This window comes from Eschscholzia californica, unplaced genomic scaffold (assembly GCF_041429995.1).
Source record: "Eschscholzia californica isolate CP2 unplaced genomic scaffold, dmEscCali1.0.p SCAF_3, whole genome shotgun sequence".
Taxonomy (NCBI): Eukaryota; Viridiplantae; Streptophyta; class Magnoliopsida; order Ranunculales; family Papaveraceae; genus Eschscholzia; species Eschscholzia californica.
This window is the reverse complement of record NW_028238420.1, coordinates 50,334,040-50,611,299: the sequence shown is the minus strand read 5'-3', so window position 1 is coordinate 50,611,299 and position 277,260 is coordinate 50,334,040. Positions and strand designations below refer to the sequence as shown.

At 36.5% G+C, this 277,260-nt stretch overlaps 37 protein-coding genes, 1 long non-coding RNA gene, 6 other non-coding genes and 2 pseudogenes across 108 annotated transcripts; 20 read left to right on the top strand and 26 right to left on the bottom strand.

Moving 5' to 3' along the window:
- Positions 1–3,179: 3,179 nt before the first annotated feature.
- Positions 3,180–15,105, bottom strand: LOC147551460 (haloacid dehalogenase-like hydrolase family protein). Of its 4 annotated transcripts, none has more exons than XM_086669086.1 (29): positions 14,578–15,105; positions 14,386–14,486; positions 14,249–14,305; positions 14,071–14,165; positions 13,178–13,277; positions 12,446–12,504; positions 12,153–12,262; positions 11,621–11,747; positions 10,961–11,048; positions 10,710–10,788; positions 10,308–10,368; positions 10,113–10,188; positions 9,140–9,250; positions 8,655–8,750; positions 8,426–8,548; positions 7,369–7,566; positions 7,085–7,189; positions 6,809–6,873; positions 6,577–6,670; positions 6,191–6,348; positions 5,911–5,960; positions 5,707–5,828; positions 5,476–5,583; positions 5,113–5,205; positions 4,677–4,713; positions 4,213–4,460; positions 3,935–4,084; positions 3,521–3,702; positions 3,180–3,346 (listed from the first exon to the last, which is right to left on the bottom strand). In XM_086669086.1, the coding sequence occupies exons 1-28, from the start codon at positions 14,927–14,929 to the stop codon at positions 3,538–3,540; spliced, it is 3,228 nt and encodes a 1,075-aa protein (XP_086525212.1). In that variant the 5' UTR covers positions 14,930–15,105; the 3' UTR covers positions 3,180–3,346; positions 3,521–3,537. The 4 variants fall into 4 exon arrangements, with proteins under 4 accessions (XP_086525212.1, XP_086525214.1, XP_086525211.1 ...); XM_086669088.1 differs by having other exon boundaries at positions 12,159–12,262; XM_086669085.1 differs by having other exon boundaries at positions 3,180–3,702.
- A 302-nt stretch (positions 15,106–15,407) lies between these two features.
- Positions 15,408–16,587, bottom strand: LOC147551459 (uncharacterized). Its single transcript, XM_086668573.1, has 3 exons — positions 16,279–16,587; positions 16,047–16,181; positions 15,408–15,981 (listed from the first exon to the last, which is right to left on the bottom strand). Exons 1-3 carry the CDS (start codon positions 16,525–16,527, stop codon positions 15,532–15,534), a joined length of 834 nt encoding a protein of 277 aa, XP_086524699.1. The 5' UTR covers positions 16,528–16,587; the 3' UTR covers positions 15,408–15,531.
- A 7,236-nt stretch (positions 16,588–23,823) lies between these two features.
- LOC147551458 (uncharacterized) lies at positions 23,824–26,037 on the top strand. 2 transcript variants are annotated; one of them, XM_086669914.1, is made up of 4 exons: positions 23,824–24,164; positions 24,615–25,124; positions 25,230–25,567; positions 25,657–26,037. In XM_086669914.1, the coding sequence occupies exons 2-4, from the start codon at positions 24,620–24,622 to the stop codon at positions 25,813–25,815; spliced, it is 1,002 nt and encodes a 333-aa protein (XP_086526040.1). In that variant the 5' UTR covers positions 23,824–24,164; positions 24,615–24,619; the 3' UTR covers positions 25,816–26,037. The 2 variants fall into 2 exon arrangements, with proteins under 2 accessions (XP_086526040.1, XP_086526041.1); XM_086669915.1 differs by having other exon boundaries at positions 24,156–24,454.
- A 1,846-nt stretch (positions 26,038–27,883) lies between these two features.
- On the bottom strand, positions 27,884–29,834 carry ECHIA (enoyl-CoA hydratase/isomerase A). Its single transcript, XM_086669917.1, has 3 exons — positions 29,233–29,834; positions 28,224–28,506; positions 27,884–28,150 (listed from the first exon to the last, which is right to left on the bottom strand). The coding sequence occupies exons 1-3, from the start codon at positions 29,643–29,645 to the stop codon at positions 28,046–28,048; spliced, it is 801 nt and encodes a 266-aa protein (XP_086526043.1). The 5' UTR covers positions 29,646–29,834; the 3' UTR covers positions 27,884–28,045.
- A 2,164-nt stretch (positions 29,835–31,998) lies between these two features.
- LOC147551456 (GDSL esterase/lipase At4g16230-like) lies at positions 31,999–33,773 on the bottom strand. The gene is made up of 5 exons (XM_086670886.1): positions 33,533–33,773; positions 33,318–33,448; positions 32,966–33,199; positions 32,622–32,877; positions 31,999–32,365 (listed from the first exon to the last, which is right to left on the bottom strand). The coding sequence occupies exons 1-5, from the start codon at positions 33,771–33,773 to the stop codon at positions 32,139–32,141; spliced, it is 1,089 nt and encodes a 362-aa protein (XP_086527012.1). The 3' UTR covers positions 31,999–32,138.
- Positions 33,774–34,944: 1,171 nt separating this feature from the next.
- On the bottom strand, positions 34,945–37,349 carry LOC147551455 (GDSL esterase/lipase At4g16230-like). Its single transcript, XM_086670885.1, has 5 exons — positions 36,808–37,349; positions 36,411–36,541; positions 35,873–36,118; positions 35,496–35,751; positions 34,945–35,400 (listed from the first exon to the last, which is right to left on the bottom strand). The coding sequence occupies exons 1-5, from the start codon at positions 37,055–37,057 to the stop codon at positions 35,177–35,179; spliced, it is 1,107 nt and encodes a 368-aa protein (XP_086527011.1). The 5' UTR covers positions 37,058–37,349; the 3' UTR covers positions 34,945–35,176.
- An 8,612-nt stretch (positions 37,350–45,961) lies between these two features.
- LOC147551454 (putative pectinesterase 29) lies at positions 45,962–47,799 on the top strand. Its single transcript, XM_086668572.1, has 5 exons — positions 45,962–46,194; positions 46,345–46,504; positions 46,682–46,897; positions 47,264–47,505; positions 47,637–47,799. Exons 1-5 carry the CDS (start codon positions 45,962–45,964, stop codon positions 47,797–47,799), a joined length of 1,014 nt encoding a protein of 337 aa, XP_086524698.1.
- Positions 47,800–49,310: 1,511 nt separating this feature from the next.
- LOC147551453 (putative pectinesterase 55) lies at positions 49,311–51,991 on the top strand. Its single transcript, XM_086668571.1, has 6 exons — positions 49,311–49,522; positions 49,953–50,112; positions 50,427–50,627; positions 50,755–50,996; positions 51,101–51,239; positions 51,869–51,991. Exons 1-6 carry the CDS (start codon positions 49,311–49,313, stop codon positions 51,989–51,991), a joined length of 1,077 nt encoding a protein of 358 aa, XP_086524697.1.
- A 5,983-nt stretch (positions 51,992–57,974) lies between these two features.
- LOC147551452 (U2 spliceosomal RNA) lies at positions 57,975–58,159 on the bottom strand (annotated as a pseudogene).
- Positions 58,160–59,461: 1,302 nt separating this feature from the next.
- LOC147551451 (putative pectinesterase 55) lies at positions 59,462–61,277 on the top strand. Its single transcript, XM_086668570.1, has 5 exons — positions 59,462–59,673; positions 59,929–60,088; positions 60,410–60,610; positions 60,739–60,980; positions 61,082–61,277. Exons 1-5 carry the CDS (start codon positions 59,462–59,464, stop codon positions 61,275–61,277), a joined length of 1,011 nt encoding a protein of 336 aa, XP_086524696.1.
- Positions 61,278–63,757: 2,480 nt separating this feature from the next.
- Positions 63,758–63,946, bottom strand: LOC147551450 (U2 spliceosomal RNA). The gene has a single exon (XR_015239007.1). It is a non-coding gene; the product is annotated as a U2 spliceosomal RNA (small nuclear RNA).
- Positions 63,947–64,020: 74 nt separating this feature from the next.
- Positions 64,021–65,936, bottom strand: LOC147551449 (peroxidase 29-like). Its single transcript, XM_086665855.1, has 3 exons — positions 65,297–65,936; positions 64,801–65,152; positions 64,021–64,625 (listed from the first exon to the last, which is right to left on the bottom strand). Exons 1-3 carry the CDS (start codon positions 65,555–65,557, stop codon positions 64,195–64,197), a joined length of 1,044 nt encoding a protein of 347 aa, XP_086521981.1. The 5' UTR covers positions 65,558–65,936; the 3' UTR covers positions 64,021–64,194.
- Positions 65,937–66,436: 500 nt separating this feature from the next.
- LOC147551448 (uncharacterized) lies at positions 66,437–73,735 on the bottom strand. 2 transcript variants are annotated; one of them, XM_086665839.1, is made up of 13 exons: positions 72,567–73,735; positions 71,581–72,001; positions 70,815–71,475; positions 70,495–70,535; positions 70,045–70,113; positions 69,426–69,526; positions 69,165–69,243; positions 68,734–68,832; positions 68,306–68,374; positions 68,090–68,139; positions 67,910–67,991; positions 67,635–67,729; positions 66,437–67,024 (listed from the first exon to the last, which is right to left on the bottom strand). In XM_086665839.1, exons 1-13 carry the CDS (start codon positions 73,001–73,003, stop codon positions 66,889–66,891), a joined length of 2,340 nt encoding a protein of 779 aa, XP_086521965.1. In that variant the 5' UTR covers positions 73,004–73,735; the 3' UTR covers positions 66,437–66,888. The 2 variants fall into 2 exon arrangements, with proteins under 2 accessions (XP_086521965.1, XP_086521966.1); XM_086665840.1 differs by having other exon boundaries at positions 71,581–71,960; positions 72,567–73,259.
- Positions 73,736–74,561: 826 nt separating this feature from the next.
- On the bottom strand, positions 74,562–113,709 carry LOC147551444 (uncharacterized). Of its 23 annotated transcripts, none has more exons than XR_015236878.1 (8): positions 80,770–81,191; positions 80,198–80,620; positions 79,115–79,503; positions 78,613–79,012; positions 77,923–78,530; positions 76,176–76,235; positions 75,856–76,014; positions 74,562–75,175 (listed from the first exon to the last, which is right to left on the bottom strand). XR_015236878.1 is itself a non-coding variant. In XM_086665849.1 (5 exons), exons 3-5 carry the CDS (start codon positions 79,501–79,503, stop codon positions 78,186–78,188), a joined length of 1,134 nt encoding a protein of 377 aa, XP_086521975.1. In that variant the 5' UTR covers positions 80,198–80,620; positions 80,770–81,191; the 3' UTR covers positions 77,853–78,185. The 23 variants fall into 23 exon arrangements, 10 of the variants coding, with proteins under 10 accessions (XP_086521975.1, XP_086521977.1, XP_086521979.1 ...); XR_015236876.1 differs by lacking the exon at positions 74,562–75,175 and adding an exon at positions 75,185–75,288; XR_015236879.1 differs by lacking the exon at positions 76,176–76,235.
- On the top strand, positions 86,216–87,873 carry LOC147551447 (uncharacterized). The gene is made up of 3 exons (XM_086665854.1): positions 86,216–86,571; positions 86,899–87,310; positions 87,397–87,873. The coding sequence occupies exons 1-3, from the start codon at positions 86,234–86,236 to the stop codon at positions 87,775–87,777; spliced, it is 1,131 nt and encodes a 376-aa protein (XP_086521980.1). The 5' UTR covers positions 86,216–86,233; the 3' UTR covers positions 87,778–87,873.
- Positions 94,901–100,205, top strand: LOC147551446 (pentatricopeptide repeat-containing protein At1g08070, chloroplastic-like). 10 transcript variants are annotated; one of them, XR_015236870.1, is made up of 6 exons: positions 94,980–95,045; positions 95,787–97,883; positions 97,991–98,094; positions 98,263–98,584; positions 98,822–99,225; positions 99,391–100,205. XR_015236870.1 is itself a non-coding variant. In XM_086665841.1 (3 exons), the coding sequence occupies exon 2, from the start codon at positions 96,053–96,055 to the stop codon at positions 98,087–98,089; it is 2,037 nt and encodes a 678-aa protein (XP_086521967.1). In that variant the 5' UTR covers positions 94,901–95,045; positions 95,787–96,052; the 3' UTR covers positions 98,090–98,094; positions 99,428–100,205. The 10 variants fall into 10 exon arrangements, 1 of the variants encoding a protein (XP_086521967.1); XR_015236871.1 differs by having other exon boundaries at positions 95,025–95,045; positions 98,269–98,584; XR_015236872.1 differs by lacking the exon at positions 94,980–95,045 and having other exon boundaries at positions 95,608–95,866; positions 95,914–97,883.
- Positions 101,104–112,566, top strand: LOC147551445 (uncharacterized). 2 transcript variants are annotated; one of them, XR_015236887.1, is made up of 3 exons: positions 101,104–101,309; positions 101,767–101,843; positions 109,295–112,566. It is a non-coding gene; the product is annotated as an uncharacterized LOC147551445 (long non-coding RNA). The 2 variants fall into 2 exon arrangements; XR_015236886.1 differs by lacking the exon at positions 109,295–112,566 and having other exon boundaries at positions 101,121–101,309; positions 101,767–102,099.
- A 730-nt stretch (positions 113,710–114,439) lies between the features above and the next one.
- TRNAP-AGG (transfer RNA proline (anticodon AGG)) lies at positions 114,440–114,511 on the top strand. The gene has a single exon. It is a non-coding gene; the product is annotated as a tRNA-Pro (tRNA).
- A 375-nt stretch (positions 114,512–114,886) lies between these two features.
- TRNAP-UGG (transfer RNA proline (anticodon UGG)) lies at positions 114,887–114,958 on the bottom strand. Its single transcript has one exon. It is a non-coding gene; the product is annotated as a tRNA-Pro (tRNA).
- A 1,421-nt stretch (positions 114,959–116,379) lies between these two features.
- On the top strand, positions 116,380–116,577 carry LOC147551441 (U2 spliceosomal RNA). The gene has a single exon (XR_015239122.1). It is a non-coding gene; the product is annotated as a U2 spliceosomal RNA (small nuclear RNA).
- Positions 116,578–122,451: 5,874 nt separating this feature from the next.
- Positions 122,452–122,525, top strand: TRNAV-UAC (transfer RNA valine (anticodon UAC)). The gene has a single exon. It is a non-coding gene; the product is annotated as a tRNA-Val (tRNA).
- A 133-nt stretch (positions 122,526–122,658) lies between these two features.
- LOC147551439 (receptor-like protein kinase ANXUR1) lies at positions 122,659–125,874 on the bottom strand. Its single transcript, XM_086665835.1, has one exon. The coding sequence runs from the start codon at positions 125,431–125,433 to the stop codon at positions 122,866–122,868; it is 2,568 nt and encodes an 855-aa protein (XP_086521961.1). The 5' UTR covers positions 125,434–125,874; the 3' UTR covers positions 122,659–122,865.
- Positions 125,875–126,297: 423 nt separating this feature from the next.
- On the bottom strand, positions 126,298–128,515 carry LOC147551438 (pentatricopeptide repeat-containing protein At1g02370, mitochondrial-like). Its single transcript, XM_086665838.1, has 2 exons — positions 128,102–128,515; positions 126,298–127,833 (listed from the first exon to the last, which is right to left on the bottom strand). Exons 1-2 carry the CDS (start codon positions 128,366–128,368, stop codon positions 126,595–126,597), a joined length of 1,506 nt encoding a protein of 501 aa, XP_086521964.1. The 5' UTR covers positions 128,369–128,515; the 3' UTR covers positions 126,298–126,594.
- A 1,057-nt stretch (positions 128,516–129,572) lies between these two features.
- Positions 129,573–132,566, bottom strand: LOC147551437 (large ribosomal subunit protein mL101 (rPPR4)-like). The gene is made up of 2 exons (XM_086665836.1): positions 132,136–132,566; positions 129,573–131,132 (listed from the first exon to the last, which is right to left on the bottom strand). The coding sequence occupies exons 1-2, from the start codon at positions 132,436–132,438 to the stop codon at positions 129,900–129,902; spliced, it is 1,536 nt and encodes a 511-aa protein (XP_086521962.1). The 5' UTR covers positions 132,439–132,566; the 3' UTR covers positions 129,573–129,899.
- A 2,825-nt stretch (positions 132,567–135,391) lies between these two features.
- On the bottom strand, positions 135,392–136,975 carry LOC147551436 (UPF0481 protein At3g47200-like). The gene has a single exon (XM_086671374.1). The coding sequence runs from the start codon at positions 136,973–136,975 to the stop codon at positions 135,506–135,508; it is 1,470 nt and encodes a 489-aa protein (XP_086527500.1). The 3' UTR covers positions 135,392–135,505.
- Positions 135,392–141,359, bottom strand: LOC147551435 (UPF0481 protein At3g47200-like). The gene is made up of 6 exons (XM_086671372.1): positions 141,089–141,359; positions 140,887–141,034; positions 140,060–140,230; positions 138,027–139,964; positions 137,193–137,357; positions 135,392–137,001 (listed from the first exon to the last, which is right to left on the bottom strand). The coding sequence occupies exon 4, from the start codon at positions 139,948–139,950 to the stop codon at positions 138,409–138,411; it is 1,542 nt and encodes a 513-aa protein (XP_086527498.1). The 5' UTR covers positions 139,951–139,964; positions 140,060–140,230; positions 140,887–141,034; positions 141,089–141,359; the 3' UTR covers positions 135,392–137,001; positions 137,193–137,357; positions 138,027–138,408.
- A 208-nt stretch (positions 141,360–141,567) lies between these two features.
- LOC147551434 (UPF0481 protein At3g47200-like) lies at positions 141,568–144,240 on the bottom strand (annotated as a pseudogene). The gene has a single exon (XR_015238422.1). The product of XR_015238422.1 is annotated as a UPF0481 protein At3g47200-like (transcript).
- Positions 144,241–144,785: 545 nt separating this feature from the next.
- On the bottom strand, positions 144,786–146,975 carry LOC147551433 (UPF0481 protein At3g47200-like). The gene is made up of 2 exons (XM_086671373.1): positions 146,880–146,975; positions 144,786–146,606 (listed from the first exon to the last, which is right to left on the bottom strand). The coding sequence occupies exon 2, from the start codon at positions 146,586–146,588 to the stop codon at positions 145,086–145,088; it is 1,503 nt and encodes a 500-aa protein (XP_086527499.1). The 5' UTR covers positions 146,589–146,606; positions 146,880–146,975; the 3' UTR covers positions 144,786–145,085.
- Positions 146,976–155,140: 8,165 nt separating this feature from the next.
- LOC147551432 (UPF0481 protein At3g47200-like) lies at positions 155,141–156,748 on the bottom strand. The gene is made up of 2 exons (XM_086668568.1): positions 156,413–156,748; positions 155,141–156,235 (listed from the first exon to the last, which is right to left on the bottom strand). Exons 1-2 carry the CDS (start codon positions 156,746–156,748, stop codon positions 155,141–155,143), a joined length of 1,431 nt encoding a protein of 476 aa, XP_086524694.1.
- Positions 156,749–171,719: 14,971 nt separating this feature from the next.
- LOC147551431 (UPF0481 protein At3g47200-like) lies at positions 171,720–173,507 on the bottom strand. Its single transcript, XM_086668567.1, has one exon. The coding sequence runs from the start codon at positions 173,505–173,507 to the stop codon at positions 171,720–171,722; it is 1,788 nt and encodes a 595-aa protein (XP_086524693.1).
- A 3,998-nt stretch (positions 173,508–177,505) lies between these two features.
- On the top strand, positions 177,506–182,120 carry LOC147551430 (uncharacterized). 2 transcript variants are annotated; one of them, XM_086665833.1, is made up of 7 exons: positions 177,506–178,225; positions 178,964–179,694; positions 180,253–180,907; positions 181,028–181,128; positions 181,231–181,320; positions 181,444–181,571; positions 181,721–182,120. In XM_086665833.1, the coding sequence occupies exons 2-7, from the start codon at positions 178,975–178,977 to the stop codon at positions 181,863–181,865; spliced, it is 1,839 nt and encodes a 612-aa protein (XP_086521959.1). In that variant the 5' UTR covers positions 177,506–178,225; positions 178,964–178,974; the 3' UTR covers positions 181,866–182,120. The 2 variants fall into 2 exon arrangements, with proteins under 2 accessions (XP_086521959.1, XP_086521960.1); XM_086665834.1 differs by having other exon boundaries at positions 177,694–178,225; positions 178,901–179,694.
- A 464-nt stretch (positions 182,121–182,584) lies between these two features.
- CLPP5 (nuclear encoded CLP protease 5) lies at positions 182,585–186,030 on the top strand. Its single transcript, XM_086666810.1, has 9 exons — positions 182,585–183,216; positions 183,307–183,408; positions 183,509–183,641; positions 183,748–183,840; positions 184,552–184,597; positions 184,703–184,775; positions 184,913–184,947; positions 185,063–185,151; positions 185,640–186,030. Exons 1-9 carry the CDS (start codon positions 183,080–183,082, stop codon positions 185,841–185,843), a joined length of 912 nt encoding a protein of 303 aa, XP_086522936.1. The 5' UTR covers positions 182,585–183,079; the 3' UTR covers positions 185,844–186,030.
- A 4,231-nt stretch (positions 186,031–190,261) lies between these two features.
- LOC147551428 (uncharacterized) lies at positions 190,262–192,040 on the bottom strand. The gene is made up of 3 exons (XM_086671571.1): positions 191,589–192,040; positions 191,269–191,406; positions 190,262–190,950 (listed from the first exon to the last, which is right to left on the bottom strand). The coding sequence occupies exons 1-3, from the start codon at positions 191,771–191,773 to the stop codon at positions 190,359–190,361; spliced, it is 915 nt and encodes a 304-aa protein (XP_086527697.1). The 5' UTR covers positions 191,774–192,040; the 3' UTR covers positions 190,262–190,358.
- A 1,212-nt stretch (positions 192,041–193,252) lies between these two features.
- Positions 193,253–195,989, bottom strand: UBC32 (ubiquitin-conjugating enzyme 32). Its single transcript, XM_086670541.1, has 5 exons — positions 195,745–195,989; positions 194,612–194,743; positions 194,404–194,488; positions 194,075–194,238; positions 193,253–193,915 (listed from the first exon to the last, which is right to left on the bottom strand). The coding sequence occupies exons 1-5, from the start codon at positions 195,853–195,855 to the stop codon at positions 193,460–193,462; spliced, it is 948 nt and encodes a 315-aa protein (XP_086526667.1). The 5' UTR covers positions 195,856–195,989; the 3' UTR covers positions 193,253–193,459.
- A 600-nt stretch (positions 195,990–196,589) lies between these two features.
- On the bottom strand, positions 196,590–199,108 carry LOC147551426 (protein trichome birefringence-like 6). The gene is made up of 5 exons (XM_086670540.1): positions 198,378–199,108; positions 197,741–197,933; positions 197,442–197,632; positions 197,141–197,299; positions 196,590–197,045 (listed from the first exon to the last, which is right to left on the bottom strand). The coding sequence occupies exons 1-5, from the start codon at positions 198,995–198,997 to the stop codon at positions 196,724–196,726; spliced, it is 1,485 nt and encodes a 494-aa protein (XP_086526666.1). The 5' UTR covers positions 198,998–199,108; the 3' UTR covers positions 196,590–196,723.
- A 1,818-nt stretch (positions 199,109–200,926) lies between these two features.
- On the top strand, positions 200,927–202,735 carry LOC147551425 (cytochrome c oxidase subunit 5C-like). Its single transcript, XM_086665832.1, has 2 exons — positions 200,927–201,004; positions 202,298–202,735. Exon 2 carries the CDS (start codon positions 202,331–202,333, stop codon positions 202,523–202,525), a length of 195 nt encoding a protein of 64 aa, XP_086521958.1. The 5' UTR covers positions 200,927–201,004; positions 202,298–202,330; the 3' UTR covers positions 202,526–202,735.
- Positions 202,736–203,809: 1,074 nt separating this feature from the next.
- LOC147551424 (homeobox protein knotted-1-like 10) lies at positions 203,810–206,888 on the top strand. Its single transcript, XM_086665831.1, has 5 exons — positions 203,810–204,519; positions 204,611–204,724; positions 204,887–204,983; positions 205,834–206,126; positions 206,582–206,888. The coding sequence occupies exons 1-5, from the start codon at positions 204,328–204,330 to the stop codon at positions 206,765–206,767; spliced, it is 882 nt and encodes a 293-aa protein (XP_086521957.1). The 5' UTR covers positions 203,810–204,327; the 3' UTR covers positions 206,768–206,888.
- LOC147551423 (nicotianamine synthase-like) lies at positions 205,349–209,896 on the bottom strand. 2 transcript variants are annotated; one of them, XR_015236863.1, is made up of 2 exons: positions 207,643–209,896; positions 205,349–205,510 (listed from the first exon to the last, which is right to left on the bottom strand). XR_015236863.1 is itself a non-coding variant. In XM_086665830.1 (2 exons), the coding sequence occupies exon 2, from the start codon at positions 208,712–208,714 to the stop codon at positions 207,761–207,763; it is 954 nt and encodes a 317-aa protein (XP_086521956.1). In that variant the 5' UTR covers positions 208,715–209,093; positions 209,824–209,894; the 3' UTR covers positions 207,384–207,760. The 2 variants fall into 2 exon arrangements, 1 of the variants encoding a protein (XP_086521956.1); XM_086665830.1 differs by lacking the exon at positions 205,349–205,510 and having other exon boundaries at positions 207,384–209,093; positions 209,824–209,894.
- Positions 209,897–212,218: 2,322 nt separating this feature from the next.
- Positions 212,219–212,290, top strand: TRNAH-GUG (transfer RNA histidin (anticodon GUG)). Its single transcript has one exon. It is a non-coding gene; the product is annotated as a tRNA-His (tRNA).
- A 2,060-nt stretch (positions 212,291–214,350) lies between these two features.
- Positions 214,351–230,664, top strand: LOC147551421 (WD40/YVTN repeat and Bromo-WDR9-I-like domain-containing protein). Of its 17 annotated transcripts, none has more exons than XR_015236862.1 (27): positions 214,351–214,833; positions 215,771–215,840; positions 216,167–216,221; positions 217,534–217,906; positions 218,356–218,510; positions 218,673–218,912; positions 219,207–219,316; positions 219,411–219,488; positions 219,602–219,708; positions 220,514–220,608; positions 220,696–220,811; positions 220,970–221,073; positions 221,148–221,225; positions 222,043–222,121; positions 222,251–222,419; positions 222,680–222,750; positions 223,079–223,159; positions 223,245–223,315; positions 224,713–224,809; positions 224,886–224,945; positions 225,170–225,224; positions 225,328–225,731; positions 225,846–227,681; positions 227,771–228,355; positions 228,542–228,600; positions 229,410–229,665; positions 230,109–230,664. XR_015236862.1 is itself a non-coding variant. In XM_086665829.1 (26 exons), exons 4-26 carry the CDS (start codon positions 217,548–217,550, stop codon positions 229,603–229,605), a joined length of 5,205 nt encoding a protein of 1,734 aa, XP_086521955.1. In that variant the 5' UTR covers positions 214,351–214,833; positions 215,771–215,840; positions 216,176–216,221; positions 217,534–217,547; the 3' UTR covers positions 229,606–230,018. The 17 variants fall into 17 exon arrangements, 15 of the variants coding, with proteins under 15 accessions (XP_086521955.1, XP_086521949.1, XP_086521945.1 ...); XR_015236861.1 differs by having other exon boundaries at positions 217,519–217,906; positions 220,678–220,811; XM_086665829.1 differs by lacking the exon at positions 230,109–230,664 and having other exon boundaries at positions 216,176–216,221; positions 229,410–230,018.
- A 710-nt stretch (positions 230,665–231,374) lies between these two features.
- Positions 231,375–233,777, top strand: LOC147551420 (Pseudouridine synthase family protein). 3 transcript variants are annotated; one of them, XM_086665064.1, is made up of 2 exons: positions 231,375–231,920; positions 232,833–233,777. In XM_086665064.1, the coding sequence occupies exons 1-2, from the start codon at positions 231,446–231,448 to the stop codon at positions 233,513–233,515; spliced, it is 1,158 nt and encodes a 385-aa protein (XP_086521190.1). In that variant the 5' UTR covers positions 231,375–231,445; the 3' UTR covers positions 233,516–233,777. The 3 variants fall into 3 exon arrangements, with proteins under 3 accessions (XP_086521190.1, XP_086521191.1, XP_086521189.1); XM_086665065.1 differs by having other exon boundaries at positions 231,381–231,920; positions 232,836–233,777; XM_086665063.1 differs by having other exon boundaries at positions 231,421–231,920; positions 232,842–233,777.
- On the bottom strand, positions 233,743–246,329 carry LOC147551419 (uncharacterized). 2 transcript variants are annotated; one of them, XM_086665061.1, is made up of 25 exons: positions 245,967–246,329; positions 244,529–244,609; positions 244,265–244,361; positions 244,040–244,124; positions 243,889–243,932; positions 243,735–243,800; positions 243,233–243,312; positions 243,065–243,124; positions 242,537–242,636; positions 242,362–242,439; positions 241,209–241,276; positions 240,985–241,053; positions 240,797–240,874; positions 240,604–240,699; positions 238,314–238,384; positions 238,051–238,128; positions 237,828–237,921; positions 237,347–237,442; positions 236,039–236,253; positions 235,805–235,919; positions 235,407–235,538; positions 235,223–235,330; positions 235,041–235,150; positions 234,844–234,945; positions 233,743–234,755 (listed from the first exon to the last, which is right to left on the bottom strand). In XM_086665061.1, the coding sequence occupies exons 1-25, from the start codon at positions 246,009–246,011 to the stop codon at positions 234,272–234,274; spliced, it is 2,652 nt and encodes an 883-aa protein (XP_086521187.1). In that variant the 5' UTR covers positions 246,012–246,329; the 3' UTR covers positions 233,743–234,271. The 2 variants fall into 2 exon arrangements, with proteins under 2 accessions (XP_086521187.1, XP_086521188.1); XM_086665062.1 differs by having other exon boundaries at positions 233,743–234,749.
- Positions 246,330–252,755: 6,426 nt separating this feature from the next.
- On the top strand, positions 252,756–256,384 carry LOC147551418 (calreticulin-like). 2 transcript variants are annotated; one of them, XM_086665813.1, is made up of 14 exons: positions 252,756–253,028; positions 253,709–253,816; positions 253,922–254,114; positions 254,209–254,467; positions 254,551–254,607; positions 254,711–254,758; positions 254,855–254,941; positions 255,018–255,075; positions 255,175–255,242; positions 255,339–255,434; positions 255,525–255,572; positions 255,753–255,782; positions 255,882–255,971; positions 256,104–256,384. In XM_086665813.1, exons 1-14 carry the CDS (start codon positions 252,929–252,931, stop codon positions 256,113–256,115), a joined length of 1,254 nt encoding a protein of 417 aa, XP_086521939.1. In that variant the 5' UTR covers positions 252,756–252,928; the 3' UTR covers positions 256,116–256,384. The 2 variants fall into 2 exon arrangements, with proteins under 2 accessions (XP_086521939.1, XP_086521940.1); XM_086665814.1 differs by having other exon boundaries at positions 252,882–253,334; positions 253,403–253,816.
- Positions 256,385–258,531: 2,147 nt separating this feature from the next.
- Positions 258,532–260,064, top strand: LOC147551417 (universal stress protein A-like protein). 5 transcript variants are annotated; one of them, XM_086672321.1, is made up of 4 exons: positions 258,532–259,185; positions 259,272–259,378; positions 259,473–259,591; positions 259,731–260,064. In XM_086672321.1, exons 1-4 carry the CDS (start codon positions 258,984–258,986, stop codon positions 259,825–259,827), a joined length of 525 nt encoding a protein of 174 aa, XP_086528447.1. In that variant the 5' UTR covers positions 258,532–258,983; the 3' UTR covers positions 259,828–260,064. The 5 variants fall into 5 exon arrangements, with proteins under 5 accessions (XP_086528447.1, XP_086528450.1, XP_086528451.1 ...); XM_086672324.1 differs by having other exon boundaries at positions 258,771–259,161; XM_086672325.1 differs by having other exon boundaries at positions 258,829–259,161; positions 259,479–259,591.
- Positions 260,065–260,464: 400 nt separating this feature from the next.
- LOC147551416 (dihydrolipoyl dehydrogenase 2, chloroplastic-like) lies at positions 260,465–266,942 on the top strand. The gene is made up of 15 exons (XM_086665472.1): positions 260,465–261,356; positions 261,558–261,704; positions 262,281–262,415; positions 262,733–262,850; positions 263,066–263,190; positions 263,545–263,670; positions 263,757–263,837; positions 264,207–264,269; positions 264,362–264,436; positions 264,551–264,629; positions 264,721–264,821; positions 265,761–265,874; positions 265,957–266,070; positions 266,387–266,458; positions 266,553–266,942. The coding sequence occupies exons 1-15, from the start codon at positions 261,030–261,032 to the stop codon at positions 266,598–266,600; spliced, it is 1,725 nt and encodes a 574-aa protein (XP_086521598.1). The 5' UTR covers positions 260,465–261,029; the 3' UTR covers positions 266,601–266,942.
- A 2,478-nt stretch (positions 266,943–269,420) lies between these two features.
- Positions 269,421–270,225, bottom strand: LOC147551415 (large ribosomal subunit protein eL29z-like). Its single transcript, XM_086665473.1, has 3 exons — positions 270,094–270,225; positions 269,865–269,968; positions 269,421–269,714 (listed from the first exon to the last, which is right to left on the bottom strand). Exons 2-3 carry the CDS (start codon positions 269,964–269,966, stop codon positions 269,628–269,630), a joined length of 189 nt encoding a protein of 62 aa, XP_086521599.1. The 5' UTR covers positions 269,967–269,968; positions 270,094–270,225; the 3' UTR covers positions 269,421–269,627.
- Between the last annotated feature and the right edge of the window lie 7,035 nt (positions 270,226–277,260).

Below are 277,260 nucleotides of genomic sequence, written 5' to 3'. Positions count from 1 at the left end.
GCTGATTGAAGTTTCTCGAACCTTTGGATCTATCAAGTAACAAGCCTAAACAGAAGGACTCAAAGACTTGTTCGGCAGTGATGGTGTGTGGTTGGCCTTGCGATTTACATTCATCGGTGACGGTGGTCTCTCGGTTGGAGCAATTTTAGTTTCAGTTCTGTATATTCTGTCGACCTTTAGGGTATTTTCATTCTCGATCTTCAGGATCTTTTGTCGGCCTTTAGGGTCTTTTGTTTTGAGTCTGTGTCTGGTCAATTTATTTCCCTTCATGATGCACTTTACATTCGAAAGTTCTATAAACTTATCGTATGTAACTCTCATCTAGTTCTCCAAAAAATAAGAATTATCATCCATGTAACTTGTGATTGAATCACTTATGTATGAAACATGGTTTCGCTTTGTTAAAAAAAACAAGAAAAAAATATTGCACAAGGGAAAGATGTCTAACCTTATTGAGAACTTCACATTCGTTCTCGCGAGTCCAGTTGTGGGATTATAGATCTACGACACACATTAGTTTCTGGTGATTCAGACATCGTTTTTTATTATTTTTTTAAATGAAAGATGTGATATCTTCATCTTGCTTAATGACATCCCAACCGATTTTTATTTCTTTGTGGTGTTAATTTAAGAGTTCGTTTTCGTTAGGATGGTTTCCCATGTCGTTTCATCTTGCCAGTATCAATCTTTACCTAGATTTGTGTTGTTTTGTTAGCTTTTTCGATGAGATTTACGTGCCACCTTCTTTACTACTGTTTCCATTTCTTTGTAGTTTAATATTTGAAGTTAACTCTTCTTGAAGTGTCTACCTTCATTACAAGTAATGTACCGTCGTTTTTTTTCCTGCAAGTTAACAATGGATACAAAATATCCGTAAAAAGAGCTAGTCTAGACTCTTATTTTTTGTGTTCCGTTCACGCTCCTAGTAGGTTCATTGTTGAAAAAAAAATAGGACAAAATACCCAATTTCTGTTGTGGGTAGCACTATAATTACTCTTAAGGAATGATTTCTAAAATAAAAATGATTGAACGAGTCAGAGAGGTTTTAGTAGTAGATATTAATCCAAGCAGACATAACCTTCAACAAAAAAGAAAAAAAAAAGTAGACATAAGAATATTTTATGAATTTATCAATGTCTAAAGTAACTTAAATATATCCCTGAGTTATACTAGGTGGGTTCATACTCAGACAACTTATTTTTAAGTCAAGAGTCTCAATCCTTCATCAAAAAAAAGTCAAGAGTCTCAAGACACGATAAGAAATTGTGAATTTAGTACATTAAAGGTGACCAACTTCTAAGAATAGTGATTTGAGAATTTGAGTAATGTTGGTGGGTGGGTGGGGTTAATGTAGACCTCAAAAACAACTATCTAAATTTTTAGGTTTAGGGAGACAAAACTATAGATTAGGGGGAAACGTAATAGGCCTACCGACTCCCCCTATCGTGTCTTGCAAGGCTATTTTGTTTATATTCTCTTCTTTAGTTTAATTGATCATTGATTTCTTTTAATATTTTATACAGTCTTTCAATTCGAATCTATCTTAATTTAATTAGTTTTATGATTATATGGCCGAATTCCATTAACAAACTTGTTAAGGTCTTTAGATTCCATTACCAATGATGTTAAAGGAATTTGACTATTCTTTATATCTTATTCATTTGTAAATTATGACAATGATGGAAAATTGGAAAAAATAAATAAAATACTCGTTTTTTCTTTAATCTTAATTTTTTTTTAACTAGAATAAGTAGATAAGTTTAGAGATTTGCTGTCAATGCCCATAAAAACGAATTACAGGTATTAACTGGACCCTGGTTAGCTTAATTATACATGAGTTGCCTCATCATGTTAGAAGATAAGATCAATTTAGATTTCTAAAATTAATACTAACTAAAGAAGTAATAGGGGTTCCAAGGTTCTTCCCACTAAATTCACTTAACAAATGGCACAGTTTGCCTCCTTATATGAGACAATCTCAAATGGCACAAGCAATGAATGATGATAAGAAAGAATTTATCTACTGTTAGTCAATTCTGTCAAAATTTCAATCCCACAATAAACAATGAAAATTTAGACCTACTCCCACTGGTTCAAATAGTTATAAACCTTTATTAGAGACTTTCAGATTAATACTTCAGCCTATTTGACGAGTTTTTTTGGCTTTCCTTCATTTTAATGACCATTTTTTTAGAGTCGATGAAACCTTGGTTAATGTCCTTTTATCATAGAATAAGTAATTATTTTAATTCTTTTAGAGATCAATATGATTCATGACTCATGAGTACAAGGTTGGTTTTTGACTGGTAACACCTGTACTTGGTTCATTTGACACGGATATTTAGTTATATTTGTAATTGAGAGTTGAGACTGTTAAATTGTTTTTTAGTTCTTCGGTCATTTATGTAATTGACTCCTTATAGTGTCCTTTCATAAAAACTTCACCAAAATCGCTTAAAAAGGTGAAGTTTAATCTAGAGAAGACAAGCTTATCTATCTAGATATTTTTAATAAATTATTTTAGTTTTCTTTTGGGTTGGATTAAGGGTTAAGTTGTTCAGTCATGATCCAATAAACAACATTATAAAGGACAATTATTGATTTAAAACATGCACTTACCGATTTAGTTGTGGAAGACCGAGTTCACGTGGTCGCACAAGCCTTTGTCACTTGTCAAACATCAGCCGTCTACTTTACTACTCATTCATCTGATAGAGAAGATAAAAATAATGTAAGTTTAAGCAAGCAATCGTTAGTACTAAAAGATTATGTTATTGACATAAATTTTAGCCTAACACGCAAATAGTTTGTCTTTAAAGATGATTAACTTTATCGCATAAAAACATTATCTTGACTAGCCTTCACGGACTTGATCATACAAGTACCGATATAGTAAAGTAACGTGAAAACAGATTAACACATCATAAACTAAAATAACATACCTAAGCCCCCCTTCGGCTCATTCAATTGACAAGTCACTGAGGGTTTGATATTCGGCTATCGACACATCAGGCGTGAATCCATCTCAACTTGTGCGTCAGTGGAGTTAACTAGGTTAGCCTCCAATTTGATCCAACCATCCAGAGCTGCTTATCTTAATCTAGCATGCCATATTAGATCTTTTTCTTTCTCTGATAACATTGGGAGAAAGCAATACCATTTTGTGACAAGATTAGACAGAAAAGGAAGAACAAATACTAATATCTGATGTGCAGTACAAATAGAAATATAAGATATACAAATTATAAGTGAAGTCGTTACATACAACATTAACATGAATCGCTGAAATAATTAGAAGCTGCGGTTTTTTTTATTTTCGTTTTCTCTAAGACTCTGCTGGAAACATCTGGAAGAACGTCAAGTCATCAGCAGCAAATTTCATGATATATCAAGATGCTACTTTCACAAGATGACCTCTATATTTGACCCGATGATACTAATTTTTTAGCGTTATTGCTAGTAAATTACTCCATCCAATAACAGATGTTTATATGATGAAATAAATAACATCTTTTCTTACTGTATGTATGCTAATTTTTAACGTGCAACCTGCAGTTGGAAGCTACTTTCAGGAACTCTTGGCTTCACAGTGAAGGGGAGGGTGATTTCTGCAGTGACAGAGTCCGACATTTCTTCTTTAAAGGGTACCTCAAAAGAAACCGATTGATAGAGACAAACCTCGTCCTCCTTGCAGTAGTATACCTACGACATCCACCAAATTTCTTACTATCATAAAAAGTATATGCATAAATGAAATGAAACAAAGATGTTTCAGTAAGTAGGTATTGCCATTGTTTTATAAGTTGAGGGGCAGCTATAGATTTTCTTTGTTTCATCCGTTACTTCTCTAGTTGTTAAAAGACTACTAATGAGAAGTCAGTCTTTTTTCTGAATATGGAATAAATGACCCGTCAAAACATTTCTTGCACCATACCTTGCAATTGATTCTTCCAAGGGCAGGGGAAGTGGAGGATCTCCTAAAACGAAGAGATGCAAATCCTTCTGGGCTGAGATTCCCATCCAAAGGTTCAATTCCAACCGCATTTTCTGGATCAATTTCGACATTGAATTTGCTACGCGCTTCCTGCACATGGAGGTAGAACAGCAGATGAGGATATATGGCTAGAAAAAAAGGGGGATAATATTGCTAGAGAATGTAGAGTCATGCCCCAGTAATAATAAAGTTGGATATGAATCGTATTTAAGAGCGACCTTTGAGAAATGGTACCCTTCAGGTACTGAAATTTTAAGATATAAGTTGCCTTCCGCTGATGAAACACCATCAACGGTAATGACCTGCGTGTCAGCTGATGATCGCTTTCTGAGGCGTTTCAAGGATTTGGGTTTTGCTGAGGGAGGCTGAACTCCTTTCAGCTCCAAAGTAAGTAGTTCTGGAACATCTTTGTTCAAGTCTAGGTATCTGATCACGCTGTTGTTTGTATCAGCTATTAGAAGTCTACCTACAAGAAAATCAATTAACAGGTTAACAAAGTCCTAGTGGTAAGTAAGTTGTGTCTAGGCAAGAACTTGAACGGCTTACACGCAACTAGCAAATCTCCTTGAGAAAACAAATAAATTGAAAAATACTGGAGATCAACTTCTACAGGACGTGATTTTGTTAAAACCCAATTGATAACTTGCCAGGTGGTGTTATATACCATGAAAAAGATTCTTACCGTTTCCTGCTTCTACAAGTCCCGATGGCTCCGAAAGCTGCATTACATTTAGTTGCATCAGGAAAGGCTTTTCTCAGGTGATTCAATATTAGCTCATCTAGAGGCTTTATATCTATACACATCATAAGTTTTTCGGCCTTTCTGTTACTATCCTAAACATAAATATATGAGCTATACTTTTTGTTCTGAAAAGAAAATTTTCTATCTCAATCTTCTAATAGATATCTAAAGACATGGAGGAGAGCTATAGATTAGCATTTCATCACAGGTAAACCTTTTTTAATATGCATACTGCCATTTTACACATATAAAGTGTTTTAGAGACCTCTTCTTGTAAGAACCCTGTCTTCTCACTATTGATCACCATTTGGATCCTTTAATACGTTCATTCGCAGTTTTAAAAAAAGGAAACAGAAGGATGTCAAAAATATCCCACCTGTGCTGATAGAGCTGACCCATCCTTAAAACCAGCAGTACCAGTTCCTGCTAAAGTGACGACTCTTTTACTAGTTGCGTCTAGTTTCTTGATCTGCCATTAAATAAAATCTAACAGTTAAAGCAACTTATCATCCAGTGTACGAAAACCAGTTCCATATGTTGTTGAGCCACCTTAATAGGATTAGGACTTGCCTCGACTATGCATGGCTCATAGTAACTCAAGGGGTTTAGTATATCAATTACCATCAAGTTATAGACTTGTACACTCAAATCGAAAATAAAAGATAAAATGCAACCCTTGATGTTTTGGCATTTAACGTAACTGCTATTAGTGTATCTCTAGTCAGAAACCGATGTATACCTTGTGGTTGTATGAATCTGCAATATAAACTTCACCATCTTTTCCACACAAGACACCTAAAGGGTGTTGGAGAAGTGCATCAGAGCCTATTCCATCATGGTCTCCAAACTGCAAAGATGTGTAAACATGTAAGGTTGAGGTTAGGATGTATTACGAAGAAAACAGTCATATGTATAAATTAGGATGAACACTTGATGTTTGCAGGCAAAAATATAAGAAAAAACAGATTACCCTAAATAAATTGTCCGACAGAATTGGATCACCCCCAGCCAGCAATCTTGTTCCTCCTGTTTTCAGATCAAGAGCTCTGACGGAACTACTTTCACTATCAGCAACATAGATCTCCGTCAAATCTACAGATACAAGTAGGGCTGAGTTTAAAATTTGATTATAGTTGCTAACCCAATGAGAATTTAATTTTTTTTTACATATTACCCGGGGATAATGAAATTCCTGAAGGCTGTGCAAACGACGTGTTTGTAGAGCTATTTCATAAACAAACAAAGTGGTAGCAGTTACTATTGTTTTCCAACCCATGCACTTAAACTAAAGAGAAGCATAACAGGAAAAATGTATTCTCTTTTTCTGTTGAAGGGGAGAACTTAATTAAGAAAAATGATAATAAGAGTCGGGTACAAAAAGAGGTTGAGCTTCCACAGAAGTATTAAGAAGATACCCAAGACCCTTGACGGACTAACTGGACGAGATAGATTACCTAGAACCATTCAAGTTTCTTTCAAACCCATCACCACTAAAAGCTCTAGTAACTCCATTTACTATACTGTGCTCCCAAATTTGATGCTGACCAGCCATTGCAATGTAAACCATCTCACTCCCTGGGTTAAAGCAAACATCCCATGGGGAATTGAGAACCTGATGAGAAAAGACAAAAAAATTTAACTTCAAAAACATCTTTAGATAATGTTGTATACTTCTATATAATGCAGATATTCCAGCAAAAATTTTTTGTAAATGAAAATTCAATGCTGTACAAAATAAGGTCTACTGTACGGAGATATAATTTATCAATAATGAAACGGAGGGCGTATGGAACCATGGCGAATGCACCTCAAACAGATAAAGACACATGTTTATATTAACCTGATCTGTGCCTATCCCCCCTCCTTTATAGTCCGAACCTTTTTTTCCATTTCCTGCCAGAGTCCTTACCAGCTCATTAACCAAATCTATTTCCCTGCATGAAAAACAGAATGTTAAAAAAGTATAAAACTACAAATTGCTAATATGTATATAAAAAAACTACCTAAACATCTACTTCCCTCGACTAGACTGCAAGTTTGCAAGCAACAACACAATGGGGAACTTAAAATACCTCAGGGCATGATTTTCAGTATCAGCAACATATAGACAATTTTTCCTTGGGTTGTATGCCAGCCCCTACAGTAAAAACAAATAATCTGAAGGCTTTTATGGATGCACCCACTGTAATTACCAACATGAACACATTAAAGTCATTTTCACAATTCACGCTTTCCAAAATGGAAAATCCCTTTTCTCTGTTTGAAATAAAAAGTAAATGATTTGAAAAATTCTAGGTCTGTATAAGGTTCTGAGAAAAGGCTTACAGAAAATCTCTGAATCTTCTTACCTGAGGGCGATTGAAAGTTGCATTATCAAAGGTACCATCTTGTAGACCCTCCTCACCCGTACTTCCAATTTGTGCAATATAATTCCCGTCAAGGTCTGTTACTACCTGACTCCCAAAAAGAAAAAATTATTGATAATGTTGGTTTGAAATTAAAAGGTCATACAAAGTGATGCATATCTACACGTGGTCACAATTGTCACATAGCATCAAAACTGATAGCTTACATTGTACTGTAATTAACAGTATTGTTTTAAATTTGTAAAGAAGAAGTTGAGAAAACATACAATTCGGTTGTGGTTACTGTCTGAAATAAACAACCTATTGTTCAAGAGATCAACCGCCAGCTTCCCGGGAAACTTTAACGGAGATGTTAATAGGCGAGGATCGTTATCTTTCTCCAATGACAATGGGATAGGAGAGTTGTCTAGGATCTCTTTTTCACCATAAAATAGAAGAGCTGCCTCAACTAAGTCGTCGAGATCCTGGGGAAAAGAGTAGCACTTTAATTTTAGTTTTGCAATTGACCTCAAGCCAAGAACTATTGTCAACATGACAAATTGTGTTAAGAGCTTATATTGGAAAATTTCTACAATGCAGTAATTACATTTGTAATTGCTAGGTAACACTTCTATCAACAGAAAATAAGAGACTGAGGAAACCAAATTAAATGGAGAAAATCAATATCCTCAAAATAATAAAGCTTCTAACGTATGGGAAGTGGAATTGAATGTTTTTTAGTTGTTATCACTTGCTTATCCTGAGTTGCATATCTCCGTAGTTAAGTCTAACGGGCTTAGACCGATATATCAATGAATAGCATAACGATTGTGAACTGAAAGTTTGAGACGCGGAAAACAGAATACGGAACTACTTAACCAAACAAAACTGTTTTAATTAACTAACGAAATAAATAACGCTTATCTTGGCATGTTTTAGTAGAACCCACTCAAAAGAATACTTGCACAGAATTACAGACTTATGGACTTGTAACTTGTTGGTATATTATCTTCTTAATGTGTGTTTCAGTTTCAAAGCCGTTGGAGAAATAAGAGATCAATATCAAGCACAAAATAAGTGAAAGCTTTAAAGCAATACTGTAGTAACAACACTGGCCATGTTCCATCAAACCATATCTCAGCAAGCTATACAAACAGAACACTTGAAGTCTACTAAAAGCAACCACTAAAAGATATAAGATTATAAGCAGAAACATCCAAAAGACGAAAAAGATAAATCTTGGAGCATTATTCCTTGGTCGTCTAGAAACAATAATTATATGTTCTGACAATGATATGAAGCTGCCTCGGGAGGTAATATAATAGTTTCGAAAAATGTCAATACCTTACGGCGACCTTCGCCTGCTATCTGTGCTAATAGCTTGCCATTGGGGCCAACAATAGCAAAAGTAGGCCATGAACTTACACCTAGTTCTCTCCATAAATACATATCTCCATCATTCACGACCTAAAATGTCATTAAATAAGAAGATTGGTACAACTCAACCATTGTCAATACAAAATTCTTGTCTTCGTAAAAAAAAAGAGAAACAAGTCGAAGCAGCTTATCATACTGGGTGAGTGATGTTATATCGCAAGACTGCATTGCGGATAGCTGCTAGGTCCTTCTCATTGTCAAACTTCGCTGAATGGACTCCAACGACAGTGAACTGCCAAAAGATAAAGATTTAGTCACAAGCTTTGGGGATCCAGAAAATGGTAGATAGTTGATTTGATATTCCCCAACGCCAACTTTTTCACCCTTTTTGGTCATATAATTGCCTATGTGTTAGTAAATAACGAAAACATCTTTGTGCAGAGCATGTACTCAACAAAGAGGCTAATTCCTAAGAAATGTATAGATACAGACATTGATCTGCTTACGAAGTACAATAATTAATGTGACCAACTCTTGGGTTCTCAGAACAAGACAATAAAATCTATACCATGCTCCAATGGTTTGATTTTTTGCCAGCAAAGTTCATTTCTAGCATTTAAATTGTGGCTAATTTAATAGTACCACGTGATATTCTTCTATTGGTCAAGAAAGAGATGTTACCGGTTTATCCTTGTACTTCTTCTCCAAATAATCTAGGTCTGGCAAGACATGCATACAGTTTATACAACAATAAGTCCAAAAATCCAATAGAACCACCTTCCCTTTCAAATCCTGTCGAAACAAAAGAAGTTAAGGGTTCAATCTCCTTTTTTTGTTTACAGTTTCACTGATTATAAAATATAAAATTTAGTAAGAAAATATTAAATGACGGAAATGAGGAATAAACATGAAGTTTATAGTTGAACAATTACCTATGGTTCTTAAAGTATTTCACAACCAAAAGCAATATATCTCATTAATATCTTTATGTGACAACTCTGTTGTTAAGAAAATGTTGAACACCACAGAACCACACACAAATCACAAGTACGAGTGCTCTTTCTGATTCAAAGCCGATGGTTTGATTTCCTATACCCACCTAACCCTAAATGCCTAATCACTTGCTGAGCTTTCACTAATCAAAAGCTCATAAAAAGACTTTGTATATGGAATACTCGTTATTAAAAATTAATTATAACAAACAAAATAACAAATACGCTGGATTCCTATTTTGTATATATCCACCAATAGCATCAATTTTAACTGTAGGCCAAAGAAGTTATCTGACTTTAATATGGACAAGAATTGAGTTCACGCAGTACAAAGTGATACCCAAAAGTCGCTGCTTCTTAAGACACAGTAGAAGTAAATTAGGTACCATGAACCAAATAAGACTTTAAAAATTGTAACAACAATAAGGAAATTACCAATGTAGAGTGTAGACGTGTATTACTGAGACATGAATGTGCATACCCAAGTATATGGGTGCTCTATTGTCAGCTAAAAGAAACGATTGACAAAAGGACCAAAATCGTAGTCTACTAGATACAATGTCAGCTAAAACAAAGGATCGACAGGAGGACCATAAATCGTAGTCTATTAGATACAATGTAACTGTAGAAGTGTCTAGCAATACTACGCAAAAAGGATTCACCTTTCTGAATTTCAAGGGAGTTGTATTTATCCAATCAAGTTTAGATGGAAACTCTGGCACAATTGGAGCAGCTCCCCTTGCACAACGAAGGGTGTAAAAGTTAAATCAGGCATCTAGACCAAATATTTTGTTGAAAGAGATATGATGCTCTAATGTAGCAGAAGGAATCTGTTATTTCCACATTTTGTAGTATACCTGGCCTCCACATCTGCTATGTAATTCACGAATTGTTGGATTCTTGCAGATTGGGGTTCACCTAATCAAAATAAAAGAAAAAAATGATTTCAACAACTGAATTGATCTCTCATAATTGTTATTGAAAATAGGGAAAATAAAGTATAAACAACCTCCTGCTTCCGACAAATGTAGGTCATGTTACTGTATCATCATGACAGGCGATATAAGTTTTCAAGGGTAATTGCCTTTATCGTCATTACTATAAATTCATTGAACTACATAATAAAACAGAGACGGTCACGCGAAAGTCTGTTCAAGGCTCGAGCATATCACCGAGGGCACCTAAATTTTATCCACATGCAGAATAAAGAAAAAGTAAAAGGACATCAAATGGAAAAAAGACATCAAACTTTCTTCTACCTTCATTTTGCCCAAAATTAGGACGACTAACCCCAAACAACAAGTTCAGAATGGCTTTGGGAGATGTATATTGCATTGCCTGCACATGCATAATGTTTCCAATTTTAAGTACTACAAACAAACAAAATCTGACAATAACATCCGTGTTAATGCATTTATATCCAAATGAACCTTCAAATGAAATGAGTGCTCCTGGGATTGAACTATATGACATTAATATATATGTTCTTTCTCTTCTAGATTAGTGATACCTTCCAATTTGCGGCAGTGAAGATGAGACAAGACACAGCAATTCCCAGACTTCCATACTTCAAAATATTTCGTCTACTGCCCTGAAACCTGTCAAAAGACCATTTCTGCAACCTCAATGTTAGTTTATTGACCTACATAAATTTCTCATAATTACTTCGTCACGGGAAAAGCTGTCATGCATTCCCTGGTACAGATTTCTTTTACTGTCTCAACTTTTTCTTTTCTTTCTTTGGTCTTTTTATGCTTGGTTAATGAATGCTCCTTTTATTCGTATCTAATAAAGAATCTTTATGTAAGAGAAAAGAAGGATTCTCAGATATTCCAATATTTGTTAATCCAAGTTGGAAAATTCTTTCAGATGGAAGTTGAAAATTGCAATTTCAATATTTAGATATCAACTTTGTTCTATAGTATATGGGTCACATCCCTAGATTACCATTACGCGTAAATAAGACAATGCTACACGCCTACACCTTATTCTGTTACCGTAAAGCTATGCTGCGGGAAGTGAAGTATTGAAATGTATTTTATGAAATAACTAAACAAGTTCATGTAGCCAATTGCTAGAATCAAAGAAGAAAACTATCAAAAAGTTTAAGAAACAGACAAAGCAATTTATAGATACAGGGGCCTAAGCTTTAGTGTAGAATCCATCTTACCCTTCAGCCGAATGGTCTTCCTTCCTGAAATTATTATCCATAGATGACCCTTCTGTGTTTCGCTGGACCGTCTCAGGAGAAGTTGGTTCCGAAGAGCTAAGATATTGGGGCTCCTGAATCTTCTCATCTGAAATGTTTAGTCATCGTTAGACCTCATTATGATTGAAAACAAAACAAAAGAAACTACTACCGACAGTTGTATCATATGGTTAACAAAAAGCTAGAGCACAATGATTTAAAGGTTTAGAGCTAGTAGTGCCAAGTAACGTCATGTCCTGCAGACTTTAAAACTACGAATGTTAAAAAATATAGTATTAAATAAAAAATGAAAACTGCAATGAACTATCAAATGCCGAGCAGTTACTCTATCTGCAAAACAAGATCAGTACTGCCACGACATACAAAGAGGTTAAAAGTTAACACAGACAATTCTTATTATACAAGAATTATCTTCACACATTACTATAGATGGACGCATAAGACCATTTGCAGTATATCCTAAGCTACATAGTATGACGACTAGAAACACTACCACCACCAAGAATGTCTTGAAGGGAGATGCTCCCAATCTCCTTCTTGATAAACGACGGACCAGCTGGTTTTAAAGTCTCTTCTGATAGTGAAGTTGTCACAGCTATACATCTGCATAAACATGGAGAATTTTTTTTACAAAAGAGAGATATTGAGGAGTTAGTTGGGAAAAGAAGCATATAGTGCAAAAGGAATGACCACGATTTAAACCACGCTTATAAAATTCAGAGCAAGTGAACTCCGTTGCCTGGATAAAGATATTGGTGCAATCCGTAAAGAACAGAAGAATCGCACCTCATACATGCAGCTTTTGCAGCTTCAACTCCAGCTAGTGCATCTTCAATAACAATACACTGAAAAAAATGATTAAATCACAAACCAGATCATAGCATTAACTAAAGAGTTAAAATAGCCATTATTTTTGCGTAAGGAGCATAACATCACCATCATAACCTTCATTATTACAAGTCATATTCAGCTAGAGAAGGTTGGCTGATGAAAATATGAATGACAACAAGAGACAAATAATACGTCAAACATGTACAGAAGAGATCTCAGTTATGCAAGAAAATATGTCCACAAGATTAATTCGTAAACCTGCAAATTTTCTTCTGGATCCACCACTGTTAAATCATAAATGAAGGCATTAAACTAGAGCGCTTATTTGGTTTTACCGTGAGTGTGTGCAACTACAGGCAAGCCGTGAATGCAAAACTATTAGTTTACCCATGGTTTCGAGTAAAAAAGACAAGATTACATATCCATACACATATTACGTGTACTAGGAAGACAGTACTCCGATCAAATAATTATTTCTAGTCATAACCCTTACTTTCGGTTTTGCAAGTTTTACCAATAGCGAAACGTAGTGTGCAGCCGACATGTTCTTTGCAGGAAACCAAAACTGAGGAAATAAATTCTAAAACTACAATACATATATTCCAACTCATAGGTAAGTTTATATAACCAGGAGAGTCTTAAGAATAACTTTCTGCAAAACATTTCTGCCTCCCCTAGTTCAGGTACCTCAGAGGGGGGTACATCCAAGCTCTTTGATGCAGCTAAAAAAATATCTGGTGCAGGTTTCAAATTCTCAAATGCATCTGCTGATACAATCACATCAAACCTGACACATAAATGGGATAGACGATAGTATCAGATCAAAGAAAGGTTACTACAGGCAAAAGAAACATAATGGATACTTTTGTATTCTCAAAATAATAAAACCAACCAAAACAGCTAAACTAAATTGTCTAAACCAGACTCCTCTTCTGAATAACCTGGCTTACCAAAGTAAAATGGAATGTTAGAACCCAGGTTTTCATAAGAGCGTAGGAGTAAATCTACGGAGTGACACAAAAGGTACAAAACGGCTGGAAAAAGGTGACGAGACATATGATTGGAAGGAGCAAATAATGTGTTGCGTGTTGGCGACCAGTTGAGGGAATAATAATTCATCTAGGAGGAAGTAGTGGTGCACACTCAGGTACGATAACTCACTAGCCAATGCTTTGGCAAGATGGACCACTACGAAGAATCCTGCCAGATACGGATTTTCAAGTGAACGGAGTGGTCGGCAGGCATGTTAGCAGCTTTAGCCTAGATACGTCGTGCACGAAGAGCATAATTTCAATATCACTAAGATGTGATTGTAACTGTGAGAATAGTCCCACATGGGAAAAGGGTGATTTAGTAACCAAAAATATAATGTCCATGTCCTCTCCACTAGTCCACTCATTACCGAAACCTAGACATTATATTGTTGGTTACTAGATCACCATTTTCCCATGTCGGACAATTCTCGCAGTAACTTTAGGTCCAATTTCAACATATGATGGTTGTCAATGGATTTTAGTTGTCCATGTATCTACATTAATAAGCAACAAACAAGTACTGCAATCAGTGTTATGTTCACTTACAATGACAAAGGTAAGCCTGCAGCTGCTAAGTTCGCATCAACCTTGACTCGATCAGCACTTGAAGCAACAGCAACTTTGAGTCCCACTCTTTTGCACTGATGCAAGTACATACTATTAAGTCACTTACTCCGTATATTAATAGATGTATTACAACTAATGAAATAACTACCAATCTTACCTCCCTAATGAGTTCAAGTGCACCAGGAAATCCTATTCCACAATTTGGTTTTGCATACTACAGGATCACAAAGAAATTTAATAACGACGCAATTACAAACCCAAACTTTGACACAACAAAAGACTCAACCCCAGTACCTTGTCAAGATATATTTCGAAAAAACGCTTCTTCGCCAACTCAGTATTAAATCCCTCAACTCCTTTTAAAGCAGCAACTCCTCCTAGAAAGTTCGCTTCGCCTAATAGGTCACTTAACGATGAAAACTAAATTGATCTCATCAAAGCAAAGACAAAAACAAATTTCTCGATCTTAAAAAAGGAGAAGTTTACCTGTTCCAGTGAAGGGCACAAAATCATCTGTTGTAACTTCAACGCCCATTTCTGCGAACAAATCGACAGCAGCCATTCGGGATGGCTCTTCGCTGTTACAGAGAACACCATCCATATCGAAGAGAACAGCAGAGACTTTCCCCCATTGATTTCCAGTTTCAGTCACATTTTGCTCTTCTAATTTCAAGCAAGATGTGGTCGTCCTGATGTTTCTCCATTTGCGAGAAACCACTAGATCCTCTCTTCGAAAGATCAAACTTGACTTACAGAAGAAGGAAGACAATGGAGAAGGTGATTTTGAGAAATTTGGAAGCCATATTGGGGTACGAGTTTTGCTACACCGCAACGCCATATCCTCTTACTAGCTTGTGGCGGGAAAAGTTTAACAACCTTTCTAGACTATATCCCAAAGAATACACGTGATTTCTAACTAAAATTCACTCCTATATCTGCATACTAGATTCCTATTGGGAGAATTTCTCCAGTCATCTTTGGGGTTTTCTCTGTCCCTCAAATCTTCAAGGTTGTGATTCAGGAGTAAGTTTGGATGTTTGAACTTTAAACCATTAGCGGTTCAAAGACAAATAAGTGGGTTTCTGGTAGCCAATCAAATTTTGGACATTATCCACATATAAATTTGAACAGTTTCTCTTTTCTTTCTTCTATTTTGAACTATTAATAATATAATAATACTCCACAATAAAATCAGAAAAAATCATATTAAAGAGGCATGCACCTTAAATCAACAAGATCATCAATCAATCAATTACATGGTTTCATTATCTCAGAAATTTATTAGGGTTCAACATTGAAGATAATGAAAAAAACACTTTACCAAAACAAGACCTAGTTTATATGGATTAGAGTTTTACTTTTACTTTTTCTAATAGTTTCTAGTATCCTATCTTCGTGAAAGAGTAAAAAAACAACCACTGAGTTAAACACATCATCACATCACGAAGGAGGAGGCATGTCAAAGACAGAGATTGACCTTCCGGCGCCTGATTTCGAGATCAAAATGACGAAAACCAGAACGATCCAGATCAAGAAAGAGATGAATCCAATACTCACCTTCGCTGATACAACTTTAGTAGAGAAATTAACTCGTTCCTCCGGCAAGCTATAGAAATCCTTGATCACGACTTCAACCAGAGCAGCTAAAAGATTTTTAGATCGTTCATCAACATCCGAAGCATTCATGATCTGCTTACGAGCTTCTCCTAGAAATTCCGCAATTACCTGAAATTCTAAGTTATCTAGCTTCGGAACTTCTGATATTTCTTTCGATACACTTCCAAGTTCCAGTTCATCGTTGATGATCTTCAGCGAATTTGGAGAAGTAATAGTCCGATCGAATGTCTCAGATGAAGCTGAGAGGACTAAATCCGGTGATAACATGAAACTCTGAGAACAAATCGAAGATATTAAAATGAATTTTCAATGATATTTTGTGAAATGAAAGTATATGATTTAGAACTTTCATCAAATAGATGATCTATTGGTGGATCGCTGTCAATAACTTCAGATGAATCAACCGATTCCCGCTTTGTCGCGGGTATAACTTCGGAAACAGATGTAAGTGAATCATCCGATTCAGGAACGACCTTGTGAAAGAGAAAATTGGTAATCGGAGAGGAATTTCTATCAGAATTGCAAGTAAAAGAAGAAAAACGTAAATATCAGGAGAACTTTTGATCGTACCTTTTGAGGTTTGATGATTTGTTCTTCAAAATCTCTTTTCTTCAATTGAGTTCCCTTCAACTTTCCGGTTCGATTCTCAGCAAATCGAGGTTGTCGTTGTTGATCTGGTTTTGGTGGAGGACTTTGGTTGCTCGCTTTCATCTTTTGGCGGGAGATTTGAGTTCTAACTATTAGTAGAAAGAAATGAGAGATCAATGGGAATACGCATATATATAGAGGTTTTAGATTGCCGAACGTCCTATTTATCATGCCCCCTCTCCCTCTTATTCGACATGTATGGGAGTATGGAATCAAAAAATGAATCAAGTTTGTTTTAGTTTTACATGACCATGGTTAAATGTTTTGTTGAAGGAAGGTGGTGCTTGTCTATAAGAACACCAAACTCGAGCTAGTTGACTCGAATTCTTATTAACCTGTTAATTCTGACGTGTTGAAGTGTCTAATTTAGAAGTATTTTGAATATACTTTAGTTAGATATTGTTTAACCGTGTATTAAGTATAAAAAACCTATCTAGAAGCCGGGAAATAAGTAAAGTTTCCGGGCAATAAATTTTGGGTGGAAACAAATTTTTTTTGTTTCTTCCAAACACTACCCATTTCTTCTTCCACCATCTTCCTTCTCTCCAACATCAATTCCGGCGACCATTATTTCCGGCAACAACAACTCCGGTCATCCATCTCCCTCTCTCTCTTCATCCCTCCCTTTCCTCTATCTTCTCTCTCATTATTCTTTTTCCTCTATCTTTACTTTTTTTTTTTTCTTTTTAAAGTTCCGGCGAAGGGGACTTCGCCGGAACCCTCGTCTGGTAGAACCAGGCGAAGCCCGCCTGGATCTGGAGTCCAGATCCAGACGAAGGGTTCCCCCGAAATGACCATTCCCTTTGCCGGAACTTAGAGTGAGAAGAGAAAGATACTTAGAAGAGAGAGAGAGAAGAGAGAGAGAGGGGAGAGATAGAAGACAAAGAGGGGAGGAAAGAGAAGGGAAGAGAGATAGAGAGAGGAGAGAGAGTCGGTCGGCGGTGGCTGGAGAAGGAGAATTGGTCGGAGAAGAGAGAGAATAGAGATGAGGTGCATTTGGATTGAGTTTTTTCGATTTTTCACTGTCTTTCCCATAAACTTTTTAGCTTTCCCCAAAACGGTAGCCTAAATTTACTGGAGTCCTTCGTATTCAAAGTGAGCAAGACCTGGTTTATATGGATTAGACTTTTAATTACTCCGTACTTTATTCCTGTTGAGCCTAAGGGAATACACGGTTAATCCACATTAACATATCAATTCAAATAACTTACATTTACTTTTCTCTATATATGAGATTAACCCTCTTGTCCTCTCCCTAACAAGGGCAGTTCCAAATGTGAGGCCTTACCACATTAAGGATAGTTCCTAACGTGAGGCCTTACCACATTAAGGATCGAGCCCAACAAATAAGAGTTTTCGTTTTTTGGCGTAGGTTTTGTGGCACATCTAGAAAACTTTCATAGTTATTAAAGTGAGCTCAAAATTATAACCTCAAGTTTCAGATACTCTCTTCAATGATGTAAGACTATTACACCAGAGATCGATTGTTCCTATTTTTGCTACTGATTTCATCTTTCGGTCTCTTCAGATTCCAGCCAATTTGAGTATGAGATTGCTTATAGCGAAACTTGGGAGCGCCAACTTCCCATGTTCTTAATTCCACTCTTGGCATGGCATGTCCACGGGAACAAAAAAAACATTGGAAGGTTTATTGCCCCCTTCTCGTAACTTATGTATGAAGACAAGTGAGTCTGTTATTTTTAGACAAATTTAGCCCTTTATGTCTTTTTGGAGGTCGGTGTAGATTAAATCCAATGGTAATACTAGATCTTTCTTGTGTAATTCATCCCTATCTCCCATGAGGTAGTGGGATCGAATCTCGGTGAAAGTAGTTGTCATCAAAATTTGTCTTATGTAATTTAGGCAATATATAAAGTAAATATTATAATAAATTTGTCGGGTTTTAGGCCTCTTTCATATTGTCGGTCTTTAGAACTCTTTCATTATGGTTTAAATTAGGCGGTTATCGTGCTCATCACATCTTCATTATGTGTCAATACCTTGTAACGACTAACATAGATCGTAGTCGATTTCTCAAAAAAAAAACACGCACTTCCACCCTTATGTTCGACTCAAAATCAATACCTGAAACTGTTTCTAGTACACAAATTGAACCCTATCGATTTCAAAAGGATGCGAAACACTTTCCCTTCTTTCTCTGTCTAAAATACTCATTGTACGCATCCAAATTGGTTAATCTCGATGAATTTTGTTTGGTTAGGATTAAGGGATAAGATCAAACCATTTTTTCGTGGAAAAAAAGAATGCGGATTCGCACTAATTTTAAATTACCAAATGGATCCAACCCTACCAGCACAACAAAAAAAGGTTGAAATTAACTGGGTGGAACTAATTTGATTCAGCCAAACAGAACCATGAGTGCTAACTTGAGGTAGTCCAAGTAAATTGACCACGGTCAAAGGGGCGGGGCACTATTAACAAATGGGGAATTTAACACTACCCTCTCAACAGAAATGTCTAATTAGAGATATCCCTGTTCTAATAAGGGTTATTTCCCCTCCAACTTTGTGACTAGCTTCTGCCTAGCCCCCTACTTTATCAAAATTACCTAGATGACCCCCTTTTTGAGTTATCGTTATAACTCCGTTAACCAGTCATCATTTCTCTCTCCTCCATCTCATTACCTCTCTCTGTCACCTCACTTTCTCACCACTTCATCGTCTTCACCGGCGAAAGTCGCCGACCGACTAATTTTCCGGCTGGCGACCTTCAAACATAAATTTTTTTTATCTCCCCTCTCTCTCTAAAATTTTTTTTTTTAAAAAAATCTCTCTCTAGAACCAGATCTAGAGAAAGAGACTTTTTTAATTTTTAGAGAAAGAGAGGCGAGTTAAATTTTTTGTTTTAATGTTTGAAGGTTGCCCGCCGGAAAATTGGTCGGGCGGCGACCTTTGCCGGTGAAGATGATGAGGTGGCAGAGAGAGGCGATGAGTTGGATGTTTGAGAGGTGATGACTAGTTAACGGTGTTATAACAGAATCTGAACAGGGGGTCAGTTGGGTATTTTTGATAAATAGGGGGCTAGGCAGGAAACCGGTCACAAAGTTGGGGGGTCATTAGGGAAATAACCCTTCTAATAATAAGAGAGGTTAGTGAAACTCCATTTTTGCACTCTCATCCTTGTTATATTATCTCTATCTTTATCTCATATTTCTATTGCCGACATAACACTCTAACTTCGATCTCTCTGTGAATTTCTATCTAATTTGCAAGTTCGAATAATAATTCTTCTTCTAGCATTTTGTTTTTTCGTTCAATTCATAATTTCAATTTGCATTCTTTTGAATGTACACGAGTTATAATTAATAGAAAGAACAACTGAGATCAAGAGAAATTTTTTTTTTTCAAAATTGATTACACTGCGAAACATCAGTTTTAACCTAAAACAAAAAGCGTAACAAGTTAAAATTTTTGCTTAGAATTTTACTATTTTTATTTGTCCAACTGTTTTAATTTATTAATTTTAAGTGTTAGATAAATATTGTTGGTAAAGTAGAAAAACAATGAATATTAGAGAGAAAAAAGTAAGTATGAGAAATGAAGATTCGTTAGTAGAACATCGACGAAAGTAACATGACAACAAAAGAATATGAAAGTTCAAAATAAATAAATAAAGATCATAAAGAAGATAATCCACATTAATGTATCAATTCAAATAACTTACATTTATTTTGTACTTTCAAGTGCCAAAAATAAAAGTTCAAAAATTTTAATTAAAAGAGGTATATTGCACCAAAACAAATAACAGGGGTATCATAATTTTGTTGTGAAAAATAAAAGAAGTAGGGAAGAAGAAAGATAATGGAAATATATTAACCAAGAGATTGTAGACAAGTAGAACTAGAATTTGTATTCATATGTTTGTAGATGATTTCTCTACTTTGATATATTGGTATATTAAGTACATTGGTACACTAGTTTGGTACTATGATACATTGGTTTGATCCATCCTCTTCATTAGCAAGTAACCTCTTTATATAGGCATTTAGCTAGATGAGTTACACATCCAATAGGCACACAATAATGGAGCTTGAATACAACTTAATGGTGGAAAACCTATGGTGGTGGGAGTTACAAATGGTGGTGGTCATCCACCATAAATCTAATATTTATAACACTCCCCCTGGATGTCCACCACATTAGAAATTGTCTCATTAAAACCTTACTAGGAAAACCCAATGGGACAAAACCATAGTGAAGGAAAAAGAGTACAAATTCTTTGTTTATGTACATCTTTGATGAACACATAATCAGCCTCATTAAAACCTTGTTAAGAAAACCCTATGGGAAAAATTCTTAACGAAGGAAAAAGAGTACTTTGTGAAAATATAGTATATAGTGTCTTCATAAACTTGCTCCCCCTCATGAAGGTTGAGGGCATTGTCCAACTTTTTATCGTCAGCTTCCTTTTAGTATATATACACAAAATACAATTTGTAGCATTTGACATTTCAAGTTGCATTAGTATAATGTCTTAAAGTTCATGCATACTTTAACTTGAAGCTTGTTAATCCTTTAGGGATATCGATTGAAGTCACTATTTAGTGATCCGTATTTGTGTATCATGTACATCAGTAAGATAACTATAACATCTTGTGAAATTGATGTACTTATCACATTTCGTTGTATAATCCACTTGACACACATAAGAGGTGTTAAATTCATCATTCGATGACTATTGTCTTAAAATAGAGTTGTCTCGCCAAAACCTTGTCAGGAAAATCCAACGGGACAAAACCTGAACGAAGGAAAAAAGACTACAACTTTTAAACAAATTAAAATAATTTTCAATACGCATAGTTGCCTCGTTAAAACCGTGATAAGGAAAACCCAATGGGACAAAACCTTAACGAAGGAAAAAGAGTACAACGTGATTGACATTTTATATATGAATGATGGTTGTTTTCTAAAACCACATTACAACACACATAATGTATTGTCTGTACTATATTAGGTACTTCGGGACCTGAATTTCCATGACATATGATAAGTTAAGACAATATGAGTTGCTTTGAATTATAGTCTTTTAGTAATTCAGAATATGTTCATTTTCAAGATTTTCGTTACTCGAATAATCTTTTTCAATACTCTACTGTCAAACTTTGATAAACTCTTCAGGAGTCAAAATAGGATTTATAAATCCTTTATAATTCAACTCTAACATATGTCTACTTCATTACCTTCAGGGTAACTCTTGGTTGGTGCTTCGACTTCATGTCTAAAGACATAAATATTTTGTAACAAAAATCCATAAATAATGAAATATCTCATCAAAGTTTTACCAATTACTTAGAGTAACTCGGGATCAACATGCTCCCAGTAGCTTGTATTTTCATAAATACATCGTCTGAAATAATTTATTTGATTTCTCAAATTCTCACAGCATACATAGCTCAATGATCTCATGTATGTATGTACCTTTGTAAAAGGTCGGTGTCTCTTTTTACACATATCCTCTTCAGGAGATTTTATTAGGAATATGAATCACATTCATTTCTAATTTGATAGCCTCTTCAGGAGGAAAAATTATTCCTTCAGTGTCAAAGAGTATATGTCACTTTGATCAACTCTGATCATTTTCCATTACCTTTATCTGGATATAAGCATATTAAGCTCGGAAAAATATTAATATCTCGAGGTAGCAAGTTTTCCGTATATTGATTCCAAATGAGAGAAACTCGATCATTTTCAAGTATTTTACGACATTGAATATAGGACTTCCTCCCCCTAATGTCGATAGATTTTCGTCTTATTTATGAGCACATACTTCAAGGATGTGACAAAGACGAAGGAAAAATCAATTGCTTTAGGCAAATTTGATTTTTATTTTCATATCATATTTTCCGTTAGAAAAAAATTATTATCTGATCACAACTTCGGGTGTGATTAATTACATGTGAGATATATCATCTTCATGTGATTTTATTTTATTTTATTTATTAAATCCATCATCACTTTCTCTTTGGTTATTACAACTTCAGGTGTAATATGAAAGCGGATATTCAACAAATTTAATTTTCTAATAATTTTCAACTCGTCGTCATCCATAGACACGTAAGAAGATATTATCACAACTTGATGAAAATTTTATTGCAATACAAGTGCAACCAAAGGTGTGATATTGTATTCTCCTTAAAAGAATTTCACAAAAATTGGTTGTCTTCCACTGTGAAGAACTTTTTCAAATCTAATCAGACTGTATGTTGATACAGTGAAATGAGATGTTCATTTTTGCCACGTCATTTCAATTTGAACTCGATGAAGTATTTTTCTTACACGTTCAGTTGTGGTCTCTTAATAATCAATGGAAAGTCATTCCAATACTGAAATATCAATATTTTTCATTCTTCAGGAATGAGTAAATAAATTTAATTTGTTTTACAACCAACTCATAGTGATTATATATTCTCATTCTTTAGAGATTCGATTTAATATCATCTCATGGAAATTTATACTTCAAACTCTTCTAGTAGTTTTGAGATTTGAAGACTTATTTTACATCTACCAAACTTCAGGTTTGGTAATCTCATATAATCACAAAATGATGTTTCAATTTGATCTTAACCAAATTCTTATGAGAGTAATCTTCATTAACAGATCAAAATATGCAATTATGATATATTCATACAAAATTAAACATTAGTTATGAGAGTAATATCAATTTATATATTTTAGGCATAACTTACCTTGACCTTACCACTGAATAAATTGCATTGCTATTCATATTAGTTTGCAACACCAACTTTTTCATCATTATCATGTACTTAATTTTAATATTCTTTTGATATGATTCACTATGCCTCAACAATCACAAAACCAATGGTTAGAGATAAATAAGAATAAGAAGTTTGGAAATTTAACAAAGAGAGCTTCTATACCTTTTAACTTACCAATTACAATTGACCAAACTTACCCATGTTTCAGTTGTTTGTATCTTGATTAATAAGTGGGAAATTTCTTCTTCTTTTTGATCATTGATGATAGAGCAATTCGTGCTGATAACGTGTTGTGAAAATAAAAGAAGTAGGGAAGAAGAAAGATAATGGAAATATATTAACCAAGAGATTGTAGACAAGTAGAACTAGAATTTGTATTCATATGTTTGTAGATGATTTCTCTACTTTGATATATTGGTATATTAAGTACATTGGTACACTAGTTTGGTACTATGATACATTGGTTTGATCCATCCTCTTCATTAGCAAGTAACCTCTTTATATAGGCATTTAGCTAGATGAGTTACACATCCAATAGGCACACAATAATGGAGCTTGAATACAACTTAATGGTGGAAAACCTATGGTGGTGGGAGTTACAAATGGTGGTGGTCATCCACCATAAATCTAATATTTATAACAAATTTGACATTATTGGTGAGGGGCAATGCTAAATTCCCCTCAACAAAAATGGGGGCACCATGAAACTAATCCTTGCTTTTGAGGCCAGCGAACTTCTCATTTATTTTACCAAAAAGCCGAAGAGAGAGAGAGAGAAAAGTGGACCACAGAAAAAGACAGAATGAAAGGTTTTCAACCTATCCTCTTTCAAAACGTGTCCTTCTATCATTGGTTAATATTTCTCACACTACTTTTCAGTAAGTTGTAAACGTGTTAACATCCTGTAGTTCTTAATTAAATAAACAGTACAATCAAGACCGTTAAAGCTAATACAAAAAGCTGCTTCTCTTTCTTCTTCAAACTATTTCTTCCTTCTTCTTCAAGTTTGGACTTTGGATTTCCACACTAAAATAAAAAACCCTCTTTCAGATTTGGCTCACTTATTCTTAAGGTTTGATCATTTGACCTAACTCTTTCTAATTCCTCTTAATTCAATTTTTTATTCTAAATTACTTTTTAAAGTTCAATTATTGTAATTTGAAGTTCAATGGGTATGTTTAATTAGTAGCTCTAGATGTTTACAGATAGAAAATTAAACCCTTTTCTTCTCATAAATTGAACTATTTCTTTTCTGGTAGAGATCTTCAGTTTGCTTCAATTTTGTGATGGGTTTTGCTTTTTATTTTTGAAATTGACTTCTGTTCTTCTTCAGTTGACTTGAAGCTGAAATATTAGGCAATTGTGAGTTCTTAACTTTAGATTATGCTAAATAGTACTAGTTATTGACTTAATTGCTTTAATAGTTGTGAGTTCTTATGAGATTTCTTGATCTGTTTTTTTTTATTAGCAATAACATTCAGGAGGTTAATGAATCTCTTTCCCTGATAACATTACTTTACAGGAGTTATGGAAACTGTCGTGCAATGTTCTGATCAAAGCACGACAGAGACGACTAGAAATCACGAAGATTCCCAGGTTATATCTTGTCTTCCTGATGCAACTAAGTGCAACTTTTCAGAGGATGGGTCTATTGAACTTCATCAAGATAGTATCTTAAATGAACCCAGTACTTCAAATTATGAACAAATGGATTTCGACACAATATTTGATTTACCGGACGGGTGCTTAAGGTCTTTCGGAGAGATTCAAGGCGCAAAAGCTGAAACTTCTGGGGATTTTGATGAGCTAAATGAAGAAACTCTATTGAATTATAATGATACATGGTTGTATTTTGCAATTCAACAAATTTGGCCATTGGATCAAGAAGAGAAAGAAGAAGATTGTTCGAGTTCGTTTTTATTTCCACCAAATTCCTTGGATTTTAATGAGATCATTCCACCTCATTTGCCTTTCTTATTACAAAGAGAACCACAGAAGAGACTACCCATTACTCTTGTTTTAGATTTAGATGGTATGAAATTCAAACCTTCACAATTTTTGCTCCTATAGAGATGGGTGTTTTTATATTGTGGCTTGCTCGATATTCGTAATCTTAACTTCGTTTTTTTTGTTACAGAAACTCTAGTTCACTCAACATTAGATACATGTGACGGGGCAGACTTTAGCTTCTCGGTTAACTTCAGCACACAAGAACAGACAGTATATGTTCGACAAAGACCTTACCTAAGAATGTTCTTAGAAGCCGTTGCGGGTATGTTTGAAATCATTATCTTCACAGCAGGCCAAAGCGTTTATGCTGAAAAATTGCTCGATATACTAGATCCTGACCATAGACTTATTGGTCAAAGGATATATCGCGACTCTTGCGTCTTCTCAGAAACTGGGTATGTGAAAGATCTAACAATTCTCGGTCGTGATCTAGCAAGGACTGCCATTGTTGACAATTCTCCACAGGTATATCTCCTTCTCAACTCAAGTAATGTAGACTATGATTGAGAATTTTTCTTCAAAGTTCTCATTTCATATATTCTGGGTTGTTTCAGGTATTTCAATTACAAGTTGAGAACGGGATACCCATCGAGAGCTGGTATGGCGATCCTAAAGATAGCGCCCTACTTTCGTTATTTTCATTCTTACAGACTCTAGTAGGTGTTGATGATGTTCGTCCTATTATCAAAAAGAAATTCGGAAGCCAAGAGTGACATGCTGTTTCTGATTATTTTTGTTAAATAATTTTTCGATAGCCAAGAATGACATACTGTTTCTGTACATCGATCTCTAAATTCGCCTTTAATATAGCAATTTGTCATGGATCCTTTATTGTCAAAAATGGGTGGGGCATTTCTTTGTTCATGTCTAAAGGAGAGACAGTAATTGTAATCTAAAGAAGAAACACCTTTACTATATGAATAGCTTTTTTTTCACTGTAGTAGGTAGTCTTTTTCTTTCTGTGAGGTTTGTTCATGTCTGGCCTATATAATCTAACTTATCTCACACTAACTCACAACTACAGGAACTATAAACGAGCCGAATGCCTAACCCAAGCGAGTTAATAGACCAAATCAGGGGATTCGTTTACTCTACGATTCTAAGCAATACTAAACAATTATAGATCACTATCTATGACAGTATTACCGAAGGTTTCATGTCGTAATATAGTAACAGTGTCTTGTTCACGGCTCACAGCAGCATTAAAACCGTTGCAGGAAATAAGCAACACTATTGTTGCAATAGAAAATGATGGTTTGTCCATCCAAAACTTAAGATGGTTCTTGTAAGTTATTGAGGATTTACAATCGTTACTAATAGTCATCCTTTATGTAATGTGATGAATTCTACGAAGTTAGAGTGCTTAAGATAAAGTTTTTGATTGCTTAGAAGTTCTTTTTTTTTTATCACTAGCACTTTCGGGATTAGTTGTATTCCGCGTGGAATACAAATATACTGTCTGAAAACCCTATTTCTTGATGTTGAAATATACGCGTCTGAATTAATTCCTCCCACTCGTTATGCTAAGAATGTGTAGGTGTGACTGTGTCACAACTACTAAATGGTAAATTTGGAACTCCTAATATTCTATAATCACATTAACACTTAAGATGGAAACTCCAATTTTCATTATTGATATTAAAGTACAGCAATTTTCTTCTTTTACCTTGAAAACAAAACAAATTGACTTATTTAGAAACAATTTCATTAAATTCAACACATTTATCCCAACCCACTTCACATACTTATAAGCAACCAAAGGGAAAGACAATCTACTGTGTGATTAGTTTAAACACTAGTGTTCTCTCTCTTTCCCATTTCTCAATTCTCATCAACCATGACCATAAACAAAGAGGAGCCAAAAACAATCCGCGGGGACATTGAGGCCGGCAAAGGTAATAACCTGCAACCTTTTCCAACCACTTTCGAGAGTCATCATCAACTTATTTTCATTTGTGATGTCTACTTGATCTTAATCATTCAACTTCTTTCTACTATGGCCGTGGTTAATGCTGTTGTAACCTTTCACCCATTTGAGAAATTAGTTTTCTCTACAACGTTTTCGCACGAATGGGTGTTGCTGATGGTTATGGAGAACATCCCCTCAATAGTTTTGATTCCTCTGGTTATTTATATTCGCAACCACCCCGTGAACATACTTCTCTTGTGTGTGTTTACACTGTCGTTTGCATTTCTTGTTGGAATGTTGCTGTGGGCAGTTTTTTCGACGAAGGCTATTATCGAAAGTTCAATGGCAGTTACTCTTATAACTTCCTTTTGTACTCTCTATACATTTTGGGCAGCCAAAAAGGGTCATGATTTCACCTCTCTCTTCTTGTTATTGTCGAGTTATACTCTAGCAGTAGTTGTGGTTTTCCTCGTTAGAATATACCATTCGCCACTTGGGGAAGAAACGATGGAGATTTTTGGGTATATGTTTACCACTGCTTTCTCATTATACATAATTTGCAACACGGATCTTCTGATCAAACATTTATCACAAAATAACGATGAATATATCCGCGCATCACTCATCCTTTATACTGCGGTGATGTACCTTTTCGTCTCTCTATTATTCATCTTTGGCGCCACTGATGTCGCTATGATAGATCATTTCTAGTATCAAGTACTTTATAAGTCTAAATAATTTGGTGGTAAAAACATGTCACTGTATCGACATTGTTTAGGCATATCTATTTCGAGATGAAAGTTGTTATGATATAGTTAAATATATGAAGAAGGATTTCAATGCCTAAATAAATTCCACAAGTAGTCCGAGCAAACAAGAGAAAAGTCATAATTTTCATTTGAAGCAAAAGATTTATAATCCACAGAGAGTAATACAACACTGTCGATATTATTTTTTAGGCGTTCATTTGTCTGAACATTCGAAAAAGGAGTTGCATTTATTATTACAGAATAAGTAGAGTAACTGACCAGACCCTACATCTTCGAAGGTGGTTTTTTCGAGCTCCGACCTGCTATGAATTTCTGCATATTCTCGAACTGTTCCTTCGTCATCCCATTGTAATACTCGTGCGCTCTGTCCTGAAGTGTAAGCGAGATGTCATTATATAGTCTAAATGTAATTGCTTAGAATTTTGTAGAGAAGTATTCAGACCTTTTCAAGTTTGAGAGCATGACCCAAGTCCAATCTGAGGCCATCATTTATAACAGACTTGTATTTCACAACCAAGTTTTGGTTATTTCTTATAATGGCTTCTGCAACTTCTCGAGCTTTCTTCATTAGTTCGCTTCCTTCGACTAAATGATTCACAAGACCCCATTTCTCACCCATTTCAGCAGTTAAAGGTGTCGCGGCTAGTGAAACTTCTCTAGCTCTGTTTGGTCCTATTATGCGTGAGAGCTTCTGAGATAATCCCCATGATGGAAATATCCCAAACCTGCATTGAAATAACTATTAGTACTAATATATCACCAGACTAGTTTTCACGGGCAGACAGCCACAACAGCCATGAGTTCAAGCATTTAACCAAAGACGGCCAATTAGTAGGCTAGCCCGAGCTACTAGATGTTCCTTTTAAAGGGGCTCTGTTGGTTTAAATTTTACGGATTTATAGTAAAAATTACTCTCTATCCCTCCATATGAGTGTACAATAGTGTTGGGTTGACGCAATTTTCCTTGAGACACCAAGCTTGTTGCTTTTACTGTTTTCAAGATTTGAAGATAGTTTAAAGAACGGTCCTGTGCCAAATCATGTGTCTAAAGAACTTGTCTCAACTCTCAAGTAACTCTCAACCTAGTATGCAGCATCCATCCTCTATAAAAAAAAACTAACTCCCCTAACAATAGTTGTAAGTTTCATCCTTGATATGCTAAAACACAGATAATCAAATAGATGAATGTCAGCAGTTATCGATACTGTGCCGCTTTAGACACCTAGGTCTAAGCCCACAGCTACGGGGTTTTGTTCTTGGCGAAAGTTCCACGAGCCCACCAATAATGGGTTTCTTACATGTATAAATATAGAAAGGGTTCTTGTACCATGTGTCCTAACTTAAAGTTCAAGATATGTAGTACTTGCATAATCTACTCTCTCTACTCATTCAAGCAAAATTGTACTGGCTGGCTATCTTCAATAAAGATTGACTAGAGATAGAGAAAGAACCTGGAATGGGTATCCATAAATTTGGCACCTTTAGAAGCAATCAAGATATCACAAGCAAGGGCAATCTCAAATCCAGCAGTAACAGCAAATCCACTAATAGCACCAATAATGGGTTTCTTACATTTTTCCATTTGCCACACAGGATCAATCTCCATATCCTTGACATCTCCTTTGAACACATCTTCAGCAGATGTTAGGTCGACCCCTGAACAGAATGCCCTTCCTGTTCCTGATATCACTATTACTTTCACAGATTCATCTTCATTCAAATTCTTGAAACCCTTTGCTAGATCTGTTATCATCTGTTTTGTCAATGAATTCAGAGACTTTGGTCGATTTATTGTTATGTACCCAATTCCATTTTCTTCTTTTCTCACTTGTATTAGGTCCTCTGGTGGTGAAGATCCATCCATTTTCAGTTTGGCTGCTCTGGTATTGATTCAAAGAAAAGATAAAATAGAGGGTTTTTCTATCGAGAGATATAGAGATGGGTTCTAAAAGGCTTGTCGATTGTGAAACTGACAAATGTGATCACTGAAGTCTGTATCTTGAATTGCGTGATGAAATTTTGGTCAAAATGATGGAAGATGCTAAACGGCTCCAAGAAATGGACCGACAGCATGCCCAAAAATAGGCCCACTGCATGCCCAAAAATAGGCCCACCGCATGCCCAAAGTTTCTCTCCACACGGCCCACCCAATAATTGTCCATTACGCCAATTTTTGGTGTGTGATTTCATTTTCGCCCCTGTTTTGGACACAAAGGAAAGTCTTGTGCCTAAAGATAAATTGACATTGGGAGGTTTTATAGTTAATGTCCAAACTCGTTAAATGCAAACCTGATAAAGACAATTGCTAAAATAGTTAAAAACAAGAATTTTTGGACTTACGGTCCAAAAATCTACGCTTAAACATACTTTTAATCCCCTCTAATCCTATAATAGGTTTATAAACCAAAATATTAACATAAATGGATATCTAGTCCATTTGTATCCATCTCTAGAGAAAACACAAATCCATAGAATTTATATTAATTCATACTACCTAATCTAACCTTCTATATAAACAAAAACTGATTTTCCTTCAAAATCCTCAAATATCCGTTTTCCATTTTTATCTCTCACTTTCTCTCTCCAATCACGATCATATTAACAGAAACTTTATCTTCATTCTTCTTCAAAACGGAAACCATTAATGTTCTCTCTTTAAAATCGAATCTTTTTTTCAACCTCCATTATTGAGTCTCGAAATCTGCTTCATCTTCATTAGACCAGCTGAAAACTCCATTATTTATTTCGATTTTCATCATTAAAGATTCAGGTTCGTACCTTTGTTAAGATCTACAGTTGCCTATGAGGTTAAAGTAACAAGTTTTATCTTTCTTTTTAAATATTTTTCTTTTTAAATATTTTTCATCATCGTTAAAGTAACAAGTTTTATTTTCCTGATTACTCACATTATTCTATTGAAGGTTATTCTCCATATACATATTCTGAACCAGATTATACATATCCTCCCACTTCACTTGAATCACATCAATCTTCTGATAATGAAGTTTATTTTCCTGAAATTCACAATACTTACTCTTTTACCACTTCATCTATTCCATCAAACGCTACTACCTCAGCATCTACAATATGGAATCCTGACTCAGGTGCAACTCATCATGTTACTTCTGACCAAGGAATAAAATTTCGAACAATTTCGATCGACATGACCGAAATTTTTCGGTTTTTTAACCAACCGAAGTACAGTACGAGGGGGAGGGGGAGAGAGAAAACGAGAATGAGAGCTAGAAAGAAGGAGAACTAGAGAGTGAAAGAAAGGGAAAGTGGTAAAAGAGAGAGTCAGTGAGTGCAAGACCGAGAGAGAGTCAGTGAGAGTGCCAGACATAGAGAGAGTCAGTGAGAGTGCCAAGAGAGAGAGAGAAGAAGACGAAGAAGAAGAAGAAGAAGAGAGAGACATTAACAGATGAAGATTAGGGGGTATACAATCCTGTTTTGGGGCTAAAAAATAACTATGCCCCTAAGTTAATGTTGATTGAGTAAGTCTTTATGCCCGGAAGTTTTTTCTTTATGCCCCAAATTGATAGAGAAAGATACTCTCTATATTTAATATTAGGATATATTTTAGAAGATATTCTATAGTTATTTAATATTAGGAGTTTCTATATTTTAGAAGATATTCTATAGTTATCTAACATTAAGAGTTTCCATATTTTAGAGTTTCTAAGTAGTTTAGGAGTTTCCATATTTCTATATTTCTAAATATTGAGTCCTAGCTAGAGTCTAATTTGTCTAGTTGTAGCCTATATATATGGCTGAGTTCATAGTAGATATGAATATGAATATGAATCTTGAAGTTATTAATAAAGTTTAATATTAGTATTACGTTTATCTTTGGCTGGCCTAGAGATAGAGAAGAACTTAAGTTCTTATCACAAATCCCTCACCTTCATTTTTTGAGCCGTATTGAATTTGAGAAGTTTTATTGGCAATGCGCAACATGTTAAAGGCAATGTGTTTTTTACTCAAAACTTGGTCAAAACAAGTTGACCAAGTATGGTTAGAGGCAGTGCCCAAATTCGAGGGTGTTTATCACCCACCTCTTCCTCTTTTCTTTTTCGAACCAAAAGTCGACGACTGGAGTTCGTAGAGGCATTTGGTTTTTATCCTCCCTTAAAATCGATGCTGGCCAACGAAAAATGCAACGTATAGTTTTTTTTATGTAACTGAATTCAGTTGGAACAGAACCATAAGAAAAAATAGAGGACAAATAATTGATCAGCATTATTTCATATTGCCAATGCATTTCCTACAACATATTTATGGAGTGTCTGATCATTGAATGAAGAAGAATCTGAAGTTATGTATTGTCCTTTCATACATAATATTATTCACAGGGAACCTAAGAAGCTTGGAAGAGTTGGCGGAGATTTATTGGGTAAATGTCGTTAATGTCTCCGTTGAGAAACCGTTTGGCGATAATGAGATTAGTAGCCTCAGTTGGATGGAATGGGTCCCAAAACATATACTTGGATCGGTTTGGACAAACTATTGACGTTGCCAGACATGGAACCAAACCTCCAAAGCGACCCGCAACTCTACAACAAGAAGAATTTGAGTTCTCAAAACCTGCATTGATCAATTTCATTAGTGTTATCAGTTACCCCACTCTAGTTAAAAAGATTGGTCCAAGATATGGCTTAGGCAATCCCCCTCCTCAAACCCATTGTTCAATTGTGCCAGGCCAGATGGGCTTTAGCGACTCTATCTTAGTAACGCTATCTCTAGTGTCGATGTTCATTTCAACCCCGTCTATAGCTAAGAGAGTAAGACCAAATAGGCTGACATAATTTTAAAAATATAATACAATAAGAGAAATACATACCATAAGATTGGAAGTTCTGCATGATATCATATGTAACGTTATAAGCATCTGGATATACAAATCTAGATCCAACAAGACTTGAGTTCAACTCGATCACAAGACTCTTCACCTTGTTGTTGAATGATTTAGCTAATTGATTTGGAAAGGCGACGCACGAATCTCCTGCCAACGGGTTTAAATCCCTTTGACTTGGGATACAACCAATAGGTGGAATACTATAAACAATAATCTTTCTTGCTCCATAATTGTATAATCTCTGCCAACACAAGAAAATAGCTTGGCATGAAGAAGAAGAATAAAAGTTGAGGTAAAAAATTTGATCTTTAGTGGCGACGAGTTCTTACTGTTAGTTGGGATCTATATTTTGAAATCAACAAATCTATAAACATATCAGGAGGAACCAATGAACTAGAAATGGGTGTCAAATAGTTGGTGATAAAATCATTAGCACCCATTGTCACAGAGAAGAGAGATTTTCCTAGAAATTGTAAAGCTGCCTCAGCACCAATTCTTGAGATTATATCTTGCCTATTATTGGCAAAGTTGTCTACTTGTGCATCCATGCTAATTCTACCACCCTATACAACAACACATTACAAGTTAGAGATAGAAAGAGAGAGAGAGAGAGAGAGAGAGAGAGAGAGAGAGAGAGAGAGAGAGAGAGAGAGAGAGAATGAAAGAGTTTAAAGTTCTTACTAAGATCCTGCCAGTGTCATTAAGAATACCAGCCCCACCAGATGCATAGTTGACCCCATGAAGAATAATATCTCCTATTGTAGTTGGATCCAAGTAAGGAGGAAGCTTAGGGTTCAAACCCAACTCTTCACCTTATAACCATTATCAATCAAATTAAACCCAAACTTGAAAAATGATAATTAACCCAAAACAGAGTAAATATAGTTTAGATTAACCTATAATATCAATAATTGTTCTTGCATTTGTGAAACGTCCTGTGGCTTTCCCAATATCAATCCCATAAGGAAGGAAATTAGCTTTTCCAAGAGTAGTGATATAGTTATTGTTTCCAGCATCAACCAATGAATCCCCAAACACAAAAAAAGATGAGGGTGGGTGATTTTGGGCCAGATAACCACTGAAAATGGCTAAAAATTCAACAAGTATAAGTAAATTTTGGTATGAGTTTATACCCATGATTTAAACTTTCTTCCTTTTGGAATAAGAAAAACAGAGAACTACATACTACTCTATTTATAACTGTTTCATGCATTTCAAAATCAGTTCTTAAAACTGATTATATCTATTCCCCATTTGTTTAATTTTTTTTCTTGATTTTGAGCAAGTTCTAGAACTTGTTTGCCTGCCCATTACTTCAAATTGAGTGGGAAATTTTATGTACACGCAATAGTATTATCTGCCGTTAGAGAAATCATGTCTCTAGACTTTTAGGGCAGTTTTTTCATGGTCATGGAGGCAAGTCTTGACAGAAGTTAACCCAAATTTGTTTTTATTGAATTGAGATGTGAGTATGTGACATATTTTTGTTGGGATGATCTCACTATGGATCGTAAAGTCAAATTTGATTGGCAAATACTTTAGGAGCAAGATCAACAATCATGTTCATGATCACCTTTTTATTCATGAGGAACTATTTTCGTATATATATATATATATTATTTCAAAGTAGATTTGTGTGAGACTTAGAGCATCCCCTAGTCGGCACCAAAAAAATCACTAAAAGAATCTTCACCAAGTTATTTGGTGTTTTCAAATTTTTGAACTCAAAGACAAAACTCTAAAACTCCCACCAAATCACTATTCATCATATCAAATTTCATTTTATCATTTTTAATACTTATTTTTTTTAAATAAAATAAGATAACAATTAATTTATTAAAATAGTAATTAGAATTATAAGACTTAAACTACAAATTAAGACCATTACGACATTTATTGTTTTATGAGGACCAAAAAGAAATATTTTGTGGGGACCAAATACAAACATTAAAATGAGTAAAGGTACTAAAAAGGATTAAAAAGAGGATGAATTATAAATTAAAAAACGAAGGGCTCACCATCCCACCATTTTGGTGGGATGAACAGTGACTGACCATATTTGATCGGTCACTGTGCATGGCATTGGAGATCTTTGGTGATCTCCAGTGTCATTGGGTTGGGTTGGCACTGGAAATCACTAAAATTTGGTGATTTCCAGTGCCGTTGGGATGCTCTTAGTGCCTCGATGGGTAAAAGGTTACAGTGTTGAATTCGTTGGGTAAGTATCCAACCCATTTAGCTTTCATACTACTTAGGTAACTCTCCCTTAATAACACTGAATACTGCATCTACTCGAAATATAAAATTTAGAAAACTTTAACATTATATTATAAACCAGGAATTTCATAATACAGAAATATATATCAAAAGAAAATGGAAGATTTGAGATGTTGAAACCTCCAAATTTCTAGACATAACAATTATGTAGAATTAGGAGCTTCTAAGCTCCAACATTAGGGACTTCCATACCATTAAACATAATTAAAAGAATCAATTTGAGAAATGATTTTTGTTTTTTAAACTTAGAATTAGTCCTTAAATCACATCTCGAAGAGTTTCCTAACATTCATTGGGTAAATATCATTAGAATCACCATCAAGAATTCGCTTCGCTATAATCACATTAGCAGCATCAGAAGGATGATATGGATCCCAAAACACGTACTTGGATCGATCTTCACATACTTTAGACGGTGGACCACACGGTATCATACCTCCATGGTTACCAGTAACATAACAACACGCCGAGTCAGAGTTCTCAAAACCTGTAAAAGAAAATCAATCCTTAGTTTGAAGCTAGAAAAAGTTTATCTAACTTGTAGCACGAAATCGAGTAGTGCAGTTCGATATAAACATGTACCATAAGATTGATAATTTTGGATTATATCATCTGCAATTCGGTAGACATCTCCATATAGAAATCGAGCTCCGACAAGATTTGTGTTCAATTCCATGACAAGGCTCTTTAACTGCTTGTTATATGACTTGGCCATATCGTTCGCAATGACACTGCAGGAACCATCGGATGTTGATCCGACATCTCTTTGATAAGGGCAGCACCCAACTGGTCCAACATTACTCACAACAATCTTTCTAGCACCCAAATTATACAATCTCTGCATTAAGCAACCGAAAAAAAGAAAAACATGAACGCCGAATACTTTACAAGTCTAAGGTACTTGGACAGTAACGGGTTTCAACTTTTAAGGCTTTGAAACGGAAATGAGGAACTCTTACTGTTAGTTGAAGTCTGTATTTAGCGATCAATGCGTCTACAAACATTTGAGGGGAAATCAACTTCTGCTCAGGGACTGAGAGAATAGGAACTAAGTAATTGTTGAGGAAATCGTTTGCACCCATTGTGAGTGAAAAGAAAGCTCTATTCAGAAGTTTTAAAGCCGCTGCTTCGCCGAGTCTTGAGATTATGTATTGCCTATTGTTGGCAAAATTATCAAGCTGTGCATCCAAGTTGATTCGGCCACCCTATTGGATAGACAATACTAAGTTAGATCAGAGAAAAGCAGAGAAGAGTTTTACCAAATGTATGTATCAATGTATGTCAAAGAGTTCTGAAATATCAGAACTGTTTTAAAATGGGTCGGTTTAAAACCCCGAAACGAACAAGAAAACCCGTTTTGGGATGTTTGACCCAATCCATTTACTCTGTTTGATGCCCTAGTCTTATAAGATGCCCTCGGAACCTGTTTTTCTCGGTCAGTCGATGGATCACTCACAACGTTACGATCCAAAATAGAAGTATAGTAGAGAAGCTTACAAAAATTTTGCCAGTATAATTAAGAATGCCACCACCTCCAGAAGCATAATTGACTCCATGAAGAATAACATCTCCAGTTGTAGTTGGATCCAAGTAAGGAGGAGTAAAACCTTTCACACCCAATTCTTGACCTAATCATAAATCAAACCCCATCAGTTTCGAATGAGTTAAAGTTCATTAATGAAGGAAAAATGCTAGGGAACAAGAAAAACCAGGCAGACTCTAGACAGAAATCATATGTGACTTGTTGGGGTTCGTGCTCCCGATGGTTATGATCTACATAACTGCGAATCACAACAAACCACATAGGATTTCTGTCGAGAGTCTGCCCAACTTTTTTTGTTTGCTAGCATTACTCTTATACCATCAGAAAATGAAGATGAACCAAGAAACTAACCAATAATGTCAGGAATTGTTCTTCCATTCGTGTAACGTCCAGTAGGTTTCCCAAGATCAATCCCATTGGGTACATAATTTGCTTTTGACAGAGAAACAATATAGTTATTGTTTCCAGCATCAACCAAAGAATCTCCAAAAACAAAATTAGATGGAAAATCCTGACCCAAACAATCCTCAATCAAGCCCAAAATTTGAACAACAACAACAACAACAAAAATAAAAATTTGAGAATTTGAAGATCTACCCATACTTTAAAAGCTTGATTTTTCTCTAATCTGAATATGAGATGAAAAAAAAAACAAAGTATAATATTGGTGACAAAATTTCTTCTGTTGTATAATGTGTTTAATATATTTGTATTTGACTGGCTTCAACTTCAATCAAGTGAATGAAGAAGAAAGAATGCAGAGAAACCCTAGCCCTTGGAAGCCTTTTATACAAGAAATCTTCTCCCCGAAAATAAAAGAAGTAGAATTTACAGTTCATATTGGACCAATAAATGAACAAATTATGAATGTACAAATATAGAAAGCCTTCATTATGAAATGAAATCTGTTGGGACAGAAAGGTCTAATGTTGGTAGGAGACTTACCCATTGTGGATCAATATTGATTTGAAAAACAGAGTAGTTGGGAAGGAAATGGCATTCAATGATCTTCAAATTTTAGAACCAACCCTTTGAGAGATAAATCAATTTGAATTTGTATTTCAAAAATAGATTAAAATAAAGAAATAAACAAAGAAATTATTTGGAACCAATAATAAATTCTTTACACTTCTTGGATTAGCACTATTGGGAAGTTGGTTTTTGGTGAAATTTTTGGTGGGACAATAAAAAATGCAAAGATAATTTAGCAGGGTATGCAATCAAGTTGACCTCACATCAATCACTGTAAGACTTGAAAAATAATTAACGAGAGCTAGTATGCGGGTAATGTTGAAAGTGTCTTGAATATGGGTCGATATCTAACTCCGGTTTGGAAATTGCTAACTCGCTGCGGCCTCAACACACAATTTTGGACCCATTTAGCAGGGTTGACCTCTGGTTAATTGCGAAGCATGCCTTCAATGCAGTCACCAATACTATGGATATCCATATATATATTTTGGAATCATAAAGAAATAATTGGTGAGGCGGTCGGATTAGAATTTCAGTGGGATATTTATCCTCACGGATCCTTTATGTAATTTATTTTCTTATCACAGTGGAAATCATCCCGCCATTGCTCGCCGTTGAAGACGTTTTACAAGCCGAACCACGTAAATATCTTGTACTTTTCAACAAGCGATTCCAAAGCATGTGGTCATTAGTTTCATTTATTAAAAGTTATCATTAGCTCTGTTGGTTGTAACATGCAAAAACAGAACATAAGAAATTAAGCTGTTCAAATTGAATTTCCAACTGCCCGTCCTTCCATCCTATTCAATGCAACTCACTGATTATAGGTTTTAATGGTTTAGATCCTTCTCTCTTTCTGTTTTCTATAATATGCCAAACAAGTTTAAGGACAGAGCACATTCTAGCCTATGTGCATTTAACCAATAAACTCCTCTCTCTAATTGCTCCACATATATTATATAAATTTAGCCTCTTTAGGAGTCAATTTTCATAGTTTTACTAGTTTTAATCATGTATTTATGAACTTGATCTGATTAATTTAATCTTCTAGAATAATATCTATTGTAGATTTAACAAATAAAGTTGGTCCAATGTGATCTATCTCCGGAAAAGAAAAAAAAAAACCAAGACCTCGCATCACCATGTCAACCTAGTTTAAGGGTGGAAGAAGCACATCGAAGAAATATATTGTTGTAGAATTCAACTTTTGATTGAGCGACAACATTTATGTTTCTATACAGATTATAACATCATTAAATAATTTTTTTATGAAGTGCAAGGCCACTATCTCAGAAAGAATTTTTTTAACTTTTATTTTTCTAATTTTTCCAAAAAATTTTATAGACACAATAAATAAATATATTTTTTTTGAATAATTTATTTATATATATAAAATAATGAAGATGTGGGAGGAGTCAAAACCGTTTTCTTCCTAGAGAGAGAAACAGAGTTCGAGATCTGTTAGAGAGTCAATTCCACTCGGTCACAACCGAGTGGGTTGGTCTTCATTAATCCTAATTCTATTAGGATTACATTAGATAATCCTAATTCTATTAGGATTACATTAGATAAAGATAGAGTTTTAGTTTTTAGATTTTATAAGACTCCTAAGTTATAAACCTATAAATATGTATCTCCATAGACAATGTAATGAATCAAGTTGTAGTGTTAATAAACAAGGTATTTACCTAGCTCTCTCTCTCCCTCTCTCACGATCAATTGTTCACTAATCATCATCAATCATCCTCGGTTACAACCGAGAGCTCCATTCTTCTCTCTCTCGGTTATACCCGGGTATCCATACTATCACACTCGGCTTCACCCGAGAGTCGTCACATATCATCTCGGTTATACCCGAGACCATCATCCCTTCTCCATCTCTCTCGGTTATCAACGAGACGATCATCTTCTTCACCTCCACTCGGTTATATTCGAGTGTGTTTATCGTTCAAAGGTTTAACCTTTTCACATGGTATAAGAGCCATTATTTTTTTTTGAATCATGACTACTCCCGAAGCTTCCGAAACTTCTCAAGTTCACGATACCACTAAAGACCCCCACGTCAATCTTACAAGTAAGTACTATTCTTCTTTTCACCCTCCTTGGGTTATTGATTCCGGTGCCGCTAAACACATATGTTCCGTTTTATCACGGTTTTCTTCCTATTCTCTTGCTCCTCCGGATTTATTTGTTAGATTACCCGATGGATCAAGAGTTAAGGTTCTCCATATTGGTTCGGTCTATTTTTCCAATAGATTTTATTTACAAGATGTGCTTCATATTCCATCTTTTCAATTTAATCTCATATCTGTATCTCAAATTTCTAAATCTCTTCGTTGTACCGTCTTATTTGACAATGACTTATGTCTTTTTCGGGACCGAACAACGAAGATGGAGATTGGGCATGGTAGTCTTCATGACGACCTTTACTTCCTTCGCACGGAGCGTCAAATTCTTTCCGTTTCCAATTTAGTTCGAGATACATCTAGTCATGAGTCTTTTTCTTTATGGCATTGCCGTTTAGGCCATCCATCTTTTTCTCGTTTTCAGTTTTTTAATTCTAGACTTCCATGTATGAATTTTAAATTCTTATCGAAAAAAGTGTCGTGCGATATATGCCCGCTTTCTAAGCAATGTCGATTGCCTTTTCCTACTAGCACTACTTCTTCCACTCATATATTTGAGTTAGTTCATGCCGATATATGGGGTCCTTTTCCGGTTCCCTCCACCTCCGGGTGTCGTTATTTTTTGACCCTTGTTGACGATTTTTCTCGTTGTACTTGGATATTCCTTCTAAGTTCTAAATCGGATTCTACTATGCTAATTAGGAATTTTTCTAATTACGTTCATACACAATTTAATTGTGTGATAAAAACAATTAGATCGGACAATGGTTCTGAGTTCATGAATCATTCTCTCCAAAGTTGGTTTCTTGAAAAAGGGATTACCCACCAACGTAGTTGCACTTATACGCCTCAACAAAACGGTGTTGTTGAGCGAAAACATCGCCACATTCTTGAAGTCGCTAGATCTTTACGACTTCAAGCTCACCTCCCTCTTTCCTTTTGGGGAGAATGCGTCTTAACCGCCGTCTATCTCATAAATAAATTACCCACACCAATTCTTGATGGGAAATCCCCTCATGAAATTCTCATGGGTGCTCCTCCGAATCTTTCACACTTACGTGTATTCGGATGCCTTTGCTATGCCCGTATCCCTTTGGTAAAAACCAAGATGGACGCCCGGTCCTCCGCCGGCATCTTTCTTGGCTATCCAAGTGGACAGAAGGGTTACCGTATCTACGATATCTCTACTCAACGTATCTTTATCTCACGAGATGTGTCATTCTTCGAGAACCGCTTTCCGATGGCCTCTCCGCCTCCGGCACAACCTTCTCTCACCGATCCATCCCCGTCCCTCTTTATCGATGACGACGGTAGTTTTAATTTTCCGGTGATTAACGAGTCTGCTCCCAACTCACTGTCCGACAGCAGCAGGTTCACCGATGAACCTACTGTTCCTGTCGTCCCTGCTACCGACTCTGTTTCAGGGGTGCCTCCAGACACCCCTGCTGACCCGTCTTCGGAAGCCCGGCCTCTTAATTCCCCTTCGGGGGTGCCGACAGAAAATTCTGACGGACTCCCCATTTCAGGGGTGCCGTCAGAACCTCCTGTCATCAATCCCAGCTCGGTCCCTTCGCTGCCCCTGCCCGCGACCGATGTTCCCGCTTCCGACTCTTCCGTCGTTGATTCCGGCAGACCGGTTCGGTCACGCCATCCACCTAGTCACCTCAAAGACTATGTTTGCTCCAACACCACCACCGTCAAGTACCCACTTGAAAACTACTTTTCCATCAACTCTTTTTCTAGTTCTCATCAACAATTTCTTTCCTCGGTCTTGTCCTCAACCGAACCCACTTCTTTCACCCAGGCAATGAAATCTTCTCATTGGAAGGATGCAATGGCCAAGGAAATTTCTGCCTTGGAAGAAAACACAACATGGACTCTTACTAACTTACCACCCGGCAAGAAGCCTATCGGTTGTAAATGGGTGTATAAAATAAAATTCAAGCCCGATGGCTCCATAGAGCGCTATAAAGCTCGCTTAGTGGCTAAAGGCTACACCCAAATAGAGGGGTTAGATTACAATGACACTTTTGCTCCAGTTGCTAAACTAGTAACCGTTCGAGTTCTTCTTTCTCTCGCCGCCATTAAAGGCTGGTCTCTCCATCAGTTGGATGTTAATAATGCCTTCCTCCAAGGCGACCTACATGAGGAGGTTTACATGAAACTTCCCCCCGGATTTTCGTCTAAGGGGGAGTCTAAAGTATGCCGCCTTCATAAATCCCTTTATGGTCTCAAACAGGCTTCCCGTCAGTGGTTTTCCAAATTTTCCTCCGTTCTAATCGAACGTGGTTTCTCTCAATCTAAGAGCGATTATTCGCTTTTTACTTTTCGTTCCCACTCCACTCAGATTTATGTTTTAGTCTATGTGGATGATATCATTATCACAGGAAATAATGATCATGCTATTTCCCAGTTAAAATCATTCCTAAACAATGCTTTCTCACTAAAAGATTTAGGACGTCTCCAGTACTTTCTTGGTATTGAAGTATCTCGTTCTTCACAAGGCATTTTTCTATGTCAACGAAAATATGCACTTGACATTCTAAAAGATTCTGGACTGACCGCTGCACGTCCTTCGGAGTTTCCTATGGAACAAAAACTCCGCCTTCGTCCCACTGACGGTACACCATTGTCAGATCCGTCAGTTTACCGTCGCCTTATTGGCCGGCTTCTCTACTTAACAGTTACACGGCCAGATATCGCTTTTGCTGTGAATAACCTTAGTCAATTCATGCAAACACCTAGTCAGGTACACCTAGACGCCGCTCATCGCGTTCTACGATACTTGAAAGGTACCCTTGATAAAGGAGTATTTTTATCCGCAAACAGCTCTCTCCATATTACAGGTTACTGTGATTCAGACTGGGCTGGTTGTCCTTCGACCCGTAGATCAACTACAGGATATTTTACAATGTTGGGATCTAGCCCACTTTCATGGAAATCAAAGAAGCAACCCACCGTTGCCAAATCTTCGGCAGAAGCAGAATATCGAGCTTTAGCCATCCTCACATGCGAATTACAATGGCTCAAGTATTTATTACTTGATTTTGGAATCGATCACTCAGATCCGATGACAGTTTACTGCGACAACAAAGCCGCTCTCCACATTGCTGATAATCCCGTTTTTCACGAGCGTACCAAACACATTGAGATCGATTGCCACATCGTTCGTGAGAAGATCAAAGATAACGTCATTGCCACGCGCTTTACAAGTTCAGATACTCAGCTAGCAGATATCTTCACAAAACCACTCGGGGCAGAACCGTTCAAGAACATTATTGGCAAGTTAGGCGTTACTTCCATTCCCGCTCTAACTTGAGGGGGAGTGTTAGAGAGTCAATTCCACTCGGTCACAACCGAGTGGGTTGGTCTTCATTAATCCTAATTCTATTAGGATTACATTAGATAATCCTAATTCTATTAGGATTACATTAGATAAAGATAGAGTTTTAGTTTTTAGATTTTATAAGACTCCTAAGTTATAAACCTATAAATATGTATCTCCATAGACAATGTAATGAATCAAGTTGTAGTGTTAATAAACAAGGTATTTACCTAGCTCTCTCTCTCCCTCTCTCACGATCAATTGTTCACTAATCATCATCAATCATCCTCGGTTACAACCGAGAGCTCCATTCTTCTCTCTCTCGGTTATACCCGGGTATCCATACTATCACACTCGGCTTCACCCGAGAGTCGTCACATATCATCTCGGTTATACCCGAGACCATCATCCCTTCTCCATCTCTCTCGGTTATCAACGAGACGATCATCTTCTTCACCTCCACTCGGTTATATTCGAGTGTGTTTATCGTTCAAAGGTTTAACCTTTTCACAAGATCCAGTTCTTCCGGCGAAGAGTTTCCCTTTGCCGAATCTTCCTCTTTTATGCTTTCTCCTCCATGATAAACTCCGATTCACCATCGTCAGATTTGTTATACCATCTTCATTATTTTATATATATAAATTATTCAAAAAAATATCTTACTCTTGGTATCGGTGAATCTTTATAGAAGTTATGGAGAACCCATAACTAGTTGAAGACACGTGTATCGGTAATCAAAGAATTTTGACTATACATTTTGTTTTGGATAGAAATAAATAAAAAGAGTTGCAAGAAAAATGAAAATTAGAACACGTAAGGTGGGGGGAAATGAATAGAAAAGTAGTCCTATATAAGAAGATATATAAGGTAAGATATTGAAGTTGCCGTGTGTGGATTGAGTTTTCATCCTTTTGGCACAACATAATGCATGATACTCCAATAAATGTTTTTTTTTGTTGAAATATATACTCCAATAAATGTTAAGGGAAAATGACTTTTTGAGTTGAAAATATTATTATAATAACTAAAAAAGCCTGCATATTTCTCTATTAACTAAAAGTTCCCGGAATATCATGGGTAATGATATAGAAAGTTCAAAATAATATACATAATTATCAATCAGGTCATTTTCTAATTTTTTTCCTTCCTAAATTACGCTTACCCATTAAACTTTCTCACTCTAGAAAAACCAGAAATATTAGGGCTTTTACAACTTTTTCTCTATTCTTCTTCTTCTTCGATGCATCTTCTTCTTCTTCTTCATCAATCATTGATTTTTTGTTTTTAAGATGAAAGTTATAATTTAGAAAGAAGATAATCAGAATCATGGACGTTTTTACCGATCATAACTCTTCAGTGAAACCGATTTATTGGGTTCCTCATCACCTCATGAACTCGTTCTCTGTTCACCATCAGTGAAATAAGTTTCTCTCTCTACTGCTCACCTTTCAGTTTCAATCTCCCCAGCTTCTCCTACATTCCCACTAGGTTAGTAAACTGTAGAGCACACCTTCTCTCTGGAAAAAAGCAAACATTTTGCCCTATTTCGAGACACTAGAACAACAATTTTCGCATCGGAAAGAGGCGCATTAAGTGCAAAATAAAGCATGTTCCCTCTACGATCGGCATATTGAATTCGATGAGTATTTATGTTTTTGAATTACATTGTAGTTATGCTAGAGATTGATCAATATATTTTTATCTGGGCTGTAAGTTTCTCAAAACTCTAATTTTATTCAATCAATTGAAAATGATTACAAACTCTAGCTTTTATAGTAGAGATTAGAGTTAGTTATTGTCTAACAAAAATATAACAAACATTTAACAAACTTGAAGATTAGTTAATAATCTAACTAACTTCTTTATTTTTCTTGCAGGTGTGCCTCTAGTGTATATGTTGGTGTCTTCAGAGAATAGACTAGCTGGGCTTTGACTTGGTCTATGATACCTTGACTTGGTCTATGATACCTTGACTTTGACTAAACAAATACCAATTGGGAAAACCCTAGAATCATTCTTTTCATTCTTTTCTTCTTCTGGTTGTTCTCAGCCGAAACCCTAGGTTAACATGGGCATTACAATTTATTTCTGAGATAGTGTTAGGGTCAATGTAAAGTACCGACATTAGCATTTGGGTCACAAACTAACGGTTGTTAACGACCCTCTCTAGTCAACTGGGTCAACGGTTACTTTGTGACCCAGACCCTATAATGGACAACTCTTGACCCAAACGCTAATGTCGGTAATTTTCTTTGACCCTAACATTAAATATCCCATAATTATATGCTGAAATATGAAAATTGTTGAAAATAATCAACATTGTGTATCATTTAGAGAAGAAACACAATAAATGAGAGAAGCTCTCCAAAGGCAACAAGTGTTGTTTCATTTTCTTTCGGCCTGAAATTAAACATGCTATCGGAATCATAACTCAGCCGCAAGCAAATCATGAAAATATAATTCAAACAATCCCAAGACAAGATACTGATCTATTATCATCGTAACATATTACTAGATCACAGAATTTAGTTATGACTTTATATTTTACCTAAAATATAGGTTAGAGAGTCACTTTCCCAGATAATCTCCAATAAGATTTGAAAAATTAAGCTTGCCACTTGATTTCATCTTCAGTGAAAAAGTCAATATTCTAGAATTTCTAATATTTATTTCCTTGCATTTTAATGGAGAAATTTGTGATCTTGAATGTGTATTTTCCAAAGGTTGTCCTCTTGAGTCATGAATTTCTTTCACTTTTAACTAAATAAAATCTTCAGAGAGAAAACTAGTATCTCATTTTATCTAGTTTTCCATATTATATACTATAAATGTGATTAAAAAAATGAAATTATGACCATTTTTGCAAGTCATATTTTATCCTCTGATAACACTGTGATAATTCACTATCCTATATATTAGCTTCAAAACCCATACTGTTTTTCCATTGTCCTCTTAACATTATTTTCTCAAAACCCCAAAGGGAAAACAATTTTAGTTTTTTAGTTTATTTTTTCCAGAGGTTCCTTGTATTCAATGAAACGTTCCATATTGTAACTTACACCGATCCCGTAACTACTTAACAATGTTGTTTGTTCGGTTGCTTTTGTTAGTTTCCACATTGGTTATAATTAGTTTCGACATAGGTAGAGCATTTGATTGTAAAATAAATCCAAAAAACCCATCAAAAGTGGCACGTGAGATAGTTGTCGATTTGAATGGTCACGGTAACTTTTCGCGTATTCAAGATGCGATTAATTCTGTTCCATCAAAAAATGAACAGTGGATTCTTATTCGCATTCATTCAGGACATTATAGGTAACTCTGGTTTGATTTATGCTAATATCGAGTTTTATTTCATCTTGTTTTATTTGTTTACATACTTTGAGATTTTGCGACAACGTACGTGTCTATACATTAGTTAATTAATAATTGATACAGATAAAATTTATATTGATATGGGTACAGAGAGCAAGTGGTTGTTCCCCGAGACCGGACCTGCATCAAGCTTGAAGGGAATAGATTTGGAGACACTATTATTGAATGGGACGATCATACCACGACTGCCTCAAGTCCTACGTTTTCCGCGTTGGCTGATAATTTTGTAGCAAAACATTTAACTTTCAAGGTAAGATCTCTAAAATAACCTAGTAACGTATCATTTTAATTTGAATCCATACAAAAAAAAAAATCATTTCATTTGAAGTCAATCTTGTATAGTATAATGTTTTCACAATTAAGCTGGTTTATATATATAAATGCTAGTTGACCTAATTAAGCTAATGTTCGGCACGCTTAATTACAGAACACATACAATCATGGGTTGATAACAAATGAGATAAAGGAAAGAAAACCGGCAGTTGCAGTACTTGTAGATGGGGATAAAGCTTCTTTCCGCCGGTGTATCTTCTATGGAATTCAAGATACATTGTGGGATAACAAAGGACGTCACTATTTTTACCAATGCCATATTACTGGCAATGTTGATTTCATCTTTGGAAATGGACAGTCTCTTTACGTGGTACGTGTTATATCGCTATTATAATATATATAAAAAAATCCTTGCAGAAAGACCTTTCCAACGAGTTTAAGTTTGTTGGATTCGGAGGAGTAACGAAACCGTGAAGGCCGAGTATACATACTTGACTAAAAAATTGATGTTTCCTTGTGAAAGTAGGCAAAACAATAACTTTGCACTATAAGGGGGAAGGTTGAGCTCCTTCCCCAGAGTGTGCACAGTCCGGGGGATGGCACGTTCCCTAGTATATATATATAGATATGTACATATATATTATACTATATCGGTCCGTCTTAATTCCTACTGCCTCTAGCAAGCATTTTCGGTCTCAATAATAGTTTTTTTCTTTTATGATTTGTGCAAGTGAAGGACAATTATATAAGGATAGAAGGAAGCTACTTGCCTAAATCTGGATACGGTGTTATAACGGCACAAGGAAGGACATCAGATCAAGAACCAACAGGATTCGTTTTTAAAGGAGGAAGGGTGGATGGTGGTCGCGCGGCCTTGCTTGGTAGAGCCTATAGGAGTCATTCTAGGGTCATTTTAGACGGCGTTCGCTTAGAGCCTGTAATTCTTTCAAGAGGCTGGGATAACTGGAACCTTTCTACGTATGTATACCCTTCTATCTTTAAAAAGAAAAGTCAGACGACACGTAAATAGAGTTAGAAGTTCTATGTTTAAAAACAATATACTCGTACTACTTTTATGGCTCATTTACTTGTGTAATTTATACCCACAGGAATAATATTTTTTATGCGGAGGGCAACTGTAAAGGAGGGGGATCAAGTCTAGCTGGGCGTGTTGAGTGGGAAAAGAAGCTCGACCCAAGTGAAATTCGAAAGTTTTCTGATATGTCCTTCATTGACCAAGCTAATGAACAATGGGTCTCAAAACAACCCTAAATTTTGTTACTGATTCAATATCCTTTTATATTTCAATAATTTAGTTTGACAATAACACAGCAAAATTTTATGATTTAATATAAGGGTAAATGTATGGGTTGATTAGTACACTTAATGATAACATGATCTATTTTCCTAGTTCATTTATATATTTTATTAGAGCATCTCCAATGGAACACTCTAAAATTCTAGTCGTCAAAAGTTAGTTAAGATTCCCTTTCGTAAGTGTCAAGATAGAGATACTCTAAAAAAAATTTGTCTCCAAAAAAGATCTCCAGAAAGATTTGAGAATCTCTATATTAAACGCCTCTACATCATCATGGAGTGTCACATTAGAGAATATTTTTTGACAAAACCTATAAAGATCCACACTCTAAGTTTTAGAGTTTGAGTGTCCCATTGGAGATGCTCTTAGTTTATGCATTTCTACTAAGAGCATCTCCAATGCAACACTGTAACTCTAAATCTTGAAGGGCCACATAAGATTTTGTAGAGTTTGTCTTTCAAATCAGTTTCCAATGCAAAACTCGACATAAATCTTTAAAGTGATGTATCAAGATTTATTGACGAGATCCAAGTGTCAAATAAGCAAAACAATTAATTTTATACCAAAATACAGGGTTTCAGAATTCGGAAGTGCTAGAATCACAAAAGATTTTGACAAAAGAAATTACCCAACTGTTGTGGTGATTGTGATATTCACCTCTCAACGACTTAGATTTAGTCAAACTTTCAAACCACACCCTCCACATCAGCTGGGTACCTTCTTTTGTCAAAATCTTTTCTGAGTTTAACATTTCCCTTTAGAATTTCTCTTGAGTATTGTATTGGAGAATGTCATTTTTAATAGAATATCTCTAAATAGTCAAGTAGGGAGATGATTAGAAATAATATTAACTTATACGACTAGTATCAATTCTAATTAAGAATCGATTAACAACCAGTTGAGAGGTGTTTTCGAGTGACGAAGAACTCTTGTTATAACAAGGATAAGATCTTCTATTAAATTTTAAATGTTTGATAACTCAATAGGTATCTTAAGTATTTGATACTAAAAAGCATACAAATTTTTTCTACTAATAGATAAAGTATAGTGTTAAAATGGCTAGATATTTGAATATCTTGAAGATTTATTTAATTGGTTGGATTTGAATAGCTTGATCATTATTGATTTTAATTGCCATGTAATATTATCTCTTGCCAAAAAAGAGTAGTTATTATTTTGTTAACGGTTAAATCTCTAACCAAGAGCAATTAATCAAATCTTTTAACTATGCTGGCAAACTAATCACCCCTATAATAAACGAAAAAATTATCATTTTTTGGTAAGGATTAACATTTGAATTCTCATTAAATTGAGAAATCTTTTCTAATTGTAAAGAATTTGTCCAAGGGTTAGTGAACTCATATAAATTACTAATGTATGAATGGACGAACATTTTCAGTGAGAAATATAACGCTAGTGGTTTCAAGTTAAGGGTTTCATATTTTGAATTTTGTTTACTATAAAAATGAGGATTTTTAAATCTCTAGGGTTGATTTCTATTTTGTTTTTGGTTTGGGTGTGTGGAAGTAGAGCTGTTGATTGTGAGTTAAACACTGTCACCATCACTGTCGATGCATTGGGTCAGGGAAATTTTAGCAAAGTTCAAGATGCAATCGATTCAATCCCTTCCCAAAATACTAACTGGATACGTGTTTTGTTAAAAGCTGGTGTCTACCGGTATAACCACTAAATAGCTCAACTTTATTTTCGAAGTATTTAACACGTGTTAGTACTTAACACCAATATGATTGTTTATGTCGTATTACTCTCTAGATAATTTCTTTTTTGTTCCACCTCTGAGAGTAAAATGAAATCATTATAGGAAATGATAGAGTGACTTAGAATTTGATACTTAGAAGATGACAAGTTACCTCATTTGGAAACAAAAGCGGTCCCCGCCGTAGTCAAACTTTGAAAAAATCTTGTCTTTTAGTGAATTCCACGTCATTATGTCATCCACTAAGTCATCCTTTAAGTAACTCTAGCATCTCCCATTAATTATTTTGTAAATTTTGTTGCCTTATTTTGGAAGTGATTCTCTAGCAACACAGTTTCCTTGTTTACAAACTATTATGATCTTTGAGATTTGAATGTAAATTATGTACAGAGAGCAAGTCAATATAGGACCAGAAAAAACTTGCATTGTACTAGAAGGAGAAGGTCGGGAGACAACTTCCATTGAGTTTGACGCTCATGATGAAACAGATACAAGCGCTACTTTCACTTCAGTCGCTGAAAATTTTGTAGCTAGAAACATTAGCTTCAAGGTGAGTATGTTAAATATATTTTTCAATTTTTTGTTATTTCTTTTTTGGTCTTTAAAATTGTGGGTTTTCATAAACGTACTTTTAGTTGACTCGTTTGATTATGGCTTGTATAAATCTAAGTCGTGTGAATCTGACTTGTTTTATGCCAACTCAATTTGCCCACAATTAGGAGAAGATAGTTTTTCAAACTGAGTTAGATGCACAAGTTAAATCGGAAACAAACATATAGCTTGAATTTGAAAAAAAAAATAAACAAAAACCACATTAGGAAAATAAGCCTACCCTCAATTTACATAATGTTATTGTCATGATAGAACACATACAATCTCGAAGTATCTGAAAGAGCTAGAGCAGTTGCAACAACATTAAAAGGAGATAAAGCTTCGTTTTATAGTTGTGGTTTCTATGGATTACAAGATACACTTTGGGATGCAGTAGGACGTCATTATTTTGAAAACTGTGAAATTCAAGGTGCCGTGGATTTCATATGGGGAAGTGGTCAATCCATCTATTCGGTAAGTTGGAAATCCATGTTTATTGCTTTGTTGAAATTTATATTACTAAAACTCGAAAAATGAACATTTTTGGAAAATTTATTCTTATGCGATCATTGACAAAATTATTTTGTTGGTGGATGTGAAGAACTGTCGCATACTAGTAGATGCAGGAGGTTTAGGTGCGGGAATCTTCGGCTTTATAACAGCACAGGGAAGATCATCTGAGAGTGAAGGGAATGGATTTGTATTCACAGGAGGTGTGGTAGACGGTACTGGTGTGGTATATCTTGGAAGAGCTTATGGACCTTATTCTAGAGTTATTTTCTACCGTACGAATTTTTCCGAAGTTATTAACCCATTAGGATGGGACGCGTGGAACAAAGCTGTGTACGTTTAGTTTTCTTCATACAAACTTCTCTTGTTCATAGTACACACCAATTTTCATTTTGATTTTTTTCTTTTATTTAAGATGGTTCGGTGGAATGTTTCAGGGATTTATTCACGTATGCAGAATACGAATGTGAAGGACCAGGGGCGAATAATGAATCTCGCGTTAGCTGGGAAAGGAAACTGAGCTCACAAGAAATCCAACAATACACAGATATATCTTTCATCGACTCAGAAGGATGGGTCAGCCAACAACGTCAAATTAATGAATTTTCTTCCCCATTTCCTTAGTACACAATGAATCTCTAAATAAATACATATTGTAATTTGATACCTGTAGTTGTTAAAAAAACCTAATTTTAGTGTGGAATGGCTAAATTTAAAGAATACAATTTTACTTTCAACCTTTTGAAAGTAAACTAAAACCAAGGAAATTATGAACTATCCTTCAACATGATGTTAATTAAATTCTTTACTGCTAAAACTCAAAAACTCAATACATATGTCGTACTCTTAGAAAACTAATGTTTTTGTTAAACAAAAGGGACGAAGTTCTCTTCCAGACTCACTTATATGAAATGGATCTGAACGACCATCTGACTTATATAATTTTTTTAAATGTCAGCAGGGATATGAATGTATATTTCGAACTCTTAACCTAAAGGGTTGAAACTAACTTGATAACTACTATCAGGAACCATACCAGGATTTCGAGTCAATAAATTTGTGGTTGAGATTTTGATACATGGAGACGAAAATACTTTGAAAAAACGGTCTTGATTGAGAGAACCCCGTTTAACTATTGAACCCTTCTCGAGTCAGTTACCATTTCAGCATCTATTAGCAATAAACTTCAAACTGCATCTTTATAGAATTGGGCATTGAATACAAATGCTGTAAGATTGTTAGTAACAAAAGTGGAATTTGAAGTTTCACAAGACTTCCCAAATGGACGTGTTAATTGCAAGAACAATTTAAAACCGGTTCTTGTTTGAATTTTGGTTGTATCAGTGGAATTACTCTTCCAAATTATTATTAGTTCTCCATGGATTGATTTTTGAGAAAGTTTGATAGTTTTTTTTTTTTTGAGTTAAACCAGAATTCCATTTGAAGTAGTAAGTCAATCCAGAACACTACATGTTTGAGGTTTTTGACTCATTTGAGAACAACGTGAGAGTTACATAAGTAAATTACAACAAGGAACTTATAAGCGTAAAGTATATCATGAAGGGATATGAGTAACATGACAAAAACTAAATGAAAAGACCTTAAAGGTCAAAAAATGAAAATTTCCTAATGATCACGAAATAGAAGACCGTCAAGGACATAAATTTAATTATACTAATATATAAGTAGAAATGATAAACCAAGTAGAGAACTGTAGAGTGTGTGAACCTATCAACTGAATTTTGTAAAAACAATCGCGAACTTTTCTTTCATGCACTTGCAATCGGTTGGATCGTGGACTATGGATTGATAGTTAGATGCCTATTCGTTATATTTTCTATAGTTGCTAAAACAAGGGATCGTCCATCTTCATCAATGAACGAATCATGATGTCACTATTCATGAAGAACTACCAAATCACCGATCTTCATCAATGGACGAATCACCTTAAGAAACCACCACCCTTACCAACTTCCTCCTCCCTTAATGACAATTGATAATGGTCAGTCGTATGATGATGGTAAGTCGATATAGCTGAATCCGATCTTCTTCCCATACCAGCATTTTCTCCTCATTTCTACAATTATACTACTCTGCTATACTCCAAAAACTCTACTGAAATGGTAATAGATGTTAAATTAGGGCAAGAAACAGTTGAAATTGATCAAAGAAATTGTTTTATTCCTTGATGATTACAAAAGAAATATAAGCCTCTATTTATAGAGTTACAATACTACTAGTTTCTAACTTTATTAGTTTCTAATATTTTACTAGTTTCTTAATAGTTTATACTAATATATTTACTAGTTCCTAAATCTTACTAGTTTCTAATATTTGATATTTCCTAATATCTATTATATGGAATATCTTAATATATAGAAAGATATTTCAACACTCCCCCTCAAGTTGGTGCATAGATATCGCACATGCCCAACTTGTCTACCATTTTCGAAAATATTCGACTTGAAACTGCTTTGGTAAGAACATCAGCCAACTGATCTTCAGATCGGACCTTTGGTAACTCTACAATGTTGTCTTCCAACTTTTCTTTAATAAAACATCGATCCACCTCAACATGTTTTGTGCGGTCGTGCTGGACTGGATTGTGAGCAATATCACATGCTGCTTTATTGTCACAATATAATTGAATTGGTCTTTCAGAAGGATATCCTAAATCATCCAACAGGAGTCTTAACCATAACGCTTCACATATGCCATCAGCCATTCCTCTAAATTCAGACTCTGCACTTGAACGTGCAACAACATTCTGTTTTTTACTTCTCCATGTAACAAGATTTCCACCAACAAAGGTAAAATATCCTGCAGTTGATCGCCTACCATTTACTTCACCGGCCCAATCTGCATCAGTATATACATCAATAGTTCGACAACTCGAATTTTTAGTAAACAAAATACCTTTTCCAGGAGCCGCCTTCAAATATCTCAAAATGCGTAAAACAGCATTCATGTGTTTTTCACCAGGATTGTGCATAAATTGACTAACAATACTTAACGCATATGCAAGATCTGGTCTCGTGTGCGCCAAGTACATCAACCTTCCAACCAGTCGTTGATATCTTCCTTTATCAACCTGTATCTGATTAGGCTCCACTGACAACTTTAATCCTTCTTCGACAGGTGTATCAATCGGCTCAAACGCTAACATACCCACCTCATGTAACAAATCTAAAGTATACTTTCTTTGGGATAAGAAAATTCCATTACTAGATCGAGATACTTCAATTCCAAGAAAGTATTTCAATGGACCAAGGTCTTTCATCTCAAACTCTTTAGATAAGTAATTCTGTAAAGCCTTTCGTTCTTCAGGATCATCCCCAGTAACCACCATGTCATCAACATATATAATAAGTGCTGTGAGTTTTCCTTTCTGCCTTTTTGTAAATAAGGTATGGTCAGAATTGCTTTGGTGATAACCGAATTCCTTCATAGCCTTTGTAAACCTTCCAAACCACGCTCTTGGTGATTGTTTTAATCCATACAATGACTTTTTCAATCTACATACCTTCTGGCTATGTATTTGTGGTATCTTGCATCCCGGTGGAAGGTCCATATAGACTTCTTCTAATAGTTCCCCATGCAAAAAAGCATTCTTTACATCAAATTGTTGTAGTGGCCAATCTAAATTTGCTGCTAACGATAACAAGACGCGAACAGTGTTGATTTTTGCAACTGGAGCGAATGTCTCTGTGTAATCGACTCCATAAGTTTGAGTGTAGCCTTTTGCCACTAGTCTCGCTTTGTAACGTTCAATTGTACCATCTGCTTTATACTTCACTGAATAAATCCACCGACATCCCACTGGATTTTTATCTTCTGGACGATCAACTAGCTCCCAAGTGTCATTCTTTTGTAAGGATTTCATCTCCTCATTCATAGCTGCTTTCCATTTTGAATCAGATAAGGCTTCCTGTACATTGTTAGGAATATATACAGTAGATAATTGATTTACAAACGACTTATTTGATTCTGACAACCGATGATCTGACACATACTGACTCATAGGATATTTGACTCTACTAGTCAGCTCAGGTTCATATGTCGGTTTAGGAATACCTCTGGTTTCACGCGACGGTAATATTTTCCTAGGTGGTTCGGAAGGTGCTTCAGGAACATCCTCGATAACTGATTGGTTTGGTGTATTACTAACCCTTGGTTCAACGGCTTCAGTTGGAGGTGAATCCACAATTTGTTCAACGATTTCATTAACACTTTCTTCCATTACCGATTCAGGTGTTGGTAATTCTGGAATTTCAATTTCAGCTCTACTTATTTCTTCAGGAATCAAATTTACTTCAATATTAGACCCAATTTTGTTCTCTTCTACATGATTATCCGTTTCTTCATAATCAAGAGTCAGAACTTCCTGCTTAGTTTTCTCCCCCTGAAGTTCAGACTCAGGTGAAAAATACTTAGAATCTTCATGAAAGATAACATCCGATGTAACAAACATTCGTTTAGTTGGAGGATGATAACATCTGTACCCTTTCTGATTTGCACCGTACCCTACAAATACACATCTTAATGCCCTTGGAGTTAATTTTGTACGTTGGTGCTCATGAAGATGAACAAATGCTACACACCCAAAGACACGGGGAGGTAAATTTGAAACTGTCGGAGAAGTTGTAGCATCTGATAGAGCTTGAAAAGGAGTCTTAAAATCAATAGTACTAGATGGTACTCTATTAATTAAATAGGTTGCAGCAAGAAGTGTTTCTCCCCAATAAGATAATGGCATATGTGCTTCGATCAACATAGCCCTGATAACTTCTAACAAGTGACGATTCTTTCTTTCAGCGACCCCATTTTGTTGAGGGGTATTTGGGCAAGTAGTTTGATGAACAATACCATGAGAAACCAAATAAGTTTGAAGTTCATGATCCATATACTCTCCTCCGTTGTCACTACGAAGTATCTGAACATTTGCGTTGTACTGAGTACTAAACTGTTTATGAACCTTCTGAAACAATAACTTTACCTCACTTTTAGATTTCATCAAACACACCCAAGTCATCCTAGTACAATCATCAATAAAGGTAACAAACCACCGAGCCCCACCCAAAGTAGGAACCTTAGATTGACCCCAGACATCGGAATGTAAGATCATAAAAGGAGTTGGACTTTTATTTAAATTTAACGGAAACGATGCACGATGACTTTTTGCAATTGCACAAACATCACATTGAAAACTTGAAACATCGCATTTAATAAATAGCGATGGAAATAACTTCTTAAGGTAACCAAAGGAGGCATGCCCCAGACGGCGATGCCATAACCATATTTCATCTTTATTTTTTATTTCAGAATTGTTCACTACTAATGCCTGACGCAATTTATTAGAGCTTTCAGATACTAAATCCAAGTAATACAACTTTCCTCGCCTAACACCATAACCAATTGTTTGCCTTGTCCGGATGTCCTTAAAGACACAAAATTCAGGCCAAAAGATGACAACACAAAATAGAGTGGTGGTTATTTGAGACACTGATAATAAATTATGATCTAAAGATGGGACAACCAAAACAGAGTCTAAGTTCAATGTGTTCGTTAGAGTTATAGGTCCTTCCCCTACAACAGGGGCTGAGGTGCCATTGGCAGTAGAGACATATTTATGTGAAGATTCGTTTATGGTTGAGACCTGTCTAGAATCAAAAGTCATATGATCTGTAGCACCAGAATCAATTATCCAAGTACTATTCGAAAATTGTGTAGACATATTTAAAGTCTTGCCTACATTACCTGTAGTGGCTATTGTCGATGAAGCTTGCTTAACAGTTGGATCTACAAGGGTCTTCTTAGAGTTTTTCTTTCGATTATGATCCCACCATTCTGGATAGCCAAATAGTTCATAACAATGACTTTTAGTATGACCAATTTTGTTGCAGTGTGTACACTTATAAGTAATTTTGTCAGATTGACCAACAACTTTAGCAAAATTTGAATTTGCCTTATTGAGAGTCATTATTGCGGAAGCATCAGTTGCCCTTCACTTTAGCTAAACCAAAAAACAAGATGAAGATGAAAGGCTCTTCTCTTTCAATCAATATAAATTCCCAAACACAAATTTAAGACTTTTGGCTCTGGTACCAAGTTGAAATTGATCAAAGAAATTGTTTTATTCCTTGATGATTACAAAAGAAATATAAGCCTCTATTTATAGAGTTACAATACTACTAGTTTCTAACTTTACTAGTTTCTAATATTTTACTAGTTTCTTAATAGTTTATACTAATATATTTACTAGTTCCTAAATCTTACTAGTTTCTAATATTTGATATTTCCTAATATCTATTATATGGGATATCTTAATATATAGAAAGATATTTCAACAGAAACGAAAACAACACATTAGTAATAGGAATAGAATAGAGATTCCGACGAAGGGCATTCCCTTCGTCGGAGTAAATTGGTGATCTTTACGGTTTTCTCTCCCTAGAAAAAACAGTTACGGAGAGAGGGTCGCCTCGTAATCTTAAGTTAATTCAGAAAGTTTGATAGTTACCAACTACTATATAATTGAAAAGAAGGCAAAAAGTTATTCCAATGACAAGAGAAATAATGTCATTGATATTGCTCTATTTATGTTCATCAATTTCTCTTTTTTCTCAACAAAAAAAAATATATTTTTTCAAATTAAGTCGTCTCTACTTTATGGTTGACTCGATTGTTTTTTCCTTACAAATGGTTGACTCAAATTAGGTTCAAAATATCCGTCAACGTGTGATTTTGCTCTAAATATTTGTCAACGTCAGAATCGTGTTCATCAATATAAATGTTCATCAATTTCTGACATCTAAGCTTTCTGACATCTAAGCCCCGAATCAAGGTGCAGTGCATGCAGTTTCAATTTCTGATTTGTGAAGTTCGCCGTAAAAAGTGGTCGGCTGATGACTTTCACTAGAGGAGAAGGAGGTGGAGAGAGGGAGAGATGAAAGGAAGAGAAGTGATAAAAGGGAGGAGAGGAGAGATGGATTTAAATGTCTAAAGATTTTTTTTTATAATTATTTTCATTTTGGCCCCTAAGGGTGTTTCTAGAAAAAAGTTCAAATTTTGGCCATTAAATGGAGTTGTCTGACATTTCTGAGGGCTAAAATGACGAATTAGTCACAAATTGAGAGCCAAAACAAATCCCTAACTAAGTCATTTCTAATGACAAATTGAATTGTCGTCCTTCAATGTAGAATCTTTTTTTGTGATTGAAATCCTTCAATCTAGGTTTTTTTGTTTTGTGATGTTCAGTCTAGGTTGATATATGATACAACCTAATTCTACTTACTTTTTCTTAACCTCTTGTGGGCGTACACCACACCAATAGAAGAGTGCAAGACAATTGTAAAGCGCGAGAATCTCCATAGCAAGTTACACTAGGGAATTCCTCACCCGTAAAAAGTAACTGATACGTGTGATCTTATGGACCACATATCAGATATTAAATTGATAAAACAGATACTACAACTAGATTTGCTACAAAAAGATACTACAGTTAGATCTTAACCAAAAGGTCGACAAAACCATTTTATGTTTTTTTTATATATACTTGTGCATAATATATGTAATTATATTGAAAAAAATCATACGAGTAACGTATGACTTAGTGGTTATGGTATGAAATCCATGGACGAGTGCAAGCTTTAGGTTGTATGATTGAGTCCCCATAAGCATTTTAACTTTTATGTTTGAAGTTACTCAATTCAACTATCCTAAATTCTTAGAGAAATCTTAAAAGAAATTCCTATAAGCATTTTAATTTTTATATTTTGAAATTTGTCAAAAAAAATTCTATAAAATTCAATTAATCTACCATAAACCTCTATAAATTTCGATTCATCTACCATAAACCTACAAACTTCAATTCACCTACTCTAAATCCTTATAAACTTGATCGAAGATCGCCCTTTCAGGGCGATGATTGCTCAAACTTAGAATCGATCGTAGCTCTTGGTAGAACATTGGTGGAAACTGAGAGAGATAAAACATATCACTTAGATTATTTGCTTATCACTTTATCACTAATTTTGTCGGTTGCAACTGCCTCCTTTAAAAAGGTTTTTCAGCTATGAAGCTAGTCAAGACACGTTTAAGAAACACGATGAGGGATCTGTTGTTAAATAATTAGTTTCGTAGTCTTTATTGAAAAAAGAAGATTTTAGTGAACTTGTCGACGAGTCGATTATGCGAACATTCAAAACATGAACTCTCATAGAGTTCAATTGCGTTTGTAATCGTTGATGTTTTAATATATTTAATGAATATAAGCATTTTGTTAATTACTGTGTTTGGCAACAAAAATTATTTGTTATATAAACCCGCACCCCCTAAGTGGAATTCCTGGATCCCTCCTTGGTTAAAATTGCTAGATATTTGAATGTCTTGAAGATTTATTTGATTGATTGGATTTGAGTAGTTAGATCATTATTGATGTTAATTGCCATGAATGTTAATTATCTCTTGCTAAAAAAAAGGCGAGTTATTTTTGTTAACGGTTAAATCTCTAACCAAGTGCAATTAATCAAATCTTTTTACTATGATGGCAAACTAATCACCCCTGTAATAAACGAAAAAATTATCATTTTTTGTAAGGATATTTTTATATCTGGGTTAGATGCGTGAATGTCATTAAATTGATAAATCTTTTCCAGTTGTAAGGAATTTTTCGAACCGTCAATGGATTCATATAAATTACTTACTGAGGTATGAATGGATTAACATTTTCAGTGAGAAAAATAACACTAGTGGTCTCAAGCTAAGTGTTCATATTTTGAATTTTGTTTACTCTAAAAATGAGGATTTTGAAATCTCTATGGTTTATTTCTATTTTGTTTTTGGTTTGGGTGGGTGGAAATAGAGCTATTGATTGTCAGTCAAATACTGTCACCATCACTGTAGATGCATCCGGTCAGGGAAATTTTAGCAAAGTTCAAGATGCAGTCGATTCAATCCCTTCCCAAAATACTAAATGGATGCGTATTTTGTTGAAAGCTGGTGTCTACCGGTATAACCACTAAAAAGCTCAACTTTATTTTCGAAGTATTTGTTCTTCTATCACGTGTTAGTACTTAAAACGAACATGATTATGTATGTTGTATTACTCTCTAGATAATTATCTTTCTATTCTACCTCGGAGAGTAGGACGAAGGAATTATTTTTGTAAATTTTGTTGGCTTATTTTGAAAGTGATTCTAGCAGTACAGTTTCGTTGTTCACAAATTATGATAATCTTTGAGATTTGAATGTAAATTATGTGCAGAGAGCAAGTCAATATAGGACCAGAAAAAACTTGCATCGTACTGGAAGGGGAAGGTCGGGAGACAACTTCCATTGAGTTTAACGCTCACGATGCAACAGATACAAGCGCTACTTTCACTTCACTCGCTGAAAATTTCGTAGCTAGAAAGATTAGCTTCAAGGTCAGTGTGTTAAATATATTTTTCGAATTTTTGTTTATTTCCTTTTTGGTCTTTAAGATTGCGGGTTTGGAAATTACTTCATAAATGTGCTCTTAGTTGACTCGTTTGAGTATGGCTTGTATAAATGTAAGTCGTGTGAATCTGACTTGTTTTATGTCGACTTAATTTGCCCACAAATAGGGGAAGTTAGTTTTTCGAACGAGTTAAATGCACAAGTTAAATAGGAAACAAACATATAAGTTGAATTTGAAAAAGAATAAACAAAAACACCTAAGGGAAAGAAGGCTGCCCTTAATTTAAACAATGTTATTGTCATGACAGAACACATACAATGTCGAAGTATCTGAAAGAGCTAGAGCAGTTGCGGCAGGATTAAAAGGAGATAAAGCTTCGTTTTATAATTGTGGTTTTTATGGATTACAAGATACACTTTGGGATGCAGTAGGACGTCATTATTTTGAAAACTGTGAAATTCAAGGTGCCGTTGATTTCATATGGGGAAGTGGTCAATCCATCTATTCAGTAAGTTTGAAATCCATGTTTATTACTTTGTTGAAATTTGCATAACTAAAATTCAAAAAATTAACATTTTTGGAAAATTTATTTTTACGCCGCCATTAACAAAATAATTTTTGTTGGTGGATGTGAAGAACTGTCACGTGCTAGTAAACGCGGGAGGTTTAGGTGCGGGAATCATCGGCTTTATAACTGCACAGGGAAGATCTTCCCAGAGCGAAGGGAATGGATTTGTATTCACAGGAGGTGTGGTAGACGGTAATGGGGCGGTATATCTTGGAAGAGCTTATGGATCTTATTCTAGGGTTATTTTCTACCGTACTAATTTTTCCAAAGTTATTTACCCATTAGGATGGGACGCGTGGAACAAACCTGTGTACGTTTATTTTTCTTCATACAAACTTCTCTTGTTCACAGTACAAAACAGTTTTCATTTGATTTTTTTTATCTCTAAGATGATTCGCTGGAATATTTCAGGGATTCATTCACGTATGCAGAATACGAATGTGAAGGACCAGGGGCGAATAACGCATCTCGCGTCAGCTGGGAAAAGAAACTGAGCCCACAAGAAATCAAAAAATATACAGATATATCTTTCATCGACTCAGAAGGATGGGTCAGCCAACAACGTCAAATTAATGATTTTCTTCCGCGTTTCCTTAGTACACAATGAATCTCTAAATAAATACATATTGTAATTTGATGCGAGCAGTTGTTAAAAAAAACTCCTAATTTTGATGTGGAGTGGCTGAATTTTAAAGAATACAATTTTACTTTCAATCTTTTGAAATAGAACTAAAACCAAGTAAATTATGAATTACCCTTCAACATGCTGCTAATTAAATTCTTTACTGCTAAAACTCAATACATATATCGTACTCTTAGAAAATTAATGTTTTTGTTAAACATAAGGGACGAAGGACTCTTCCAGACTCACTCCGGATTACCTGGTATATGCAATGGATCTGAACAAATATCTGACTTATATAATTTTTTTAAATGTCAGCATACTTTCAGAGATAACTACTCCAACCCAAGGTTATTGATGGTTTTTATATATCTTTCGTCCCGTTGGAATAACATCTATCAGGAACCATACCATGATTTCGAGTCAATACATTCGTGGTTGAGTTTTGATAAATGGAGAAGCAAATACTATGAAAGACTGGTCTTGATTGAGAGAAAATCGTTTCACTATTGACCCCTTCTCGAGTCGGTTACCATTTCAGCATCTATTAGCAATAAACCTGAAACTGCATTTTTATAGAATGAAAAATGATAGAGAACAAAAAAATCCAGACATACTCTAGACATGCATCCTATGTGGCTTGCTGTAATTCGTGTTTTTGATGATTCTAATTCACTAGACAATGAATCACGGCAAGCTACATAGGATGTATGTCTAGAGTATGTCTGGATTTTCTTGTTTGCTATCATTTCTTCTCGCTATAATTGAGCATTGAACACAAATGTTGTAAGATTGTTAGTAACAAAAGTGGAATTTTGGTTGTATAAGTGGAATTACTCTTCCAAATTATCATTAGATCTCTATGGATTGAATTTTTAGAAAGTTTGATAGTTAGAAACCATATATGTTCATCAATTTCTGTATTTATGTTCACCAATTTGATAGTTTTTAGAAAGAAGGCAAAAAGTTACTCCAATGAGGAGATAAATAATGTCTTGCTCTATTTATGTTCATCCATTTCTCTTTTTTCTCAACAAAAAATAAAGAGCTTTTTCTCTTTTCAAATTAAATAGTTTGAACTTTATGGTTGACTAGAATTAGGTACAAAATGTCTGTCAACGTTTGATTTTGCTCTAAATATCCGTCAACGTCAAAATTGTGTTCATCAATTTCTGACATATAAGCCCCGAATATAGGTGCATTGCATGTAGCTTCAATTTCTGATGTTTGAAGCTCACTGTAAAATGTAGTCGGCCGACGGCTTCCGCTAGAGAAGAAGGTGAGGTGGAGAGAAGGAGAGATGAAGTGAAGAGAAGTGATGAAATGGAGGACTCGAGAAATGAAGTCGCATTAAATGTAGGCCAGCGCTTTGGGGAAAGCTAAATAGTTTCCGGGGTGTGAAATTTTAAAGGGAATATACAAAATTTTGAAAAGTTTCCAGGGAAACATATTTTATAGGGAATATGGTTCAAAATAAAAAATTCTCCCCCTCACCTCCCTCCACCTCACCTCACCTCCCTCCACCTCATCTTCTCTCTCCACCTCATCTTCTCTCTCTTCTCCGATAGGTCGCCGGCCGGAACTCCGGCGAAGGGAAACCCCTTCGCCGGAGTTTCTAGAGAGAGAGAGTGAGTGAAAAGAATTTTCCGGCCGGCGACCTAATCGAAGAAGAGAGAGAGAAGATGAGGTGGAGGGAGAGAAGTGAGGTGGAGAGAGAGAGAGCTGAGGTGGAGAAGCTATTTTGCTTTCCCCCTAAATAAAATTGTCAAACAAAATTGACCAATTTTTTACCAAGTCTTCACACCCCGGAAACTATTTAGCTTTCCCCAAAGCGCTGGCCTGAATGTATGAAGATCTTTTCATAACTATTTTCATTTTGGCCCTAAGGCGGGGCCTAAGGGTGTTTCTAGAAAAAGTTCAAATTATTTTGGTCCTTGGGAGCCAAATCGAACTGCCCGACATTTCTGAGAGCTAAAATGACGAATTAGTCACAAATTGAAAGCCAAAACAATTTCCTAATTAAGTTGTCCTTATTAATGACAAATTGAATTGACATCCTTCAATTTAGAATTTCTTTTTTTTTTGTGTGTGTTTGAAATCCTTCAGTCTAGGTTGCTATATGATACAACACAATTCTACTACTTTTTCTTAAACTTTTTTTCTTTTTTTCTCTGAGAATTCGACTACGATTTACGTTAGTTGTTACAAGGCATTGGTCCATTATGAAGATGTAATAAACACGATAACCGCCTAATTTAAATCAAGAATGAGAGAGGCCTAAAGGCCAAAAACACATAGTCTTAAAGCCCGACAAATTATTAAATTATTTATAGCCTAAATTACATGGGATAAATCTTGATGGCAAACTGCTTCCACCGAGACTCGATCTCACGACCTCATGAGCTTGAGAGGGGTGCCCAACTACTGCCTCAAAGGCTGGTAGACTACTTTTTCTTAACTCTTGTGGGCGTACACCACACCAATACAATAGTGCAAGACAAATGTGAAGGGCAGGGACATCCGTGGCAAGGTATTTTGGCGAATTCTCACCGGTAAAAAATAACTTTAATACTGGGTGATCTTATGGACCACATATCACATATTAAATTGATAAAACAAATACTACAGTTAGATTTGCAACAACAAAAAAATACTACAATTAGATCTTAACCAAAAGGTCGACAAAAGTATGATTTCTTTCTCCTCGGGTCAGCGTGGGACTAAATTCGAACTAAAAGAAATCATTTCTATTGGAAAGACAACAACTACATGTATTTTAAATAAATTATGAAATGGGCATTTGATAAAAACAAATACTAGAAGACTAATGTTTTTCTTTATATTGCTAAACAGAAGCCAAGAATGTCTTCTTGGATCTGATTCAGGGTACAAGTAATGGATCTCAAAGACGGTCTGACTCATCTAACTTCACCCAAATGGAATCACATCTATCACGAATTACACCTTGATTTCCAGTTAATACATTTGTAGTTGAGAGTTTGATAAATGCAGATGAAAATACTTCGAAAAAATGTTCTTGATTGAGAGAGAACCGTTCCATTATTGAACCGGTACGTGGGTCAGTCACCATTTCAGCATCGATTTTCAGTACTCCTCCGCCTGAAACTGCATCTTTATAGAATTGATTATCGAATACAAATGCTGTAAGATCATTAGTAACAAAAGTGGAATTTGAAGTTTGAGAAAACTTCCCAAATGGACATGTTAATTCCAAAAACAATTCAAACCCGGTTCTCGTTTGAGTTTTGGTTCCACGATTATGTAATCGGTCTATTATGCTAACACAGTGACTCACTCCAAGGGTATGTGCGCCTGCAAAAAGAAGAAAAAAAAAAGTCATATCATCTCATATCAGAAGAAGACCTCTACATTTTTTGTTCTGACATGGGCCCCAAGAATCATTACATTCAGTATAACATAGGTTCGTGAACAAGTATAACGGTCATTGCATTCAAACTATAACTTATATGAATTAAAATGTTTTTACCTAAAATGGCGACAGATTCTTCTATAGTCATTCCTTTCTGAGTGAAAATATGAAGCATGGTATCAACTCCAGAGCTTGCACTAGGCAAACTTGAATCAGAAAATTTATAACTTGAACTAGTACTAGAATCCTTCCTTCCTAAAGGAACCCTAATTTTTGGACCACCCGAAGAAGCGACAGCATCCCTAGCCGCTAAAACTAAAATATCCGCACAAGATACTACTTGTCCATGACAAACTTCATCTACCATTGATTTTATTATTCCAATAGTTTCTCTATTCTTGATTGCGAAATTCTTACTTGAACCCATCTCTGAGTTACCCGAGTTAAGTAGGATTGATGCATCACAACCCTGATTAAGAAAAAGAAAATATTAAGCTCGTTAGACTGCTAATAATTATTCAGACCCTGACAGAAAGTGCTACAATCACTTAAAGTTCTACATATTATATTGTACGAGAGAAAAAAAAGAGAAAGAGGGGAGACAAAGAGAGACCTTGACTTGGCAATCATGGAACAAGAGTCTCAAGAGAGAAGCAGGTGAAGTTGGATCAGAAAGAAAGATGGGTCCAAGTCCTTGACTCACAATGCTTTCAAGTTGAGGGCATGCAGTATCATAGTAGTTGTAAGAGAGTTTAGTAATAGAACTACTAGTTCTACTACTAATCATCCCATTAGCAACTAAACAACACAAACCTAAAGAGATCAAAACCATTACTACTACTTCAAAACAACAACTTATTATTCTCTTACTCATCCTTTCTCTCTGCTTCCAACTCCACTTAACCTAGTACTTTTTCTATCCCACTTTAACCACATTTTTATACAGTAAAGTCATGGCTTTGAAAATCTGAAAGAAGACCCACAAGAAGATCAGTTACCAAAAGGCCCTTGGTTTTGGTTGTATTGCTCCAAGGTCATTGTAATTAATAATTTACTTGTTTCTTTTACACCTATCTTACTGCAACAGCATGACAATTTTCCCTAAATTTGCAAAATCTTTTCATATTCAAACCTCTATCAACTACCTCCTTCATTATATGACTCAGACTTCAATTCTCTCTCAAATTTAAACTTTCTTGCCCTATCAAATAGTATGAAACTTACACTATTCCTTTTAGAGTAAAATTGACCACAAACCCATGTCCTAGAATGTAGATAAAGTTATGGTATCATGTTTTAAGTACAATAGAATAAGACTTCTTCCTACCCTATTGAAATCATTAAAGAACAAATAGGAAACCTGTCTATAGTACTCATGTAGTGTTGCTTATCAAGCTGGGCCTGAAGGAAGTACTCATGTAGTGTTGCTTACACAGAGTTTACTTACAAAAATTTGAAACACAACAAAGGGGTGGGGAAAGTTTGGCCCCCTCAACAAAAACAACTATAAATACTTAGACTGCCTACAGAAAATTCAAAAATCTGATTGTTGGGATGGGCCCAGCAGGTTTTGCCCAGCCAGGTTTTCTACAGGCTCCGGCCGTACTAGCCCACCGGGCTCAAATCAAAGCTCAGCCCAGACCGATAAAACCCGGACTGGCGTTGCCCGTCATCCATATGGGCCAGGCTGCCCTAAACAGGTTGGCCCAGACCGATAAGCAACACGGCTCATGCATGATCTCAAAATGTGTTCTTCATAAAGTACTCTCAGTATTAGGGAAAAAGAACAGCTGTTACAATTGTTAGAACAATAACATCAAAAATATATTTCAAATGACAGGGAAAAAATGTTACCTTCGAACGGCAGATCTAGATTTAATTACAGGTGAGGTTACCGAAGAAACTGAAATTACAAGTATAGCTACATTTAGAACAGTGACAATTATCGCAATCCCCAATCGAACACCATTATACCACCACCATCTCTCTCCTGCTTATACATGGATGAACATCCAGTTTTCCCTTTTTAGCATGTCGATAATCTTCACTGCTGATGCATTCAACCAGTGGAAGCGAATACTTTTACAACAAAATTTGAATCTTTTGTTCCCAATATCGAGAGGTATAAGCAAAACAAAAAACGTAACATTTGAAGTCCAATAACTCTATTTCTTTGTTGCTTTGATGCGAAGATTTAAGGAATAGTCACGTTCCGGGTACTACTGTTGAGATGTTATCAGCTGCAGCTGAGCGAGTTGCTTGGGCTTGAACGGAGTATCGTCTCTGCAGATGTTTCAATCTATCTAGTAATTCCTGGAACGTCGGTCGGCATTTTGGGTCACTTTCATGCAACATTGTGATCACATACGAAAAACGTTAGAATCACATTATGCTAATATGTTTTTATAACCTACGAGGCTGTGACAAAAAAACAGAGAAGACACCGTAGAAATAATAGATCACTAAATAACACGAGATCATGTGGTTTAGACCTGCTCCACAATTATAATGCAAAGATTATTTCACTATGTATAAAGAACAAGACAAGAAATTTTTTAAAAGAGCTTCTTCTCGGCAACCCTACTACTATCTGCCTCCTTTTTAACCACACATCACCACCGTTACAAACTATGGCAACACTAAGTGAATGGGTCACAACAAACATTCCAAAAACTTTTTTTTGGTTTCTCTTCAGGCTTGAATTTAATCCCATATTCAATACATTTTTGACATGTCTTACGAGTCTAATAGCAATTTAAGTCAACCAGAGCAAAGAACTAATATCTAAGGCTAAGCTCCCTAATGCCCAACAGTTAAAATGGTTTATGTGACCGATTCGCTACAATCCTAGAATTCTAGAGTGTACAATTGGTATAGCTTACTTAATGATGACATTATCATTTTGGAGGTATTTATAGACTTCATATTAACATATGTCACAAAATGAGCACCTGTGCCAGCAGCTCCTAATTATAGACGCCCACTCTGGCTCCATTTCTTCAGGAATGTCGAGGCGGTGGTCCATGAATCCTACAGCTCCAATCACCTGCATTATTCATTACAAACAGTACATTTTCATGCATCCACAGTACACTTGAAGAATCATTACCATTCGTAAAACAGACCTAAAGTATTTATGCGACACTGCTTATGCTCTTGCTTAGGAAGATGCAACCTAAATTCATCAAGTACAATCAATTGATTTTATGCGGAATGATGTGGTTACCTGCATTGAGTTGAGGTTTTCCCAAGGGATCTTTTGTGTGGCAATCTCCCATAGTATTACTCCATAGCTGTATATATCACACCTAAAGTTCCCATTCAAAGAAAAAAGAACCACTATGGGAATCAAGAAATGGGACAATCAAATCAGATGAATCAAATCTGATTAAGTAACTGATCATACTTTTCGTCTGTGGGCTCGTTACGGAGAACCTCGGGAGCCATCCATTGTGGCTGTTGAAGCAGAAAGTTTTAATAGAAATAAAACGAAAAATCAGAATCTTCTGGTATCTAAGCAACTCATAGAATAAACAACATTGGAATAAAAATCAAACTCAAGAAGGAAAAAATCAAACTCAAGAAAGGGAAATTGACACTAAGGCCCTGCAGCTTTGCGTACCGTTCCTTTCCCAGACTTCGTTGTTAGATATGTTTCATGTTTGAGGCGTGAGAGACCAAAGTCACCAACCTGGTTGAGACATTAATGTACTATGTTTAGGGTTTGTCACATATTAGAAATATACCAGGGAGCAACACTCACAAGGGGTTGCTCCGGAGATGCACCATTGAAGGCAAAAATAATTGATCTAGTGGCCTGTTATACTCCTACTATTAAAAACAAGAGAAACATAAAAATTTTAACGATTACCAGGTAATTATGTTTCTCTTTATTGGGATAGCCCCTGAACACCCCCTATGGGTGGTGCACCTAGATTCCTCCAAGTCTTAATCATAATATGTGCGCTCTAGGAGAAGATAAGACTACTAAATTTTTTTACCTTAAACTAAGGCTACTAAAAAAACCACAATTCATCCAAGAGCATTTACCTTCACAGTCAAGTTTCTGTCGACCAATAGATTTGAAGACTTCAAATCACGATGGACGATCGGTGGGTTGCTATGGTGAAGATAATTCATACCACGCGCCTGTACCAAGGATTCGAGAAAAGAACGATAGTAATTAATGAATGTACGAGATCTACTTTTCCAGGCTAGAAGAAAGGTGAAAAGAGAGTATATAAGAAAGTCTTACACTTCACGAACTTCAATAAAAAACATAGGAAAATATATTGGTGTTCAACATCATCTAAAAGAACGGTAAAAATAAGAAAACACCAGAATCCCAAATGCATGTGCAGGCTTTCCATGCGTACTACTAATGACAATTTCTGAACAGGAATATATTTATCCAACAGCAATTTTGGTTATATTATCTTGAAGAGTCCTACTTAGAAGCAATAGACAACAAGATCACTTACAATGTCTAAAGCTATGAGAACACGCCTTCTCCAATCAAATTTAGGACTGTTACGTTGAAGCAACTGAAACAAGCTTCCACTGTGAAAAGTGGTTGCGATGTCAGTAAGTATAACATAAGATGCATTTCCATAAAGATCATTGAAAATAAAAATTAGTGGAAGTCTCCACGTATATATGATACACTGGAGAAACAAAAGAAACATGACCCAGATTACCCTACATGAAATTGTAAAAGATAACAGCAGAAGTGGAGAATGAACCGTGGAAGGAACTCTGTTACAATGCATAGATGCTCAGGTGAAGTTACTGCCCCCATAAAAAGTAGTACATTTGGATGCCGAAGCCTCTTCATAAGTAATACCTTCGTTCATGGAAAAAAAAGAGAAACTTTTAGATCGATAGACAAGTGTTTATAGTGAAAAGAACAAATATTTGTTAAGTAGTTGTTCTTGGACACTAGTAGAATTTGCGCATAACTATATAGATAACACGAGAATAATAGTAAGAGGGAATATATTCACAAACAAATCCTCAGCAAAAACAAAATGTAGGGTAAATACCAGTACAACAAAACACTTAAATCCTCGATAAATGTTCCACGTGGAGGATTTTCTTTGGCCCACTATAGATTTAATTGATGATTTTACAGAGGCTCCATTAAAAAAGATCCTGTACAAAAAGTTGGCACAGGCTGCCGCGAAGGACCCTAACTTTCAAATATGGAGAAAGTGAACATCGGTATACCATGTTGAGGATCATAGTGAGAAAGATATACTGCTAGAGATGAAGGAGAAGGATTCAAGGAAATCCTTTTCTTCGGACCTCTAGTAAGGACTACTGCTTTTAGGAAAGAATGTTTAGTTTAGCTTAAAAGTTTACCTCTTGTTTGAATGAATGCAAAAGCTCTTCGGAGTAATCAAATCTGGAGAACACCTTTACTGCAACATCCTGCAAGAAAGTGGAGTGTGTTTTTCAGGGGGAACGTATATATATAAGGGTCTGTCCATTCTTTCCCATGCTCAACAGAATAAAGTTACTGGTCAAACGCAAAAACATGGAATAGCTACAGCATTAGCATAAATTGAATCGTTGGTTGGGTTCTGATTCATTTGGATTAGACAGACGTGGAACGTCACATGGTGGACTTTTGGAACACATATTTAGAGTCTTAGAGAGGGCACTAACCGCCTTTATTTTGCCAACAACCCTTGGTTGGAGTGGTAAGAGGTTTAGTCTTCCACTTTAGAGGTCAAGGGTTTGAGGCACGCTGACAATTTAAAAAAAAAAAACTCCCCGCAAAAGATGTTTTCGGAAGGAAGAGTAGCATACCGAGCCATACCATTGAGCGTAATACACAGTTCCACATGAACCTGAGATCATTGATCAATAATTACCATCAGAAAACACTTCAATAGGTAAAAAAGAACTGAAACATACTAAGTCATACACGAGCATAACAAACTTCAAATGATTGAATTTCACAGTAGTTACATTGTTAGTAATTGTCACACACCAAAAATACTGCAGTTGCACTTGGTTACAAGTTTTTTAAAATAGAAGCACTTCCAATCAACAATTATCACTTCAACCACTTGCTTAAACATGAATTGCGAAAACTATTAGCAATCGTAAGAAAGATTTAGTTTTACCTCGGCCTATTTGTTCACCAATTGTCAAATCTTCCCATAAGATTTCATAATCCAAGTTATCTGTTTCTGCGTCTAGTTTATAAACAATACTGCTACTGTTACTACCACAACTGCTCACACTACTTCTGCTGCTAACATTAAAAGAAGAAGAGGAAGAACGTGGGGCTTCCTTTCCAATTACATCACTTTCTGCTCCATGTATTTCTAATTCTGCACCGGAATAAGAAAACTTTTCTTGGTAAGATATAGTTTTCTGATCATGATGCAACAAAGGTGAGACGCCATGGGTGGTTCTTGCCAAGGGCTCATCGAGATCACCTCCCCTCCATGGATGTGGCATCCCCTTCTTATTAACCTGAGCGTCTCCTTTTGAAGTTATGATCTTATGGACGGCAGTCTTCCTTTCACTCTCATATATTAAGGATTTTCCTTGGGAATGTTCCTGAAATGCAGCTTTAGAAGTTACACCAAAGGGAGAGCGGATTAGGTTTCCTAGATGCCTATTAGCTCCACTTGAAGTTACATCCTCCCTATAGTTAGATAGAATTGTCTTTAAGAAGCCTTGATCATAATATTGGCCCTCTACACTTGATCTTTCATGTTCCACAGTGTTGCCACCAGAGCTTATTTTCGATCGGACTTTGTTGGTCATTCTAGAAGCCTGTTTCATAGTACAATACAATTACTAAGACAATCCCCGTAAAATAAACTACCCGTTTAAAATTTTCTCTAGGAGTATCGATGTAATTTTAAGCTTTAAACTTACCAGATTCGATAGTTTGGAGGCGACAGCATGCAAAGGCTGTTGGAGATCGGGGATATGTTTGGGTGTTGGTTCAATCCGAAGCTGACTAGAGCTGGGATAGAATTCGCCCGACTCATAAGGACTCTTTCCGAACGATGGAAATCGCACTTCTCTGAAAGGCTGTGTTTCACATGTTAGACAGATGATTCCTACTGCATTACCAACGTCATCATATAATGGGGAATCTGTTGCCAGGATTAGAAATTTTCTCCCATGTTTATTCTTGACGGGGAACTGCCCGGTCCAGGTCTCTCCCATAAGTACCCTTTTTAATATCTGATTTGCTTTACCAATGTCATGAGCTTCCACAATAAGATCAAGACCATTTTTTCCAAGTGCTTCTGAAGCAGAATAACCATAAAGTACCTCAGCCGGTCGATTCCTGTAATGGGTTAATAATAACATACAATTTTACATTTCTATAATATATAGTACGATACTATTGATTAGTTAGATTCTAAAATACACGACCTCTGAACTAGGTTATCACTTCATGAAGAAACACCCTAAGAATCTAAAATCCACAGAAACCCTAGAACTGCTCATAAACCCATTCACCAAAACTTTCATGATATTTACTAATCAACATAAAATTTTACATTTCTATACGATACCATTAGTTTGTTGGATTCTAAAATGCATGAGATCCGAACTAGGTCAACGCCTCATGAAGAAACACCCCAAGAATCTAAAATTCATAGGAACCTAGAACAGGCTCATAAACCCATTCAACCAAAACTTTCAGAATGTTCACTAATTGAATAAAGATGTAAACTTTTACATATATGAATCATTATTGAAGTCTATCTAGCAGGACTATATAATATAAAAACCCCTAAATTTAAACTAAAGAAGTTGATAAGCTCAATCTGCTGACCCTAGAAATCCAAATCAAAGATAACCCAAATCAACTACAAACCGTAAAAAGTTCAAGAATTAGTAGTTACCAATAGATAAACCGGCCGTCGAGATCAAATATATGAATAGATTGACCCATAGATTGCAAGATGTTCTTATGACTGAAATTAACAGTAGCTGCTGGTTCGGTTCTTCTTTTAGGTTTCCGGCTACTACTAGTAGTACTCTCCTTCAGCAATGGAGTTGCATGTGTAAACGAACTAGAAGAACCCACAACTGGTTTACACTTTGCCCTAGTGGTCTCCTGGTCTTGCTCTTCCCTATCTCTTACCCTGGGAGCAACCAAGCTCGATTTTTGAGGTAAACCCAAGTTAGATCTCTGATAACCATAACCTAATTGAGGTAAAATTTGATCAGTTGTGGGAGGCGGAAGAATCAATTTCGACATTTCTCCAAGGAGTTGAGCATGCCCTGCTTCTAATTCTTGGATCTTCTTAAGCAATTCTTCTGCCAATGGGGAGTCCATTAAAGATTGCCCTTTTTTCTAGAGAGAGAAAATGACAACATCAATCAAAGATCTGAAAGTTGAGAGATTTATACTAGTAGTACTAGAGAGGATTTGATCTGCCTCTTTTTTAATCTACTACTACTTAATTGCTTAATTTGTCAGGGGGAAGGGGATTTCTCTTTTTCAGTTGATGAAATTTAATCTTTTGGCGGTTTTTGCCGCGTTTTTAATGAGTTGGTGATTTTCACTCACTCGGACTTTTGTCTTCACCCTTAAGTTCAAGACTCTCTCTTTTCTCCCTAATTAATGCTTCTTCAACTTATCCCTTCTACTTTTGCTTTTTGTTTAAGTTACTAGTATAAGTTTATTTATTTTTAACACAAAAAAAAAACTCTACCAAATTACTAGTCAAATTGGAAAATGGTTTGTAAGACAAGTTTTCCAAAATATGTTAAGTGCAAATTTCCAGTAAAACATAACTACGGTCTACGGTGGTACAACAAGTAGATTTTCAACCGATATCCAAACCAAGTGTTCAAATTTTTTTAGAATGTAAGAGAAGCAAGTTAGACCCATCAATCTAGAGTCTTGACCTTTGGTCTTGATTTCGCTTAAATTCGTCTTTAACTTCTTTAGGTCATTCATTTTGAGTTCATTTTGAGACTGAGGGAGTAAAAATCTACTACTTCAGTTTTCTGCGCTCGAACGTTTTTGACATTTGATTTGTTCAGGTTGTCTTGTGCTCTTAGCTATTCTTCGTGTGTCACCATTTACACTTTTTAGAATATCTAGATACGTCAATGTGTATCATTTTTCACATATGAAAACTCTTAAACTACTTAACAAGCTAACTCGAAGTACTTTTGGTTATCCGGAAAATAAAACATGCATGACGCATAAACACCTAACCGACCAAAAAGGCGAAACGTGCTTGTTTAATTGCTCTTTCGGATCTTAGCTATTTACTATTTCTATAGATAATATTAGGTTATTTTCTTTTCGGCCCCTTAGTTTGTCATTAGCTTCATTTTTAATCATCTATTTTCGGTAAACCGAAAATTGGTCCTATCTTTTCAAAGCCATCAGTTAACTTTTTTGTTCTCGTAATTGTAGCTCTAACAATAAATTCTCCGACATTAGATTTTTGGAGCAAGTTTTAGAGAAGTGGAAACCATATTTTTCCTTTAGTATACTACTGGTGGTTTTGCCCTAATACTGTGTAATAAAGGGAGTTAATCTCGCATACGTACATACGGCGAATAGACCAGATCTGCAGAGAGAAAGACTGGAGGATAGAGAAAAGAAAGAAAATGTGTAGAAGTCGTCGACAGTTGGCCGGTCGGTCGGTCGTCGGCGACCACTTTTCAGATGTCGGAGAAGAATGAAAAAATAAATGAGAATTAACTGTTAGAAGAAAAGCAGTTATTGAAACAAAACAGTTAATAGTTAAAGTTAACTGACGGTTTTACAAAAATGAATCATTTTTTAATTTAGGAAAAACAAAGACGCCAAAATTGAGGCTGATTACCAAATAGGAGGCCAAAATGAAATAACCCCCTCAACAAACAAACAAACAAAAAATGAAATAACCCATAATATTATTTTGAGGTGTTCACTTGCTTTCAATTTACTTTACCATTGTAAGTTTCTATTTCTCTTTTTTTCTAATTTATGGTGTTTACATCCATTTCTGTTTTGGGAGACAAAAATTGCTGTCACCCATTCTCACTGCATCAACATCATATTGTGTCTTGTTTGACCTAGTGGAACAACAATAAGCATATGGTTAGATGGAGATTTCTGCAACTACAAACTGATATTTTTTAGGCAAATGCTCATCAATGTATATTCATAGAAAATGTTAGTTGATAGAATCAAAAGTGGCTTACACAAAGGGAAATGGAGAACATGAACACGAGGAGAAGCTAATACAAGATCGAAAAACAGAAGCCTAAAGAATGTTATTAAAACAACTCCCTTTTTTATGCAGCATTTTAGAAACAATCTCCAGTTGCACAACTCAGCACTAAGAGCGAACCGAGAACACCAAGTTTGCATCTTTAAGCCTATCAGTATGCTCCTGTGTGTTTAACGATATTGATGGCTAACATAACATTTTTGTGACTTAGCATGCTCGTCCCGAGGCCTTCCCAAGTTGCTTACCCTGCCCGTTCGAAATTTCAAGCGGACCTACGAAATCAACAAGTATATATATTGAATCAGAAGATATTGATCATGTTTTCCATCTCTTGTCAATGAGAACCAAGTGGGGATTTTCGTTGCGAAGTTTTGCTCAATTTCACCTGTAAGAAGGAACCAACTCTAGCTTAATCAAACAGTTGTGTCTAATCTAATCATTTTAAATGAAAATTACAAGTTGCACAGTATGAGTGCAATCAGAGATGATAACAAAACTTGACTGTTGTTAGATCTGCTCAGTAACTTGGTGTGTGCACAAAGCAAACGCCAACTATTTTCAACTCTCAAATCATTCACTACAGATCTTTTAAATGTCGCTGAGTGTTTTCGTTCACTGTCCTGTGGCATTCTACTGGTTGATTTTTTCTATGAGCTTATTTAGGCATAAATCAGGACAAGCTATTCACTGTGTTAAAAAATCCATTTTGGGACCTACTACGGCAAAAACTACTACCAACCTAATCTGCATATTCTACTGTCGATTAGTAACGGGATCCTGTATGGACATTGTTTAAGCATCATAACAATCATTAGAACTTAGGAAAGTTGCAGCTGGTGCTTGTAAGCAGAAAGCGTTTTCTACTCTTGCTGGTAAGGTGATTACTAATTAGATCTATTTATTTTGTACTTTAAGCCTGTCCTGTTTATTGACTGTAAGAATAAGAAGTTACCTGTATCCGGTTGAGGTTTTCCGATGGATCTGCTGCGTGGCAATCTTTCACTCCATAGGATGACTGCGTCACAAGAATCCAATCGGAGTAAGAGAGCAACTGAACCTACTTCTCATCCGAGGGCTCATTAAATAGAGCCTCTGGAGTCATCAATTGTGTCTGCAAAAGCAGAAAAAGATATGAAATAAGGAATTGTGGAGACGGAAGTAAATCATGATGCAAATACGCATAAGAATGTATATACACACGCATCACATCTACAAAAGATGGCAAACATAGCAGGAGAAGAGTCACGGTGCAAGCTCTGCAACGATATATACCGTTTTTCATCCAGTCTTTGATGTTTGCACTTTGATACGTGAGAAGCCAAAGTTGCCAATCTGATCACCACAAGAAGAACATAAAGACATGGTGGATATATGATGTTCGCATTTAGCTCAATTTATAATGTGCATCGAAGAGGAGTAGAAGTAGGATGGCAAAAGCGTTATGGCAGAATGTCCTTGTGTAACCCAACTTTTGTGAACCAACAGATTTGATTACCTCAAATTACGACAACTGATAGGCGGGTTGAAATGATAAAGATGATTCATACCTCCTGCATTCATATGAGTCCAAGATACTCGGATACTCTTTATCCGGCAAGCTATGTGGAAGCGTCACAGTTTCACTCCAAATAGAAATACATGGGAAAATAGAGTGGTGCAACTGTTATGACGAAGAACAGGCATACAAGAAAAACAATAATGGGAGTACACAAACACAAGAGATTTACGTGGTTCGGTTTGTGATACCTACTCCACAGAAAACAATGACTTGATGATTTTCACTATGAATGAATAACAAGATTACAGGAATTACTCAGTGGTTTTAGTATTTGTAGCTCACTAAACCCCAGACTCAGCCGCCTATAACTCTCTCCCCAGAACTGGCTTCAGGATAACCCCTTTACATTGATAACAACCTCTCAAGATTACGCAAACATAAGTAAACGGGTCAGACCAACGGTTTTGGGGGCCTTATAATGGTTTTTTGGGTCGTAAATTGGGTTAGACTGGCTCATATTGAAGACATTTTCAACAACAACATTAATAGAAGAGGCAAATAGGGGAAAAAAACCCCATCAAAATAGCAACTTTTGTGTGCTATTATAACACTATTGATTTTCGAAATGGAAAAGTATATGCACCATAAGGAAACTAGTTCAGTATTTTTCTCTGGGGCAGAGTATCACTAAGCAATACAAATTCCGGGATGTCACAAGCTACAGTCAGAGAATAATCTAATGTAGGAGTGTTACGTTGAAGCAACTGAAACACGCTTCAACTGCAATAAACAGTCGTAAGACCAGTACCAATAGTAGTTAACATTTTCAGAAGAAGTGGAGAATGAACCATGGACGGAACTCTGCGGCAATGGACATATACTGAGGTGAAGTTACTGCCCCCACAAAAAGTAGTGCAGTGGGATGACATATATATAACCCCTTCATAAGTACCCTCATAAAAAAACTATAATTAAAAACAAGCTTACGTTTGTGTAGTGGAAGAGATACTATATGACAGCAATAGGCAAATTGTAATAGTCCCACATTGCTCACAAGAGTGTCCAGAGACTGGGCTATATGTGTAAGTTCAAGCTTAGTAAGTACCGAGGCCTTTTGGGTAGGCTTGTGGTGCCTTCGCCAAGGACAAAACCCCGTACCTGTGTGAGGTGGTTAAAGCGGGGACAATATCGGCAACTGTTAAGGCTTGGGGCGTTACAAAGTGGTATCAGAGCCGAGGACGGCTCTTCGCTGAGGGTGGGGGATTGTAATAGTCCCACATTGCTCACAAGAGTGTCCAGAGACTGGGCTATATGTGTAAACTCAAGCTTAATAAGTACCGAGGCCTTTTGGGTAGGCTTGTGGTGCCTTCGCCAAGGACAAAACCCCGTACCTGTGTGAGGTGGTTAAAGCGGGGACAATATCGGCAACTGCTAAGGCTTGGGGCGTTACACAAACACCAATATATTTCACAAATAACTCCTCTTAGATAATTAAAATACAAGAATAATAGGATGGAGTACCACTTTGCTGGCAAGGAGCATGAAAAACAAAATTAGAGAACAAAATGTTGTGCGTGCATCTAGGGCCTCAACGCCGAACCTTCATGATCCATTTGGAGAGTTTAATTAGGATAGGCTTCATGGTTGAGTACTGGACTTATCCTTCTTAAGCGATGAAACTGTGTAGGCTTCTATGTTCGGTCCTACTAGGCAATTACTTTTGAAGGAGAGAAAATGTCATGTTTCTCAGGGTCATTCTGTAAATGATATTATATTCCGAACTTCTATGGATGGGATATCCCGTTCTTGTTTATCCAAGCCTTTGCCCTTGAAGTTATAATATTATGGATCCCAAACTTCCCTCCACCCTCGTCACCATTAAAAGGTTTGCCTGGGGAGTTCTCCCAAAAGAAAGTGCTAGAAGTTACACCAAAGAGAGACGATGCTTTATCTCCTCTAAGTGTGATAGCTCCACTCGAGTTATCATTCTTTTCCCTATGCACGGAATACACATCTCCCGGCAAAACAGCTTGATCATAACCATGTCCATCTATACTCAAGTCTTCATATTGTGCAGCATCGTCACTGGTCCTCAATTTTGCACGGACTTTGTTGCTCATTCTAGAGGCCTACACATGCAATAAACAAATAAGAAACTAATCGAACTACATATCCAATCATTTTCGAGAATTTTTTGAAATTTGGACTTACCAAATTCGATATTTTGGAGGCTACAACTTGTAGAGGTTGAAGGTGAGGGTTTGATGTATCGGTTTGAGGCTGATTAGAGTTTTGACAAGATTCAAATGGATAATTTTTGCAAGACGGAAATTGCATTTCTCGAAAGGGCTCTGCCTCACATGATACACAGAGAATCCCTACGAAACTACCATTATCATCACAGAATGGTGTACTCGTTGCTGCGACTGGATATAATATCCCTTGCTTGTTCCTGATGGGGAACTGCCCACTCCATTTATATCCCATGGTTATCCTCTCTATGATGTTATGAGCTTCACCAAAATCACTGGGATCCACAAGAAGCTCGAAAATATTCTGATCAAGCGCATCTGTTGCAGAGTACCCATAGACTCGCTCAGCCGATCGATTCCTGTAACAATGGGTGGGTATTCCATAAGCATATAAACAAGAAGCTTAAAACACAAGATCTCAAAGTTCATTCAAACTATAAATCTAGAAAAGATTATCTAACCAGTAAAGTATTAAACCAGTGGGATCAAAGATATGAATAGATTGACCCATGGCTTCCAATATATTCAAGTACTGCTTATCAATAAAACTCATAGGAGGATCTGGTCCACTTCCTCTAAATGATGAGCTAGAATTCGGCCCTCTTCTCCTGACCGGAATAGAATCCTGTTCTTCGCCTCCTTTTCTCCTTCCTAATCTCTGATAAAATAAAACAGAATCAGGATTTCTCTGGTACCCATAACCCAATTTGGATTCAATTCTTCTGGCTTTAGCACCCAAACTGTCGCGATGAAGAATCAAACTTGATATTTCTTCTTTGAGATGAGTATGTGCTGCTTCTAGTTCTTGGATCATTTCCGTCAGTTGTTGTTCTGCTGGTAAGCTGCCCATCTTTTAGAGAGAGAAAATCATACCATCAAAAAATTGAAGTTTGAACATGAGAGAGGGAGATTAATAATGGTGTTAAATTGACAATAAGAAAGAAAGAGGTAAGAAGAAGAAACTGGTACACTGAATCTGTCATGTATTATTTCCATGTTCTTAGTCGTTTCTTTCATAAATATTATGGCGGCAATCAGTTACTCTGTCTTAAAATAAGGAGTCATAAATTCCTTGAGAAAATAGTGACGCTCTAGTCTGGTACTCTTTATTGGAGTAGTACTACTTTTATAATGAAAAAGGCATTCCCGATGTTTGAAGTAAGTTAGGCAAATTAGTCACTCTGAATCTTATACCAAAAACAAATAGTAATAATGAGGGTAAGACGGTAGTATAAAATCCACAGCATTTACTACAAAAAAGAAATGCTACGACAGCGTTTGTTTTTTTCCTAAGTCAAATCTGAAATCTGACTCACACTCTTAATTGACTTGAGTAAGATCTCTGTTCGTTTGTTTTTTACTGACTCGTCTAGATGGCTAATTGGGGTTGATTTCGAGTCCATTTGATTCAGAAAATGAGAAAAGAAAAACACTGTACATGCTTTAGACAAGTGTCCCCAGCCATGTTAAACATAAACTTGAAGAAGGTGGTACAAACAAATCCCATTTTGATATCATAACTTAAAAGATCGAAAAAATCACACCTAGTTGCTTCTCAAGCCTCTCCAGATGCTCCAGGGTGTCTGAGGATAGTTTAGTGAAATAACATTTTCCTATCTTAGCTTTAGAATCCTTCCCCTGCTCATTCTTAGGCCCGAAGTTGCATGGGCATCTAAACTTCTTCACCCACGAAGCATACTCCAACAATTTTGCTAGAGAAGGGATGCACTTATGTGAAGGTCAAGCCTGTGGAATCACAACTCCATGGCCAAAGGTAACTTGGGTTCATGAACTTTCACGGTCCTTAAACTTTGGGAGGAGAAGAAATGTCATGCTTCTTAAAAGTAATGCTATACAAGAATTGTTAGTATTATAGCTATAGATTAGGTTATTAACTCCCTACAAGTGAAGCTTCAGGAGCGAAGTAACATTACCGACCCACGCCATTGACCATGATATACATGAACCTGAGATCATAAATCAGAAACTAAAAATCAGAATACACTTCAGGAGTTGAGAAGAATATTAAAATATACTAATATCAGGCCCAAACTGCACTTGAAATCAGAATACACTTTAAAGTTGAAAGTTGAAACAAATTGAAATGCAGTAATACCTGTTCTGTATATAATCTAAAACTTCAAAAGATTGGAATTCGCAGGAAATCCGTTTTGAGTGATAGAAGGAAACATAAAACAACAGAGAGTTGCATTGATCTGGATACTTAGAAGCACACAACGAAAGCTTACGATAAAAAAGAAAAAGATGCAAGTATGTGACCTTGCCCTTTTTGTTCACCAATATTCAAGTCTTCCCACTGGATTTTGTAATTGAAGGCGTTTTTCCTCATCGGTATCATATAAAGCAATACTACTATTACTACGACTGGTACTGATACTACTGGTACTGCTCATACTAGTTGTGCTGCTGACGTCTGAAGAAGAATACAAGGAATCAGAGGCTTCATTTCCAAACCTCCTACTTTCTGCTTTGCAAATCTCTGACTTTCCCTTGGAAATGGAAATGTTATGCCTACCCGCCAAGTCATTTTCTTGATCATGATTCAAGGAAGGCGTCACATTATTGGTGGTCTTTGTAATTGGCCTATCTCGTCGACTTCCTTTCCATGACCATGATATCCCCTTCTTATTAATCCAAGCCTCTGCATTCGAATTTATGATATTACGGATCCCAAACTTCCCACCATCCTCATCACCAGAAACATCTAAGAGTTTCCCCGTGGACTTTTCCTGAATGGTTGTTTTAGAAGTTACGTTAGGGGGAGGAGTGGCTAGATCTCCTCTAAGCATGCTAGCTCCACTTGAAATAGCATTGTCCCTATGTACTAAGAGAACATATTTTAAGGCGCCTTCATTATAAAAATGGTCATCTATACTCCAGTCCTCACATTCTGCGGTGTTGTCAGTGGCCCTTAGTTTTGCTCGGACTTTGTTGGTAATTCTAGATGCCTGTACATACAACAAACATAATGGAAGCTACATGAACTATGTATGCAAGATTTTTCTTCAATGAACAAAAAAATGTTTCAAAATTTAGACTAACCATATCCGATATTTTGGAGGTCATAACTTGCAAGGGTTGTGAAGAATGAGAAGGAGGTTTTGTTGTCGGATCGGTTTGAAGCGCACTAGCGCTTGGATAGGATTCCAGTGGTAAATGTTTAGAAGATGGGAATAGCATACTCTGAAATGGTTGTGCGTCGCATGTTAAGGAAACCGTCCCTACCAAACTACCATTATCATCATAGAATGGGGCACTCGTTGCGACGACTAGAAAATTCTCCCCGTGCTTGTTCTTGAGAGGAAATTGCCCACTCCAGTTCTTCCCCGAGGTTGTCAGCTCTATTACCTTATAGGCATCACCAGAGTCACTGGGATTTACAAGAAGCTCGACAAGATTCTGACCGATCGCTTCAGTTGCAGAATAACCATAAAGTTTCTCAGCCGCTCGATTCCTGTAACAATGAGTAAGAAATCAACAGAGAATCTCATACTACTTGTTTTTATCCCTAAGTCAGATCTGGAATCTGGCTTGAAATCTGAATTAACTCGATCCTAATTTCAGAATGTTTGTTTAGTCTGATTCTTGTCTATAAGAACCTTATCTGAAATCACCAACCATCATGCACCTGACTAAGACAACTCATATTATGACTACTCACATTCTCCGGAGCAAAAGTCAGACAAAAATTCATTGGAACCCTAACTCTAAAGTCCCAGTTCACCAAAACTCTCAAATCATCCATAAGAGAGAGAATAAATCATCTGCTAAAAATGAAGAACACACCCAAATTCACCAAGAAAAACAAGTACCCATATCAGTAATATCAACTGCGAAAAAGCAAATATAATAATGATAAAACTTACCAATAAGTTATCCGACCACTGAGCTCAAAGATCAGAATAGCTTGACCCATGGATCCCAAGATATTCATGTACTGCTTATTACTAAAATTACTCAATAATGGCGGATCTGGTTTACTTCTTCTTTTAGGGATTGTGGGTTTACACCAACTAATCTCTTCACCTCCTTCGGTCCTTTCTAATCTCTGATGAGATGAAACAGAGTAAGAATTTCTCTGGTACCCATAACTCAATCTGGGTTCAATTTGATTAGTTCGGGAACCCGAACAATCGGTCTGATGAATCAATCTGGAAATTTCTTCTTTGAGATTAGCTTGACCTATTTCTAATTCATGGATCATTTTCAATAGTTGTTCTTCTTCTGGTAACATACCCATCTTTTTTAGTGAGAGAAAATTATACCCAAAGAACTGTTTATGAATTCTGAATCAGAAATGACAAAGCGAAATGAACTTCAACATGTAGGAGATAACTGTGTGTGAATGTCTAGAGTTCTTGAGAGATGGAGAGAGAGAAATATAGCGAGATAAACAAACATACGTGTTGGATAACCATCATGGGGAGGAGTTTCGTGTAGGTGTTTATTCTCGACTGGGTTGCATGGCCGACTGCCCCACTCCATCTTACATGGTGATGGTGGTGTTGTGGGTCATTCAAGCATTGTTATGTACCCTGAGGTAGAGCCGCTGGTCGTCGGGCAACCAACTCAGTCAGAGTCGCTATAGCAGGAAATGTGAAGAGAGCTGGCGGTAAAGAGAAAAATGTCATTTTTTTTAGGGTGTGAAGAACGCGATGAGCAACATCAAGAAGAGTGGAACTCGGAGTCTGCATTAATTGACTTGAATTATTTATAGCAAAGATGATATCCGGTCGTGTGGTCGTGATAGAGGCGTTGGACTATTAATCGACGATAAACGGTCGAGTCCGGTAATGGGGGGCATCGGTTGGTGTAAAATGGAACTTCTTTTCTGGGTCGACCGTGAGATTATAATAGTCTGAAGCGGACCCAACAAATGTTGAGATTTCAATCCCAAAAAAACTATGACGTGGGAAAACGAGGTTCATATACGATTACAATTATGCATGTGACCCCATTTAGCTAATATGTTCGCCTGCAAGTTTTCATCCCGCATGGTATGAGTGAAGCAGATGCCTTTGAAGTTTGAGATGGTTCGTCTGATGTGGCTTTGAGATTGGCAAAGGATGGTGGATTGCGAGTTGCAGAGATGGTCGACCAGGCTTTTGTTGTCACTTTCGATGTGGGGCTCGATTTTTTGATCCACACCCCGAAGGATGACTTTGCATTCACATTTTTCTGAAATCCTGCCTTGGGTTGTGTTTGTGAGGAGCACTCTGAAGCAAGTTTGGGAGTCATAGACTATATAACTAATTCCTGCTAGGTCCATCATACGCGTAAAGGGCGCATCAATGTTGATTTTTCTATAGGGATGAGTCGCCAGATTCCATGAAAGACCATTCGGAGCAACTGTGGCAGATTTAGTGGGCTCCTTCAGAGTCGGGAAGGCTCTAATTCGTAGGATGACCTGCATAGTAGAGACGTCTAGTTTTTTCAAACCGTTTTCACATTTGTCTTTCCAGATGAACGAGAACATTTGAACATACAAACTAGTTTGGTTTTGCTTCTTTATGCTGAAATTTTCGTTCCAGGATACAATCTAATCCTTCACAATGATAATATAGTCAGTATGTATTGAAAAGTAAAACCATATTTTTCTTCAACCGTTTCAATATTATAACAATAAGTACATTTAAAAATATTGTCAATAAATTTGCCAATTCTATTTTTGACTGGAAGACTATCCATACAACATTTCCAAAGGAATAATTGAACCATAACAGTGAATTTTATGTTCCAGATAAAGCGCCAATTTGTTTCGATGTGTTGCAAGGTAGTTTGTGTCTCACAAAGGTGGCGGTACATCGAGCGAACAGTATAACTATCTATTTTGTGAGGGACCACCGAAGAGTGTCCTGCTCTTGTTCCTATAAAGTAATGGTTTTGATATTATAGCAAGTAGTTTCATCTAACTAGTTCGTTCTATAAGTTGTTGCTAATGAGCTTAGAGACCAAAGTAAGATGGGAACAAGGCCGTGTTTGAGGGAGGGATGGGGGGGGGGGGGGGGGGGGCAAGGCATCCGCCCTGGGCCCCCACCTCAAACGGGCCCATTTCAACTTAACTAGTACATCGAATTTTAACCAACCAATTGAAAGAATAAACAAACCGTGTATATGGCCTAACTGTGGTGTGTTTGATTCATGATTCATAAGTCGCAAGTTTGACCTTCACATCTTTCTTCTTTTTTAACTTGTTTTTAACTAGTACAAATCAATGCATTCGTCCTGGCCCCCACCTCAAACGGGTCCATTTCAACTTAACTAGGACATCAAATTTTAACCAACCAATTGAAAGAATAAACAAACCGTGTATATGGCCCAACGGTGGTGTGTTTGATTCATGATTCATAGGTTGCAAGTTTGACCTTCACAACTTCCTTCTTTTTAACTTGTTTTTAACTAGTACAAATCAAAATTCTACGGATTTATAATTTGCTCTAATTCTTATTTGAAGTTAAAACTATCTCAAACTAACTTTAATTTAATAAAATTGGTAGATTGTAATTTTAAGAATAAAATATCGAAGGTTATATCATTATTTTTTGTTTGTTATATCTTCATAGATTTCTAGAAATATTTGAACTTTGGGATAAAGTAATATATATTTTTATTACTCAAAAGAAGAAAGATATCAAGATTAATAATTCTGTAATTATTTTTATAACATTATAATTAATTTTTAAATTGTAACTTCTTAACTTTTCCATTAGTTATTAAGAATAAAATAACAATACGTATTAGGTGATTTCAAAGAAAAATTGTTCAGAGATGATTTCTTACGAGCATAAATTCGTGAAATAGAATTTAATTTGACTATTATTACTAAGAATCTTCCTACTTAGTTGCAATACTGCTTGCATATGAAGGAAACTTGGAAAATAATTGAAGCGATCATCTAGAGACTTCGTGCAACGAGTTTAGTTTCATAAAAAATTTAAATATCTATATTGTTGAATAACTTTGACCTTTTATTTATTGGTATATAAAGTATTTTTTTTTTACTTTACGTTACCATACAAAATGGTCTCATATAAAGTTTGACATCGGACCTTCAAATTCTCAGTTCAGGCTCTGGTGAGGAATTATAGGTGTATAGTTGCCTAGTTTTGTGAGAGGCCCAAGTAAGAGAGGAATTATGGGAGGTTCATAATGGTTGGCATTTATGAACTATGCATGTACCTGTGAGCGTGTGCATTTATGTACATAGTCCATGTTACACAATTTGACAACCATAGAGACCGTGACAACTTCAAGGAACAAACGGCGGCAAAATGCCGTCCCAAATTTGTGAAAGAAAAATAAACAAGGATAGATTACCATGGAAAAAACAGAGCAAATTCAGAACACACAGATCTCTCTCTCTCTCTCTCTCTCTCTCTCTCTCTCTATATATATATATATATAAATATATATATATATATTTATATATATATATATATCTTACATGTTGGTGTTGGAGTTCATGTCGTCATCTCTGGTTCAGAATTCATAAACAGTTCTTTCGAATTTCTGTCACTAAAGAGATGGGCATGTTACTAGAAGAAGAACAACTATTGAAAATGATCCATGAATTAGAAATAGGACAAGCTTATCTCAAAGACGAAATTTCCAGATTGATTCATCAGACTGATTGTTCGGGTTCCCGAACTAATCAAATTGAACCCAGATTGAGTTATGGGTACCAGAGAAATTCTTACTCTGTTTCATCTCATCAGAGATTAGAGAGGATCAAAGGAGGTGGAGAGATTTGTTGGTGCAAACCCACAATCCCTAAAAGAAGAAGTAAACCAGATCCGCCATTATTGAGTAATTTTAGTGATAAGCAGTACATGAATATCTTGGGATCCATGGGTCAAGCTATTCTCATCTTTGAGTTCAGCGGTGGGATAACTTATTGGTAAGTTTTCTCATTATTATATATTGCGCAGTTCATTTTACTGATAGGGTTTCTGTGAATCTGTGAATGTGAGTTGTCTAAGTCAGATTCACCATGGTAACTTCAGTTAAGGTTCTTACGGACAAGAATCAGCCAGTCAGTCGAGTCAGACTAAACAAACATTCTTAAAATTTGAGTAGAGTCAATTCAGATCTCGAGCCAGATTTCAGGTCTGACTTATGATAAAACCAAGTACCACCTTAGTCCTACAAAGTAAGATCAAAATGATAATAATAAATGTGTATAAAGTTCTCCATTGATTTCCTTTTGAATTACTCATTGTTACAGGAATCGAGCGGCGGAGAAACTTTATGGTTATTCTGCAACTGAAGCGATCGGTCAGAATCTTGTCGAGCTTGTAGTGAGTCCCAACGACTCCAGTGATGCTTATAAGTTAATAGAGCTGATAACCTTGGGGAAAAACTGGAACGGGCAATTCCCTGTAAGGAACAAGCGCGGTGAAATTTTTCTAGCGGTTGCAACGAGTGCTCCATTCTACGATGATAATGGTAGTTTGGTAGGGGTTGTTTCCGCATCATGCGAGGCACAACCGTTTCACAGAATGCTTTACCCATCTTCTAAAGATTTACCATTTGAATCCTATCGAAGTGCTACTCCGCTTCAAAGCGATCCGACAACAAAACCTCCTTTTCATTCTTTACAACCTTTGCAAGTTATGACCTCCAAAATATTGGATATGGTTAGTCTAAATACTTTCTTGTTCACTGAAGAAAAATCTTTTATATATAGTTTATTTAGCTTCCAATATATTTCTTGTATGTACAGGCCTCTAGAGTGACAAACAAAGTCCGTGCAAAAGCGAGTGCCACCGAGGACACTGTCCAATGCGAGGGCAGGAGTATAGAGAGTCATTTCTATAATCAAGGTCTCTTAAAAGATGTCCTCTCAATACACAGGGACAATGCTATTTCAAGTGGAGCTAGCATACTTAGAGGAGATTTAGCCACTCCTCCCCCTACTGTAACTTCTAACACTATCATTCAGGAAAAGTCCAGGGGAAAACTCTTGGATGTTTCTGTTGATGAGGATGGTGGGAAGTTTGGGATCCGTAATATCATAAATTCGAAGACAGAGGCTTGGATTCATAACAAGAGGATATCATGGTCATGGAGAGGAAGTCAACCAGATAGCCCGGACCACCAATAATGTGACGCCTTCCTTAAATCATGATCAAGAAAATGACTTGGCGGGTACGCATAAGATATCCAATTTCAAACAAAAAGCGAGAGATATGGAAAGCAGAAGAAAGTAAGAGGTTTGGAAATGAAGCCTCTGATTCTTTGTACTCTTCTTCAAATGTTAGCAACACAACTATTGTCAGCAATGAGTAGTAACAGTAGTAGTAGTGGTACTTGTTAAGTTTGTGGTCATCCAACTCAAAACCAATTGACAATGAGTGGAGAGGACCTAGACATTATATTCTTGATTGCTAGATACCTCTTCTCTCATGTGGGACTATTCTCACAGTACTTTATATGAATCCGATCGGGAAAGACGCCGTCAATTGCGAAATCTAGTGGGGAGATTTGACTACTGCTGAACAAATAGGCAATGACATTTATCTTCTTTTTTTTCGTACTAGTTGCTTTTGTTGTGTGCTTCGAAGTATCTAAATCAATGCAACTATGTGTTTTTTTTATGTTTCCTTGTCTCATTCAATTCCTTTCAACTTTCCAAGTGTATTCTGATTTTTACTGCAGTTTGGGTCTTTTATAAATAGATTGACCCATATATTCTAATATATTCAAGTACTACTTATCAATAAAAGTCATAGGAGGAGGAGCTGGGCCATTTCCTCTAAATGGTGAGCTAGAATTCGACCCCCATCTCCTGACGGAAATGGCGGTCGTTGCTTCGTGTTCTTCGCCTCCTTTTCTCCTTCCTAATCTCTGCTGAGATAAAACAGAATCAAGAGGATTTCTCTGGTACCCATAACCCAATTTGGGTTTAGTTCGACTGGTTCTAGTATCCAAACTGTCTCGATGAAGAATCAAATTTGATATCTCTTCTTTGAGATGACCGTGTGCTGCTTCTAGATTTCTAGTTCTTGGATCATTTCCATTAGTTGTTTGTTCTGAACTTTGTAAGAAATTCTAAGAACTCTATTTTATTTTTCAATCAATGATCATTTAGGTTTATTACAAGTTTATTTATACTAATGAGAAACTAAAGAAGAAGAGAAAGAAAGATTAGAAAAGTAGTTAGTTAACTAAAACAGATTTTAGTTGTAACTAACTAAAGTTAGTTATTCTTGTTGCAGGTTGACTTAGTCAGAAGACTTCCTTGACTCGGTTTGACCAGAGAGCATCTTGACTTGACTATTGGTCTTCTTGGCTTGACTTGACATTGGTCTTCTTAGCTTGACTTGGCATTGGTCTTCTTAGCTTGACTTGACATTGGTCTTCTTGACTAAGTCTTGGTCAGAACATGACCTAGATATAAAAGGCAAAGATTTGCCCTAATTCCTCATTTCGACCTCTCTCTCTTTCTCTGCGAAAACCCTAGATTCACAGCCCCCCTCAAACTCATGGTGAGGAGCTGCGATGAAGCATGAGTTTGCTTCGAAAATAAGAGAAGAGATCAAAAGAAACCCCCTTGGTAAAAATATCAGCGAGTTGCTCCTTCGTTGAGAGATGGTGAATCACCAAAGTTCCATTCGAAACTAGATCTCTGACATAGTGAAAATCGACCTCTATATGCTTCGTTCTAGCATGAAATATCGGATTTGAGGCCAAATATTTCGCACTAATGTTATCACAGTAGAGAAGCAAAGGTTTCTTCAATGAACAACCAAGTTCATCCATGAGGTACGTAATCCAAACCATTTCTGTAGCAGTGTTTGATAAAGCTTTATATTCTGCTTCCGTTGAGGATTTGGCTACTGTTGCTTGCTTTTTCGAGCACCAAGAAATTAGGGTTTTACCCAAGAACACACAATAGCCCCCTGTTGACTTACGAGAATCAGGGCAACCAGCCCAATCCGAGTCTGAATAGGCTGTTAATGTTGTTAAGTCAGTAGGAGAAATCAACAGACCCGAACCCAAAGTCCCTTTTACATATCGCAAGATCTTCTTGACCAATACTAAATGAGTATTTGTTGGTTTGTGCATGAACTGAGCGGCATAATTCACTGCAAAAGAAAGATCAGGACGAGTCAAAGTGAGGTATTGTAAAGCCCCCACTAGACTTCTGTATTCTGTTGGACTTGGTAGCTCTTCCCCATCTGTAAGTGAGATCCTTTTACCATCTGATACTGGTAGTCTTGATGGTTTTGAATTCAATAAGTCTGCTTTTTGAAGTAGTTGAAGTGCATATTTGTTCTGTGTGAGAATGATAGACCCTTGTTGTGAGGAATTAGTTACCTCAATGCCCAGAAAGTAAGCTAATGACCCCAAATCCTTCATTTTGAAAACCAAACTCAACTCCTTGATGAGACAAGATATTTGGGAGTCAGAGCTTCCTGTTAGGATGATATCATCCACATATAATAATAAGATCATGTTGCCTGCACTTGAATGATATACAAACATGGAGTGATCTGTTTTGCTCTTGTGAAAACCATAAGTGTATAGAAAGTGAGCAAATTTGTTGAACCATGCTCTTGGTGCTTGCTTTAGCCCATATAGGGCTTTGTGTAAATGACACACATAAGATTCCTTTCCAGACTGAATAAAACCAGATGGTTGGACCATAAAAACATCTTCATCAAGAGTTCCATGAAGGAAAGCATTTGAGACATCTAACTGCTTGATGTGCCATGATTTAGTAACTGCAATAGTGAGTACTATTCTAATGGTGTTTGATTTGACCACTGGGCTGAAAGTTTCTGCATAATCAACTCCTTCTTGTTGATGAAAACCTTTAGCCACAAGTCTGGCTTTATATCTTTCTATTGTACCATCACTCTTTTGTTTGAGTTTAAAAACCCACTTGCAGCCTAGAACATTCATACTTTGATGATATGGTACTAGTGACCAAGTCTTATTGTCCAAAAGAGCTTGGTATTCATCTTGCATAGCTTTTGTCCATTCAATGTGTTTGGCTGCCTCTTTGTAAGTAGTTGGCTCAGTGGGTAGTTGTAGAATAGACAAATATGCAACATTGATATTGTGAGGTGATGTAAAATGTGCCACAAAATCAGAAGGAAGATTTTTACTTTTGATTATACCATTCATCCCTCTAGTAGTGACCTGTCTAGGCTGTTGGATAGGAACCAAACCAAGCTGAGATGCTGGTGTACTAGTTCTAGGATTAGAAATGCCCATCTCACTTGAAGATTGTGTTCTAGGTACTGAATTGGCTGGTGAACTAGTAGAAATACTAGGTGTCCCTAATTCAGTAGAAGACTGGATAGGAAACATAGAGGGAAAAGGTAATGATATGTGTGGTGATGTTTGCTGATCACTACTAGGCTGGGTTTGAGAGATGAGCATGAATGGAAAACTATGCTCATCAAAAACTACATGCCTAGATATATAAAGTCTCTTGGTAGAAGGATCATAACATCTATAACCCTTATGTTCATTGCTATAACCAAGAAAAACACAAGAGATACTCTTTGGACTGAGTTTATCTTGTCTTAGTATACCTAAATTGGGAAAACAGGCACATCCAAAAATCCTAAATTGAGTATAATCAGGAGGCACATGGAATAGTGACTCATAAGGAGAAATACCTTGAAGAGTCTTTGTGGGTATTCTATTTATGATATAAGCTGCAGTATTGAAAGCATCAAACCAAAGAAATTTTGGTAAATGACAATGAAAAGACATAGTGTTACCTAATTCTGTGATATGTCTGTGCTTTCTTTCTGCCTTGCCATTCTGTTGTGGAGTATATGGACAAGAACACCTGAATATTATGCCATTTGTGTCCAAAAATTTTCTGAATTCTCCATGTTTCAATTCTGGAGCCCCATCAGATTGAAAATATACTATCTTTTCTTTTAATAGATTCTCAGCTGCTGCCTTGAAATGAATAAAACATTTTGTGCTGTCAGATCTAGCTTTCATAGCATATATCCAACTAAACTTGCTGAAATCATCTAGAAAGAGAATATAATACTTTGCTCCATTTGGGGTTGAAACAGGAGCTGGTCCCCATATGTCACAGTGGACCAAGTATAGGGGAGTATTAGTGGTAGTAGTAGACTCCTCAAATGGCAGACATTTGCTCTTGCCTAAGGCACAAGACTTGCACAAAGTCTTCTCATGAGTTGTTGATAATGCTATCTTCTGTTCATTGTGTAGTTGAGTAATAATACCATTATGGGAATGACCCAATCTTGCATGCCATATGTCATATTGAACTGCAGTGAGAGCCATATGAGCTGAGATAATCCTATCTTTCAATATCTTGTTATGAACCTCTATGGGATATAGATTTTGTTTCATAGGACCCTCAGCCAATATCTTCTTTGTGCATAAATCTTTTATAGTATAGCCCCAAGGTAGAAACTCAATTGAGCATGAGTTATCTCTTGTAAACTTTGACACAGATAAGAGGTTCCTTTTGAGATTTGGAACACACAGCACCTTGTTTAGTTCAAAAGAATGAGTGGCAGTAGATAAATCAGAAGACCCAGTGTCAGTAATAGGAAGAAATTTGCCACTACCTACCATGACAGCCTCTGTCCCTTTATAGGTCTGAATTGATTTTAATATAGAAGCACTATGAGTCATATGACTGCTTGCTCCTGTGTCTGCTAACCATGCTGTATTTTGATCAGTTGTAGTTGTAGTAACAACATGACACTCTTCTGCTGTAATATCAGATGACTCACAGTCAAAAAACACATCTTCTGCCATATTTTGAACAATAGCAGTGTGACATTCTTGGAAAATATCCTCATCATTTGAACTATGATAGCCTTGAAACATACTTGAATCATATAATTCTGCATTATTACATTCTAATAAGACTTCATCCTCATAAAGATAAGACTGTGAATCTTGCATATTTGTAGAATTTCCTAAGGGAAGATCTTGTTTATCTTGTTTATCTTGTGATTCAGAGTGGTAGCCCATATGATTCTTGTTTTGTTGATATCTAAAATAACAGACACCTGCTGAATGCCCCCATCTTTTACAAATTCCACAAGGGACTTTTGAGAAATCAAAGTCATCTGCCCTTTTTCCTTTATAGTGTTGATTTGATCCTCCTGAGACTTGAGGGGATGATATATTCTCATCTTTTTTAACCATGGGTTGATTCTTATAATAAGAAGGAGAGGATTTATAACTCTGTCTAGTTTGTTGTTGTTGATTATATCTCCTTACATAATAAGCTTCATGATCAACTTCTCTTGATAATAACCACTGTTCATGTTGTATTAACCTAGACTTTAATTGAGCAAATGTTAAGTGCTCATTGTTTGCCCTCACAGCAATAGTAAATTGATCATAATCCACACTTAACCCTTGAATAGCAATTCTTACTAGTTCTGATTCATTTACTTTGTCATTAACAGATAGTAAAGAATCAGAAATTTGTTTCAATTCCCTGAGATAAACAGATATGGTAGAGTTTCCCTTTTTTATATTTTGCAATTTTTTTCTCAATTGGTCTTTTTGAGATTCAAGGCCTTCATTGTTTGTAAGAACTAGATAATCCCAAATTTCCTTGGCAGTTTGAAGGCCATAAGTATCATAGTAAATAGATTTGGAAAGAGTACTTTTGAGATAAGATTTCACAAAATTCTCTTTACTTCTCCACTGTATAAAATCTGGGTTGATTTGTTCAACTCCATGAATGAAAGTAAGCTGTGGAGGTGCTTCTATTGTGCCAGTGACAAACCCTAGTAACTCATAAGTACTTAGAAGGGTTTCTATTTGATCTTTCCACATAAGAAAGTTAGAATCATCTAACTTTTCAGTTATGAAACTAGTAACTGATGAAATTGGAGGCAGATTACCTGTAATTGAAGTCATTTGATGAAAGCTTGAAGAAAAGCCCGGAAAAACAGTAAGTATAGTTGTATTTTGTTGTAATTTTGATCAAAAACTTTGAAAAAACTTGATTATAATCTTGAATCTTCTGAATTTTGATGTTGAATCTTCTGAATTTTGATGTTGAATTTTCTGAATTTTGATATTGAATGTTGAATTTTCTGAATGTTGAATGTTTTCTTTGTTGCGAGATGATGATGATTGTTATTGAGCTCGAAGAACCCTAGCTTTTGGATCACAAAAGACCTAGACTGATACCATGTAAGAAATTCTAAGAACTCTATTTTATTTTTCAATCAATGATCATTTAGGTTTATTACAAGTTTATTTATACTAATGAGAAACTAAAGAAGAAGAGAAAGAAAGATTAGAAAAGTAGTTAGTTAACTAAAACAGATTTTAGTTGTAACTAACTAAAGTTAGTTATTCTTGTTGCAGGTTGACTTAGTCAGAAGACTTCCTTGACTCGGTTTGACCAGAGAGCATCTTGACTTGACTATTGGTCTTCTTGGCTTGACTTGACATTGGTCTTCTTAGCTTGACTTGGCATTGGTCTTCTTAGCTTGACTTGACATTGGTCTTCTTGACTAAGTCTTGGTCAGAACATGACCTAGATATAAAAGGCAAAGATTTGCCCTAATTCCTCATTTCGACCTCTCTCTCTTTCTCTGCGAAAACCCTAGATTCACAAACTTGAACATGAGGAGAGTATTAATGGTGTTAAATTGACAATAAGAAGGAAAGAGGTAAGAAGAAGAAACTGGTACACTGAATCTACGCTATATTGTTTCCATGTTTCGAACCGGTTCTTTCATAAATGTTATGGCGGCAATCAGTTACTCTGTCTTAAAATAAGGAGCCATAATTCCTTGAGAAAGTTGTGACGCTGAGTCTGGCACTCTTTATCAGTAGTACTTTTATAATAAAAAAGGCATTCCCAATGTTCGAAGTAAGTTAGCAAATTAGTCAGTATAAATTTTATACCGAAAACAAATAATAATGCAGTTGAACACATCTTTGGGGAAATACGTACTAAATGGGCATCGTGCTACAAAAGAAAAAAAGAAAAACTTAGACTTGTAGGTGAGTTGCACGAGGACTGGGGTTCAAAGCTAGATTTATATCAGGGTAAGACGGTAGTACAAAACTCATAGCATTTTCTATTAAAAAAAATGCTACGACAACGTTTGTTTTTCTCTAAGTCAGATCTGAAATCTGACTCCCGCTTTAAATTGACTTAAGTTATATCTCTGTTTGTTTGTTTTTTACCGACTCATCTGGATGACTGAGTCAGGTTGATTTTGCTTCCATTTGATTAAGACAATAAGAAAAAGACACAGTACAAACATAAACTTGAAGAATATGGTACAAACAAAACCATTTTGCTGCATCGGCCCCGCCGAAGAAGAGTGAAATAAAAGAGTTTCATAAACTGTATTCAGTTTCACAACTCAAAAGATCAAAAGAGTCACACCTAGTTGCTTGTGATGCGTCTTAAGATTCTCCGGGGCGTCTGAGGATAGTTTGGTAAAACAAAATTTTCCTAACTTAGCTTTAGCATCCGTCCTTTCCTGCTCATTCTTAGGTCCCAAGTCGCATGCGCATCTATACGACGGAAACTTGTATATGATGGAAAGAGTAGTTAGTTGAGTAGTTTAACAGTCAAGAAAAAAAATGTTGTGGATACGTTGCTTGTGAATGAACTTGTCCATTACACAGTTACACTGTTTCTGCTCGGAAACTTCTTCGCCCACAAAACATACAACAAATTTGCTAGAGAATGGATTCACTTATGTGAAGATCAAGCCTCTGGAATCACAACACCATAGTCTATATGAGCAGAGGTAACTTGGGTTCGTTCCATGGTTATGGTTAAGCGAGTGAATATAATTTATTTTTACAACAGATGGTTGATGCTTCTACTAATGGTCTAGTGGTATGATTCTCTCTTTGGGTACGAGAGCTTTTGGTGCGAAATGTCTAGAGTTCGATTATCGGAATGCCCCCAAAACATTCTCTCTTTTGAGATGAGACAACCTAATAGATTGATAAAGTTTTTCTTGGATTTATATTATGTTTTCCCCATTCTATCTCTGGATTCAAGACTTGAGCTCAACCAAGTTTATGCACTATTATGTTTTTTTTTTTCGCATCGAATGTAGTACCAACCAATTGATCATGAATTTTTTTGGCACGACGTTATCGTAGCTAATAGTTAGTGTACTTTTATGCCGACTGTTGAATTTTTTTTTTGTGTGAGAAGAGGTAGGTATTAGGGCAATACATCTGTAGCCTATTGGTTTTTTTTTCTCGGCCTTTTGGCATTTCAGGGTAGCAGGTAGGGCGGTCTCCTCGGGAGAAAATTAACAACTCTGTTTTCCCTCTGACCTTTTACCCTTCATCGCCGGAGATTAAACCTATCATTTCCCGCCGGTGGTCGGAACCAATTATCTCTCTGAAAATTTCAACCTTCAATGAATTGGTTGAAGAATCACTGCACTTCAATCATCAAAACAAAACAAGCCCACGCTTTTCTCCTTAGAAATCACATCTTTCAGGAAACCTTTGCTTCTACTAAACTCATCTCTTTCCTTGCTCTTTCTCAATCTGGAAATCTCAATTATGCCCATAAAATCTTCAATCAGATTGAAAACCCAGATATATTCTTATGGAATACAATGATTAGAGCTTACTCTAAAAGTTCTTACCCATCTGAATCAATCTCTCTTTACAACTTAATGATACAATCTGGTATTCATCCTGATAATTTCACTTACACTTTTGTTTTAACTGCTTGTGCTAGATCTAAAAAACTAATACAATTTGGTATGAGATTACATTGTCAAACTGTGAAAATTGGGTTTCAATTGGATGTTTTTGTACTTAATTCTTTGATTCAGATGTACTCGAAATCGGGTTGTTATGAAAATGCTTGTAAGCTATTCGACGAAACTCCTAAAAGAGATATTGTAACTTGGAATGCAATAATTGGAGCACATGTTAATGAAGGATTTTATCAGGAAGCTTTTGATTTATTCAAAAAGATGAGAGAAAGTGATAAAATAGAGCCTGATGAAGTTACAATTCTTAATATGGTCTCAGCTTGTACATTATCAGGTAATTTAGAAGAAGGGTTACTTCTTCATTTGTACTCAAAAGAAATTGGTTTTCATCAAAATCTCCATCTTTGTAATGCATTTTTAGATATGTACTGTAAATGTGGTGATTTGGGTTCTGCTCAAATTTTGTTCGAAAGCATGGTGGAACGTGATATTCTTACTTGGACGTCCATGATTTCGGGTTTAGCAAATTCGGGTTTTTTCGTAGAGTCTTTAATTTTGTTTGGGAAAATGCAGTTTGAGAAGATTATACCTGATGGAGTCATACTTGTGAGTGTCATTTCAGCTTGTGCTCAAATAGGAGCTCTTGATCAAGGCAAATATATACATCTTTTAATGCTTAGATACAGAGTCAATCCAGATATTGTATTAGAAACTTCTCTTATCGATATGTATGCTAAGTGTGGTTGCATGGATTTAGCATTACAAGTCTTCAATAAGATGGAAACGAAGAATGTTTTCACCTGGAATTCGGTAATTGGAGGGTTTGCTATGAACGGTCGTGGCTTGGATGCACTGAGGTTTTTCGAGCAGATGAAAATTGAGGGAGTAACACCTGATAGTGTCACGTTTATCGGATTATTATGTGCTTGTGGTCACACGGGATTGATTAATAAAGGTCTGGAGATTTTTAGATTGATGAAGGAAGTTTATGATATCAAACCGAGGATGGAACATTATGGATGTATGGTTGATTTGTTATGTAGAGCTAAGTTGGTAGATGACGCGTTATCATTCATTGAGAATATGCCCATCAAACCTAATGAAGTCGTATGGACAACTCTCATTCTAGGGTTGAATAGGATTGGAATCGGAAGAAACTTTGCTTCAGCGGAGAAGATAGGAAAACGAGTAATAGAAATGGAACCCGATTCTTGTGGACGATATGTACTGCTATCGAACCTTTATGCTGGAAAAAACCAGTGGAGTGAAGCTTCAAAAATAAGGAAAGAGATGAAATTAAGGGGAGTTGAGAAAATCCCAGGATATAGTTGGATTGAGATAAATGGTTCGATACATAAGTTTATTGCAGGTGATTTATCTCATCCTCAAACAGAAAAGATTTATATGATGATGAAAGAGATGAGACGACGAGTGGAACTGGCTGGTGGTCATGAATCCGAAACGGCTGAAGTACTGTTCGATATAGAAGAGGAAGAAAAAGAGAATTCTTTAAGCTTTCATAGTGAGAAGTTAGCTATTGCTTTTGGCTTAATTAGTACTTCCCCTGGTTCTCCAATTAGAATTGTTAAGAATCTTCGTGTTTGTAATGATTGTCATTCTTTTATTAAGGTTATATCGAAGGTTTTTGATCGACAAATAATTGCAAGAGATCGAAGTCGCTTTCACCATTTTACCCGAGGTTCCTGTTCTTGTATGGACTTCTGGTAACGAAGGTAAGGTGGTCTCCTCTTAGGATTTCTTTTCTTTCAACTTGATTAATACCTGTCAAGACTCGAGAGATAGATAAAGAAATAATAACTGTAATTGTACTTTTTTTTTGTAACCCATATCTAAAATTTGATTTGGGATAGATTAACATCTTTGTTAAATCCGTGAATTAGAAACAGGACATGCTCATCTAAAAGAAGAAATTTCCAGATTGATTCATCAGAGAGACTGTTCGGGTACCAAAGCTAATCAAATTGAACCCAGATTGAGTTATGGGTACCAGAGAAATCCTTACTCCGTTTCGTCTCATCAGAGATTAGAAAGGAGCAAAGGAGGTGGAGAGATTAGTTGGTGTAAACCCACAATCCCTAAAAGAAGAAGTAAACCAGATCCGCCATTATTGAGTAATTTTAGTAATAAGCAGTACATGAATATCTTGGGATCCATGGGTCAAGCTATTCTTATCTTTAAGCTCACCGGTGGGATAATACATTGGTGAGTTTTCGCAGTTGATTTTACTGATATGGTTTCCTGTGAATTGTGAGTTGTCTTAGTCAGGTTCACCATCGTAACTTCCGGTAAGGTTCTTACGGACAAGAATCAGCCAGTCAGTCGAGTCAGACTAAACAAACATTCTGAAATTTGATAGAGTCAATTCAGTTCTCGAGCAAGATTTCAGACCTGACTTAGGGATAAAAACAACCACCACCTTTGGATTACTCATTGTTACAGGAAGCGGAGAAACTTTATGGTTATTCTGCAACTGAAGCGATCGGACAGAATCTTGTCGAGCTTGTAGTGAATCCCGACGACTCTAGTGATGCATATAAGTTAATAGAGCTGATAACCTTGGGGAAGAACTGGAGCGGGCAATTCCCTGTCAGGAACAAGTGCAGGGAATTTTTTCTAGTGTTGTAACAAGTGCTCCATTTTACGATGATAATGGTAGTTTGGTAGGGGTTGTTTCCGTATCATGCGAGGCACAACCGTTTCAGAGAATGCTTTACCCATCTTCTAAAAATTTACCATTTGAATCCTATCCAAGTGCTACTCCACTTCAAAGCGATCCGACAACAAAACCTCCTTTTCATTCTTTAGAACCTTTGCAAGTTATGACCTCCAAGATATTGGATATGGTTAGTTCAAATTTTAAATACTTGGTCATTGAAAAAAAATCTTGCATATATAGTTTATTTAGCTTCCAATATGTTTTTTGTATGTACAGGCCTCCAGAGTGACCAACAAAGTCCCTGCTGCATATATAGTTTATTTAGCTTCCAATATGTTTTTTGTATGTACAGGCCTCCAGACTGACCAATATGTTTTTTGTATGTACAGGCCTCCAGACTGACCAATGCGAGGACTGGAATATAGAGAGTCATTTCTATAATCAAGGACTCTTCAAAGATGTTCTCTCGATACATAGGGACAATGCTATTTCAAGTGGAGCTAGCATACTTATAGGAGATTTAGTCACTCCTCCCGGCTCCCCCTAATGTAACTTCTAACACTACCATTCGGGAAAAGTCCATGGGAAAACTCTTTCATGTTTCTGGTGATGAGGATGGTGAGAAGTTTGGGATCCGTAATATCATAAATTTGAAGACAGAGGCTTGGTTCATAACAAGGTGATATCATGGGCATGGAAAGGAAGTCAACCAGATACCCCGATAACAAGGACCACCAATAATGTGACGCCTTCCTTACATCATGATCAAGAAAATGACTTGGCGGGTACGTATAAGGTATCCAAATTCCAAACCAAAAGAGAGAGATTTGGAAAGCAGAAAGTAAGAGGTTTGGAAATGAAGCCTCTGATTCCTTGTACTCTTCTTCATATGTTAGCAGCACAACTATTGTCAGCAGTAAGAGTAGTAGCAGCAGTAGTAGTAGTAGTGGTACTTCATATGAATCCGATGAGGAAAGACGCCGTCAATTGCGAAATCTAGTGGGAAGATTTGACTACTGGTGAACAAATAGGGCAAGGTCATTTATCTTTTTTTTTTTCGTACTAGTTGCTTTTGTTGTGTGCTTCAAAGTATCTAAATCACTGCAACTATGTGTTTTTTATATTACTCTTGTCTTAAAATAAGGAGCCATAAATTCCTTCAGAAAAGCTGTGACGATCTGAGTCTGGTACTCTTTATTAGTACTACTTTTATAGTATTAAAAAAGGCATTCCCAATAATGTTAAAAGTAAAGTTAGCAAATTAGTCACTATAAATCTTAAACGAAAAACAAATAGTAATGCAGTTTGAAAGAGTGATGCATCTTTGGAGAAATCCGTACTAAATGGCCATGGAGCTACAATAGAAAACAAAAATTTAGGCTTGTCGGTGAGTTGCACAGTACAGGAGATCGAAGGTAGATTTACCTTTGGGGGTGGGTAAGACGGTAGTATAAAATTCATAGCATTTTCTATTAAAAAAATGCTACGACAGCGTTTGTTTTTTATCTGAGTCAGATTGATTTTGCATCCATTCGATTGAGACAACGAGAAAAAGACACAATACACACATAAACTTTAAGAATATGGTACAAACAAAACTGTTTTGATGCATCAGCCCCCTGGAGAAGAAGAGTGAAATAAAAGAGTTCCGGAAACTGTATTCAATTTCATAACGGGATTCATGATTTCATGAATCCAAGTAATATTTTTTCGTTTGTTTCACAACACAACTTGGAATTATCAATAAAAGGGTCTTTCTATTCGCTTCGATCACGTTGCTAATATACTCCGCTAAAGTGCTATAAGTGTGCAGGAAAACCTTTCGAATTACGTTAATGAATTTTGTCTAACAGACTCTATTGCCTTTCCAACAAAAAAAAAAAAAAGAAAAAGACTCTATGGCCACTTTAAAACTAGATATAAGGACAAAATAGTCAATATCAACAATGGGTTGGGGCGGTGGGCACTTGTGCTTCCTGTTTATAACGGTAATAAAGAAACGGGCTAAACGGATTTCATGCGTTTACGCGTACGTACTGAAAGGGATTGAAATTGGGGAAAAAAAGGTGGGTAAAATCTAGAACGCGGGAGAAGGGAGGGGGAAGAAGGACGCGGGAGAAGGGAGGGGGAAGAAGGACGCGGGAGATCAACGAGGCAAGATCGATGGAGACAAGAACGACGACGGAAGTACGACGATGGACAAGAACGACGACGGAAGACGATTCATCTCAACGAACAAAATCCGCCAGATTAGGGTTTCTGGTTTTCTTGGTACTTTCTTTGAACAGAGTAGTTACCGATCCTTTTTCATCTCCATTCAAGTAATTATTAGGGTTTTTTCTTCTTCTGCACATATCTCTTCCATCGATCTTGAAATTACGCGGTAGTTGAAGTTTCTTCAAAATCACTAGGGTTTCTTGATAGTTTTTTTTAAGGAGTTTGGCCGAGTTCTTGTAGTTCGGTGGTTGTACCCAAACTCTTTGACGACGCGGTAGTTCTAGGAATAATCACCTTCTTGTTGATGCTAGTATTTTGCAAATTCTTGAATTTTCTAGGGTTCGTACGGAACCATTCGTCTTCTATTACGGGAACTGCTGCATGAATGTTTAGAGATCCCGGTATTGATAAACCTAGGAGTTGTTAGATACTAATTTTACTAATAAGTTATTCTCTCTCTCTATCTCTTTCCTCTCATGAACACTTCCTTATTACTACTCTGTTTTCGTAGGATAAACCTGGGGCTGGTGACTATGCTATCAATTTTGTTGAGGAGAATTATGCCGGTGATGCTGCTGCTTCACTCAAGTAAAACCTTACACTTTGTTGTTTTTCCTGAACTTTTTGAAATTGTTGTTGTCTTTTTGGTTATTTAGTTTGTTTGATACCTTAGGCAGGGTTATTTAGGTTGTTTTATATTTAGTTTTTGATGTCATGTATTGCTTTATAGTCTTTAAGGCCATAGGGAATTGCTTCATAGTCTTAGTTTATTGAGTCTGCACAATTTTTGTACAATTTTCTGTTTCAAAAAAAAAAAATATATATATATATATATATGGTTTCTGAATTATATTAATATATATATATATATTTTCGAATTTAAAACATAATTTGCTGAGAACACTATTAACAAGCGCCAACGTTAAAAACTATATTACGAGGCCAAAATTTCTATATTTGTATAGGTATTTCTAGCGACTCGATAAATACTAAACCTATGGTGGTGTTGTGGTGGATATAGCCACCCATGATAGGTTGCGCAAGAAGTATTTATAGTAAAGCTATTGATGCCTGAACCAAGTTACATGTATGTATGTATTTTCCTGTTTCTAAAAAACTAAATTCGAAAAAGGATTTTGTAAGGGTACAAAGTTTCTCCATTGGGACTGTCATCTCTAGCTGCTCAATAGATACTTAACTTATGATGGTTTTGTGGTGTATAACGCCATATTATCCATGATATGTTGCGCGAGAAGTATTTATAAGGCAGCTATTGATGCTTGAACAATGGGTCATGTATTCTGTATATTTTCTTGTTTTCTAATCAATGAACATCAACTTTTAACACATAATACAAAAGAGCCCAAATTTTTTCTAACAAGGACTTTTTTTATAGCAACTCGATAGATACTTAACTTGTTGTGGTTTTGCGGTGTAAAAACCGTGGTATCCATAACAGGTTGCGCGAGAAGTATTTATAGGGGAGCTATTGATGCTTGAACATGTATTTTTCATGTATATACTAGTTTTCCAATCAACTTTTAACTCATACTTCAAAAGAGCCCAAATTTTTTCCAACAAAAATTGTTTTTTATAACTACTCGATAGATACTTAACTCGTTGTGGTTTTGTGGTGTAAAAACCTTGTTATCCATAACAGGTTGCGCGAGAAGTATTTATAGGGGAGCTATTGATGCTCGAACATATATTTTTCGTGTATATACTAGTTTTCTAATCAATCAACATCAATTTTTAACATATTAATATACATTTTCGAAATTAAAACATAATTTGTCGAGAACAATATTAACAAGCCCCAACTTGTAAAAACTATATTATGAGGGCCAAAATTTCTACATTTGTGTTGGTATTTCTAGTTTCTCGATAAATACTTAACCTATGGTGGTGTTGTGGTGGATATAGCCACCCATGATAGGTTGCGCGAGAAGTATTTATAGTAAAGCTATTGATGCTTGAACTTAGTGACATGTATATATGTATTTTCCTGTTCCTAAAAAAACTAGTTTCGAAAAAGTATTTTGCTAGGGTACAAATTTTCTCCATTGGGACTGTGATTTCTAGCTACTCAATAAATACTTAACTTATGGTGGTTTTGTGGTGTATAATGCCATATTATCCATGATAGGTTGCGCGAGAAGTATTTATAAGGCAGCTGTTGATGCTTGAACAATGGGTCATGTTCTGTATATTTTCTTGTTTTCTAACCAATCAACATAAACGTTTACCCCATACTCCAAAAGAGCCCAAATTTTTACCAACAAGGACTGCTACTCGATAGATACTTAACTTGTTGTGGTTTTGTGGTGTAAAAACCGTGTTATCCATATCAGGTTGCGCGAGAAGTATTTATAGGGAAGCTATTGATGTTTGAACATGTGTTTTTCATGTATATACTAGTTTACTAATTACCTTAGATATCCCTTTGTGTTCTTAATCCTTAGCGAATTGTTAAAATCAGTACGTCCTGGTCTAGGGGTTCATATACGTGCATAATCTGTTTGACTATCGTCAGTGAAGTTTGCTTGGTACCTTCCACTGAAGTAGTAAAACCCTACATTTTGTTGGTTTTCTTTCTGAAATTTCTGAAATTTTTGTGTCATCTTCGTTATTTAGTTTGTTTGGTACCTTAGTCGGGGTTACTTAGATTGTTTTATAATTGGTTTTTGATATTTATGTCTCTTCATGGTCGTGACTGCCTAGTATTTGATATATGTGCTTATCTCTTTTTTGTCGTGTTCAATGTGCATGCTTAATCTTTTAAGACTATTGTTGGTGATAACTAGGCCAACTAAAGCTAGTATGCGAGTTTCCATATTTGTTTCAGTGGTTCATGCTTTTAGAAAAAAAAATGTGTATATCTTACTTTAGTGATAGGTTGCGCGAGAAGTATTTATAGTAAAGCTATTGATGCTTGAACCAAGTGACATGTATTTATGTGGTTTTCCTGTTTCTAACAAACCAGCTTCGAAAAAGTATTTTGCAAGGGCCAAAATTTGTACATTGGTATTGGTATTGGTATTTCTAGCTACTCGATAGATACTTAACCTATGGTGGTTTTGTGGTGGATATAGCCACCCATGATAGGTTGCGCGAGAAGTATTTATAGTAAAGCTATTGATACTTAGGAGAATAGATAAATTTAAAAATGTATCTTATCTTGATGTAGTTATTCAGTGGGAGACTTGGATGTTGTGAGACGTCATCCTAAGAATCCTACTCCGCTGTACACAGTTTTCTTCTTCTAATATATTCATTCTAAGTTTCAAAAAAAAAGCTATTGATACTTGAACCAAGAGACATCTATTTACTCCTATGTATTTTCCTGTTAAAAAACTAGATTCGAAGAAGTATTTTGCTTGGGCACAAATTTTCTCCATTGGGACTGTTATTTCTAGTTACTCAATAGATACTTAACTTATGGTGGTTTTGTGGTGTATACCGCCATATTATCCATGATAGGTTGCGCGAGAAGTATTTATTAGGCAGCTATTGATGCTTTAACAATGGGTCATGTATTCTGTATATTTTCTTGTTTTCTAATCAATGAACATCAACTTTTAACACATAATACAAAAGAGCCCAGTTTTTTTCTAACAAGGACTGTTTTCTAATCAATGAACATCAACTTTTAACACATAATACAAAAGAGCCCAAATTTTTTCTGACAAGGACTGTTTTTTGTAGCTACTCGATAGATACTTAACTTGTTGTGGTTTTGTGGTGCATAACGCCATATTATCCATGATAGGTTGCGCGAGAAGTATTTATAATGCAGCTAGTGATGCTTGAATAATGGGTCATGTATTCTATATACATTTTCTTGTGTCCTAATGAATCAACATCAACTTTTAACACATACTTCAAAAAGAGCCCACATTTTTTCCAACATGGACTGTTTTTTATAGCTACTTGATAGATACTTAACTTGTTGTGGTTTTGTGGTGTAAAAAGCCATGTTATCCATAATAGGTTGCGCGAGAAGTATTTGAAGGGAAGCTATTGACGCTTGAACTTGTTTTCTTCATGTATATACTAGTTTTCTAATTAACGTTGATATCCTTTTGAGGTGTTAAGATCAGTACGTCCTTGTCTAGGGGTTCATATACGTGCATAATCTGTTTGACTATCGTGAGTGAAGTTTGATTGGTACCTTCCACTAAAGTAAAACCCTACGTTTTGCTGTTCTTCTTTACGAAATTTTCGAAATTGCTCTTGTATCTTTGTTATTTAGTTTGGTTGGTACCTTAGTCAGGGTTACTTAGATTGTTTATAATTGGCTTTTGATATCTATATGTTTCTTCATAGTTGTGACAGCCATAGGGAATTTTTTATAGTATTTGATATTTGTGTATATCTCCTTTTTGTTGGGTTCAATGTGCATGCTTAATCTTTTAAGACTATTGTAAGTGATAATTAGGCCAACTAAAGCTAGTAAGCGAGTTTCCATATTTGTTTCACTTGTTCATGCTTTTAGAACAAAAACTGTTTATATCTTAGTTTATTGAGTGTGCACTATTTTTATATATTTATATATTTTTCGAATTTAACACATAATTTGCTGAAAACAATATTAACAAGCGCCAACTTTTAAAAACTACATTATGAGGGCCAAAATTTCTACGTCTGTACTGGTATTTCTAGCTACTCGATAAATACTTAACCTATGGTGGGTTTGTGTTGTATATAGCCATCCATGATAGGTTCCACGAGAAGTATTTATAGGGAATCTGTACTTTTCAAAAAAAAAATTATAGGGCACCTGTTGATGCTTGTACAATAGGTCCCGTATTCTATATATTTTCTTGTTTTCTAATCATCCATCATCAACTTTTTACCAACACTTCACAAGAGCCCATAATATTCCCATCGGGGACTGTTTTTAATAGTGACTCGATAGATACTTAACTTGTTGTGGTTTTGTGGTGTACAAAGCCATTTTATCCATGACAGGTTGCGCGAGAAGTATTTGTAGTGAAGCTATTAATGCTGGAATATGCGTTGTTCATGCATTTTCTCTTTCTCATTAACGAATTTGTAAAGTCAATACCTCCTTGTCTAGGGGTTCATTTACATGCTTAATATGTTAAGAATATGATTGGTGAAGTTTGTTTGGTACCTTCGAATTTGTAAAGTCAGTACCTCCTTGTCTAGGGGTTCATTTACATGCTTAATATGTTAAGAATATCGTTGCTGAAGTTTGTTTGGTACCTTCGAGTGAAGTAAAACCCTACATCTTGCTGTTCTTCTACCAGATCTTTTTGAATCTGTTGTTGTCATCTTTGTTATTTAGTTTGTTTGGTACCTTAGGCAGATAGGGTTACTTAGATAGTTTTATATTTGGTTTCAGATATTTATTTGTCTCTTCATAATCTTGACTGGCGTAGGGAATTTTTGCGTAGTATTTGATCTTTGTGTGTGCATCTCCTTTTCGTTGGGTTCAATATGCGTGCTTAATCTTTTGTGACTATTATTGGTTATAATTAGGCCAACTAAAGCTATTAAGGGAGTTTCCATATTTGTTTACCTGTTCATGCTTTTACCAGCAAAAATGTTTGTATCTTAACTTATTGAGTATGCTTTATTTTTGTACAATTTTCTGCTTATAAAATATGTTTCTGGTTTCGGTAATTAATAGTTTTGATTGTTATCACATATAAATATATTTTTCGAATTTAAAACATAATTTGGTGAAAACAATATTAACAGCCGCCAGCTCTCAAAAACCATATTATGAGGGCCGAAATTTCTACATTGGTACTGGTGTTTCTAGCTACTCGATAAATACTTAACCTATGGTGATTTTGTGGTGCATATAGTCATTCATGATAGGTTGCGCGAGAAGCATTTATAATAAAGCTATTGATGCTTGACCCAAGTGACATGTATTTATGTATTTTCTTGTTTCTAAAAATCTAGATTCAAAAAAGTATTTTGCAAGGGTACAAATTTTCTACATTGGGACTGTTATTTCTAGCTACCCAATAGATACTTAACTTACGGTGGTTTGTGGTGCATAAAGCCATATTATCCATGATAGGTTGCGCGAGAAGTATTTATTGGGCAGCTATCTATAATGCTTGAACAGTGGGTCATGTGTTGTGTATAGGTTCTTGTTTTCAAAGCAACCAACATCAACTCTTAACACTCACTTTAAGAGGGCCCAAAACTTTGCCAGTGGTGTACAAAGCCATGTTATCCATGACAGGTTGCGCGAGAAGTAGTTGTAGTGAAGCTATTAATGCTTGAACATGCGATGTTCATGCATTTTATCTTTGTCATTAACGAGTTGTTAAAGTCAGTACCTCCTTGCCTAGGGGTTCGTATACATGCTTAATATGTTAAGACTATCGTTGGTGAAGTTTGTTTGGTACCTTCTGCTGAAGTAAAACTCCACATTTTGCTGTTCTTCTCCGTGAACTTCTTGAAATTGCTGTTGTCATGTTTGTTATTTAGTTTGTGTGGTACCTTAGGCAGTGTTACTAAGATCGTATTTTCATGTTCTTCACTGCCATAGGGAATTTCTGCATAGTATTTGATATTTGTATACATCTCCTTTTCGTTGGGTTTAATATGCATGCTTAATCTTTTGTTTTTGTGATAAATTATTGGTGACAAATTAGGCCAACTAAAGTCATTAATGGAGTTGCATATTTGGTTTTGTGGTGCATAGAGGCAGGCATCCATGATAGGTTGCGCGAGAAGTGTTTATGGTAAAGCTATTGATGCTTGAACCAAGTGACATGTATTTATGTAGTTTCCTGTTTCTGAAAAACCAGATTGGAAGAAGCATTTTGGAAGGGCCCAAATTTTCTCCATTGTGACTGTTATTTCTAGCTACTTAATAGATACTTAACTTATGGTGGTTCTGTGGTGTATAAAGCCATATTATCCATGATAGGTTGCGAGAAGTATTTATAGGGTAGCTATTGATGATTGAACAATGGGTCATGTATTCTATATATATTTTCTTGTTTCCCAATCAACCAACATCAACTTTTAACACATACTTTACAAGAGGCCAATTTTTTTTTCTTATCGAGGACTGTTTTTCATTGCTACTCGATAGATACTTAACTTCTTGTGGTTTTGTGGTGTATAAAGCCATAATTATCCATGCAAGGTTGCACGAGAAGTATTTACAGGGAAGCTATTGAATGCTTGAACATGCGTTTTTCATGGATTTATTAGTTTTCTAATTGACTCTGATCTCCCTATGAGGTCTTAGTCCTTAATGAATAGTTAACATCAGTACCTCCTTGTCTAGGGCTTCTATATGTATGCTTAATTTGTTAAGACTATGGTAGGTGAAATTTCGGCCTAGTGAAGATAGTAGTTATAGATCAGTTTTGTTGTGATGTCCTATTTCCATATTTGTTTTGATTGGACATGCTCTTAGCCTCTTACAAGCAATAATGCTCGTTTTTAGTTTGTTGAGGCTTCCCTTTTTTTCTATACAATTATCTGGTTACAAAACATACTTGATCATAGTATCGTATTGTAGTGTTTAGGCTCTAAAAATCAAAAGGGGGAACATTTAAAAATGAAACAAGATGTTTTGATGAACAGAAGAATTAGGAATACAAAATATCTTAGTGTATAATTTTCTTGGGGTACCTTTTTTCCTTAAAAACAATTGTTGCCTCTGAAATCATGTAGTGGCTTCTCGAGAAACTCTATTGGTATAGAGTAAGATATAAATGTGACGTAATTTCTGATGCAGACCATTTTTGGTACATATAAGCATCTGTACCCTACGAATGTTGTTCTGTTTCTACGTTTTTGTTTAATTCTTTTTCGTGTCTGGCCTTCTGTTGCTACATAACTTTAGGTTTGAAGAAATCCAAAAAATATGGTTGGTGAAAGGTTTATTGCCTTTTTGAGGTCTTATAGGCAACCGATTTAAAAAAAATTAACATTTCAGAATTAATTCAAAATATATCCTAATATAAAAGAATAAGAACTTCCATAATCATGTACCATTTTTTATATGGTTGAATGAACTTTCTTGTTTGTCATAGTTTTCCGCTTGCGCATTTGGTTCACGATTAATGCAACGAACCGTGGAAAAGCGTAGCTGGAGTGAGATGTCCAAATCACAAGGTTTGTCGAAACCCAATCTTTTTTTGTGTACTTAATATGTATATATATATATACACACACAATGTAGATGAAATTGCATGTCTCTATCCTAGGCTTGTGTTTGATATTACATACACATTACAATGATGACGAAATTGAATTTCTGTTTCAGTCAAGTTTAAATTGAGCCTGTGTTTGATATTAGCCCGAACTAATAATGCAAACACATCTCTCTCACTCACAAACATTGACCTAAATTACTATCATTTATGTCAATAATTGTTTCTTTATGAAATTTCAAATCTTTGAAATTGGGTAATGCTATTATGTTTGAGTTGCTACTTTGTACACCTAAAACCAATTTTTTTATGGTTTATATGTGTTTGGGCCGATGAAGAGATAGCTTAGTAATCTAGATTCAAGTTTCTTGGCTAATTTTATGGAATAGTTATGTGTCATTACTTGTCATATTACTGTGTAAATAGGAAATGTATAGATATTCTTTAGTAACATCTTGTAAATGGTCTTGCTTGAATATGACCTTGCCAATAGTAATCGTACTAGTTAGTAACACCATTGGTGTTGCTGAAGTGAAACTTAGTTTTACATGGAAGGATTTATTCATAATTTATAGGGCAGCTATTGATAATGATTGAACAGTGGGTCATGTGTTTGTATATAGTTTCTTGTTTTCTAAGCAACCAACGTCAACTTTTAACATTCACTTTACGAGGGCCTAAAATTTTGCCAGTGGGGACTGTTATTTGTAGGCTTTAGCTACTCGATAAATACTTAACTTGTGGTTTTGTCGTGTACAAAGTCATGTTATCCATGACAGGTTGCGCGAGATGTATTTGTAGTGTAGCTGTTTAGGCTTGAATATGCGTTGTTCATGCATTTTCTCTTTCTCATTAACGAATTGTTAAAGTCAGTGCCTCCTCGTCTAGGGGTTCATATACATGCTTAATATGTTAAGACTGTCGTTGGTGAAGTTCGTTTACGTACTTTCTGCTGAAGTAAACTTGGCTTTAGCATCTCTCCTTTCCTGCTCATTCTTAGGCCCCAAGTCGCATGCGCATCTATACAACGAAAACCTGTATATGATGGAAAGAGTCAAAGAGATTAGCTAGTTAGTTGAGTAGTTAAAGAGTGGAGAAAAAAAAATGCTGTGGTTACCTTGCTTGTGAATGAACACTGTTTCTGCTCGGAAACTTCTTCACCCACAGAGCATACTCCAATTTTGCTAGAGAATGGATTCACTTCTGAAGATCAAGCCTGTGGAATCACAAACACCGTAGTCTCCATGACCAAAGGTAACTTGGGCTCGTTCCGTTAAGCGAGTGAATATAGATTACTTTTACAACAGATGGTTGATGCTTCTACCAATAGATCTGAGAACTGAAAAAGGATTCTCTCTTATCACCCTATACTCTACGATAATAATTGGCCAAGACAATTAGATTTCACAAAAAAGTAAATACAGTACCACCTTGTCGACAAGGAGCATGAACAACAAAATGAACTACCAAAGTATTCTGTGGGAACTTTGGTCCCGAAGGGGCTCATAAATTGTTAGTATTAGGGCTATGGATTAAGTTACCATTTCCCTACAAATGAAGGTTCAGGAAGTAACATACCGACCCACACCATTGACCATGAGACGTGAACCTGAGATCATAAATCAGATTTCACTTCAGGAGTTGAGAAGAATTAAAATATTATAATAACAGAACCAAACTGCACTAAAAATCAGAATACACTTGGAAACTTGAAAGGAATTGAATGATAGAAGGAAACGTTGAACAGTACATAGTTGCATTGATTTAGATACTTTGAAGCACAATACGGAAGCAACTAGTACGAAAGAAAAAACGATATATGACCTTGCCCTATTTGTTCACCAGTAGTCAGGTCTCCCCACTAGATTTCGCAATTGAAAGCGTCTTTCCTCATCGGATTCATATAAAGTACTACTTCTACTGGTACTGCTCATACTAGTTGTGCTGCTAACATCTGAAGAAGAGTACAAGGAGTCAGGGGCTTCATTTCCAAACCTCTTACTTTCACCTTTCCATTTCTCTCACTTTGCGTTGGACGCCAAGTCATTTTCTTGATCATGATTCAAGGAAGGTGTCACGTTATTGGTGGTGGTTCTTGTTATCGGCCTATCTCGTTGACTTCCTTTCCATGACCATGATATCCCCTTCTTATTAATCCAAGCCTCTGTCTTCGAATTTATAATATTACAGATCCCAAACTTCCCGCAATCCTCATCACCAGAAACATCCTGAATGGTAGTGTTAGAAGTTACAGTAGGGGGAGGAGTGGCTAGATCTTCTCTAAGTATGCTAGCTCCACTTGGAATAGCAGTGTCCCTATGTACTTTGAGAACATCTTTTAAGAGACCTTGATGATAGAAATGACCATTTATACTCCAGTCTTCGCATTGCCCAGGGGCCATCAGTTTTGCTCGGACTTTGTTGGTCATTCTAGAGGCCTGTACATACGAGAAACATAATGGAAGCTAAATAAACTATATACAAAAATTTTCTTCAATGGACAAGAATATGTTTCAAAATTTAGACTAACCATATCCGATATTTTGGAGGTCATAACTTGCAAAGGTTGTAAAGAATGAAACAGAGGTGTTGTTGTCGGATCACTTTGAAGCGGAGTAGTAGCGCGTGGATAGGATTCAAATGGTAAGTTGTTAGAAGATGGGTACAACATTCTCTGAAAGGGTTGTGACTCGCATGTTACGGTTACAATCCCTACCAAACTACCATTATCATCATAGAATGGGGCACTTGTTGCAACGACTAGAAATATCTCCCCGTTCTTGCTCCTGACAGGGAATTGCCCGCTCCAGTTCTTCCCCAAGGTTGTCAGCTCTATTACCTTATAAGCATCACTAGAGTCACTGGGACTCACAAGAAGCTCGACAAGATTCTGACCGATCGCTTCCGTTGTTGAATAACCATAAAGTTTCTCAGCCGCTCTATTCCTGTAACAATGAGTAATCCGAAAGGAAATCAACGGAGAACTTTATATACATTTATCATCATTTTGATCTGACTTTGCAGGACTAAGGTGTGCTTGTGTTTTATCCCATATCTGAAATGTGGCTTGAGATCTGAATAAACTCTGAGTCAAATTTCAGAATGTTTGTTTAGTCTGACTCGTCTGACTGGCTGATTCTTTTCTGTGAGAACCTTATCTAAAATTACCATCTTGAGCCTAACTAAGACAACTCGTAATCATATTATGACTACTCTGATTCACCCGAGTCGAATTCACACAATGAGAGTAAAAAGATATGACATCATAGTTGTAGGAGCCAAAAATTCATTGAAACCCTAAATAGAAGATCCCAATTCACCAAAACTCTCAAATTATTCATAAGAGGGAATATAAATCTTCTGCTAAAAATGAAGAACAATGTCAAGCATGATTAACTGAGTAACTAGTACTCCGAATAAAAGCTACCCATACCCAAATTCATCAAGAATTTCTCAAAAACAGAAAAGCAGAGTACGGGGTTTTGTTTTTGGCGAAGGCTCCACGAGGCCCTCAAAAGGTCTAGGTACTTACTAAGCTTGGCGCAGGCTTCAGACACTCTCATGAGCGATGTAGGACTATCACAAACCCCCACCCTCAGTGAAGAGTTGTCCTCGGTTCTGATACCACTTGTGACGCCCAAGCCTTCGCCAATAACAACTGTTATGGCCTTGGGGTGTCACAAAAATCAACTGCAGAAAAGCAAAATCTAACAATGAGAAAACTTACCAATGTATTATTCGACCGGTGACCTCAAAGATATGAATAGCTTGACCCATAGATTCCAAGATATTCATGTACTGCTTATCACTAAAATTACTCAATAATGGCGGATCTGGTTTACTTCTTCTTTTAGGTACTATGGGTTTACAGCAACCAATCTCTCCACCTCCTTTGATCCTTTCTAATCTCTGATGAGATGAAAGGGAGTAAGAATTTCTCTGGTACCCATAACTCAATCTGGGTTCAATTTGATTAGTTCGGGTACCCCGACAATTGCTCTGATTAATCAATCTGGAAATTTCTTCTTTGAGATGAGCATGCCCTGTTTCTAATTCATTGATCATTTTCAGTAGTTGTTCTTCTTCTGGTAACATGCCCATCTTTTTTTAGTGACAGAAAATTATACCCAAAGAACTATTTAGGAATTCCGAATCAGAGAGAGAGCTGTGGGTTCTGAATTTGCTCTGTGTTTTCTTCCATGGTAATTTGTCCTTATTTATTTTTCTTTCATAAATTTGGGACGGCCTTCTGCCGCCATTAGTTCATTCAATTTCTCACGCTCTGTGTGGCTGTCAAATTGTGTTACATGGATTATGTACATAAATGAGATTCCCCCTCTATGGGTCTTAGGGGTGAGAATTCAGCCTGAAAGTCGGGGATCGTCTGAGTCTGATGAATGAAGAACCAAAATCCAAGTGGTTCGCCGCCGACCTATTCTACTAGTTTTTTGTGGGTGAGAGTGAGATCAGACTTCCCTAAAAACCTTTACCCGAACAATATGTCCGACCATAACAGGACGTCACCACCTATAAGAGTCCTCAAATTAATGAGGGTAAAACCATTGTGTGAGGATAGTTTTAGGGTTCTCAATGTAAAAAATCTTATAGTATTCCTACCCTACTCATTTGCAGCCCAAGATAGGAGAGGAGGGGAAGAGTAAGGGAGCAAGAGGTAGAGCATATAGTATGGAGAGATAGAGAGAGAGAGAGAGGAGGAAAATGTACAAAACTACCTATGGCCCGAAATGCCCCTGGCCTATTTATCCATTTGTAAATGTGACATGATAGACTCTTTCTCAAATTTTAGTGTCGGGAACGTCCAACCTAGAGGGTGTGGACTGTGGACGTATGGTACCAACTGGTACCTGAGCCCGACTTGATTCCTACCGCTTATCCGAGGACCAATTTATCTGTGTAGCTGTTACTTATTATAAACACTAAGGGCTTGGTTATATGTACTACTAGATATGAAGAAGACTATTGTGGACTGTCTAAATAGTATTTCTCTAACTTCAGCTACCAAATGGGCATTTGGTCTAGTGGTATGATTCTCGCTTAGGGTGCGAGAGGTCCCGAGTTCAATTCTCGGAATGCCCCCGTATTCTTTTTCTTTTACTTTTATTGTTTGATTTCCATTTAATCTATATTGAAGCCTGCACTTAATACATTTTTGTAGAATATATTTTTTCAGGAAACGGCCTCAGCAACATTGGTAGAATTCGGTACACGAAATACGTTTTATTTGTGGTACCCAAGTCGACTTGCAAGGTGAATTACTAACTATTTTGATGTTCCTAAAAGGGTAAGTAGTCGACATGCCAACAAATCCAGGACGAATAGATGTTTTTTGGAGTGTGTTGATCTCCTGACTTCGAATACGACACAATTAAAACACTAAAATGTTTGTTTATCACCTTCACAGACCTCAAAATCAGATGAGAATGGAAACATAGTTTCAAAAAAGGCAAAACCGGGGCATTCCGAGAATCGAACTCGGGACCTCTCGCACCCAAAGCGAGAATCATACCACTAGACCAAATGCCCAACTTGTATAGTATTCAGAAAAATCAGAACTAGTTTTAAGATTTATAAGAATTGAAGGTCAACCATATATTGCATCACCGTCTAGTTGTTAAAACAAATGATATTTAGTAAGTAACGTTACGTTGATTTGCCACTTTGAGCACACAGATAAAACAATCTCAATTTTCAACAGTCTGCATACAAGTACACTAACTATTAGCTCCGATAACGTCGTGCAAAAAAAAAACCATGCCTAGTCTTTCTAGCTGAGATCAATTGGTTTACTACATTTGATGCAAAAAAAAAAAACATAATAGTGCATAAACTTGTTTGAGCTCAAGTCTTGAATCCAGAGATAGAATGGGAAAAAACATAGTATAAATCCTAGAAAAACTTTCTCAATCTATTAGTTTGTCTCGTCTCAAAAGAGAAAAAGTTTGGGGGCATTCCAAGATTCAAAATTGGGGCCTCTCGCACCCAACGCGAGAATCATACCACTAGACCTAAAAATCATATTCAATTGATTAGGTAAAGACACTAGGTTATATAATTTTCAGGTTGATATATGCCACACATAAAACTTCCCAAACATAGTGTGGCATATCAGATTTCTCCCATTTTTTCCCCTCAATATATTCCCTGTCTCAATGAAGAAGAGAGGTTGAAAGTATATTTCGAATACTAGAATACACAGTTTGCCAACTAAAATACAACATAGATATATCCAACATCTATCAAAAGCTAACAATTTGCTTCTTTTTCTACTCATGACTCGTGACTATACTACCGAAATAAGGTTTTTTCCATCAATACACTAAGACACGATAAAAATACTGGCGAAACAAAAAATCAACATTTCTATACCGACATATTTGGCATAATCATTCTCATACATTTCTAAAGAGTTCTAAGTAGTACTTCCCCATTCCCATATATTATACATTTAACTCCACACATTGATCAAAGATATATGATTCATTATGAAGCCACGACTATTGTATAAAATGCTCAATCAATCAGAAAATTCATGTGATCATATAGTTTTTCTACTAATAATCAGACAAATTAATGCCAGTGAATTAGTTTAGAATCAATAGAAACTGGCTTGAATTCAGGGGAACAAGTTCTATATATACTTGATTCACAATCAATCAAGTATAGAACTTATCACTAAAACTGCAAACTTCAGTGTTAATGCCAATTTAGCTGATCATCATCAGTATTGCCCTTCGATTTCTTCCTTAAAATGTTTTTACGATTTTTTTGATGTGAGGAGAGGTCTCAGGGTTTTCAGGGCAATACATCTGTAGACTGTAGTTTTGTTTTCGTTGGGAGAAGAAAGAAGTGAGGAGGGAAGTTTGTTTAGTCCCACATGTTAGAGAGAGAAGAGAGAGATAGTAAATGGACTAGAATAAAAAGAGAAGGTTGAGAAAAGAGAAGTCATACCTTTCTCGGCCTTTTGGCTAAGATCAAGTGTAGTATCTGTTCTTATCAGTTTAATATCTGATATGTGGCCCATTGGGTCACACGATATTAAATTAATTTTTTTCATGGGTGAAGGCCCATCACAATAGCTTGCTATTGGGGTCTTCATGCGTCGCTCTTGCGTTGCACTATTGCATGGGCCTGGCGCAACCCCACCAAAACGTAATTGAAATTTAGTCTGATGAGCTGTATTTTCATTTTGGGCTGGCATACAAATTAGTAAGGTGGCAGACTAGATATGGACTTGGCCCATGGCTGGCCCATTTGAAATTCCATGTAGGAGAGTCTTAACATTTAGCGCATGTACAAGTAAAATATCTATCTACTTCTCCATTAAGAGCTTCTCCATTTATTAGTTATCTTCTTTCAATGCTTTGATCCTTCTCAAATAAGAGTTGGATTGTTTCTACTGGTTATGTTTATGAGTTTTTGGAAACCACCAAATCTATTGTGTGTTGTGTATTATGGTGAAGTGGATTGAGGCAAACTTTAAATTCATACGATGACAGAACACCGTAAGTTGGTTGTTTATCTTACAACCCAATTTGACTTGGTTTGGGGCTCGGTATGAGAAGATGGTAAAGTATAAGAGGTTTCTCCCCTTCAAGCCTTAAGTACTGAGTGGACGATTTAAATTACGCCACTAAGCATGTTCAAGTTTTTTACATTCTTAATGGATTTGGGAAATACTCAAAATACCAAAGGGAAGTTACGGTCACTACGAAATCAACTTCTTCTCAATAGAGGAGCAATCGACTTCGTTGATCTCATTGAAGAAACTAACACCCTTGAAGATGCAATTGTCCCTATTAAGCATATACTAGAGGCACCTCCCAACCGATATTCTAGGCCCAGCCAACCGATCAGCAGCACCAACCGAGAGCGAACCGAGAATGCCACCAAACCGAAATAGCTATGATTTTATGTGGGAATATTGTGATATGTATAGTTAGGATTTCCCTATGATCTCATGTAATCTTTATTATTAGATAAACATTTGTAAATCTATAAATACATGTATTGAATAAATGAAAAACACAATAGAAACAATTTCTCATAATCTCTCTGCTTTCTGTCTCTCTCTCGGTTTTGCTTTCTCCTCTCTCTTTTTATCAATTTCAACCATAACCGAAATATTCAAAGTCAAGGTAATTACCTCTTCACAGTTCCTCTTTATTCATGTGGGAGCTCTTCATATGAGACAATTGAAAGAAATTAGTACATCTTTGACTTGCTATTTGAGTATGTAGTCTGGAACATGATTCCCATCTTCACATTAAAAACTAGACACATGATACTTTTTTTTTTTGATGAGAAGACACATGATACTTGTAAATCTCAAAAAAAGAGTTCTTTTCTTCCCAAACATTTGAGAGAATAAACACACAATGAGGCCCCACAATATCTCCAATTTGGTCCCACATTATCGCCCATGTCAAACACTAAACGAATAATATATATCACATTTTATTTGGTCAGAATAGTTTTTGGAGAAGGCTACAAACTTCAATAAACGAGCCCATTCACAACACATATCAATGCACAATACTAGTTTGATACTCTAATTGGATGATAAATTTTTTTTTTAGGTTTGATTGGTTGATAATTGGAAGGGAAATGCTAAGTATACTTAGGATCTTTGTACTTGGGATTTTTGACACTTGTCTCGATAAGTCACACGGGTAAAAGGACATTCAGATCAAAGTCAAACTTCGAAAAAAAATTTGTCTTTTAGTGAAAATGAGTCGTTAAGTCAAAGATTTTGTGAAGGATTTTGTTATTGTAGCACCTAATATTAAGTTGTGCAAGACTGCAAGTTAATCAAGAAATATAATGAGAATCAAAGGAGTACCCACTACTAAGTTTGTAAAAGTAAGGGGGAGACCATTTTAGACCAGGCTTTTGTCCATTGGACAGTTGCTGTAAACTTGAATCTTGAAGATTTCTTTAGACAAAAATGGTATGTTTTTTTTTTAACCTTTTGACAGTGCAAGGATGAGTCTCCTTCCTAGTATCTTTTCCCCATGTAAAGTTAGCATCTTCAGGGTAGTAGGTAGGGTGGTCTCCTCTTAGGATTTCTTTTCTTTCAACTTGATTAATACATGTCAAGACTCAAGAGAGATCTAAAGAAATAACAAGTATAATTGTACTTTTCTTTTGTGGAGTAACTCACATCTAATATATGATTTGGGATAGTTTTCAAAACATTTTTTTTTTGGTATGATTCATTTGAATTATTGATTTTGTTTTTGTTTCAACTTGTATTCACAAAGAGTTCTTCATTGTCCACGAATATAGTAAAAAATTTATGTATAATTTATCTCCAATGCAACACTCAATTTGGATATCAAAATGATATGACATCATTTAATGTCGAGGTATCTCAAGAAGAAACTTAATATTTGAGATTTCTTTTGAGGATCTCAATTGACCACTCAATATTAAGATCAAATCTAACCATCTAGAAAATGACACATAAATTATTTTTTAGTCTTGTGAGTGTTGCACGGAGGATGCCTTTTAAATGGAGGATCTCAAAATTGACATCTAGGAAAGGGAAACTCAATTGAGCTTTGACATATAAGACAATTTGAGTTTTGCATTGGAGATGTTGTAAAGGAAGAATTAATTACTCAATTGACATATTGTAAAGATAGGTTCAAAACATTGATAGGGAAACACTACCCATTAGTATTTCTAACCTTTGGTTTCCCCAAAATAGATCTAAACTAGTGTTAACAATATAATTGGCTCATAATTTGGGCTTGCTTGAAGTTAACCTTACCTAGCTATCAAAGAGTAATAGGTAATGTGAAAGTACACACACATATATATATTATATATTTTGAATGCATTCAAACATTTTGACAGCAGTGAAGGAGTCTGAAAGGAAAGAAAAGCTTTATCAATAGTGCATTAAATAGGTGTTGTCTTTCTTTTGTACAAACAAGTATAAAGTAAAACCTTAGGTGGGCAGGTTAGAAAATCAGAATGTTAGAATGAAAAAAATTCATGCCTAGGTAAGTAGCTTCTCTGCCTCTCTCTGTTCTTGTTGTTGGTCTTCTTTCTCTCTCTAGATTTCTCTCTCTATCTTCTGCCGGCCTGCCTTCTTGTACTACTACTACTACTTAGTTGTTTCTAATATTCCAATGCCCCCAGTGCCCCCACCATCTTTATATATCTACACATTGACCTCTCACCTCTCTCTCTCTCTCTCTCTCTCTCTCTCTCTCTCTCTCTTTTGAATCATTGAAAATTGATATACGGTTGACAGTACCAACACAAGGATATAAGAGAAGCAAAAACTAATAGATCACTCAAGAAAGAATCATCAAATGGGTGCTATCAAAATGTTCTTCTTCCCCTGTTTCTTAATGGTTCTCATCATCATTTTACTCTGTTACAACATTGAACTATATCCATCATCAGGTTTGTTTGAATCAATTCTTTCATAGTTTTTACTTGGAATTTTCATTAATGAATGAAAACCCATTTTGAGTTTATTATTTCTCTCTCTATATATATAGGTGACACCAAATTGATTGAACAATCTATTGATTCCTCCATTAAAACAACATCATCATCATCATCTGAAACAGAGCTTTTAAGAAACAGGAAGCTTTTGTCATCTGGTAACCAAAATCTTCCATCTCTTTCTCTCTCTAGTCTCTAGATTGTTGGTTTAATCAAATTAGAACTCAATTTTCTAATATGGGTATCTGTTTTTTTTGTTAGGAGAAGATTGTTCAAGTAGAGATATAAGTATATCACAAAGCAAAGATTCATCATCAGGGATTCCACAATATATAGTTCAGATTGTGAATACATGTATGTCAAATTGTGTACCAACAAACATACATGTTCATTGTGGGTGGTTTGCTTCAGCTAGGTTTGTTAATCCAAAGATCTTCAAAAGACTTTCTCATGATGATTGTCTAGTCAATGATGGTCAACCATTGAAGAACAGTCAAATTATCCATTTCACTTATTCAAATTCCTTCATGTACCCACTTTCATTCAAGTCTGGTATTTTTTGTGGGAACTTGGAAATTCAGGAATAATGATCAAACAAATCATTCATAAAAAAGTAAGACAACAACAAATTATACTAGTAGTATATACTTTGTATACATTCCTGTCAGTTCTTCATGATTTCAGAACCATTTCATCCATTTTAACAAAATCTAAACCAGACCCATTAACCCACCCAATCCTAAAAGGCTGAAACCCAAATACCCATTTTCAATTTCTCTTTTGTTTTAGTTATCACCCTTTTAATATGGCATATTAGCTAATCATCCCTTTTCATCATTACCCAAAACCCTAAATACCCACAAAACAGTCCAACAAATACCTTGATGGTTATAGGGCATAATAGCATCTTTTGGTAGCTTTTTTTTTAAATTTCAATCCTATTCCTCATTATTCATTACTTTAGCAATTGAACTTGTCTTTTGTAAATTCAAATTAGGTAGTGTAGTTATTCTTCTTCTCTTAGAAGTTGACCAATTTGTGTACTGGATTCAAAATATCAATTTACATAATTATAATAAGTAATTTTTCTCTATTGACTTGACTCTTTGACAACTCATGTATAGCCAGGTATTATCCTATTTTTTTAGTTTTGATTTGAAGTTCATTTGGTTATTTGAATTTTGAACTATGACTTTGTCAAAAGTCAAAGGTAAAGGGACTAAGGGAGGGAGTTCTAATTTCTTGAAAAGTAAAAGGATAGAAAGGCATCTCTAGCTATTTTGAAGCTTTGGGTATATGATAAGAAATTGATGCAACCTGGATGGGTGCATGAAGGGGTCAGATAGTGTTCCTTTTTTCAGGGTCTTCTGTGTGCTTAGAGAGAGAGAGAGAAAAGGAGAGTTTGAACTTTTGGTCATCTATCTATCTCTCTCTCTCTCTAGCTAGATCCTAGACTAGTACTAGTAGACTAGTAGATTTGAAGATGTTGGGTACTTTTGCTAAGGATGATTGGGGCAATCCAGACAATGTCAGCTACCTTGGTTTGATTTTACAACAAGACAAAATTTGCAAAGAAAAAGAAGTTAACAAAAGCTGTTAAAGTTGCAATTCTCATCTCTCTCTCTCTCTCTCTATGGTAGTTGTGCAGGAGGAGGTTCCATGTTTGCATAAAAGCTCACATATCTAGGGGGGAATAGAACCATACAAGTAAAGAAGGAAGAAAGAGAGAGAAACTAGCTAGTTTGGAAAGGTGGTCTTTTTTTTATAGGGGTATGGGTGAATTTCTTTACATGAAAGTAGGGGTCTTGAAATGTTAGTATTTTATGGAGCTAGGAATGTATATATATGAAGAAGATGCTAACTAGAAATGGGCTTGATTTTGTAATCTTGTTTGTAAATATTGGGGAAGATAGTAAAGTTTATTTTGGATATGTCACTATATATATTACTCTTTTTGTTATTATTGTTGTGACTTTTAATTGAATCTCTTTCTTCATTCTTCATATAGGAATTTTTTCTCCTCTAAATTCCCTCTTTTATGTTTGTTATTCTGCCAATTTGATATATACATTCAATCCCACATGGTTGAAATTAATGGAGGACAGAAAGTAAGTATTAGAAGGAGAATAGATACCACCAATCTTTATCATGCTAACCACTCATTACTAAGGACACATTCATGCTTTCACATTTGTAAAATATGCATCCCCACATCTTACCAAAACTTCATAGGCTAAATTTTCTTTTATAAAAAATGTTTTTTTTCGGGTCATTTCTATATTACATTTTACGCAAACTAAAACAAGTAAGTTTTGCTTATATCATATGTACTTTGCAGATAGAATCGAAACCTAAAATAATTGCATACATTCTTAACAAAGACCAAAACAAAATTCAACATCTAATTTAGTTTCCTGTTTTGAAAATTGGAATTCAAATACAAGCTTACAAAAAAAATACAAGCTTACAAAAAAAAAAAACATTACACTTTTATGTGTTTTTTAATCCATAATGATTTTGTTTTAAAGAGTTTACTCTTCAATTATTCAACATGTGGTGCTGTGGTGTAGTCGGTTATCACGTCAGTCTTACACACTGAAGGTCCCCAGTTCGAGCCTGGGCAGCACCATTTCTCTTTTAGGGTTTTTTTGAAGGAAAACATCGAGGAAGCCGATCCGAACTTGTTTTAGCTTCATAAAGAACAAATGAAGAAGGTAAAAAAATAGAATGCAGAAACAAATTGAGCATCACAAAAATAAATCTAACCAGACAAATGAAGCTAAGATGTTCAATACAAATTACTATCAGTTACAGATCTTCACTTGTGTGTCTGGGTATACATACAAATACTAAAAGTAAAGCAAACAAGTAGAGAGGATTATCAAATTTCATATTTGCCTTCCCATTTATCCTATTTCTTTCCATATAGAATAATAGCATCAAAAAAATCAAGAGATTTTTCGCCGTTTTTATCTACCCTTTGGGTTAACCATCTCTGTAAAAATCATTTCAGGGTTCACATTAACCGAATCCTCGCTTAAATCACTCTCACTTCCTAAGCTTAAGTTGCTCAAATGAATAGCAGCCATATTCTTAGTCTCATTTTTCGCGTTTCCTTCTTTTACAAGTTCTTCACCTCCGGGGTTTTCGTGTAATTGGAGTGCGTATTCTAGATTCCACAAAACATCACCCATTGACGGGCGCTGAACTCCGTGATCACACAAACATTTCTCGGCAGTTTCGGCAAACTTTTTCAAGCATTCTGGACTGATCTTTCCCTTAAGTTGAGGATCTATTATGTCCTCAATAAGTCCTTTCCTTTGACAACTTAAAGCCCAATCTCCAAGACTAACTTGTTCTTTAGGAAGGCTAGGATTTAGTGCAGGTCTTGCACACAAGACCTCAAAGAGGACAACTCCGAATGAGTAAACATCGGATTTTTCTGTCAGTTGTTGTCGACGGAAGTACTCAGGATCTAAGTAGCCGAAACTACCTTTAACCACAGTACTAACATGGTTCTGGTTCATAGTTGGACCAGTTTTCGATAACCCAAAATCAGAAACTTTAGCGACCCAATTCTCGTCAACAAGAATGTTAGTCGTTTTCACATCTCTGTGAATGATCGTATATTTAGCTCCGGTGTGAAGGTAATGAAGTCCTCTGGCAGCTCCAATACAAATTTCCAATCTCTGTTTCCATGTTAGAGTAGCATTATTTCCCTTATATAGATGTTCTCTTAGTGTTCCATGAGCCATATAGTCGTAAACCAAGATCATTTCATCACCTTCTTCACAATACCCGATTAAAGAAACTAAATGCCTGTGTCTAAGCTTCGAAAGCATCTCAATTTCAGTCTGGAATTCATTAACTCCTTGTTCTGAAGATGGGTTTGATCTTTTTACTGCAACTTTCGTCCCTCCATCGATAACTCCTTTATAAACCTTTCCAAAACCTCCAACACCAATCACATTAGACTCGTCGAAGTTTTTGGTTCCTTGTTTTATTTCCGATAAGGTGAAATGTCGACATAGACTAGCAGCCGAAGAAGAAATATGACTGTTAGTACAACTTTTACCCGAAGTTGTTGATTTGCCTCCTGAAGTACTTGAATTTCCATATATAGGTAACCAACCCGATTCATCTCCTAAATCTCTTCTCTTCTTCGAATAAACTACAATGCATATAGCTGCAACTAAACCAAAAGCAGCAGCTCCACCAGCAGCACCATTTAACAAACGAGAATCCGATTCAGGTGATGCAAAACTTTTAGCCTCTTCGGCCGCTTCGAGAAGCATAGGTGATGGTACCGGATTTGGGCCCGCTAAATTACCCGTTGTGTCATTCAATTTAAATATTTCAATCCCATTAAGAATTCCATCATAAACTTCTGGTTTCATATTAACAGATGGGTGAATAGCTACCCATATTTGCTCATCACCCGGCCCGTCATTGACATATATTGCGTAGTCCTTGTACACTGGAACACCTTTGGACCCGGCCCATCCAATCACATCCGCGGACTCCTGGGCCGTCTGGTTATTGACATAAATATCAAAAACCCTTTGGTTTATCTTAGTTTGGACTAGCTCACAGAAGTGAAGTCGAACGAAATATGTGTAATTTGCATCAACTTGAAAAACCCAAGTGAGGTTGAAATTCTGGTTGAGTTTAGAATCTGGACCCATAGATCTCGCCGTACTATAAACATCATAAGGAGCTATATACTTTGGCATATCAACTGGGAAACGGACGTTTACTTTATTAGAATCATCACTAGTAACACCAAATGCAGCCCCGTATAAGTAAGGAGAATCATCGTACCAAGTACGAGTAAGTCCAGAATCATTAGTTGGTGGTATATATTGTCCACCAACATTCAATCTATACATAGTCTGAAAATTGGTATTTTGGGGATCGATCAAATGATCCGAAAATCCAACCATAGCTGCAGGTTCGAATAAGTCGGGCATAGAGATGACCTCAATGCCATTGACAAATGCAAAAGAACCATTATGTTTTGGTGAAGGTATGAAATCAAGATTAATCGAACCAGAAGGAGATGGCGATAAAGAGTACTCTTTAACAATATAAGCTTGGGTAAGAGCTTGTGCCGTAATGGATGCACTAAAATTGTTTAAGAGAGTCACCCCTCCGGAAACGACCGAAAAATAAGAATCACTGATATTAATATTCGTATACGAAGATGGGTAAAAATGTAGTCTTACCCAATAACGAGATCTCGATGAAACAGGGAATGAATACGATGATTCTGAATTGAAAACTCTTGAAGTCATATATGGAACAGTTGAAGGAAGAGAAGGATCTTGAGCTTGAGCTACAGCAGAAACCGATTTCGATGATTGAGTAAGAAACTTTTCATCAGATTCCCATAATCTTCCATCTGTATCATGACCACTAATTGCAGATCCACAATCTAATAGAATCGAATCCGATTTACCAAGACTTGAAACATTGAGAGTGTTGAAGACAAATGTGAATGAAATGAGGTAAACTAAAATATGGGTTTTGATCTTCATGGTTAAAGAGAAGAACCCTTTCAAGGAAACTGAAAACAGAATAGGATTTGGCAATAAACTAGAGAGAGAAACAGATTGTTGTAGATATTTAGATGAAGGTGAGAACAACAGGAGTTTGAGGGAGAATTTTGATTTATGAATACAAAATAAACAACTCCTGTGTTTTGATCTTTAAATACTAGTCTATCCCATATTCTTCATCATGGGAATTCACCATTTCTTTTTCAAATTTTTTCTAGAAATTTGAATGATTTGAAAATAGGTAGAAAGACATAGAGAAGATGAAGAACAAAGATGGCGATCTTCTTCTTCTCCCCTTCTCTCTGTAATTTTTTTTTCTCTCTCTAATCTATGTTGTTTTTCTTTGAACAACCATTTTAGGGGGAGTGTTAGTTATAGATGTATGGATGAGAGATGTTGATTTGGACATGAAACTTTCCCATGTATATTTCCATTGAAATAGGCAGTAAGAAGAGATGAGCCATTTTCTTTTGGGTGACCGTTAATTTCGGTTAGATTTGGTTTCTTCTTGGAAGTCAATGGTCAAATAGGTCAAATTTAGAATAATGGGTGTTACTTCTTCCTAGAGGTGTCAATTGGTCTTACTAGACGGGTCGACCCGATTCAGCCTCAATAGCTCTTGAAGACGAAGAAGAGAAAGAATTGGAGTTCATGTAAACCTTCAAGTCTTGATCTTTGCCAGAAACAGTAAGTAGAATTCGAAATGCTGTTTCGAAAGTCTAAACAATGGAATTAGGCCGTAAAAATATACTCAAAAGGTCATTTTACTTGAACAGATCGAATTTTGTTCGATCCCAAGACCGGGGGAAGTTCCTTCAAAATTTAAAAACTATAGCACACGAATTTGCTTCCAAACTAACCATAAATTTTCATCTCAAAATTCCCTAACACGTTACTTCCCTACGTCAAATTGGTCGATAACAACAACCTATGATTTTGATTGAGTGCTTTAAACCGGGGAATTTTAGCGTTTACTATTAGAAAGAAGGGTACTAGGTGATAAGGAAAACATAATCACGAAGAATAAATACAAGGAAAACAAAAAGAGAAGATGAATTTGGTTTCAAACAGTGAAATCTTCGTATTTCCTTCCTCGACAAAATCACTCTTTTGATTCGAAGACATGCTTTTTCCTGAGTGTTACTCTGGGCAGACCTTAGCAAGAAGATCTTCAACCTCTGAGCTGATTTCAATACCATCTGCTTCGATCCTCTGTCGAATCTCAGGTTCAGTTTTATCGGCCGCTATATAAATAGATAACAACAACTGGTACGTTTTTGCATCGAGGAAATTAGCCTGTTTTAGCATCTTGCACAACTCCTCGGCACCATCAACATCCTTCTCTTCTTCAAAATACTTAAAAAACTCACTTATTCTTTCTTCACTAGGTTTCCATTCATTCCCATTCTTCAATGTAACGACAGCACTCTCCATGGTCTTTAAGGCTAAATCCATTCGATGATTTTTCAAGTAGCAATCCATGAACATCTCATGAGTTCGAAAGTTCGGTCCATGGCCCCTTTTAACAGCATCCTCAATAAGCAATTTAGCTTCTTTGATCATGTCTCGTCTAAGGTAAGCATCCACAAGCACGTTCGTTAACCTTATATCATAACCCGTACAACTTGATATCCATTCCTCAAAACATTCCTTTAGACCATCGAAATCGTCAAGTCTCCCAAGGGCTTGAAGTATTACAAGGTAGCTCAAGTTGTTGGTCTTGGGAAAGCCTGATTTTAGAGAGTCCCAAATTCGTTGAACCTCTGATAAATTACGAGTACCAGCATATAAACTAATAAGAAAATGATAAGCTCTTCGATCTCGAGGCTGAATCCTTTTCTCAAGTTCCTTAAGAGCTAATTCAGCTTTCTCAAAAAGACCAGCATTGACATAAATTGCAGCAAGGTTGCTATAAGTATTCCAATCGCATTTGTCTTTCGCCTTGGTCTCAACCTCCTCCATGACTCTTTCTACCCCATCAATATCCTTCATAGTAGCATAACTATTCATCAATACACTATACGAAAAATTATCCATCGGGATATCTCTTTCCTTCATTTCTTGAACCAATGGAGGAACTTTCTCGGGTTCGTTCATTCTCATGTATAAAGCCATCAAATTGTCAAATGCTAAAGGAGTATCAACATAATTCAATTCATCCATCTTGTTAAAAAGATCGACCGCCTTATTTGCCATCTTTTCTTTGCAGTAACAGTTTAAAAGTGCACCATAAGTTAGCTTGTTCATTTCGCGGGGAGATAAGCTGTTAAAATACTTTTCGGCCGAATCTATTCCTCGGGCTTTAGCTAAAAGATCAACTTTTACAGCATAATCACTATGGGATAAGTTGGTTCCTCTCTTTTCCATCCACTCCATTAGCTGAAAAAACAAAAACAAAAACAAAAAAGAAAACCCTAGAGTTTGAGTGACTATAACAAGCTAAAACATTTATAAAATACAAAAAAACTCGAGCTTTAGGGTTAAAACTAACAACTACCCTCATCATCTTGCATTTTTCTCTCTACAAAACCCTAAATTTCGATTGAATCATACCAGTTCTTAGTTCTTACTCAACTAATTAATGAAAAAAGGATAAAAATTTTTGGGGTTAATGAATGTTCATGAGAAAATTGGGGAAGAACTGAACCTCTAAGGCGTGCTGATACCGTTTGTATTTACGGAGTTCCTTAACGCAAGTTTCAAGCTCGTACTTTTTGATTGATTTACCCTCACGGATATAAGAATTGACGACGGTGGTGACGCTTTCGCCGGTGTGTCCGAGAGCTGACAATCGACGGTAAAGTGATGCTGATTTTGTTGATGATTCTCTCCTGGTGTCAAATTCTATTGTTGCCGTACAAAACCTTCTTGCGATTGTTCTTCCGACATTTATCAAACGTTTAGACTTCTCCATTTCTTTGTTTTTCTCTCTCTCTCTCTCTCTGGTTTTACAGGGTTTTGTTAGGGTTTAAGAAGAAGAGAACGAAATGTTAAGGAGATCTAATTTTGAGATTTTAGTAGGAACAGGCGCCCCAAATCTTAGAAAAATGACCATGCCCCGAGTCGGAGAAGGGTAGTTTTAAAGGTGCCTCCTATAAGTGTTATAGGCGCCCCGCTCAAGGCAAATTTGAGAGAGTTTGTGAAAGAAGGAGGCGCCTATAACACTTATGGGAGGCCCCTATAAAACTTCCTATTGGAGGAAACTTGAAAGTTTGAAGTTTGAAGACGGGTAGTGCCTGTCCGACCAGCTAGAATTAGTGATTTGGAGGGTACTAGTGCTCACACAACAACGCGCTAAAGCCCATTATGGCACGATTGTTGGATTGACTGACCAACCATTCGCCCGACATGCCCAAGATACTAGTCTCGAGAGAGTATCTCTGCAGTAAATCTTAGGAGTGGAAAAACCTGGGAGCACGAGAAAAGTCACATTCGTGATTGGTCCAAGCTGGAGAAAGCCTAAAAGTTTGAAGCCAGAAGACGGGCCCGCCCAGCTAGAATTAGTGATTTGGACCTGGGTAATAGTGCTCACACAACAGACTGCTCAAGCCCATTAGAGCACGATTGTTGGACTAACCAACCATCCGCCCGTCATGCCCAAGCCCATTAGGGCACACCCAGTACACTAACAAACTGTCCGCCTAACACTCCCAGTGGGTTAAACTATCATCCACCCTGTTAAATTCGCTACAAATTTTAAGAGCATCCACTCCTACTGAGCCTTGAAGAATTTGCCCATGGGCAGCCCATCCGACCCAACACCCTCTCAACGTTCTCATTTGAAATGCTTAAATTTTTTTTTTTTTTGACGAGAGACTCCATTTATCATATTACATTCATTACATGACATTGATACATCATAAAAATATAACATAAATTAAGTACATTAGCCGTCATAACTGCGACACTTAGACACTTCAAGTCATTTAGTGGCCAAAGATAATCTAAACGGGAACCCATGACCTCTGAAACTTACGAGAAGATGCAAAACCACTCAGACCAATCACCTATTTGCGCCTGCAATATTCTTATGACTACTACATAGGCATAACCAGAAACTGGGAACCAATGACAAAATTTCTCCTTTTCTTTTCTGTTGAGATGACAAAAATTTCTCCTTGAAAAATATAACATGTATTAGAAATATTCAAACACTTATTTGACCCCTAGCTCCTTTCACTATTACTACCATGAAAAAAATACAAACAAATTGTTCTCAGCCCCCTCTCTGACTGAACGAACCCATGGAAAAAAAATACAAACAACTTGAAACAGAATATAAAAAGGCTAAATGGAACTAAAAACAGTAAATATCTTGGTTTTAAGTTCTCATCTCTACTTGCCAAAATACAAAACACCCAACCCAAATTTGAATTTCTACCAATTTTGGTCAAAATCTCTGGGCTCGAAATTGCAACTTCAACTACCAGCACACTAAGGGGGCCTTAATTTGGACATACCCTTTCGAGCAATTGTTTGATCTCAGAAGTAACCTCGATTCCATCGTCTTTTATCCTTTGAAACATCTGAGTTTCTTCTTTTCCAGCAGCGACGTACGAACGAAGCAAAGAAGCATATACTTTGGAATCAACAGAATCAACCTTCTTCAAGCTCTGGAACAATTTCTCAGCACTTTCAGTGTCCTTTTCTTGCTCAAAGTACTCAAAGAACATATTCACCGATTCTTGGCTGGGCTTCCATTCATTCTCCTTAACTTTCGAGCAAGCAGCTTCCAAATTATTCAATGCTAAATCCATCTGACGTTTTTGCAAGTAGAAATTCATAAACAACTCCAATGTTCTGAAGTTGGGTTTGATCTCTCTCTTTTTGGCACCTTCTAGAATTGATTCAGCTTCCTTGAGCATATCACGGTTGAGATAAGAACCAATAAGAACATTAGCAACTCTGATATCGTATGTTAAGGAACCGGATTCCCACTCTTTGAAGTATTTCTCAAGCCCATCTGTATCTCCAAGTCTAGCAACAGCCTGAAGCAAATTGAGGTAGCTAAGGTTAGTGGGTTTCCGAAAAGCAGACCTCAGAGACTCCCAAACTCGAGCTACTCCTAACTTGTTCGAAGTGTGAGAATACAAGCTCATGAGAATATGATAAGCTTTTTGATCATGCACATCATTCATCTTTTCAACCTCACCAAGAGCCAAATCTGCCTTCTCAAATAATCCTGCCTTCACATAAATCGTGGCGAGGTTAGCATACGTGGACCAATCGCTCTTAACCCCATTAGCCTTCATCTCCTCCACAACCCTCTCTGCTCCTCCGATATCCTTCAAAGAAGCATAGCTATTCATCAACAAGTTATAAGTATAAACATCCGGCTTTATATTTTTCTCCTTCATTTCTTGTACTAGTTGTGGGACTTTTTCGGGTTCTCCCATCTTCATATGCAATGATATTATATTGTTATAAGTTAAAGAAGAAGAATCCAACTTCATTTCACTCATCTTTTTCGTAAGACCCATTGCCTTATCAGTCATTTTCTTTTCGCAATAACAATGAAGAAGAGCTCCATAAGTCAATTTGTTCTTAGCAGAATCAGGAAGGCCATTAAAGTAAACTTCTGCTGCATCAACTCCCTTGGTTTTTGATATTAGATCCAATCTTACTGCATGATCACCATGAGACAAATCCCACCGATTTTTTTCTAACCACTCCATCATCTGCATATAGGAAACTGAAAATTAAGAACACAATATACAAATATATTTCATACGACAATGGGGAGGAACTTGTTGGCTAGGGATTTCTGGAGTGATTCTTCAAGCCTCAGACGTTATTGACAATATTGTCCCTGCTTTTGACACCCAAAGTCACGTCTAGAGTACGGGGTTTTGTTGTTCTTAGTGAAGGCTCCACGAGCCTACCCAAAATGCCTCGAACTTACTTAATTTGAGCGAGCATATATAACCCATGTTGTGGACGCTCCCCTAAGCAACGTGGGACATCTAGTTATCTCAAAATGTTTTTTTTCATTGTAAACTATTAGAAGTTCATCCTTTCATCTTGCATGGTCAATGAGGAGAAAACAGTTTATGGTTGAATTGAAGAACCATAAAGGGCTAAACTTTATGCACAAATTGCATGTGTTTAGGCCTGAAATCGATGAATATTGATATGATGGGGTGATTGAAAAAAAAACTTGGTTTTGACAAAAAGAACAAGATCAAATACAATGCCAATATGAAAATTAGGTCCTGAAATCCATGAATGTTGCGTTTAACAGTTGACACCCAAACCCAGATCTGTAGTACAGAGTTTTGTTCTTAGAGACGGCTAGACGAGCCTAACCTAGAGGTCTCAAAACTTACTAAACTTGATCCAGGCTCTGGATGCTCCCCTAACCAATGTGGGAATGTGGGATTTTCACATCAAGTTATCTCAAAATGGGTTTCTCGTCATTGTGAAGCTCATCTTCTCATCTTGCATTGTTAATGAGGAAAAAACAGTTTATGGGTTGAATTCAAAGAACAAGAAAGGGCTAAACTTCATGCAAAACTGGGAGGTGTATAGGCCTCCCATGAATGTTCAAAAGAAACTTGATTTTGACAAAAATAACAAGATCTAATACAATGCCAATATGAAACTGAGGACAAAAAACATTTTATAAAACCCTAATGAGAATTCTGTTCATGAACATAAAAAAAGAGGATAAAAAGGGGAAACCTGAATAGCGTGATTGTATCTCTTGTATTTGCGAAGGTCATTAACTATTCGAATGATCTCATATTTCTGTACGGATTTACCATTTTCCTTCAACAATTGGTCGAGGATGTCAGAGACGTTAGCGTCGTTGGTGTCGCCTAACGCTACTAATCGACGATTGAGAGATATCTTCTTATTCTTGTTGCGGGTGGTGGTGGTGGTATTGATAGAAGCAGTTAGAGTAGATAGTCTTCTCCAAGAAGAAGAAGAAGAAGAAGATGGTACTGAACCTAAGAATATTGATCGGGAAACTCTCTTCGCCATCTCTCTCTCTCTACTCTTTTTTCTCTCTCTAATTTGGTCTGCCTTCGGAAGGGGTTTAGTTAGGGTTCTGAAATGACGATGCTGATAATCGACTGACGCCGTGTTAGGGAGATTTTAAAGGCGCCCAAAACTATTGCTTTAGACGCCCCCATTTAGTTATAAGGTTTTCTCAAAAGTTGCCCTAGCAAAGGCGCTTAGAACATTTATAGCGGGCGTCTATAACAATTATGCTGGGCTGACACTTTCCCTCGAAGTCACTGATTTAAATAAAGGGTCTATTTTGGACCTAACTTAATAAAAGGGGAGTTATGTTTCGGATTTTGTAAGTTAGAAATATATAATTTAAACAAGCTTAAAACATGATTTAAGTTGTAACTCAATAGTTAAGAGTCTAGTTTATGTGCAAACGTCATATGGGCCCCAATTTGTTACTCCGCTTGGAGGCTCCCATATATTTAGGCTAACCGTGCTTTACGCACACACACTACCTCGTTCCCCATTATGTCAACAGCCTCTCACCAACACCCAAAAGACGACCACACCACCAACTTCTCCTGCTCTCCCCTAACCCTTTTTCCTTTTCTCCTGTCCCTTTCTGCCTTTCACCCCGGTAGAGGATTTCAACCAAGTAATCGTCGAGGGCGAGAGAGAAAGAGAGGGCGAGAAGGAAAATGGGAGAGCGAGTAGAAGAAAAGAGAGAGAAGTTGGTTTGCTCACTGCTCATTAGACCCCCATAGTTAACCAACTCATCCATCTGTTGGTGTGGAATAACATTTGACTTGGTCATACTAAATTGACCAAGTCAAAAGTTAAAAGTCTGACACCACTTTTAGTGTCTATATTTGAAATTTTGCACTCTCTTATGGGTTTCCAAAAACTAAAACTCACTTTTCATTAGACCCCCATAGTTAACCAACTCATCCATTTGACCCTACCATTAGACTAGAAGGCCCTCTCCCTAGTAAACATTTCCTTTATGAAAATAACAACTTTACGATTTCATTTCCAATTTTACCTTTTTTATTATTTTCTTCTATCTTTTCTCCCTCTTTCCTCTCATTATCTTCTTCTTCTCAGTTTTCAGACCTTATATAGTCAATTAGTTATATACACGTTTATCATTCAAAATTTGAATATATACGAACAAGTGCAAATGGTAATGCGATGAGGTGTGAGCTCGGCATGTCGTACTTACATGATCCTAACACGAAATATCCACCAAAGAAAATTAATATCTCAAACCGGATTGAGATAGAGATCCTCACTATAAGGAACCCAGCCAAACCCTGTATCAAATAACTAATGGTGTGTTTGGTTGCAGGATTCCTAAGTAGGATTTCTATCAAAAGTGGAATTTGGTAGGAATCATAAATCCTTGGTCTGTTTGGCTACCAAGAATCCTAGGATTCTTGAATCCTAAGGATTCCTAATTCCAAAAATTGTATTGGACCAAAATCCCACCTTACCCCCTAGGATTTGCTAGGATTTTGGATTAATGAACCTAAATTTCAAACTTAAAATCAACAAAAAAATATTTCTTTCTACAAAATCATTATTTTTTTTCAAAATCATTATTTTTTTCAAAAATCATATTTTTTCTAAAGACTTTTAAAAATACTCAAATAATAATAAATCATAGGATTCTTAGTTGTCAAACAAGCCAAAAAATATTACTAGGATTCATGAATCCGTGGAATCATGAATCCCAAGGACTCATGAATCCGCGGATTCATGATTCCGCCATCCAAACACACCATAAATTCTATTCCATTCAATTGGAAGATAGAAAAAAACCCATTTAATTTAAAAAATTGAAATGGTTTAGCAAACTAGTACAATGAAATTTTGTTAATCAACTCAAATTATTTTGAGATCTTCATTTATTTATCATAATTATTCATAAGGACTGAAGTATGATAATCATATCAAGAATGATCATTCAAGAATGGGATATTTGAATCAATGTTCATTGCAACAACAAAAATTGTCACCCACCAACTATTTGTGGCCTGCAACCTCCATTCTTGAAGATAGTGTAGTGTAGGTCTTGTTAATAGGTCATAGTGTTAATTATACCATCCTTTACTGGTTTATGATTTAAACACACAATTTTGAGCCTCCTCATAAGCTTCATATTTAATTATTTAGACCATATATGTTACCGATGTTACCAACATACCCGAAATCTACAGATATAATTGCCATAAAATATTGACAATGACCGACAAAAAGACTAATATAACCGATTAAAAGTTTAAGTACAAACCCAGTGTAGTAGTTTTATTTACAACTAGGTTCCCACCGCGTCCTAGTGGAGAATTTTCTTTGTGACCATAACTATGTGATAGGAGAATCAATTGACATAGTTGTTTGTGAATTGTGATTACTCAAGAAGATCCTTAGAGGCTCATGTTGGATATGCAGTAAATCCTAATGTTTCAAATCCAATACAAGAAATATACTACACCTTCATTGCTTCACGAAAGTAAGATCCTCATCGCCAACAGGAACCTTTAAGGCTCTGCTAGAACTTCGTAGGCATAGCTGCCGAAAAAAGTAATATCTGACATCTGACCAAAATAAATCTCATTTATGGCTTTAAACCAAGGTCGGATATTAAATCAACTTCATATTAGAAGAAAAAGAAGTTCCTCCCTAACCTTGTTAGGACCTTCATTTCCTTGAGTAGCAACAACTGTTTCCCGCCTTAGGGTCCATAAATTTCTCAAGCTTAGGCATTCCACGATAAACCAAAAATACACGAATGCCATGGGACTTGGTAAATGGATTTCTTCACTCCAAATATATTTGATGAACTAATTCTCTGGTAATAAATACCCAACATCCTGCTCACTCATTCCTAAACAAGGGGGAAGTACAAGCAAATTTCATCTTCCAAATAAGATTGATAGCTTAGTATTTTTAATATATCTTCACATAGGAATCACTTCAATTACTCAAACCATGGAAATCAGGCATGTATTAAGAAGCATTTAAAGATCATACACTTACAAAATCACAACATACAAAACACAAACAAAAACAATATTACTATGACATTCATTAATCATTTAACAACTGGTATGATAGCAAATATAGTCGAAGTGAGAGTAAGAAGAAGAAGAAGAATTGCAGCTAAGAATGAAATAGTTGCGCACGGGCTGCTGCAGTAATCACGCTTCCAACTTGCTTTCCAAATATGTATGTTCTTACTGCAATATGCATTGATTTTCTCACACGTACCCAAATAAATAGGACTGATCTGTACTTCACAGCAGAGCTTATTGAAGAGATTTGCAACTTCTTCATCACTTCCTAAGTAGTTTGTTATGATACCCTCGGAACGGAGTATTTGAACATCGTCCGCAGAATCAATAAGAGAATCCATGAACGAAGCATAAGAACTGAAATAAGTAACTTTTCCATCCGAGCATTGTTCAGAAGCAATAAGATTTCTAAAGAAGAGTTCGCTATAGTCATGAATATGTACACGAGGAATCTCCAACTCACCCTTACTGTATTTGATATCTAAGAAACTACCCTTTGAAGACCCTTTCTTGAACTTTATTCCCGCTCGTGTCATCTCTGTAGCATTTGGCATAACTTTGCTAGAATATATCATGGTTTTTTCAGGGAAAATTTCAGGTGAACAATGAAACTTCTTAAATAATTTACCTAGTAAATGTTTGCATTTATAGTCTGAGCACTTATTATCAACAACTTCTTCATTTTCTGGTGAAGGGTGGAAGGTATTAGCAACAAAATCTAGTAAATGCTCGCCTTGGTGTCCACATTTCGTGTATTTCGTAAGAATATCATTCTCTCTCGGCATTACAAAATTGAAGAAAGACAAGATAAGCCCGGATTGTCCTTCTCCATTGACTTCAAATCTTTTGAATAGGCCGGTAAGAATGAGCATAGGAATTTGATTCTCAAGAAGTAATAGATCTCTAGCTAAACTTGATAAATCCCCAATTTTACTAAATAAAGGATCATACTTACCCTTCTTGACCATGCCAAGAGTCCTGAAAAAGAGCTCAATTATGAACAAACCATCAATTAGCAACATACGGACGAACTCATCGCTTTCGAGAGGAATGGTTTCGAAGTAACAATTTCTAGCTTGTTCTTCTTTACGCTCTACAAATTTTGTACAATCCCTCAATGCGACTAACCAGTCACCTTCTGTTTTGAGTTCCAGTTCTTCTATTGTTCCTTCGTCAGCTTCTGTTCGACTAAGCAAGGAGTGCATGTACATCAACTTAATTGGTTCCATTGCTCGTAAGTGTCGTTTGCCACGGTGAAAGGGACCAATGGAAGCCACCTCAGGTGTGTATGCACGTTTGTTCATTTTGCGAAACTTTTTGTGCACTTTGAATATACTTGGTCTTCTCCCATATTGTAAAGAAAATGCTTCCTTAACGTCTGCTTCAATGGAATCAACAATTTCATCGCTTGGATAATAGTAATCATCTTGAATTTCAACGGAAACATGGTCTCGCCTGTGTTTATGTTTATGCCTTTTTGTACCTGCCATTCTTCAATATCTACGATTATGAACAACTAGTCAAATATCTTTGTTAGTTTGAACGATGGGCTAGTCTTTCACATTAATGGTGTATTATCGCCATACAGTTGAGTTCGTTTGATGGGTTATGAAAGTTTTGAGCACCAAACTGAGTTACAAAATCCTTAATCTGTACTGTAAGAGAAACTGCAAAAGAAAAGTACACCACCCCCCAACACACACACACACAATCTAAGAGGTAGTTCCTTCTGGTTCAACTCCCAATCTAAGAAAAGGTAATCAATTGATCAAAGTGGAACTCCTAATATAAAACAGAGTTACCAAAAACTCTTTAATTGAAAGATTAACAATATAAGGCAGTACATCCTTGCAATTGAGATTACTTCAATATCTGAAAACATGAGAAATAAATAAAGTCAACTACAAGTGGGATTAAGAAAACAATTTGTTGAATACCAATAACAACTGTTTCGGGAGTTGGTACAATACAATCCTATCATTTTCCTAAAGTCAATGATGCCCAATGGAATGTAGTATTTATTTAGCTAGCTAGAAAAATAACCCAAACCCTATCGTTACGTGACTTCATAAAACGCAGTATATTTAGAGATACCAAGAACTGCGTAGGTCGTATCATCATAAACATCAAAAGCTTTGCGCTGACGAGTTGGTTCACTACAATCCTCAGTCATTGGCTCATAAGTCATAAAGTCAATGATGCCTCCAAATTCATTTTCTCGCCTCCCATCAATATATAAAATGGAATGTAGTATTTATTTAGCTACCGGGTTGCACATAAATAACTATGTAGTATTTTCATAACTGTAAGGTTCGTGTCTGGGCTGTCAAAGACGAATCCAATGCATATCATTGGCTCATAAAGTCAAGGCTCGTTTCTTCGGCCAATATATAGTAGGGAATTAGACAACTTGTTATCATATTAGACAACAGAGACAATTATGTTACTGTACAAACGCTATTGACATAGTTGTTTGTGATTACTCATCAAGAAGATTAATAGAGGCTCATGCTCGATATGTATCGATAGAATGAAATGTACCTACAAACTTGCCTTCATCCCCCATTGGCCAGAAGTAACTCTCAAGACTTCGCTAGAACTTTCGGGGCATAGTTGTCTGAAAAAGGAATATCTGGCGACCCAGTGTGGTCTTAATTGGCCAACAATAAATCTTATTTGTGGCTCGAAACAAAGGTCAAACATTCGATCGACCCAATGATATGCATTGGAGTAGTAGGGACAGGAAAACATAAAAACATGCAAAAAGAAGATAGATAACACACTCTAAAAAGAACTAACAAATACATGATATAACACGAAAACGATACAGAGGGGTCTCTCCTTCTACAAGAAAAAATGTTGCAACAAAGAGACCATTCACATCCACACGTTTCTAGTCCCAGACTCTATTAAAACTCATTAATCAATTAACTACAGGAGTAATAGCAAATATAGTCGAAGTTAAAGTAAGAAGAAGAAGTAGAAGTGCAGCAAAGAATGACATATATGCCCACGGACCGTTAAAGTAGTCACGCTTCAAAGTTGCTCTCCAAATATTTCTTTCCTTGCTGCAATACGTATTAAGTTCATCATAAAGACGAATATAATAAGAATAATCAGCATATGCTCCAAAAGGTAGCTTATTGAAGAGATTTGCGACATCTTCATCACTTCCTAAATAATTTTTTATGATACCCTTTGAACTAAGTATATGAACATCTTCCGCCGAATCAATGAGAGAATCCATGAAGAAAGCATAACAACTCATATAAGTAACTTCTCCATCTAAGCATTGTTCATAAGCAATAATATTTTTCAACAAGACTTCAGCATTGCGGGCAATAATTATAGGAGGAATCTCCAATTCACCCTTTTTAATATTAAATTTTATATCTAAGAAGCTAGACATTGCAGACCCTTTTTTAAATTGTATCCCTGATTGTTTCATCTCTGTTGCATTTGGTATTACTTTAAAATAATCGTTCATGCTCTTCGCATGAATGACAACTTGTTCATTTCTTGGGGAAGGATGGAATGTCTTAGCAATAAAATCTAGTATATGGTTGCCACTACATTCAATATGTTTCTTAAGAATTTCTTTCTCTCTTGGCATTATAGCATTGAAGGCATACAATATGAGCCTATTTAGGGGAAACTTAACTTGTATTTCTCTTGCCGCAACTATCTCGAATAGGCCGGTTAGAACAAGCATAGGGATTTGGTTCTCAAGGAGTAATAGATCTCTCATTATACTTACCAAATCCCCAATTTTACTAAGCACAGGATCGTACCTGTCTATCCTGCCAAACACAACAAGTTTGAGAAGAAACTCGATTATAAATAATCCATCAATTAACATGATTTGGACGAACTCGTGACTTTTGAGAGGAATTCGTTCTGAGTAACAATATCTAGCTTCTTCTTCTATCCCCTTAATATATGCAACACACTTCTCCAGTATTGATGACCACCCTTCAATTTTTGGTTCATGTTCCCACTTGAGAGCTTTTTCTTCTTCTTCTTCTAATATCTCTCTCCTGCTTCGAGCACACTCATTAATATTGCTCAACTCCGAGTCGGATATGACTTCAGAACTATGTTGTTCTTTAGATTTTTCTTCTGCCATTCGGTAAAGCAAGGCGTGCATGTAAAGCAACTTAGTATGTTCCATTGCTTGAAATTTTGGTTTACCACGGTGTAAGGGACCAATCAAGATGACTTCAGGAGAGTAAGCATGACCGTTTATTTTAAGAAACTTTTTGTGAACTCTGAATATACTACAACGTATTCCTCCATGCTGTGAAGAAAATGCTTTCCCAAGCTTGGCCTTAATGGAATCAACAATTGCCTCGTCTGGAACTTCAATTTCGACAGTTCCATCCCTTGAGTCATAGTCACCATCTCGAATTTCAACTGAAACATGGTCTTGTCTATATTTATCTTTACACTTTCTTGGACCTGCCATATATTCTTCAATACCTGCGATCATGCAATATCGAAACAACTTGTCAATATCTTCATACAAGAAAGAAAGGGGTTACAAAAAAAAGAACAGTACAAAAGTTTGAACTCACTTAGAGAAACTAGAGACGAAGATGAGTTGGGCAGATGAACTCCAGCTGTTTGGAGATCTCCGGCAACTAAATGAGGGTAGCTCCTTCTCTTGCAACTGCTCTGAATAAGATTCAATTAAGTCTTTAATTGAAGATCAAAACACTAGCAGCTCGTTAAGTTTATTTTCCAATCTGAAAACATAAGTAAGTCAACCACAAGTGAGATCCTTTGGATTTCTTTTAAAAAATTGTGACATACTAATAACAGCTGTAATGTTAAGTTTCAACAAAATCCTAGCATTGGCTCATGAAGTCAATGCCTCCAATCCCCCACCAACACATAAAATGGGATTTAGTATTACTATATATATATATATATAATATATATATATATATATATATATATATAAACTAATAAAAGTATTTATCACTTTTAAGGACTATGAAAGATCATTCTCTTTAATGTCTGACTAATCTAATATGTATGGGCTGGATTAGTCAAATAATAACAAAATATGTTCGGCTGTAAAATATTAAATACAACTCTCATTTCACCGAGTTGCTCCCGCGCATTTCTTATCTCTGGCTCATAAAGTCAAGGCCCGTTTCTTCCGCTAACATATAATGAGGAATACTCTTTACGACAATGAGTAAAATATTAGGACAACACGTTATCATATTAGGCAACGGAAATGATTATGACACCGTAGACTAAGAACGCTATTCATGACATAGTTGTTAGTGATTACTCATCATGAAGATTCCTAGAGGCTCATGTTCGATATGCCTCTGTCGGAGTACTTCATAATGTCCCAAATCCGATAAAAGAAAATACACTAAAGCTTTACCTTCATGGCTTCACCAGAGTAATATCCTCGGTGTCCAACAGTAACTCTTATGGCTCTGCTAGAATTTCCCGCTTATAGTTGCCGAGAAAAAAGAACATCTGACAATCCGGTCCGGTCTTATTTATCCAACAATATTTCTTATTTGTGGCTCGAAACCAAGGTCAAACATTTGATCCACTTCATATAGAACGAGATAAGTTGCTTTCGACATTGTTAGCGCCTTCATCTTTAGCATATCTATCAATCTCTCTAGACTAGCAACAACTATCTCGTAACCCACCATCATTTCTATAAACTGCAGATACACGAATTCCGTGGGACTTGGCAAATTAATATCTTCAACTACAAATATTTGATGAGCTAATTCTCTGGTAATACCCAACATTCTGCTCACTCATTCCTGAACAAGGGGAATTACAAGCATATTTCATCTTCCAGATAATACTGCTTACGGTTTTTCCACATAGAAGTTACTTGAAATTGTAGAAATGAGAAACCAAACAGGTATTAAATAGCATACACTTTACAAGAAGAGAAAAAACACAACATACATAACATGCAATGGAAACAATTAATATATCTGATGTAACTCCTTCTCCAACAAAATATTTGCAGTAAAGAGACTAATAGACCCTTCACAGTCGAAAATTTTCCGATTTTAATATTATTTATAACCATAACATTCGTTAATCAACTAACAACTGGAATAATAGCAAATATAGTTGAAGTGAGAGTAAGAAGAAGCAGTAGAATTGCAGCTAAGAATGAAATAGTTGCACACGGGCTGTTGCAGTAATCACGCTTCCATGTTGCTCTCCAAATATGTATGTTCTTACTGCAATACGTTTTAAGTTTCTCACTCAAACCCAAATAAATAGAAGGGCTAGTGATTAAATCACGACAGAGCTTATTAAAGATGTCTGCAACTTCGTCATCACTTCCTAAATAATTTGTTATGATACCCTCAGAACGAAGTATTTGAACATCATCTGCAGAATCGACGAAGGAAGCATAAGAACTAAAATAAATAACTTTTCCATTTGAGCATTGTTCAGAAGCAATAAGATTTCTAAAGAAGAGTTCGCTATTGTCATGAATAAGTACAGGAGGAATCTCCAATTCACCGTTACTGAATTTGATATTTAAGAAACTACCTTTTGAAGACCCTTTTTTGAACTTTATTCCCGAACGTTTCATCTCTGTAGCATTTGGCATTACTTTGGAAGAATATAACATTGTTTTTTTCGGGGACGATTTCAGGCGGAAGATGAGACTTTTTAAATAGTTTACCTAGTAAATGTTTGCACTCATGGGTTGAGCACTTATTATCAACAACTTGTTCTTTTTTTGGTGAATGGTGGAATGTATTCGCAAGAAAATCTAGTAAATGCTCGCCTCGTCCTTCACTTTTCGTATATTTCAAAAGAACATCTTTCTCTCTTGGCATCATAAAATTGAAGAAAGCCAAGCTAAGAACTGATTGTGTTTCTTCCTTTACTCCAAGTATCTTGAATAGGCCGGTTAGAACAAGCATAGGGATTTGGTTCTCAAGGAGTATAAGATCTCTATGTAAACTGGCAGAATCCCCACATTTACTTAATAAAGGATCGTACTTATCGATCTTAATTTTGCAAATAACCCTGAGAAAGAGCTCAATTATAAATAAACCATCAATTACTAACATTTGGACGAAATCGTGGCTTCCGAGAGCAATAGGTTCAGAGTAACAATTTCTAGCTTCTTCTTCTTTACCCTCAACAAATGTTGCACAAATCCCCAATATGTATAACCACCCTTCATCTTCTGAAAAATTTTCTTCTTTTGCTTTTCGAGAAAGCATATCGTGCATATAAATCAGCTTAGTTTGTTCCACTGCTTGTAAGTTTGGTTCCCCTCGGTGTAAAGGACCAATTGAAACCAATTCAGGCAAGTAAGCACGCTTGTTCATTTCGTGAAACTTCTTGTGCACTCTAAATATACTAGGTCTCATAACAAATATCATATCTATCTAAGATATAGCCTATCCTTGCACACATCGGCCTTCGCCCTAGGGTTGGCCATCTGTTTCGAGCCAAGTATCAATCTTAATAGTTTAAGTACTCATCATCATCATTTTTCTTTAGGGAAGAATTATCATCATTCTCTTGACTCTCAATGCTACTTAATAATACGATCATAGCCTCATAGGATTTTTTAAAAAACAAATCAAGAACATGAAAATGAAAGTTACCTGCTATTGAATTACACAGTAGAACCATAACCAGTTTGAAGAAGATCAAAAGTCAGGGTAAGCCCTAATATCGTCTTCCATCCCTTTATACCTCTCTGCCTTTTAGGGTTTAGTTGCTTCTGTTTCTTCATCAATTCATTCATTTCATGAAGGCACCATCAAGAAGGTCAATCCCTTCATCATCACTATCACTTTTTTTTTAGTGAAAGGAGTGATATCTTCACTATGCTTTACATGACAATCTATTTTTTTTTTTAAATGAAAGGAGTGATATCTTCACTATGCTTTACATGACATTCCAAGTAGGTTCGCACGTCATGAAGCATCTATCATTAGATTGATATTATCAATAAATGAAAAAGAATTACAAATAGAAGGGGGACTTAAAACCTGACATTTATAACAAGAGATCAGGGGCAACACTTCACAAATTAGCATTTGCCAATAAGCAACCTTCATTTGCTAGCCGATCAACAACAGCATTTCCTTCTCTGTAAATATGTGAGATTTGAAACTCCATCTTTCTATTCCGATCTAAAATGTTTCTCCAATGGTTCTGTTGACGCCAAGGAACTATGGAGGTGTTATTAAGTGCATGCAAAACTAACATAGAATCACATTCCAACCAAATCTTCTTCCAACTTCTGGTCCTCGCCATATTTACAGCATGTAGTACAACCATCAACTCTGAGTATACCGAGTTTTTGAATACCCAAAGGTATTGCAAAACAACCTAATAGAAAGCCTCTCTTACTTCTAAATATCCCATCACAACCAGAAACCCCTGGATTACCTCTCGATGGACGATGAACCATCTGTGTTGACTTTTACCCAGCTGGCTAGAGGCTCATCACCATCACTACCGCGTGATAGAGTCTTTGAGGAAAATGAGACCTCTCTAATTTGTAAGTGGTTCCTCTGACTGTTACCAAAACTTTCGAATCTAAATTTCGTCTTATTCAACATCTTCTAATCATCCAAGTTAAAGATAAGTGAAAACCCTAATTCGTAGTATGATGGGATCTCTCTTTGGAAGATAAATTCAATTAGAAGCTGCTAGAATTTCTCTTTCAGGTTCTAGGGTTTCAAGGGAATGAAGAGAGAGAGAGTGCGCTTGGAGGGAGAGTTTCAAAGGCGGGACCTCACTATGTTTTGTTGAACAAATATGGCAGGTAAAAGTTCTTGCGGATTCGTTTTTCAAAACCAAAGGTCATTAGGGAAGGCCAAACAGCAAAAAAACTAATGTGTCCGGCTCCCATCGGTCTGAACATGGCCGGCTTCTATGGGTCTGAGCATTTCTCTCTCACATGGCCTTGAGCAATGGGAGTCGACAATATCAGCTTTCGGCCTATACTTTACCCCCATTTCTGGGCCAAATAACATTTCTATTATAAAATAGTTGTCTATAGACTATAAAAGTAGTCAGGTTTCACTCAAACCACAATAGGAATGGTTCCCCATCATATTGCAACAAAGCTCATTGAAGAGGTTGGAGACATCTTTACCACATCCTAAACAATTTTCTGTGATATCATAAGATAAAAGTATTCAAACGTCTTCAGCAAAATTGATGAGACACTCCATAAAAAAAAATAAGAACTCATAGAGGTAACTTCCCTGTCTAAGCATTGTTATAAGCAATAAGATCACAAAATCCACAAAAAGAAAGTAGAAAAAGCAAATACCATTGATAAATAACAAGATCATGAGTAGCAGGAATGGTAAAACACCTAACATGCCAATGAGAACAAAGATAACACACTTCAAAATACACACACAAATTTTTTTTTGAGGAAGCGTAATCATATTTTTTCAGTAATACACACACAACTTACGTAATATAAAAACACGAGAAAATGATATAGTAGATGCAACTGCTCCAAGTAACATTTGCAGCAAAAAGAAACTGGTCCTTCATCGTCTAAAAGTTTCCGATTGAATATTCATTAATGCCATAGCATTAATCAAATCATAGAGAAAGAACGGTACGAATAATATTAAGTGTAGTTGAAGTGATAGAAAGAAGAAGAATAATAGTTCCAACGACGAATGAAATAGTTGCCCACGGACTGTTAAAGTAGTTACGCATCATAGTTGCTCTCCAAATATGTATATCCTTCTTACAATATGTACTAAGATCCTCAGCAAGACGAGAATAATAAGAATCATGGACTGAAACTTCACAACAGAGCTTATTGAATAGATATGTGGCATCTTCATGAGTTCCTAGATAATTTTTTATGATACCCTCGGAGCAAAGTATTCGAACATCTTGTGCTGTTTCAACGAGAGAATCCATTAAGAAAGCATAAGAGGACATAAAAGTATCTTGTCCATCTAAGCATTGTTCGTAAGCAATAAGATTTCTAAAAAATAGCTCTGTTTTGTTTCCAATAATTATAGGAGGAATCTCCAATACACCATTATTGAATTTGATATCTAAGAAGCTACCATCTGTAGACCCTTTCTTGAATTTTATTCCGGCTTGTTTCATCGCTGTAACAGTTGGTATAACTTTCCAAGAATCGAACATTTTATGTTGGCCGACTCTCGGAAAAGAAGGAATCCTGATAGTTAGGTCACCTAGTAGAGGTGCACATTCATTGTTTGGGTAATTTATATGATCACCTTCTTCTTCATCTTCTCTCGAAAGACAAGGACGGAATGTATCAGCAATCAAACCTAGTATATGTTGGCCACAACAATCTTCCGAGTATTTCGACATTATAAGATCTTTGTCTCTGGGTATTAAATCATTGAAATAATATAAAATGATCTGATTAAGAGAAAACCCACGTGATAGTGTTACTTGTCTCCCTAATGTGACAATTTTGAATAGGCCGGTAAGAACAAGCATAGGAATTTGGTTCTCAAGGAGTAACAGATCTCTACCTAAACTTGCCGAGTTCCCAATTTTATCAAATAAAGGATCGTACCTGACTCTCCTGACTAAGTCGATTCTCCTATGAAAGTGTTCGATTAGGAATAAACCATCAGTTAACATCATTTCGACAAACTCATCGCTTTTGATATGAGTAAGGGGTTCGGAGTAGCAATTTCTAGCTTCTTCTTCTATACTCTCAATAAATGCAGTACATTTCCTCAATATGGCTAACCATCCTTCAGGTGGAGATTCTTGGCTCATCTCAGGGACTTGATCACCATAAGGCTCTTCCAGTTTTGCTTCTGCTGTTCGATAAAGCAGGGCTTGCGCATACATTAACTTAGTTTGTTCAATTGCTTGTAAGTTTGGTTGGCCGTGATGCAAGGGACCAATCGAAACCACCTCGGGCGAGTAGGCACCATCATTCACTTTGTGAAACTTTTCGTGCACTCTAAATATACTATATGGTCTCCCAAGTGGTGAAGAATATGCTCCTTTAACCTTTGCCTCAATGGAATCAAGACAATCTTGTGGCATTTTGAGTGAAATATGGTCTTCATCGTCTTTACGCGTTATTGAACCTTCCATTCTTCAATACTTACGATTCTACAAGAAAAAAGAAAAAAATGAAACTCCAAAGAAATCTTTAACTTTGGAGAATTTAGATAGGATGGTCATTTTTTCGTAAAAATATAGTGTCTAGTTCATATCTACTCACTGTTAATTGGTTTTTAGTTGAACAACCACAAACTTAACAAGATTCCTATGATTTTACCCATTTCTCATTGCCACAAACATTATTTCACTAAAATCACATTGTTTAAGGTTTCGATTGTAAAACAAAAGTTTGATGCAACTAGATAGAAAAGAGATGCAAACCTGGATGAAGTATGTTTGGAGATCTTCTGCTATTACCTATCGTGTGAACTCCTTCTCTTACAGCTCGAGATATATAACATAAGATACTTATAACTCTTAGAAGACCAAGCAACAAAGAGGATATACAAACGGCCGGCATTGTCCTGGAATAAAGTTTACTTTCAGTAGATAAAATAAGTAAAGTCAATTAATTTTGGTTATAGAAAATGTCAAATATAAATGGGATGATAATAAGTTATCCAATACTGATAATGGCTGTCATTTTTCAGTTTGAGGATTTAACCTATCATTGTCTCATTAAGTCAATGGCCATAATTCATAATTTTCTTCCCCACGATTTAGGATGGATTGAATCTAGTATTCATTTATGTTTTGTTGTTGAAATAGTATGCATTTGTGTAATAATGAAGACAAATGAAAGCCAAGAAAAGCAACAGCAGAAGTAAATAAAATCACAACCCCAAGAAGGTAATACCTAATATTTATTCTGATTCAACGTGGGCATCTTCAATAACATATTTCTGCCTGACCGGTAAGTTCGAAGTTTTCTTCTAATTCAGTTACGACAACCAAATGACCCTTCAATAAAATATCAAAATTCAAGTAGAACAAAAATGTCTCTTGGCCATAATTTAGGGACCATCGGGAAATTTGGGGTATTTTCAGCATAACATGTTTACTACATATGAATATCAAACAAGGAAATTAGGCAGGAGGCCCAATTTCATGTTTTTTTTTTTGTCAAAAAGACAAGTTATCTTTTTGTCCTTTTAGGCCCCATCTATAGTTTGGAAATAGTCTTGAAGGACAATTCTAAAAGCACTTCCATTTCTAATGCCGAAATTGCCCTTAGAATCTTAGCTTGCGAAGCTTTGCAAACTGGTTTGCACTGCTTTGCAATCTGGTTTACAGAGCTTTGCAAACTTGTTTGCACTGCTTTGCAATCTGGTTTGCACTGCTTTGCAATCTGGTTTGCAGAGCTTTGCAATCCCGTTTGCATTGCTTTGCAATATGGTTTGCCTTGCAACGACTTTGCACACACTTTGCAATCTGGTTTGCAGAGTTTTGCAAACTAGTTTGCACTACTTTTGCAATTTGATTTGTTTTGCAAAGCTTTGCAATTTGGTTTACAGAGCTTTGCAAACTGGTTTGCAATCTGATTTGCAATAAGGTCAGATTCGTCTTTTCCCTATATTAGATTATTTACAAAAATGTCATAGGGAGCTGAAGCCTATAAAAAGTTGATAAATCCTTTTTAACCAAAACTCAAATTTTTTAGGGAGTTTTGGCCAAATTTCCCATATCAAAATATTGTTGTGGTCCCTCCTTATAATAAAAGAAATCCTAGTTGAAATAGGATTTCCCTTATTTTTTGTTCGGGGAGAAATAGAAGTCTCTATTTTAAGCCTAAAAATGAATCTTATTTCTATTGGTAAACCTCCTTATTTATCATTATAAAAAAGAATGAAATGGAAGAGATCATTCACAACTTTCAGAACAAAGAGAAGTCACATAAAGAGAGATTTCTGAATTGGTTCTTTCAAGAGAGATTGAAAGAGAAGAATATTGGTTTGAAGAAAAGAAGATTATTAATCTTGTGAAACAATTTAGTTTGTGGTTATCTTCTTCAGCCTTTGGTAATCTAGGATTTGTTCAAATCCTAAGGAGTAAGAGATTTCCATTTCTTTGTTTCTTTGTTCAGTTTATCCATCATAGTTTTGGTGAAGAGTTGTTATCCAATGTTTTTGCACGTCTTGAAAAATTGGTTAATCCCCTATTGCTTTAGGGAAGAATTGTGTAACCCATTATTATCATTATAGTGGAAGATTTCTGGACTAGGTCCCGTGGTTTTTTACCTACTATCTTGGAAGGGTTTTTTGCCACGTTAAATTATCTTGGTGTCTCTGCTTTTACATTCACATCGTTTATCTTCATATTCCTGAACAAGTTAATTCGTTTATTTTTCCTAACAAGTGGTATCTGAGCATAGGTTGGATTTATTGTTCAGAAATATGAAAGTGAATACTAATCGCATGATTAGTTTAGATGGAGAAAACTACTTGATGTCGAAAGTAAAAATGGAAGATTTGTTATACTGCAAAGACCTAGCAACACCCATTGAAAATCACGGTACAAAATCGATGAAGATGGATGAAGAAGACTGGAAGGTATTAGATCGGAAGGTTGTTGGATTTATTCGAGTGTTTTTCATCATGTACCGACGGAGACTTCTACTTTTAGTCTATGGAGGAAATTAAAAGAATTATATGATCAGAAGACAGCTGCCAAAAAGGCTTACTTGTTCAGAAAGCTAGGAAAATTACAATATAAAGAAGGAACCTCAATTGCTCAACACTTGAATGAGATGAAAAGTCTGGTAAATCAGCTTTCTGCAATGAAGTTAGTTTTAGATGATGAGTTGCAAGCCTTACTTCTTCTAAATTCTTTACCAGATAGTTGGGAGACATTTGGCGGTGTCTCTTTGCAACCCTGCTCCTAATGGCATAATCCGTATGAATCACGTAACAGGTAGTTTGTTGAATGAAGAAACAAGAAGGAAATCATCGTCAGACAAGTCTCATTCAGAGGCACTTGTTACAAAAAGACGGGGGAGAGGTAAAAGTAAAAAACCTCATAACCGTGACAAGTCAAGGGGGTGATCAAAACCAAAGAAAGAAGTTAAATGTTTTGGTTGTGAAAAAATGGGTCATTACAAGAGTGATTGCATGAAACCAAAGAAGGAAAATAAAAAGGATGATGAAAAACAAGATAATATTGCAGCAATTGCATCAAGTGATATTATCCTACTATCAGGTTGTGGAGACACTTGCTTAAGTATGACTGAGTCAGAACTAGAAACAACATGGTTGGTTGACTCAGGTGCTTCGTATCATGCTACTCCATGTAAGGATTTCTTTAGATCTTACAGAACTAGTGACCTTGGCAAAGTCAGGATGGGAAACTTGGGTTTCTCAAAAATCGTAGGAATTGGAGAAGTGTAAATTGAGATGAGCACAGGGAGTACATTGATTCTTAAGAATGTGAGGCATATACTAGATCTTCGATATAACGTAATCTCTACAAGAATATTAGATGATGAAGGGTATTGTATGGGCCAAAATACGTCACCAAGAGTGCCCCAAGAAATTCACGAATAATGGTTTTATTCAGTGACCAAGCCCACGAACTAATGGCTAATTGGTCCGACCCATTTATCTTCCGGCACCCCGAAGCAACGCCAAAGTAAAGAAGCACTTCCAGCCCTAGAGGAAGAGGTCCGCCCTCGCCTGCTCACCAGGCTGAAATGTTTAACCACTTCTAGCCCTAGAAGAAGAGTTCTGGCCTCACCATCTCAGCAGACCTAAGTACAGAAGCACATCCAGCCCTGGATAAAGAGGTCCGCCCTCAACTCCTCAACGGACCTCTTATCGTATATCCGTTGAAGAGACGTTACAGTCATTCATGATGACAATATCCCGGATATATCCGTTAGGGGGTTAGGAAGTCTATATTAGTGGTGACAACCCATGCGTTACCACCATAAAAGATGACAACGGATGATCAGGCAACGATCGACCTAAGACATTGTAAAATGACGGAACCAAAAATGATACAGATCATCTGGTTATCGCCGAACATATCCCATTGCTTTCTCTCTCAGAGCGACCATCCAATCATCAAAGAACGTACTGGGTGATCACCATTACTTTCTCTCTCCTGAGCGACCAGACAACCTAGGAAGGTCGACCATTACTTTCTCTCGGCGACCAGACAACTAAGGAAGGTTGACCATTACATTCTCTCTCTTGGGCGACAAGACAACCAAGGAAGGTAAACCGTTGCTTTCTCAGGCGACCTAACAACCAAGGTCGACCTGACAACCAAGGAAGGGCGACCTATCATTATCTCTCCTAACGATCAACGCAGGCAAGCTACTTTATCTCTCCTAGAGGTCAGGTTTTCCTTACCTAACCCACGTGAATATTTACAAGGTCAGATCCTAAAGCTTTCCACTTTATTTACGATACATATCCTCAAACAAGGCATACCTCACCAGTGCTGCCTTAGTTCAAGACAGGCCTCATAGGCTGTCTTAATCTCCCTCCAACCAAGTCAGACAACTCGTAGAGATCGAGCTCTGACATTTTGCAGTCGTGCCTAGACTCTGACCATTATTCAATCAACGGTAACATTCCAAGGATATCGTTCACGTACTCTTTACTTCTCTTGCAAGCTTACTGACTTGACCGTCGGAGCCCCCTTAGGTCAGCACCATCCCGGTGTCCCAAGGGACTTACGGTCACGTGTGTTCTTGTCTCTTTTGTCACAGGTTAGCCCAAAGACGTCGTCGGTGCCCGCAAAAATATTAACAGGTGGAGGTTCGACTTCCGGTCAACTGCCCGGTCTAGCTGACTTCTCGACCCGCGATTTCCTACCCTCACAGGTATCGCAATCACTTTGGTGATGGAAAGTGGAAACTCACAAAAGGGTCAATGGTGATAGCAAGAGGGAAGAAGTGTTGTACTTTATACAGGACTCAAGTAAAACTGTGTAATGGAGAATTGAATGCAGTTGAAAAAGATTCTTCCACTAATCTTTGGCATGGAAGACTCGGGCACATGAGCGAGAAGGGACTTCAAATCCTTCTTAAACGACAAGACTTACCAAACATGAAAGGTATAAATTTAAACACTTGCTCTCATTGTTTAGTAGGAAAACAACTAGAGTTTCCTTTCAAAGAAATGCATCTAAAAGAAAATCCAGTGTTTTGGAGCTCGTTTATTCTGACGTTTGTGGACCTTTAAAGGTCAAAACACTTGGTGGTGTTTGTATTTTGTTACTTTCATAGATGATGTTTCGAGGAAAGTTTGGGCATATGCCATAAAGACCAAAGATTAGGTACTTACAGTTTTCAAGAATTTCCACAACATGGTAGAACGGGAGACAGGAAAATCATTGAAGTGCATTCGCACCGACAATGGACGAGAATACATCGGGTCGTTTGAAGAGTATTGCAAAATCCATGGTATTCGACATGAATAGACAGTTCCCAAAACTCCACAACAAAATGGTGTAGCAGAACGCATGAATCGCACTATTGTGGAGAGGATCAGATGTATGCTCTCAGAAGCTAACCTACCTAAAAGTTTCTGGGGCGAGGCAATGCGTACTGCATGTTATCTGATCAATTTATCACTTTCAGCACCATTAGATGAAGATGTAGCTGAGAGAGTGTTGGATGGGAAATAAGTCAGTTATGAACACCTAAGGGTGTTTGGTTGCAGGGGTTTTGTGCATATACCTAAAGATCAAAGAGCAAAGCTTGATGATAAAGCCAAACAATGCATCTTTTTAGGGTATGCAGATGAGAAATTCAAATACAGGTTCTGGGATCCAGTTGATAATAAGATTATTAGAAGTAGAGATGTAGTCTTTCTTGAAGATCAAACTATTGAGTACTTCGAGAAAGTTGAGAAGCATGAGAATCATAGTGATGATCTCATTGATATAGATCCACATATCTCTTCTAAGGTTATGCATGATAATGCAGGTGAAGAACAAAATCATGAAGATGAAGCTCATGAAGATGAAGCTCATGAAGATGTTCATATGAGTGATGATGTTAAGCACGGAATGAAAGTTCAACATGAACCACCAACTGAATTGAGAAGATCGACTAGAGAGAGAACACCATCTACCAAGTATTCTCCACACGAGTATGTGATGGTTACAGATGGTGGAGAACCACAGTGCTATGAAGAAACCCTAGATGATGTACACAAGAAGGAGTGGTTGAAAGCTATGCAAGATGAGATTGAATCCTTACATAAGAGCAACACTTTTAAGTTGGTTGAAAAACCTATGAATAAGAAAATTCATAAAAATAAGTGGGTGTTCAAAATCAAGACCGAAGAAAGAAATTTACAACCACGGTACAAAGCACGCCTAGTTGTGAAATGATTTGAGCAAAAGAAGGGTATTGATTTTGATGAGATTTTCTCCCCGGTGGTAAAGATGTCCTCTATACGGTTAGTATTGGGATTGGCTGCAAGTATCAACCTAGAAATTGAGCAACTAGATGTCAAGACCGCTTTCCTTCATGGTGACTTGGAGGAAGATGTGTATATGGAACAACCAACAGGGTTTGAAGTTAAAGGTAAGGAATACTTGGTTTGCAAGTTAGAGAGAAGTTTATATGGGTTGAAACAAGCACCAAGACAGTGGTACAAAAAGTTTGAATCATTCATGAAGGATCAAGGGTATCACAGGACGGTTTCAGATCATTGTGTTTTCGTTCATAAATTCTCTGATGGAGATTTGATTATACTTCTGCTTTATGTTGATGATATGTTGATTGTTGGTCAAGATGCTAAAAAAATTAGTAGGTTAAAGAAGGAACTAAACAAGTATTTCGATATGAAAGATTGGGTCTAGCAAAACAAACTCTTGGCATGCATATCTCTCGTGATAGAAAAGTTGGAAAACTTTGGCTATCACAAGAAAGATACGTTGAGAAGGTTTTAGAAAGGTTCAATATGGACAAGACAAAACCAATGAGTTGTCCATTAGCCAGTCACTTCAAGTTGACTCGTGATCAGTGTCGATCAACTAGAAGTTAGAAAGAAGAAATTGAGAAAATTCCTTATGCTTCAGCTGTAGGAAGCTTGATGTATGTAATGGTGTGTACGAGACCAAACATTGGATTTGCAGTTAGAGTAGTAAGCAGATTTCTTGCTAATCCAGGCAAAGAGTATTGGTTAGCAGTGAAGTAGATTCTGAAGTATCTTAGAGGTACGTCTATAGCTCGTATATGTTTTGGTAATGATAAAAGCCAGTAATAGTCGGTTACACAGATGCAGACATGGCAGGAGATGTAGACTCTAAAAGGTCCACATCAGGCTACCTATTTACATTTTCAGGGGGAGTAGTATCACGGCAATCTAAATTACAAAAGTGTGTAGCTTTTTCTACTACACAGGCAGAATATATTGTCGTTACAGAACGTTTCAAGGAGATGTTATGGGTGAAGAGGTTTCTAGAAGAACTTGGTATGAAACGGGATAATTATGTTATTCATTGTGATAGTCAAAGTGTCATCCACCTCAGTAAGAATTCTAGTTTCCATTCCAAGTCCAAGCATATAAATGTGAGATACCAGTGGATCCAAGATGTTATTGAAGAAAAGGCGTTGAAGATCAAGAAAATCCACACTGATGACAATGGTTCAGATATGATAACAAAACCATTACCCAAAGGCAAACATGAGCTATGCAGCAGTTTTGCAGGTTTGGGGATAGTAGGTCCCTCTTCATAAGTCGGGAGGGGGAGTTTGTTGGGGTCCCCCTTATAATAAAATGACTCTTAGTTGAAATAGGATTTCCCTTATTCCTTGTTTGGGGAGAAATAGAAGTTTCTATTTCAAGCCTAAAAAAGAATCCTATTTCTATTGGTAAACCTCCTTATTTATCATTATAAAAGGAAATGAAAGGGAAGAGACTATTCACAACTTTCAGAAGAAAGAGAAGTCAGAGAAAGAGAGATTTCTGAAGTGGTTCTTTTAAGAGAGATTGAAAGAGAAGAATATTGGTTTGAAGAAAAGAAGATTACTAATCTTGTGAAGCAATTTAGTTTGTGGTTATCTTCTTCAGCCTTTGGTAATCTAGGATTTGTTTCTTTGTTTCTTTGTTCAGTTTTGGTGAAGAGTTGTTATCCAAGAGTGTTTCTACTTATCTTGAAGAATTGGTTGATCCCCTATTGCTTTAGGCAAGAATTGTGTAACCCATTATTATCATTATAGTGAAAGATTTCTGGACTAGGTCCCGTGATTTTTTACCTTCTATCTTGGAGGGATTTTTTACCACGTTAAATTATATTGGTGTCTCTGCTTTTACATTCACATCGTTAATCTTCATATTCCTGAACAAGTTAATTAGTTTATTTTTCCTAACAAATATTAGTTAAATGCAAACTAACTGAAATTAGGTACAAAAGTAGAAAAATCTTCTACTATTGCCAATAAGCCCAATACATTATGGAAATTAGCATCAACATAAAAAATACATAAGAGAATAAAAATATCACTCTTAAACAAAGAAATAACAGACGTAATGTAAAACGAGAACGCCACCTCAGATTTACTCTCGCTCTGAATCGACATTTGTTTAAGATATACTAGTACCACCCTATGTAGTACAACAATTTGTGATCCGAGATTTATTATATTCGAGTAGAAACAATTCCACCGCTATAGAAATCGTTAGTCAAGAATTATGAATAACGTAAGAAAGAATACAAAATATAGTCGAAGTGATAGTAAGACCAAGAAGTAGAATTGCAGCGAAGAATGAAATAGTTGCCCACGGACTATTAAAGTAATCACGCTTCAAAGTTGCTCTCCAAATATGTCTATTCTTCCGACAATAATAATTTATTTCCTCACATAGACCGGAATAATGAGAATGGTCCACAATCACTTCACAACAGAGCTTATTGAAGAGATTCGAAACATCTTTACCACTTCCTAAACAATTTTCTATGATATCCTCGGAACAAAGTATTCGAACGTCATCTGCAGAATCTATGAGACAATCCATGAAGAAAGCATAAGAACTTATGTAAGTATCTTCTCCATCTGAGCATTGTTCATAAGCAATAAGATTTCTAAACAAGATTTCTGTTTTGTCTTGAATAATTACCGGAGGAATCTCTAATACACCCTTTTTACTATTGAATTTGATATCTAAGAAGCTACCCGTTGTAGACCCTTTCTTGAACTTTATCCCCGATCTTCTCATCTCCGTAATACTCGGTATCACTTTACAAGAATCGATTCTTACTTTGTGGGTCAATAGACCAAAACGATGACGTTGTGCCACAGATAGTAGTAGATGTTTGATTTCATAGCTCAAATCTCTCGGCGAAGGATGGAATGTATGAGCTACAAAATCTAGTAAGTGTTTGCCTCTATATTTCGAGTATTTCTCGAGAATTTCTATGTCTCTTGGCATTAGATCACTAAAGAAATTCAAAATGAGCCTATTAAGGAAAAATGGGTCTTGTTCTACTCTCTCCGGTGTAACTAGTACCTTGAAGAGGCTGGTAAGAACGAGCATAGGGATTTGGTTCTCAAGTAGTAATAAATCTCTAGTTAAACTTAACACTACACCAATTTTACTGAACACAGGATCATACATTTCTTTCCTTACTTGGCCAGCATTTCGGAGAAAAAGCTCGATAAGGAACAACCCATCGATGAGCATCATAAGGACGAACTCATCGCTTTCAAGATTAGTAATAGGCTCAAAGTAACACTTTCTAGCTTTCACTTCTATCCTCTTAATAAGCGCGACACACGTCTTCAATACATCTAACCACCCTTTTTCCCCATGTTCCTCTTCATACTTGAGAGCTTCTTCCTCTTCGTCATCATCTTCGTCTTCTTCAACATTTTTCAACTTCAAATCCTTCTCGAAATTGAAGTGCATTACTTCTTTTATATTTCTTGATGAAAAATCTTCCTTCTTGACTTCAACACAATATGGGTCTTCGGATTTTGTTTTAGCTGTTCGAGAAAGGAGAGCGTGCATATAAACCAACTTACATGTTTCCATGGCTAGTAAGTTTGGTTCCCCGTGGTGTAAGGGACCAATTGAAGCTACTTCGGGCGAGTAGGCACGATCGTTCATTTGGTGAAACTTTTCGTGCACTCTAAATATACTACATTTTCTCGCAACTGTTGATGGAAATGCTTCCTTAACCATTATCTCAATGGAATCAATGAAAGCCTCGTCTGGCTCAACATTATCTTCTCGAATTCTAACTGAAATATGACCTTCGTCATTGTCTTTGCGCATTTTTTGAAATGCCATTCTTCGATTTCTACAATCACAGTAGTATATATAGTTATAAACAAAGTTATCAAATGCCTTACCAAGTGAGTGAGAGAGAGAGAGAGAGAGAGAGAGAGAGAGAGAGAGATGGAACCTGGGTGAACTCTGTTTTGAGATACTAACAAGCTAGCTCCTCTTGCAAGTCCAAGTATGAAACAGAGGAAGATACTAATAACTCTTAGAAGATTATCAAACACTAATGCTGATATATAACAAGCACTACTGTCTATATCATAATTAGTTAATGAAAGTTTGGATCTAAAATTATTGCACGTTTATTTCGAAATTTCGTTCCGCATGTGATAATGGTACATTTTCTTCTCAATTAGAGTTTACTAATGACTCTGAAAACATATAATAGCTTAGTCAATTTCTTGATTTAGGCTAAAGAAAATGAAGTCAATTCCAAGTCCTATATATTCATTATAAAAAATGTAAAATGGATGCTAAAGAAACAACTGTCATGTTCGACACTTCCTCCAACATATACGGATCCACATGTTTTGGGTCAATACTTACGGATTACGATATATACATGAAATCTTATAAGATCGTGAAAACTATAAACTATGTGTTATAACTAAAAATCGCGGAAGCTATCGAACCTATCCTAGAAATTGATCCGATTATGAAGATTAATCGAAAAGCTAAGTCAAAATCAAATATGCGAACAGAATTTAACGAGGTTCGGCTTTAAAGCCTACGTCCTCGGGCGAACAAGAAATCTTTATTGAAGGATAGATGAAGACGACTAACACAACCCGCAAGTTCGTCCCAAGATGGTACCGTATAGTAATAACCTTCTATACTAAATCTTCGACGACCGAGAAATTTAACACCGCTCAAAAACTATGAAAAATTTCTCTCACTCTTGCTCTCTCTCTTTAGCTCTCTCTAAAGAAGAGTTGTTGTTGCTTGTGTTGGTGTGTTTTACAAAGACTCAAGACCCCCCTTTTATAATACTATAAGCCGACCTTTAACTTGGAAATTTAGAAACTTTGGTTTCTAAATTTGGTGCCAATTAATTAGAAACTCAAATTGGATGCATCCACCGACCATATGCAACTCAAATTAATTAGAAACTCAAACCGCCTCTTCAATTGGCTGCACCAAACCGCCACCAAAACCGCCTCTTATAACTTTTAGAAACTGCCTATTACAATTCTCCACCTCGTACACAATTTGATATACTTCAAATTTTGGACGAACACCAGGATACTCCTTGTAAGATATATCTGCTTCTTGTAACTTCATCCGACTGCACCATATGTCCATGGCTGCCTACGTACCCTTTTATAGGATCAAGCCTACCGTAGTTCTACCAACCCTTCACATAAAGATTATCTTGTCGCCATTACGCCCTTTCGGGCAACTTAACACGAGCCGATTTGTAGCAATTCCAGGCAATGCTGAAACTTGCTACATGTCACCACTTTAGTCAACATGTCCGCGGGATTCTCATCTGTGTGTACCTTCATGAGAGAAACATCACCTTCCTCTATGACATCTCGTACAAAGTGATACCTGACATCGATATGCTTAGTACGAGCATGATGGACCTGATTCTTCGCCAAGTGGATCGCACTTTGACTATCACACCATACATCCACGCACTCCTGCTTAATCCCTAGATCATCCAGAAGACCCCACAACCACAATGCTTCCTTCACACCCTCGGCCATAGCCATATACTCGGCCTCCGTAGTAGATAACGCAACTGTAGATTGTAACATCGATCGCCAACTAACTGGAGCACCATGTACCTTAAATACATAACCAGTAGTAGATCGTCTTCTATCTAGATCGCCAGCATAATCCGAGTCAACATAACCGCTTACCTGACATGTGTCTCCACCAAAGCACAAACCCGTATCAACGGTACCCTTCAAGTACCTCAAGACCCACTTCACAGCTTCCCAATGTGTCTTCCCCGGGTTTGCCATAAACCTACTAACCACACTGACCGCCTGTGAAATATCTGGACGAGTGCACACCATAGCATACATCAAACTGCCAACTGCACTAGCATACGGTACACGATCCATATGATCCTTCTCCACCGTAGTAGTGGGAGATTGTTTTCCCGAGAGCCTGAAGTGTGGTGCCAAAGGTGTTGATACCGCCTTCGCATTCTGCATCCCGAATCGAGAAACTACTCGTTCGATGTAACCCTTCTGGTTCAAGTACAGTTTCTTACTTGACCGCTCTCTCTTAATCTCCATTCCCAGTATCTTCTTTGCAGCGCCCATGTCTTTCATCTCAAACTCTTGACTGAGTTGAGATTTCAACTTATTTATCTCCACCATGCTTCGAGAAGCAATAAGCATGTCATCCACATACAAAAGGAGATAAATAAAGTCACCTTCGCGAAGCTTCTTGATGTATACACAACAATCATAGTCACTTCTGCGAAAACCATGCTTTAGCATGAAAAAATCAAATCGTTTGTACCATTGGCGAGGGGATTGTTTTAATCCGTAAAGAGATTTCCTCAAACGACATACTTGATTTTCTTTACCCTCAACCTTGTATCCCTCAGGTTGAGCCATATAAATTTCTTCTTCCAAATCACCGTGCAAGAAGGCGGTTTTAACATCGAGTTGTTCCAGCTCAAGATCCCTGTGAGCAACAATACTCAATAGCACCCGAATAGAAGTATGTTTCACGACCGGTGAGAAAATCTCATTGTAGTAGACCCCTTCTTTCTGTGCATAACCCTTGGCCACTAGTCTTGCCTTATACCTTGTACCCTTGATTTCGGAAGAATCCTCTTTCTTCTTGTACACCCATTTACAACCAATAACAGACTTACCTTCGGGCAATGGGACAACCTCCCATGTCTGGTTCTTGTGAAGAGACTCCATCTCTTCTTGCATAGCAACCAACCAACTCTCTCTTTCCTCCGCGGTAATAGCTTGTTTGAAGGTGACCGGCTCGTCGTCTTCCACCGAGAGTGCATATTCAACCAGATTTGCCTGCCCATAATGCCTAAGAGGTTTGTCTGACCCTAACCTCTGTACCGGCTTATATAACCGTTTCGGCCTAGTGTGTACCGAAACATCCTGCTGTTGTTGTTGTAAAACTTGTGTACCTTCCCCTTGAACCTCCTCATGATCGGGTTCATCAATTTCCTCATCCTGAGTATTATCCTGATGCTCCACCTGATCATGATTCCTAGAAATCCGTTGGTCTTCGATTTCTACTTCCACTACTTGAGCTTTAGTAGACCCAACATCACCACAACTAGGCACCGTAGCTTCCGCCATAGCTACAATAGATGACTCATCAAACACCACATCTCTGCTGATTACAAACTTCTTGTCTTCCGTACACCATAGCCGATAACCCTTGACTCCTGTAGCATATCCTAAGAAAATTGCCTTCTTTGCTCTATTGTCAAGTTTGTTACCTTTAACATGGTAATAGGCCGTACAACCGAAAACCTTAAGTCTCCCGTAATCTGCATGTTCACCTGACCACACCTCGTAAGGTATGCCGCCATCTAAAGAAGAATGTGGAGACCTGTTCACAATATAACAAGCTGTAGCAATAGATTCTGCCCACCATTCTACGCCTAGTCCCGAATTGGAGCGCATACATCTAGCCTTCTCAAGTAGTGTACGGTTCAATCTCTCTGCGACTCCATTCTGCTGAGGTGTGTTTACTACTGTCCAGTGCCTCACAATGCCTTCCTGATTACAAAACTCCTTGAATGCCCCATCCGTGTACTCGGTCCCATTATCCGACCTTAACGTCTTCAGCTTTCGACCAGTTTTATTCTCAACCATTGCTTTCCACACCAGGAATGTGTTGAATACCTCATTCTTATGCTTCAGAAAATAAAGCCAGACAAATCTCGAATGATCATCAACGAATGTAACAAAATACCTGGAACCACCCTTGGAAGGTAACTTTGCCGGTCCCCAGACATCGGTGTGTACGTAGTCTAATACCTCTTTGCTCCTGTGCTTGCTTGTAGAGAACGTCACCCTGTGTGCCTTCCCGAACACACAATGCTCACAAAACTCCATGCAAGGCTTCTTCATGTCCTTCAACAAGCCTTTCCCGCACATCAAAGATAGACCCTTTTCTGACATATGCCCAAGGCGCATATGCCAAAGCCTCGTACTAGCCGTTGGATCCCTTCCACTGATTCCTACTGCTACATCTCCCGTAATTGTTGTCCCCAAAAGTTTGTATAAATTACCGTAACGAGTACCTCTCATTACCACCAAAGAACCCTTAACGACTCTTATGGAGCCATTCTCTATAATTATCTTACAGCCGTTCCGCTCCAACACACCAAGGGAAATTAGATTTTTCCGCAAATCGGGTATGTGTCTTACGTCCGTCAATGTTCTCACCACTCCATCGTGCATCTTGATCCGTATTGTTCCGAGTCCCACAGTTTTACATATACTATCTGAAGGAGTTGAAGGAGATGTCCTTCGACCAAGGTGACAATGCGAACAATTTGTCGGATAGGACAATTGATGTGGAAGATCATCAAGTCCGATTGATTTAGGGATCGTAGAGTTGTAGCTAGAGACCAACTACGATCGTCGAATTACGAAGTAATTCGCGGCTAACTTCGATCGGATCCTACAACGGGTTACACATAAGAGTGACAAATTGATCTAGGATATGACTAGTGGGAGTGAGATATAATCATGGGAGTGTCCCATAAACATATCTCATAGGCCTAAAAAGGAATTAGGCAAAGATAGTACAAAAAGGCCAAAAACAGGGTTTTTGGGCCTTAGCCGATTCGGGCACTTTTAGGGCTCGGATTGGGCTGATTTTTGGAGGGACGTTTCCTTATGTTATGAACATTAAATCTGCCAATTTTGGCTGGGTTTGGACGTCATCTCCTTAGGGAATTGAGAAAATACCAATAGTTGCTATTTTCGACTATTTCCCTAAATCTTATTCTAAAGGGTGTTTTGGGAAACCTAAAAGGAGGTGGATTCTTATTAGGGTTCTATATAAACACTCTTAGGGCAGAGAATAAGGTGTGGAATTTCTCTCTAAGCTTTCTTACTCTACCACATCAAGTAGAGAGGAGAAAGTGAGCTAATTCCCATTAACTATCTATCTAGTCAAGCAAGAAGAAGGTCTTCTTATTATCCAACCACCATTGGTGTGCTAGCTATACAACAAGGTGGGAGATCAAATTGATTGCTCGTGTCCCAAGTAGAGGAGCTACACTTGAAGCTCTTGGTCTTCTTCAATCAATTCAACTAGTTTGAGGGAAAAGCGATTAAGGTAATCCACTATCTCCATTAGATTAATTACTAGTTTTGCATGTGATCCTGGGAATACTAGTGTAGACATTAGATGTCATATTTCCGCTATAAACACTAGTAGAAGGGTATAAAACCCTACAGTGGCGTCAGAGCCTCTTGCTATTAACTAGTTTTTGCTAAGAATCGAACTAGTTCATATTAGATATAATTGATAGTTTGATAAATTGAGTTTATAAAAATATTTTAAAAGTGTTTTAAAACTATTTAAACTCACAATTTGATAATATTGAATGGGATTCAATGAATTTCAAATTAAGAATCAAATTGATGATTAAAAGTGTTTTAAAACTCAATTAGATTGAATTTCGGACTAATCCATGCTTGATTTAGTTGATAGTTATGTTTAAAAGAGTTTTAAACATAAGAAATTGATTGATTTTGAATGGGATTCAAGAATTTTTCAAATAGATTTCAAAATTGTTCTTTGAAAAAGTTTTCAAAAACCTAGACTTTGATCCAAAATTGGTTTGATTAAGAGTTGTTTTCAAGTTTTGGAAACTTTTGAAAAACAAAAATTTTTGGAATTTTAGAAGTGTTCTAAAAAGAAGTGTTTTGAGTTTTGGGAAACTCTCAAAACAAAATTTGGAAATTTTAAAAGTTTCTACAAGTTTTGTAAAAATTTTAGAAGTGTTCTAAAAGATTTCAAAATTTTAAGAAAAGTTTTAAATTTGGAAAATAGCAACTTAGAGTTGCAAAAGAAAAAAAAAAATTTTTGGAAACTAGGGTTTTGAAAAACCCTAGTGTCCGGCCAGGAAGCTTCCTGGCCGGACCGGGAGCTCCTGGATGCGTCCTCTGGACGCATCCAGAGCAGCTGCTGAGACGCGTCTAGGACGCGACCAGCAGCTGCGACAGAAGCTTCTGGACGCGTCTTGAAGACGCGTCCAGAGCAGCTGTTGGGACGCGTTTTGGAGACGCGACCAGCAGCTGCGGAGGGAGCTTCCTGGACGCGTCTAGGACGCGTCCAGAGCACTCGACCAGACGCGTCTTGGAGACGCGTCTGGGAGGTTCTGGGTGTCTCGGACTAGTCCGAGACACCTAGTGCTGGTCCGGTCCAGCACCAGACACGTCTAGGACGCGTCTGGTACATGGACTAGCGTCCTGGCTCCGGCCAGGACGAGACCAGGCCTTGATAGGCTTCGGCCAGGACATGCCGGCCTATGGGCCGTGCTATGTCCGGACCTTGTCCGAGCCCTTTTCTGGGCTTGGGCCGGGACTTGTCTAGGACTTGTCCCGGGCTTTTTCGAGGCTTTTCGGACCACAAAAAGGAACCATCATTCGAGTGGGAGTTTTTGCCAAAATTTCTTCCGATTCCAACCAAATAATTCCAAAATCAATCCGGGCCATCCAGAAGGCCAAAATGGATTTCTCTTTAAATTGATTTATGAAATCATTAAGAATCGAACCAATGTTTTTCCGAAATTGACCCGGGCTTTCAAAACCCGAAACGGAGTTTTTCTTAAAGATGATTTTAGAAATCATAAAAGATAAAACCGGAACGCACCACTAGTTGAATTCTTCGAATTTAGACTCAAGGTCCGTAATGTGACATGTGATGTCAACAAAAGTATCTCCCAAGATAATCATGCATATATAATTCTTAGCCTTGATATATTATATGATTGCATGTGATGTGAATGCGGGAAACTAGTATGGCCATAGATTTATATCTTTATTCTTGTTTTAAGCACGGATGGGTGCATGCTTTGTAATTAATTTTAATTTCAAGTTTATACGATCTGCGAATCGTTAGAGTCTTGTAATTAGAGTTTAGGGTCAATGAGTCCATTGAAGAAAACTCAAGGATGGAATCCAAAGGCGAGTGGGAGAAATCAATGGAGGTTCAAGGATGGAGATCTAGACGAACCAAAAGGCGAAACAAGAAGAAAACCAAAGGAGATTAGATCTTCTAGGTTAGGGGCCATACTAGGATCCATGTCTGCTTGATTTACTTTCTCGCGCGCATTTACTTACTTATTTACGCTTTATGTCGTGGATGTTAGTTAGGCTAAATAGTTCACTATAACAAACGCCAGACTAGCGTAAAAGTCCCCAAAAGTAATCTTGAGTAATCGCCTATCCAGATTAAGACACTCGTTGCGCCCTTGTTCGAGGAAGGTGGGTCGGCCTTCGCAGAGTACCTCCTCTACCTTGGGACAATGCGGGTAGGTCTATAGAAGAGGCCTACACGTCTAAATGGTTCTACTCAACGAGATCAGCAAGAGAGTCTTGGATACTCGAGGCAAAAGGATAGATTAGTCATTCATTAATGAAATCTATCAACCAAGAGTCATAAGGTATGATCAGTGAAGTAGTTCACTCACCCGGAACGACGGAGTCAAAGGGTAGGGCCTTCGTCCGCTTTACTCCGAAGAACTGGGGTCTTGGAATCACTTATTCAATCGGGGACGATTTTTATTGAATAATGTGGGAAAACTAAGTTTTTCAAAAACGATAACGAGTTTTAAAACTTTGCCATTTCTTTTTGTAGTTTTAAGATGACAAACGATTTCAACATTGAATCACACCTAAGGGAGGTGTTGATCCACTTCCTAGAATGGAAGAATGAATCCGAGAATAGTTCTCAGATTCAAAAGGAAGGTCACTAGAATACCCAATCCCAATGTTGACTCATACAAGAGAAGGTCAAAAGCCATTTGCAAGCAATCGTATAACATTCTCTTTGGAAGAGTAATGAATGCTAGCATAACCATTAAGACAAACTAAGGAAGAAATTCCTACAGAAGTCATAAATGGAGAGGTACGAGACCTTCAAGGCAATCTGAAAGTCATCCTAAGGGAAGACAACAGAATACATCTATCACCCAATTCAATATCGATTGAACAAAGATTGATAAAGACCTTAGATGAGTCACTCAGGTTGTTACAAACAAACTGAGCAGAACATACGGGAATAGCCAGTCTAAGAAAGGTTCTTGAGATTTGGTACAAAGAATCTAAGAAAGAGATCTTGAGATTCAAAAGGGCAAAAGGATCAGTCAAGTGAGACAAACATTTGGTCAAAGAAAAGCAGTTGCCGAGTACATGATCAAGAGTATTCCTCATTACTGTGAATGTTTCTAAAATAATGGCTAGACCATTTAAAAGGAAACTACCTTTAGCACCTGGAGGACAAAAGGAATGGAATTATGAATTCCGGTTCCGTATCCTTGTTAACAAAGTTAAAAACAAGTATCGTGAAATTCCTTCATCAGGTATTTTAAACCGGATGTGCGGCTCCGTAAAGCTCAAGGAAATCACATACTTGACTAAAAGAAGTAAAGATCCAAGAGGGAGCAGAAGCAGTAATGCTAGGGATGCTGAAAGGGATCAAAGTCTTCTTTTAGACATTGATCTAGCTTAGAACTTAATAGTGATTATTTTGTTCTTCTAGAAACATATGATGTTTTAAACCAGTGGTAAAATTAACTGAAGGTTAACATTGATAATGGCTAAAATCAAGAGATTCAAACTCATTAAACTTCAGCATTGTCAATTAGGTCTTAAGGACTGAATTGACAAAGTCACCCTTTTCAAAAGGCATAGAGACTGGTAATCTATTAGGACTCATACAGTGTTATGCAGACCTATAAGTTTACTTGCAGAAGCTAATGAGAGAAACTTCAAATACGTACTCTGACAACTTCATGAAGTATGGAAACGTACAAATCATAAAGTATAAGTCGGAATGTTTGAAAGGTTCAAACAAAGTACAAACCGAAGTAAAAGAATCATTTTGACAAGAGAGTTTAAGTCATCCGATTAAATTGGAGTGATGAAAACTTGAGTCAAATACTAAATAACCATCAAAGGAGTTGAGAAAACGTTTCCCAACTCGCTCCATGGAACACATCTGAGGGATGGTGGATTCAGTGGGAGTAATCGAACATTGCTATGCATAATTCGATCAAAGATGGGTTTAAGCCAGTCTTCCGAATATTTTGGGACATATTCTATAAACGATTGTTTTCACACTTACCAAAGTCCGTCTAACAGCTAAGCTTGTAAAAGCATTACAAAACTAGCTAATATCTGACGCAATTTCTTTTGAAAGAAATTTGGGCTTCTTCCACAACCAATCAAGAGAACAAAGTGTTTGTTGCTCATGATAGTATTCTTCTAATAATTAGCACACCTGGTCGTCTGGGAGAAAAACACTAATTATTACAAGAATAAGTGGGAGAAAAGTACAAGTTGATTTAATTCGATCATGAGAGAAATCATGGAGGGTCATGAAGAACAATCATGAAACTTGTACAAGACGATTAAAGTCGACCAAGAGCAACAAACTGCGGCTCCTCGGAAAAGGAAAGATTAAAGACATGATCTTATAAACCCACCGCACAAAAGCGAATGTCATTCGCCGGAGAACTCTCAAAACAAGTGAAAGTGTCTCTAAAGGAATATCTTAAAGTAATTGAGAAAATTCCAAATTGTTGTTCAAAAGCCCTAAAAGGTCAAATCTCAAAGACACAGAAAATAAAGGTTATTTCTGAAGAGATAAAAGACCTGCGCAGAAACGGAAACTGACTCTAGATTTTGGCTAGAACCCAAAATCATCGTGGAATCCATATCTCGTCAAGACATGAAGCTTGATAATTTAAGTCAACAAAAGACCTAAATTGGTTTTCCAAAATAGAAAACTGAGAAGGATGGAAACATTCATGTTTCCCGAAACGAGACAAGAAGAATAAAGATTCTTCCAATCAAGTTATGTCCACAAGCATGCTTCAGAAATCTATCGACGGATTAAAAGCACGCAAGAGTTAGAATCTTCGATTCAAAAGGCAATCAGAGAAATTTGATTCCTGGAGAATGAAGAAAATCTTGAATCACGAGTTTCAAGAAGGTAAGTGGGAGTAAACAAACCTTCCGGGTCCGTATGCAGAGTACATACAAAAGATTGAGTACGACATAAGGTGTTGTATAACAGTAACGAACTGACTCAATAAAGGACCACACACAAAAGGATAAAATGCCATTTTGGACATCTGAAGATCTATAAGCATAGATCAAAAGGATGATAGGATTAGAGAGACTCAGTACGCTGAGATGCTTGAGATCCGAAACAGAAAATCTAAGACTCGGAAAGTCTAAAAGAATTTCGACCCAAAAACTCATGACAGAGGGCGTTGCAAAAATCGGAGTCTGAAAAGACACCGATGAGCTAGCACGCATGAGAGAGACATTTATGTTCGAAAACATAAAGTCAATCATGTTGGACATGATTAGCATTTAAACATCCGAATTCGGATTGGAAAACCGAAACACTACTTAGTACATCCTAGAAGGCTAAAGGATGAAGTAGTACAAAATTGAACATGTCATCGTAGCAAACTTTCAGACATGGAAGGAAAGTAGGCTAAAAGTGTTTAAGCCGGGAACTGTTGCAAATACTACATAAAGAATTAAAAGCCTTAACTCTAGTAAAAGTTATTAGAAATTATCAAGGTTGAAGATAACCGTCTTCAAATTAATTGATAATTAGCAAAGTTTAAAACCGACTACCACGGTAGTCAAACTGAACTGTCACCTAAGACATAGTATGAGATTCATACACAGTCTAAGGCATGAGGTATAATTTTAAACCTCGACGAGTAAAACTGAGTGGGTAAAAAGAGTTTTACGGAAGAGGCTCAGATTTACAACTCTCGTTATCAGAAATAATAGAGTTATTTCACAAGTCGTCTAAATTTGGTTTAGTATTTAAACGACAGTCCATTGATGATAAAACATTCCGAATAGGTTTGTCAGATACGTGATCTGATGAATGAAACCCTATTAAGTGAACTTGGAATATTTATTATCGAATCCCTGGTCCAGGTCATTGCATGGACAACAATGACTCACGAAGACTAGCACGGGAGTCGATGGGATAGCGCAGTTTCATGGGCTATAGGAATAGTATATTCTATTCGACTACGTGAGTGTGTAAAAGGTTTATACACTGGATAACCCTCAAATGAGAAGTACATCACTCGTGATGAACGTCAATACTTCTCATAAAGACAATTGGAGAGATTCCTCAAAACATGAGTGCTCCACTCATCTTATGTAAGGAATGCCCGACTTTGGTTCCGTTAAACGCCGCGCCGTAAAAGGAGGTTATAAAGGCGGACACTGGGAAGGACAGGATAGACATGAAGTTAAGTGGGAGCGCAAGAATGGATTGTGTCACCCTAATCACATTAGGTACAAAGTGTCTCAAGGCCACTTGATGAGTAGCAACTGAAAATGCGTGGCCGCGCTCAAACGGATTAAAAGTTAATCGTTTGTCTTTTACAGTTGTACTCGGATATCAAGAAAGTCTGAATGACGTGACGTATCAGATGGGATACTAAATTGACACGGGAATCGAGGCATTGCACTTGTTCTAAGTCCAAGTGGGAGTCTGAAGGAGTTGAAGGAGATGTCCTTCGACCAAGGTGACAATGCGAACAATTTGTCGGATAGGACAATTGATGTGGAAGATCATCAAGTCCGATTGATTTAGGGATCGTAGAGTTGTAGCTAGAGACCAACTACGATCGTCGAATTACGAAGTAATTCGCGGCTAACTTCGATCGGATCCTACAACGGGTTACACATAAGAGTGACAAATTGATCTAGGATATGACTAGTGGGAGTGAGATATAATCATGGGAGTGTCCCATAAACATATCTCATAGGCCTAAAAAGGAATTAGGCAAAGATAGTACAAAAAGGCCAAAAACAGGGTTTTTGGGCCTTAGCCGATTCGGGCACTTTTAGGGCTCGGATTGGGCTGATTTTTGGAGGGACGTTTCCTTATGTTATGAACATTAAATCTGCCAATTTTGGCTGGGTTTGGACGTCATCTCCTTAGGGAATTGAGAAAATACCAATAGTTGCTATTTTCGACTATTTCCCTAAATCTTATTCTAAAGGGTGTTTTGGGAAACCTAAAAGGAGGTGGATTCTTATTAGGGTTCTATATAAACACTCTTAGGGCAGAGAATAAGGTGTGGAATTTCTCTCTAAGCTTTCTTACTCTACCACATCAAGTAGAGAGGAGAAAGTGAGCTAATTCCCATTAACTATCTATCTAGTCAAGCAAGAAGAAGGTCTTCTTATTATCCAACCACCATTGGTGTGCTAGCTATACAACAAGGTGGGAGATCAAATTGATTGCTCGTGTCCCAAGTAGAGGAGCTACACTTGAAGCTCTTGGTCTTCTTCAATCAATTCAACTAGTTTGAGGGAAAAGCGATTAAGGTAATCCACTATCTCCATTAGATTAATTACTAGTTTTGCATGTGATCCTGGGAATACTAGTGTAGACATTAGATGTCATATTTCCGCTATAAACACTAGTAGAAGGGTATAAAACCCTACACTATCATCACCCAGTATAACTGTACCACCATCTATACTCCTATAGGTAGTAAACATCTCCCTATTTGGGCACATATGGTGTGACGCCCCTGAATCAAGCATCCACTTATCGAAGATCTTCTCAGACACCTCTGTCACCGAGAAACATTCGTCCGCCTCTTCTGACACATATCCCGCCTCTTGCATCTCTTGTTTCTCCTTGTAGCCTTCGTTCTTTTGCTTCAACTTTCTCTTTGGACAAGCCGCTTTAAAGTGGCCAAGCTCACCACAACTAAAGCACGTTTTCTTGAAAGAGCCTCTAGATTTGGATCTAGATTTCCCGCCCTTTCCCTTTCCCCTTTCATTACTCCTCCCCCTCGTTACAAACAACCCTTGTGCTTGATCCTTGTCTACTCCACCCGACGCCATACTGCTAGTAGCAACCTTACGAAGGTCATCCGCTAATAGCGAATTTCTCGTCTCTTCCATGCTTAGACTATCACCAACAAGCATCAAAGTTTGAACAAGGTTCTCATAGGATTTAGGCAATGAAAGTAACAATATGAGGGCTTGGTCCTCATCCTCAACCTTAACATCAATATCCTTCAAATCTGAGATAATCCTGTCAAACCTATTCACATATTCCTGAATAGAAGAACCCTCTTCCATTCTACATGTGAATAATTTGGATTTTAAGTAGACCCGATTCGTTAAAGTTTTCGTCATGAAACTGCTTTCTAGCTTTAACCACACACCCGCCGCCGTTGTTTCTCCGTCTACTAGGAACGCCACGTCCCTCTCAAGACACAACATAATGGTAGCCCGTGCTTCGAGATCTAACTCCTCCCAATCCTCATCTGACATATCTCCTGGTTTCTTTCCCGTCAACGTTTTGTGTAATTTCTGCGAGATTAACAGATTCTTCATCTGCATCAGCCAATAAGAAAAATCGTTTTTCCCATTGAACTTCTCTATCTCATATTTCCCTGCTTTGACCGTACCACTTCTCGATCCCATCTTCTCTTCGTTCAATCTCAACAAGGCTCTGATACCAATTGTTATAACTAAAAATCGCGGAAGCTATCGAACCTATCCTAGAAATTGATCCGATTATGAAGATTAATCGAAAAGCTAAGTCAAAATCAAATATGCGAACAGAATTTAACGAGGTTCGGCTTTAAAGCCTACGTCCTCGGGCGAACAAGAAATCTTTATTGAAGGATAGATGAAGACGACTAACACAACCCGCAAGTTCGTCCCAAGATGGTACCGTATAGTAATAACCTTCTATACTAAATCTTCGACGACCGAGAAATTTAACACCGCTCAAAAACTATGAAAAATTTCTCTCACTCTTGCTCTCTCTCTTTAGCTCTCTCTAAAGAAGAGTTGTTGTTGCTTGTGTTGGTGTGTTTTACAAAGACTCAAGACCCCCCTTTTATAATACTATAAGCCGACCTTTAACTTGGAAATTTAGAAACTTTGGTTTCTAAATTTGGTGCCAATTAATTAGAAACTCAAATTGGATGCATCCACCGACCATATGCAACTCAAATTAATTAGAAACTCAAACCGCCTCTTCAATTGGCTGCACCAAACCGCCACCAAAACCGCCTCTTATAACTTTTAGAAACTGCCTATTACACTATGTTTACTCCACCTCATGAAAATGTTCTATAGTAAACATTATGTATTTATATTTTCATATTTTCTTATGCATGTAGGATGTATCATGAAACAATTAGAGAAAGAGGACTAGTTAATTCTTAAATCGTCTTCAAACGAAACTCTTATGTTTAAAATTCATATTTAAAAGACGATAAGAAAAGTAAATATCATTGAAAACCATCAAAACATGCATAATACAAACATACATAATATAAAAAGAAAATGATGTAGTAGATGTAACTCCTTTCACTAATCAAGAAGGGCAAAGGGTGGGAATCATACCAAATACAGTAGAAGGGTACTTATGAGAAATTTAACATGCTAGGACCCTTATGGTATTTTAGCGTTGGGTCGTAATAACTTGATACAAGTATGTGGTAGTTTCACAGAATTTGAACATTTTGTTTCTAGAAAACTTTGTTCGATTGAGATATGGACTATTAGAGAATTTGTCCTTAATTCAACATATCCTATTGCCAATACAAGATTAGCAAGAACCAAAAAACATCTAAACACATGGAAGAAAACAAATATAATGCGCTCTTCTAACAGACAATATTGCAGCAAAGATTAGCAAGAACCTTCACAGTCCAAAAATTTCCAATTCCATTATTTGAATGGCACAATACCACCATAAGATTCATTAGTCAAGAATGATGAACAAAGAAAGAAAGAAGGGCAAATGTGGTTGAAGCAAGAGTAAGAATAAGGAGTACAAATCCAGCCGAGACTGAAAGAGTTGACCATGGGCCATTACAATAATCGCGCTTCAAAGTGGCTCTCCAAATGTGTCTATCCTTCTTACAATATGTATTAATTTCCTCACACAGATCGGAATAATAAGAATGATCGATAATCACTTCACAACAGAGCTTATTGAAGAGTTTCGAGACATCTTTATCACTTCCTAAATAATTTTTTATGATATCCTTAGAACAAAGTAATCGAACGTCATCTGCGGAATCAATGAGACAATCCATGAAAAAAGCATAAGAACTCATATAAGTAACTTGACCATCCGAGCATTGTTCGGAAGCAATAAGATTTCTAAACAAGATTTCAGTCTTGTCTTGAATAATTACAGGAGGAATCTCCAATTCACCATTACTAAATTTGATATCTAAGAAACTACCGTCGGAAGACCCTTTCTTGAACTTTATACCTGATCTCTTCATCTCCGTAACATTTGGTATTACTTTCCAAGAATCGTCTTTTGTTTCTCGGGCGATTTCAAGTGAAGGATGAAACTTCTTAAATAGTGTACCTAGTAAATGTTTGAATTCATAATTTGAGTACTTATCAACGATTTCTTCGTTTCTTGGTGAAGGATGGAACGTATTTGCAACAAAATCTAGTAAATGTTTGCCTTTATATTTCGAGTACTCCTTAAGAATTTCTTCATCTCTTGGTACTAAATCATTGAAGAAGTTCAAAATGAGCATATTAAGAGAATGCCCGATTTGTGTTTCGCCTTCTACTTCAAGTACCTTAAATAGGCCAGTAAGAACAAGCATAGGAAGTTGGTTTTCAAGGAGTAATAGATCTCTAGTTAAACTTGACAAATCCCCAATTTTACTAAATAAAGGATCATACCTGTCTTTCTCAACTTCACCAACACTCCTTCGGAAGAGCTCGATTATGAATAAACCATCAATTAGCATCATTTGGACGAACTCGTCGCTTTTGAGAGTAATGGGTTCTAAGTAACACTTCCTACCTTTTTTCTCTATCCTCTTAATATATGAAACACACTTCTGTAATATGGCTGACCACCCCTTTATCTTTGGTTCTGTTTCGCATGATTTGGGAGGTCCTACTACTATCTTTCTAATGGATTCGATGCATTCACCTTCTTCCTCTTCCTCTACGTCTGTAATGGTTTCGACAGTACATTCCTCTTCTACTTCTATCTCTCTACTACTGTTTCCCATACACTCTTCGACATTTCTTGAATTCGACTTTGTTGTGGGCTTGGAGTATATTTGGATTGCTTTTTCAAGTTCATCTTTCTTCCCAGTGACTTCATCATTTTGCTCTCTGAATTTTGTTTTAGCCGTTCGAAGAAGCAAGGCGTCTACGTAAATCAACTTATATTGTTCCATTGCTTGTAAGTTCGGTTCGCCACGGTGCAAGGGACCAATGGAAGCAACTTCCGGTGAGTAAGCACGATCATTCATTTTATGAAACTTTTCATGAACTCTAAATATACTACATTGTCTTCCAAAGGGTGAAGGAAATGCTTTCCTAATCTTTGCCTCAGTGGAATCAACAATAGCCTTTTCTGAACTTTCAATTTCAACAACTCCATCCCTTGCATCATAGTAGCCATCTTCATCTCCTAACTCACTAATTGCATCCACAAAATCATCTGGAATATCAACTGCAATATGATCTTTTCTATGTTTATGATCTTTACGCTTTTTTGGACCCGCCATTCTTCAATATAATGGTATATAAACAGCTTATCAAATGTTAAGACACAGAGAGAATCATTCAAACCTAGATGAACTCTGTTTCAAGATCTCCTCCACTCAAGAGCTAACTTCTTCTCTAGTAACAGAGAAGAGTGATATATTACAATAAAGTTTGTTTTCCAACATGAAAATATAAAGTCAATTTCTTGATTTTAATGAAACAAAATGGATTATAATACAAGTGGGATGGACTGATAAAATAACAATAAGTGGAATTCAGAAGTTGGTTTAATGAATTTTTTATAGTTGACTCATGAAGTCAAGGCATGAACAACATTTCTTCCCCCACAAGAAGATATAGGATGGATTCGATTATTTTATTTAGCTGGTTCATCGTAGTAACTATAAATAAATATTATACTCGTAGTTTCACGAGTCAACACTCAAATTATGAGAATAGAGTGACGTGGCTGAAAATTTAATGTAACGTTGCTCGCTTTTAGGAGTTTTTACAACAATTATCTTTTACCGACGTGAAAAGAGTTTTTGGTTCTGGTAATACACCTACAGATGCTATGACCTTGTTACTAAGGGGGACAGTGAGGTCTTCCTGTGTTATATATTGGAGACTTCTATCAATGAAAGACTTTCATTTTGAAGAAGAAAATGATGCAGGATAAAAAGGGAAATGATAGAGTGTCCAGCTAGAATGCCCACTAAAATGCTTAAATTTTCTTATTTAGAAATAAAAGCGATCCCCACCGTAGTCAAACTTTGAAAAAATCTTGTCTTTTAATGAATCCACGTCAGTTGGCCATTTTAGTGGGCACTCTGATAAAATAACAATAAGTGGAAACAAAGAGAGAATAACAATGAAAAGACACAAGAGTAACTCAAGAATTAAAAAGTTTAATTCTAACATATTCAGATGAACCCCAGAAGAAAAAAAAAAAAAAAAGATAGTATCAATTATCAAACCGGAATTCGTGAAATTTAGAGAGACAAAAGAAATAGGCTTTGAAGTAGGGGCACAAAATATTAGTCTACAGTTATATTTGATACATCTGAAGAGAATATTGTTAAGTTTGTGGTCATCCAACTCGAAACCAATTGGCAATGAGTGGAGAGGACCTAGACATTATATGTTTGATTGCTAGATAACCCTTCTCCCATGTGAGACTATTCTCACACGCCTCCTCACATGTGGCGTGGTTAGCCTAACACGTGTGTTTCTTTTTACGAGTTGACATGGAGCACGTGTGGTTTTTAAGCCTATCACGTGTGACCCTGGCTCTGATACCATGTTAAGTTTGTGGTCATCCAATTCAAACCCCAATTGGCAATGAGTGAAGATGACATAGACATTATATGTGTGGTTGCTAGATACCGCCTTTCTTTCATGTGGGACTATCTCACAAATACGATATAAGATAACAATCCCGTTATGTAATTCTTTAAGGCCGCAGTTTTGGGGCATAAAGAATAATCTCCGAGGAATAAATTCTCTAGGGAATTCATGTTTTTCTGTACATTCTCGAGGGAATATTATTTTTTAACCCAAAACTTAACTTGATCAAACATTGCCCCCTAATCTTCATCTTCTTCTCTATCACCACCGCAACTTCCCACCACCACCATTTTGACCACCATTGCCTCCGCTTCTCTCTTCTCCTCTCTCACTTATTGTTACTCTCTCTCTCTCGGTTTCTCCCTCTCCCCCTCTCATTATCTCTCTCTATTGCTCTCACTATATATGTCTCTCGATCTCTCATTGGTTTTTTTTCTCTCTCTTTCTCTTTCTCATTCTCTCAAACAGACACTGATCCGACGAAGGGAAGTGTTCCCTTCGCCAGACCAGACCTCGATGAGGGTTATTGGCGAAACCCTTCGAAGATTTCATGGTCACGAAACATTTCGTGGCCACAAAACGTTTTGTGGCCCTGACCATTTTGTGGCTACAAAACATTTCGTGGGCACAAAACGTTTCGTGGTCACGAACTCTGCGATCTCCACAATGATCTATGCATGCCACAAGAGAGAGAGGACGAGGTAAAGACTGCGAAAAAGAAAGATAAAGACTGCGAGAGAGAAAAATAAAAACTAATCTACAAAGAGATATGTCTACACCGAGAGAGATGAGAGTGATCTACAATGAAAGAGAAAGAGAGATCTAAAGTGAGAACGATAAAGAGATAGTCAGTGAGAGCGAAAGAGGGAGAGTGAGCAAGAAAGAAAGATGATACGAGACAGTGGGAGAGAGAGATAGTAAGTAAGAGAACGAGAGAGAGAAAGAAGACGAAGATTAGGGGGCAATGTTCAATCAAGCAATTTTTGGATTAAAAAAAGAATATGCCTCTAAATAAATTTTTATTGACTAATTCTTTATTCCCCAGAGATTTTTATTTATTCCCCAAAGTCGTTGCCTTCTTTAAACTCGCATTGTGTTGTTTAATTTAGTCAAGACAAGTATTAGTGGATATCCAGTTTAGTCTATAGATTAAATACGGTAAAGCTATTCAGCATTTCATAACGACTCACACCAACACAGTCTCATTTGCATGATCTCGATTCAACCCTAGAAAGGCACTTAGTCAGTTACTAAATTGTTCAGTTCCCCGTGTCACCGACAGTGGCGTGGTTGAAATTTTGGGAGCCCGGTGTGAAATTTTAACCGGGGCCCTTTATAAAAAATGAGAACGAAATTCTTTTTACATGCAACGTATTAGATAAATATCCAAACAATTTAATTGAAAAGAATATTATCGTAACAAAAATATATTTATACAAAAGTATTAACGCATGCAATGATTATGTAATGCGATTAAGAATATGTAAAATATATTTGATCTAATTATATATAGCCAGGAACACAATTTAATTGAATATTTAAAAGACACAATTATATGAATTAAAGAAGTATTTGTAGAGGCGAAAATCCGAATTCAACAACAAATACTAATATTTTTTGCATAAGAAATTAACTGGAAGATAAAGAAAATATACACATTTAAAAAGAAAAAAAAAAGACATTTGCGTTTTAGTAACTAAGATAAAGAGAAAACAAAGGAAAAACAGAGAGGATCAAAGAGAAATAGAGGGAGGTTAAGAGACAAGAAATGAAAATGATAGAGACGAAGAAAAATAAAAATATAAACAAACAACAAAAAAAGAGATCAAGATGCCTTTAAAATAAAGATTCGACCATAAAATCATAAAAATATGGGTCTTATACATTGGGGGTGGAGAGCTCTTAAATATTTGAATCATATATAAAATATTTGAAAAAAAAAATATATTTTTTGTTGCGAGTGTAGGGCCTCAAACAAGACCTCTTGCACACTTGGCGAGGTTAGATACCAACTGAACTGCAAACTCTTTTGTTGTATTGAACAACATTCCACATTATATCAAGATAACCATAACAGTACTAGAAATAGGGTCCTAGAAATAGGGGAGCCTGGTGCGACGGCACCGGTTGCACCCCTTCTTCCACGCCCCTGGTCACCGACAATTAAAACTCATTCTGTCTTTTTCAATGAACCCTTACATATGCAGAAAAAATCCTAAAAACTTTTATGGACAGTTCAAGAGGAAGAGAATCCAAGATCAATCAATCATAATTTTGGAAATTTTCTTAATATTCTTTTGAGAATGCAATTTTTTATCTATTCATGCGAGATAATTGTTTCAACCATTATCCTTCTAATATGCGTAACTGCAGACGAAAGGGACGCAACGACTCTCATCGAGGCTATTCAATGGGCCATTGCCTCAAAAGAAAAGTAAGTGATTTTTTTGGTAACTTCCGTGAAAATTTATTTTACATCTTCAAAGAGAATCAAAGGGCAAATCTCAAACTCATGAAAATTTATTTCATCTTTCGTAGAAGATAAAACTTACGTGTGTTTTTCTCGAATCTTCTATAGAATTTATGTAAATAGATCCGATAATAAAGAATCGTACAAACAAACTAACTAAGTCGTTAAAGCAAATGTGTAATGTCTATGTCCTCTCCCCTCATTGAGAGTAGAAGATTCATGTTGGCTATAATTCGAGTTCTTCAAAAACAAAATCTTGAGTGTAGTTTTTACTTCATTGGTTATTGATAATCAATTACATGACCAGAAGGGAAGGTTGTGGTTGACTTTGTTAACATACGCGGTGGTGTGCGTAGATTCTTAACATGCGCACACATATTTGCAGAAAAAAACCGTGCGAGAAGAGGGTAGATAGGAGAAATAAAACGAAAGAAAGAAAGAAGCGATAAGGAAGAAAGATTTAGAGAGAGAAAGAGAGAAGTAGAGAGAGAAAGAGAGGGATGGAACTTAATTGGGGTGACAAAGAGGTTACTAGTAGAACAACAACAACAAGACTAGGGCTCCTAGTACTACTAGAACAACAAATACACAGGTGGTGGTGTTGTGAGAGAATAAGAAAAAACATGGAAGAGAAGATTATTAGGCGTCTCCTTTACTACGACCCAACTTCTCTTCTAACCCTAAACCCGACTCTCTCACCTTCCATTTCTTCCTCTTCCTTTAAACCCGTCCTCAAACTCCATCCCCATCCTCATTACCATATCTTCTATCTCCCCCCTCTCTTCTCACTTTTACCCTATAAACCTCTCTCTTTCTCTCTCTCTCGTATCTCTCTTTCTCTTTCTCCTTCTGTATCTTATTATTTCCCTCTACTTCTATTGACCTAGTTTCTCAAATACCCATCCTTCCTTAACCATCAAGGTATCTCCTTTCCTTCTCAATTTTATCTTCCTTGTTTTGCCATGATTTCTTCACGTCTTGTTTCTTCTCACTGATTAGGTTTTATTTTGTGGGTATGATGATTACCTTTGTATTTCTTCGTTTGGGTTTCGTTACTTTGTTCAGCATCGAAGGATTATTGTTGGGTTTGTTCTGTTTTTCTCTTGAATGGATTTCATATTTATTGGTTTTGTGGGGATCGTGATTGGTATATCAGTAAGGGTTTGTGTTTCATGATTGGGTTGTAGTTTTTCTTCATATTGGTGTTCTATTAAATCTCATCCATGCCTTTTGCTGTTTGCTTCCATTTGTTTTTTTTTTGTTGCCCTAGCTCATGCTTGTATCTGTAATTTAGGGTATTTGTCCTCTGATTTCTTTTGTTGTTTATTTGCATATTGGCCTGATTCTTGGTTGTGCATATACCAGTTCTCCCATGTGTCACTTAATAAACTCTTTAACTTTATTCACACTTTTATATAGAATTCCAATTTCTGCTACTTTTTCGACAATTTCTTCTTGTAAGGTGTTCTGTTAAGGTTGTAGTTAAGTGCTGCAGTTTGACGTTTCGGTTGTATTGAATATGTATTCACTTGGAATTAATTTAAAGAGGGTTGGTCGCTGAATGTAGTTGTTGTTGTACAATTTTGTGTTTTGTAGATCTTTATACTTGTTGGAGTTCACCACCTCCGTCGACTAATTGCGTGTCCTTTTTGAAAGCAGCCTATCTAAGTATGGAAGGTTTTCGTCTTCCTGGATTCAATACCATAAGCAGTACTGTGAGGAAGAAGAGGAGTACAACTTCACGTAAGCCTCGGCCTGATTCACCCACCCCACTTTCAGACAATGTGAACAAGGTCTCGAGTGACGAGAATACTGGTTATGACATTGGTGCAAGGAGGAAAGAATTCAATCTCAACCAATTTGCATCCAATGTTACATCAGTTGACAAATTAGAAGGTGAAACTTCTTATATAAAGAATAGGAAGGACGGAGCAATTGGAGAAGTCAATGGGTTTTACAACAATGGTGGTTCGAGAAGCAGCGACAAAGTTGGTCGAAGTGGGACAGATTTTAAACGCTGCAGTGAAGGTGTTCTTGCCCCTGCTAATTGGAAAAGCACGAGCAATGCTAAGGAAATCGTTGAGGGGCAAAAATTACAGCCAGAAAATCATACGAGTAGTGGAAGAAATTTTGAAAGCCGAACTTCAGACCATGGGGCCTCCTTGGATGTGTCAGGCAATGAGAACAAACTCAGAAAAGTAAGGCTTAGAGTGGGTGGTGTCACTCGCACACTACATGCGAAGTCCTCGTCTGATGTTAAATCAGCTGGTGCCTCGTCTGATATTAAATCAGGTGGTGCCTCGTCTGATATTAAATCAGGTGGTGGCTCGTCGGTGAAGTCTTCTCGACCTCCAGATGCCCCTCGACATCGCCCAAGGCTTATCCTTCAGGTAGTTAAATATTGTGCTTTGTCAATTTACAAAAAGTATAGCTTTACAATGATGTCATATACAATCATGAAAGTGTATCTTTTCTTGATTGAAGAACGCTTGATCAAACACATATCTTGCTAATCTTACCAACACAAGTTTCAGATTAACTTTAGAACTTGGCTTTTCCGTGGTTAAAAAAAATGTTTATCCAATGCCTCGTTAGTTTGAAATGTCTCCAGTCTATCCCTTCTATTTTGTTAGTATAAAAACATTTTCGGCTGGATGTTGTTTTGTTGATAAACACAAAAAACAATCTACTGTGATTTACTAGGTGTTACTAAGTTACCTTTCTTGGAGCAACGCTTATTGCTTTTCAGAGCATTCTCTTAATGGGTTGGCTAAAATTCTATATTGGACCCATTGATTGATCAGCATTGGCAATGCTTTCGTTAGGATGAATCCTTTTGTATCACTACTAACACGTGCGCTGCTTAGGGTATAAGCTTTTGGACTAAAATTTAATTTCAAGATCCTGTCGCATCTAAAAATGTTATGTATGACACATTTCTTGCTCAGGACAACTCAGATGATGATATATCCCCACCTCCGCCTGAAAAGGCCAGTGGGTTGCAAGGAATTCCGTGGAAGGACTTCTCTAGAGGTGGTTTTGGTCTAGCAAAGGAGGATTCTTCCAAAAATAAGATGTCTGATAACGGGGAGCGAGTTCGCAAAAGCAAACGGGTACCAAAACGCCGTGAATTGGATGGAGATTTCGATGATGGTGATGAAGATGAGGAGATCCGTTACCTACAGAAACTCAAAACTTCAAAGATCTCTGTAAATAATGGTGGTGGGTATGAAGATGGCGAGGAAGGAAGCAGAAAACATCGAAAGATTTCTAGGGTTTCAAAGATAAGCACGGCTAATGGAGTTGACAAAGACGATGTGGATTATGGTTCATCACGGTCAGGTAGAGATGCTAAGAAGAAGCCAAGATCAGAGAGGGCATCTGATGATAAAGAATATGTGGAAGAAGAACCAGGATCTGATGAGGAGCCTGAAAGTCAGAGACAGAAACCAATGAAGGATATTGTCGATCCATCAATTGAAGGTAAGAGGGAAATGACTCTTACTACTCGTCAACGGGCCCTTCAGTCGGGCAAAGATCACTCTGCATCTGGCACAAGTTTGATTGAGTTCCCCAACGGGTTACCCCCGGCTCCGCCAAGAAGTAAGGATCTCTTTCAGTTTTTGACCTCCACTTTCTATTGTTATCATTGTTGTTATTGTTATTATAGAATTTATATGATTTCTATTAACGTTACGTATTCTTTACCAATTGTTGATGCAGAGCAAAAGGAGAAGCTTTCTGAAGTTGATCAGCAACTGAAGAAAGCTGAGGCTGCTCAAAGACGTAAACTGCAGATGGAAAAAGCTGCTCAAGAGTCTCAGGTAATATCTTTTGTTTATTTTTCACTTTCTTCATCTTCCCTATAATCCACCTGGTTTAAATTGTACTGGGGAAACTGGCTGAATTGGTTTAAATTACTTCAGGCCGAGGCAATCAGAAAAATACTCGGTCAGGATTCTAGTAGGAAGAAGCGAGAAGATAAGATGAAGAAGCGCCGTGAAGAAATTGCACAGGTACTGACTATTGTCCTAAGATAGTATCAGTTCCTATTATTGTATTCTATGTGATCTGAATTTTCAATTTCTGGCATAGTCTATCAGCATTATAGAGTACTCGTTTTGTGTAATAATTTGCAGGAGAAGGCTGCCAATGCTTTGGCTCCTGGATCGAACATTATTAGATGGATTAGTAGTCCCAGCGGGAATACTGTCATCTTCCCCAAAGAAGTAGGGTTGCCAAGTATATTCGACAAGAAGACTGTCAGGTTAGAAAACTTTTCTCCCATATGATGTACGTTATAGACCGTCTATTTTCATCGTTTATATTGTTTGTTACCTGGAATCTATTTGTTTTTTTTTTTTGTGTTTGTATATGGTTGTTGTGGACTGACGTTGGGCCTTAATTTGTTGTCAGTTATCCTCCTCCGCGTGAGAAATGTGCAGGACCTTCGTGCAACAACCCATACAGGTACAGGGATTCAAAGACAAAGCTCCCATTGTGCAGTCTTGAGTGCTACAAGGCAGTTCAAGAGCAGCAGCCTCCTGTTTCGAGTGGTTGAGTCTCATGGTGGGGATTAGATGTTGGGGGTTTATTGTTTGTGCAGGTGTAATGAACCTGTATGTCTCTGCATTGCTTTTTTGTAATTAGCGATTTAAGTTGGGTTAGAGGAAGGATTATTTCTTCATGATACTTGATAATGCAGAGAGAGACCAAAAAAAAGAATTAGTATTTAGGAACATGTTTTGATCTTATGGAACTGCTGGAATATAGAGTTATATAATAATGATAGAAAACCAAAATTCTTTCCTTGTTATCGATCACTTGTATGCTTTAGGTACTAAGCTTTTAAGAAGAAAAACAAGCTCGGTACTAGGCACCGGACTTGCATTTCCTTCATGGGCTCCCTTTGGCACAATAAACACGCCGCCATTCAAAATCATTTTTGTAGCAAGAAATGTACAATAACAAGTTATACCCATCACCTTAACGACTAATCAGTTTTCATATGGATAAACTGGTACAGTGGGTTTAGTCAAAATGACAAACATGGGTTTTTATATTGATTTATCTTTTATAGTTAAAATATCAGTACGGTTTTATATTTTTTTTTTGGAAATCGACTATAAAAGTCATTACAACGCATTGATACATCGTGAAAAGATAATACAAAGATACATATCAAGATTCATGAACTGATTACGTTGTATAATAGCCAAATCTAAGTCTTTGGAGGTCATCCTAAAGAGCCTAAAACCGAATCTAAAGAGTGTAAAATCCACCCAAATTGTGTTTTTTACAACCAAGTTCATAAATCTTCAATTCGCACTTTCACGAGATGGAATTTCCCGTATTGCGGAGTTGGTCCCCCAACCATTACAAGGGAGAGGCGGTGGACTTGAGTGAGTTTGTTGAACGAGTGAGAGATAGTCTACCAGAGAGAGAGAGAGAGAGAGAGAGAGAGAAAGAAAGAGAGAGAGAGAGAATATCTCAAGGATTTGAGATCCTAGCCGCATCGACGTGCGCATTAGATCCATTCAGGCTTATCCGAGTCAAAACCCCCAATCCCCATCTGAGCCATCTCTATCGTTGGCTCGAACACTCCATCTCACAGGCGCCGCTGCTACCTCTTTCAGCATCAGATAAGAAGAAACCCCCCAATCCCCCCGTCCCCCCGATTCCAGATAACTCTCTCTCTCTTTCACTTGAACACTCTTGCTTGGCTTGGAGATAGTTTTAGAGAGAGAAACTAAAACACAATTCTAGGTCATAATAATGGCACATTCATCCGTTTCCACATCTGCTTCAGCTCTCAGATTCAACTCTTTGATGATATCTTCTCCCAATTCTACTTCTCGTTCTGCTGAAACAACATACCTCTCTCTTCCTATCGCACCACCTCTTCGTTCCAGGTATCTCTCTCTCTCTACTTTCTCTCTCTCTCTCTCTCTCTCTCTCTCTCTCCTCTTCTTTTGAGACTCTCTACTTTTGTTTCGTTTCAGGGAGCTAAGGAAATCTATCTCCAGGACGCCAAAAGCCATCTATTCTGATGGAATTTGGGGGCAAAATCAGACTTCTCCTCCTCAAGGAATTTGGTCTATCAGGTTTCAAACATTCTTTTTTTTTTCTTATCTCTTTTAATATAAACCACTGTAAAATGAAGAACCCATTTTCATTTCATTTATCTATTCTGATTATGTTTAGGGATGATTTGCAAGTTCCATCTTCTGCTTACTTCCCTACTGCTTCTGATTCTGCTTATGCACAAGGTGGTCAAGGACCACCACCCATGGTTCAAGAACGTTTTATGAGTGTTATCAGTCAGCTCTTTCAACATGTATGCTTTTTCTTCTTCTTTCTTGTTATTAGTTTCTTTATTGTTTGAGTTTTTAGATGAATTTTGTGGGTTTTGTTTTTGAGAGGTTATTATTTGAGTTTTTCAGAGAATTATACGTTGTGGTGGAGCTGTTGATGATGATATGGCCAACATTATCGTTGCTCAGCTTCTTTATCTCGATGCTGTCGATCCTAACAAGGTTTCTTTTAATCTTTCTTATCTTTTATTTTATAAGGGAATGTCTATTTGTTTACAAACTTGTCTTAATGTGCGGAAAGTTGAAGAGCAAGAGGTTTAGTGACGATATGAAGTACCGATGGTTTACAAACTTGTCTTTTATTTTTTCCATCTTCCTTATCAGATGGAAAAAAGGGAGATAGATAGGACTGTCATATATAAGGTTGCTTTACTAGGCGATCTTGTTAGAACTAGTTCATCGAAAGGGCCTTGTTACTTACACAGTTTGAATCAGCTCCAAGTTGCTCGTGTGAATTGGCTCATTGGTAATCTATTAGGAAGGAACAAATGGTCATTAAGCAGGACATAGTGACTGGGTGAACTTATTCCATCAACTTATATAGTCTCCTTTTAATGTTTAAGACGGCAAGGGGATTTAGGCTAGGTAGCTGGTGGACAGCGAGTTTCCTTTTTGCCACATAGATGCCTAGATGATTGTGCTTAGCTTTTTCCAATTATCCGTAAGACCGTAACGACACAGCTTATATGTTGATTTCGTTGAGGAAATTGCAAATTTTGCTTATTGAAAATTCTGTTGCATAGGGTTTTATATTGCTCTTTCTGGGTGTAATCTATCAGTGTTTCGTATTCATAGTTACTTATTCAGCAGCTAAAAGTATATATGAGTATGAATATATATTTACTTCCTTAATCCACTTCATTATCCGAGCAGGATATTATCATGTACGTGAACTCTCCTGGAGGATCAGTTACAGCTGGTAATATACATCTGTATATTTTAATTTGATTTTGGTGCTACCTTGTACTTCGAACATTCAGAACATGTATCGTCGTGCTTGTCTCACTCTGATGCTGTCTGTTAGGTATGGCTATATTCGATACAATGAGGCATATCCGACCTGATGTGTCCACCGTATGTGTCGGACTGGCAGCTAGGTATGTCAGTTGCTAGTTATTTTTTGTCGTAACAATTTGTTCTTCGGCCATCTAAATGAAGCATGTTAGAATAGGACATTGATTGTTTTCGATAGCACATCAATCAAATTTCATTAATATTTCTTATTGGTAAACAGTATGGGGGCTTTCCTTCTCAGTGCTGGCACAAAGGGTAAACCATTTCTATCCATTTAGTATGATCAATAAAGTTTGTTTTTTTACTGCTCTCTATTTGAGTTCGAAATGTATTTATTTTCTCTTCTTGATCACTTTTCCTATCAATGTAGGCAAACGATATAGCTTACCGAACTCGAGAATTATGATTCATCAACCTCTTGGTGGAGCTCAGGGTGGACAAACCGACATAGACATCCAGGTAATGCTCTCGTATCTTTCTGTTTATTCCTTCATAAGGGTTATCCAACCAACTGACCTACGTGGACTTTCAAGAGTCTGGAGATGAGATAACTTCATGTCCGAAACTAGAAGTCTTATCGTAGGCTCTGGGATACCTGAGCGAATAGCATTTCCCAGAGAAACCCCGGATCCTTGTATTAGTTTGAGATGTATATGGTTAAATTAGACACTTTCGGGAAATCTAATGCCTGAGATGATGATTATATCAATGTAACCTATTGTAGTAGGAGATTTTCTTCATGAACTCTGGATGAGAGGTTTCTGATCAGTCTGCTTTTGCTAATGTGATTACACCACTAATTAACATTGATTCCCAAAAGCTCATACACTAAATAGAACGAACAATTGATTCACGAGTTGCAAACGCTAGTAACATTTAGGTTATATACTCGGTTCATTTTTTTCTTCTCAATCTTGTAAAGTATATACTCCTTTGTAACTTCACAGGCAAATGAGATGTTGCATCACAAGGCTAATCTGAACGGATATCTGTCTTACCATACTGGTCAAAGCCTCGAAAAGATTAACCAAGATACTGATCGCGATTTCTTTATGAGCGCAAAGGAGGCAAAAGATTACGGGCTCATAGATGGAGTTATTCTTAACCCTCTAAAAGCGCTTCAGCCTCTGACAGCAACAGCGGATCAGTAGCCAACCAATCATCGATCTTGGTTAGTTCTGTTACTCATAATATTGTGTTACTGTTAGAACAACCATATATCTCATGAACTTCCGTTTACACTTAAAGTAGAATTATGCTTCTGAACTTGTATGGTCAATGCTCCCTCTGTGTAACACAACAATGAATTTAAACTATACATTTTTGTTTTCTATTGAATCTTTTTAGTAGATCAAGCCCGTGATTTAATTAGTTCGAGCTCAAACATCATAGTCAAGAGTACAGTAGAATACCTTTTGCCCCAATTGTATCGCGTGAAGATAAAAAACTGTTACTTCAAGCTCGAAATATCACAGTTGGACCTCGAGGTCATTAATCATTTTTCGTAGAACAAGTTATTTAAGTTAGGTTGTGTTTGTTTTTTTTATTTGTCTGAATCTGAATTAGCTGAATCTGAATAGGTTGACCTGAAATGGTTGAATCTGAAATGGTTGAATCTGAATTGGATGAATACTTTTACAAGTTAGTACGTTTGTTTTTCAATCTGAATTCTTCTGTCTGAAAATAATTTTTGACACTTATAACCCTCTTTGATATTTTAGCCAAACAAACCCAAACTTCTAATTTCTCACTCCCTTGTTTAAATAAAAAAACCTAAGCAAACCCTAATCCTCTCTACCGCCTCTCTCTCTCTTACCCCGTCTCTCTCATTTCTGTGATTTCCAAGCCTTCTCTGTCTCTGATCGAAGATGGTGGTGGTGTGGACTTCTTTTAGTATCTGATCGAAGATGGTGGTGGTGTGGGCTAATGGTTAATATTTCAAGCCTTCCCTGTCTCTGACCGAAGATGGTGGTGGTGGTGGTATCCCTCTCTGTCTCTGATCGAAGATGGCGGTGGTGTTGGCTGATGGTGTGGTGGTGCACTCTGATGGTTGTGGTGGTGTAGGATGATGGTTGTTTTGTAGAGGTGGTGCTGATTTGGTTTGAATGTGGTGGTGTTGTGGTTTAAGGGTGGTGGTGTTGTGGTCTAATGTTGGTGGTGGTGTTGTGGTCTAATGTTGGTGGTGGTGCTATGGTTTATGGGTGGTGGTGTTGTGGTCTAATGTTAGGTGGTGGTTATGTAGTTTAAGGGTGGTGGTGTTGTGGTCTAATGTTGGTGGTGGTGTTGTGGTTTAAGGGCAGTGGTGGTGTAGTCTAATGTTGGTGGTGGTGTTGTGGTTTAAGAGTGGTGGCGTTGTAGTCTAATGTTGGTGGTGCAGTGGTCTGATGGTGGTGGCTTGAGGTGCTGGTGTTGTGGTTTTGACGGTGGGTTGTGGTTTGCTGGTGGTGTAATTTTTCCTAAATCACAGGGGCAGATTCGTCATTTGACGAATTTCAGATGATGGGCCAAGATTTCAGACTTGTTTTGAAGTCTGAATTATGTGGGCTCTTTTTCAACTTATTCAGACCATGGCCCGATTCAGATTAATTTTCAGATTTCTGATCTCAAATAATAAAAAAACAAACATCACCTTAAACTAAGTGTGCTCCACCAAGTTTGTGAGGTACCCTTCTTTCTATATATTACTTGATTAGGTAGACTTATCAATCACCTAGCGCTAATTTTCTTCATCACCAGGTCACCAATCAATTAAAGTATTATGAATCTGTCACTTCGAATATATATTTATCAATCCAAATCAGACACTAGCCCTAATTAATGTACCATTCCCTATTTGTTCTTTTATTATGGTCTTATTTGGACATCAATTTTGTATATGGTGTTGTTCTTAAACAAGCTTTATGTGGAGCTGTTTAATGGTTTTCATATACGGCTGGTTGGGCAGCCATACCCAATAAAAACACAAAGGGGTATTGTGGTATGGCCATCTGTTTTTAATAGTGTAGGATTTAAACTCAAATCTATTCAGTATGGTTGTGGGTTTGGGCTTTGAGGCATCTTAAAGTCTCCGGAGAATAAAGACTTAATCAATCAAGTTTGACTAAAGAAGAATATGACTCATTAGATTGTTTTTGTTCTCTAATCTTCATTTATCTTCACTTCCACAACTTCCGACTATCACCACTATCTCCGACCACCACCACTATTTTCGACCACTGGCCACCTTTCTCTCTTTTTTCCCTTTGTTGGTCTCTCTCTATTTCTCGCTATCTCGTTGTCTTTCTCTCTCATCTCTCTCATCTCTCTCGTTGTCTTTCTCTCTCGATGTATCTCTCTCACCGTGTGTGTGGTCTCTTTGTCTCCTTAAACCTTGAGGCCATGTTGGCGCGCGAGAATCGCGTGGGAATGGAATGTGATTCCTGAGAATCACAATCCTGATATTGTTTGGCTCGCGGGAATGCAGTGGGAATCCTATTCTCGGGGGAATAGAATTCCCTCAAAATGGGATAATAGCAAACCCAGGGAGGGGGATGGGTTTGTGATTCCCATTCCCGGGAATGCTTTGTTTTAATATTTATAGACCAAATTATCCTTAATAAAATATTAGAATGACTATTATTAAAATCGTCCTCCACACAATATCACAACTAAAAAAATTAAAAACCTATGGTTAGCCACCACAATAGCAATACTTTCTCTCGCTCAAATGTAACTTTTTCTCCCTCTCTAGTTTTTTCTCTCTTCTCTTTTTCTTTTTTCATTACAATCGATTTCATAATGTTTAAAAAGAAAAAAAATTTAGCCATGACCTTTATTTATTTTAAATATTTTTTTTTTAAATGGTCAGCGTCTCTCGAACCTTTGACCTCCGAAATGGAAGATTATACCTTTTACGACTCCAACCAAAGGTTGTTGGCATTTTAGATACTATTTAATTGGTGTGTCATGTTACTATTTCATATCTGCAATTTTGAATAAATAATACTGATTAAAGTACATAATAAAATTGACGTTTTATTTATGTAGTTTAAGGATATAATAGGAATTTTACAAAAAATTATATTCCGATTCCTACACGAACCAAACACCAAGTTAGGAATCTATCAGGAATCGAATTCCTATTCCTGGCCAAACCAAACATCAAACTGAATAATCTGATTCTCGGGAATCGTGTTACGGGAATGTGATTCCCGGGAATCACATTCCATTCCCGTCCGCCAAACATGGCCTGAGGGTTTTCAAAACCCTGTTCGAGATTTTAGAGTTTAGGGTTGATTGGCCACGAAACCCTCGAGGAGGGTTTTTCGCGAAGGGTACACTTTCCTTCGCTAGTACTGTGTGTGAAAGAGATAGACATAGAGAGAGGGCGAAAGAGCAGCAGGAGAGAAAGAGAGAGGGAGAGACATAATGAAAAGAAGATTATGGGATAAAAAAATAAAATCATTTTTCGGACCTAAAATGAAGATGTCCTAGATCAAATGTAATCGGTTGAGGTATCATTCATCGAAAAAATTTTAGGATGTCCCAATGCTGCGGCCTTTCACTATACATAGTAGTACCCTCCAACTACGAAGTGGATTAATATAGTGGGGCACAATCATCTTTAAGACAGTTACAAGCTTCCATGAAACCTAACATTTAGGCTGTTATAAAACTTGGTAAGGTGCCCAAATGAGTATAAAAGATGATCCTCCATCCAGCATAGATTTGGGTGAAATCTGGTGGAGTATGTAGATGGGCAGATTGAGAATACTTTGTCTCTCACATTTTTTTTTTAACTCTTCTTGTTCACATAGCTCAATCGAGATTCAACTGAAAAATACGTCTACACAAGATATCTTGTGAACGAATGAATATAGTAGAAGACCTTCGACTCTCCATCATGAATGCGACCTATTTCTTAACACCAAAAAAATTGATCATGAGTTTTTTTTTTTTTTTTGTTGAAGAATTTATCATGAGTTGCTAGAGAGAAATTATTCTTGATCCTCCAAGTGAAAGATAATGCCAAAAAGAAAGAGCATATTCCACCAAAAAAGGGGTGGAACCTATTCACATAGACATAAAACCAACCTCGTGAATCTCGTGGCATCTTTAAATATGCCTTCAACCACTCACTTAACTCTTTCTACTTTTACACCCTTTTTTAATTGATTTTTGTGGGGTTTTTCTCATTTTGTCAGAATCCTCAAGAGCACTATATGTTCCAATAATCACATAAATCCAACCAACCCAATAACAAATAGAAGAATTCTTTTCATACTGCCATCGTATAAATATGAAATTTTGTAGCGAACTCCTTCCAAGCTCCAGAAGGTTGGTACTGTGTTCGAGATATAAAAAATAAAAAACTTGTTCGATCTTATCCTGCACATTTACTAGGTACTAGCATGATAGTGTCAATAATGGGGCATTGCTCGTGTAAAAAAACTACTTCAATATTTAACCCTCCTTTTTTCAAACTCTAATTATATTATTTGCAAGTTCAAAATCAAATATAAAATAAAAAAGATTTTGAAGTAGGCATGAGATGAGAGAGGGAAAATAAATCCTTTCAACAAAAAAAAGAGAAAATAAATCATAACAATTTATTTATTATATAAACATTTTTACTACATTTTCTTCTAGAAGTACTGTCAAGTACTATGTACTAACCTAGCATCAAATCAAGAAGGAAAAACAAGGATTCTTTCATCAAAAAAGGTGTTCCTCATGAAGCTTTTAAAATTTGAAAAAGTGGGTAGTTCTTCAAGTTCATCAAAGAAATCATTTTCTTTTGATTTTGGTGTTGATGATGATGATGATGAAGAAGATGAGAAGGTCATGAGATTTGGGTAAGAGAGATGTTCTTCCTCCAATAACAAACTAGATGAATCATGGGTTTTATCTATTGTTAAAGGATTTTCTCCTTGGAGGTGAATCATGTCATCTAAAGGATCAGAGTATTGGAAATAATGAAAATGATGATGATCTTCATGACTACTAGTGAGTTCTTGATCATGATGGTCTTTACTAATAAAAGATGCGGGTGGTTCTTCTTTTGGTGTGTTTGGAAGTTCTTCTTGATCATCACTAGTAGATTGGGATCTTGGGGAGGAGGAGGTTTCTTGATTGATTTGATTTGTGTTATGGATATCAGGGCCTGGGTGGTTGTGATTTGAGGTGTAGGTAACTATCAGAATTGAAGCATCTGTCCTGCATCTTTCTACTTGTTTTTTGGCTGAACATCCCTTTGATGTGCTACACCTATAATAGCCCCTGCATAGAGAGAGAGAGAGTTTTAGAGAGAGCTATAAAAGATTGATTACAGGGAACAAGAAAAACAAGACATACTCTCCAACATAAATCTTATGTGACTTGCAATTATTCGTGTTTCTAATGATTCTAATCTGTTGAACAGCGAATCACTGCAAGTCATATAGTATTTCTGCCTAGAATCTGACTAGTTTTTTATGTTTTCAGTATCACTCAAAAGAGAAACATGGGATTTGGAAATTGATCATTAGATCAACTTAATTGATGAGATCAACAAAATTTACATAATGGATGATCAAGATTCTAAAGTGAGAAACAAACCTTGGGTATGGAGATCCTTTAATGGGTTTTTGTCCATATTTCCTCCATGACCAAAAATCAGAAGGTGGACCTTCATTCTTTTGTGTTCCAACATTTGCTTCAATCCTCACTGTCACCACTGTTTTCTCAATCATCTTCCTAAAAAACATAGATATAAAACAACAACATATTATGAAGAAAATTTCCACAACTATTGTTCATACAAAAATATGAACTATGATCATAACATCCCAATCTTGAAAAAAAAAAGATCTAGCTAGAGAGAGGGAGGGAGAATATACATGATTGCTCAAAACCACATGGTGAACTAAAAGACCCACCTTTTTTTGGAGGCTTGATTTTCAGTCTTGGGTTGTTTTGAGGACTTTGAATTTGATTTTCCATGAGGTGGATTCTCCATAGTTGATGATCTCTTCTTGCTCATCACCTTATACTGTTCTTCTTCTACTACTTCTTCTAGCTCACCTTGTGGGCTGCTTATTACATATGTACTTTTTTCTTCCATGATGAGTAGTTGTAGTACTAATTGTATGTAGATCTACTAGTAGTACAAGTTGAAATAGTTGAATCAGAGATCAGGATATATGGATTGAGAGAGAAAGAGAGAGAGAGCGAGAGAGAGAGAGAGAGAGAGAGAGAGAGAGAGAATGGGTGGGGACAATAGAAAGAGTTATGACAAGATAAACCAAAGTTTTATTTTTCTTCTTTATAGATAAATCAAGTTGCTTTATCTTTCTTTAAGCATTCTCATTAAATAAGAAACCCAAGACACATATGATACAAGCCCCCTTATCTCCTCCTAATATTTTTTTTTTGATGAAGGATTATCTCCTCCTAATTGAAAAGTTTTTAATTAGATTAATTCTCTTAGTATAATAACCTTCTAAGGGTTATAGAATTAGTTTCTTGTGCTATAAGTATTGATTATAAATCCTATCACATAAACAATTCAAATAAAAATATAACGACAAAAATTACAATATAAACTAATTATAAAGTACAGTGGTATTTTCGAAGAACTGATGTCAGATTTTTAGACAAATACTTAATCAGACAAAAATACGTATATAAAATGATGTAATTGAGTTATGGTAGATACAACTACTTTAGCTCTCTACTTGACAGTATATTAAAGGTGTCATTACAAGCACAATTTAGTTAAATTGCTAGTATTAAAATTGTGCATGTGAGAAGAAGCCACTCTTCTTAAATACACCATGTGCATCATAAGCCCTATTATTGGTTCCCTTGCTTCTTGGATCTTAATCGTCATTTCTAAATAACAATGTGATAAAGCTGCGTCCCCATGTGGGACCCATCACCGTCCACATGTCATCGAACCCATGTAAATAACTTATTTTACGAAGACTGTAGTTTGTGATACACTGGATCACTTTTATTTTTATAGTTCATTTGGGTTGGGCGGTCCAGCACTCCAGCCCGCCTTCGAGGCTTCAACCGACAGGTCCAACAATTGGTTTGCCGCCGGGTATCCTATTGGTGTTTTGTGATGATGAATGACCATCAGTCCATCACTACTATAAACCTGTTAATAGACTGGAATTGTTAACCGGGATAAAGGATACCAACCCAAGATTAGCATCCAAGGAAATATCCATATGTTCCGAAATTTGTTTTCGAAAATATGGCCCAAATAATGAACTACTATCTGTGAGCCGAAAAATAAGCACGCCACCGTCACTAGTCAGACTATGCTCCAATAACATTTACGGAACTAGCAACACTGAACAATCAAACCTTGACAGGCCACTGAGAGAGATGGAATTCTCTTTTATTTCTTGCAGCATATCTTTATTCTCGTCCGTAAATTCTTCCGGAAGTTTTGGCCTCCCACAAGTTACCAGAATAGGCCCACATAAAAATTCTAATCTGGTAATGAAGAATATAACATCTGACTTCTCTCGGGTCGTTGTCAAATAGTTTCCGATTAGATGACCATAAATTAGAGCACACGAACACACAATTGAAGCACAAAATGATATTGTTATAGAGTAAATGTGTAACTACAAGATGAAGTTACTGTTCTGAGGTACACATTCTACATGCTCATTTTCTCTCTCTCTCTCTCTCTCTCTCTCTCTATATATATATATATATATATGTTCCAAATAACAATAGTTTATAATAAAGTATTTGCCCAAGGGTAGTGATAATATATTCTCTTCTTCATCTACAGAGAGCCACCGACCGAGCTGAAATCCTGCCCGCTTGCTTTCAAGAACTTCTTCAACAGAAGGAACACAATGGCAAGGGTAAGTCCAACAGCAGCCCATGTAAATAGGCGGTCGTCGCTGGACTTTGGAACACTACCTTCAGTCCTCTGGAGTTCCTGCGGTTCAGGCACAGCCTCTCCAGCTTGGACTCGCCTTGTTACTGTCAATCCAGCACTGAATCTGACTCTCAATGGTCCGGCATCGGCATTCACTCGTACCTCATGCACGTCTTCTACAATGACATCTTCTTCTGCTCCTGGATTTGGTTGAGCATCACCATCAACTTCTACTAAATCACCACCTTGATTGGCCTCTCGGTTTTCGCCTTCTGTGTTGTTTGAGCTTTCCTCTGGTGTTTGCTCAGGTGTAATTTGGGGAACTGGAGGAGCCTTGCTGAGCAGGTACTGATGAATCTGCAACACCATATTCTGTGAGAAGCCCAATACTGATATATCGCGTAAGAAAAAAAAAAGATATATCGCGTAAGCCAGGGTACACTAAGGTCAATTAAGGTTGATCACATAGGCATGAAATACTGAAACAAGAAAGAGAAATCAAGATGCAAAGATTACCTCATCCATTAGTTTTTGCCGCTCAGTGTTCCCGAATTTAGGTGCTGCTTCTCGAGATTTAATGGCCAGAGCACGCCTTTCTTCCTTTTTGTAATCCAATGAGCCCAACGCTCCGTCTGGGTTGGTTGGCATGAAAGCAATCAATGCTACTAACGCAGTTCGAACTGCCAAGAGAGAGTATATCAGCAAAGGAGAACAAACATAACAATTCACATATAATGAGAACTGAAAATATATCAGAAGATAGTATATTCTAATCTATATGTTCAGAAGGGATTTTGATTCAAATTCACGAGAACGAAAAGTTAAAACAGAAGTAAGAAACTTACCACTCCATGAAGGCTGCCAATGTTCAGGGTGATAATTCGATATACTCAGACATATCTTAGTTTGAGTCTCAAAGCGACCATTTGGCTGAAACAAATGAAATATAACACAATAAAGAAACCATGTCTTTAAATCTCCATGAGTTCATAACCATAGTAAGACAATTTTAAAGCATAGACCAACATAATTTGGTTAGGAGTAGATCATTACAGTCAACAACATAAATGAAGGAGGTTTGAATGGATATTCAGCAGGTAGCTGGATGCGTCCGTGATATATTCCTCCCTCAAACTCAGAATCGGCCGGACCCCTGACTGCAAAGTGCCATTCAAATATATTTTCCTGCAACAATACAACAACATCAGATAATTTTCTACAAGAACAAGAATAGATTACACAAACGTTGTAAAAAGCCAGTAATTTTACGCAGAATCATAAGAGAATATTACAAAAACAAAATTAAGTTACAAACATATCAAAACATGCATATCTTCTGCTCGTTCAAATTTCCGTGCTCGTAGCATATGGCAATGGAGGAGTTATCAAGTAACTCACAGAAACCTCACAGAAGACTCTGATTGCAAAGCACCTAGACTTAGCAATTACCAATATCGTCCCCGATTTTGACACTCAGGCCAAGTCAAACCATGTACGAGTTTTTTTTCTGGCGAAGACTCTTCGAGTCCACCAAAAAGGCCTCGCAGTTACTAAGCTTGAGAACCTGTCGCCCAGACTCTGGACCCTCTTCCAAGCAGGTGGGACCATCACAATAACAACACTAGAAATCTGGATCTATCTTGTAATCTTGGCCCATACAATGAAATGAAACTTCTAGTGTGCAAGTAGGTACTAACAAACTTGGTTTTCAATAAGGATACCACAATATACGGTAACCCTAAAATTGAATTTGTTTCCTCATAATGAAGAATAAATCATGGAGAAATCATTTCAACCCCTAGAACAGCAAGAGCCTAAAACAACCATGAAATTATGAAACTATCTCTTTGCCTTCACTCGCCGTATTTTATCATGCCCAAATTGAAGCTTACAAACCTATATAGATTATGCCAAAAAAAAAAAACCCTAAAATTTGTACATTCCAACAACGAAATCAAATTCACAGTCAAATTAGCACAATCAAAACATGGATCCGAGACAAACTTTTACAATTACACCCAAATGGAAAATAAACGGAAATCATAATCGAATATTCCCCGATCGATCAATTGACATGATTAAGGACAATTTTATTGAATCCCCACAAAATCAAACACGAGAAAAGAGAAGAAAAGCACGATCTAGAAAACTAGGGTTTCTTTTTTATTGTTGTTGGTAACAATTACCTCAAGAGGGAGGCTCATGAAATCGTCGGAGGGATTGGACTGCATCTCTTTGACCTCCTGAAGAATTCTCTTCACGGCCGGATTCTTACGATTGTACTTCTCCTCAGCCATGGCGTATGTTAGTGAAAAACTAGACTTTACTAAGAAATTATAAGGAAGAAGAAATGAAAAATGAAGAAGAAATGGAATCGAGATTCAAACGACAAAAATGACAAGTCTTTGTAGTTGATAATCCTCTACACGTGGCTTTTTTCTATTGGACTTAAATTTTTATTTACCTTCTCACACACGTGGAAGCTTGGTTGGACAACTACATAGCTGAGGTGGAGTAAGTGGTCCTTACTGATATTGTTTCCCCTTTTACACTAAAATTTTAGAGAGAGAAATGATAGAGAACAAGAAAATCCAGACATACCATACACATACATTCTATGTGGATTGTGGTTTGCCGTGATTCGTTGTTTAGTGAATTAAAATCATAAAAAAACATGAATCACAACAAGCCACATAGGATGTATGTCCAGAGTATGTCTGGATTTTCTTGTTCTCTATCATTTTTCCTCACAATCTCCAGTTTGGGCTAGGTGTCGAAAGCAAATAATATCATAGTCAAGAATGACTCGTCTTCAAAGATGGAAGATTGTGATAGTCTCACGTCATTTGAGAATAAAACCCCGTAGTTGTTGGGATGGAGTCTGAATGTCAAGAACGAATACAATATGGACCTACAATATCAATAATAGTTAAGGGTTAAGAGTAATTACATGACCCAATGAGTAATGGTTGTATGAGTATTTTGGGTAGAAGAATAAGTTGGAGTCAGATGGTACAATCTGAATTTCAAGTTCATTAAAAAAAATTGTTCTCTCATTGATTTCAAAGATATCTAACACAATGTACTTCAGATACAAACACGGAAGAAGAGCTTAATTACTCTTATGTACATTTCTTTCGAATTCCTAACAACACTTTTATAGTTCTATGTAACTGAATTTTGTTTAGATTGCAGATGAAAATATAACAATTCATTCCAAGTATCAGGTACACCAGGGAGGCACCAATGACTACAATCTTGATAACCTGAAAGAGGGCCTTTCCCTAGGGTTTTCCCATATATTGATGGATGCCCATCTATCCTGAATTCGGTCAAACTTGTAATATTCAAGAGAGTTACATGAGTTTTCATTTCATTTATTACTTCTTCTACAATTATATTCTTTCTCGGATACATAATATTTGTCGTATCGTTAAGGGGTTGATCCACTTCTTTACAATGTCCACCAGCATTCCACTCACCACCCCTATCATTACGTCAAAATTTACGTGTTTAGCTAATAATTTTAAGACATGTAGTAGCTTATTTTCATCCACAAATGATAAAAGAAAAATTACTTGCCTGAAATGGGGAGGTGATGAGCTTCGAAAGAACACTTGGGTTTTGTCCGGCTTTATGTGTTTATCGACCCATGTTGCCCAAGTCATGAGAGCTCTTTTGAAAGCTGTGGAAACGTCAAGATGGGGATGAACCTGGTTTCGTTCTTGATAGTAATTCACTCTGTTGTAAACGTCAATTTAGGTTAAGAGTTAAGACCCACTCTAAACAGTAAAGAAAGAAAAATACCAAAGCTAAATATACACACAATTTTCGAGCTAAATATACATATTGTTTTTCGGCTTGTTAAATTAAGGGAACTAACCCAGATTGTGTTTTGGAATGTGACCACCAATGTGCAGAATTAAAAACAAGAATATCAGCATCTTTCCATCTTGATGAACTTCTATCAAGAGTGTCGATTCTCAATGTCGGAATCCGTTTATGCCCTAATTTCGCCTTACTCTCGTGAACTAAAAAATGACTAACATAATATTCCACTGTACATTCATATTCCTGCAAACAAAAACTAAACTTTATGATCCGAAAATTGCATAGAACAACAACGAAGTTTCACTTAACAACGGTGATATTCTGCCGGACTCTTAGGCCAAAGTTAATTACCTCAAATTTGAAACTGTAATTACCCTTTTCCTTAGTAATCTTCCTTCCATGGGTCTCATAAACTCGTTTCGGATCCTTAATGGCTCCTCTTAGTAAACACAACATTGACTCCCACTGGTTCCTGTTTATTGAATCTCCAACAAATACTAGTCTCTTCCCCCTTATCAACTCCAACATTTTCACTGCATTGAACCTGTAAACATAACCCAACTCTTCAAATTCTATTCCTTTTTATACCTATCTTTTGAGATATTTGTCATGGTGTCTATTGGTTTCATTTCCGTCCTGTTTATTAAACATAAATCCCACTCTGATCCAATCGGGTTGACATTTTGTATATCGTTCTCGTCCTGTTTATTAGACGGGTCGTCTGAGTCCCATTACGGGAGGGTCGGGGACGAGGCAGAATCTTACAAATTGAGCCCAATTCCCCATTCCATAATACAACCATTTTCACCTCAATTTTCACATACTCTTGAGACAAAACAAGACAAGACTCTGGACAGAATCTTATGTGGCTTGCAGTGATTCGTGTTTCCGATGTTTCTGATCCATTAAATCACGAATCAGAAGAAATTGAAGGACAAAATGGATCAAAAAGAACAAAATGGAGAAACAAAATTTGAGTGTGGGGTACCTGGGGATATTACAATTATAAGGTTGCCATCTCCACTTTGTATAATTTGTGTTCAATCTTCCATTAGCTTCACAATTGAAACCTTCATCAATAAAAGGGCATGAACTACTTCTATACAAAGGATAACTCTCATCAAATACCCATTTCCCTTTTGATATATCACACTCATTTCTTCTCTTCTCTTCAAATTCACCAACTTTCAATTTCAGATAAGAATTATCAGATTTTCTCTGATTTTGACTTCTCATAGTATGATTCATCACTTTAGATTCACTTCTGTTTTTCTCTTTGATCCTCAAACCTTCTGAAACTTGAACTTCCACAGAAGAATTATGCAAGAATTTTCTATAATGGGTACTTTTAAGAACATAATTTTCAGTTTTACTCTTATTCAGAGAAAAATTATCAGATTTTCTGATATGGGTAATACTGGTAGATGTCAAAGTTTGAAATTTAATGGGTTTTAGATCAAAATTAAGAGAGATTTCAAGTGGGACTAAATTGGGTTCATGAAAAATCCAGATTGAGAAGAAGGAAATGAAGAGAACAGAAGAAGATATGGTGAAGATAAAGAAAAGATATCTTCTTGACTTAATGGTGAAACTTCTCTGTTTCTCCATCTTCTCCAATTTTCACAAGTAGAGCTCAAGAAATTGAAATTGTTGAGAGAGAAATAGTTGGTAGATAATGTGGAGTTGGTTTTGGCTGTTATTTAGGAGGTGGCGAGTCGTGGCCTTGGGGGATTTAGTCGAGTATTTATAAGGACAAATTCTTGAATAGCCCTACAATTTATGATTAGTAAATATTTTGGCCTCATCGATCGTCTAATCGATGTTTTAGCCCTTGTTTCTGTAAGTTAATTTGGGTATGGTTACGGATCTTTTTTACATGCCCAACTTTTACATAATTTAAGTTTTTTTTATAGGTTTTAAGATAAAATCTTTATGACATTGTCACATTGACTTGTGAAAAACGCAAAAGAATTTTATGTACTTCTAAGAGGTTTCGTTTTATTTTCAGATTTATATGTCTTCAAATAGAAGAAACTGATTTCTTGCTCAAATCTTTTGAAAAATAAAAGTCGTAAAAGAATGATAGCATTTCGTAACGTGAGGATCCTAGCACTATATCTGCAGGGGTGTTCTTTTAATGCTTAATGTGGGCATCATGGGGTAATGGTAGGGGTGGTGTAAAATTTAAATTTGAAGTATTTGGGGGAGATGAGGTTGGTGTCCAAATAGTTTGACATCCATCCAATATATATATATATATATATTAATACATAATTGAGCTATTAGTTTTTATCTTAAAAAAAATACTTATTATTTATTGTAACCGTTATAACGATTTCACGATAAGAAGGAAAACTTATATGTGAATTATTTGATGATAAGGAAGTAACATGCACAAACACATAATACAACTAATATACAACTAGATTATTGATCAATTATGTCAATGGATAGTGTTCTTTGATTCAAAACCGTACAACCAAATAACAATTTATTAAAATTAATCTAGTTCGTTCACTTGATCGAGGAGATATTTAATTGACCTAACAGAAGTCAAAAGATATAATCTATGAAGTACCCAAGTATGAAATATCTATACGTAACTATTGGATATATAGAAATCAATGACCCGATCCATCTCGAGGACCATTCGATGGTCTAGAGTTAATGGCCCATATATTAGGCCCTGATGAGTACATGTGCAATCGGATAGTGGATCACCATTATTGACATTTAGCAGCATGATTTACGCATCGATGAGATTATTATTAATATTATATTAATCTTTAAAACTTATTATTATTTAGTATTCAAAACTATACATGATGAGCATTATATCGAAGAGTACACAAATTTCTTAAATAGCTAAACTTCAGTGTCATTGCTAACGCGGGGTACAAACCTAATATAAACTACTTGTGAAGAGAAAATATGTATAAGAGGTCATTATTTTATGAATACTTGTGAGCACAAAAATGCTGGTTGTGTTTCATCAAGTCTTTGTAATAATTTGAGTCAATTAGGAGTGGGTTGTTGCCTACTTTTTTTCATTAAGCTCCACTAATGGATGGGACTAATGATTCCTAACTTTTAAGTATAATTAACATCTCTCAAAGACCATGGACACAAAATGGTAGAGCCTACTCTAATTTGGTCATAGTATATGTTTCTCGATTGCGAGACTTAGATTCAGATTTTGTCGGTTGGACTATTATGTTCTAACACATAATATTATTTTCTAGTGTATTATGTGAGTTCAAATAAGATTTGAGAAAACGATTAATGTATAAACTGTCGAAGCGGATACTTTAGATCTCAATATTATCACATCGGTGCTACGTGTCCCGAACTTTTTGGAGGGTGCCCTTAAGCTAACATGGTACTATGGTAGGCTCACTTCAAGTGGAACATGATCTAGGTGGATCTGAGGGATCCTCACTGCACATGCCAGACAGTATTCACGACAATGGCATTATTGTAGTTAAGAGTTACTCCGAGGTCAGTATTTAAGTGTCTATTAAATAATAAAATAAGAAGAGTAAGATTTCCCCTTTGCGATTGTCTTCATCGTTTTGCTCTCGTTCTGATTTAGGGCACAAAAATCTTCTCGAAGAGGTTGGTTTTACTAACTCGAGCTTTCTTTGATTTATAGTTACAATTTCTCTGTTTTCTTTCTTTTGAAACTTTCTCAGATTTTGTTCATTTTATATTAATAATCCGATTGCCCTAATTTTTCGCATCTATTAGGTTTAATTTATGAAAGAAAATTGATAACCCTAGTAATGATTCGCCTTGAAAGGGCAAAATTCAATAAGAAATAAGAATGTTTCTGAATCTGTGGTTCAAATTGTTATATGCTCTTCTTTGTTGATACTGATTGGAAATCACCAATGTGAAGTTCTTAAGATAATTAGGGTTTCAAATTACTTATCTTCATTACTATCATATGTGTTCTATTTACATAAATTGATTACTTTGAGTCATCACTTACAAAGGGTAAATACTCGATCTTCCTTGTATTGTATGCCTAAAAAAATCCAAATATCAAGCCCAAGTTATGCTTGTTATTGTGGTTGATTCATTTAGGTTTGATCACATGGGAGTGTTTGCATTGCCACCAAATAAATTTCTGAAAAATTGGATGAATGTTTGTGGATTAAAAATGGGTTTCGAAGTTTCGTAAAACTCGTGTCATCATGTGAGTTATACAAAATCTTTTATATGGTTGTACTCAATATTCAAAACACGAAAGCCTAACTTTCGAGATATCGGAATTTCCCTAGATTAGTGAAGCAGTGACATAATGTATCACCTTCTCCCGCATTGGGTTTTTATGAAATTACATTAACTTGATAATGGGTTTATTGCTTAAAACGATTGTACTGCAGAATTCTCTATTTAAGCTTCTTAGGTAACTCAAATAGTAAGAAGTTTATGTGCTTCTTGTAACTCATAGGCAAAACATTGTTTTGTGCTATCCAAGCAAAGGACTGGCTCATCACTATTGTGACAGTTTATTTAGTGAATCAGCATATCTTCTTAGTTAGTTATTCATTCCTTGTCAAGGGTTTCGCGCCTCAAACCCCTCATTCAATGGAGCGTAGGTACTGGTTCAGTGCCTTATCTGTTCTTCACTTATTCACAAGATGGATGTAGGGAACGAGAAACGTCATAACTTCAAACTGGGAGTGATGAATTAATGGAATTTTTTGAAGTGATATGGATATTTATACAAATAATCTAGGGAAATTCCAAGGTTCTCCTTTAGTTTTGAGAAGTTGTTGGTGTAAACCCACTTCAGCATGTGGATGTTGTTCATTTTCTAATGGAGAATCGCTTTCCGTTTCGACGTTCGATCATCTTAAGAGAGACCACTTTAGATTATTAACCATATATCATTGCTTTCAGGTATAACTTCTTTCTTTTACTTGCACACTAGCTATGGCGGGTCATAGGATTGCACATGCCACTTTGAAAGGACCAAGTGTAGTTAAAGAGATCTGCATCGGAACCGTCTTAGGGTTGATGGCTGGAGGATTGTGGAAGATGCATCACTGGAATGAACAGAGGAAAGTGAGGGCATTCTACGACCTGCTAGAGAAGGGTGAAATCAGTGTAGTTGTTGCAGAAGAGTAGTAAATATATCTACTCTCTCTCTCTCTTGAAATTTCATGCCATGGGTAAATCATTTTAGCATTCTACTTTTTCTTTCTATCGTCTCTATGAAGTGTTGAGACCTGAATGATCAAAGCATTACTTTGTTTGGGTTTGGGTCTGGGTTGTTCTTGTGAGAAAAATAAAATCAGAATCTTTAACATTTGAAATATTAGATATTTTTTTCAATCATTCTTCACTTGTTTTTTTTTTTCTTCCATTTGTTTCTTATTGCCATATGATTACTACTTGTTGAATGTGTAGTTGGTACTCCTATTCTGAACTGCCATGTCCTATAGCTATGACCCTTGACTTGGTAGATTGACCATGGAGCCTGAAAAGGTCAAGTTGACCTTTTAAACAGAGGCGGCGAGTACAACGGTCCAGTACAATCTGGGCCGTGGCCCAATGATTATTACATATTTACATTACAAGGGTTCATTATATTTTGGTCCTCCTATTATGACCAATTTATCAAAGTGGCCCCATATGTGTGGGGAGGTCACATTTGTCCTTCCGTTTTGACCTCCCATTGCTTTTCATTTTTGCCATTTTATTTTTTTCTATATCATTTTCCTATCCTACTTCTTTCTCGATCTTCCTCTTCTACTTTTCGCTTGTCACCGATAGAGAGTTGATGGTCCGACAATCCCTTTTCTCTCTCTTTTTGTGATAGTTTCATATTGCTCGCCAGAGTACTCGGAGTCTGGGGAAAATGTCGAATTCTTTTTCGGTGGGTTCGTGAAGCATTCGCCAACAACAAAATCTCGATACTTGTAGGTTTGGGCTTGAGTTATCTAAAGCGGGCGCGGACAATATCGATAATTACTGAGACTCGAGATGTATCTCTCTATCCCCTCCCCCCCCCCCCACCCCCCCCCCCCCACCCACCTCTTATTACTCTCTTTTGTCTCTCTCTCCCTCCCCATATCTTCATCTATTGTTGCTTTCTCTCCCCCCTTGTCCCTTTTTAAGTTTTCCTTTTATATCCCTTAATAGTGTCAAATAATGAAATTTGAATTCTCATTAACATATTTATTTTATTTTCTCTAATGAAAAGTGATTTTCTTTTAGTAAATAGTTCTCGTACAACCCAAAGGATCCTAAGAAAAAAGTCCATTCTACCATGATGTATCATTACTATAGTACAATGTTTGTGTCTTGAAATAAAATGTGGACAATAAGGTGGACTTTCAGGTGATAGGTTGAAAAGAACGTGACATTCTTGTTTTTTTTAAACCCTAGATAGAATCTCTCCATCACTTTGAAGAAGATAATCATAAACCCTTCCAAATCATAGTACCCCCACTAACCCAAAACCTAACCAGATTCCTAACCAATCAGAATTCGATACGTCTTTAAGTCAAGTCATAGTCAACAGTTCAATAACGATGTATGACTAAAGAAGATAAGAAGCTGAACTCATTTGAATTTTTCTCTATAAATACGGAAAACGTGAATTCGCTTTCTCCCCTTTGTCCTTCTCCTCCTCTCTCTCTCTCTAAAACTCACTTTCTCTCTCTAAAAATGAACATGATCACTAAAGAAAGAAAGAAGAACAACTTCCTTTATACCTCATCTTCCTTATAGCCTAAACTGAAAGGGAATTCTAGGTTTCAATACAATCTTGGAATTAGTATTATTAGTGTGTTTGTACTGCTGAATGAAAAAGATATATTTCCATTTCTAATTTATCATCAGTACAATAGTTAAGATTTAGGGTTTCGAGTTTCTGTGTTCGATCACTTTCAGATTTAGGTTTTTTTTATTATTAGGTATATAGTATGGAAGAATTTTATGATCCTACAGTATTTTACTATTCGGATGATCATGTAGCTGCTGGATTAGAAGAAAATTGTTTTTCTCCAATTGATAATTTGATCCAATCAGAAAACAGAAATGAGATTATTAAAACTCAGATCATTAATCATCCTAAATATCCTAGCTTGTTATCTACTTACATGGAATGTCTAAAGGTGATAATTACCAATAATTTATTCATTACTACTAATTAATTACTACATACTTATTTGATTTCTTTTTTATGATCTTTGATTGTTGTTACAGGTGGGAATGTCGCCAGAGATAGCATTGATCTTTGACGATCAAGTAGTGATAGAGAATAGGAGCAGCAGTTATGTTACTGAGATTGGGGCTGATCCTGAACTCGATAATTTCATGGTTAATTGATAAACTCTTTCTGTTAACTTTGTGGACATCCAACTTAAAAGCATATTCTCCTATATGGGACTTTTTTTTTTCTTCTCTCTAGAGCACACACATTGCCACATGGTGGTGACTTAGTACTATTATTTCTCATTAATGTTTGTGTGTGTTTTGCAGGAAATGTATTGGGTTTATCTCCAACAGTATAAGGAAGAGATTTGTAAGCCATTGATTGAAATTACTGCATTCTTGAGAGAAATAGAGTTGAATTTGGGTAAATATATGGCACTTCACTTCACTAGTCCATTTCTTTTTCCTAGTATGACATGATTAGTATCACCATAACAATGAACATCGTTAAGCTTACACCAAACTTGACAATCAAATACTAGTAATCATCCATACTATGGTGTCGCGAATACGTAAAACCAAAACTCATTATTATTTTGTCACAAACCAACACTGTGCCAGAATATCTCTAATTACCCACAACGGTATTATTTTATGGGAAATGCTAAAATCACAAAAGATTTTGACACAAGAAGTTACCTAGCTGATGTGGCAGTTGTGGTTTGAAAGTTTGACTAAATCTAGGCCGTTGAGAGATGAATATCACAACCGCCACATCAGCTGGGTAACTTTCTTTTGTTAAAATCCTTTGTGATTCTAGCACTTCCGTTATTTTATATATGCTCTTAGATATACAAATGTACGAAAAAAAGAGCGTCATACTTCAGATCAATAAGTGCAAACTCAAACTTAGCAAGTCTTGAGGTCTTCAAATGGACTCCATGAGCCTAGCTGCAAACAAGACCATGTGTTAATTGACTTGGGTCGTCGAAATGTGAAAACAATGACAATGTCAGTAATTACTAAGTTTGAGTCTTTCCCAAATGATCACTAAATGTTATGATATTATGATCACTACAAAAAAAAAAATCAAATCATCTCTCCATGAAGAGTTAATAGGTACTATTATCACATGAACTATAAGGACATGTGGGGTACTTACAAAATGTACAATACATTATTTCCAATTATTCAAAAACACCTTTATGCACCAACTTAATTAGTTCTTTCTCTCTCTATATATATATGATATGAATTGTAAATGTGGTTTGCAGATAAGGAAACAATGAGTTATCCAGTGGAAGAACAAAGTTGTTCAGTGGGTAAAGTAGTAGAAGCAACAACATCAGATACTCAAAAGAGTAGTAGCACTACTACTACTGTTCATCATGATCAGTACTATGGGGATCAGTCACTTAAAGATGAGCTTCTTAATAAGTATGGTGGTTACATAAGTAACATTAAGAAAGGATTCAAAAAGAAGATGAAGAAAGGGAAACTACCAAGAGATGCCAGACTCCCATTACTTGACTGGTGGAAAACTCACCCTCTTTGGCCCTATCCGACGGTATCTAGTCTCTAATAGTTTGTTGTTTTTATACCGCTCTGAGCCTTAACAGTTTTCAATAGCTAATACTATGCCCGGCCATAATCCTGGTTGGGGTTTGGCTTTCTCTCGCCACGCACCCCGTCTGGAATTATGGTCGGGCATAAAGTCATTTTTCTTTCAATATTGGCCCCGTTTCGCCGCAGACCTAAGTCCATGGATGTTCGATTTTTTTTTTCTTAGTGAAGGCTCCACGAGCTCTCTCAAAAAGCCTTGAAATTTGTTAAGTTTGAGCGCGCACACATAACCCAGGTTTTGGAGGCTCTCCTGCATCATGTGGGACTGTAAAAGTTATTTCAGGATGGGACTGGACTTCCTAACCTTAAACCCTGTGTTGAGGGGAATGCAGACCGACTCCAAACCCTAAATGAGGACAAGTTAACTAATATTTACAAGGGTGAGTTTCATGGATGCAGGAAGAGGAGAAGACGAAGCTTGTCGAAATCACTGGACTTGATCATAAACAAATTACAAATTGGTTTATTAACCAAAGGAAGAGACACTGGAAGCCATCTGAAGATCAAGACTTCCCTCTCATGGATAGTATCAGTGACATTTTACATTTTGAAGATGGTGAAGGAACTCCCAATGAAGACCAATAATCATATTTATCTCATTTTAGGGTTTTCTTTTATCTTTCCTTTAATGAAGCTTATACTTTTGGGTTAAGAGAATATCTGCTCTATTAATGATCAACCAAGAGTATCAAAAACTCAGTAAAAATTGGACAGGTAGTACTGATTGCTATTGACTTACATGCCTAAAAGTAGCTAATATAAGAGCTCCATGATCAACCTTAACCTCATGTAGTTAAGTCTTTAAATGAAACTCCCTCATATCATCACATGGATTAGTTGATCCGATCGCGGCAAGAATGCTAGGCGCGTTAGTTTTTAGTATTTTAGAAACCCTAATCACTTAATAGTGTGACATCTTCATCTGTTCTGGAGGAAAAGGAAAAAAGAAAATGGTACAAGCTAAGAATTTACAAGATAAGTTGATGGCATGGCTTAGCCAATTTGGAAAGACTGAAAGAAGAAAAAACCATTGTTGTTCTCTTTTCATGGACATTCACATTCCAATAGGTGTTAGATCAGCACGGAAGATATCTGAATTAGGTTTTCATTATAAGGTATAGACACTAACCTAATTACTTGGTCAAGGCAAAAACATAATTGAATCAACAAGAAGTACAAAGTGAAAAATGGAAGTAAAATAGACATGAATATATCATCATATATATAAGATACACCACCACAAAGAGAATAGAGATTACAACAAGAACAAACCTGCTTGCAGCTAGGGTTATTATATGTAGACTTTCATTTGTGATTTCTCAAGTTCTTTCATCCAAGAACAAGAAAAACCAAATGATCTTTATCTATATCTAGATACACATAAAATAACTAGTACTTAATTATTTCTTAGCAAACATAAGCACACACATTAACTAAAGAAACATAATTAAGGAACTTACTGAGTAACAAGTAGTAATTACGACAGGCCGGTGTGATGGTTGTCGAAGGCAATCAATTCCCACGGTCCGAAAAACACCCAGAGGTGATTATAAATCAAGCCTAAGGAATTAGTCCTCATCAATTTCCAATCTCTTCAATCATGTTTCCATGGTGAAGATGTTTACATTCTTGAGGCATCTCAAAGCACTTGCTAGTATGAATTATGGGTTGTCCAAACCCTTTCTTGGTCAACGAATATTGATGCGGTAACGTAGGAAATTTCCTAGCGATGATAACCGAATTTACAACTTCATCAGTGGGATGAAAAACAGATAAAACCTCAAACCCGTTAATATCACTAGGATCGATAATGGGATAAAGGAACCCGCGAGCTCCATGAGCACTCCTAAGCATAAGAGTTGCCTTAGGTGCCATGTACTTAGCCAAGTGATCAATTACTTTAGCTTTCTCTTCCTTTGCCATACCAACTAAAGCTGCCAAGAAAACAACTTCATAGTCCTTTAACTCATCAGTAACATCCATGATATTAGTGGTATGAAAGAACATCCGGTTCGATAAGTCGGGATCCGGAGCAACCAATCCGAGAGCCAACGAATTCGCGGAAGGATCGATATCATAGTTGTGGAAGGATGTGTTTCTTAAGTGATAGGAGGCCAAAACAATGGAAGTAAGGGGAAGAGGACCTGAACCCACAAAGGCAATCTTGCTAGGGACATGGGTAGTATGCTTGCTAAGTATTGTGAACTCTAGATGACTAAGTTTGAGGTAGTTTGAGAAGTAAGGGAAGATCTCTATATGATCAAGTGGGGTTTCATAAGATCCTAGGATGGTTGAATAATGACTTTCAAGTAAACCCTCAGCTTCACCACAAAGTCTAATTAACTTGGACCTAATTTCTTGAACTTTCTTGCATAATTTGGTGGTATCTATAGGGTTTGGTGGTATGCATGTGAGAACAAGTTGGGTGAAAAGCATGTTGACATCTTTGCTAGGTTTCAAGCTCTCCAACTTTGAGATGTTGTCATAAATCTCACATACCGTCCTTACCAGAATTTCATCTTGGCAACCCATGTCGACACTATGGAGTAATTAGGGTTTTCTTCAAAATGATAGTATTATTCTACACAACCTCCAATGGGAATCAATGTTGCTACTGTAAATGAAGAGGGAGTTTGATTCTACCCTTCCATGGATGTCTTTATTTATCGACATCAAAAGAGGGACCACAAAAGAGTAAAATATAATATTGGACCAAATTAATTAGGTAAAGAGGGAAGTTTTTCTAGTTGTCTAACCTCCTTGACAAAAAAAAAAATGATAGAGGAAACGAAAAAAAAGAGGCTCAAATGTGACATCAATTGCCACAATCTTGGGCACCCGAACAACGAGACACTGATCTAATGATTTGTTCAGCTGGATCTGTTTTCATCTTTGACTTTCGTTTCATCCACTAACTATTAAAAAATGAATACAACAAAACTCGAAGCAACAAGATAAATAAATGTCAATTGGAAAAACCTAATATATGCAAAAAGAATATTGAAAAGAAAAACAAGACTCTGATCAACTCAATTTACTCATCTTATGGTTGCATAGTCGTAGGATATTTGTGAATATACAACTAGTTAACCACAGAATAACACATGTATAACGTATGATAGTAGGACACGCAATACCTCATTATTGTTTTTATTGAAAGACTAAAAATAAAACTATGTCGTAAAGATTTTCAAATGTTATTATGTATAGGTGTATGGACTTTTTGGCCATAGACAAATGTGTGGTGTCCTTCGTAGAGAAATCATCAAAAGTCAAGGAAGATTGGAACACATTGATATAATCAAAGTTGCTCTATAATTGTAGTTAGGATTAATAATTGAAAAGGTAAGTAAAACTAAAAAGGTTTTTTTTGTTGAAATAGTAAAACCAAAAGGTTATCCGTTCAAATTTCAACCCATTGCTTAGGAAGAAAACGTTTTTAGGTGTATAAGTGTATTTTTAACCATTCTCAAAAAAGATAAATTCCTATGCAGATAAGTTGACTATGACATTTTATAAATAATGAAATGAGGGATGGAAAAGTATTGAATAAAAAAAATTATATGAAGCAACAAGCAAGATTAGTCAATAATGCAAATAGATTTTACATAAACAATAATTTAAGAGTTAGATTCTTTTACCTTATTTGCTTTCATACATGTAATTCCTTCTAAGTATGATAATGTTTCACTTCTCAGTCAATTGAAGCATTATGAATGCCATTTTCTCTTTTCCACTTAAATAGATCTAAAGACACGAAACGGAAGTTCATCATTTTTATTGTTTTCTTCCCAAGCACACGCCCGAGTATGTTTCTCACACACTCACTTGTGCTTCACACGTGCAAACGACATTTACGAGACCAATCTAATAAACTATTGTCTAACTCCATATCATTTTTGTTAACATAATGACATGTCCACTAGGTCATGATGGTTTAAAATTAAAAAATTAATTAAAAATTCCATTCACATTAGCACTTAAATTACTTTAATCAATTTATAATGGTCAAGATTGCTTCTTTAATATCTAGGGTAAATTATTGATTAAATACTTCAAAATTTTAGGAAAACCTCTCGATCAAGAGGAGTAACCTTCTTCTTTATTGGAAGTGAGTTTTGGAGTTTTCTTTTTTCTCCTCCATAGTAGAGCTTGGGTTGCTTTACCTCTAGATCACTCTAGTGGGGTTTGTCTGTCGGTTCTCTATCTAGGTTAGGTACATATGTTTCCTTTTATAAATGCTAGTTAAAATTTACTTTTTCCTTTTTATTAAGAGCTTAATATGTAATAAGATTTATGAATTGGAGTATGAATATTAACTTGCTTTTCTAGATTATCATTAGTTCTCTATGGATTACTAAGTTTCTTGATTAATTGATACTTAGCAACTATATATCTATAATTACATATATATAATGTCATTATATATATATAGCTCTATTATATTCGTCCATTTATCCTCTCTTTTCAATCATTTAAATTTTATATTTTTCAGATCTCGAGATACAACAAATTTAGTAAGGAGAAATACAGGATCGAGGAGGAAAACATTATATCTCTAGAGAGGTTTTATCCCGGTGGAAAGAGAAAGGAGACAAAGAGAAGAAAGAAGTGGCTTTTTAGGGCTTTGAATGGCCAACAAGACCTTCAAAGTTTAACTATCGAAAAATAAAATATATATATTCTACTACGTTTATGTCGTACATCCATGCCGTCATTCCCTACAAGATTGATTAATTAGATTTTGCATTGGACATTTTCAAAATCTTACAGTTGGGATTTATGAGTAGAAATTGTATATAAAAAATGTTATGTGTACCGTCCAGTTTTTGTCAACATATTTACATAAATATTTGCATACCAATTCAATACGAAATTTAATACACATGCATTATATTTGCTCAGCAAAGATTTTCTCGGTATGAATGAAGGACTTATCGTAGTTAAGTTCTCTAACTTTATCGGCCATGGCTTCATGATTTTCGACGACTTCCTCTCCCTTGCCTCTGAATTATGCGGATCGAAATGAATGACAACATACATGTCCATCATCTTAACCCCCCTCGCCCTAGGTTCTAATTGTCTCGGTCCTTTATATTGTCCAAATGGGCCTTTATTTTCTTGGGGCATGTTTTTTCTTTTGGGGTCCAATTATGCTTTAAACTGTGGGCTGGGTTGTTTTATCTTTTAGGCACTCCTTTGGACAAAAGAGAGTTTAGGGGGGCCTCAATCTTATTTTTATTTGGAAAGACCCTTTGACCATTACAAGAAAATAATGACTCTTTCGGAATGTTTTAGGCACCTATTTCTGTTAGCATGGCCATGGTGGATTTTTAACGAACTCTCTCTTTCTTTTTAGATGGATTTTTTCATGCTCGATGAATAGTTGATTCCTCTTTAAGTCTGGAGTAGGTCTACTTTTGTAGTCTCTTCTAATATTTTTCTTATTTCATTGATAGACTATATAAACAACATATCCTCCTGCAACTCTGCAGGCACTGATATTGCAAGGATTTTTTTTCCTTTTTGGCCCCTATTCTTGACTAGTTTCATTTCCTGACCCCTTAATTTTCATAAGTTAAAAAATGGCTCCCTATCTCTTAAATCGTTATTCAACTTCAACAGTTAATTTTATGTTTTCTTAATTACCTTTCCTTTAAAAATTAACTCTTGTATGCCCTTCCTCTCTTCTCCAACGTCTGAGAAGTGGTCGTCGGCGACCGACCAACTGTTGGCGACCTTCCTGAAAATTTTGTCTAGTCCGTCGATAACCACTCCTCAGACGTCGAATAAGGGAGAACAAAACATATGAGAATTATTTTTTAGAATAAGGGTAATTAGAGCAACAAAAAAAGTTATTGTTAATAAACATTAAAAAAGAAAAAGAAACCATTTTGAACTTATGAAAATTATAAGAACAAAAAGGAATCTGGGCAGAAAGTAGAGAGCCAAAAGAAAATAACCCTATCCTAAAACAAATCAATCTTCTCCAAAATTTTACTACAAAAGGGATATGAACGAACCACAAACAGCAAAGTGGCTGTAGTTTAGTGGTAAGAATTCCACGTTGTGGCCGTGGAGACCTGGGCTCGAATCCCAGCAGCCACACTTTACAGAATATTTTTGTTTTTTTTTTAAAACCTGCCTTTTTCTTAACCAAGTCTTTTCCTGATGAACTTAAAATTGAGTTCTATTTATTGTCAGTTTGTAATGGGTTTAATAATTCTGTTGTTAGTTAGCAAAGTTGAGAGTTTAGTAACTTCGAGTTAGGGTTTGTATTGACATGAAATCTTGTCCAATTTCGATGCTCCCATCAGCTTTATAATTGCAAAGCTTGCGCTTTCGACCAATCATCATAAAACAGATGGGTGGATATTAATGGGTCGATGATTTTCGATCGTCATTGTTTCCGTATTGGCTTGGCCTTCCCAGCCGGCCCCTACGTATATGTCCTAATGGGACGGATGAATTCAATCTGACTGCATTTTCAAAAGTTCACATTCTTAGGTCTTATTAGCAAGACTATGTTGTTGCTAGTCTGATAATCAAGTCTGGTTTTGTGATCTTTAACTTTGTTTCTTATGTACTTAATTGGCATTGTTCTTGATAGAGGTTTAACTGCTAGAATCCGTTCCTTTTTCGTGATATATACATTTATCGATTCAATGCAAATAAATTTATGGAGTAAATGTTTGTGAACAACGACGATATGATTTGACAACGAGTAGTCCACATTGAATCAGCATTTGGGACATTATGGATTTTGTGGACCCTAGTGATTGAATAGGCAACAAGGACTTTGGTTGCGGTTAGGTAGCTCTAAGGTTAATGTTAAATTAGCTCAAATATGAAACTAGTGTGTATGAGATATGAATTTTCTTTCCTGATACTTCCATTTCCCTTCGTATAATTATGATGTTTCTATGTTTACAGTGAGACTATGAAGCTCAGCCGAAGGAGTGTTACGAAGAATTTCCAACCCTAAATATGTAGCATATCCATCCCAACACGTCCGATACCCTCTTCGTTGATGCTTGACTTAGTTTAACATTTAATGACATTTACATCAAAAACATAATCGTATTATTTACTTTGAACCCATTTATTGGATTGCTAATGCCGAATGTTACGTACTTGTAAGGTCAAATCTCTGAAGTACATTATATGATTTTAACGTGACTGAGTATAAAATTTTGTTTCTTCTGTACTTTACAACCTTGTTAGCTCATGTTTGTTTGTCTTTTCATGAAAAAACGGTTTGGAAATATATCAGTTTAACTCTTACACCGTGTTTACGCAAGAGGGTTGCCTTTGATGATTTCATCTTCTTTTGGCGGAAAAAAATATATGCGTACTTAGCTCAAGGGATTATAAATACGATTAATGCAAAAGGAAACAAATGTCGCTAGTAGTACGGTAAGAAAGTAGCCGGAGGTTTGCCTTTGATGTCTTCATCTTCTCTTGGCGAAAAAAGAAAAAAAATATGTGTGTACTTAGGTCGCGGGATCATGAATACGATTAATGCAAAAGGAAACAAATGCCACTAGTAGTACGGTAAGAAGGTAGTCATAGGGTTGCCTACGATGATTTCATCTTTTATCGCGTGAGGAAAAGGAAACACAAAAGCGTACTTATGTCGCGAGACTCACGAGTGGACTGGTTCTACCGTTAATGTAAAAGGAAAAATGTCACGAGTAAATACAAAAGAATTATTTGGTTTAAACCGGTAAGAAGATAGCCCAAATAAGTGTGGCCTATCAACAAAAATTGGATATAATCAAATTTCTCTATCACTCCCCAAAAGAAAGATTAAATTTCTATAAATCACAATGATCTAGAAGGTAACCAAACATGTAAAGAAATCTGCACTTAAGAACTTGTTAATGTGGTCTCTTGGCCCAGCTAACAATATCTTTTAAGAGATTTCATGTAATTAATTCAAACATTGCAACAACTTAATTACCTATCAATATATTTGGTAAAAACTACATTGACTTTCTCACAAAGTGATCTCAATATTCTGAAAGAATCTAACATTTATATAATAGCTAAGAATTTATCATCAAAGATTCTGATATTAACAATGCGAGTATATCTGTATTTCTTTACCGATTCCAATTCTAGGTTACCGATGTATTTGTATCTCTTTACCGCTCCCGTTTTAGGCTACTCCAATACAAATGATTCATAATTTTGTTTTTCATTTATGACTTTTCTAATTTCTTCTTTATTTTGTGTTCATAAGGTTATTTTGTGTTCATAAGGTAAGTAATTTGTTGGGTACTCTTGGAGTCGGGTAAAATTTTCCAAATAAAATTGGGTGTTGGTTTGAGTTAAAGTTTCATTAGATAAGTCCCTATAAATCATATTGGCTAATCTCAACCTTTGGATATTAATCAAGAACAATGATATTTTGACACGTGTCTTTCGGGACACGGAGTTGGATAAAAGATACCCGACCACTGGAGTACAAAGGGCCTCACTGTTCTCTGAAAGGAGAAAAAAAAACTAGAGAGAGAGAGAGAAAGAGAGAGAGGTTTCGGTGGGTTGTAAAAAACGCTTCCTTCAACCTTCTCTTCCGATTAGCTCTGTGAGAGATTCTAAATTGCTTGCCCAACGAGTGCATTGCGATTGCTGGTCTTTTGCCCTAGGTAACTAATTTCATCATCATTATCAAATTCTTCACTCTCTTATTGATTTCTTAGTTTTGCTGATAAAATTGATTAACTGTTCCGTTAGAAAAGCTTTTTATCTTATCTTTATTGGATTAATGAATAGTAAACTATTAAACTTATTGTTTGGTGAAGAAATGGAGTCCATTGAAATCAATTAGGGTTTCTGCATGTGTTTGAGTAGATCTTGAATTGGTATTTCTTGTGAATTCTTGTGTTTGCATGAGAAATACTGAATAAACTTTAACTTGAAATTTTAATTTTTTTTATATTTATAAAGAAAGATGTTTAAATTTTTGAATGTTAGGGTTTAGGAAAAATTAGGTTTTGGTTTCAGGTTTCTGCCAGTTATCCTTCTGGTGGCTGATTTAAAAATTTTAAAAGCCATAATGATTAGTAGAAAATGAAACCACAAAAACTAGATTTTGGATCTTAGTAGGTGATGCAGACTTAGTTAATGCCTTAGGTTTTTATTGGTTAAATCGCGCTCTCTTATTAATCCTATTCATGGATTTGTGTGGGCTTTTGTTTCCTCTTGGAAATGGATAAGCGATTAAGTTTGTTTTAGCTTAGGTTTTGTCTTAGTGATTAGGTCCATGTTTGTTATTGAGAATGTTAGTTTTCTAGTGAGACAAGGGTGATTGATTTGCATAAAGGAGATCACAAATTTCACACACTCGGTTAACCTTTAGATTTTAATTGCAACTCTCGGAGGGTGGTATATACTATTTTAGTGACATGGATTAGGTTTAGGAGGTGATTACTTTTAATCAGCTGTTACAGACTTACAATGAGTATCATCCTTAACCTTAAATGGATTCAATTTTCCAAGTTTATTAGTCATTTGTTTGGATGGTACTATCATATTTTGTGTGGAGAAGCAATCAGTTATCGTTAAATTCATTGCTTATGACAGTTCAAACCTAAACAAGGTCGGGATAGCTGAGGGAAAAAGCGCAAACTTATCTGAAGAGCACGCATTTGAGGTAATATATTGTAACTATTTGTCTCTTTATTGTTTTTGTTCTAATTGGTAAAAGAAGTTTTATTTGGGCAAAATATCGTAGTGGGGATGAGGCCAGCTGCCAAAGTATAATTGCTTATATTGGTTATAATCTGGCGGAATCATAATTTGTTAAAGAATAGTAAGAAATAACATAGGTAGCATACATTATATAGTATGTTCTTACTATTCTAGCTGCAACACCTCATGAAAGTTGTGCAATTATCGAATAGAAAACTAGGACTTGAGCTGCAGAGCTCAGTGATTGTTGGAGAATGGAGACTAACGTACAAATTTCATTTATTTAAGGAATTCCAGTCATCTTTTACCATTGGTGGAATTAAAATGCTTTGCAATTATACAGGTATGTGATTAATTAGTGAAAGCTAGAAATTCCTAATTGGTAATGACTTGGACTAGAAAATAAAAACATCCTTCTTCTTCTTCTTTCATCGTTTTGATTGGTTTTGAGTAACTTATATAGCAAATCAGGACAATATCTTCTATGTTTCATGACCAAGGCATACAACAGTTATTAGAGAGAAAGCATCATTTAGCATCTTTTTATCTTTCATGTAATTACTGTAATTCCGGTGAAAGCTAAAGACATTATAGTGCATTAAGCACATAATCTACCACAGGGGTTCCTTATGATTCTACAAATCTAGAACTACTTCCGGATATTAAAGTTGTCTCGTAATCATATTTATTGAAGGTTTGGTACATTTATCTTTTTTTCTCTTCAACGGCAATAGTTTGCCCGTTTCTTTTCTTTATTTGTTTCCATTAATGGTAAATAATTGCTATATTTGTCTCCTAAATTTGTTTGGTCCCTTAACCAGTAGCACAATCTCTCCTTTATGCGTACTTGAAGCGGAGATAAATTCGGGACTATGAAGTCTCGTAATTTCTTTTTAAGTTTTATAGTTTTATAAAAGAAATTGTCATTTTTAGTTTACATTATTGTTTATACTAGTGAAATTGTTTAGATTTATAATTCTCCATCTCTTTCATATGATCAATGAATGTTTTTTGTTGTATTAGTAGTCTAGTTAATGTTTTTATTTTCGTATACATTTTGCAAATAACTAGTATTTGTATCGATTAAGTGTGGATGCTCACTTATATTATGTGATTACTAGAGCGTGTTATACCTAGTAGGAATATGGGATATTACCTAGCTGACCTCAGTTATTATTTCAAGGTCAACAACCTCTGTAGTGGTTATAGACAACCACTTCTTTATTGAAGATTGCAACTTCTCTAGTCTCTACTGAGCTATACTAATTATGTTTCCAAGCTAACAAGTTGGGAACAGGAAAGGCTCAGGATGGGCGAGAAACTTGGAAGGATCCCGATCACGTTCAATCCTGGTTGAATGACTGGATCAAGTTATCACTAAATCTGATACGTACATATATACATTCATGATAGGCGAGAAACTCTACTTTAATAATTCAAATTGAACTCTGACAATGTAATGGTTTTGTATACAAGCTAACTCGAGATTGGATCGACACAGGCTATCCCCGATCTGGAGTAATTTAGAGTTAACTTTGTATTTATGTTCACTTCATATAGTTATTTTCATCGACACTACCTGTCTGTCAGAGATACGATGACTTCTTACCTATGCCTAAGAAAGACATAAATGAATGCAGTTGTGTGATTTCCAGCTTCCATATGAAGCATGGCTCTTAGGAAGTATCAACCATCCAATGAAGCACCTTCTGTTAGTGTGCCACCTCTGAACTTACCAAATAATAAGGTGCCCCAGAAGGCTCAATTTGAAGGGACGGAGATAGCTAGAGCTACTTCTGCCGAAGCCGATGTGGATATTGACCTCCGAGAAGTTTATTTTTTGATTATGCATTTTCTCTCCGCTGGTCCATGTCACCGAACTTATGGACAATTTTGGAATGAGCTTCTTGAACATCAACTTTTACCTAGAAGATATCATGCTTGGTATTCAAGAAATGGTGGCCGCAGTGGGGATGAAAACGATAATGGCTTGTCCCTGCCATTAGGCTTCAATACATTAGTAGAAAGGTGCGTATACTGCCTCTCTTCTTTTTATGACATAAGTATGGATTTAAGTCTATTTGTTGAATTTTATATACGTGTACTTATTTAGCTGGCTTTCATCTAAATAGATCCCACCGCGACACTCCTGATAGGGGTGTCAGTGGTTGGTTCTGTTGGTTATCAGTTTTCTTACTTAAAGATCTGTGGAATTATCTGTAACGTCTTTGTATTGGTTCTTAGGTCAGACAAACGTCGAATATCGTAAAATAATACTCACAAGTTGTAAGCTGTTGGAAGTTTTTTTTTTACCTTATTGGGTTCATTTGATACAAAAGTACATGCAACTGGAACCAATTTACATGTTAATGGTCCTGTATATGAACCTTGGCGTACTATTTAGTTTCTGGTCAACACAATTCAATCCCATTTCGAGGTCAGATTTATATATTTCATTCAAATGTTTCATTTTTTAGGTATCCCCATGTTGAAAAAGACCATTTAGTAAAGCTTCTAAAGCAATTGATCGTGACTGTTGCCCCTCCATCTCTTGGTATGCTTGGGGGACATGTTCCAAATGCTGCTGATGTTCCTACGGTCCTTGGATCTGGTCCCTTTTCACTACTGGAATGTAAGATTATATTTTGTAATTTACTATGAGGTGGCTCTGTAACCTACTCTTTAATGAGAATGTAAATGATGAGTCACCAATAAATGAATATAGGTTCTTTCTGTATATATTTCTCCTGATATTCTAAGTTCGTGGAAAATTTTGTTTTGTTGGACTTTGCAGCTGACAGGAGAAAAGAAGATAATCAGGTCAGCCGTCCGCCTGCTTACTTGCGCTGGCCTCACATGCAGGCTGACCAGGTGCATGGGCTAGGTTTGAGGGAAATCGGTGGTGGTTTTACTAAGCATCATCGTGCTCCATCCATCCGGGCAGCATGTTATGCTATTGCTAAACCATCAACTATGGTACAAAAGATGGAAAACATAAAGAAGCTCAGAGGACACCGAGATGCTGTCTACTGTGGTAAAATATATCTTAGCTCTAAAGTCGTGATAGTTTCTGCTAATATGTGAAGTTAGACTGCAAAAGCTATGGTAGAGAGTTTAATGAAGGCTATTCTTTTAACTCAATCCATTGAATATGGAAAAACTACCTAAAAGCATTAACAGGAAACTCAGTCCCACGTTTTTTTCCTTCACACTGATAGTATGCCAGCAACTTCTTATATTCATATATGTTTGAGTCTTGCATTAACTTTATCATTTTCAGTTCATGCGAACTGGTGTCTAATAGGTTTTTGGCTTATGAATCTTGCAGCCATATTTGATCGTTCAGGAAGATATGTGATTACTGGTTCAGATGATCGTCTTGTAAAAATATGGTCAATGGAGACAGGATTTTGCTTGGCCAGCTGTCGTGGTCATGAAGTGAGTTTATATGCTACTCCACCTTGTTTAACTAGCTAGTTGTTTTTTGTTGTTTGAGTATATTAGTTTAATTGTTCCGCTAATGCTCTGGAAGGGTGACATTACTGATCTGGCTGTGAGTTCGAATAATGCTGTGGTGGCTTCATCCTCAAATGACTTCATTATTCGAGTTGTAAGATTATCTTCAACATCTGTAGTAATTTTCATCTAATATTGTAATGTTTATTTATTGCCTCCCTCCCTCCTTTTTTTGATGATGACACAACTATTTCTGGTGTGAGACAGTGGCGTTTGCCAGATGGGCATCCAATTTCTGTTCTGCGGGGACATACCGGAGCTGTTACTGCTATAGCCTTCAGTCCGCGACCTAGCGCTGTTTACAATCTTTTATCGTAAGCGCTACTCTTTAGTTTTGTTCTCTTGATACTTTGCTCATTTTGCAGTCTACTTTGATGCTTTAATGCTCTACTCGTAATGATGAAAAAATTGATCCAGTAGTTTGGTTCTAATACTTTTGTAGTCTGTGTTCACTCTTTATCTGTTACAGTTATTCCACTTCTCCTTTGAGCTTCTTTGACCTTACTCCTGTAATGTTCAGATATGTAAATGTGGCCCTGGCATTTTTGGAACAGCTATTATATATGGAAGCACCTTTCCTTCCACAACTATTATATCTTGAAACACTTACCCTTTCACAACTATTAAGATGTACGAGGCTATTAGTTTTGGCTCTTGTTGTCGATTTGCGTGATGGTATACTATCCCATTTTTGTTATTATATTAGCTTGTGTTTGAACTGTTCTATCTAGCGTGCTAAAGTAGCTGATCTTTTTACCCTAATTAGTAATGTTTCTTCAGTAATTCTGAAGACATAACTGGAGAACTACTGAAGTCAAATCCCTTCTGTATAAACAAAGTCGTATACCTCTGTTTATATCTTGGACCATGACTAGTACCCTACCTGCTTTTGCTCGTCCATTTCTAAAGAAGGAAACACCATGTTCCTTATCTCTTAACGAAAATTCTGTTGTTTAGTGAATTTTATAGGTCAACGAAAGCTTCTTTTTGGTCTCTAGTTTTTTCTTGTATTTGTTTCCTGCTATGGAGTTTAGAATCTATCAGCTACACAATTTCGAAAAATTCAACGCACCTTTGTGTGTTCTAATATTCAGTTTTTACTGTTTATATTTCTTACAGGTCATCTGATGATGGAACTTGTCGGATCTGGGATGCTAGATATTCCCAGCTTACTCCTCGAGTTTTCCTTCCGAAGCCGCCAGACACTACAGCTGGTTAGTTTTTTCATATTATGCCTGTGGTTTTAACTAGCTCACTAGGCTTTGAGCAGTAATATCTTACAGGAATGAAAGTGGATGTAGGAAAGACCAGTGGTCCATCATCGAGTGCTGGTTTGCAGAGCCATCAAATACTGTGTTGTGCATACAATGCTAACGGAACCGTTTTTGTCACTGGCAGCTCAGACCATCATGCAAGGGTACAAGCTAAACATCTTAAATTTTAGCTAATTTAAAATGAAAAGTAAAACTTGTTGTTCTAAAAAGTATCTTCTGAGATTTTTTTGTTTTCCTAACTTTCTCCGAGTGTCTTCTTTGTCCATCTATACATTCTTTATCGGTAACCAGTAATCTGCAGGTGTGGAGTGCTTGTAAATTCAACTCAGATGACTCTGCCCAGCCTAACCATGAGATGGATGTCTTAATTGGCCACGAAAATGATGTTAATTATGTCCAGTTTAGGTAAGGTCGTCCTAGTTAATCTTGCAACTATTTCCCAAGATTTCACATGCTGATTTTTGTTGCTACATGTGCAGTGGATGCTCCATGACCTCTAGATCCTCTTCGAGTGACACTTTAAAGGAAGATAATATTAGAAAATTCAAGAACTCCTGGTATGTTAATGATATATAACTTTGTATTGAGTATTTTCTTAATTTTATTTCCTTGTGAGTTGTCATCATCCCGATTCCAACAATTAGGAGGGTGTCTTATCGCTGGTTCGTTGAGGAACTAATTGTATTTGGAGGGCATCTAGAGGGTTCTAGTTCTCTTTTTTTTGTTTGGTGGTGGTAACAAGCAACAGTCACCCAGTAGGAAACTTTTGAAAGTTATTGACATTTTCGATCAGCAGTGAAGTGTCTACTGGAAGAAATAGAATTAGTTTCACGAGATGTCATAAACAAACATTCACATGGAACAAGTAGTGGTGGATGGCAACGGAGTGATCGTGACAAATTTGTATTTATTTCTAGAGTGGGGTTGGGGTGCGGTGGGGCCGGGGTGCGGAAAATATTAGCTGATGACGAAGAAAAACAGTATGATACTTGACACACTGTTGGGAGGAAACAAAGCTCTCTAGGCATTACGATCATGCTTATCTGTGGAAATGAACTTTTCTTCTGTTGAAACCCATCTTGCAACAGACATGTCAATCTTCACTTGTTGGCATTTCATCAGATGGTATTTCAGTGAAATAAACATAGATTCTGTTACCCGCAGTTCCTTTTGGGATCATGTAATTCGATTTACATCTATCATACTTGAGAAGACACTGGTAATAGTTATTAGTTTCCCTGCCTATGAATGTTTCATCGTTTCATTCTTTCTTGATCATCCATGGCTATATATTATTACTACCTATTGAACAAAAGTGTAGCGTAATCTTCTCTCTGACATCAAATTGACTGAACAATTACTTCTATCTTTCAGGTTTATCCATGACTTCATAGTTACTTGTTCTCGTGATGGCAGTGCTATACTTTGGATTCCAAAATCACGCAGATCTCATGTGATGCTTCATTTTTAATTAGTTCTCATAATTTTATTAAACATCTGCACCTTTAATGGACACAATCTTGCTATATCAAATGTACAGTGAGAAAGATATTGATTTTCCTTTTCTTTGTTACTTGTTCAGGGAAAAGTTGGTCGCTGGACACGCGCATGTCATCTAAAAGTTCCTCCCCCTCCAATGCCTCCTCAACCACTTCGGGGAGGCCCACGCCAGAGAATCCTTCCAACACCCCGTGGTGTTAATATGATCATATGGAGCTTGGATAACCGCTTTGTTCTTGCTGCAATCATGGGTAGGGTTTATTCTTTCCTTGAATTGTATATGCATTATGCAGAAAGTGTCTCTCCTTGTGCTAAGAGAAAGTATAGGAGCATAAAAATATGCCCATCTATGAGCTGCCACAGTATTGAAAAGGGCTAAGGCTGGATATAGTCTGGCACTTGTCACAGATGGGCATATTATTCCTCTGAACTGCCAAAGCTGCGCATATTTATTGGTATATAAATGGTTCCTGCAAAAGTTCCATTATAACACCAAATATTTTGATAACAGATTGCAGAATATGTGTTTGGAATGCTATTACTGGTGAATTGGTCCATTCTTTGACTGGGCATAGTGAATCTGTAAGTGATCTCTGTCTGAATCTGATTTTGGATATATTTTGAGATCATACTGGTTCCCTTGGATAGAAGAGAACCGTGAATTTGTCTTGCCAGATGGTTCCAAATCGCAAGCTGGTTCCTACCAGACCACCTCACTGATCATAACTGATTTTAAAAATAAAGCACCTTAAAGCAATTCTATGACTTACTTTCTTTTGCTATGCAATAAAATCCACTAATTTCACTTATGGGAGTGCTATGTGTTTCAAGACACGTCTCTTCATGTATGTGTTCTTTTGGTAGAGGGACCTGTCAAAATTCTGATTTTATTTTCTCTCTTTCTTTATAGACGTATGTGTTGGATGTTCACCCTTTCAACCCCCGGATAGCAATGAGTGCAGGATATGACGGGAAAACGATAGTCTGGGATGTAAGACTATCCTAACCCTGTTGTATTTCTTCATGTTTCTGCTAGTGCGCTCTTTTCATAATTCCCATATTTTCCATGTTCTTAGATATGGGAGGGCACACCTATTCGCACATATGAAATTGGGCGCTTCAAGTTGGTTGACGGGAAGTTTTCTCCGTAAGTGAATTACAGAGGAGCCACTTCATGTTACAGTTTTACTTTCATTGAATTGAGCATGGACTTAATCCTTTTCCTATGAAATTATATCTGCACCAGTGGTATCAGTATAAGTATGTAACAACATTCATGCTTCCTAGTTCCATATGATAATGGCAGAACCAGTGACATATGTCCAATGCTTCTGATGGGCATGCAAATACATTATATTGTAATATGGTGCCCAAGCTTGAATTTATTGCTCAAATGCCTACATATGCAAAGAGTTCTTAACTTCTCTTGACATTGTGGGGCTTTTTCTATTTTTTCTGTTTTTATATGTTCCTCCTTTTGTTTTGCTTTTTCTTTTGTATGGTTCCCCCTTCATATGCAATTTAGAATCCATTCCAAGTTTTAAAAATAACTACTGCTTAACTTACACAAGTTAATCTTATGTACAACAATTAACATGTATGTATTGCTTAACCTACCTCGGTTCTCATTCTCATCCATTCATGCTCATAGGTTTCACACACGGTCTTCTAGCATGTTTTCCTTATCTCGGGATTAGTTTGTTAAAATTTAAAAAAAAAATCTGTGAAATTGTATCATAACGTATCTAGAGGAAACCGATAACCTCAGTTCTTTCTTTTAAGATTTTCTTCTTTCATCAAAAGTTTAAATGTTTTGGTCTGAAGCTTTTCTTTAATGCTTTGTTGTTTTAATAAAATTCAGCTTGTGCATTAGACATGGGAAAACCATGTGTGCTATTAACTCCTTATTTCTGATTCCTGAGTTTGGCGTTTGTAGGGAAAGAGATTTTTATTTTCGTTTGCTAAAATGGTGGGAAGTAAGGGAATGTCGTGGTTAATCAAAGGAGAGCCATTTTAGGCTTGGAGGGGGTTACCGAGGGGAGAGACCTTACTAGGCCTAGAAGGACCGTGGTTGCTCTATGTTCATATTATTCCATTACTACACTGTACATATATAAATCTATTATAAACTTAACCCTAAGGTCCGTCTTTAAAATATACCTTACTGTATTGGTGATATAGGTTCGGGCCAAGTGGTCACCCTCTTGTCAAATTTAGGATGTAATATATATTTTTCTAGTTTAAATTATGTATAATATATTACCAAAATACTGAAAGTAAATGGAAAAAGTAGAATTTCCTCTCGAAAGATAATCTGCACAGCAATATGCACGAATTTGAAACTAGTGTGAATTCCCACTATAACGAGGAATTTCGCTGTGTTTCAGCTTACGAAAGACATCCTTCAGATATTAGATTTCTTGTGCTCCTTTTTTATCTTCTTACTGTTTTTTATTTTATTTTCTGTTAAACTGCGTTACATTTCTTGGGATGGCTGTGATGTTGATTTCGTTTTTCTGCTGAGACATCCTTTTCGTAATACAGGGATGGTACTTCGATTATACTTTCTGATGATGTTGGTCAGATATATGTATTAACAACTGGCCAAGGGGAGGCCCAAGCGGATGCAATGTACGATCAGGTAGTAAAGGTCTTACTTTAATTCGTTATCATAAGAAATTCATATATTAAAATTTCTTGTTTGGTCTTTCAAACAGTTCTTCTTAGGTGATTATCGCCCCCTTATTCAAGATACCCATGGAAATGCTTTGGATCAGGTTCGTTGAGTGCTCTTATTTACATTCGTAGGGAGCATGTCTACGTTTATAAAGACAGATAAGAAAAATGAACATCCTAGTATAGTATTGGATGCTGGATGTGTATTGTTATGCAGAGACTGTAACTCAAAGTTTTTCACCACTGAGGAGATCGTTTCTAAGCTTTGCAAGTTTATTGTTTCAAGTTCCCTTCCCTTGGTTTTACATTTTTAACTTTGATGCAGGAGACTCAGCTAATTCCATACAGGAGGAACATTCAAGATCTTCTTTGTGATTCAAGTATGTGCTGTTTTATTTTATAATCCTAATAAATTTTTCTTAATAATGATATTTCTGTTAGATCACATATCTATATTTTTTATTCTGTATTTGGAAACGGCAGGCATGATTCCATACCCAGAACCTTATCAGAGCATGTACCAGCAGCGGCGATTGGGTGCTCTAGGTATTGAATGGCGGCCTTCTTCAGTTAAATTTGCTATCGGCCCAGCTGACACTAGTGGCCTTCTAGATTACCCAATGCTCCCTTTGGTGGATTTGGACAGAATAATGGAGCCATTGCCAGAGTTCTTAGATGCCATGGACTGGGAACCCGAAAATGAAATTCGAAGTGAAGACAATGATTCAGAATACAATGTAACTGAAGAATATTCTAGTGAAGAGGGGAAAAAGGGGTTAAGTACTAGTTCAACCGGTGATGCAGAGTCAAGTGCAGAGGACAGTGATGCTGCGCATAGTAAAAAGGACGGCCTTCGGAGATCAAAAAGGAAGAAGCACAAAGGAGAAGTACTCTCTCTCTCTCCCTCTCCCTCTGCCTCTCCCTCCCTCTTCCTCTCCTCTCTCTCTCTCTCTCCCTCTTTTATTGACTTGTTGGATGAATATATATATATTTATTTTCAGGTTGAGTTAATGACTTCTTCCGGGAGGCGTATCAAGAGGAGGAATTTAGACCAGCGCGATGGCACTTTACTTCGAAGTAAAAGTAAGAAACAAAGAACTGGAAAGAAAAGTAAGAAGAAGAAATCATCTATTTCGAAGTCATTGCGGTCTCAGAGAGTTGCTGCACGGAATTGTCTTCATAATGTTTCTTTATGGACTGGAGTATCTTCAGAAGAAGAAGATGAAGAAGAAGATGTTGGAGGCTCAGAAACTGATTCATCAGATAGTGAACCGATGCTACAAGATTCAGACATCGAGAGCAATGAATCTGATAGATCTACAGACAATGTGCATGACAGGCATTTTAAAGGGAAAGCACCATTGTTGGAAGAGTCTAATGATTTCCTAAAAGCTGGACTACCTGAAAGTCAGTCGAATAATGAACCCAGGAAAAAATTGGTCCTTAAATTACCGAATCCTGGTTCAAAGAAAACTTCTGCGGGTAGCATAAAAATAAAATGCGAGAAACAAACTGATTTGGCTGGTTCATCATCTAAAGCGCATCATAAAGCTGTTGGAGTAGAAAGCTACCCGAGCTATCAGGATCCACGAAACTCTTCTGGTAATGGCAGAGAATTGGAAGAATCTGAAGATGTTGAAGATCACCTGACTTCGGGATGGGGAGAGGTGAAGGCACGGAGGTCTAAACGTTGTAGACCAGGAGAAGCCTTGCCCAGCGATTTACTCACTGGGTCTAAAGCTGACGTTGATGACCATAACGCAATTAGCAACAGTGTTAATATGCAGGAGGAGCATGGAGCTGGTACTTCACAAAATCAAGTTCTTACAAGTCATGAAGAGTTTGCTCCTCTTGAAAGTGCTAAAAAATCTAAATCAGTTGAGAAGTCGGACATGGATGACAGTAGATTGAACAAAGGGACTAATCTTGTCTCCTATACTGAAAATCTTGTCAATGAACCAGAAAGCCAATGTGGACCAAGCCAATATATGGGTGAGGATAAAATGCCTTTTGAGAATGGAACTGACGGCAGAGAGAAAGTCCCTCGTGTCCCAAAGTTTAGGATTATATCAAAAACTGTGCAGAGAGACCAGGGTAGTTGTTCCAAGCTAAATTCAGTTGTTGCTTTTGAAGACCCAAAGAATGCTGAATTTGATTCTGGAACTCCATCTCGCATGGAACAAGCTTCAGATTCAGGGGTGCGTTTAGAAGATGAACGCACTAGCATGCAGAATTCAGATAATGGAGATGAGAATGACTTACAAAAAATTAATGCTTCCAGATTATCCATTTCCCAAGGTTTAAATAGGAGGCATTCAGATTCAGACAAGATGTTCTGCGCTGTTTATAGCAGGTCAAAGACGCATAAGGCTAAATCTAACTCTGAAGGTGATGGCTGTTTGGAAGAAAGTACTTCAAATGCAAGCAGTTATAATCATGACCAACTAACGGACTTCCCCGAAACTGCAACTGATGGGACCCGTAGAACAAGATCCATGAAGGGAACTGCACTTGATCTGAATAATACAAGCAGTCCTTTCAAGCTGAAGAATGGTCATGGGTCTGCTGGAACGTCGTCAAGAGCATCAAAGAGACGTGAGGTAAACGCGCATGACCAATTACTAGGAAGAGAGTGGAGGTCCGATCAAAAAATTACAGTTGGTCTGAGATCTACTCGAAACAGGAGAGAGGACTATCTTGATATGAAGTTAAGTTCCGTGGATAAGAGGAGTTCACGTCAAACAACAAGAAAGCTATCATGGTTGATGTTGTCAGAGCATGAGGAGAGTTATCGATATATCCCTCAACAAGGTGATCAAGTTGTGTACCTGGTACAGGTGAGCAATTTTCTAGCTTCTCTTACCAAATCATATAGTTTATTTGTTAATTTTCCATATCTCTGTACTTGACATGGACTGCTTCTCAGGGACATGAAGAGTATGAAGAGAAGATGCATTTACGTCGTTCAACAGAACATGGAGCTTGGAGATCACTGAAGGGAAATCTTAAAGCTGCTGAGTTCTGTAAAGTTGTAGGCCTTGAATATTCTACTGTTCCTGGTTCTGGAGAAAGCTGCTGCAAACTTACCCTGGAATTCATTGATCCTAATTCCAAAATTCGTGGTAGAACTGTGAAAGTGACTTTGCCTGAGCTGAACAATTTTGGGGATTTTATTGTCGAAAGAACTATGTATGATGCTGCTATAAGTAGAAAGTGGGCTCGTAGGGATAAATGCCAGGTCTGGTGGAAAAACGAAGGTGAGGAAGGTGGGAGTTGGTGGGATGGTCGAATCCATGCTGAGAAAGCTAAATCTCTGGAATTTCCAGATAGTCCATGGGAGAGATATACTATAGTCTACAAGAATGATATTGATAATGACCAACATCAACACAGCCCTTGGGAACTCCACGAAGTTGGTACGCAGTGGGAGCACCCTCGTATTGATGATCATGCCAGAATTACCCTATTGAATTCTTTTCTAAAGTTAGAGCGCACTGGAAGCCGGTATCAGGTTGATTTTTCTATTGCTGCTACAGAAAATTTCTACAATAAATTTACTGTCATTGTTCTCTCTTTCAAGTGATTGTCGGAATCCATAATAATCAAAGTGTCCACCCTCTCTAAGCAAGTTCCTTGAATTGTAGATGGTATACTTGTTCTACATTTGTGTACTAATTTTATTTCCATAATATTGCAGGAGACTCATGGGGTCAACAAATTGAAACAGATCTTTCAGAAAGAAGATTACTTCAACAGGTATCTCTTTCCTTGTCTAGCTTCAGTATCTTTAGCTTTTTGCTTTTTGTGCCTGATTTTGTTATACTTCTAGCTGTATGTCTGTGAACTAGCAAATAGATAATTGAATATCAGCAAGTAGGGAAAATGGGCAAACGAGGAAGTACCCCTCGGTTATCAGACCCATAAATACGTCCCATGATAAAATCAGGAAATCGGATTCATATGCGTAACTTTTCATGAATAAGTTTGTGCAGCTGGTCTAATGAACAATTCTCATGCCATTAAACTGAAAGCGTCCATGACATAAGTTATAAGTGGGGTTTGAAGTTCATATGAACCATTATGTGTTCTTTTTGTGGCTGTGTTTTCATAATACATTCCTGGATTTCAGCTATAAGGGAGTAGTAGTCTTCTTAGCCACTAAGGTAGTGCTTGTTTTTCTCTCTAGCAGATTTGAAATCTGATTCTTGGTCTGAATGGGCTCGAGTCAGATTTCAGAATGTTCATTTTTCTCTGCCTCGTGATGTCTGTCTCGTTTGAATGGCTGACTTTGGCTGATTTTGGGTCCATTCGAGTCAGACGAGTCAGACTCGGATAATGAGGGAGAAAAAACGAGCAACTGCTCTCTCATTTTTTATAAGGGCCGGGCTTCCAAGTTGCCTAGCTTTCTATTCCTTGATGGAATTCAATGTTAATAAACATGTGCTTTATGTCAAGTCTTAGTTGATTGACTAATTTCAAATGTGAAAACTTCTATTCTCTTTTGGTGTTATCTTTGAGGGAGTTCATTCACCCACAAGTAGAAGAACTAACCGACTTCTTTTCAGGTTTCCTGTTCCATTATCGTTGGAGATAATCCAGTTGAGATTACAGAACAACTACTACCGTACCTTGGAGGCAGTGCAACATGACTTTCAAGTGATGATTACAAATGCCAATTCCTATATCAGCAACAAGCGGGATATCTCAACTAAGTTGATTCGGTTATCTGAGTGGTTCGAGCTGATAATATCATCTTTATAGGCCTCTCTTCCTTCCGCATCAGCAAAAAGTTTTGTAGAAGAACGAGATTAATCTCGTGTGGTAATACTTATATCTTTTTCTTTCTTTCTTCATACTCTAACTGTAGATATTCTTTTGTGTTTACTGTGGAAGTGTTCTTATTCACATTGATCAAATTGTTGGAGGAAAAGGGTTTCTGGTTATAGTTCTTGGAGAAAGAAGGGAAGAAGTTCAGATAGGGAAAGAGAGCTGGTTTACTCAGACAGAAATTCATTCATATATTTAAAATACAAACTTCCATTTTCATTATGTATCAGAACTTCATCATATTACCTTATAACAACTGTGACAGTCGTTTTTATAATAACCGTATTTTATAGTTTAAACAGTTAGTTAATAACTCATACTTTGAATCAAAAACATGGATTATTACATACCCATAGTTTGATCCAGTTATTATAAAGTTTTATTTTAATAGTTTCACAGCCAGAACCATAATTAATGGTCTTATAAACGAATGCCAGATCTCTTGAGGATCAGGAATGAGACAGATACTAGTTTGCCTCGGCTTCTGTACAGAAAGGTCAGTCGATCTTCTTCTGTCTTCAGTTCCTTATCCAGGGTTTGCAATTTGCACAGGAGATATGCAGAATTTAATGCGTATCATAGTAAGATTTTTCACATAGTTTGAACAGGTTTGCAGGATTTGCATAAGAAGTCCGAAAAATTATTAGCACGTCTTTTTACAGAGAGAAACAAGGATCAAATTTCCAACACCAGCTCTTAAGCCCATGTTGGCTATAGTAAAGGAACCATGAAAAGCAATAGCAATTATTACAATACCAGCCCTATAGTTTGGTTTTTTCAGAAATAGGATTGGAAGCTTAATATTGTAAATAGATTATTTACCTTAATATTTATTCCAAGGGAAAGTGAATCGCAAACTCTCTGATTCTTTCGATTTGAGATTCCCCTCGGGAGGAACAACGTTCCTTCTTGGATGTGATTCTTCATGTATTTTCATGTATCAAACACCATTATGCAATACGGTTTCTAATAATCGAATTTCATTCCTGTGCACCAAACATTTGGTAAAGATTCCACAGAACCTTTTTTTGGTGTTTCACATCCATTAGAATTCCTACCTTTTGTCAATACTACAAAAATTCTTTTAGAAACGGTCATTTTTACGGAGTGGTCAGACAGAAAAGTTGGTTTGAGTGACAAAAGTCGAGTGTTTAGCTATACTTGAAATAACATCTGAGGGGAAACTAAAAAACGGGGAGGCATTAGTCAAATAATAAAGAGGCGAAGTTGAAAAAGGATTATGATCCAAGAGTCATCTGGGATTCAACCATGGCTGCCAGAGTAAGAGTCATCTGGGATTCAACCATGGCTGCCAGAGTATCCGGAGAAGGAAAGCAAGACTTGGAACCAAAGGGGAAGCTAGCAAATGCGCAACTTCTTAGTAAGAGGGCAATTTAGCAAACCCGGGTACACAAGACTAATTCACACTCATGATGAAAACATCAATATACACTATTTCTTACCAATTTATCAGAGCGCCAATCAGTAGTCGCGCAAGTTAGAGGAGGCCTATAGGTGCAAGTTAGCAGAGGCCTAAAGCCGCAAATTAGAGACAGCTACTAGCGGTGCAATTTAATCATTTTGGGATAATGCTACTCAGACTTCCAAGACACAGACGAAATCAAGAAAGTAGGCACTATTTGGTTAAAGATTTGTAAATCACTTTTATTTTGGTAAAGGTGAATAAAACTCACGTCCTGGCCCAGAGAAGGCCTAGTTTAACACCTTCAAAACCCTTTCCTTTGTCAATCTGAGATTTCTCCAATTCTGCCGAATGACAAAAATACCATTGTTTTCACTTCGATCTCATATACTCCCGCCACCATCATCATCCATTCCTTGTCTATTTTCTTCTTCTTCTCCTTTCATCAAAAATCATTATTCCAAGTCTTCCACCACCATTCTCTCTTTATTCCCCAACTCTTCTTCTTCTTCTCCTTCTCCTCCATTAATGGCAGACAAAACCCACTTTATTTCTTCAAAATCCAACGACCCAAACGAAACCCATCTCTCAAATTACCCAACACCTTTGTCTCCACCATTACCAGACATATCAAAGCAAATCGAATTAAATAGAGCAATGTCTGCCTCTTCAAAATCAGCCCTTTTTTCTCTCTCTAACACTGATGTTATCTTTCAAGACGATTGGTTAATCGTAGTTAATAAACCACAAGGAATTTATTGTGAAACTGTTCTCTCTTCAATACCTCAAATTCTCAGCAGCAACTCCACTGATTCAACTAAACCCAGTAAGATTTTTCTACCCTTCTCACGTTTTTCTATCTTTGTTAAATTGTGGTTATGACTCCCATATTGTGACGCTAGTCTTAGCAGCTATTGATATTGTCCCCTCTTTTTCGCACCTCACAAAGTTATGGGGTTTTGTGCTCGCCGAAGGCTCCACATAGCGATACTGTGGATCTCGCACAACGATATTGTCCTCACTTCGCCACCACCTACCATGGTGTGGAGTTTTGTTCCACTCTGGAGACCTCGCCACATAGTGCTCGAGCATACACCTATAGATCGGGCTCCGGACACTTAACAAGTATTTGTGACACCCCAACCCTTGGCAATTTACGCTAGTGTTCCTGCTTTTACCGCCTCACACATGTACTGGGTTTTGTTCTTGATGAACGTTCCACGAGCACCCCTCACCCCCCCCCCCCCCCCCCCACCCCAAAAAAAAAACATCGGTATTGGCGAAGACACGATTCGCCGTACCATCAGAGTTGCAGTGACACCGTGGACCCCTCACATACACGATTTTGTCCTCACTTAGCCACCACTTACCATGGTTTGAGGTTTTGTTCCACGTTGGGATGCCTCAACACTTACTAAGCTTGAGCTACACCTATGCCTAGGCTCCAGAGACTAGGCTCTGATGTCAATTGTGACGCCCAAGCCTTAGCTATTAACGATGTTGTCTCTGCTTTTCGCACCTCACACGGATACGGGGTTTTGTTCTTGGCGAAGGCTCCACGAGCCCCCCCAAAAGGCCTCGCCACTTACTAAGCTTGAGCGCTCAACTATAGCCAGGCTCCAGACACTCGTGACCGATGTTGGACTATCACAATCTCGTGTTAATTTTTGTTGTTAGCGGAGTTAGTATATCTTTTTCCATATGAGACTATTCTCGCTAATACTTCGAATAAAATTAGAAGTTGCAGGCACTGAAACAAGCCCATTAGAGCTTCATCTTGCTAATCGTCTGGATCGTGATACTAGTGGTCTAATGGTTATAACAAAATCACATAAAGCAGCAGGAAAGCTAGTTCAAGCATTTACTAATCACAAAGTTAGAAAAACATATATAGCTTTGAGCATTGGATCAGCTCCTAAATGGGTAAGAATTAGTTTAAAATCTGGTCATGGAAGATCACGATTCGGAATGTGGCGTGTTTATGCTGCATCAGATATTGGTCGTTCGCTTCCAGGAGGATCATCAGTTAGAGACATGGAAACTACATTTGAAGTCTTATCTGTAAATGGCAGAGGAAGGTTTAAAGAACCAGATAGGTCAAGAACACATGAAGAAGACAAAGAAATGTTAATTGTCGAAGATCGAGCTGTAACAGGAGTCAATAAGAAGGATATAGTTTTAGTAAGAGCATACCCAAAAAGTGGAAGAACTCATCAGATAAGGTTACATTGTCAATATCTTGGAATTCCGTTAAGAGGAGATGTCAAGTACGATGGTGTATATGAATTAGGAGAAACTTACACCACGCATACACTTCACGCGGAGAGTTTGTCTTTTGATCATCCAATCACCGGTCTTCCTGTCGAGTTCCAAGCTCCTTTGCCTCTGTGGGCAGTCCAGGCATTTGAGACAGAAGTGTGAAGGTACTTCAGTCTTGATTTAAGCAAGTTTGAGTTCTTTGATCATTGAGAACTCATTTCCTAGAATGGGTGTTTTTTGTTGAATTAGTACTAATCAGAATTCTCATTCATTTGAACATGTACCTTATTTCCTAGCTTATATTTATAGAAGTAGAAGTTAAGATATCACAGTTTTTGGTTCATGAATATTGTTGAAATTGATTTGTAACATTTAAATCACAGCGGATATATATAATAGATCCATTTTAATAGTGACTGAAAAATACTATGAGTTCTCAAAAGTGTATATAACATTCAAATCCCTATTCATTTCTATTTGACTATATCTTTCTTATTCCTCTAGAAATCAAACCCCTACAAACATTTAAGAGTACACCAAATACAACGAGCTTACCCATCCCCGACGATGAACTTTGGAAGGAAAAGATTGATACACAACAGAAGTACAGGAAAAGAAACAGTTAGAACGGCACATGAATTTTTTACAGAAGAAACTACAACCATTTTGTTTTCTTTCAGTTCCTTGGGGAGGGAATCTCTCTATGCAGGCCAGACGACATTGTAATGGATTCAAATTCCGTCAAGCTGTTACTTCAGCACTTACGTGCTCTCGCTGTCTTTCTCTTTCTCGTCGCACAAGTTGAAGCGCTCCGTCACTAGTAGGAGAGTTTCTCCTTTTTGACGGTGTCTGTAAATCTTTCACAACAGAATATAAACTCTGATTGCCGCTTCAAGAATCAGATCATTAGACAACGACTCACCGTAATGAAGATTGATCTGAATTAGTACCATTTGCTCCCTTTCCGACATTCTCTGGTGAGGAGGTGTTGTCATTTGGTTGCGACAATGGACAAACTTCTTCGCTTAGTTTAGTGTTTGAAGTACTTGAAGTGCTGCTGGTACAGCTTTTTGGAACTACAGGCTCTGCATTTTCAGTTTCTTCACCAGAAGAGCATTTTCCTTCTGTAGCTCGAGGTATTTCATGGGCAACCGCTTTACATGGTGATGATATGGGGGCGCTTGTTGAATGTGAAGCAGCAACATTATCATCACCTCTGCTCGAATCTTTATCGAACTTTTGCTTCTTTGCAGGTTGAAGCCCCTCACTGGAAGTCAGTTTTCGTTTTGGCATCCGAAGATCAAAGGTTTCTTCTTCTTCGAAAGAAATTTCCGACTTACTCCTGGATGGTGGAATGTGTTCTCGTTCTTCAGCATAGTCTACCGATGCACCAGGTCTTGGATTACCAAGAAATATGGATAGTGGTAGGAGTGAGAAACTCATTTCTCAAACAGGAAATAAAATGTTTGTTCTAAGTGCAATTATTGTACCTCAATGACGACTCCCCAGACCCACCTTCAGTGGGCAGAGCAGTTTGAGCTTCTTCATTATGGATTTCTGATACCCGACCAGTTGCAGTATCTTCTTCATCACTAACAAGTATTAAGGTTTCATTAATCATAAATATACCAAACAAAGTCAAGAGTGATATCATCATATATCCGTGTCCAACTAACAGAGTACTTACCTATCCTCATTAAAGTAATCTTCTTCTTCCTTCTCAAGAGCACGCTCGTCATTTCGCTTTCTTGAATTCACAACATTAGTATCGTTTCTTGTCTCGCAAACTTCTTGCAACTGACAAAATAAAAGTTGTTAGAGAGTGTGGGAGGTAGAAACACACAAACATATGGAGAGGGAGAGAGAAACCTGCTCATATTTGAGTTTCACTGCACTTATCGTCTCTAGATTTTCAAATTTGACCAACTGACTCCAAAAAGAGTTAACTATATAGACAATTAAGGTTTTCAGGTTTTCCTGCAAAGAGAAAATAAGTTAAGGATGCCTTCTGAAACACTTCACGCACCAGAAGCTAAGGGAAAGAGAAAAGCACCTTCCTAATATACTCGAACAGATCTAGAACTGCAGAATTCAGTAGATTGTAACGATCACCATTACCCACAAAAGCGTCTATGACTGGTTTCATAAGGTTCTTCTTAACTAAGTGACTCAGCAGTTGATCATCCTGCAAATCACACATAAGAGCATAAACGAAAACTATGTTCAAAACGTAAATGTTGTAGCCTCGGAGAAAAGAAGTACTTCCTAGGAATAAATATCCTTATAAAAATTACCCATTTCGAAATGCTAACTGATGAACTTCTGGGAACTACTGAATTTTGTGATTGCAAAGAATAGAGGTTTCAACAAATTAATATGTTTTAAGGTACAGCAAGAAGCTAGATATGTCGAGACATTAAACCTCACCAAAGGGAATATATAACCACTCACATTACGAGAAATAATAATGCGCAGAAAGCGAACACCAGACACCACTAGGTACTTTTCCTTCCTATTAACCAGAAACAATACTTTGCCTAACACATTATTGAGAATAAAGTTGCACCTGCAAATAAAATAAAATAGAAAAAAATTAAGTCGGTCCCTGATAGAAAAATACATGTGAAGCACAAAAAAACAGAAGAAAAAAAGAAGTTAAGCAATCAATAGAAAAATAAATAGTACTTTATCTTGTGAGGATAGTGAACAACGCAGAAGCATAGCAGTTCACAGATGTTTGACAATACTTCTGGCTTTGCGACAGCCTGATCCCCAGGTCCACCACTGGCTGCTGATTTCCCAATTGATCGGATTACACCTTGTGGAGGGCATGACAATACTATGACATCAACTAACTGGTCCAAGTGATTATTGTAGAAAATCTCTATAATTGTGTCTCTCTGCAACAAAATGAAAACTCGTAACATGCTGGAAAAGTTGGAAATATTGGTTGCAGGTATCAATTTGACAATTGTTCAGATCAGAAAAGTTGTCAAGTACACATGAAGGCGTAAATCAACTTTAAATGTTGTGAACTATATGTTAAAAGTACAATATGAAACCCCAAAAACACTATCTAGTCAAATTATAACTTCTGTAAATTCTGGGTTATCTAGTATGCGGTTAAACAATATAAGATGGGCACTTTGTTTGATATGTTACCATATTAACGGAGCTTCTTGCATAATGTAACACTATATCCAAAAGTAAAAATTGCATGTAAAAAAGTTAAGGACCTAGAAACTACAACAATAAAATACGTGCAGTCGTGTCCTAGTTGTGGCATTTTCCATATCACAGTGCGCGGCAGGCAGTAGTTTATTGTGCCGGATACTGGAGTTCCTACCACAAATGTTACATAGCAATTTATTTCTAGTTAACAAAATGATAACTACTCGCTTACATTGAGACATATCACTGTCTTCTGTTGAAAATGCATATTAGTAAAGCATAAAAGTAGGAGTAAATATAATTCGATAAGTAGTAAAAAAAACTATTTGACGCTCTGAAATACTTATCTAACGGAAAATTAGGCAATTGAAGTCCTGAAGACAATAATAAAAGTAAAGCAATATAGTTTATGCCTAAGTTGTTAGAACATTTTCTTTTTCATGACATGCCTTGGGTTACTGGGTACTAAAGTGCAACATCATTCTTCCTTTTCAATTGTTCAAGTTCACCAACGAAGGAAGATCATTTCTTTAACCTGAGCATTCTAAAACAACAAATCAGAAAAGCTACAAAGTTAAGCAGCCGAACCACTCGGAATATATTGTTTAACATAGGCATCTCCATGCATTTTATTTATGGAGTACACAAACATAAAAGATCAATTTCAGACAAGTATTTTGCTTCGTTATTCTTTGCCTTCTTCGCTTAATTATAATATATTTCTTCCTCAGAATTTCACACAACAATGTAAAGAAAGGAAAAGTTGTAGTCCAATTCAACTTGTCAAAAAAAATCCTAGACATAGCAGAGAGTGCTATATACCTGGGCTCCCGCGGCATAAGAGTCCAATAAACTGCGGAGTATCTCGAGAAACTGGCAGTGCATGTCCTCACCAAAATCTGTTATCATACCTTTAACCTGTAAAGGAAGGAAATGCAAGGTGAAACATCAGAGCCAATAACAATAATAGACTAAAGTAGCCCAACAAGTACAAAAAGGCAGATTGCTGAGCCAATGGCCACAGTCCACTCTAGTGAAAGAACAAGCAGAATTTCAAATAAAGAGATACTTGTAGTTTTGGTGAACCATGAACATAGTAATGATTAAGACAAGAATTTAGTATCTACATCACAATTCTAGCTGTACCTCATAAAAAAAAACCTTGAAAAACATTTAGGCCACTGAGTTAAAATGTCTAATGTAAAGAGTTGTAAAAGTTAGCATCAGATAGACAGGTAGTCTGACAAATTTTAGGGGCATTTATTTATTGCTGCTAGATGCAATGAATAAATGACTTACATACCAAAAGTCCAAGAAGGGGTCTGCCTTCCTCTCGAATAACATATGTCCTAAGAAGGTTAGAATCCTGGCTAAGGAAAAGAATAAGGATGTCTGTCCTGCAAACCAAGCAAATTACCAACAAGATAGAAGCAAGCCTTTAGTACTTATAAGTAATACAGGCAGAGACTATCATAAGAATATATTGACAATGTGGAAATATAATGAGTTATAAGGTTGGTATCTACCCTGTTAGCATAAGCTTTTTATCTTCTGACTGCAACAAATCAGTTATCACATCAAATATGCCTTCATTTATTAGATCCCTAGAAGAGAGAAAGAAGGGAAAATCGTACGTCAAAATGCAAATAACAATTGTTGAACGTCAAATATAAAGATAGGACCTATATCCAAGGTTCATGACAATACAATCCCGTGGGGTATGAAACTGGCGGATTTATGGATTCAGATATATCATATAAGACAGTTTAGACAAGTGACAGCTGCATACCTAAACAGTCGAAGCTGCTGAACTACCTGCAAACTCTTAGTTAGACTACAAAATTCTTGCAAGAAGAACACCTGTTTCAAGAAAAGGTTATTGAGGATCAATATTTGCAACTAGTGGCATCACAAAATGACATAAATGGAGAAAAAAAAAACGAGATTTAAATGGTGTGTATGACTGTAGGACAAGTAATTGATCACACTACCCGCATCCATTTGCATCTGAGCAAACTATGAACGAATAAAAATGCCTAGAAGACAATGTCAGACCCTGTACCCGAAAGAATTAACAACAAGCTTTTGGCTTGGAAAGCACATAAACTTTCTAGAGGAGGAAAGTTGAGTCTGCTCAAGGTTGTGCTTGCAGCTTTGCCCATCTATTTTCTATCTTTATTCTCAATTCCAATAGGAGTTCTGAAGCCAATTGAAAGAAAAATGAGAATTTTCCTTTGGAATGGAAAGGAAGAAGAAAGAAAACTCCGGTGGCTTGGGATGTAAATTGCAAGGATCTATCTAAGTGGGGATTGGGGATCAAAACCTTTACAACATGAATGATGGCTTGCTCTCCAAGTGGCTGTGGAGATTTGCTCATGAGAAAGAGGCCTTGTGGAGGAGCGTAGTAAATGAGTATATTGGAGAGCAAAGAGATGGATGGGAGACTCAGAAACCAAAGAAGAAATACGCCTATGGCGTGTGGAAGGGCATATATAACAAACCCAAAACTTAAGCATATCACCAAATGGGAATTGGGCAGAATTATTAGACTACATCAGGTTCTGGGATGGCATCTGGTGTACAGAGATAAGCCTAAAGAATAGGTATCCAGCGTTCTACTTCATCTCTAAACAAGAAAGGCATGGTCTAGGAGTTCATATCTTCGTCCTTTCAGGGAACCAGTTGGCATCCGCATCTCAAGTTCTCAACTTGAAAAGAAATCTTAATGACTGTGAATTTCCAATTTTGGCCCAGTCATTTTCAACTGGATGTTATCACAACTTTAAAGGAAGAAAAAGGAAGAGGATCTCTCAGTCAAAAACCGTTGTAAGAGAATAAACTCGGATTCTTACGACATAGACGTCTCGGTGAGCAAGGTGATATGGAGAAAGCCTATCCTCACGAGAGTAAGCTTTACCCTTTGAGCAGCAACACACCAAAAACTTCCTTCAGTTGATCAACTCAGGAAGGGGGGGCAATCTGGATCAATAGGTGCGAGCTATGCAAAGAGCAGGAGGAACCGGTCAATCATCTGCTTCTACACTGCACAGTAGCTTCATATATATGGAACTACTCTGTACTATCTTTAAATTTGATCTGGTGCTGCCCAAAGAATACTGCTGACCCACTGGATCAACGGGAGAATCTTAAGAAACCCAAAGCAAGGCGTGAGGTACAGAACCTTATCCCTGCAGCCATTATGTGGTACCTTGGAAGGAAAGGAACAGTGGAATTTTAAAGGACAAAGCCCTTCCCAAGACTGAATTATTAGACTACATCAAGGGAACCTTGTTCCACTGGAGTAGGAACCTGCCATGCGCAAGATCGAAATCCTATACAGATTTTGTTTGTAATTAGGAGCCCTTGTTAATGGGTAATTATAATCTATCTTACTTTTGAGATACTATCTCCTTTCTCTCAGCTCCGGTAATTATTAATTATTCTTAATAATAGCTTAGACAATCAGCACTCTTTTATGCTCTGGACATTGTGCTTCACTAGTGTGAAAGGCCAACTACTTGACCTAGTCATACATTCTCAACCCGGCTACTTAAGATACAACAGAAGCCAAAATGCCATAGAACCCAAACAGCATGAACAAGAGCCAACAGGATTCTGATATTGTAAATCAATTGACAGATCATACTAAAAATAAAGCTTCCAAGAAGATCTAGAGCCAGTACGGACTGATGAGATGAACCAACATAATCTAGATCTAGTTTGACTGGGACAGACAAGTTTCTAAAGTACTTCATTTGAAAGGAGAGACCTATCTCATCGAATAAAAAAATTGTCTTGTTTATCTTATCTAACTTACGAATCCTACTAATTAAAATGTTCTACTAAGGACTACATATGCAGGCTAAGTACTGTTATCAGTTCATCTTTAGGCGCATCTACACCAAGAAAGATGTTAGCAGATCTAGTGAAAATTATCTACAGATGTCATAAAAACGCCTTCTCGCTGAACTGAGCTATAACGTAAAAGTCAAGTTACTAGAGTTTAAAACAACAAATACTAAGCAAGGTTAAAACATATCTACAGAAAAGAGATTACATATAAATGCAGAAGACCTTACCAAATTTTTCTTCGACTCGGTAGAACTGGTGGATGATCTGATTTTTGCAAATAGCTCATGGATAAAGCTACTATCATCCTTCAATGAAGAAACCACCTAAATAAATAGCATATTTGGATTAAAATGAGGGAGAGGATAAAAAGGTGAATAGCAGCACGTAAGAACAAACGTTGAGGATCAGTTTACAACTCACAATTGCATTATTTTTATGAATGATGGAATTGAGATTAGCAATTGTAGCATCATCCAGAGTTCTTGGTAAAATGATGTCCTGAGAAATTTTGGAAGTAAGATAAGAATTCTACCTTAATGATAAAAAAGAAAATGGTCATGACTGTCACAAGTCTTATTATAAGAACTATAAGTCTAAGTAGCTCAAACCTTTATGTATCCAATTCTGTATGTTTGATGTATCTTCGACAAGACAGAGGAATCTTTAATTGGGATTGCCTACAAAAAGAAGATTGATAGTAACTATCTTACAATATGCAGATCTATTTTTAATTTACAATGGAGTTGTTCGTATTTTAAAACTAACAAGCAATAATACAAACCAGTCATTCATCATTCGAATGAGAAATTGTAGGACGGAGATAATGCAGTACCTCCTTAAAGACAACATGCTCTTTCAAGAACGCACGATGACGTTGAAAGGGAGAAATTTGCCGATCATCTGCAGGAAAATATCAGCATGTAGCTTAATGATGTATAGATATAGGCCTACTCCGATTCCAACAAGTTCTCAAACCACACAAAAAAAAAAAAAACTTAAATTTTCTGATAAAAACGTGCAATATGAAAACAGATCATTCTTTTCACATTAATGTAAAAGAAAGTGGAACATCAAAACATGAATCAAATGTGGAAAAAGGATGCAAAATAAACAAAATATGGGCTTATTATTTAACACATCTGCATATAAGGATATGTCACACAGATAAATGCATCATTTACGATTTACTGACCATATATGATCATATTTATGGAACCTGCTGCATGGAGGATGAAAAACAGATACATCTGCTATCTCAAAATAATCTCGCAGTCTCAACACAAGTCCCATTCACATTTATTTCTCTTATGTTCTCTTTCTCTCTTGTTCAGTGAGCTAAATGAACATGTAAATAGAAGACAAAGAAAACAAGGCTGGTAAATCTCCTTGCATAAATGAGATTTGTGATTATGATTCTACGTAAGTTTGTCATGATAGCAGTGCAATAGTGACTACTGATCCTGTTTATAATAAAGCTTCTCCAACATAAAGCAATGTAATTCGATAACAAGATGTCTCCTTACATTAGTTCTAAATAGTGATGAGAGAACGAGTTATACAAGAATTTGACCACTGCCTTCCATCTTAACAAGTAATAATAATAATTTTAACTTTATAAATCTTCTATTCCAGGAAAAAACGAAGTGCCTGTAGTAAATACAGATCACTACATAAGAAATTACATAAACCAAAAAATTCGATGCAATTGAACAACATTTGTTCCAGCCTTTCGTTAGTCAAGTTCTTACCTTAACAATACGCCGCCATTACTTAGTTCTACTAGGACAGCGGGAAAATACAAAATCATAAGAGACCCGCTAAAGGAGGAAACTGAAAGCATTATTAGGATAATTACCAATCATTTTATAGTTTAGACTCTACCATGCACAACACAAAGCACCGTGTAACATTTTATTTATTCAGAATCAGTAAGAATGAAGATGCAAACATAACATAATCAGAAAAGAAACCATAAAAGGACTTACATTCAAGGATCCCAATAATATCCATGATAAATTGATCATCAAATATTTTCTCAAAGATCTGAGGACTATTAAGTGAAACTGAAACAACAAAAAAAGAACAAGTTGTCGGAGGATGTGGAAGAAACTCGCACAAACGATAAAGAACAAAACAAAAAGAAAAGAAATAAATGCTTACTGATTCCCTTGACTAGTTTGAATATCATGTGAAGACTATCGAAATTCTCCAAGTCTTCACAAATTCTGAACAAGCCAATGAGCTTTGGAAAGAAACCTTCCTGCCAAAACAATTGACTATTCTTTTTAAGTAATGTGTTAAACTGTGGACACCGACAACAAGAATAAGAGACTGATCAGGTGGCAGTGGCAAGGAAAATTCACCCCATCAATGAAAATCCATAATATGTCTTGATCTATGTCAATAACATTATCAAGCAAACCATCTAAATACCAGTTGAAGTCTTACGCTCAAGCCTTGCAAACAGAAGCTACTATAACAATCATAGCTATATAGAACTAGGGAATAATGTTGCAATCATTCTTATTCGTGAAAAAGGATAAATTATAAACTGTATACTGAAACTTAAACTGTGAAATTATTAGAGTCAAGGTCACAAACTATGACCAAATATTTTTCTAATAATTGCCAACCCATCTTCAAACTACTAAACTACTTCCAAAAAATTTAAGATAACTAGTGGCTTACTTCAAGTAACAAAAGCTCCGTAGCACGCATCTGATCACTAATGCTACTTCCCAACACGATCTGCAAGTCGATAAAATAAAATAGTTCACAAACCACAGAAAACAAAATTGAGCAGATACAAAAATTAATGAACAAATAAAAATAATACTACGTTTATCCCTTTGGCACCTTCAGTATGGCAGGAAGCGTTGACAGCTCAATGGGTGGAAGTTCCTTCATCTGACTGCTCGCGCCATTTAATACCTCATCTGTAAATGGAACAAATAAATACATCCAATCAAAAATCAAATGGAGATTTGTCCAAAAGAATAATGAACATAATGCTAGTATGCTCTACAGGAAGTGAGCAGTGGAAATCCAGGGGCTTAAAATAAATAACTACTGACCCCCATTATTACACAATATATCGGCTAAAATGTGACAGACCACATGATCCAGGGTTTCCGCAAAAATAGGTATTGGCCATGCCTATTGATATTAGACTACTTTTAAAGACACAATCAAATGCAAAACCCCTGGTAATTATGCAGATTCTGTCCAGCTCGATCAATGTATCATTGTATCTAGAGGAGGAGAAAATGTTTGTCCTATTTCCTTATTGACAGTTCAGCAAGATCATCAGCATAAAATAAATATGGATGAATACAAGATACACAAAAATGCAAATTACCTCTAGCCTGTGACAACCCTGATATTTCAAGTGGCTCCACAACAGAGCGAGGATTGACATCATGATCTACAGTAAATAAGGCACTTAAACTGTGAATTAATGAGGTGGGCCTAAAATAAAATACATCACTTCATTAACCAAAAAACTCACTTACCGCTATTCAAATGCGGGTTTTTCTGAGCACTGCAAATGTGCTCCCTAACAAAACAAAAAAGCAGAATGAACATATTTCTTCAGTGGAAAAAGGAAACCACATGAAATCCAACTGAATTTATTAAAGAAAGTCAGCAGATTGAATTTCTCACCATATATAAGAACACCCTGCAATCTCTTGAAAGCTGAGCGCTAACTCTGTAGCATATTCCGGGTCCCGCCATGATATAATTGTTTCTGGAGAAATAGAGAAGTGCACGGCAATAGCTAACGGATAAGCAACTTTAATATTAATTTAAAAAAAATCAAACTACTTTAGTATCAATAATCAATGAAGATATTACAGACATTAAACCAGCCTCCAAACATAAGATTACCTTCTTGCCTTCGGTAATTGTCGTCTGATCCAATACGATGCGCAAGTAATGTTACGTTGTTTTCCTCACCGATCACAAACAAACAAAGATCCTCGGACTTGTATGAAAAAATTACACTCAGATAAAACAACTAATGAAATATATTAACCGATAAAAACAATTTGATTCATTGAGATATATTCATTCGAACAGATTCAAATATTAAATTAAATAAGCATTTCAAGAAAAGAAATTAATTAAAACAACATTGAGTTAAAGACATACCTCCAGATAACCGACAGTCACATGTCCCATACCTCGATCATCCCATTTCCCGTCATCATTCAGATGGTAGACCTTAACAAGCTGAAAAGTAGGAATCCTTGTTAAATAAATTAATGTAGTCGGACAATACTTCCTACAGATAAAATATATATATAGACACACACACATATGTGTGTTCTGGTGTGCTTTCGGAAACTGAATAGGCATGGAGCTTGGCCTGCAAGGCTGCAACTTTGTATCCAGAAGATATGACGCTTGAGTTTAACTTGAAAGTGGCCACATTTTTACAGTGGAAACACAGCAATAGGCTCAATTGGGGCACCACAGTTATTTCATATTCGCGTACAGAAAGAATCTGTAATTTATTTAAATCTTAAATATGTAATGACAATCCCCTTCTAATCCTTAAGCTGATTCCAGTACCCAGTCATAAACTGGAACTGTGGGGCAGAAGCGACTGCACTTCATAACCCTCCACAATAAGCCTTTCCAAATGAAACCAGCAACCTTCCTACCAATTCATCTCTTTGTTCGTAGACCTCTCAAAAATCAACTCATGTACATCCTTCCCCTACTTATATTACGCATCTCAGGCAACACCACAATGCCCCAAGAATGTGAAGGCTTGCGAGGAACTTGAAATTCATATATTACAAAGAATTGTACTGATCACAGTAAACTATAGTGATGGCATATTATGGAGATACTAAGCTAAAACTCTAACATCAGCTCAAATAACTTCAAATCTTAATTCATTCATGTACCACACTTCAGAGCTTCCAAGTCTCCAAATTTTTTACAAACTTCGCTGAATAAAGCACCCTAGCATGCTATGGAAAATGGGATTTTGATGCATCCCTGCTTCTAAGGATCTACTTAACTCAAGAATTGATATTGAGCTGCCACATCTTGGAAAACCCAACATTGTTCATATTAATAAACAAGCGATGCAAGATACCAAATAACGCAAATTTTATTATTGATTCAGCTAAAGAGAATTTACATAAATTTCACTTAAATCATACTCAACTGATTTACACTCTGTCAAACTCGTGACAGTGTGATTCACTGTCAGAAAAACGTAATCATTACCAACAAATAGAACAGTGACGAAATATCTGAAGTAAATCATGATGTTAAAGTACTTCGTGATCTATGTCAAAGCCACCACTAGTGAATCTTCAGGTGGAACTAACTATAACTGAGTGATAAGTGAAGTCATTAGTCAGGGTAATTAGTAGATATACAGATCTGTTTTCCCGCCCAATTTAGATCAACTAGTACTAAATATAAACTATTTGTAAAGTTCAACTTGGATCTAGATAAACATCAAATCCATTTACGATGAGCTTAGGAACAACTATAATCGATCAATTTCAACTCTAGGTCATTAACTAAAACACAAAATCTTGAACTCTTGAACTTAAATAAGACTTACCTGAGAAGAATTGGTTGAAGAAGGTGATTTTCCTTGAGCTCCCATCAGTAGATCCTCTCTTTCAGTATTGAAATAAACTCGGGTAATGATAAATTATCACTGAAAATGAGCTAGTTGTACCAGTATTTGGGGAACTATTAGGGTTTTCCGGAGTATGAATAATTGGCGGGAAATTTGAGTCCAGATGAGTCAACGGAAAACCCTAACCGCGATGGGAAGCTGAGAAGCCCCCACGATTTTTCTTCCCTCTCTTTCTCTCTCTCTCTCTCTTTCTCTCTCTAAAATTATTATTCTCTGCGCGCACTTTCCCCGCCCACTGGAAGCAGGAGAGAAATGCATCTGTGTATTGATCAAAAACAATATATTCACTGAAATACCCCGCTATTTTGAATATATTACTCGGACTCCTATATCACAAGTTGGTTATATTCGTCTAATTTGGTGGCCATTTTGGTCAATTAGAGAGCTTCTCTGCTATGGTTTGGTGTTTTCTTCTTTGACATCGTACATCACATATCATACATCCTCATAAATAAATCAATAGACCGAATAATAAACTTAATGTTGTAAAGCAATCTCACGTTGGTAGTGAGACAGAGTGTGGTGCTCATCTTAAGAGGTTAAGCACTCGTTCCTAGTGAGGTCTTTTAAAACCGTAAAGCTTGAAAGTGTCAAAGCGGACAATATCACTAGCACCCCAGAAATATAGTCTGCGTCATCTTATAACACGTTATCAACATGATTCGCTCTACTATGATGTGGTTTTGAGAGGTGTGTTGTAAAGCAATTTGGGTGTGTCGTAGATTAATCTCACATCGATAGTGAGATGAAGTGTGGTGCTTCTCTTGGGAGGTTAAACACCCTTCCATATTGAGGCATTTTAAAATCGTGAGCCTTGAAATTCAAAGCGGACAATATCATCAGCAGCTCAAAAGATTGGTACGCATCATCCTATAACACTTAATAAAAATTATCATCGAAAAAATATCAAGTAGAAGCCCAACCAACTACCAAGCCATTGTTGGCTACTTCTAAAATGTTTTATGCCTCATTTTAGTACATATCTAGCCAATTTTGTGAGTTTTTCTGTTAGCCCTTATCTATTGATAATCTCTTTAATTGGTTTAGTACGCTTTATAAAAAGTTTTTTTTTTGTTGAGAGTAAAAATGTTATGATGTTGGGTTCGGTAAAAAAATGCAATTTTAATATCTTGGTTATAAAGTAAAATACTTATATTATTATATTAACAAAAATATAAACAATGAGATATTAAAATAAAATAATGACACGAAATCATTTTTCATGTACACGTGTAAAAATCGAAATTTATCAAATTTAAACTCTATTTGTAGTGGTGATGTTAGTAGTTGTGGTGGGCGTGTGTCGGTGATAGAGGAGTTGTGGTGATTGTGGTGGTGGAGTTGTATAATAATGGTGGCGGTAGAATGAAGGGGTCTTCACGGTGAGTTGGGGCAGTGGATGACGTTAAGTGTGGTGATCTAGCGATGAAGACCATGTGGTGGAGTTGTGGCAATGATGTCAGTGGTGGAAAATAAGTGATATTGTTGACGAAGTTACGATGATGGGATGAATGTTGTTGAAGTGTTATAGTGTGGTGGTGGAGTGGTTGATTGGTGGTAAAGTGGTTGGGGGATGTCGTGATGGTGGAGTTGCGACGAAGTTGGAGCTGCGGCACCAGAAGTGGTGGAGTTGCGACGAAGGTAGTGAAGTGGTCGTGGAGTGGTGGCGGACACGGTGGAGTGGTTGCGATGGAAATGTCGGAGTGGTTACTTTTTGAAAACCAATACACAAAAGCTACTAAGAGCAAGTCCAACCAGGGGTTGTTTGAGGCCCTTAAAACTACTTTTTCACCCAAATTTTAGGGCCTCGGCTCAGCCTCCGAAATTCAGCTCCAACCATACCCTCTTTTGGGGCCCTAAATACGTGCATGTGAGAAACGTGTGCGTGAGTTTTTTGTGGGTGTGCGAAGAATTTGTGTATGTACGAAACACTTGTTCTAACTATTTTCGAAATAGTCAAAAAAAAAATATATATATTTACGAAATAATAATTTTTTCTAATGTTGAAAAATTATTCGGGAACCGACACGTTAGATTTTAAAAAATGTGTGGTTTTTTGTTAATTTTTTTTAAATAATGTGTGAGTTTTTGTTAGATTTTTAAAAACAAATTAATCAAAATAACTATTTTAATTTTATTTTGTTCTAAAAAAAACGACCGTTGGGGACCTCCCCAACGGTCATACAGGGTTGTTCAGTCGACCCTTAATAAGGGTCTCAACCCCCATCAGTTGGACTTGCTCTAAATTGTGACTTTTGCTTTTTCGAAAAAATAAACCAATCTTGCTCAAATAGGTCGCTGCTTTTTCGAACCAAACTATTAAAATTTTCAATAAACCCTTAAAATAAACTACAAGCTATTTTTTTCTTTTTTGTCGAACGTAAATAAGCCACAAACTTATTCTTTTTTTTAAGCGGAACCAAATGGTGTTTAATTCTTTCAACAGAAAATGCTACCCATGTAATTATATTGGGATAATAAACAATGTCGATCTTCTCATAAAAAAAAAAAACAATGTCGATCCCAAACATATTTTGGAAGATCTGATCTCATTATAGTTATCGTGCTTATTGAAATTGGGCAAAATACTTCCAAAAAAAAAAATGAGTTAATTCCTATATGGCCCCCTACTTTGTGACCAACTTCAAATATGACCCCCAAAATTCTGTAAATTCAAATATGGCCCACTTTTTTTATGTAATTGTCCTAACTACCCTTCCTTTAAATCCTTTTTCAAAATTAAAAATAAAAATAAAACTAAAATCACAATTCCACCTCATTTCCCTCTCCACCATACATCTCTCTCCATGTCAACTATCTCTCTCCACATCACCTCTCTTTCCAACTCACCTCTCTCTCTCTCTCTCCAACTCACCCCTCTCTCTCTCCAACTCACCTTCATTTTTTTTTTTGAGGTCGACGGCCGGAAAATTTTCCGGCCAGCGACTTCAATCGGAGAAGATGAAGGTGAGTTGGAGAGAGAAAGGGGTGAGTTGGAGAGAGAGAGGTGATGTGGAGAGAGAGAGTTGACATGGAGAGATGTGATGTGGTGGAGAGGGAAATGAGGTGGAATTATAATTTTTTTTAATTTTTTTAATTTTGAAAAAAGATTTAAAGGAAGGGCAGTTAGGACACTAACTTAAAAATAGGAAGTCATATTTGAATTTACAAAATTTTAGGAGCTATATTTGAAGCTGGTCACAAAGTAGGGGGCCATATAGGAATTAACTCAAAAGAAATTAGACAAAATAACAATTTCTAAACATCTATTGTATGTATTCTTCAACAAAAAAAATCATTTATATGAATTCTTAAGTAAACAGAGAGTTTTTTTTGTTGAAAGAAATTGTTGTATGTATTTTGAATTTGGGTTATTTCCCTAATGGCCCCCTACTTTGTGACCAGCTTCCTGCCTAGCCCCCTACTTTACAAGAAATGCCCATATGCCTCCCTTCCGTTATAACAACGTTACTCTCTCTCTTCCATTTCTTTTCTCTCTCCTCCAACATGTTTTCTCTCTCTGCCACCTCGTTAAAACCTGCCAACTCATCATCTTCTCCGGGAAGGTCGTCGGCCGACCAATTTCCGGCCGGCGACCTTTAAACCTAAAAAAAAAAAAAAAAAAAAATTTTTCACCTCCCTCTCTCTCTCTAAACTCCGGCGAATGTGGTTACCCTTCGCCGGAGGACCTTTAAGGTCTGCTCGAGCAGATCAAGGTCTGCCGGCCCCTTCGCCGGAGTTGAGAGAGAGAGAAAGGGAGGTGAAAAAAAAATTTCTTTTTTTTTTAGAGAGAGAGAGAGGAGAGATGAAAAAAAAATTTTTTTTTTTTTTTTAGGTTTAAAGGTCGCTGGCAGGAAATTGGTCGGCCGGCGACCTTCCCGGAGAAGATGATGAGTTGGCAGATTTTAACGAGGTGGCAGAGAGAGAAAACATGTTGGAGGAGAGAGAAAAGAAATGGAAGAGAGAGAGTAACGGTGTTATAACGGAAGGGGGCCATATGGGCATTTCTTGTAAAGTAGGGGGCTAGGCAGGAAGCTGGTCACAAAGTAGGGGGCCATTAGGGAAATAACCCTTTGAATTTTGATATAAGAATCCCGAACTGCTGATGTGTTATGTGTAACAACTTATTTAGTGTTTTGGGGTTGGTTGATTTGACTTGAGGGGGACAATGTTACATATTCCACATTATATAGTAACCAAACATGGACTTGTTTCAACCATAAAAATAACCAGAGTCGCTTCCATTTCAAATTGTTGTGGCATTTAAGCCAAGAGAGATGTGGACATAGTAGATATTACATGGATACTCTCCTCCGAAAAAAAAAAAAAAAAAGAAAGATATTACATGGATATTGAAGACACATTTATCCGAGAGGGAGGGTATCCACAAAATAATATTTTCATGTGACAAATGAATCCTTTCAACAAAAAAAAATGTGACAAATGAATCAGAAATGAGCAGTGTGAAAATGTTTCAAGTGTGTTGTATTTTTCATTTAACTAATGAGTGAGTTCTCCATCAAAAAAAGAAAAACTAATCAAGTTTATACCAACAAAAAAACTAATGAGCGAATTTTCGTAGGTAAATTGTATTTTTTTTGTTGCAAGACAATAGTGTCTTATAATCCATGTTATGTGAGAAGTAAAATGTAAGCTTATTACAACACTGGGATTATAAAAAGCTTTCAGTTTTCTAATTATACAGTCGTCTCGGCACATATAGGTGAAGAAAGTTAGGTGATTATTTGCGGCAATTTTAGAAGACAGCGTGGTGATTATCTGCAGGTGATACATAGATGTTGAAGATATGTTCTTACTCAACAAGGGGACTCACAAAATAACATTTACATGTAAAAAATAAATTTTGACAAATAATCACCAGCTGATGTGACGATTGTGATTTTCATCTCTCTGCGGCTGGGAACCTTTTTTTGTCAAAATTTTTTGTAACTTTATCATTTCCCAAAAATAAATTAATAACGAGTATGATGTGAAAATATGTCAGCAATATTTTATGTATCACTACAAAATTGATATTAGGTCTGTTTCTAACTGAGTTTAAATGGTTGAACACGATTTGGAGAGAAATAATTTCATTTTCTTCTAAGGGTCCGTTTGATACGTGTGAAAACCTTTTTCTTTCTGATGGGAAAGAAAACCATTTTTTTTCTAATGAGAAAGAAAATCAAAAATTTTATTTTTTAGTGTTTGACACACACTGAGAAAAGAAATTGAGGATGTCTAAAAGCACACAATAGTGTTATGGTCGGCGCCTTCATTTATACCTAAAAGAGGTGCCGATTATAGTAAGGTTGGGCGTCTATAGCAAAGAACCAAAAACAACAAAACCAATCTGAACCCAAAATCGACCATATCACCTTCTTCTCCAACCTCCGTCCAATTAGGGTTAGAGGATGCGAAGTCTGATTTTGATCGATTTGCTTCAACAGAGAAATTGTTGTGGGTATATATCATCTTGGATGAATATTACAATATTATTCTTTGGTTTGATTTGCTTCAACCAAGAAATTGATTTTGATCGATTCGCTTCAATCTAGAAATTGATTTTGATCGATTTGCTTCAACAGAGAAGGAGTGAATAAGTCGGTTACATCAACATGATGGAGTGAATGAGTCGGTTTCATCAACATGATGGAGTGAATGAGTCCGATTTCAGTTACCATTTTCTATTATCAACTTTGTTCTTATCTTGTTTGATATGGATTATGAGGGAGTTACATCAACATGATGGTGTGGAACTATGATAAAATGAAGAAACTGAATCTATGTAGGCAGTGGTTTAGGAGTTTCAACTTGGTTTGAGAGAGAGAGAGAAATGAATGAGGGTTACAAGAACCAAATTAATTTTTGCTCCAATTTGAATTCCAGTCTGTAACAGTGATGAGGGTGACAAGAATCAAACGGTTTGTGCTTCAATTTGAGTTATAGTCTAAAAAAAGTGATGAGGGTTATAGAATCAAATTGGCTTTTGCTTCCTGATAGAAGAGAAGAGGATTAAAAAATCAAATTTGAGTTATCGTCTAAAAAAGTGATGAGGATTTGAATACAACGTGCAGCTACGTGGAAGGATAAATTAGGGTTTGCGCAATAGAAGAGAAGAGGTGCTGCTTCTTGAATCGTTAATGCGAGAGAGAGATCAGAGATTGAAAGAGGGGATAGCAGAGACTGAGTGAAAAATCGAGTGTTAGAGTGAGAGAAACACGGGAGGAGAGAGAGCGTGTTTTTAATAGGGTGGGAAATCCGTTTTCCCACCTTTTTAGTGGGAAAATTTATGACCATTTTTTCCAACCTTTTTTTCTTACGAAATTCGATTTTCCGACACTTTTAGTTGAACCAAACACTGGAAAATCGATTTTCTTACGAAAATCGATTTTCCAACCTTATTTTCACACGTATCAAACAGACCCTAAATCATGTCCCTTGTTCTCTCAAGATTAAGCATAACATAATGTCAAACAACCTAAGTACCTAACCCAGAAACAGAACGAGAAGAAGTCAAACGTTAGTATAGTTAACATCTAAAGCAGAAGGACATTTCAGTCATTTCAGATGACTCATTTTTCTTCAAGTGACAACAACCCGAGCTCTTATTGGTCAATTTTCTTTCACTTCGGAATATCAACCAATCACAGATCACCTACAGTTTTATTTCCTTTACTAAAGGGCACAAGACTTTTTCCAACTCAGAAAATCGGATGGGTAATAAAGTAATTTTACTTAAACAGGATATACTTGGTAATTAGTATTTTCTTTATATTACCCTTGTGAAATAAAATTCGTATATTACTGGTTCCTCACTAGTGGTTCTTTCTCATTGAACACACAGTCTCTCTCTCTTTCTCTCTCTAGATTCGGCAGCAATGGCGACTCATAAACCTAGACCTGCGATTCTTTGCCTGATAGCTCTCTCTCTCTTCGCGATCGTATCCGCTGAAGTTTTCTTCGAAGAACGATTTGAAGGTATACCTGATGACTGAAGATCTCTGTTTAGTTATTCGTTCATTTTGTTTCAATTAATACTCGCATTTTGATCTTCAATTGTTTGATATATATTTCTTCCATTATAGATCTGTTAGGTTTTCCAGAGATCAACTTGATTTTCAGTCTCTGTTTCGATTTTGTTGGTTTTAGAGTGGAAATAACAATTGAAGAAGTAGATCTGAGATACTTTTATTCCTGATTTATCGATGATTTTGTTTAATTCGACTTTTCAATCGTTCCGATAAACGTTTAGCTTTTTTCACACTCGCGTTAGTTCATTATTATGTCGGATCGGTTCTGCTCGAGTTGGCTATTATGTCGTTAATAGTCAGAATCTTTAACTCTAATTGAAGAAAACCTTACGTCTTGATTTGTACTTCATATGTTTGTAATTCCATACGAACTGGATTAACGTCCTCAAAATTTGTTTTCGACATAACAAAATAAAATTTAGGAATGAATCATCTCTTACTTGCTATCGTTTAGATCCGTTGTTCATTTCTTATGTGATTTTTGTTTTCCATTCAAAGAAAGGATCAGAGTTCTCTTTAAATTAGAGGCTGCGATTACGACATTTTGTGTTTCTGTTGATTATGTTCCTGTTTGACCCCTTTCAAATGTATTTAACTGAAGTTCTGTTTATGTGTGAATTGTTGAAGATGGCTGGGAGAACCGATGGGTTAAATCTGAGTGGAAAAAGGATGACAATCTGGCCGGAGAGTGGAATTTTACTGCTGGAAAATGGAACGGAGATGCTACCGATAAAGGTATCTCCTCTTACTTAGTATCTACGATCTTGTAGTAAGAATGTGAAGTTTTAAAGTTGTGACATCTTAAAATGTATTTCGTTCTAACATTGATATTTTGGTTAGGTATCCAAACCAGTGAGGACTACAGGTTTTATGCTATTTCAGCTGAATTCCCTGAGTTCAGTAACAAGGGTAAGACCCTGGTTTTCCAATTCAATGTTAAACACGAGCAAAAGCTTGACTGTGGTGGTGGCTACATGAAGTTGCTCAGTGGTGACGTTGATCAAAAGAAATTCGGTGGCGAAACCCCTTACAGGTAATTAATAGTGTAATAATGTTGCATATAAGTATCTTTCTCATACACTATGGTTGTGACCTAACTTGTAATGTTTATACCTGGTGAACTTCAGTATCATGTTTGGGCCAGACATTTGTGGATACAGCACTAAAAAAGTCCATGCTATTCTTTCTAAAAATGGAGATAACCACTTGATCAAGAAGGACGTTCCTTGTGAAACTGACCAGCTTACTCATGTATACACCTTCATCCTTCGACCTGATGCTACATACAGTATCCTCATTGACAACGTTGAGAAACAAACTGGAAGTTTGTACAGTGATTGGGATATTCTCCCACCAAAGAAAATCAAGGATCCTGAAGCCAAGAAAGTAAGCTCTACTCTACTAGATAGTAATTACCAACTTATGTTCAGATTTATAAGTTTGGGGTTTAACATATTGCTTTTGTACAGCCCGAAGACTGGGATGACAAGGAGTACATTCCTGATCCCGAAGACAAGAAGCCAGAGGTATTCAAATTACACATTCTGAGCCATTTGTCATCTTCCCCCTCAGTTACCCACTTCTATTCCTGGTATATATATGTACTAATTTGAATTTTCTTGCACACAGGGTTATGATGACATTCCTCAGGAGATTACTGATTCTGAGGCGAAAAAGGTAATTGTCTTATAATTCCGTTTTGTATGTAATTTGCTTGTCACAACATATCACACCCCCGAGTTAACTAAGTTATGATTCCTTTTTTTAATGTAGCCAGAAGACTGGGATGAAGAAGAAGATGGTGAATGGACTGCTCCAACCATTCCCAACCCTGAATACAAGGGACCATGGACTCCAAAGGTTTGTTAAATATCTTGCTAACCCATGCCTCATAGTTTAATAGGAGAACCAGGTTCTGATTTTTCTTTACTTGCAGCAAATCAAGAACCCCAACTACAAGGGCAAATGGAAGGCACCTTTGATCGACAACCCAGGTACTTATTTCTCACCAATGCTTGAAGCATTCACATTGCCTTTTGTCCATAGTCAAATATCCTAAATTAGGCTAACATGTGAACTTTTGATGTTTACAGATTTCAAGGACGATCCAGAAATTTACGTGTACCCCAAATTGAAATATGTCGGAATTGAATTGTGGCAGGTATATCAATGATTCACAAGATTAATCCTTCAAACTGTTGTTCATAGCTTTTACTCTTTTCGGTGGCTAATTGAGCAACATGTATGCATGTAATAGGTGAAATCAGGAACTTTGTTCGACAATGTCTTGGTTTCCGATGATACTGAATACGCAAAGAAGCTTGCAGAAGAAACATGGGGCAAGCAAAAGGATGTACGAATCCTTCTTTCCCTCCATTTCTCAATTTAAAATCTGAGACATCCTATAATTTGCTGATTGATGTTGGAATCTCCATTTTTGCAGGCTGAGAAGGCTGCCTTTGAAGAGGCTGAGAAAAAGAATGAAGAAGAGGTACTAAATTTTGCTTATTTCCAAAATTCTCTTAGTGTGTTGGATTTCATTTTAAAGAATATGGCCACCTTTAGATCTCAGACCTTATTTCCTGTAATGAGTTTTATTTGGCAAGGGTTGTTCTTTCTGATGTAATCTTGTCTGGTATCTAACTCTTCTACCTTTTATCACTCCATGCAGGAATCAAAGGATGATCCAGCTGATTCTGATGTAATATTCTAATACCTTCTTTCTCGTTAGATACAATATGTTCTCATCTTCTGTTTCTGTTCTTGTTTCTTAATCTTGTTACGTTTCTTTCCTTACCAGGATGAAAAGGCAGATGAAGATGATGGTGCCGAGACCGACGCAGAAGACAAAGATGATGGTGATGACGCCGAAGATGATGACGATGCTCATGTAAGTCTTCTTTTGAACTATTGCTATCCCTAGAAATTTCATTAGTCCATCATCATTGCAATAAACTTCCTAATTTTCTAACCAATAGTCATATCTTCTAAATCTATATTTGGTTCTTTGTTGTTGTTGCAGGATGAACTATAAGTGGGAGAAAGCCTAGCAGATGAATCATATTAGTAGTATTTGGGAGATACAAAATTTTCTAGTTTCTCTCTTTTAGTTTTCTTTTTGAATGTAGGAGAACATTTAAAGAAAGTGTTTTTTTTTCTTTCCAAGATTGAGCAGAAAATCTTTGGGTGATAATTTCTGTCAAAATTTTAGTTACTCTGAAGTTCTGAATTGAATGTATGCCCTAATGAGTCTTCTTCTATTCAGTTTTACGTTAATGAAAAACTAAAAGTTGTTGGAAAGAATATAAATTGATCCATTTCCTCGTGAGACTGAGTTTAAGTTTGTGTTTATGTGGTAATTATTGTCTATGGAAAAATCACATATCAAGGTTTATGTGTTCAAGGAATCACAGTGAGATGTACATAATGAAAAACCATGAAATCTAATACTATCCTTTAGGGGTCGCATAGTTGAATGTATGCCCACCTCCATTTTTTCTTGAATGTTAGTTATTTGTTTATTCACCTTTAAATCCTTAATCATATCCAAAACTAATGCCACTCGGGTTAGCCCATCGTTTCGGTGGAAACTTGGAATCCTACTTGTGAAAGTTAGGTTATTTTAATAAATGATAATTTCATTTGGCCTCCTAAAATGGCTAACTCGCTAAAATGACCCTCTAAAAATAACCCTCTAAAAATGACCCTCTAAAAATGGACTCACCAAAATAGTCTTCATTTTCAATTTTCCGTTACCCATATCCTCTTGAGCTTCTTCTAGAGAGTAAGGGGGGGGTAGTGGATAGGGATTTAGGAGGACATTCGTGGACAAAATGTCTCGTAGACATTTCGAGACATTTTAAGACATTTCGAGACATTTGTCTGTAGACAAAAGGTCTTTATAGACATTTTAAGACATTTGATTCATGGACAAAAAGTCTTTATGGACATTTCAAGACATTTGGTTTATAGACAAAATGTTTTGGAGACATTTCAACATATTGAATCCATGGACAAAATGTGTAGTGGATATTATTATTATTATTATTATTATTATTATTATTATTATTATTATTATCTCATCATGGATGACAATTGGTAGGCATTTATTATTTTAGTATTATCATTATTGTCTAACCATACAAAATAATATATTTGTACTCATATTTTAAAAATATATTTTTCGAGTTTTGTGGACGTCTGTGGATATCTGAGGACATTTATGGACAATTAGTGGACATTTATTTATTTAATTTTATCATTATCGTTTAATCATATGAAATAAAAATAATTGTACCATTATTTCAAAAATATATTTTTCGACTTTGGTAGCCATCCGTAGATATCTGTGAACATTGATGGACAATTGGTAAATATGTATTATTTTGTATAGTATACTAATATATATATATATATATAATATAATAATAATAATATAATATAGTAATATGATAATAATATCATTATTACTATAATATAATATAATAATATAATAATATAATAATATAATAATATAGTAATATAATAATACAATAATATAGTAACATATAATAAGATAATAATAATATAACATAGTAATATAATAAGATAATATTATAAAATATAATAATAATAACAATAATACAATAATATAATAATAATAATAATAATACAATAATATAGTAATATAAGAAAATAATGTAATAATAATAGGATAATAATAATATAATATAGTAATATGATAATAATATCATTATTACTATAATATAATAATAATAATATAATATAGTAATAATATAATATAATAATAATACAATAATATAGTAACATATAATAAGATAATAATAATATAGTATAATAATATAATAATAAGATAATATTATAATAATATAATAATAGTATAATATAGTAATGGCAATAATATCATTATTACTATAATAAAGTATTATAATAATTAATATTTTTATATGTTATTTATTATAAATTATTTAATCTAATTTGATAATAATAATTATTTTTATATTTCTTAATGAAATGTCCGCAAGTGTCTTCCATATTTTGAAAGACATTTTCTCTCCAAAAGCTCTCCAAATTTACACTAAAATGTCCTCACATGTCTCCAAAACCAATTTGTCTTGACATGTCCGTAATTTCGTGTCTCTAACGAATACCACAGACATTTCAGGACATTTGAAATGTCTCAAACGAATAACACGGACATTTAGAGACATTTAGAGACATTTTAAATGTCCCCAACCAATAACACAGACATTTGGGGACATTTAAAATGTCCCCAACCAATAACATAGGATTTGGAGGGACATGGCAATGTCCCTCCAAATCCCCAACCACTACCCCCCCCTAATTATCTTCTCTCTAGATGGACAACTCCCCGAAATAGTCTTTCTTTCAATTGTTTGTCAACCAATCCTTTTTTGAGCTTCTTCTACAGAGTATCTACCTTTCTTTCCATATGGGAAGGGCAGTCGACGATAGGCCTCGCTAGTGGATTTAATTTTCTAATTTTCTAATGGGGGACGTTGATAGTTTCCCTACCGGTAGTCTGCAGAATAGGGCTACCATAGACAACGGACGATAGAAATTAGTGGGAGGGGTCAACTTTTAAGTTAACCAACAGAAATTCGAAAAGATGGTCATACTGGAAGCTAGTCACTTTAAGGGGGCCATCTTAATGAGTTGATCATCTTGAGGGTCAAATTAGAATTAGCCTTTTAGCAAATAAAAAACCGCCAACAGAAACCAAACCTAGAAACTACTAATCCAATTCCGGGTCCTCCCTCTCTTCTTATAAAATCCACACTGATCCCCCACACTCATTCCATCACTTTCTTCCCAAATTCAATCAAAATCTGGTTTCTCAAAGTTTAAAAAGCGGTTTCCCAATCTCTAATTTCTGGTTTTCATGGCTGAAACAGGATCACAAGAGCGTAAGATCGTAGTCGCAATTGATGAAGGAGAAGAAAGTTCATACGCCCTAACTTGGGCAGTCAAGAACATAATTTCTGAAACTTCCAATGATACCCTTATTCTCCTCTATGTCAAACCACCACGTTTGATGTATTCTGGTTTTGATGGAACAGGTATGACGAGAGGTATAGCCAAAGGTATTTTCATATAAACATCATGGGCAGTTTAGGAACAAATAAAATTTTGAATCTAACGGTTTGGATTGATTTTTGGGATTTTGTAGAGTCATTGTTTTCGTCAGATGTGATTATGTCAATGGAGCGGTACAGTAAAGAAGTAGCAGATTGTGTTATTGAGAAAGGGAAAAGGGTTTGTAAGGATCTTCAAAATGTATGTCGTTAATTTCTTTCTCCATTGGGGGCAAAATAGTCATTTTCCTTTTGATACTTGTGAGTTTGACATGAATACCGGATGTCTTGTGTAGGTGAAGGTGGAAGGGAGAGTGGTGAATGGAGATCCTCGAGATGTGATATGTGAAATGGTTGAGAGGCTTGGAGCTGACTTATTGGTCATGGGAACTCATGGTTATGGTATGATCAAGAGGTAAGTGGGTGGGTCCATTTCAGTACTAGATCTTTTATTTTTGACAAGTCTGAGCCGTTGGATTAAATCAATCTGAATCTGACGGTTATGATGTGATGTACTAATATGTGAGATTATGTGTTATGTATGATGATGACAGGGCATTTCTGGGGAGTGTGAGTACACACTGCGCACAGAATGTGAAGTGTCCTGTTTTGATAGTGAAGAGGCCAAAATCAACGGCTGAGAACAAATGATCTAAGTTGATGGGTGTATTCATGGTGGGTTAAGTTGTTGTTTATGTAGTTGACTGATCGTACAAATGTATTGAGTAGTTCATTTTCCGGGGGGCTTGAGTGGTTTGGGAAGTTGTATTGATAAAAGAATTGTGACGGATTTAGTTTATAGTTTGAAAATGGTTTTAAGCTATGATATTATGGTGTAATCTTCATTAATAATAAAAAAAAAAAATCTAGAGAATTTTGATTGTTTTATATTCAACTTGTTTAACTTTTCCCTCTTTTTTTTTTTTTTTTTTTGTTAAGAATTAACTTTTCCCTCTTTCATTTGATTTTACATCAAACATCAAGAGAAAGGGACAAATGATTGAACCATAATCGCCCTGGCAAGCATCTGCCCGGGCAATCAGAGTGTAATGTATCGCGAGAAACTTATTCAATCCAAGCTTGGTCCAAGCGCACAAGTTGCTACTTATTGAACGAAACACTTATTCAGGCCAAGTCAACCAAAGCTTGGCCCAAGCATTCAAATCCATCGTCTCTCATATAAGTGTGGTTCATCCGATTATGCTTCCAACCCAACCTAACCCACGTCGGTTTCTATCTCATAGGCAGCTATCATCGCCCGTTTTCCACCCCAAAGAGTAGCCAAGATGTAGAATTAGGTGCATCAATGTTTTTAATCAATCAAAAGTTGTACAATGACCCACCCAGATGAAGTAGAAACGAGTCTCGATCGATGGTGTCTGTGGCAGGGCATATCACCTGTCCTAACGGATTTGGGATAACTAGTTTGGGAACTCAAAATCCCAAGCCCATCACGCCCCAACAGATCTGTCTAGTTATTGGATCACACTAGTCTAGTTATTGGATCATACTGGACTATTTATGGGCCACACCCCAGCGGACCTGTGTAGACTGTAGTAAATGGATCGTGTGAGGCAATTATCGTGTGGAGAGTGGGAGTGACAAGTACAAGTAAGCAAAACAAACCAAGTAAGCAAATAAGTAGTAGTTCATCTGCCTGCCAGAGTAGTTGAATTTTGTTTGGTATCTCCGCCCCCCATCTTCACTCATCATATAAACTCACTCCCTCTATATCAGACGGACCTCTCGAGGTTTCTTCCCTAATTTAACTCTCTCTCTCTCTCTCCCTAACCCCTTTCTTCTTCATCATTTTAGCCCTAACCTTCTCCAATCTCTTCTCAAATCCAACAAAAATGCAAGCTTCACTTTCTCTCTCTACTTCTTCTCATTCCTCCATTACCAGATCTGATCATCATTCACTCCACTCCTTCTCCGTTCATGCAAACTCTGCAACAAATGTTCGATTCTGTGGTCTTAGAAGAGAAGCCTTAGGATTCACTGCTCTGAAACGATCTTGTTCCAGTCGTATTACGTCTTCTTCGAGGCCGGAAAAATTCTCTACTAAGCTATTGGCGTCGTTGTCTGGAAACGGAAATGCATCTAAATCATTTGATTACGATCTGGTTATAATTGGAGCTGGTGTTGGTGGTCATGGTGCTGCTCTTCATGCTGTTGAGAAGGTATATCATGTGTTCAAGTTGGATCTTGAGATTTGAAGTTGATTTAGTTGAATTTGCAATCAAGTAATTTAGTTTTGGATTTGAATGTTAGCAATTTCTTTAGTCTAATTTGATGATGTTAAGATACAAGTGTTTTGTTTTTATGATTATGAGATAGTTTTTAATGGAAGTACGAAAAACACAATTGTTTATTTGTTTCAGGGTTTGAAAACTGCTATTATTGAGGGAGATGTGGTGGGAGGAACATGTGTGAATAGAGGTTGTGTTCCTTCGAAAGCTCTTCTTGCTGTGAGTGGTCGTATGCGTGAACTTCAGAACGAGCACCATATGAAGGCTTTCGGTTTACAGGTAGATCAATCACATTTTACTAATCTTTTATTGGTGTATAGAACATGATAAAACTATAGATTCTTCAGTTTTAAGTTTTCGAAAAAGAAAAAGACACCAGGAGGCTAAAATGTGAAGTGGCATGAGGCATAATACATAGCATTCAAGAAAGTATGAGCAAAACTTAAACGGGAAATACAGATTAGCATTCCAAACCTTTATGCTCGGCTATAAAGTATCAATGCGACTAGATTTGGATATCCATTTTCTTAATGTCGGCCAGTTTTAACTGTGGCTATGGTCCACGAGCCTTACTTGTCCCAAAGTGGTCTGGGGCCTATCTCACCCAAAAAACTAGATTTAGAGGTGAGGCCTTCCCTCACACTTACAAAGTGAACACGACCCCCTCTCACGACTAATGTTGGACTAACAACAACACTAACGGTAACATTTAATACATGTTTCTTCCAATTTGCTGCGCTGATGGTTCCTTTTCCGATGTTTCTATTGATGGTTGTCAATTGGCACACCTTAGGACCGTGGTAACATGTACCATATCTTTATTGACATATAACATATTGTAAATGTTGAATGTAGGTTTCAGCTGCTGGGTATGATAGGCAGGCAGTTGCTGATCATGCAAATAATCTTGCTACAAAAATCCGTAATAACTTGACTAACTCAATGAAAGCTCTTGGTGTGGACATATTAACAGGTGTTGGAACTGTTGTGGTAAGCCAAAACATGATTTTTTTTCATAAAAATATGCTTTGTGATTTTACATTAAAAACATGCCTTGTGATGTTCCAAATGGAGGTTCGGCAAATTATATGATGAGAATGCTAAAAACTATTTCTGATAATGGCCTAAAATAGTTGGATGGTTTATGACGAGGACGACAAATCTTATTTCTGCATCCGTGGACTTGTTAGCTTATAGTCGTGCTACGTTATCTCTTAGTAGTGGGGAGTTATAACTTATATCTTATGTGACAATTTAGATATGTTTTGCAAGAAGTTATTTCAGTCACTCATAAGGATTTTTTTCAGGGTCCACAAAAGGTCAAATATGGAAAAGTTGGCTTCTCCGACAATGTGATAACTGCAAAAGATATCATTATTGCTACTGGATCTGTTCCTTTTGTCCCTAAAGGCATTGAAGTAGATGGTATGTCAATTTCCTTCTCCTACATCTACTGACTAGTTATTTTAACTAGAAGGATTTTCTGCACTTCCTGACTCATTCTTTCAAATATTTAATCTTTTTATGGTTAAGGAGGAAAATCTTTATGCTTCTTTTTGTACAATCTGTAATTCTGATTGTTAAGGTCTTTCTTTAATTCTTCAGAGGTTGACTTACATTTAGTGAATGTTGGTCTGCAGGGAAGACCGTAATTACGAGTGATCATGCACTGAAGCTGGAGAAAGTACCCGATTGGATAGCTATTATAGGGAGTGGTTACATTGGCCTCGAGTTCAGTGACGTGTACACAGCACTAGGAAGCGAGGTAAATATATTTGTCACTACTATTACATCTTATATCAGATAAATTAAATTTAACAGATAATGTGATCTATTTGTTTATTGAGCAAATGAGTACTTGATTTCTTAAGTTGCTACAAAGTTCAAGTTTGTGGTTTGGCAAGGAGTTTCTTTTTCGTAAAAGTGGTTCGCCCTTCCCAGATGACTTGTTTACATCATTTTTAAGTCTTTTGACATTTTTGAAGTTGAAATGTGATTTATGTTTCTCACGAGGGGCTGGCCTTACAGTTCATTTCCTCTTTCTTACTCTGATTTCATTTTAGATTCAATTATTTAATTTGCCATCTCTGTTTCAAGCTAACATAAATTAATGGAACAGGTTACTTTTATTGAAGCACTAGATCAGCTAATGCCTGGCTTTGATCCTGAGATTGGAAAGTTGGCCCAAAGAGTGCTCATAAATCCACGCAAAATCGATTACCATGTTGGTGTATTTGCAAGCAAGGTAGTTTGGAGGTGTATTCTTAATTGTAATACAAGCTTTGCACTTGCAAGTAAGCTTACATACATTTTTCTTTTTATTTGTTGTAGATTACACCAGCGAAGGATGGGAAACCTGTCACAATTGAGCTTATTGATGCCAAAACAAAGGAACCAAAAGATACTCTAGAGGTAACTTTGAATTTTTGACATATATTATCATCTGGATAAAACTGGCTGTGCACCTAATTGTAGCAATTAAAAAAGTTATCCTAGTATGATTGTTGTCTTGCTTATGATATTTTAATTGTAGTACACATAGATCTGCTAGGTTTACCAAAAAAAAAACCATAAATCTGCTAGGAGGAAATGGAAGGAGAAAGGTTTATCAATAATTTGTAAGCTCAAATGCCTTCTGAGATAATTTAGTATGATATTGATTCAGAACCTTCGTATTTTTTCACTTGCTTTTGTTCTTATAGAACCTTCTATGCCATTTTATTCTTGTGACTTGTCCCTGTAGTACCTTACACAACCGACTAAAAAACTGTGATCTTGCAGGTAGATGCTGCACTTATCGCCACTGGAAGGGCTCCATTCACAAAAGGACTTGGTTTAGAGAATGTCCGTGCACCTAACGATATTTTATATTCGTGATGCTTTATATATAAAAACATATGCATATCAACCCAATATATTAAATTATTGGTCTGCAGGTTAGTGTAGAAACTCAAAGGGGTTTTATTCCTGTTGATGAGCGGATGCAAGTAATTGATAAAGATGGTAAACTGGTATGCCATGAACTTCCTGATTGAGTTTACATTTTATGTTTTTTTTTTTGTTGAAGAGTTTACATTTTATGTGTCTATTTTAAACTCTTACTAATATTGAGATTTAATTATCAGGTTCCTCATTTATACTGCATTGGTGATGCAAATGGGAAAATGATGCTTGCTCATGCAGCAAGTGCACAAGGGATTTCAGGTAAGCTTGTTACTTTCGGCACTATGAAGTATGAACTCCATTGGATCCTTCTTTTATTAATGAATTGAAACACTATTTTGCTCCTTCACAGTTGTCGAGAAAGTCACCGGGAAGGATCACGTGCTTAATCATTTAAGCATTCCTGCTGCTTGTTTTACCCATCCTGAGATCAGTATGGTTGGCTTGACAGAGGTAAAACTTTTATGCCCTCTATTCCGGTGATCTGTGTTTCAGGCTCCCACTTATGGTAAAAATCTTTTTTCTAGTCTAGCGTAGCATTTCGCAGTAAACTAAAAGGCTTGTGCTAACATTCAAGCTAGTAACTGTTCATCTAGGCTTCCACTCATGGTTAAAAACTTTTATCTTGACCAGAGTAGCATTTTGTAGTAAACCAAAAGGCTTGTGCTGACAGTCAAGCTAGTAACTGGTCATTTTGCAAGTATTTTCCAGGCATTCTAACTGCCGGTTGCAATATAAAGTGATTATAAATCCCCATATTCAGTTATGTATCTCAGGAGAGGAATATGAAGTGATGAACCCATTAGCTACTGTTTTTGCGACTTTGGATAGGTTTAACTTATGAAGTTTTAACTAAACGGTCACGAACAACCAGGGACTCTTTCCAGTCACCTTACCTAAGTCTCAGTATGTTCCATAAGCTAGAAAATAAAGTTGCTGTGAGCTTGGTAGCAACCTATATCTTCATGCAATCATGCATCTCACCTGTTCTGTTTCTTCTAGGCAACCATCTTCCAATCCATATGATATCAAGAAATATTGCTCTTGTTATGATTATCTTCGAAGTAGAAGTAATAAATAAAAATCTGATATGATAAGATGAAATATATGATTATAATTCAAGTGGTCGCCTCCTCTTCCAACCATGAGTGTTAGATATAATGCGGACAGCGGATAATCTACAGGAGTAGGACAGATATTGTAGTAATGAGTTAATACTTGTGTCCGCCGACCGTGTACCTTTTCATTCAAGAAAACATTGTTAAGGACATAACATTGTTTCAGACGCTTGCTGCATCGGAAGATTGAGTTTTGTTACAAGATTAATAAAGACTACGCCGGAAGCAATTTCTAATTTCCTGTTACTAAAAAACACTTCTAAATGAATTGCAGCCCCAAGCGAGGGAGAAAGCCCAAAAGGAGGGATTCGAAGTAAGTGTTGCAAAGACAAGCTTTAAGGCCAACACCAAGGCCTTGGCAGAAAATGAAGGGGAGGGAATTGCTAAGGTAACTAAAAGTTGGAATGTTACATTATCTGGAACAGTTTCGATATCTCATACAAGTTTTATCTGTTTCACTTTCCATGCAGTTGATATATAGACCGGATAATGGAGAGATTCTTGGAGTTCACATTTTTGGTTTACATGCAGCAGACCTCATCCATGAAGCATCCAATGCCATTGCCTTGGGTACCCGTATTCAGGTAGTTCTCAACTTCTGAAACTACATAAATAATAACATGACCTCTTAAGTCTTAATCTAATCGAAAGTCTTCATACTGAACCTTCACTTGAAGCTGGTTTTAGCAATTGGTTTTCCCGAAGTGAAGGATGTTCATATCAGTTAACTCAGTTCCCAATTATATATTAGGAAAAAGTTGGAAGTTGTTCCTTTTAGACGGGTACAAAGTACCATAAATCATATCATCTTCCGTCTTCCAATTGTTAAACTAAGTACCAAGTTTTACCATGAGGTTCTAGTTTGTCATCACTGATCATTTGAATGTTGAAATCGTGCAGGACATAAAGTATGCGGTTCATGCACACCCGACTTTGTCTGAAGTGCTCGACGAACTGTTCAAGTCAGCCAAGGTACATTCTTATTTCTCCCTCTCTCTCTAATGAAGATGACTTAGTACTAGAGAATACTAATTCATTCTACACGACCCCCTAATCTATGCTACAGGTAAATGCTAATGTCTCAAGTCCAATCAGCGAACCAGTAACAGTGTAAATCAACTCAAAAGTGTTTGGATATTAATCTAGTGGAGAAATTTTTGTGGTCCTATTTATTGGTAGGGAGTTAGTGGAAGTCGAAAGCTTTTGAAAAGAGAAGATAGTCGCGTGTCAACTGGGATACTGAAGGAAAACTTGGTGAGTCCTGCTAATAAAGTTGGAAGAAGAATCGAGCCTAAATCTTTCCGAGTCCTAGTATCATCGTTTTTAGTTAGTTTTATTAGATTCTGGGTATTGATACTATCTACCATGTCTATTGAGCTATTCATAGCCTGAATTATGTTATCATTTTGTTGAGTTTTAAATTAAATAAAATTAAATGGTAGAATTGTGTGGGAAATCTATGGGTCTCCATTGGAGAGCCACTTTACAAGAACACTCGTAACTTTGAACTATTCCAAGATCCAATTTTTTTTTCTTTTTAATCCAAAGGCTACGTAGCAAACGATTTCATTTCAAATGCAGTTTTGAGTATCTAACCTTAAAAGTTATGGTTCCATGAGAAAGGCTATAGATAGGGTGCTTCTAAAGGCACCGGGCCAAAAGGTTGTTAGCATCCATCTCTATTAGCACCAGACGCCAACTGCTCTTTTCTTTGTTAGCACCGTACAACTATGTAGGCACCGGTCAAAGTGGAGTTAACCCTAACCCCTCCATCCATCTCTCACAAAATATGAACCAAATTTGTATGGATTATTCAAATTTTCTGTCCAAAATGTTACTGTTATAGAGCTCGTCTTCTGTAATATGGAAATACAAGCAGCAACTTATACAAAATATTACACAAGTATAAATTTGCTTGTTTGTTTCGTAGAGCTATTAATGTAATCATAAAAAAAATTTGACTGGTGCTCTGTTGTCCACCATCAGGAAGGTAGTTCATGGAACGGCTCTGTGCTTTCCTAGTGAAGCCAGTTTTTTTTTTTGTAAGGAATCACCTATATTCATATTATGTGATTCAGTACATTGAGTTGATTAGAAGGATTGCTATCATCTAAAGTGATTGAAGTTGGGGACATCTGAGTACAAGATGAATGTGGAGTATCTCGTTCAAGCTGCAGAAGAATGAATAAAATACATTTATAATCTCTTGAAGAAAGAGTACACTTGGCACATTTCGGGAGGAAGAAGGCAGAATGAGCTGAGACACCCATTTATATCCAAAGTCCTCGATCGACTGCCCTAATGGCTCATAACCAGGAATACAAGGTATTTGTTGTGTTTCCAAAATTCAAGCACTTCCTGAAGAGTAAGCACTTTGTTAGAGGGACTAATTTTGTGATACTCCACCAAATCCATGAACAATTAGCTTTGTTAGCTCGTGCAACATTGTTTTGTGTGGAAATACTTGGCTTCAAGGATGGTAACCGATAAGGTGGTGGCGATTGTGTTCAGTTTTCATACTAGTTTAGCCTGAAGGGCCTGATGATCTCCATTGATATCCTTGAATCCCAATTTTATTTTGGAAGAAGATGGAAGAAGCAAACAAAGGTGAACATCACCCACGTTAAAAATCGGTGCTTATAGAGAACTCGGGTCAATAACCATTGACCCGAGTCAATAAAATTTCCGGATGCTAACAGCTTTTTGGTCCGGTGCCTTTAGAAACAACCCCTATAGATATCATTTTGCTTGAATGGTCTTAACTACGCAGGGTTTCGAGATTGCCCAAACTTCTTTCAAAACTAACAAGCAGATTCCATCACAAAATCATTTTGCATGAATGGTCTTAATTACGCGAGATCCCCCAAACTAAAAGTTTTGAATGTCTAAAAAAAACCGTGAACATTGTGAGATTATGAGATCAATGAAATTTCTTCATGTTGCTGGTTTCCATAATGAAATTTCTTCATGTTGCTGGTATCCATTGTCTAAACAATGGATTTAAGCTTTAGAATTTAAAATTCCAACGGAAAGCTATAGATCTTGATCAGAAAGTTGGAATATCATAGGAATTCGAAATCTACAAATTTTCTTCACAGTTCAAAGACTACAAGACAAATTCTTCTTAAAATGCATTTTAAAAGTCTAAACAATAGAATTCAACATTAAAAGGTACAATTCCATGGAAAGAGCTGAGGATCTTGACCAAAAAGATATTTTCCATTAATGGAATTTCGTACAATCGGTGAATTTTCATCAAAATTCAAAGGCTAGAGCACTCAAAGTTTGGTCGGGAAGTCATTTTATAACTTTGGTGCGATTCAAGATCAATTCAAAGAACTAGAAACAACTATATGGTAGACCCAATCGAATGAGATAGGTTCTAATAATTCATGAACGAGATAACACCATTCACACAATTCATTATATATGAATCTAGAAACCTCTTTTGTTGGTTGTATAGTTATAAAAGAAAAAGGTTTGTGTTCACGCTGCAACCATTGATAGGTTCTGTCAAGGATACGAGTAGCAAATGATAGAAATGAACACATACTGGACGACAAACACTTAAAGCATTTGATCTTTCCAAGACTACCATAAAATATAACTGCAATCACTCCACCAAAGAACACGCATGATAACGAAGATTAATGGAGAAAATCTACTAGAGTTTGTTTGCAAGACTATATACTTATACCAACTCCTAGAGTTTCTTACTTCACTCCTATTCGAAATCGACAAACAAAGAGAAGACCTATCCTATACCAACTCTGGATATGATCCCCATAATTCAGGTGAATTTTATTTCATCTTGGTGTATTGTCGGGAGACTAATCATAATTGTAATGAACTGCATTACCACATTTATCTAAGAGACTACCAGTATCACTAAATTGAAGTGCCAATTCAGACTTAAACATGTATCAGAGATAAATGAAAAGTAAAACCATAATAATCTCAAAACTAATAAACGGATGATAAAATCATCACCAATAGTAGATAAAAACAGATGATGATATCTTAGGTTTCTCACTAATTTAACATGTCTAAAATCAGGACATTAAGTTTCTGAAACAAATAAAAAAGCAATAGATCAATCTGAACCCTAACAAGTGTTCAAAATCTGATAGATAGATAGGGTTTACTGTTCTTCCTCAGTTGCAGATCCAACTTCCTTCTTATTATGCTTCTTTGCGTACCTCTGGTTCCTCAAGAACTTTGGGTCCATCTAAATCATCATCATTACCCACATAACACAAAAATCATAATCCGTAAAAATTTAAACAACCCATTAAAGAAAACATCAAAATAATCAAACCCAGATTGCAGAATGCATCAAAAAGAAACTAAATCTAAATTGATGAAGAAACAAAATTACCCCTTTGGTGGAAGTGTTTCTGTGCCTCCTTGGTTTCTTGATTCCATTTCTGTGTGCCTTGTGCGATTGGTTATGAGCTGTGTGATTCTTCGACTTCGCCATTTCTGCCAAATCCAGATACAGATAAATAAATTGATAGATATAGATAAAAGTGCTAATTTTTTGCTAGAATGAGATTTCAGGTTCTGATTATAGTAAAGTTCCTACTTCCAAATTAACGAACATTTACCTGAGAGAGGCCGATGAAGTTTCTAGCGTATTGGTGTGAGAAATTAGGGTTTTCTGAGCGGGAAGAGGAGATGAAATGGCGGATTATTATCACTTATAGTTTAGAAACCCTAGTTCTTTTGGAGGAATTGTCGATACTACCCTTAAGGGATTGTTTGGTATGTCAGCGCTGTCTGGAACTGATCTATCCTCCTACTTCTTGGAGAAAAAAGGACAAAATCATGGAACTACTCTGACTGTCCTGAGAAATGATAGAGAACAAGAAAATCCAGACAAACTCTAGACATACATCCTGTGTGGCTTATCGTGATTCGTTGTCTAGTAAATTAGAATCATAAAAAAAAAAACGAATCATAGCAAGCCACATAAGATGTATAGATGTATGTCTAGAGTATGTCTAGATTTTCTTGTTCTCTGGGGTAAGGAAAAGTTTGAGAATCCGAAATCCATCATGGACACTCAAATCCGTTAGGGTCCTGGACAACCAAAATTTTGTATTTTCTTGTTGAGAAAATTGGAATTTGTATTTGGCAATGCCCAATTTGGGTGCTCTATAAGAATAAGAGAAAGTAGATCTAGCCCTTATTCCATCAAGAACAAGCAAACCTGGTCCTTACTTCATCAAGAACAAGCAAATCTGGTTGATCTTTCTCGTTTCTTTAGGTGTTGTTTAGAGATCTCTACCTATCATTCATCTTTCCACTCAAGATCATCAGATCTTCGTTATTTCTCTTTAATCCGAGTATCAAGCTTCGTTTAGTCGGGAGCCATGGCTAGTCATGCCTTTAAATGACTTTTCATCTCATCTGTGTGGGTGGTTTCTTAGATTACTAGACTTTCTTCCATAAATTTTTCTTGTTTACTTTCGGTCTCTGTCTTTAAGATCAAACCAAAGGTATAGAGTTTGACAGATTATGGATCAATCATATATTTTGCACTTATTTGACTACTATTACCATGAATCCATGATCTTTTATTTCTCTGTCTTCGGTGGCGTCGATGGAGAGAGTCGATTGAACTCCGGCGACAACAAACGTGTCCAGCAGCATGACCTCCTAATACTTCTAGCTGACACGTGTTGGTATCCTTTTAAGACGGGCGGTGGGACCTTTACCTTTGCTGGGCCTGCTACAGTACTATGGGCCAAGACTTTTCTTGATCCAGAATCAGTTAACTTATTTTTTGGGCACCCTTTTTGACCCAGTGGAATTAAAACGGGCTTGGTTCTTATCGGTCTTTGGTAAACCATTTGATCCTGGTAAACTGGTTAGCTCTATTAGTCAATCTACCATTAGAGTTGATTACTTCTATAATGGAGCTACATAGAACTCTTTAGTTGTTCTTCAAACGGGATCTGCTCTTTACTTGTCAAGGAGTACAAACTTGTTAACACTCTCTCCGCCTTTAGTAGTCTCGCTACTTCTTTTTACTGATTCAGTCGGGTCTTTCGACTTGAAGTGGATCAGCAACCCTACGCACCAGGTATTCATTTTTTCTTCCTCCGGCAGAAAGATGAATATTATTTCTCTATCGAGAGAAGTCTGGAGGGTAACCCTAGGATATGACGTTCCTAAATTTGGTAACTTTTACATCTTCTTTGAAGGTGTTAAATTCCTGTTTCATCCTCTTTGGGAGTTGTTATTAATTTTTGTGTTTTTTGGGCAAGTACGGACTACTTTGATCGAAAGTTTTATGGAGTTGTGTTGGTTTCTCGGAATCTCATGCTCGAGCGTGGATGGGTTGCAATGGAATCTTAAGCTACACACCTGTTTATTGGACCTGGTTGCTACTCTTCCACTTATGAAGGGTGGTCGAAAAACTGCTACATACGAGTTGGTTTGTTCGACGGCTTATAACACAGCCATAAAAGTTACTAATAGGAGTTTATGTTTCATATTGTACTTTTCAGCTATTAACTCCCTCATTGTAACTTTGCTTTCTCATCTGTAACTTCCGAAATATAAATAATACAATGTTACAGTTGTCTCAAAAAAAAAATCCTCTAACCAGGGCCGACCCTGGGCCTAGGCGACCCAGGCGGCCGCCACGGGTCCCCAAATTTAGAGTGCCCCCGATTTATGTAACATTATATATGTAGATAATATTATTATATGTGGTATTTTATGCACACATACATCACATCTGTTTGGGTAGTAGAGTTGACAGAGTAGTTTATTAGTGAACCCAAGGTCATAGGTTCAACTCCCACAATTTGCAATTATATTTTAGCTTTTATATTTTTTTCGACTTAAAAGTGTAGGGGCCCCATTGATACGTACGCCTAGGGTCCCCCAAAAGTCAGGGCCGGTACTGCCTCTAACCCAAAAAGGGTTTAGGCCTAAAAAGTTATTTTTTTCTACACAAAATTGAATTAAGGGTGTCAGACACAAAAATCATCCAATTCAAAAGGGATTTAGGCCTAAAAATTGTGTTTGTGTCAAACAAGTATGTGCATTTTTATGAGTGTGCAGAAAACATGTGTGATGTTGTGCATGTGCAAACACACGTGTGTTAAATAATTCGAAATATTTTTTTTTTCAATTTTTTAATTTCGCATTTTTTCTACCCAACTAATTAATTAAATATGATTACGACTATTTGATTGAAAATTTAAATTTACTTGAGAATGATTATACTCCAGTCACCGCATCACACGTGAATTTGTCAAATAACAATGAACAATTAGGGTATCTTCATCTTGTGCATACGGTATCCGTAGATTTTTTTTGTTGTAGTCGTACTAGGCATAACCCCCGCCGTACAGGCGGGGGAATGCCCTTTATGCGGTGGAAAGTAACAAGTTTGAAACTTATTACTCGCAACATATTTAATCTGAATTTTGTAACCCTTGGTCCATCTCATATACAAAAGAAGAAATTCAAACAACATATCTTATTCACTGAAAGAATCAAATCTAAAATTCTATTAAATAATCATATGAGACTTGCATAAACAAAAAAATAGAATAGAGGGGGTACTTCAAATGGCGAAAGATATAAACACTCAGAACACATGAAAAGGTAGAAGTACCTTTTTCAAGTAAGATCGCAATTCCGTCACGATTTTTCTCCAACCTTGTCTTAGCATCTACCATCTAGGGGTGGTAGCATCCATCTATTAGCAAAAAAAAAGATAAACATCATTGATCTTCCCAATAAACCAACACAAAACAGTCAAAGCACACAAAATAAATCTGACCTTGTTACAACAACAACAAATCATCAACTTCACACCAAGGGGAAAGCAAAAAAAGGGCGTGCAAGGGTTTGCTTGACAATAGATTAGTACCCAGTAAGAGAAGAAGCATCTAAAACAAATATATGAAGATATTGAGACGATCAGTAAAGAAGTATTGTAGTGATGGTTGTTGGACAACGCAGTAAATGTTAATATGTGAATACATGAAAAGCAGAAATAATTAGTAAAATTCTAAAGCTCAAGGCAATGGAAAGTAGAGAAAATGAACGGTAACTTACAGTATTACAAACATCTCATATGCATAAATATACAACTAATACGTATGAACCAATCACAACTTTTAATTCATTTTAGTAGGATGTGAAAGAGATAATGAACATGATATTGTTGTTTCAATCATCTGACTTTTTTTATATTTACCAACATTGGAAGAGCAAATGGTACCTAAAGGGTTGGAGTTTCATTTGAACCAGCTCCATCCACGTTATAATACAAGGGTGTAACTCGTGCCCATAGGGCCCGAATAGTTTTTTCGAGCGCATTACAGGTCGAGCAAACTATGTGAATAGGCATAAGTTATAATTGAATGAATATTTATGTATTTATTCGTCATGTGGGTTCATTGTTTACCTTCTTCAACAACAAATTCTAATAAGCACTTACAATGTAAGCTTTAATATAAAAATAGTCTTAAACTAATAAGTTCAAACATTTAAGAATTCCTAATCAGAATACTCTAACACCTGGATGTGAATGTAACGTTAACATCCAAAATGTAAAAAAACATCCTTAGTTTCTAGATAAAGATGAACTAATCACAAAATTTACAGCTCTTTTGAGAAAACAAAGAGAAAAAGGGAAAAAAACCTGGAACCTAGTGAAAACCGCCGAAATTCAGTTAGACATTTTTTGAAATACCTTAAATGCTTCTCTCCAATAAATATAAAGCGAACAAAATACAATCAGAAATTTCTTCAAACACCTTAAACATAAATAACACCAAGAAAAACAAAAATGGCATATTTTGAGTCCGTACCTAAAGAGAGAAAAGACCAGTTCAAATCTAAACATTTTTTACTCCTTAGCTAATGACAAAGAAGATGAATTCAAATCAAAATATTTCTTTACGAATCTGATTTGCAGGGAGTGAGAAACTTTAAGCTTCAAACACATTAAGCACAACAAAATTCAGAGAGCCATTTCTTCAAACACCTTCAATACATTAACATTAACATGAAATTGTAAACCTTGAGCTGAGAGAGACCCTCGTAAAAGTATAATGCATAAACCATTCAGGAAAGAAGTCAATAGAAGAAAAAGTAAGAAGGAAAAAAAGGAAAGATGAATTTACCATAGAACAGTTTCTGAATGGAGGATTAATGATGTCAGAACTGAAAATTGAACCAAATGTTAAACTTAAGCCACCTACAAACAAAAGAAACAAACTTCATCAACCCTAAATCAAATCTAAATTAATTTCGATTTTACATAAGCTGGAGTCAATTTCAAATATATACAAACTAACAGTTTCACATTTGCAAATGTTAAACCTTCTCCACCAACAAGAAAGGCCCGATAGAGCTTATCGTACGGAGGAATACACTCGAACATCGCCATAGATTCGTTGGAGCTTTATTTGTCTATCCCCGAAAGTTTTTACCGTTTAGAAGAAATAATTTAATGGGTGAAAGATAGTTTGAAGATGGGCTATCACCTACAATTGAAACCATAAGTTTGGCACTGATAAAACGAAGCCGTTAAACAAACAAAATAGTTTTGTAAAGCAATTTGTTCATGTGCAGGGTATGAATGGTTCAAAGGTGTATTAGTTCACAAACATAAACACAAAATACCCTTCAAAAATATTGTCATCCCGTGAATGAGTTTTAGCTCACAAAATCATTTTATAGACATGTTGAGTTAATGAAATGAGCATCACTATGGTTCACTTAGATTTGGGAATCTATACTTTTTCAAATGTGTTTTCAGCAATAAAAATATGTGCCAACCATGATCATAGAGAGCAACGTGTCCAAATATGGTTTACTACCCAAGATACATGGAAAAAAGACTGGCTCACCATGGTGTTGCTTACCTTAATCTCAAGTGATACAGCTTCATTGTCAGTATTTGAATCTGAAGAAGGAGAAGAATCATCCATATCTGATGACAAATCACCTCATTTCCTTCCTATGGTGTTGCCTTTTCCATCTTCAACTATAAGGAAGATCCAATAACCCACTTTGCACCAAATAAATACCAATTTGACTATCAGAAATTAAACTCAGTTTCTTTTGTTTCAGAGAGTAAATGTAGATTAAGGAACAAAGATTAAGTAAAGCAAGTGCAAACTAAAACTCAATCCTTTTGAAAGCTTTAAATCAAAACCCTACATCCTTCGCGCTGCAAACAGAGTTCATATCCTTCATGGCCCTGCAAATAGACAACTAAAGTATGCATAATTTGTTCATATTATTTTCTCAAACACAATTAAAGGAAACACGAGATTTGACGTTAGAAATCTGCTATAGACCTGAAAACAGTTAACTATATTGTGAGGAGGGGAAGGAAGCTAAGTAACTGATGAAGTAGTACATTGGAATAATTACTCACTAAACAAACATAAATAAGGAGCAGTTACCCGAACCATATATGTACTATAAAGAAATTGTTATTTGAACCTTGGTATGGTGAAACCAAACTTATAAGTAATTAAACTCTTTTGGTAGTTATCCGCAAAGTTGGAAAGAATTACCTTCAACAAATACATGGAAATCCCAACGCCTGAAAGAAGAAAAGGATAGAATTTTGGTGAATAAGATTTCTTCAATGTGAAGGTGAGATTGTTGATTTACATGGCATAAAATTCTTGCACAACAAATGTTTGGTTTGTTCTTAAACTTCAACCTGCAAAAAAGACCAATACGAATAGATGGATTGAAACTGTAAATTTGGAGTGATACGCTGAATTAAAGATAACCAATTTTGAGTTTCATCTAAACCACACCAAAGATAAGAATCATACATGCTAAAAAAGATCAGAAGAAAAATGGCATACGTGGTGCCGCTATGATGCGACGAAAGAAACTAAACTACAAAGGTTTAAGTGTTACTGAAATTGAGATTGGTATATAGAGAAGTTAGAAAAAGTGAAAAATACACAGATAAAAGGGATGACTACATGTTTGACAGAAAATTATGTTTCTTCTCTTGAGATGGTAGGGATTAAAAAGAACAGAAAAACAGAAGATCAGTTGTTATTGAAAGGGAGAAAGACAAAGAGATCATTTCAAAAACCTGGAAGAGGTCTCACCATCAATCGTCAACCTAAATGAGATGAAAAACATATTGAAACCAAATGAAGATTGAAACCAAATAAAGCCGCAACCTGCATAAAGAGTTCTATAGACATACAAACAAATTGAAACTAAATATTGGTAATAGGTTAGTTTCAATCTAATGGAGTTCTATAAATGATGACCTAAAACAAAAGAAATAGTTGAAACTAAATTCTGCCTAAATCATCAAAGGCCTAAATCACCAGACTAATCTCTATTATATCAACTAAATATCACCATTAATCACTGAGAAGCATACAAAATTTTTTGGGTGATGAATAAGATAGATGCCTGGATGGGTGAGTGACTTGGACAGTGTCAAATCTAGATAGGGTACATAGCAACAAGGATTAGGGTTGAACATCCCGTGAATCTAGAAAGTCGTAATTACAGCACCAGAGAAGGCAGATGAGCACCATAACTATGAAGCCCTGATTACAATACCAGGAAGGCAAATGAGTAGCATCATCAATTATCAACCGAAAGCACACTGACCTGCATCGAGAGAGAGAAAGAGGTTCTATATGTGTGAGAGAGAAAGAGTCAGAGAGAGGGAAAGAGATAAATACCTGAGGTGAGAGGGGCTTGCATGAGAGAAGCAGACAAAGCGTTGAGAGGAGATGAATATGAAT

Coding starts and splice junctions, on each gene's coding strand:
- LOC147551460 (XM_086669085.1), bottom strand. CDS start 14,929: ATGGCGTTGCGGTGTAGCAAAACTCGTACCCCAATATGGCTTCCAAAT. Junction 5,961..6,190: donor AGAAACTTGAATGGTTCTAG/GTAATCTATCTC, acceptor TTTATGAAATAG/CTCTACAAACACGTCGTTTG. Junction 5,206..5,475: donor CAGATTCATACAACCACAAG/GTATACATCGGT, acceptor ATTTAATGGCAG/ATCAAGAAACTAGACGCAAC.
- LOC147551459 (XM_086668573.1), bottom strand. CDS start 16,527: ATGATAAATAGGACGTTCGGCAATCTAAAACCTCTATATATATGCGTA. Junction 16,182..16,278: donor AAATCATCAAACCTCAAAAG/GTACGATCAAAA, acceptor CTCTTTCACAAG/GTCGTTCCTGAATCGGATGA. Junction 15,982..16,046: donor TATTTGATGAAAGTTCTAAA/TCATATACTTTC, acceptor ATTTGTTCTCAG/AGTTTCATGTTATCACCGGA.
- LOC147551458 (XM_086669914.1), top strand. CDS start 24,620: ATGGAAACTGTCGTGCAATGTTCTGATCAAAGCACGACAGAGACGACT. Junction 25,125..25,229: donor TCTTGTTTTAGATTTAGATG/GTATGAAATTCA, acceptor TTTTTGTTACAG/AAACTCTAGTTCACTCAACA. Junction 25,568..25,656: donor TTGTTGACAATTCTCCACAG/GTATATCTCCTT, acceptor GGGTTGTTTCAG/GTATTTCAATTACAAGTTGA.
- ECHIA (XM_086669917.1), bottom strand. CDS start 29,645: ATGGATGGATCTTCACCACCAGAGGACCTAATACAAGTGAGAAAAGAA. Junction 28,507..29,232: donor TTTATGGATACCCATTCCAG/GTTCTTTCTCTA, acceptor ATTTCAATGCAG/GTTTGGGATATTTCCATCAT. Junction 28,151..28,223: donor ATGCTCTCAAACTTGAAAAG/GTCTGAATACTT, acceptor CTTACACTTCAG/GACAGAGCGCACGAGTATTA.
- LOC147551456 (XM_086670886.1), bottom strand. CDS start 33,773: ATGGGTATAAACTCATACCAAAATTTACTTATACTTGTTGAATTTTTA. Junction 33,449..33,532: donor AACAATTATTGATATTATAG/GTTAATCTAAAC, acceptor AATGGTTATAAG/GTGAAGAGTTGGGTTTGAAC. Junction 32,878..32,965: donor AATATAGATCCCAACTAACA/GTAAGAACTCGT, acceptor TTGTGTTGGCAG/AGATTATACAATTATGGAGC.
- LOC147551455 (XM_086670885.1), bottom strand. CDS start 37,057: ATGGGTAGATCTTCAAATTCTCAAATTTTTATTTTTGTTGTTGTTGTT. Junction 36,542..36,807: donor AACAATTCCTGACATTATTG/GTTAGTTTCTTG, acceptor ATTTATGATTAG/GTCAAGAATTGGGTGTGAAA. Junction 35,401..35,495: donor CCAAAATTATCAATCTTATG/GTACATGTTTAT, acceptor TTTCTTTTACAG/GTTTTGAGAACTCTGACTCG.
- LOC147551454 (XM_086668572.1), top strand. CDS start 45,962: ATGTTGTTTGTTCGGTTGCTTTTGTTAGTTTCCACATTGGTTATAATT. Junction 46,195..46,344: donor ATTCATTCAGGACATTATAG/GTAACTCTGGTT, acceptor ATATGGGTACAG/AGAGCAAGTGGTTGTTCCCC. Junction 46,505..46,681: donor CAAAACATTTAACTTTCAAG/GTAAGATCTCTA, acceptor GCTTAATTACAG/AACACATACAATCATGGGTT.
- LOC147551453 (XM_086668571.1), top strand. CDS start 49,311: ATGAGGATTTTTAAATCTCTAGGGTTGATTTCTATTTTGTTTTTGGTT. Junction 50,628..50,754: donor GTGGTCAATCCATCTATTCG/GTAAGTTGGAAA, acceptor GTGGATGTGAAG/AACTGTCGCATACTAGTAGA. Junction 50,997..51,100: donor GACGCGTGGAACAAAGCTGT/GTACGTTTAGTT, acceptor GGAATGTTTCAG/GGATTTATTCACGTATGCAG.
- LOC147551451 (XM_086668570.1), top strand. CDS start 59,462: ATGAGGATTTTGAAATCTCTATGGTTTATTTCTATTTTGTTTTTGGTT. Junction 59,674..59,928: donor TTGAAAGCTGGTGTCTACCG/GTATAACCACTA, acceptor AATTATGTGCAG/AGAGCAAGTCAATATAGGAC. Junction 60,611..60,738: donor GTGGTCAATCCATCTATTCA/GTAAGTTTGAAA, acceptor GTGGATGTGAAG/AACTGTCACGTGCTAGTAAA.
- LOC147551449 (XM_086665855.1), bottom strand. CDS start 65,557: ATGAGTAAGAGAATAATAAGTTGTTGTTTTGAAGTAGTAGTAATGGTT. Junction 65,153..65,296: donor TCCATGATTGCCAAGTCAAG/GTCTCTCTTTGT, acceptor TTTCTTAATCAG/GGTTGTGATGCATCAATCCT. Junction 64,626..64,800: donor AGAATCTGTCGCCATTTTAG/GTAAAAACATTT, acceptor TTCTTTTTGCAG/GCGCACATACCCTTGGAGTG.
- LOC147551448 (XM_086665839.1), bottom strand. CDS start 73,003: ATGGACTCCCCATTGGCAGAAGAATTGCTTAAGAAGATCCAAGAATTA. Junction 68,833..69,164: donor TTCTCATAGCTTTAGACATT/GTAAGTGATCTT, acceptor TCCTTGGTACAG/GCGCGTGGTATGAATTATCT. Junction 67,025..67,634: donor ATTAGGAGCTGCTGGCACAG/GTGCTCATTTTG, acceptor GTTGCATGAAAG/TGACCCAAAATGCCGACCGA.
- LOC147551447 (XM_086665854.1), top strand. CDS start 86,234: ATGATCCATGAATTAGAAATAGGACAAGCTTATCTCAAAGACGAAATT. Junction 86,572..86,898: donor AGCGGTGGGATAACTTATTG/GTAAGTTTTCTC, acceptor TCATTGTTACAG/GAATCGAGCGGCGGAGAAAC. Junction 87,311..87,396: donor CCTCCAAAATATTGGATATG/GTTAGTCTAAAT, acceptor TTGTATGTACAG/GCCTCTAGAGTGACAAACAA.
- LOC147551446 (XM_086665841.1), top strand. CDS start 96,053: ATGAATTGGTTGAAGAATCACTGCACTTCAATCATCAAAACAAAACAA.
- LOC147551444 (XM_086665843.1), bottom strand. CDS start 113,515: ATGGGCATGTTACCAGAAGAAGAACAACTACTGAAAATGATCAATGAA. Junction 112,360..113,141: donor ACCGGTCGAATAATACATTG/GTAAGTTTTCTC, acceptor TCATTGTTACAG/GAATAGAGCGGCTGAGAAAC. Junction 81,623..111,944: donor CCTCCAAAATATCGGATATG/GTTAGTCTAAAT, acceptor TTGTATGTACAG/GCATCTAGAATTACCAACAA.
- LOC147551439 (XM_086665835.1), bottom strand. CDS start 125,433: ATGAAGATCAAAACCCATATTTTAGTTTACCTCATTTCATTCACATTT.
- LOC147551438 (XM_086665838.1), bottom strand. CDS start 128,368: ATGGAGAAGTCTAAACGTTTGATAAATGTCGGAAGAACAATCGCAAGA. Junction 127,834..128,101: donor GGTATCAGCACGCCTTAGAG/GTTCAGTTCTTC, acceptor TTGTTTTTTCAG/CTAATGGAGTGGATGGAAAA.
- LOC147551437 (XM_086665836.1), bottom strand. CDS start 132,438: ATGGCGAAGAGAGTTTCCCGATCAATATTCTTAGGTTCAGTACCATCT. Junction 131,133..132,135: donor GATACAATCACGCTATTCAG/GTTTCCCCTTTT, acceptor TCCTATATGCAG/ATGATGGAGTGGTTAGAAAA.
- LOC147551436 (XM_086671374.1), bottom strand. CDS start 136,975: ATGGCAGGTACAAAAAGGCATAAACATAAACACAGGCGAGACCATGTT.
- LOC147551435 (XM_086671372.1), bottom strand. CDS start 139,950: ATGGCAGGTCCAAGAAAGTGTAAAGATAAATATAGACAAGACCATGTT.
- LOC147551433 (XM_086671373.1), bottom strand. CDS start 146,588: ATGGAAGGTTCAATAACGCGTAAAGACGATGAAGACCATATTTCACTC.
- LOC147551432 (XM_086668568.1), bottom strand. CDS start 156,748: ATGGCATTTCAAAAAATGCGCAAAGACAATGACGAAGGTCATATTTCA. Junction 156,236..156,412: donor AATCCGAAGACCCATATTGT/GTTGAAGTCAAG, acceptor GATGTATTGAAG/ACGTGTGTCGCGCTTATTAA.
- LOC147551431 (XM_086668567.1), bottom strand. CDS start 173,507: ATGGCGGGTCCAAAAAAGCGTAAAGATCATAAACATAGAAAAGATCAT.
- LOC147551430 (XM_086665833.1), top strand. CDS start 178,975: ATGGAAGGTTTTCGTCTTCCTGGATTCAATACCATAAGCAGTACTGTG. Junction 179,695..180,252: donor GCCCAAGGCTTATCCTTCAG/GTAGTTAAATAT, acceptor TTTCTTGCTCAG/GACAACTCAGATGATGATAT. Junction 181,572..181,720: donor TTCGACAAGAAGACTGTCAG/GTTAGAAAACTT, acceptor ATTTGTTGTCAG/TTATCCTCCTCCGCGTGAGA.
- CLPP5 (XM_086666810.1), top strand. CDS start 183,080: ATGGCACATTCATCCGTTTCCACATCTGCTTCAGCTCTCAGATTCAAC. Junction 183,217..183,306: donor GCACCACCTCTTCGTTCCAG/GTATCTCTCTCT, acceptor GTTTCGTTTCAG/GGAGCTAAGGAAATCTATCT. Junction 183,841..184,551: donor ATGCTGTCGATCCTAACAAG/GTTTCTTTTAAT, acceptor TTATCCGAGCAG/GATATTATCATGTACGTGAA.
- LOC147551428 (XM_086671571.1), bottom strand. CDS start 191,773: ATGGAAGAAAAAAGTACATATGTAATAAGCAGCCCACAAGGTGAGCTA. Junction 191,407..191,588: donor AATCAAGCCTCCAAAAAAAG/GTGGGTCTTTTA, acceptor TATGTTTTTTAG/GAAGATGATTGAGAAAACAG. Junction 190,951..191,268: donor AAAGGATCTCCATACCCAAG/GTTTGTTTCTCA, acceptor CTCTCTATGCAG/GGGCTATTATAGGTGTAGCA.
- UBC32 (XM_086670541.1), bottom strand. CDS start 195,855: ATGGCTGAGGAGAAGTACAATCGTAAGAATCCGGCCGTGAAGAGAATT. Junction 194,744..195,744: donor TCATGAGCCTCCCTCTTGAG/GTAATTGTTACC, acceptor GTATTGTTGCAG/GAAAATATATTTGAATGGCA. Junction 194,239..194,403: donor TTGGCAGCCTTCATGGAGTG/GTAAGTTTCTTA, acceptor CTCTCTTGGCAG/TTCGAACTGCGTTAGTAGCA.
- LOC147551426 (XM_086670540.1), bottom strand. CDS start 198,997: ATGGAGAAACAGAGAAGTTTCACCATTAAGTCAAGAAGATATCTTTTC. Junction 197,633..197,740: donor ATTACAGTTTCAAATTTGAG/GTAATTAACTTT, acceptor TTTTGTTTGCAG/GAATATGAATGTACAGTGGA. Junction 197,300..197,441: donor CATTCCAAAACACAATCTGG/GTTAGTTCCCTT, acceptor CGTTTACAACAG/AGTGAATTACTATCAAGAAC.
- LOC147551425 (XM_086665832.1), top strand. CDS start 202,331: ATGGCGGGTCATAGGATTGCACATGCCACTTTGAAAGGACCAAGTGTA.
- LOC147551424 (XM_086665831.1), top strand. CDS start 204,328: ATGGAAGAATTTTATGATCCTACAGTATTTTACTATTCGGATGATCAT. Junction 204,520..204,610: donor CTTACATGGAATGTCTAAAG/GTGATAATTACC, acceptor TTGTTGTTACAG/GTGGGAATGTCGCCAGAGAT. Junction 206,127..206,581: donor CTCTTTGGCCCTATCCGACG/GTATCTAGTCTC, acceptor TCATGGATGCAG/GAAGAGGAGAAGACGAAGCT.
- LOC147551423 (XM_086665830.1), bottom strand. CDS start 208,714: ATGGGTTGCCAAGATGAAATTCTGGTAAGGACGGTATGTGAGATTTAT.
- LOC147551421 (XM_086665817.1), top strand. CDS start 217,548: ATGGCTCTTAGGAAGTATCAACCATCCAATGAAGCACCTTCTGTTAGT. Junction 218,913..219,206: donor CCGAGATGCTGTCTACTGTG/GTAAAATATATC, acceptor TGAATCTTGCAG/CCATATTTGATCGTTCAGGA. Junction 219,489..219,601: donor ATGACTTCATTATTCGAGTT/GTAAGATTATCT, acceptor GGTGTGAGACAG/TGGCGTTTGCCAGATGGGCA.
- LOC147551420 (XM_086665064.1), top strand. CDS start 231,446: ATGACAAAAATACCATTGTTTTCACTTCGATCTCATATACTCCCGCCA. Junction 231,921..232,832: donor CACTGATTCAACTAAACCCA/GTAAGATTTTTC, acceptor GAATAAAATTAG/AAGTTGCAGGCACTGAAACA.
- LOC147551419 (XM_086665061.1), bottom strand. CDS start 246,011: ATGGGAGCTCAAGGAAAATCACCTTCTTCAACCAATTCTTCTCAG. Junction 237,443..237,827: donor GACCCCTTCTTGGACTTTTG/GTATGTAAGTCA, acceptor CTTCCTTTACAG/GTTAAAGGTATGATAACAGA. Junction 235,539..235,804: donor GCATTATTATTTCTCGTAAT/GTGAGTGGTTAT, acceptor TGTGATTTGCAG/GATGATCAACTGCTGAGTCA.
- LOC147551418 (XM_086665813.1), top strand. CDS start 252,929: ATGGCGACTCATAAACCTAGACCTGCGATTCTTTGCCTGATAGCTCTC. Junction 254,942..255,017: donor AGGGACCATGGACTCCAAAG/GTTTGTTAAATA, acceptor CTTTACTTGCAG/CAAATCAAGAACCCCAACTA. Junction 255,076..255,174: donor ACCTTTGATCGACAACCCAG/GTACTTATTTCT, acceptor TGATGTTTACAG/ATTTCAAGGACGATCCAGAA.
- LOC147551417 (XM_086672321.1), top strand. CDS start 258,984: ATGGCTGAAACAGGATCACAAGAGCGTAAGATCGTAGTCGCAATTGAT. Junction 259,186..259,271: donor GACGAGAGGTATAGCCAAAG/GTATTTTCATAT, acceptor GGGATTTTGTAG/AGTCATTGTTTTCGTCAGAT. Junction 259,592..259,730: donor GGTTATGGTATGATCAAGAG/GTAAGTGGGTGG, acceptor TGATGATGACAG/GGCATTTCTGGGGAGTGTGA.
- LOC147551416 (XM_086665472.1), top strand. CDS start 261,030: ATGCAAGCTTCACTTTCTCTCTCTACTTCTTCTCATTCCTCCATTACC. Junction 261,357..261,557: donor CTCTTCATGCTGTTGAGAAG/GTATATCATGTG, acceptor TATTTGTTTCAG/GGTTTGAAAACTGCTATTAT. Junction 263,191..263,544: donor ACACAGCACTAGGAAGCGAG/GTAAATATATTT, acceptor TTAATGGAACAG/GTTACTTTTATTGAAGCACT.
- LOC147551415 (XM_086665473.1), bottom strand. CDS start 269,966: ATGGCGAAGTCGAAGAATCACACAGCTCATAACCAATCGCACAAGGCA. Junction 269,715..269,864: donor GAAACACTTCCACCAAAGGG/GTAATTTTGTTT, acceptor ATGATGATTTAG/ATGGACCCAAAGTTCTTGAG.